Source organism: Sorex araneus, chromosome 2, assembly GCF_027595985.1.
Source record: "Sorex araneus isolate mSorAra2 chromosome 2, mSorAra2.pri, whole genome shotgun sequence".
Classification (NCBI taxonomy): domain Eukaryota; kingdom Metazoa; phylum Chordata; class Mammalia; order Eulipotyphla; family Soricidae; genus Sorex; species Sorex araneus.
Genome location: NC_073303.1, coordinates 301,392,177 through 301,680,534, shown reverse-complemented (window position 1 = coordinate 301,680,534; position 288,358 = coordinate 301,392,177). Strand labels below are relative to the sequence as shown.

General features: G+C 40.4%; 1 protein-coding gene across 4 annotated transcripts; it reads right to left on the bottom strand.

Annotated features, from left to right (window-relative positions):
• Positions 1-82,246: 82,246 nt before the first annotated feature.
• TBL1XR1 (TBL1X/Y related 1) lies at positions 82,247-251,911 on the bottom strand. 4 transcript variants are annotated; one of them, XM_055126367.1, is made up of 16 exons: positions 251,479-251,909; positions 176,429-176,497; positions 132,447-132,549; positions 120,197-120,342; positions 116,912-117,134; positions 116,072-116,204; positions 115,643-115,784; positions 111,650-111,713; positions 111,275-111,372; positions 109,409-109,469; positions 98,905-99,026; positions 98,681-98,755; positions 94,425-94,552; positions 93,323-93,488; positions 88,808-88,909; positions 82,247-87,071 (listed from the first exon to the last, which is right to left on the bottom strand). In XM_055126367.1, exons 3-16 carry the CDS (start codon positions 132,502-132,504, stop codon positions 87,045-87,047), a joined length of 1,545 nt encoding a protein of 514 aa, XP_054982342.1. In that variant the 5' UTR covers positions 132,505-132,549; positions 176,429-176,497; positions 251,479-251,909; the 3' UTR covers positions 82,247-87,044. The 4 variants fall into 4 exon arrangements, with proteins under 4 accessions (XP_054982342.1, XP_054982343.1, XP_054982345.1 ...); XM_055126368.1 differs by lacking the exon at positions 176,429-176,497; XM_055126370.1 differs by lacking the exon at positions 132,447-132,549 and having other exon boundaries at positions 251,479-251,611.
• Positions 251,912-288,358: the final 36,447 nt, after the last annotated feature.

Sequence of the window (288,358 nt, the reverse complement as noted above, 5' to 3'; positions counted from 1 at the left end):
GGCATTTGCCTTGCATGCAGTCAACCCGGGTTCCATTGCTCTGTCCCTCTTGGAGAGCCTGGCAAGCTGCCGAGAGTATCCTGCACGCACAGCAGAGCCTGGCAAGCTACTCATGGTGTACTCAATATGCCAAAAACAGTAACAAGTCTCATAATGGAGACATTACTGGTGCCCGCTCGAGCAAATCAATGGAAAACAGTGCTACAGTGCTTACTTTTACTGAGCAGAAATTTAAGTATTTTGTACTGTACTTATATCAGCCTCATTTATAATGCTTTATAAAGTTTTCTAATTAATAATAACTCACAGTCCTAGAGCATGCCCTGTGCGTTGAGTTAGAAGCTCAAGGCTTACATTTAATGTTCTCACTTACCAACAGGGTTCTAATGCTGTTGATCTTCCAGCCAGAATAATTATCCTTTTTCAATGTCTATTCATTTTACATTCACTTTAAACTTTCATATTTTTGTTTATTATATCTACGAAAACTAAGTTTTAGACAAATAATTACTATGCCTAGGAATATGCATTTATGAACACTGGTCTGTGTGCAACAGGCCCAGTGCCTGTTTCGGTAAATAAAACTTTTTTAGAGGTGTGTTACACTTATTTCCTTGAATGCTGTCTAAAGCAGCTTTAATACCTCGAAGGAGAACTGAGCAGTTACAAAGTCAAACATATTATCTGACTCTGTACTAACAGTTTTTATTATACAATTAGTGGTTTTGTGTTATATCTCCTCTCATTTATTATTGTTATGTGAGCATGTCTTCCAAGCCTCCTTTTCCTTAAACAGTTTTTTCCTATCGATTCATCAATGGTTTATATTTTTAAGTCACAAGAGGAGAACATCATATCTAATTATGAAGCCTATTAGTATATAGGCATAAATTTTGTATAATTATAAGTATTATGACTTATAAATATGTAAGTGTGTCGTTGTTACTGATATATACTTAGAAGTATTTGCAACTTAAAAGTATATAAATATATAAGCCTAAATGCCCCACCACCAAAATTCTCTTGCCATAGCTGAACCGCTCTGACAATTTCTCCCATTCTAATAGTTTAAAGTTATTTTGCTGTGTTTGCCAGGTTTTGTTTCAGTTATTTTAATCCACAACTATGTAAAATATGAGGCATGACTTGGTGCCAGAACTGCGCAAGAGGAAGAGAGCAGCGTGGAATGCATTCAAGAGCGTCGAAGAGGTGGTTAAGAGAATGAAGAACCTCTGATTCCAGGCACATCTTTTTGATTCCACCATTCTTCCTGCACTAACATATGCCTCAGAGACCTGGGCCCTGTGCAAACAGGATGAGAATGCTATTAGGGTATCCCAAAGAAGAATTGAAAGAGCTATGCTGGGAATATCAAGTCTCACTCAAGTGAGAGAAGGAATCCGGAGTTCTGACCTCCATCGATGGTCAAAAATCAGGGATGCTGTCTCGTTTGCCAAGGCATCAAAAACCAGATGGGCTGGTCATGTAATGCAATTCAGAGAAGACCACTGGACTAGAGCTGTTACTGACTGGATTCGACGGGACGTCGGAAGACCTCGTGGCCGCCCACCAACTACATGGTCAGATTTCTTCGTCAAATCTGTGAATGAATGATTTGAGGCTCTTCCTGTTCCTGGAGCGAGCAGGTATCATTGGGCTACACTAGCTAGTGACAGGGACAAATGGAGACGTTACTGGCACCCGCTCGAGCAAATCGAAGATCAACGGGACTACAAGTGATACTTCAAGTAAATTGTCTTTCACTTTCTTATTCACTTCACATAATCACCTCAAGTTCTATATTTCTTGTCACAAAAGGCTAGATTTTATGGGGTGGGTCGTGGGGGGGTTCAATAACTGAGTAGTAATCTGTCGGGCACTGTACCTGTCCCATTGTTTTTTTATCTACTCATCCACCATTGGTAAGTTTCCTATTTCAAGTCATCCTATAAATTTTCCAGTCTTTGGTGACACAAATACTTTCTGGCCACACAGTAACCAGGTGTGTGCAAACATTGCAACTGAAAAGGTGTTATCCCTTAAGGACCATTGAAACAGGGGCAAGCCCACAGCCAGAAAGTACAATCCAGACAAGCACCTGTTGAAGCACCACAGTGATCCCCAGGAAGCACTACAACCACAAGGTGTGCACTCGCCACCAGTGAATTGTGTGACTCCTGGCAAAAATGTGTGCAAGTGTCACAACTTCAAGTGCAATCCCCAGCGAGCAACTTGGGCAAGTGTGTGAATACCATAACCCAATGTAGGACCCCTTGATGAACACCACAACAGGGAGTTTGTGCCCAGCCCCAGCTCATTGTAACAACAAAAGGAAGGGCCGAAGGTAGAATCAGTCCATGAAAAAACAAGATGAGAGAAGCTTGAATCAGGGTGTCTGACATCCGAGTTGCCTGATGTCAAAGAGGTTCAAGATGACAGAAGCAAGACCTGTCCCCATGCCTCATTTGAAAGCTTTACCTCTTGGCATGTTTTCTTTATTAAATATGTCCTTTTTGTGTGGAAACAGCTATCTGCCCGCTCAATGTAGTCCCTCTTGTTCAGAGGATAGCATTGTAGCTGTTTGAGTAGTAGAGACTTAATCTTCCTCTCTCCCAATTCATATTTGAAATCTAATGCCCTATGTGGATGGTTTCAGGAAGGGAAGCTTCTGGAACAGATTCAATCATGGGTTCTTATGGTTGCATGTGTGCCCTTATGAAAGAGAACCACAGAGGCCAAAGATTGCGGCCCCTTCTTCCAATGGATCTGGAGAACAAAGCTGTTCATTTTACTTTCTGAGGCAGAATGATTTCTGCATCTGTACTAGCTCATGTGGTAGTCACCAGCCCCAAATGAACACTCGATATGTGGTTAGTACAACTGAAAACTTGAATTTTGTATTGTTTTGTTTTGTTGTGGGGGAGGGGAGCACACATGGCACTGCTCAGGGTTTATACTTGGCTTGGCACTCAGGAATTACTCATAGTGGTGCTCAGGGGGCCTTATGGCATGCCAAGGATGGAACCGGGGTTGGCCGTGAGCAAGACAAACACCCTACCTGCTGTCCTATTACTCCATCTATAGAAAATTCAACTCTAGGGGGACTGCCAGGGCGGGGGTAACTGTCCTCGGGCCACCTGCCTCTCTGTGTGCCATTCTAGCCAACCACTCCCCTGCGCCAGGTAACTTCGACTCCAGATCGCGCTCTCTTCTTCCCCCCCTCTGAAAGAACTTTCACAGAGGCTCCACCCAGCCTCCCTGGGGGGCTCCCAGGGAGGACGTCCGTGTCCTCTGGCGGCCTGCCTCTCTATGCACCGTTCTAGCCAACCACTCCCCTCCCCAGATAATCCTGGGGTCCAGCCCATTGGCTGGTGGGGGAGTGTCCTCTATGTCAGGGGCGTGGCCTCAAAAGGGGCGTGGCCTATTTTCAGAGCAGCCACGGTTCTTTTTCCCCCTCTCCTATACTGCATACTTAGGTCACAAACCTCTATAATCTATTTACTCGAAGAATAAACTGGCCATCTCAGTCACTATATGCCAATAAGCCATTAACGCATCCTAATTCCAGAAAAAGTGTCAGGAATACAAGAAGGTACACAAAGCCCTAATAAACAGATTTTAGCCTCAAGCCTTGAGTAGAAGCCCTGGATTCGGAAACTAAACCTAGAAGCCCTACATAAACTAGGAAGATCGCAGTAATGTTAGGAACTATTCTAGAAGGGAGAAAAGATTACCATTATCAATTTAGCTGGCCTAGAATCCCCTCCTGGAGCAAGAGGAATAGTGATATAGAATCGGGAGGCTTCACCTCTATTGTTCCATAACAACATGAAGAAACATCAAAAAAAACCACCACAAAGAGAAAATGAAGAGATTCCAGAAACCTCAATAGAGGTCACCCACAAATACAACCTCCTCTCAAATAAAGAATTCAGAGAAGAAATTGTGAAGATGGTCAAGGAACTCAAATCAACCTTGGAACGGACAACCAGTAAACTAAGGGAGCATATGAACACAGCCTTGGAACGGACCACCAAAAAAATACAGGAAGAAATGAGAGCAGAAATTTCAAAGCTATGGACAGAAGTCACACAATTAAAGGAATCGGTAGATGAAATAAAAAGCTCAGAAGTAGCCCTCAACAGTAGAATGACTGCAGCTGAAGACAGAATCAGTGAGCTTGAAGATGAGCTGTACAAAGCTTACAAACAACAACAAATAGTGGCAAAAGACCTGAAAATGGCTCTAGGGTGAATCAGAGTCCTAGGGGATGACCTCAAAAGGAACAACATAAGAATCATGGGAGTGCCAGAAACACAGGGAACCAATCCCAATGAAAAAAACACAGTTAAAGACATCATTGCTAAGAAATTCCCAGAGCTGGAGAATGCGGGCATCTAGATCCAAGGAGCCCGAAGGGTGCCAACTAAAAGGAACCCCAACAAAAAAACTCCAAGGCATATCATAGTCACAATGATGGATGCCGTGGATAGAGACACAATACTGCAAGCAGCAAGGTCAAAGAAGGGAATCACATACAAAGGATCACCCCTTAGATTTACAGCAGACCTATCAGAGGAAACCCTCCAAGCCCGAAGACAGTGGTGGGATATAGTGAAAAAGCTCAACGAAATGAACATCTCACCAAGATTACTCTATCCGGCTAAACTCTCACTTAAACTCGAAGGAACCATACACTATTTCTCAGATAAACAACAACTCAGGAACTTCATAGACTCAAAACCAAACCTAAAAGAAGGTCGAAAGGGGCTTCTGTAAGACAAAGAAAAACCCTAACAAGAACAACAAACCCTACAGAAAGATGGCACATAATCCCATGACAATAATCTCTCTCAATGTCAATGGGCTAAATGCACCAATCAAGTGACACAGAGTAGCAAAATGGATTCGGAAACTAAACCCAACTTTCTGCTGCCTACAAGAAACACACCTGAACAGTCAGAGCAAACACAGGCTCAAAGTCAAAGGATGGAAAGCAATCCTATAAGCAAACAACTCCCTCAAAAAAGCTGGGGTGGCCATATTAATATCTAACAACATAGATTTCAGGCTGAAAAAGATTAGAAGGGACAGTGATGGTCATTTTCTATTCATCAAGGGATATGTACAACAGGAAGAAATCACACTCTTAAACATATATGCACCTACTGAGAGACCAGCTAAATATTTAAAACAACTCCTAACAAACTTTAAGGAGGACATTACTAGCACCACAATAGTAGTCGGAGACTTCAACACCATTTTATCACCTCTGGATAGATCAACAAGAACAAAGCTTAGCAAGGAAACAGTGGCCCTGATGGAAGAAATAGAAGAGAGAGGGCTTATAGACCTATACAGGGCTTTATATCCCAAAAAGAAAGAATATACATTCTTCTCCAGTGCACATGGAACATTCTCCAAAATAGACCACGTGCTGTGTCACAAAACATACCTCAAGAGAATCAGCAAGATAGAAATTGTATCAACCATCTTCTCGGACCATGATGCACTTAAAATAGAAGCTAAGCACACACAGACACGGAGCACCAAGTCAAACACCTGGAAATTAAACAACTCCCTGTTGAACAATGAGTGGATCAAAAAGGAAATCAAGGAAGAGATCAAAAGATACCTCGAAACAAATGAGAATGAAGACACAAGCTACCAGAACCTATGGGATGCGGCTAAAGCTGTGTTAAGGGGAAAATTTATAGCCCTGCAGCATTCCTCAGGAGGGAGGAAAGGGCCTACATAGAAAGCTTGACTTCACAGCTCAAGATCTTAGAAAAGGACCAGCAAAAGGAACCCAAGCCAGACCAAAGGAAAGAAATAATAAAACTTAGAGCAGAAATTAACAATAGGGAAACCCAAAAGAATCCAAAAGATCAATAAAACAAAGAGCTGGTTCTTTGAGAAAATAAACAAGATTGATAAACTGCTAGCAAGACTCACAAAGAAAGAAAGAGAGAGAACCCTAATAAACCAAATCAGAAATGAAAAGGGGATATCACAACAGAAACCAATAAAATTCAAAAGACCATCAGAGACTACTTTGAAAATCTCTATGCCATGAAACAAGAGAACCTAAAGGAAATGGACAAATTCCTTGATTCCTACAATTTCCCAAAACTGAATCAAGATGAGTTGGAATACCTGAATAGACCCATTAATATCACAGGGGTTACTCTCGGCTCATGAACTCAAGGATCACTCTTGGCAGTGCTCAGGGGACCATATGAGATGCTGGGAATCAAACCTGGGTCGGCTGCATGCAAGGCAAACGCCCTACCCACTGTGCTATTGCTTCAGTTCAGAAACAGAAATTCTTTTTTTTTCTTTTTGGGTCACACCCGGCAATGCACAGGGGTTACTCCTGGCTCTGCACTCAGGAATTAGCCCTGGCGGTGCTCAGGGGACCATATTAGATGCTGGGAATCGAACTCAGGTGGGCCGCGTGCAAGGCCAACGCCCTACCCGCTGCGCTATTGCTTCAGCCCTGAAACAGAAATTCTTGATAGAGTTATATTTTCATATCTCCAGTTTCCGTCTGACTGAATAATAAATTATATTCTTATGACATATTTCATTAGTCTCTCTCACTGCTAAATAAATTATTGTTTTGAGGTCACCAGACATACAGCATGCAAGTATAAAGCAACCTTTATAAGAAAAAAAATTCACTGGTTTCCTAGAGCAGTTGTTTCTTTTATTGGTATTTACTGTCACACTCTAATACTTTTAATGGTGGGTGGAATTTGTCTGTACACTTTGAAAACAAATAACAGAACTGGAGTTTCTCCAAGACGCCATTGCCATCCATAGCTTGCAAGAGAGTCGAGTCATTATGTCATCTTGCTTTATAGATAAATTTATGCTAAGTTCTAGAATTCAATCTTTATTCTTCCAGTGGAGCTCTGGAAGAAAAATTAGAGCACATATTTTCATCTATAAGCATTAAATTGTGACAGCCCTAGGAGATTTTGTCCCACTGTGATTGTTTTCTAGCTTCTATTTTCCATAAAGTTCTAATTACCATCAGGAGAACACAGTGATTATGTAATTGGCAGTGTATCTTGTCAAAGTGGATGCCGAACTAGGAAGATGCATAAATGTTGATTTTTATTAAAATCCACCCACCTCCTGTCTCAGAGAATGGTCCAAGCTTCATTATCTAGTGCCAGACTTCCCTAGCAGCTCTCTGCTCTTGGTTGTTATCTATGCTTAGATGTCAGAACCAGCTCAGACTGTCGATTCTCTAACCTGATATTGAACAGGTCACTGCTCTGACCCTCACTGTGTGAAGATTAAAGGGAAGAGTACAGATATAATGTGTTGTATATAGTAATTGCGCTGTTAGGATTCAATACATGTAGTCATTGTCTATTTTTGGAGCTTCTCCATCTTCCATACACCCAACACACCAACCCTTATATGTATAGTTCTAAGGACCACATGGCAATTTATTCACTTTTAAAACTTCAAAACCCACTCATCTAAAGACAGTCTCATACTATAACTGAGAAACATAGACACATTTTAGGAAGCAGATGAAAAGAAAGCCACTCCAACAGGTAATGTACACAAGTCCCCTGGTTATGGATCAGAGAGATTGGAGATTAGCAGAAACTCCAAACAAGTCTTAGCTACATGTCTCCTTTGTTACCAAGTCAGAGGTTTTGCTACTTTCTATACATATGTTAATATTTTTAGAAATAACTGTATTACATTTTATCTTGGGCTGGACCAATGGCACAGCGGGTAGGACGTTTGCCTTGCACACAGTTGACCCGAGTTTGATTCCTCTGCCCCTCGAGTTTGATTCCTCTGCCCCTCTCGGAGAGCCTGGCAAGCTACCGAAAAGTATCTCACTCGCATGGCAGAGCCTAGCAAGCTACCCATGGCGTATTCAATATGCCAAAAACAGTAACCACAAGTCTCACAATGGAAATGCTCCTGGTGCCCGCTCGAGCAAATCGATGAGCAATGGGATGAGAGTGACAGTGACAGTGACGTTTTATCTTGTGATTATCTTGTGAAAAATTTATTGTGACCATATAATGAATATTACTGGCACTTCCACCTTTTCCCTAATTTTTACCTTGAATATATGTGATTTGTGTATGCTTATTAATAGATGGATGGTGGGCATAGCTGGAAAACTAGAATCCTTTCTAGGTGGTCCAAATCAAAGGCACTGGTTCACTTGGAGCCTTTCAAGAATTGAATGCCTAATGCATGCCAAGAAGCTCTGAAGACACTGAATGAGATCCCAGAGGACACTTGTACTAAACTGTGCCCCTGTGCAACCTCACCTCTCATTTTTCCTGCAAGTTAGTTTCTCCTTACTTATTTTGGGCATGACTTAAGGTCATGAGAAAAAAAATACCAAGTAACAAGGAGATTATATAAGATGCATCCATGAGAAAGGGTTTCACTCTTCCTCTTGTGTAATATTTCTTCTAAGAACTGTGATTCAACTACATATTGCTTTTGGCTATGGCAAACCAATTCCAGCAGGGTTGAAGGCTATTAAGAAGCATTCTGTCACAATGCTTATGAACCAAGCATCTTAAGAAGCATATAGTTTTTAAGGGGGTGGTACAAAAAACTGAAAAGGCATGTATGGTAAATATAGAGGCTTCCCAGCCAGCACTGGTGCTCCTTTCAGAGCATGTAGATTTGTTCATAAAAGCAGAGGGAGGTTTACTGTGGTTCTTGGTGGTGGAATATGTGCACTGGTGAAGGGATGGGTGTTTGAGCATTGTGTAACTGAGACTTAAGCCTGAAAGCTTTGTAACTTTCCACATGGTGATTCAATAAAAAAAAATTTAAAAATTTTTTAAAAAGCAGATAATCAGCAAGAAACACTCCTCTCCTCTCCCTCCAAGCCTCACATGTGGAAGTGTCTATGTAACCTGCTCTTACACAGCAGATATTAGAAGGAAGGGCAAGTGTCTCTTCCTGAGTGAGATTTAAAAACAACAACAACATCAACAAAAAAAATGGTGTACCCCCTCCTTACTCTCCCTTCAGATATTAAGGCTCAGCATCGTGTTGGGAGCTCCATGCTGACCATAGTACATATACAAACGGAGTGGTTCTGCAGTCTTGAGTCATTTCTTGGAGGAGAGGTGACTTCCTTCCTTGGACCATCACACTATATTATTTAGTGACTGAGGAATGAGAAGTATCTATGTCCAGGGAGACTGTAGATTGGTACAACCACTCTGGAAAATTGGTGAAATCTACTATAGTCTGATTTTCCATATTCCATGACTACGTATATACCCTAATATTGGGAACATACAGATATGTTCACCAGAAATATGTAGTACAGGTGGCAGGGAAAGAGCTCAAAGGGCTTTATGCACAGGTTTTTCATACAGGCACTGCGGGCTCAAGTCCTGAATACGACCTGGAGCATGCTTGAACCATTGTAGTGTGTAAAACAAAAAGAAGGAAAAAGACATTTACTAAAATGTGTATCTGCATACAATGAAATATTAAAATGAAGGGAACTCTGACAAGCTCTAACATGGACAAACTTTAGGAACCTGATGTTAAATTTAAAATTTCTCACAAAAAAAGAAGTATAACTAACAAAAACAGAAATTACCATGGTGGATGTCAGGAACTGGGGATATAGGCAAATGGGGAATTGTGTAATGAGAACAGAGCTGATTTTTGCCAGGTAAAAGAGATGGACTATACAATCTGAATGGATCTAACACTATTGAATTGTATACTTGAAATGGTTAAGATGCAATTTCTATGCTAGATTTTATTTTATCACAATAAAATATAAAAAGCAACAGGATGTTCAGAGTAATACAATTCACAATAACTAGGAACTAAAAGCCACCCAGTGTCCTCCAGTAGACTGTAGACTCTACACTCAATGAAGCATTGCAGAGAATAATAAATGATAGGACTGGATCTTACAAATATTACTGTAAGCTAAAAAAATCCAGGAAATATATACATATATGTACCTATGTACATATCTACATTTATACATATTCACTGTATGGTTCCTTTTATACAAAGTAGAAACTAATAAACTACTGAAATGTTGATACCAGTCATGATGAATGGGTGGGTAGTTACTAAGGGAAAATGGAAAGGACCAGAGATACTTCTGTATTGTTATTGTGTTTAATTTTTTAATTTATAATAAAGAGTCAGGGAACTAGCTCATAACTAATGCACATACATTGCAGGACATGGTCTCCTAACAATGTGCAGTGCATTGCCCCTGAGCCCCACTAGGTGTGGCCCAAAAACAAACAAAAAATTGAAGGCTAAAGCCTTAGTACAGTGGTTAGGGCATGTTGCCTTGCACACAGCTGACTAAGTTTGATTCCTGACATTGATATGGACCCCCAAGGAGAACAGCAGGAGAAATTCCTGAGTTCAGAGCCAGAAGTAACCCCTGAGCATGGTCAGGTGTGACCCCCTCCCCACAAAAAAAATACAAAAAAAAACCAGAAACAAACAAAAATTATAATAGTAGTCAACCACTGATATAACACATTTCTAAAGTTTTCTATATTTTCTCAAAAAAAAATTATAGACCAGCATGAAAGAGAAGTCTAAAAATTGACTCCCCCAGACTGAGAGCAGCAGGTCTCTGAAGAAATAGAGACATGCAAATTTAGAATTTATGTGAATGATCAACCTAGGATATCTTACACACCTTAAGATTCCTTATTGTTCTGTAAACAGCCCCACTGTAAACAGATTATCTACTTCCTCTTCAAATTATCATTCATCTAGGACTGCCAACAGAAGATGCGCTTAACAATTAAAATTCTATGGTGATTTCACACTCAACAACGCCTTGTGTTCATAATTTTAATATTAGATCTGATTGAATATGATTAAATATGGTCTGTGCCTTCCAAAACAGGTTGCAAGATGGATCTAAATGAACTCATTAGTAGCAAATGCTGTGGAGATCTTTCTAAATGCAAATGTTTAGCTGCCTTTGGCTCATTAATTAATTTAAAGATTGTAGAATTACCAAAGCTTTGATTCAAGTACATCTACCACTTTTTATTATTGGATAATGCTTATTTGCATGCAAGCATTAAAAATCATGCCATACAATGTAACGGAGCATAATACTAAATGACCATATAGTCTATGCATTTATTTGGAAAGGAAAAAAATTGTTAAAGGGAAATGTTATGTGTTCCCAGGAAGAGATTGGACCTCTACAATAGCATTTTATCACTAAAATAGTAGTGATAAAATAAAAGGAATGATGGGCAAAAAGTCAAGTACTGGGTGATCATGAGCGAAATACTAAACAAGTCCAGTGCATGGGAAAAAAAACTAGAGATTGAGATCATTGAAAATATGCAGAATATAGAGAGACATAGTTGGGAAATAACTAATGTCCAAGGGCAATAGAAACAAAGAACAGGAGAACTGGTCCTTAGTAGGAATCTTGCCATTGTTGGGGTAGGGGGATAGGTCAGGGAAGGGATCACTATTACAATGATGGAGAGAAGTGATCACTCTGGACATGATCTGGATGCTAAAAGTATCGGGGAGGAGCGGGGGAGTGATAGGCATGATAGCTTCTCAGTAACAGTATTGCAAACCACAATTCCTAAAAGAATAAAAGGAAAAGAGTGTGTCTCATACAAGAATGCTGTGGGGGCTGAGTAGGAGGACTATGATATTTGTGGAGGGAAGTGGACGTTGGTAAAGGGCTTGATGTTTGACCATTGTACATCTGAATAACTTTAAAATTCGTGCTGACAAAATTTAAAAGTAATTAATTAAGGGACTGGAGTGATAGTACAGCGGGCAGGGTGTTTGTCTTGCACACAGCTGACCCGGGTTCAACTCCCAGCATCCCATATGGTCCTCTGAGCACTGCCAGGAGTAATTCCTGAGTGCAGAGTCAGGAATAACCCCTATGCATCGCTGGGTGTGACCCAGAAAGCAGAAAATATAAATAAATAAAAATTAGGGCAAGACAACTGGTCCAGCCTTTCTGGAAAACAATATGGACAGTCCTTCAAAAATTAGAAATTGAGCTTCCATATGACCCACAATACCACTTCTGAGAATATATCCCAAGGATGCAAAAAAGCACAGTAGAAATGACATCTGTACCTATATGTTCATTGCAACACCGTTCACAATAGCCAAAACCTGGAAACAACTCAAGTGCCCTAGAAGAGATGACTGGTTAAAGAAACTTTGATATGTCTACACAATGGAATAGTATGCAGCTGTTAGGAGAGATGAAGTCATAAAATTTGCTTATAAATGGATAAACATGAAGAGTATCATGCTAAGTGAAATGAGTCAGAAAGAGAGGGACAGACATAAGAAGGACTGCACTCATTTGTGGAGTATCGAATAACATCACATGAGGCTGACACCCAAGGACAGTAGGTACAAGGGCCAGGAGGATTGCCCCATAGGTGGAAGCCTGCTTCATGAACAGAGGAGAGAAGGCAGATGGAATAGAGAAGGGATCACTAAGAAAATGATGGCTGGAGGAATCAGTCGGGATGGGAGATGTGTGTTGAAAGAAGATAATGGACCAAACATGATGACCTCTCAGTGTCTGTGTTGCAAGCAATAATGCCCAAAAATAGAGAATATGGGGAATATTGTCTGCCATGGAGGCAGGGGGGAGAGTGAGAAAGAGGGGGCTATACTGGGGATATTGGTGGTGGGGAATGTGCACTGGTAGAGGGATGGGTGTTTGATCATTGTGTGATTGTAACCCAAACATGAAAACTTGTAACTATCTCATGGTGATTTAATAAAATTTTTAAAAAATAGGGCAAGAGATAAAGTGCAATGTTTAAAGTGCTTGCCTTGTGCATGGCCAAACCAGGTTCAATCCTTTGCACCCCACAGAGTCTCCCAAGCTCCAGAAGAAATCCCTGGGTATAGAGCCAGAAATAAGCCTTGAGCACTGCTGGGTGTGGTTAAAAAAAAAGAGGACGAAAACAACAACAGTAGAAATCAAGACATCCCCAGACTGAAAAATCTAAGCAAGGAAAAACCCAATGTTACAAATATGCCTAAATTACAAGTTATTTAAAGTTGGGGCTGTAAGGGAGCGGGGAGAACTTGGTGGTGGGGGAAACAGGAATCTGATAATTGAAATCATCCAAATCTTAGGAGCACCAGATTTGTTAGAAAGTCCAAACTAGAAATGCAGGCTTTGAGATACCAAACTATTTTCTTCACAATCAAGATAAGGGTTATTCTCATCAAAAAGATCCTACACCACGACCAAGTGGGATTCATCCCAGGGATGCAAGAATGGTTTAACATTCAGAAATCAATCAACATAAAACATCGTATCAACAAAAGAAAAAATAAAATCATATAATTATATCAATAGATGCAGAGAAAGCATTTGACAAGATCCAGCACTCGTTTATGATGAAAACTCTTGACAAAATGGGGAATTGAAGGAACTTTCCTAAATATAGTTAAAGCCATCTACCACAAGCCTAATTTGAAGACAGGAGGCATCACCTTTCCCAACCTCAAACTCTACTACAAAGCAGTAATAATTAAAACAGCATGGTACTGGAACAAAGGCAGAGCCACAGATCAATGGACCAGGGTAAAATATCCTGACACACACACTCAAATATATGACCATCTAATCTTTGATAAGGAAGCAAGAAATGTGAAGTGGAGCAATGAAACCTCTTCAACAAATGGTGCTGACAAAACTGGACAGCTACGTGCAAAAAAATGGGCCCAGATCTCTTACCTAACACCATATACAAAAGTCAGATCAAAATGGATTAAATACTTCAACATCAGGCCAGAATACATAATGTGCATGGAAAATAAGGTTGGCAAAACCCTCCACAACATTGGAGCTAAAGGTATCTTCAAAGACAGTCTACAGAATGGGAAAGGATATTCACCCAATACCTGTCTGATATGGGGTTGATATCAAGGATATAAAAGGCACTGGTTGAACTCTACAAAAAGAAAGCATCCAACCCCATAAGAAAATGGGGCGATGAAATGAACAGAAACTTTCTCAAAGAAGATATTCGAATAGCCAAAAGGCACATGAAAAAATGCTCTTCATCACTAATAGTCAGGGAGATGCAGATCAGAACAACAATGAGATATCGTCTCACACCACAAAGACTGGCCCACATTCAAAATGAAAAAAGCAACCGGTGCTGGCACAGATGTGGGGAGAAAGGGACTCTCCTTCACTGCTGGTGGGAATGCCAATTGGTTCAGCTCTTTTGGAAAACAGTATGGACGCTTCTCAAAAAATTAGAAATTGAGCTCCCATTTCTCGACTGAGAGTGTTGAAATGTCAGACTGCAGCTGAACCTCAACAACCTGATGCTCATGAAAAACGAACTAGTTCCTGACGCTCCATTTGCTTTCAATGGAGCAAACATCTCTGAATGCAGCAGCTATGTGTACCTGGGTCGAGAACTCAACATGACGAACAACTTGGCGCCAGAACTGCACAGGAGGAAGAGAGCAGCGTGAAACACCTTCAAGAGCATCGAAGAAGTGGTTAAGAGGACGAAAGACCTATGACTCCGGGCACATCTTTTCGATTCCACCATTCTTCCTGCACTAATGTATGCCTCAGAGACCTGGGCCCTACACAAACAGGATGAGAACACTATTCGGGTATCCCAAAGAGGAATAGAAAGAGCTATCCTAGGAGTATCACGTCTCACTCAGGTGAGAGAAGGAATCCAGAGTTCTGACCTCTGTTGACAATCAAGAATCAGGGACACTGTCTCGTTTGCCAAGACATCAAAAATCAGATGGGCCGAACATGTAATGCAATTCAGAGACAATCGCTGGACTAGAGCTTTTACCGACTGGATTCCACAGGATGTCAAAAGACCACGTGGCTGCCCACCAACGAGATGGTCAGACTTCTTCATCAAAACCCTGAATGAATGGTTTGAGGTTCTTCGTGTTCCTGGAGCGAGCAGATATCATTGAGCTACACTAGCACACGACAGGGACAAATGGAGAAGTTACTGGCACCCACTCGAGCAAATCAAAGATCAATGGGAAGAAAAGTGATACAAGTGATACAAGTGAGCTTCCATTTAACCCAGCAATACCACTTCCAGGAATATATCCTGGAGAAGCAAAAAAGCACAGTAAAAATGACATCTGCACTTGTATATTCATTGCTGTATTGTTTACAATAGCCAAAATCTGGAAAAAACCCTAGTGCCCAAGAACAGATGACTGGTTAAAGAAACTCTTGTACATCTACACAATGGAATACTATGCAGCTGTTAGGAAAGATGAGTTCATAAAATTTTCATATAAGTGGATCAACATGGAAATTATCATGTTAAGTGAAATAAGTCAGAAAGAGAGGGAGAGACATAGAAAAATTGCACTCATCTGTGGAATATAAAGTAACAGAATGGGAGACTAACACCTTAGAGTAGTAAAGATAAGGACCAGGAGGTTTGCTCCACAGCTTGGACGCTGGCTTCACATGTTGAAGGAGAAGGCAGCTCAGATAGAGAAAGGAACACCAAGTAAAGGGTGTTTGGAGGACCTGCTCGGGTTGGGAGATGCATGACAAATGTAGACTATAGACCAAACACGATGGCCACTCAATACCTCTATTGCAAACCACAACTTCCAAAAGGAAAGAGAGAACAAAAGAGAATGTCCTGCCACAGAGGCAAGGTGGGGTGGTGGGTTGTAGGGGACGGGGTGGGGGTGGTGGAAGGGATACTGGGATCATTGGTGGTGGAGAATAAGCATCGGTGGAGGGATGGGTACTCGATCATTGTATGACTGAAATGCAAGCACGGAATTCTGTTAGTATGTAACTGTACACCACAGTGATTCACTAATAAAAATAAAAAGGTGAGGGTTATTAAGTAATAGTCACCTACAAAAAGGAAATTTGTGGTGGACTTATTATTGATTCCCAGACAAAGTAATGTCATAATCATAATTCTCATACATAAGTAAAAAGGCAAAAATTAAGTGCCAGAGGCACTCTAAGAAAAAGAAGTTAAACAGGAAGATTCCAAATAGGAATACCAAACAGGAAACCCTATTGCAAATAAGGGCAGCCTGGTAGGGAGAGAACAGCAAATAGGAAATACTTAGACTGTTACCTACTGATTAGATTACACTAGTGATTCAGTTAACAAGTAAAGTTTGCAGCTTCAATTAGAAGTCCTTTGCAAGAGAATTTAACCGGGAAGAGCAAAAATTAGCAAAATTTTAAGTGATATCCTCTCATTAATCTTTGATACATTTTGGAAGGTTTGGAAGTTAAAAATGGATATCACATTGATCTTTTCCATTATGATTGCAAATTACTTGGATGTACAGAGGGATTTTCTAGGAACTAAATTAAGATCTGAAGAGGTGGAAAAAATTAAGGTTATGGAAAGAGTAGGAATAACAATTCAGTCTGAAATAAACTAGTCCATATATAAACACCATAGCAAGAAATACCATGTGCTTTTTTCTCCTCAGCACTCTATTTTAAACTCCTACTCCCCAAAATAGGCCTTAAGAATAATGTCCAAGAATGTCACCTCAATACCTCTCATCTGTGAAATATAAAGGAAAGATAGTCAGGGAATAACAAATAACCAGAGAAATGTCCAAAGGCAGCAGAGCCTGAGAACTGGTCAACAGAACCGAGCTACTAGGGTCAGAGATGTGGGGAAGACTGGTAGGTATGGTGTTGGACAGTGATGCAAGAAACCCTATCTCATTAAGAGAATTGTGCATCGGGGCTGGAGCAATAGCACAGCGGCTTGAGCATTTGCCTTACACGTGGCCAACCCAGGTTTGATTCCCAGCATCCCATATGGTCCCCCGAGTACCACCAGGAGTAATTCCTGAGTGCATGAACCAGGAGTAACCCCTGTGCAATGCCAGGTGTGTCCCGAAAAGCAAAAAAAAAATAAATAAGCAAAAAGGTGTTGCACATCACTGTGTATGAGATAAAAATTTAAGGGAAAAAATGGTTATCTCTTGTCCAAGTGTTTGTGTGCCTCACACACACACACACACACACACACACACAAATTCATGTGTTGGAAACCTAACTTCCAAAATGACATGAGAAGAAGCCTCCATCCTAATCACCCAAGCACAGAGCACCTCAGCCCCTTCTGCCATGTGAGGACACACATAGAAGGTATTCAGAAGAGATCCCTTTTCATGGTAACTGCTTCCCTGATTCCAGACTTCTAGTCTCCAGAAACGTGAGAAATAAATTTCTGCTATTTATGTCACCCAATCTTCAGTATGTTGTTATAATAACCCACAAGGATCTATTTTCTCTTTTTTTCTTTTTTTTTCTTTTTGGGTCACACGTGGCGATACACAGGGGATACTCCTGTGCACTCAGGAATTGCTCCTGGTGGTGCTCAGGTGACCATATGGGATGCTGGGAATCGAACCTGGGTCAGCCTCTTGCAAGGCAAATGCCCTACCCGCTGTGCTATCACTCCAGCCCCAGATCTGTTTTCTCTAATCTATAATGATAACCACTTGGGTAACACTCTCAGAAAAATACTCAGCACTGTATCACTGTCACTGTCATCCATCCTGTTGTTCATCGATTTACTTGAGCGGGCACCAGTAACATCTCTATTCCTCCCAGCCCTGAGATTTTAACAGCCTCTCCTTATTTGTCTCTCCCAACTATTAGAGGCTCTTTCAGGGTCAGGAGAATGAGACCTATTGTTACTGTTTTTGGCATATCGAATACACCACAGGTAGCTTTCTAGGCTCTGCCTGTGCGGACAGGATACTCTCAGTAGCTTGCCAGGCTCTCCGAGATATCTCTATCTATCTCTATCTATTTATCTATCTATCTATCTATCTATCTATCTATCTATCTATGTATCTATCTATCTATCTATCTATGTATCTATCTATGTGGATAGATATAGATTAGTATAGATCTATAGATAGATAGATAGATAGATAGATAGATAGATAGATAGATAGATAGATAGATAGATAGATAGATAGATAGATAGATAGATAGATAGGTAGGTAGATAGATAGATAGATAGATAGATAGATAGATAGATAGATAGATAGATAGATAGATAGATAGATAGAAAACTCTCTATGATTTGTTGCCTACTGTCTGAACTCCATCAAATATGGTGTGGTAATTATGGAAAATGGGAAGGAAGTGTCTTATAATGTGGAGCGTGGCAGCCGTTGGGTTGTGGAGGTTGGCTGCTGGGGCTGGGTCCCTTGGGGTGGGAAGGGTTCTCACCCGCCCCCCTCTGGGGCTCCCTGAGTGAAAACAGCCTGGCGTGGAGTCCCTGGGAGACATCTACTTTAGACCAGTGAGACTTGGCGTGTATAATCTAGAATAATTTTCTTCTTTTCACTCAATAAACATTTACACTTGAAGCCAATCTGAGTCACTGGCTGAGCAATAACATTGTTGTAACAAAGAATCCTCCAAATGCCGTGACTTCAATGAGATAGTGTTATTTCTCAACAATAACACTTCTTGGATGAGTGGAAGAGGCTTAGTCAAGTCAGGACACAGATTCTTTTCACTGCTATTCCTGCGCCCCCCCCCATCTTCAAGGGTATGTTCCTCATGCCCATTGTCAGAGCTAGGAGACCCCAACATCCATGCTATTGCCTATGAGGCAAGCCAAATTCCAGGGAAAGAGATTTGCATTTAACTCAAAACCATTTTGGTGCTACACACACGATTCCAGATCACTTTCTCTTTGCCAAAAATTAGTCACACTTGACTAGCAAGAGAGTTGGAGCATAAAGTCACAGTTTCTCAAAGTCCACCTTTCTGGCCACTCCTTCTGTGTAAACATCTATCTGCCCTCAAAAAGCACACTCACCCCTTCCTTAAAAAAACACAGGTCAATGTCCCAACCAGCAACTGAAAGTCCAAGATATTGGGGCCATGTGGTCCCTCCACTAGATGTATGTACATTTCCTATCAACAAATTACCTGATGGTTCCTTTCCTCAGACTTTTCCCAGCAGCCACAATGCTCAAATAAACAATGGTGGAGAAAATAAATATACATGATAGGAATTTCTTCTCAGAAAACACTAAGAACAAAATACACAACAGCCAAATTGGTTCTTAGCAATGACAAATCATTCTGGGCTGTAAGAAAAATGGCCTCACTTTGGCAATAAAATATTTCCCATAGTGAGACTTTGGTTCTGGTTTCTGGGAGAAGTTTTCCCAGAGACTGTGGCTTTGCCTCTGGGAGCTTGGTCCTTGTTCATTATTCTTCATGGCCACATCTGAGGTTGGAGACATTTCTTTCTTGAACCTTACTTAAAAGATGCCCAGTTTTTTAGACCACTTCCTATTAATGGAGTTTAAGGAGCCTGAAAATTGCTTTAGGGTTGAACAATCACAGACCTGTGGTTTGTTTGGCAATAGAATTTGCTCAAATACATAGTAGGCTTCTGGTCTATTTGATTCTTGTTTGACGTAATATATCAGTAATATCCAGAGTTCTCTACTGGGTATTATTTTTTAAGCTTGTCTTATTTGCTGGCTTTGGACTTTAACCATTACTCTCTCTCCCACTTAAATTGTAATTCTCTTGAAATGATCTGACACAATAAACCTAATCTTATCTTTGTTGCTGGTCTAACTCCCTTTATTTGGCCGTCATTTAATGGGATGGCTTTGAAGAAAGTGTTTATCTGCTGACATTTTGGGATTCATAGCAGCTGATTTTTTTCCAACAACATGTAGCTATATTATCTTCAAAATTTTACAAGTTGGTTATTTCTTGCCAGTGCACATTTATCATAAAAAAGCAGAAAAGCAGCCAATATACAAATGTTCTGGCTCTTTCCAATAGCATTCTCTAGATTATTATATGGACTTGTAATGTTTTCCAACTAATTGCAGAGGACAATTTTACTAAATGTCATCTCAACATTAAAAATTTCATCAACTCTTAAAAATTTCTCTGATACATATTATGCATATTGTTTTCATGACATGTAAGGCAAATGTCAAATATTTGAGGTTTTTGTAATAATAGTCACTAACATTGGTATATTTCAAATAAGAATTGCATTGCCAAAAAAAGGCACCAAAACTAAAAAAGATTTTTAAAAATTGACTCTAAGTTTTCTCTGATAATTTGATTAGTAGGTTTTGGCAAATAAAGTATCTCATATCCCAGAGTTGATGCTTTCAAGTTTAGGCATCTGCCTAAGCCTAGGGTACTGTCCTTCACGAGTGAAGCTGGGTGAACACTAGCAATTTACAAAGAGAAACAGAGAACAAAGTTCAAGGGTAACAGCTTATTTTTCATCAGATTGAATTTGAGGATACACTTGCCAATTCCACTTATATCTTACTGACTCAAATTCCTCTATGTGGCTACTAAAGGAGTGTTGTATGAGTTTTGGGAGAGGCAGAAAAAATGCCAGAGGATATTATCTGGCTAGAACTAATAGAATGAACAGGAAAACTGTCTAGTCCTGCCAACTGCATCAGTAAAAATATCCATCTTTACTAGCTCTGGGTAAACAAACTAGTTCCTAAGGGTGTAAGCTTTAAGACTTTCCATATCCAGATTACCAGAAAGTTGGGTCATTTCCAAAGACTCTTCCTCTATATCCAAAAATACTTATGACTTCTTATATGCAACCCAAATTACTCTTTTCATTGCTAATAAAGAAATAAGTCTAATAGACCTTTTCATTGCCATAAGATTTAACCACCATTTCCCCAGGAATTAACATTTGTTAGAAGCTGACCACCACCCACCTTCCTTACTTTGATCTTTGTTGTCACATGTCTTCAACATACCTCCAGGTGCTCAGGGGCAACTCAGTCCTAAACTTAAAGCCATTCAGGGCATCTACAGATTGGGGAGTTTGGGTATAATTCTCTCCCAGTTCCACGATTCTCTCCCAGTCCCACAAAACAAGGAAACGAGCGTTTTCTACTGTTCCAGAATTTATCTTCTTTCATGACCCATAGTATATAGCTTCCATTCCCTCAGTTTGGTGGGGAGGTTGCAGGGGGTGGGGTTCAGGGGCAGTGGGCAGGGGAAACCATACCCAGTGGTACTCAGAAGCTACTTCTGGTCTGGGCTCAGGGACCATTCGCAGTGGTACTCCACGGATCATGCAGTGCCAGGGATTGAAACAGGGTTGGCTGCATGCAGGGCAAGTGCCTTAACAACTATGTAAAATTTCTCCTGCCCGGCCGCCGAGATGTGATCCCGGGGGCCACACGTGTGTGCGGCCTCTCCGCAGCTGCATGAGCGTGAATCCAGACCCAGCAAAACCTCTTTCGAAATGGGCAACTCCTCGCAGAATGTCTCCAGTCTGAGAACTAAGCTGCAGCCCCGTGCCCGCCCAGGAGGTGAAAGGTATTTCTCTCTCTCTCTCTCTCTCTCTCTCTCTCTCTCTCTCTCTCTCTCTCTCTCTCTCCCTCCCTCTCTCTCTCTCTCTCTCTCTCCCTCCCTCTCTCTCTCTCTCTCTCCCCCTCCCTCTCTCTCTCTCTCTCTCTCTCTCTCTCCCTCTCTCTCACTCTTCTCTCTCTCTCTCTCTCTCTCTCTCTCTCTCTCTCCCTCTCCAGGGATGAAGGGTGTGGTGTCCGCCATATTATGACGACCACAGATGGGGTTTTCAAGCTTGCAATTATCCAATATCTGGAAGAAATCTCCCTGGACTTAGTTGTTAAAGTACAGAAATCCAAAACCAAGACCTCATTTTTCTTCACAATAGGTCTGACTCTAGTGGGGTACTCCTAACAATAATAGTGAGGTTTGTGTTGAAATATTGAATGTAACCAAAGTAAACAGAAAGTAAAGTGAAACTTATCAGTTACAAGGTGGGGGGTGGGGGGACGGGATGGGAGGTGTACTGTGTGGGTTTTTTTTTTTTTGGTGGTGGTATATGGGCACTGGTGGAAGGATGGTTGTTTCAGCATTGTATAACTGAGACTTAAGCCTGAAAGCATTGTAATCTTCCACATGGTGATTTAATAAAATAAAATTTTTATTAAAATAAATAAATAAAAAATAATAATAAAATAAAAATTTTTAAAAAATTTTTAAAATTTCTCCTGCCCTTTCTTTTCCCTTTAGATGTCACCACAGAAAATAGTCTGGGTCCTATAAAGTTAACAAAACAAAGATAAGAACATATTCTGACATTGGCACATTTCCCAAAAATGTCACCTTCAATAAATCAGCAACCTGACACCTGAAATTGGGCAGCAAGCCTTCTTACAAAGACTAATAAGTGCTGCTAGACCTTGGCCTCAAAGAGGATGGTCTATCACTGCGCTAATTTACACGTAGCCCTCTCCTTCACATGTTTTTATTTCCCCTTTTAAAGAAATTTGTTTGTGTTTACTAGATAAGCTCTAAAATTCTTTTCTCACATGATGGTACTGAAAGTCTTCTCCAAGTGGTGTCTCTCAGACTGCAACGCTCTAAACACCACTTCCCCAATAAAAGACTTTGTTCTCACTTGCCAATAAAGCTCTGGCTCATTCCTGGTTCCAGTTTAATAAAGTCAGCTTAATGTCAGACTTAGAAAAATGACCTTTAAGAATGTGTATGCTGCTTCCTATGAGATCAACTACTTGACATTTCAGTCAAGAATTACTACTACAGAACACACTTTGTCTATTGAGTAATTATAGGTTGTTCAAGTAGTTTCTGTGTTATTTATTATAATCTTTGCTTAAACAATGTTTTAGAACAAACTTTTATTTCCACTTCCATGCTTGATGAGAAGACATGGGATTTACACGTAAAAAATATCTCTACCATGTAGTGAAATAAAATATACGATGATGAGGCTAAGTGCAATCATGTGCTTGATAAATCATTTAAACTGGAGTGGGAAAGCATCAAAGCAGTGGCATTTGATCAGGTCCTTGAAGCACAAGTGTTATGGGCAATCAGAGACGAGAGGATAGAGACTTGAAAAGGGAAAAAGGTTATGTGAACATGATGGATGAGGAGCAGCAACCCAAAACCCCATGTTGGATCCTTGTGACAGGTACCACTTGAGATTCTCAGTGGAGAAATTTATGTGTGGATATAGAGACAAAGGGTAGAAAGTAAATGGGGGTAAATTTTTGAGGATAATACCTCTACCAAGTTTGAGATTTCTGCTTTGGTGATGGAACGTGAAAGGTTGAAAGAAACTGAGAGACTACTTCTAAAATTAGTTCTAAAAGTGATTTTCTATGAGGCTAGAATATGTACCAAATCAGAGGATTCTTTAAACTATATGGGAGTCAAGATATTCTTTTCCCATCTATAAATCTATGTTCTCAATAGAGAATCCTAACCTTGGAGGAATTAATAAGAGAAAAACATTCCAATTTATTTACTATAGGTTTTATGTGACATAGGAGAATTCATATTGAAATTAAAACCTGAAAAAAAGGGTTAAGGGGCTGGAGTGATAGCACAGCAGGTAGGGCATTTGCCTTGCACACAGCAGACCCAGGTTTGATTCCCAGCATCGCATATGGTCCCCCGAACACTGCCAGGAGTAATTCCTGAGTGCAAGGCCAGGAGTAACCCCTGTGCATCACCGGTTGTAACTCAAAAAGCAAAAATAAAAAAATAAAAATTTAAAGGTTCAAGCTGAGTAATTGTGTTTTTTAAATTGAAATGACATTAGTTTATAACATTATATAGATTTATTTTATACAGCACTGAAATTCAGTTTCTTTATGTACTATATTATATTCCTCACCAAAATCTAGGTTTTATCTTACATCATATAATTTTCGCCTTTGATTTATTTTTCCCACTGCCTTTCTACCCTCCTTCTGGAAAGTACCATTCTGTTCTTACAGTCTAAGAGTTTGTGTTCATTTTGCTTCATTTGTTCAACTGTTTTGCCCCTTTATCTTCCACATAAAAGTGAAGTCATGCAACATTTGTCTCTCTTAGTTTCACTTAAATCACTGAACATAATACCCTCTAGATCCATCCAAAACAACAAATGACAGATTTCATCCTTTTATAAATTTACTTATTTCATTATTGTAGTTTAGATTATTACAACAATGTCAGAGTTTATAGTACTGATGTACAAAATTACTGAACTCTATTACCACCAATGTGCTCATTTCCTCTTTTTCAGTTGATTTTCATTGCTGATTTCATTGTGTATATGTACGTGTGTCTGTACATATTGGTGTGTGTGCATATATATATATATGTATACATATCATGAGGAATAGTGTGATATATCAATATTTATTCACCTATCAATGTCAATTTAGGTTGCTTTTAGCATGGCTATTATGCATAATGCTATATGGTGTATGGGCACCCATATCTCTTAGATTTAGTGTTTTTATACTCTTTAGGCAAATACCCCAAAATAGAATAGCTGAATCAGATGGCAGATCTATTCTTTTGTTGTTTTTGTTGTGTGCAGAGTGGGGGACTCAACTAAATGGTGCTCAGGGAATCTTGGGACGACTCCTAGGGCTACTCAGCCAACCCAGTAGTGTGATCAATGCTAAAAATACTGCCATGCTTCTGGGGCTCTAAAAGGACCAGGGACCAACCCCAGCGATGCTCATGGCCTCCAAGACTGCACCTAACTGGACTCTGGAGGTCATGTGACAACAGGATCGCATAGTTTGACATATACATTTTTCACAAATCTCAACACTATTTTTCATAGTGGATGAACCATTTATGTTCCCAGGAACACTGAATGGGAATTTCTTTTTCACAGTGTCCTTGCCTACCTTTGTTATTTCCTTGTTTCTGACATAGGTCATTTTCACAGGGGTAATGGTAGCTCATGCTGTGTTTTGATTTGCAATTCTCTGATAAGTTAATAATAATAATAAATTATTATTAATATTAATAATTAATAATAATAATAAACAGCTCTTCATGCCCTGGTTAAGTCTGGGTGTTTTTACGCCAGAAGAGCTCACTGCTCAATCATGAGAAAATGTGATAGAACTAAGGGAGTGAATTGAAGGTAGCAAAATAAGAGAAATAGCAAAGCCCAACCACTTAGATCCCTTTGACCATCCCTCTAAAGATGAGGGTGCCCCCTTGCTCCATTGAGAGGGAAGCATCACTCTCATATAAGGATCTTCAGACTTGCTTTCAGCTGGGAAGTTCAGAGAGGCCTTTCACCCAGATATTCTTCAAATTTCTTCAAATTAAGCTATTTCAAAGTCAAGACACCGTATTTTGGAGTCATTGCTCTGAACCCTTTTAATACCATCAAATTTTTATGAAATTATTCCCCAAATGTATGTTCTTTTATAAATGTAGACTAATATCCAACAGAAGGTTTTTTAATTGTTTTTATTAAAACCACTAAGATTCTGTGGTTCACAATACTATCAATAATTGTTTCCTATGCACATAATTCCTACACCACAGTCATCACCCATAAGGGCACCTCCAAGCAGTGCCAGAAGCTGACCCTTCGAGAAAGGTCTAAGGGCTACTCTTCCTGGCGGGTACGTGGATGGGGTGGTGCATGTTTCCTTACACTTGAGCTATCTCCTTGAGCCATTTTTTGTTTTGTTTTGTTTTTACAGTACAACTTGGAAAATTCTTTGTTGTATATTCATTTGTTTTGTTTTGAGGCCATATCTAGTAGTGCTTAGGGCTTATTCTTAGCTCCTTGACCATTGATCATGGTTACAATACTGTTAAGTATTTATAGTATTCATGTACAAAGTTACTGCACCTCAGCACCAACCAAAGTGCCCAGGACCCTCCACCACTGTCCTAATGTCACCACTGGTTCAACGTTCATTCTTTCTCTTCATCCCCTGCAATGCTTGGTAAGAATGCTTATAATCCAAATCCAAGGCTTATCATTGTTCGACTGCCTAGTCCCTTGTTTTGTTTTTCCATATTCCATGGATACGAGTGAGATTGTCCAGTATCTGTTTTTCACTCTCTGGCTAATTTTGCTGAACGTGACACTTTTCAGATGAGGGACACAAGTTACAGAGGGTTTTTGTTTGTTTTATTTTGGTTTGGTTTGGGGCCACACCCAATAGTGCTCAGGACTTATTCCTGGCCAGAAGCTCAAGGATCACTGCTAGTGATGTTCAGAGCACCACTGAATTTGAGGGTTGAACCTGGGTCAGCCACATACAAGGTAAATGCCATACCTGCTATATTATCGCTCTGCACAAGTTACAGGTGTGGTGCTCATCACACACTGCTGCAGTGATCACCCATGTGCTTGCTAGGGGTCACACGTTTCCTGGCCATGGCACTTGCATCTATTTTCAGTTGCAGTGTTTGCCCAGGGTGGCAGTAATACCCTGGTGCACTAGAAAATCATGTTGCCACAACAGGGATCACAGACAAGCAGGACAGCAGAACTGCCAAGCTCATAATGGATCAGGCAGATCATGCTCAGTACCCAAGGGACTGAAGGATGCTGTAGATTCGCACTCATGACTGTATGCTCGCAAGGCACAATGCCCTAAACCACCCTTTTATTTTTCCAGGTTCTGTCTTTCACTTATGAGAAAATATGTGATGAAAATTTGAGGCCACCGAGATAATCCACAATAATCTTAAACTTGCTCTTACTTAATTGTACCTGCAAAACTCTTCATTTTTGTCATATAAACTAACTTGCACAGGTTCCAGGAATTGAGACATGAAAGACGGTATTTATCCTACCACATAAGTCACTTTTCAGGTAGGACTTCAACTATAATTGAGAATCCCATCAGCCTCTCTCTCTCTCTCTCTCTCTCTCTCTCTCTCTCTCTCTCTCTCTCTCTCTCTCTCTCTCTCTCTCTCTCTCTCTCTCTCTCTCTCTCTTCTCTCTCTCTCCTTTTCGACACCTGCAATACAGGTGCTGGAAAAACAAAGAAACTGCTTACATCTGTTCCCCAATATGTTAAAACTTACCTAATTTGCAATGTGGGAGGAGGTAGGAACTAGGAGTTCGATTAATCCCCTAATAAGGAGACAGAGTGCTCTCTCACCTCTTCTCCTAGAGAGGAGGCAGCAAGACGTTGGCCATCATCTCCACTTGCCTTGCATGAGGCCAACACATGTTTCATCCCCAGAATCCCACATGGTCTCTTGAGACCCTCCAGGAGTGATCACTGAGTGCATAGCCAGGATTAAGGCCCCCAAACAAAGAAGCCACAATTCTGGCCAGCCCAAACAAGCCCAGCCCAAACATAGAATCTGCTGCTCTCTTGATCATGAACTTTCCAGTCCTCCCCCCTCGGCCTCCGCCCCGCCCGCCATTGTGAGAATGGTGAGAATGTGTGTGGTTTAAGGCTGCCTGTCTTCTCAGCAATTTGTCATGGCAGTCCACACCCATGGGATACCACATAACCCCAAAAAAGAGATAATCTATGCACTTAAATGAGGGTTTCAACCTTCTGATTAGGCAGGATGGGAACGCGAGTGCCAGGAATGACACTCCTGAAGGTAATGATTCCAGCCTGTTAGCTGCTCCACCACAGTCACTGGGCACTCACCTCCCAGAAGACCCCGTGGTTTCCTATTCTTCTGCACACAAGCGTGCCCTGAAAAATCTATTTCCAAGCCAACCTCTCACAATAATGAGGCCTGACGATGCCTCTTCCCTCAGACTTGAAGCGGTGCTCATCGTTTTTTTCAGGCACTGTAAATTTGCATCTTGACTCTAATGAGTTGGCGTGCTTGTTTTTACTGCACAATCTGAATTCAGATCCATCTTTCTGGCTTTTGATAGGAAATATGTTTGTCATCAATATATTTTGTTTCCACTAAATACAAGATTCACTGTGGCAATTATCCAAGACCATAATCAGCTGGAGTGGCAGTGAAGTGTTTAAGTTAGACTAGGAAAGGAGTAGAGTTACATTAATATGCACATAAACATGATGCCAGGGCCTCCCAAGGCAGCACTCTGTCTCAGACAGCTGCCAGAGCAAGACTGTCTATATGAACAGACAAATGAAATACACTAGGTGATTATTATATTTATATCACATAAGAACAGAACCTTATATGCTGCAATATTGAACTTGATCGTTAAAAATAAAAAATATTAATTTAGAGAAAAATAAATTATTTTATTAAATGTGCATATCATTGACGCTTACTTTCTCCTTTCTGGAAAATTGCAGAATTAAAAAAAATATTTTTAAAAAAGAGAAAACATGAGGGATAAAAGTACCTTTCCCATAATACAACTTGGAATGATTTCACATCTAGATTTATATTTGCCTAACACTTGCACAGAAAAGTTAAATCACCCATACATGCATATTTTTTCACAAACAGGAGGAAGGAACAAGTTTTGGTTTGCTTCCTTTGGCTCCTTTACTTCAATTTGGTTACTTGCTTTGTCCAAATAGTTTCCTGATGCTATTTAAAGGATCTCAGGGAAGGTAAAAAGGAATGTGAACAACCCAAAAATAAACTGGTAAGTTAAAGTAGTGAAATAATTATATCATTGTGTTACAAATGCTAGGGTTAGATAAGTATCGTGGATGTTTAATTGCATATTTACTTAGATCTCTGTCCCTCACTCGGAATACATCTGAGGTCAAATAATACTGTAAGATGATATTAAGAGCTTACACACGCACACACACACACACACACACACACACACACATGCCATGCTACTAGAAGGAAGGGTCTACAAATTTCTGAGGATAGATTTTCTTTTCCTCCATTTTGGTAAAATTAGAGTTAATAAACAGGTTCAGTATCAGAAAATGGAGTATCCAAAAATCACAACCAAATAAACTAAAAGATACAAGGAACTGTTGTTAGCAGTGGGAGGGCCATCAGTTAATGGGTGGGCAAAATGAGTAAAGAGAGTTCTAGGTACACATTTCTGGCCATAAGAGACATATGCCAGGGATGTGACACATAACGCACACACACTGTGTACATCTTTGAAAATCAGTACAAAGTGGAGCTTAAATTTCTCATTGCCAAAAAAAATATTAATAATCATGATGTAACTTTGTAGGGTGATAAGTGTCAAGGAGACTTATTAAGTAAGCATTGCGGGTCACACTTCTTAGAACATACCCTGTGATGATCTCACTCAAATATGGAAAACAAAGAAACGAAGCCAAGGGATAAACAATGTCCAAGGAAAACAAACCCTTAGACTCTGAAGACAGAACTGAGTGTGTTTCATTTTGCTTTGTTTGGGGAGCGATCGAAATGGGTAGGGTGGGGAGAGATTAGCACTCTGCTGATGGGTGTGGTGCATTAATGCTGCACTTATAAAATACACAAATACTTATGCTTTTATAAACAATGCTCCTTCAATAAAAAGAAAATAGTCACGGGGGAGGGGGTGAGTAATAACATACGGGCCTCGCCCGCACCTCACTCTGAGGCATGTGGTAATCACTGGCTCCTGAGCACTGACTGTGCTCATGGCCCTGACTCCCCTCCCCACTCACTGCCCACAACTGCTCGCTCCATCCAGTCCAGCTCCGGCTCCGGCTTCCTCTCTTGGCTCTGGCCTCTAACTTCATTCTGGTCTCTGGAAAAAACACCCAGATTCCAAAACAAACTAGTCCCGGGAATTCTACATCTGTGGAATTCCTTTCACGTGGTTCTCATGGATAGGAACCCCATTTTCCAATTGATCTCACACCCACGCACCGAGGGGAACCACCTCGGGTTTTGTGAAGACGACCCTGCTCTATCCACTTCCCTAAAAACTGTTCTTGGGATTTTCACCAGTGTGCTGTGCAAAGCAAAGAGGCCAAGGAGGAAGTGCGATGGTTTCTTTGTGGTTTTATTATAAATAGTCAGCTCACTTCTCCATTTTTTTTTCTATACCAGGCATTCGTGTGTGAAAACACTGAAGTTTTTGTTTTAGGTTTGTTATTTTGTTATTTCCTTGCCTTTCCATTGTTGGGGTGGCAATGACTGAGATGGCACACACAGTATGGGTCTCACTGAGGATCACATGCTTCGTTGCAGTGCCTTCGAATACTAGTCCTGGAGCCCTGGAAATCCCACACACACTTCCGTCACAGAAGGGCAAATCCCAAATAGTAGTACCTCCACTATGGCAGTGCAAGCATAGTAGTTCTGAGGCTAGTCTCATGTTTGCAAGGCAGGTGCTTTACCACTGAGTCATGCGAGTCAGGACTTTGCACTCCTCTTCATGAAATGAGGAAACTGCCACTTCCCCAGAGGCTTTGGGTGAATTAAGTATTTCATATCTACAGCATGCCATTGAATGCTTACATGACAGAAGCATGGTGATTTGCAATACTGTTAATGCCAAGACTTCATGCTTGTAATGTTTCAACACCCACATCCTCCTCCAGAATGTCTGGGGTGCCCTTCCACCCACTCTCTACGACCACACTCCCTTAGTAAGCTCAAGTCTATAGAGTAGTTCTCAGGTTCTGTTGAAAGGTCACTATTTTTATCCCATCTTTTTATATGGGGAGGGAAAAAAACGGAACATTAAAGACATTAGGCAATTTGCAGAAAGTTTCCCAGCTAGAAGTCAGTTACAGGGCTGGAGGGATCACACAGTGGGTAGGGTGTTTACCAGGCTGCCAACCTGGGTTCAATTCCCAGCATCCCATATGGTCCCTTCATCACCGTCAGGAGTAACCATGGTGCATTGCTGGGTGTAACCCAAAAGGGGGGGGGGAGGAAAAAAAGTCAGTTACATTTAAAAATCAGATGCAGTGCAAAAAAAAAAAATCTCAAACATAAAAATCTCTGTATTGAAGCACATGCCCAGCAAGTCTCCTACGCCGAGTATTGTCACTCAGGTTCCTCTAAACTGTTCCCTTCTATTGCTGAATTCCTGTAGTTCTCGTGCTACACTTCACTTGAGTCTGTGCAGTTTGGTTTTGTTTTGGATTTTGATTTGGGGCAACAGCCCACATTCCTCCTGGCTCTGTGCTGAAGGATCACTCGGGGCAGTGCTCAGGGGCCCATGAGGATGCTGTGTATTAACCCGCTCAGCAGCTTTCGAGACTGGTACCTTACTCTGCAACCTGCATCATGCCTGCAATTTCATTTATTATTTTGCTGTTTTATTTGCCCCCGTGACTGGCTATCCACCAGGCCCCCTCAGAGGGGGTGGGTTGAATTATGCAGAGCTCCAGCAGCCAAAGACCTCCAGAACCCAGCCACAGCCATGCTCAAGGCCCCTCTCCAAATGTTCGGACTAGCCTCACTCATGAAGGAACCAGCAGAAAAATACTGGTGTGTGGGACCTGGGGCTGAGGTCTCCAAATCTGCTCAGATCGGGATTGGGCCTCTTCCACCCAGATCCCCCATTTTCCAGTAGCTAGGCGGTCACACCCAGAAACTGCCCCCGGCACTGCCTAATCCCATCAATATCCAACATCCAGAGACTATAAAACCAAGCTCCCAGAAGCGACATCTTATAGCCTAGTTCTCCCTCTTGGAGAATGTGACAAGCTACCGAGAGTTTCCTGCCCTCATGGGAGAGCCTGGCAAGCTCTCTGTGGCATATTCATATGTCAAAACCAGTAACAATGATGGGTCTTATTCTCCTGACCGTGAAAGTGCCTCCAATGCAGCACCATTGGAAAGGACGAATAAAGAGAGGCTTCTAAAATCTCAGGGCTAAGACGAATGGAAACTTTATTGAGACCACTTGAGAAAATCAACGATCCACGGGATGATGATAATGATGATGATGATTGAAGCACAGTGTCTTAGGACAACAGAACTTTTCAATTCCTGTTGTTTCCTAATCATTATGTGTTTTGTTGGAGGGAGCGGGAGGAGATTAGAAGCGGGAGGGTTGGTGGCCACTCACAACAGCTCTTCAGGGACTATGGGATGCTAGGGACCAAATTTTGCCTTTAATTTGCCTTTAAACCCTGTAGTGGGTCTGTGACTCAGGACTGTTGGTATGCCATTCTTTGGAGAAAGAGATACCCAAGAACAATCCTCTCCACTGCAGGAAAAGAGAAAGTGCTCCCTGAGAAAAACGTACTGGCTTGCTACAAGATGTTAGTACTTGAAGCCAGTGTTTCCACCATGGCCCCCTTCTGACTTGGTTTCATTCCTGAGACCTCTATCCTACTAGTTGGCTCCCTAGTCTCACACTGTGGCCTCTATTTATGTGATTTTTGTTCACCTGTAGTCCTTTGGTACATCCTGGGTATTCATGAGGACTATATGGCTCTGGTCAAAAAATACTACTCTAAACCAAAAAGTGCTACCCAGTCATGGGCACAAAACCCCACATCCAGAGTCTTCAAATGGACTCGTGTATAGGGTTTCTCCACTTGAAAACCTCTCCAGTAACAAGAAATGAAAGAAGAATGTTGTATTTATTACTGCCAAAATAAATGTTGACATCAATATCTCTTTTAAGCAGGTTTTCCTTGGAAGCATTCAACTGAAACTCATCTCTAACTTTAAGCTGTCACCATAAATGAATTCTCACTATAACAGAGTTTTTCAAGGGGAACCCAGGACAAGGAAATATTAGCAGAGCTCCAATGGAAAACTGTGGGGGTATGGGAAGAAAGACCTTAGACAACAGTCCCTGTGTCAAAACCAAATAAACTCATCAGGAAATCAAGTGTGAAGATGCTTTAACATGGGTTTCGGGAGACTGGAACTATAGCACAGCAGGTGGGGCATTTGCCTTACATGCGGCTGACCTTGGTTCAATTCCCAGCATCCCATATGGTCCCCTGAGCACCACCAGGAGTAATTCCTGAGTTCAGAGCCAGGAGTAACCCCTGAGCATTGCTAGGTGTGAACCAAAAAGTGAAAAAAAAAACCCACAAAATGGATTTTGGTTCACTTAAACTCATTTGAAATCCCTTACAGGTAGAATTTTGTTCATGAAAATATTGCATTTTGGATTCCTTTTTCACCACACTCATGCCAACATTGGCTTTTTTCTGTCCTTTTGCTTTGAAAGATATAGGCCACTTCCAATGGTGTGCGATGGTAACGGTATTGTTTTGATTTGCAGCCCCATAATAATAATTTTTTCATAAGTCTACTGGTCTTTTACATATATTCTTTGGAGAAGTGTCAGTTCATCAACTATTGTCTTGTTGCTGTTGAGTTTTATGAGTACTTTATATGTCTTGGATGTCAGTGCATTTTCTAATGTTTTGTGTACAAGTAAATTTTCCCATTCAGTTGATAGTAATATTGTTTTTAATAATTTTATCCATTTCTTTTATCATGCAAATCCATTTTGATTTGATGTAAGTCACATTTGTTTAGCTCTTTTCAGTTTTTTGGGTTTGTGTTTTTGTTGTTGCTGTTTTGACAATAGAGTTGAAGCACTGAAAACACTTCTGAGGTCTGTATTCAGGAAATATCCGCCTAAATGCAATCCCTAAATGCGTGTGATTATGGTTTAATCTCAAGATCTTTAGCTCACTTTGAATTAATTTTTGTGAAAGGTATAAGATATAATTCTGTTTTCTTTTTATTGCATGTGGATAAAGAAGTTGTGATTCATATACCAATAGAATGGTATCGCAAATGGAGTACTATTCATATAGACAGAAAATAAGAAGTTGTACCATTCACTGCAACATGCATGGGATGTAATGTTAAGAGAAGTCAGACAGAGGACGATTAGCAAATGGTCTCACTCATCTATGATACAAAGAAAGACAAAACAAAGGAGAAGATAGTATGTAACAACGATGAACCTTTGGGCTTGGATTATGAAATACAGATTACCAAACAGGGGTCAGGGGGCAGGGGGAGAGTGAATATATGGGTAGAGTAGAAATAATATAAGGACATTGGTGGAAGGTGGTACTGATGTGCAGTCGCTTTGTGCTTAAATACCATACACATTAATACTATTGTAACCGTGTTATCTAGAATATAATAAATTTAACTCTTTTAAATTACATTTTGGGGGACTAGAGGGACAGTAAAGGAGGTAGGGTTCTTGCCTTACACTCAGACAATCCAGGTTCTGTTCCCAGCATCCCGTATGGTCCCCCAGGCACTGACAGAAGTAGATTCTGAGTGCACATCCAGGAGCAATCCCTGAGCTCCTGACCTCAAAAAAATAAAATAAAATTACCTTTTGGTCAGGAGTGACCCCTGAGCATAGTGTCAGGAGTAAGACCTGGGCATGGTCAGGTGAGGCCTAAAAACAAACAAGCAAAAATTACATCTTGGGCACAAATTATTCTTTTTAAAGTGATTCTGTGTGTGCCTTATGATCACCAGACAGATGGTGCACCTTAAGTATTTACTTTATACAGGTTAAAGGCAGAAAACACACAACATTTTAAGACCACTAGTTTTCCCAAAGACTACTCAAGTTGCTACTTGCAGAGACAGATTTCTACCCCCCACTACGTTCTCAGTGAATAATTAATTGTAGAAAATATTAAACAAGACTAAATATGTGTGCCTTTTTTTACTGATTTGATTTATAAAGTAACAAAAGGTTAGTATATATGCCCTAGATTGAGTCCTTAATTTCTGGAATTCCTGACTGTCTTATATCACTTCCACAATATTTATTAAACTTTATCCAATACGTATGAACATGTTTAATATTTATTTTCTTTTACCTGTTAAACTGGATAGGTCACTTAACCATGTTTAGCTTTAGTTTTTCCAATTATTAAAAAACACTCATAAGTTTGGCTTAAAGGTTATTTTATCCCTCAAACTTCAAAATTTCTTATGCCAAGATCATTAGAATATAATGAGTCATCAGAGCCTCTAATCAAAATGCATCAAATGTTTTAACATGAACTCTTCTTAGGTCTCTCTGTTCAAAATGCTTCTGTTTATTTAAGTTCATAATTTTAAATATTTATGCAAAATGTATTTTTAATTTCATCCTTAATGCATTGTCATTATTTTGTAATTTACTGTTCTCGCCTTAGTAAATGCACAGAGAAGCTATAATGGAAACTGGTTTGAAGTCCCATAAGCAATTAGGTTAACCTGCTTTGATAATAACCATGATCCGTTTTTTCCCCATTATCAAAGTTTTTAAGAAGATTACTACTACATGACTTTGAAGAAGATATAGCTAAGGGTAATAAAGGAAGATGGACTAGAGCATAGCTTGAGTTTATAGAAACATACAATTCTACTGTACCTGTGTAACCGTAGCTACTAAATATAACCTCGTAACTAATAAATCAACTCACCCAAATTGATTTAGTATCAGTATAATAACAAACTACTAATTGCTTCTTTATACTTTTCTTTAAAAAAAATAAGTAGTAACAAATCCCCCAGTTTTTGTCTTTCCCAACATTACTTAAATCAGCAGTGTGCCACTCCCAGTATGGCACTGTTTATCCCCCGAGCAAGCCTGTGAAATCTGCAATGTGCTTGTCAGGTTACATAGGAGGAAACAATTTTGAAAGATGAGATGACATGCACAAAGCTCCTTTGACTCAAATAGAGAAGTTCCTTTTTCTTCGTCTCTCTACTCCATCAGAGGCAAGAGCCCAGTAGAAGAAGCAGACCCTGTTGATGAAGGTATGAACAGTTCTAATGCTCTTATTATACCAATCTTTAGCATGTGAACTTGGCAAACACCAGATTTACTGAAGAATGCTGTTTGTTTTTTTATTTATTGTTTTTTCCTTCATTTAACCCTTTAAAAACCTCTTTGGAGAAGGTTGGAGAGGTTAAGATACTTGTCTTGATCCCCAATACCACACATGGCTCCCTGACCACCACCATGTCATCCCTAAGCATGAAGTAATTCCAGGAGTAACTCCTCCGTGCTATTAGATGTGATCCAAAACAAAAAACTCTTTGAATACCAAACATGTGCCAAGTACTATCTTATAGAGGAGTGATACAAAATATATCAGTCCAATTAATTTATTATGTTATTCAGGAAGTCATCTGTTTCAAACTTCATGGTAGGTTCTGGAAATACAACATGAAATGAAAAAGTAACATCCTTGCAAAGGAGGACGTTGTGAGTGTATGCTGGCTCAGTTCAATATTTCTAATGAAAATAAAATGCAAAGGTTTCATTGAAAAAATACTTGCCTCATAGCTTCATTTTTTCCTAATAGCTGCATAGTATTCAGTTCCATGAACCATAATTTCTTTAACCAGTTTTCTGTTCTCGGGCACTCGAGTTGTTTCCAGATCCTGACTATTGTGAATAGTGCTGTAATGAACAAGAAGTGCATATGGCATTTCTGCTGTGTGTTTGGGGGCCCCTTATAAGTGGATGGACATGAAGAGTATCATGCTGAGTGAAATAAGTCAGAAGGAGAAGGACAGACATAGAATTACTGCACTCATGATATAGATATAAAATGTAGATATAAAAACATAATAAAAGATTCATAATAGAGTTTCTTGTCCCCATGCCTGGCTGTCTTCACTGGGGTCCCTCGGAGGGGGTGGGTTGAGTTTCCCTCCCTGAGCAGCAGAAGACCTCTGGAACCCAGCCACAGCCATGCTCAAGGCCACTCTCCACACATTTGGATGAACCTCACGCATGAAGGAACCAGCAGAGGAACCCAGGTGTGCAGGATCCGGTACTAAGATCGGGACTGGGCCTCCTCCACTCAGATACCTCATTTTCCAGTAGCTTGGCAGTCACACCCACAAACTGCCCCTGGCACGATGTAATCCCATCAACAGCCAAGATCCAGAGACTATAAAACGAAGCTCCTGGAAGTTTTGCATGCAGTTGCAGCTGTGTGACCTCTTATTGCCTAGTTCTCCCTCTCAAAGAACCTGGCAAGGTACTGGGAGCATCCTGCTCACACAGCAGAGCCTGGCAAGCTCTCCATAGCATATTTGATATGCCAAATACAGTAACAATGGTGGGTCTCATTCCCCTTACTCTGAAAGAGCCTCCAATGCAGCACCACTGGGAAAAATGCTTAAAGAGAGGCTGCTAAAATTTCAGGGCTAGGATGAATGGAGACATTACTGGTGCCTGTTTGAGCAAATCAATGATCAACAGGATGACAGTGATATAGTGATACTATGAACAAAGACTAATACCCAAGGACAGTAGAAACAAGGGCCAGGAGGAGTGGTCCACAGTTGGAAGACTGCCTCAAGTGATGGGGGAGATAGAACCACTATGACAAAGACAGTTGGAAATGATCACTCTGGATAAGAACAGCATGTTCAAAAATAGATAAAGGAATAAACATGATACCCTTTCAGTATCTGTATTGCAAATCATAATGCCTAAAAGGAGAGAGACAGACAGATACAGAGAGCCCTGTAGCACTGTCATCCCCTTGTTCATCGATTTCCTGTAGCGGGCACCAATAATGTCTCCATCGTGAGACTTCTTGTTACTGTTTTTGGCATATTGAAAACGCCACGGGGAGCTTGCCAGGCTCTTCCGTGTAGGCAGGATACTCTCGGTAGCTTGCCAGAGGGACAGAGGAATCAAACCCAAGTGAGCCGCATGCAAGGCCTATGTGCTGTGCTATTGCTCCAGTCCTGATTTAAAAACAGAAATGCCTGCCATAGAGACAGGCTTGGGGTGGGGGGAAACTGGGGACATTAGCAGTGGGAAATGTACACTGGTGGAGGGATGGGGCCTTGTATGACTGAAACCTGACCACGAGTAGCTCTATAACTATGTATCTCATGATAATTCAATAAAAAATGTTAATAATATAAAAATACAAATAAATAAAAATGCTTGCCTCTGGAAAAGGCAACCAACCTCAGTTACCAAGCATAAACACAGAAGGTTTAATCTGTAACATTTTAGTAATCTCTCACACAAGGACTTAATGTCCCCATGATGAAATACAACAATTTATTGGTTCACAGTTGGAAACCTGCCCCAAGTGCTGGGGGAGAACTCTGTTGGATAGAGAAAGGACCACGAGCTCAATGATAATTAGAAATGATCATTCTGGATAAGATCTGTGTGCTGAAAGTAATTAAAGGAACATGCCTGATGATGCCTCAGTACCTGTATTGTGAATCAAAATGCTCAGAGAGAGAGAGAGAGAGAGAGAGAGAGAGAGAGAGAAGTACTTGCCATAGAGGCAGGCAGGGGGCTTGGGGAGGGAGGGTTGAGGGAAAGTGTGGACAGTGGTGGTGGGAAATATACACTGGTGGAGAGATGGGTTTTGGAACATTGTATGACTGAAACCCAATCATGAACAGCTTTGTAATGGTCTATCTCGCGGTTATTCAAAAAATTTAAAACAAAACCCCAAAAAATTACTTCCCTCTGGAGCACATTGTCTTTATTGACTTCCTTCCTTCGTGCAGACTTTGACACAAGGGCTCCCAAATCACTCTGCTCAGATTTACTGAGATGATTTCTATTTTCTTTCAGTAATTTTAGTATTCAAGAAATAGTCCTTACTCTAGAGAACCATAGTTTCATTTTGCTACACGTTATCGAAAATGAAGCAACACTATCAGGCTACTCGTGTAAAATGTTATCATTACCTGTCAAGAAGCTATTTTAGAGAATTCCTCTTAAAGAAAAGTAAGGAATTTGTAGAAATGTTACCAAATGACAATATTAAAGAGAAATTTTTAAGCAAGTTGAGGTCTTCCATACATCTGACAATGACTGTCAACTGCATAAAATGGATCAAAGTCAACTGATTACCAAAGTATCATTTACATTTGGTATTTGATTGTATTATTTTGTATTTTTGGGGGGTGTGGGGGGAGGGAAGGGCAGCAACATGCAGAGGTGTTCAGGGAATAGTTTGACTTCATGTTCAGGAGTCACCCCAGCAGTGTTAGCCTTGAATCCATAAAGGCAAGTGACTTATTTCCTGTACAATTTCTCTGGCCCTGAACTTTGATTATATTCTACAGTCAATGATTCTTAAATACAGTTCATGTAACATAGCATTACTAAGACAAATGTCCATTGGAAACATCTTCTTTATCTTCTTTAATGCAGCAGCTAAATACAAAAGCAAGTTTGTAAGCTGAGGCTGGACAAAATGACTTTCAGGTAACTTAACTAGGAAGCAACAAGCACCAATTCCCATTAACAAGAGTTTAATGAGATAGAATTTAATGTTCTACGTCTCATGATTTATTTATTTATACTAGTTTGGGAGCCACAGCCAATGTGCTCAGGGCTTCCTCCTGGCTCTGCACTCAAGGATCACTCCTGGTGGTGCTCGGTGACCATATGGGGTTCCAGGAATCAAAACCAGGTCGGGTATGTGCAAGCAAGTGTCCAGCCTGCTGTATTATCGCTCTGATCTCCACTTCTGCCCCCATGCTTTATTAACTTACAATCACTATCCTTTCTTGGGAAATCCTGAAGCTCCATGGTTAGGAATTTGTTGTTGTTATTTTTAGATTGAATGCAATAACCCTAAAGTAAACCTTAAAACAGTCATTTTTTAAAAAGTTCGACTATCAAACGTATAGGTGGGTTCACTAGAAGACCATCTTCATCATAACTCTAGAGAGGCCAAACCCTCCACCAGGCCATCAAGTGATAAGAGGCCTAGTTATAGTAGAGTTCTCTTACTCATTAGAGCATCTGTCAGGAAAGAATTTCAAATATTAAAAAAAAAATCATTTCACACAGCAGTGTGACTAGAACAAGCATTAGTCAGATGTAGCTGAGATGCTGGAACTCTCAGATTCAGAATTTAAATCAAGTCTACTTAATATGCTAAAGCTCCTCTGGATAATGTAGAAAGCATGCAAGAACAGGCAGACAGTGTAAGCAGAGATGATGGATATTGCAAGAAAAAAAATAACTAAAAAGAAATGCTGAAGATCAAAAACGCTGCAATAGAGATGGAAACTTTCTTTGATGTGTTAACTAGTAGGCTGGACATGGCTGAGGAAAGAATCTCTGAGCTTGAGGCTATCTCAGTAGAAACCTTCAAAATAGGGAAGCAAAGAAAATAAGGACTGAAAAAGAAACCAGAGCAGAATATACAAGAACTATAGAACAGCTTCAAAATGTACTGAATGTATCTAATGTCAGAAGTCAAAAAGTGAAAGAACAGAAAAAGTGTTTCAAACAATACGGACATAGAACACACACACACACACACACACACACACAAACATTAAAGTCAAACACCAAGTGCAAATGTCAAAGAGAGAGAAAATGTGAGGAAGTAAGTAAAGAGAGAAGAAAGTAAAAAAGATAAAGGAAAAGAAAGAAAAGAAGGCTCACCTCCACTTCTCAGACACTCTGCTTGCTCAACTAACTTTCAGGTGAAGTTAATCTCCCAATGGCACCCCCAGAGCCTTTTTGGATATGGAAATAGATTTCCTCACTTTCAGCTGCAGCTGACATGACCTCAGCTACCTCAGGAAGCCCAACTCCACATCTCAGACCCTCCGCTTGTTCCTTTGGGCTATAGCTTGTATCCTAAACTGCATATATGGCCACGCAACAGCTCTACTCATCACACCTCCCACTGCTCACACACATACCTTCCATCACTGTGTGACAAGGCGGGAAAGGAAAAAAAGGAAAACCCAGCTTAAGCTCTCAAAGTCTCCTAGTGGGGTTAACTACAGAGTCACCTTCAATACATTGTAAGTCTAGCAAACACAAGGGGAATATGCATAGAAGTCCAACAAGTGTTGTGAGTGAAAATAGTAACAAGGTGGGCTTTACCAGTAGAAACCAGCTCAGCAAACTCCCAGAGAATGACTTTAGTCACACTGTACTGAGGATACTTAATTAGTTCAAAGAAATGATAGCACACATATTCAATGAAGCACAAGAAAGTCTGAAATCAAAAAATAATAAAAGTATAATTAGAAGTGATAAAATTAAACATTAGCCAAGCGGCACAAATGCTGGCCGACTTCGACCGCGAGTGTGGAAAGGTCAGACTGCAGCTGAATCTCAGCAAAACACTATTGAAGAAAAATGAACTAGTCCTTGATGTTCCATTTGCTCTCAGTGGAACGAACATCTCTGAATGCAGCAGCTATGTGTACCTGGGTCGAGAACTCAACATGAGGAATGACTTGGCACCAGAACTGCACAGGAGGAAGAGAACAGCGTGGAACGCCTTCAAGTGCATCAAAGAAGTGGTTAAGAGAACGAAGAACCTCAGCGCCAGGCACATCTTTTCGACTCCACCGTTCTTCCTGCACTAACATATTCCTCAGAGGCCTGGGCCCTACACAAACAGGATAAGAACGCTATCCAGATACCCCAAAGAGGAATAGAAAGAGCTATCCTAGGAGTATCACGTTTCACTCAAGTGAGAGAAGGAATTCAGAGTTCTGACCTCCGTCGACGGTCAACAATCAAGGATGCTGTCTCATTTGCCAAGGCATCAAAAATCAGATGGGCCGAGCATATAATGCAATTCAGAGATGACTGCTGGACTAGAGCTGTTACTGACTGGATTCCACGGGACGTCAAAAGACTGTGTGACCTCCCACCAACGAAATGATCAGCCTTCTTCGTCAAAACCCTGAATGAATGATTTGAGGCTCTTCGTGTTCCTGGAGCGAGCAGATATCATTGGGCTACACTAGCACACGACAGGGACAAATGGAGATGTTACTGGCACCTGCTCGAGCAAATTGAAGATCAACGGGATGACAAGTGATACAGAAGTAATAGAATGAATAGTATGGTCAGTGACATAAGAAACTCAATAAAGGGGCGGTAGTCACACCCATAAACTGCCCCTGGCACCATATAATCTCATCAACGTCCATGATCCAGAGATTCAGAAATATAGCTCCTGGAAGATAGCCTTACCCATGAGTGAATCTGCTATATAATCGTATTCTAAATTTTAGAATTCCTGGAGCGACCTCTCATACTATATACCACTGATGTACCAAGAGTAGCACAAAACATTTGATTAGGTTTAACAAACACATTAGTAATATGTTATACAAGTGCTTAATTGCTCCAGGATGAAATACAACAATCTTCACACACTTTCCTCTAAGAAAACTTTATTGGACCATTTTTAGCAGAGTACTCATAACAATTAATTGTTTTGGCACTGCTTTTGGAGGCATTGTTTGGGATTTGGGGTGGACACATTCAAAATATGGTGGTAGGATGATGCAATGGTTGTGGGATTGATGTTGGAATATTAAATGAAATATATTATTGTGAACAACTTTATAAAAATTAAATTAAATTTAAAAAAAGAAATAGTATAGTGGGTAGGGCGTTTGCCTTGCACACAGCCAACCAGAGTTCAGTCCCTGGCATCCCACATGGTCTCCCAAGCACCACCAGAAGAAATTCCTGAGAACAGAGCCAGAAGTAACCTCTAAATGTTGCTACGTCTGGCCCCCAAAGAAACAAAATAATAAATTTAGTAGAGAAGCATGAGAATACTGGTGGAGGGAAGTGGACACTGGTGGTGGTATTGGGGTTGGAATATTGTGTGCCTAAGACTCAACTATCAGTAACTTTCTAAATCATGGTTCTTAATTCAAATATTTTTAAAAATAAAACTCAGTAGACATTTTGATTAACTGAGTAACAGCAGTTGAGGAAAAGATTGGTAAGCTCCCAAATGAGATGAAGGAAACCACTAAAAAAAAAATAAGATAAAATGTCTGAGAATAAATGAGCAGCATACCAGAGAACTATGGGGTAAGTTCAAGAAAAACAACATAAGAATCATCAGAGTCCCTGAAGAAGATGGGGGCAAAGTCAATAAAGAACTACCAGTTAAAGAAATAATAGATCAAAATAGATGAAATCCCTTGATATAAGACTTGAATCCATAAATTAGAGTGAAGAAAATATACAATTATATTAAGAAAAATATAAGTAGAACCCTACATAACACCGAACTGAGGGGTATCTTCAGCGATTCGTTACTACTGGCCAAGCAAATGGAAGCAAAAATGAAACCACATAAAGCTAAGAAGCTTCTGTACTACAAAAGAAATTATAAACAGGTTAAAAAAGACACCCCATAGACTGGGAGAAAATATTTTACCACCACTCATCTGATAAAAGGTTGTCATGTAAGACATATAAAGCACTAGTAGAGCTTTGCAGGAAAAAAAAATCAACCAACCCCATCAAAAAATGGGTGGAAGTGATAAACAGAAACCTCTTTAAAGAAGACATACAGGTTGCTAACAGGTGTATGAAAAAAATGCTACACATCACTTATCATCAGGAAGATACAAATCAAAAGAACAATGTGATGTCTTGCAGCACTGCTTGCAATAGCCACAATCTGGAAAAAAACAGAGTGCCCAAAAACAGATGACTGGTTAAAGAAACTCTGGTACATCTACACAATGGAATACTATGTAGCTGTCAGAAAACATGAAGTCATAAAATTTGCATATAAGTGGATCAACATGGAGAGTGTCATGTTGAGTGAAATGAGTCAGAAAGAAAGAGACAGACATAGAAAGATTGCACTCATATGTGGAATATAAAGTAGCTGAGAGGTACAAGCTTGCAATGATGCAATTTCTGGCAGATATTTCTCTGGACTTAGTTACTAAAATACTAAAATACAGAAATCCAAAACCATGTGGTTGCTAGTGTGGCCACTTGACTTCATATCTCTTCATTCTCAGCAATGGAAAACAAATTATCAAATGCTTCCTTTTCAGCAGGTCCGACTTTAGGGGGGAGAAACTTCAAATAATAATAATGAGGGTTTTTTTGTTGAAATATTTAATGTAATCAAAGCAAAGTTAAAGTAAAGCGAAATTTATCAGTTACACAGGTGGGGTGGGGGCTGGGGAGGTAGGGGGTGGGGGGAGGTATACTGTGATTCTTGGTGGTGGAATATGTGCACTGGTGAAGAGATGGGTGTTCGAGCATTGTATAACTGGGACTTAAACCTGAAAGCTTTGTAACTTTCCACATGGTGATTCAATAAAAGAATAAATTTTAAAAATAAATTATGATGTCATATCAGACCAGTGAAACAGGTCTGATATATATCATAAATAACATATATTATAAAGAACAAAAATAAACAATGTTGTTGGGGATGTATGAAAAAGGAACATTATCCACTAAAAATGTTGACTGGTTCAACTTTCATGGAAAACAATATAGAAACTTCTGATAAAACTAGAAATTAAGCTTCCATATAATCCAGCAATTCTCCCTCTTGGCATTTATCCTAAGGGTCCAAAAACTCTATTTAGAAAAGACATTTGCACTCCCGTGTTCATTGCAGTACTTTTCACAATAGCTAAAGTATGGAAACAACCCAAGTTTTGAAGAAAAGATGACTTGATAAAATATGGTACATACAATCCACTGTGGAATACTACTAAGCTATAAGAAAAGATAAAATTGTGCAATCTGCTGCTACATAGATAAGTCTGGAGAGAACCATGTTGAGTAAAATTAAGTAGAAGAGGAAACAGATACAGGACGAGCTCCTTCACATGTGGGATATGTAAGAAACAAAGTAAGGAAAAAAGTACCCCAAAACAACAGAAAATAAGAATTGGTCTTTAGTAAGAAGCATATTGCTGTAAAAATGCTGAGGTGAGCAGTATAGGAGAGGAGATTCAGGGACAGTGGTAAAAGGAAGCTGACACTTTGGTGAAGGATATAATGCTGAAATGATTTATGAATGAAAACATCCCATTATCAATACTGCATATCATGATGTCTAATTTTTTTTAATTAAAAGAGAAATCAGAGCTAAGGATTTCCCAGAGTTGAAGAACGCAGGCTCCCAGATCCAAGAGGCCCAAAAGATACCAGAAAAAAATGGGCTCAAACAGAAAAACTCCAACACAGGTTGTACTTATCACTGTATTACTGTTGTCCCATTGCTCATCGATTTGCAGTAACATCTCCATTCATCCCTGTCATGTCCAGGGTCAGGGGAATGAGGCCCATTATTGTTAATGTTTTTGGCATATCAAATACGCCATGAGTAGCTTGTCAGGCTCTGCCATGCGAGAATCTGCATCAGTCTCTTCTGGGAGCTTTGTTTTATAGTCTCTGGATCTTGGCCATTGATGAGATTACATGGTGGGGGGGGGGGACAGTAGTTTGTGGGTGTGACTACCCACCAAGCTATTGGAAAACAGAGGATCTGGGTGTAGGAGGCCCAGTCCCAATCTGAGCAGACTTGGAGATCTCAGTCACAGGTCCCACATACCTGGGTTCTTCTGCCGGTTCCTTCATGCGTGAGGCTCGTCGGAGTGTGTGGAGAATAGCCTTGAGCATGGCTGTGGTTGGGTTCTGGAGGTTTTTGGCTGCCAGGATTCTGCTTGGGGCGGGGAGGGAAACTCAACCCACCCCCCTCCGAGGGGACCCAGTGAAGACAGCCTGGTGCAGGGGCAGGAAATTCTGGTTGTACTTAAAATGACAAAAACCAAATACTGAAAGAAACAAGATCAAAAGAGGAAATTATATATTAAGGGAATCCCATAAGATTCAAAGCAGACCTACCAGACATGACACTACAAGCCAGAACAAAATGGAGGGTTAGTAGAAATAACTCAAAGAAACGAACACTTCACCAAAAATACTCTACACAGCTAGATTGTCATTCATGTTTGAAGGAATAATATAGAGCTTCATGGACAGGTAATAACTTAGGGAATGTATAGCCTTGAGGCCAGTTTTGCAGGAATAATTAGGGGAGTTTTTTTTTTAAGACAAGACAAATTTTTTAGTACTTGGTCATTTATTATGTTATTTATTATGTCATGATGCCTATGATTGCTCTCTATCAGATCAAGTAAGGTCTATTTATTCCTAGCTGGTAAGAGATTTTTTAAATACTTTTTCAATAATGAATTGATATTTTGTTTATGATGAATGGTCTGTGTCTATTCAGGTGACTTTTTAAAAACATATATGGAGATTTTTATTGCCATCTTTTACTTACTAATGAAAATATTTGAATACCACCTATAATAAAATATTTCTAACATAAAGCCAATATTTATGATATTGTGTTAGCCTTTATGTTAGCCAATATTTGGAAGAAAACACAGTTTTATACTTTTATAGATATAGACCTAATCAAATTTTTCTGTTTTTAATTTTTCCTCTCTTTACTCTTATTAAATTGTATGCTTGTGCGATTTATCTATTTCATGTAAACTTTAATGTGTTGGCATAAAATTATTCAGATTATTGATTTTTAAATTTATATCACTGTCACTGTCATCCCGTTGTTTATCAATTTACTTGAGTGGGCACCAGTAACGTCTCTATTCCTCCCAACCCTGAGATTTTAGCAGCCTTTCCTTATTCATCTTTCCCAACGATTGGAGGCTTTTTCAGGGTCAGGAGAATGAGACCTATCGTTACTGTTTTTGGCATATCGAATACACCACGGGTAGCTTGCCAGGCTCTGCCTATGTGGGCGGGATACTCTCGGTAGCTTGCCAGGCTCTCCAAGAGGCATACGTGTGTGTATATATATATATAACATACATATGTATATATATATTATATATATATCACTGTGGGCTGGAGCAGTAGCACAGCGATTGGGCTTTCACCTTTCACGTGGCCAACAAGTGTTCGATTCCTTTGCCCCTCTCGGAGAGCCTGGCAAGCTACTGAGAGTATGGAGCCCACACGGCAGAGCCTGGCAAGCTACCTGTGCATATTGGATATGCCAAAAACAGTAACAATAAGTCTTTCAATGAGAGACGTTACTGGTGCCCGCTCGAACAAATTGATATATATCTCTGTATCCCTGTCATCCCGTTGATCAACAATTTGCTTGAGCAGGCCCAGTAACATCTCTATTCATCCTAGCCCTTAGATTTTAGCAGCCTCTCTTTACTCATCTTTCCCAATGGTGCCGCATTAGAGGCTCTTCTCATTCAGGGGAATGAGACCCATCATTGTTAATGTATTTGACATGTGAATATGCCACGGGGAGCTTGCCAGGCTCTCCCATGCTAGCAGTAAACTCTTGGTAGCTTGCCAGGTTCTCCAAGAGGGATATAATATAGTATAATATAATATAATATAATAAATATAATATATGTTTATATATATACATATTACTCTCTATGATTTGTTGCCTACTGTCTGAACTCCATCAATTATGGTGTGGTAATTATGGAAAATGTGTAGGAAGTGTCTTATAATGTGTCCAGGAAAGTGGCCTGGAGTGTGGTGGTGGTTGGGTAGTGGAGGTCGGCTGCTGGGGCTGGGTCCCTTGAGGTGAGGAGGGCTCTCACTCACCCCCCTCTGGGGTGCCCTGAGTAAAAACAGCCTGGCACTACCTATATAAAAAGAACGATGAATAGTTTTTGAAGGTTCTTAATTTTTGAAAACTCAGCATTTTATCAACTGAGCATTGACTTACAATTTTGTGGAATTTCAGGAGTTTAGTTTTATTCATCTATATGTGTGTGTCACCACCTCCACAAGAAAAAAATGTCTTTCTTATATGTGGGATATAAAGGAACATATTAAGAGACCAACAAATAGCAAATCCACCAGAACTGGAGATTTTGTCTGTTGAGCTGAGTTTACATGGGAGGAGGGCTGAGTAGAATGCAGTTGGAGGGAAGCGAACACTGGTACTTGTTGTGGTGTTGAAATGATGGCAAGGGGCTGGAGAGATAGTACAGTGGATGGGCGTTTCATTTGTCTTCATATGGCTGACATGGGTTTGATCCCCAGCATCCCATACGGTCCCCTGAGTGATGCCAGAAGTTATCCCTGAGCAGTCAGGAGTAAGTCTTGAGCACAGCTAGCATGGCCTAAAATAAAAAATGATTGCAAATCACAGTACTTCAATAAAAGTGACCAAAAAAGGAAAAAAGGGAGAAAAAGAATTTTTCCCTCATTTTCAAATATCGTAAAATTAAAGATTAAAACAAAATTCTGAAAGAAACCAGAAGAGGAAGTACTGGAAATGGGGACAAATACTGGGAATACTGGAAATAGTATATTATTGTCTAAAATTTCTAAATATACTTAGAAATTTTTTAACCAATATTTTTAGGAGTCAGAGAGATAGCTCAAAAGTCTGGAAAACAAGCCTTGCATGAACAAAGCTCCTAGCATCGCAGGGACCCTGGAATACTTCTAAATATAACGCTGGAGGCCTCTGAGGACTATTAGGGTCACCCTGGTAGCCTCCAGCACACCGTGGCCCAAATAGTATCACATTGCCAGGCTCAAAAAAGGAACTGTCTGGACCAATATATAGAGTATCATTGGGCATTTTTTCCCCAGTCCTCTAAGAATTGCTTAGAAGAACCCCATTCAGTTTTTTTTCTTTAGGGAATGGAGTGATAGTACAGCTGATAAGGCACTTGCCTTTCACAAGGCATCCCATATGGTTCCTGGAGCACAACCAGAAGAACCCCTGAGCATTGCCAGGTGTGGCCCAGAAGCAAAAACAAAATAACAGCCAAAAAAATTATTTTCTTTAGGTAGAGGGGAAAACAGAGGCTAGAAACTTGGATCTGATAAAGATCATCAGAGAGGAATAAGGGATACTAAAATAAAACTTTTCATTTTTCTTAACTGATCCAGTAGATAATAGTTGGCTATATAACAGCAACCACGTATCAAATACATAATCTTTGTATAAATGCATTTAGTTGTAGATGCATATTGCAAACCAGAGAGCAACAACTAAATAAAAGGTTTGTCTAGAGAGGTTTCTTACAAGCTTCCCATGTAGGAGACCTGGGTTCAATCCCCAACACACCTGACCACCCTGGCAGCAAGCCGAGAGTAGTGCATGAGTATCTCCAGCTGTGTCCAAAAACAAGAACAAAATATTTATAAATTGTAAGTGATAGGCTAAGAAAGGAGAGGAAAGGAATCATATAGAATGACCAATTAAAACCAAAAGAGGGAGGAACAAAACAGAGATAAAAACAAAGAAAACCCAGAAGTAAATACGATAAATAACAATTCAGTTACATAATCACTCTGAACATCAACAATCCAAATGTACTATTTAAAAGGTACTTTGCTTTTAAGATATAAGCTTCTCCCTATCAACAAATGGGAAGAGGAAGTGAACAATTCTCAGTAGAAGACAGACGGATGGCCAAGAAGGCGCACGTAAAAATGCTCAGCATCACTTATCATCAGAAAAATCCAAGTCAAGATGGCAATGAGATACCATCTCACACTAGTGAGAATGGCACATACCAAAAATAGTAGGAAGAGTCTGTATTGGTGGAGATGTGATGAAAAAGGAACCCATCCACTGCTGTCGGTGGGAATGTGGTTTGGTACAACCCCTGTGGAAAACAGTATGGAGAATTCTGAGTAAGCTTAGAATTGAGCTGCATCTGACCCTGAAATTCCACTTTGCACCATCTATCCTCAGGACATAAACACACTCTCTCAAAAGGACATAAGCACACCAGTCAAGGCATATGCATATCAGTATTCATTGCTGCTCTCAGTACAATAGCTAAGATATGGAATCTACCTGGGTGTCCAATGACAGATGAATGGATAATGAGGGATACTGTGCAATACTATACAGCTGCAAAGTATGATGAAATCATGCAATTTGCTCCAACATGGTTGAAACTGTAAGAAATCATGTTGTGTGGAACCAGAAGACAAACACAGGATGATCTCACTTATCCATGGAATATAAAATACTGGATGAGAAAATGTACTGTAGTAAAAGGGGGATGCTTAGATCATTCTTGACCCCAGTTTTATTTTTTTGCTTTTTGGGTCATACCCAGTGATGCTCAGGGGTTACTCCTGGCTTTGCACTCAGGAATTACTCCTGGCGGTGCTTGGGGGACCATATGGGATGCCGGGGATCGAACCCAGGTCGGCCGCGTGAAAGGCAAACGCCCTACCCACTGTGCTATCGCTCTGGCCCGCTTGACCCCAGTTTTAGAGAACAAATAGAGAAGGAAAGAAATGAAGGTAAGAAGAAGAGAATAAGAAGTAATGGATTAACAGAATTCAGGGCTTCAGTTATTCCTGTTAAGTTATTCCTGTTAAGTTATTCCTGTTAAGTAAGCGGTATGTAGCCATATACTCAAAACACAGATTCAACAATACTGAAAGCATGAGACTTAAGCGGCAACCACTGAAATACTGAAACGTGCCTCTTAACAGGCAGGGGTAGAGTGGGAGTTGGGGTGGCGGGAATCTGGAAACACTGGTAAAGGGAAGGTGACACTGGTGGAGGGATTAGTGTTGAATTACTATATGCCTAAAATGCATCTATCAGTAACTTTGTAAATCATGTCTCTTTAATAAAATAATGTTAGTAACAGTAAATTAAAAAATAAAAATTTTGTCAATTTAAAATAAAAAAGTAAAAGATCACTTCGCTTGTATCACTTGTCATCCCATCCCTCATCAATTTGCTCAAGGGGGTGCCAGTAACACCTCCATTCGTCCCTGTCACATGCTAGAGTAACCCAATGTTGTCTGCTCGCTCCAGGAACACAAACAGCATTTGTTGATTTGGCAAAGCAACAAAAGTGCCAGGAATCTCACTTCCTAGAGGTGGCAGTCACACATCTTTTCTCTTTAGTTGTGGTCACCAGTGGTCACACCCCTTTGCTTTTGCATTCACACACATCTGACTGGATTGCAGCCAGAAGCTGGTGCCAGGACATCCAAGACAACAGAACTGCCAGGCTTAAAGAACAGGTGCCAAGTGCCACTCGGGATGCTAATGCTGACTGAGAATTCCACTTCACATAAACCCACAGTACAGAAACGTAGAATTATGTTTAGAATCGTTTCAGAATTTGTTGGAAATTCTGTCTTAATTAAAAGCCAGATTTCATTTAACGTTTTTTAAGGAAATTCAATTTTTAAATATCTATTTATTTATTTATTTTTAATTTTTGTTAGTGAATCACCAGGAGATACAGTTACAAACTTACAAACTTTCATGCCTGTGTTTCAGTCATACAATACTCGAGTACCCATCCCTCCACCAGTGCTCATTCTCCACCACCAATGATCCCTGTATCCCTCCCAACCCCCACCCCATCCCCCCATCCCACCCCACCTCTGTAGCAGGGCATTCCCTTTTGTTCTCTCTTTCCCTTTGGGTGTTGTGGTTTGCAAGAGAGGTATTGAGTGGCCATTGTGTTTGATCTATAGTCTACTTTCAGCACACATCGCCCATCCCAAGCGGGTCCTCCAAACACACTTTACGTGATGTTCCCTTCTCTATCTGAGCTGCCTTTTCCTCCAGCATGTAAGGCCAGCTTCTAAGCCATGGAGGCAACCTCCTGGTATTTATCTCTACTATTCTTGGGTGCTAGTGTCCCATTATGTTACTTTATATTCCACAGATGAGTGCAATCTTTCTATGTCTGTCTCGTTTTGACTCATTTCACTTAGCATGATACTTACCAGGTTGATCCACTTACATGCAAAGGTCCATGACTTCATCTTTTCTAACCACTGCAGAGTATTCCATTGTGTAGATATACCAAATTTTCTTTAACCAGTCATCTGTTCTTGGGCACTCGGGTTTTTTCCAGATTCTGGCTATTGTAAATAGTGCTGCAATGAACATTCTCGTGCAGATGTCATTTCGACTATACTTTTTTTGCCTCTCAGGGATATATTCCTAGGAGTGGTATTGCTGGGTCAAATGGGAGCTCAATTTCTAATTTTTTGAGAAGCATTCATACTGTTTTCCAAAAGGGCGGAACCAGTTGGCATTCCCACCAGCCGTGTAGGAGGGTCCCTTTCTCCCCACATCCACATGACAGTGGTTGCTTTTGTTCTTTTGGATGTGTGCCAGTCTCTGTGGTGTTAGGTGGTATCTCATAGTTGTTTTGATCTGCATCTCCCTGATGATTAGTGATGAAGAGCATTTTTTCATGTGCCTTTTTGCCATTCGTATCTCTTCCTTGAGAAAGTTTCTGTTCATTTCATTGCTCCATTTTTTGATGTGGTTGGATGTTTTCTTCTTGCAGATTCCAACCAGTGACTTGTATATCCTTGATCTCAACCCCTAATCAAATGGGTATTGGGTGAATATCCTTTCCCATTCTGTATTTTATCTTTGTATTTTGGTTAATGTATCTTTTGCTGTGCAGAAATTGCTTAGTTTAATATAGTCCCATTTGTTTATCTCTGTTTTCACTTAGTTGGCCAGTGACATGTCATCTTTGAAGATATCCTTAGCCGCAATATCATGGAGGGTTTTGCTGATCTTGTCTTCAATGTACCTTATGGATTCTGGTCTGACGTTGAGGTCTTTAATCCATTTTTCTCTGACTTTTTTTATCCACTTTTAATCCATTTTTATCTGTGCATGGTGTTAGGTCAAGGTCTAGGCCCATTTTTTTGCATGTAGTTGTCCAGTTATGCCAGCACTATTTGTTAAAGAGGCTTCCTTGCTCCACTTCACATTTCTTGATTTCATATCAAAGATTAGATGTTCATACATTTGGGGTTGTGTGTAGGGATATTCCACCCTGTTTCATTGGTCTGCGGTTCTGCCTTTGTTCCAGTACCAAGCTGTTTTAATTGTTACCGCTTTGTAGTAGAGTTTGAGGTTGTGGAGGGTGATGCCTCCCATCGTCTTTTTCCCAAGAATTGCTTAAGCTATTCGTGGGCGTTTGTTGTTCCATATGAATTTCAGGAGTGCTTGATCCATTTCTTTGAAAAATTTCATGGGTATCCTTATAGGGATCGTGTCGAATCTGTATAATGCTTTGGGGAGTATTGCCATTTGGCAATGTTAGTTCTACCTATCCATGAGCAGGGGATATGTTTCCATTTCCTCATGTCCTCTTTTATTTTGTGGAGTAGCGTTTTGTAGTTTTCTTTGTAGAGGTCCTCTACCTCCTTAGTTAGGCTGATTCCAAGGTTCTTGATTTTCTGGGACACGATTGTGAATGGGATTGCTTTATTCATGTCACTTTCCTCTGTCTCGTTATTTGCATATAGGAAGGCCATGGATTTGGCGGTATTGATTTTATAGTCTGCGACTTTACTGTAGAAGTCTATTGTTTCTAGGAGTTTCTTGGTAGAGACTTTAGGATTCTCTAGATATAGTATCATATCATCTGCAAATAATGAGAGCTTGATTTCTTTGTTTCCTATCTGGATGCACTTAATGTCTTTTTTTTTTTTTTGACTAGCTGCTATTCCAAGTACTTCGAGTACTATATTGAACAGAAGTGGTGAGAGTGGGCATCCTTGTCTTGTTCCTGATTTAAGAGGGAAGGTCTTTAGTTTTTCCCTATTGAGGATAATGCTTGCCAAAGGTTTGTGGTAGATGGCTTTGACTATCTTGAGGAACGTTCCTTCTAGACCCATTTTTGTTAGAGTTTTCTTCATAAAAGGGTCTTGTTTCTTGTCAAATGCTTTCTCTGCATCTATTGATATGATCATATGGTTCTTATCTCTACTTTTGTTGACATGATGGATTGTGTTGATTGATTTCCGAATGTTAAACCATCTTTGCATGCTTGGGATGAATCCCACTTGGTTGTGGTGTATGATCTTTTTGATGAGTTGTTGGATTCTATTTGCTAATATTTTGTTGAGGATCTTTGCATCCGTGTTCATCAGGGATATTGGCCTGTAGTTTTCTTTGCTAGTGATATCTCTGTTTTCTTTTGGTATTAGGAAGATATGTGCCTCATAGAAACTGTTTGGGAGAGTTCCTTCTTCTTCAATTTCCGGAAAAGCTTGAGGAGAACTGGCACCAGGTCCTCTTTAAATGTTTGTAAGAATTCACTAGTGAATCTGTCTGGGCCTGGGTTTTTGTTTATGGGAAAACTTTTGATTACAATTTCAAATTTCTTAATATTAATGGGTCTATTCAGGTATTCCATATCTCCTTGGTTCAGTCTTGGGAGATATAGGAATCCAGGAATTTATCCATTTCTTCTAGGTTCTCTTATTTCGTGGCATACAGACTCTCAAAGTAGTTTCTGATGATCGTTTTAATTTCATTAGTTTCTGTTGTGATATCCCCTTTTGCATTTCTGATTTGGTTCATTAGGGTTCTCTCTCTCTTTCTTTGTGAGCCTTGCTAGTGGTTTATCAATCTTGTTTATTTTCTCAAAGAACCAGCTCTTGGTTTCATTGACCTTTTGGATTGTCTTTTGGGTTTCCGTGTTAATTTCTTCTCTAAGTTTCATTATTTATTTTCTTCAGCTGCGTTTGGGTTCCTTTTGTTGGTCTTTTTCTAAGATCTTGAGCTGTGAAGTCAAGTTTTCTATGTAGGCCCTTTCTTCCTTCCTGAGGAATGCTTGCAAAGCTATAAATTTTTCTCTTAACACAGCTTTAGCTGCGTCCCATAGGTTCTGGTAGCTCGTGTCTTCATTCTCATTTGTTTCCAGGTATCTTTTGATTTCTTCCTTGACTTCCTTCCTGACCCACTCATTGTTCAGCATTGATTTGTTTAATTTCCAGGTGTTTGATTTGGTTCTCCACATTAGCTTAAGATTAGTGTTAAGATTAGCTTCTATCTTCAGCGCATCGTGGTCTGAAAAGATAGTTGATACAATTTCTATCTTCCTGATTCTATTGAGGTATGTTTTGTGACACAGCACGTGGTCTATTTTAGGAAATGTTCCATGTGCACTGGAAAAGAATGTTTATTCATTCTTTTGGGGGTATAAAGCCCTGTATAGGTCTGTTAGTCCTCTCTCTTCTATTTTTCTTTCAGAGCCAGTGTTTCCTTGCTGAGTTTTGTTCTTGTTGATCTATCCAGAGGTGAAAAGGAGGTGTTGAAGTCTCCGACTACTATTGTATTGCTATCAATGTCCTCCTTAAAATCTGTTAGTATTTAGCTGGTCCCTCATTAGGTGTGCATACATTTCAGAGTGTGATTTCTTCCTGTTGTACATATCCTTTGATAAAGAGAAAATGGCCTTCTCTGTCCTTTCTAATCTTTTTCAACCTTAAATCTATGTTGTCAGATACTAGTACAGCCATCCCAGTTTTTTGAGGGAGTTGTTTGCTTGCAGGATTGTTTTCCATCCTTTGACTTTGAGTCTGTTTGCTCTGACTGTTCAGGTGTGTTTCTTGTAGGCAGCAGAAAGTTGGGTTTAGTTTCTGAATCTATTTTGCCACTCTGTGTCTCTTGATTGGTGCATTTAGACCATTGACATTGAGAGAGATTATTGTCATGGGGTTCTGTTCCATCTTTCTGTAAGGATTTGTTGTGCTTATGGGTGTTTTCCTTCTTATTTTACAGGATCCCGTATAGTCCTTCTTTTAAGTTTGGTTTTGAGTCTATGAAGTTCCTCAGCTCTTGTTTATCTATAAAATGGTGTATCATTCCATCGAGTTTGAGTGAGAGTTTAGCTGGATAAACTATTCTTGGTGAGACATTCATTTCATTGAGTTTTTTCACTATATCCCACCATTGTCTTCAGGCTTGGAGGGTTTCCTCTGATAGGTCTGCTGTAAATCTAAGGGGTACTCTTTTGTATGTGACTTCCTTCTTTGACCTTGCTGCTTGCAGTATTGTGTCTCTATCCACAGCATCCATCATTCTGACTATGATATGCCTTGGAGTGTTTTTATTAGGCTTTCTTTTAGCTGGCACCCTTCTGGCTCCTTGGATCTGGATGCCTGCATTCTCTAACTCTGGAAACTTTTCGGCAATGATTTTTTAAACTGTGACTTTTTCATTGGGGTTGCCTCCCTGTCCTTCTGGTACTCCGATGATTATAATGTTGTTCCTTTTGGAGTCATCCCTTAGGTCTCTGATTCGCCCTAGATCTATTTTGAGGTCTTTTCCCATTGTTTGTTGTTGCCTGTACAATTTCTGCTGCTCATCTTCAAGCTCACTGATGCTATCTTCAGCTGTAGACATTCTTCTGTTGAGGTCACCCACTGAGTTTTTTATTTCATCTACTGAATCCTTTATTTGGGACATTTCTTTTGGTAGCTTTCTTATTTCTGCTCTCATTTCTTCCTGTACTTTCTCGGCTATCCGTTCCACTGTTTCTTTCATTTCTTCCTTTAATTTTCTGGATGTCTGCTCCATTGATTCTTTGAGTTTCTTGAATATCCTCCGCATTTCATCTTGGAATTCTTTATCTATCGGAGAAATCATATTTATGGGTAACCCCTGTTGAGGATTCGGGACTCTTCGTCCTATCCTCATAGTGGATATTTGGGCTGTTTCTTCAAAGTGCTGTGGTTGTATAGAGGTAAAACCTTCAAGCTCACTAGCACTGTTCTCGCTTATTGTGGGAAAGGATTCTGAATAAGCTCCATCAATGGTGGTCTCCCTTCTCCCCTTCTTGAATATGCCCTTCCTTTCAGACATTATTCTGTGACTTACGATATGCATCTAGTGAAGCATTGGAGGAGGTGTTCTTTTATACTGGGCTTGTACACCTTCTTGCGTACACTGGTCATTTGTTGGAATTGGAATAGGCCAGTGGATTATTGTATTGTGCTTGAGGTGGCCAGGACGTTTTCCACAGAATTAGATGATAAAGGTTGGGATGTGAGTGGAGAGTGCTGGGAATGGGAAATAACAACCACTGCTGCATGAGTGGCCGCTGGCCACACAGAAGACCACACCCACTTTTGAGGAGACCACGCCCCTACAGTGAAGGCCACACCCCCAGCCCGTGGAGATACTAATCCCCAGGCCCACAGACCCGTTGAGAAGAGAGGGGGCTAGTTGGAGGGATGTTTGTGGCAGAAGTCAGGGCAAGTGACCCCAGGGCCGGTCCCAGGGGCTGGATGTGGAGGGGGCGCACAAAGGGGTGCACAGACCTGTTGAGAAGAGCAGTGGCTAGTTGGGCGGGCACTCGCACCGGAAATTAAATTTTTAAGACTGCATTACTTGATAGTGCAGCAAATTCTTATTGAACCCTTAATGGAAGATTTTTATTTTAGCTGAGTATGGTTTATGAATCAAACTTACATTGAAATCAAAACATGAAGGTTAAGTATTTCTAAAACCATGTCTCTGGGCACTTTGGATGATTAAGTATAATTCTTAGTAATTAAATATTTGGGAACGTTATTTTTAACTATGAAAACTTCTGTAGCTGTAAACTTTCCTAAAGAAACACCCCACCATATTCTTCTATGTCAATTTTTTAGTAAAACTTTCCATTTTATCTTTTAACATAAACAAGTTGCTATTTTTTTCCTCGGAGCTACATCTTTAAATTATTTCTCTACGGGGCTGGACGTAATATAGTAGTTAGAGCACATGCCTACCAAGAACCCAATCCAGGTTTGATTTCTGGTACTACATGGTCCGGTCCTCTGAACATTGTTGGATGCTGCCCTAGACACGCCTAAAACTGCTGGGATGTCCAGAGTAATCCTCGATGATGCAGGGTCCAAGCATACCATATGCTTGGGCCCTTGAATTAAACTGCTAGCATGGTTGGCAAGAATCACTAGTGAAGTGCCCTGGGACTCCTTAGCACTTGACTGGAAGCCCTCTCCCAAATCACTGAGCTATTTTCTATTTAAATCTGACAAACAGACCTCCTTGCTACTCTACTGTCCCAGGTGAGGTTTGTCTCCAGCTGACATTACTGGGACTAATCAGGAAAAGGAAGCAGAGACCTGCCTTAGGGCTTGGTCCCAGCAGCCTACAAACATAACTTGTGCCATGGAAAAAGGGATACACCACAACTCTGACCTTCTGCATGCTGCCGGGCAGTGAAAAAAGAGAGCAATCTTTACCTAGTCTCTCAGCGTCTTTCAGGGGGTCTAACTACAAAGACTGACCCCCAGCCCAGAGAAACATTAGCAAACCAATTGGGAAAATAACATATAGAGGTCCACCAAACTCATTGAGCAACAACAATATCAATGAAAAATATAAACACTAGTAAAACCTCACATAATGTTTTTAGTGACACCATGATAAGGATATCTAATGAGCTCAAAGAAACAATGGCACAGGGAGTTAGCAAAGCACAAGAAATAATAAAAACTTTTTTAAAATGACAAAAATAAAGAACTTGGTAGGTGATATTAAAAACTTGATAGATTGCACTGGAGGCTTTTTATTCTTATAAAGTTCCACCAGTGCCTTGTATGTCTTGAATATTAACCCATTATCTGATGGGTATTGGGTAAATAATTTTTTCCATTCCATGGGCTGTCTCTATATCTTGGTCATTGTTTCTTTTGAGGTGCAGATGCTACTTATCTTAATGTAATCCTTTTTTTTTTTTTATCTTTGCTTCCACTTGCTTCATCAGTGGTGTTTCTCCTTTAAAGATGCCTTTAGTTTTAATATCATGGACGGCTCTGCCTACATTTTCTTTCATGTACCTTATGGATTCAGGTCTGACATTGAGGTCTTTAATCCATTTTGATCTGACTTTTGTGCCTGACAATAGACAGAATTCTGATTGGTTTTTTTTTTTTTTGCATGTAGTTGTTCAGTTTCTCCAGCATCACTTGTTGAAGTGATGCTTTCCTTGCTCCACTTCACATTTCTTGCTTCTTTGTCAAAGATAAAGTGATCATATGTTGAGGGTCTGTGTCAGAATATTCATCTCTATTCCCTTGGTCTGTGCGTCTGTGTCTATTCCAGTACCATGTTGTATTAATAACTATTGCTTTGCAGTACAGTTTGAAGTAGGGGAAGGTAATGCCTCCCATAATCTTTTTCCCCAAGTATTGCTTTAGCTATTGATGGGTGTTTATTGTTTCATATGAATTTCAGGAGTGTTGTATCTATTTCTTTGAAAAATGTCATGGGTATTCTTATAGGAACTGCATTGTATCTATACAATGCTTTGGGGAGTATTGCCATTTGGACGATGTTAATCCTTTTGATCCATGAGCAGGGGATGCATCTCCATTTCCTCACATCCTCTTTTGCTTTCTGAAGCAGTATTTTGTCAAAAAATGAGGAGAAGAAATGAACAGAAAGTTCTTCAAAGAAGAAATGCAAATGGCCAAAAGGCACATGAAAAAATGCTCTACATCACTAATCATCACAGAGATGCAAATCAAACCAACAATGAGATATCATCTTAGACCACAGAGACTGGCACATATAAAAAGAGAAGAAAAACCAGCATTAGCACAGATGTGGAGAGAAAAGGACAGTCATTCATTGTTGGTGGGAATGCCAAATGGTTTAGCCATTTTGTGAAGCAATATGAGCATTCCTCAAAAACTAGAAATTGACCCTCCATATGACCCAGCAATGGCACCTGTGGCAATATAGCCCTGGAGTGCAAAAACACACAGCAGAAATGACATCTGTGTTTGTATGATCATTGCAGCACTGTTTACAACAGCCAGAATCTGGAAGCAAACAAGTGCCTGAGAACAGACAATTGGTTAAAGAAACTATGATACGTCTATACAACAGAATACTATACAGTTGTTAGAAAAAAATGAAGCCATAAAATTTACTTATAAATGCATGGACATGGAGAATATCACGCTGAAAGTCAGAAAGAGAGGGACAAACATGGAATAACTGCACTCATTTGTGGGATATATTAAAAACATAGTATGAGACTAATACCCAAGGAGAGTAGAAACAAAGGCCAGGGGGACTGATCCGTGGTTGAAAGCCTGACTCAATGGCTAGGGGAGTGTACAGTTGGGATAGACAAAGGACCATTATTAATGTGATGTTTGGAAGGGATCACTCTGGATGGGAGATGAGTGGTGAAAGTGGGTAAAGGACCAAACGTGATGGTCTCTCAGTATCTGTATTGCAAACCCAAATGTCCAAAGTGAAAGAGAGAGAGAGAGAGAGAGAGAGAGGGAGGGAGGGAGGGAGGGATGGGGGGAGAGAGAGAGAGAGGGAGAGAGGGAGGGGGAGAGAGAGAGATATGGGATATATTGGTGATGGGAGTACACTAGTGGAGGGATGGGTGTTGGAACATTGAATGACTGAAATCCAATCATGAAAGCTTTGTAACTGTATCTCACAGTGTTTCAATTTAAAAAATAAATTAAAAAATAAAAATAAAAACTTAATAGATGCTCTTAAATGCAAAATAACACAAGCTGAGCAAAGCATCAAGGAGCTCAAAGATGAGAAGAGGAAAACCACTAGAAACAGCAGATGGTGAAAAAATAAGTCTGAAAAGAAATAAAAAGCATGCCTGAGAACTAGGGGATGAGCTTAAGAGGAATATGATAATCATCTCAGAGTTCCTGAAGAATAGAAATGCAAATGTGATGAAGAAACAGTAGAGAAACCATTGATAAGAATTTCCCAGAGTTTGAAGGTTACAGACACCTGGATGCAAGAGGCTTGAAGGGTCCCAGTAAAAACAGCTCTCTAGGAAAACTCCAAGCCACATTATACTCAAAATGACAAAAATCAAAGAGACAGAACACTGAAAGCAGCAAGAAAGGAACTTACATATAAAGGAAACCCCATAAGATGTGTAGCAGATCCATCAAATAGAATTCTGTGAGCCAAAAGAGCATAGAAGGATACAGTATGAAAACTCAACAAAATGAACACCTCACCAAAATGAACACCAATACCACGAATATTCTATCCAGATAGATTATCATTCATTTTTAAAACAATATAGAGCTTCACGGACAGGCAACAGGTTAGATAGTTCATAGTCTTACAACCAGTTTTGCAAGAAGCATTGAAAGAGTCTCTCGTGGGCAGGACAAACTTCCAACATATGGCATTGAGAATGACACTCATAAATGGTGCATTTGGCCACTTTCTACTAGATGGAGAGATGTTTACTCCTAGCTTTCTAACAGATTTTATAAATTTTCAATAATGAATTAACATTTATTTATATTGTCAAAATCACTTAGCAATCAATCATCACAAATTGACTTTTATTTTTTATTTATTTATTTTTTTTGCTTTTTGGATCACACCTTGCGATGCACAGGGGTTACTCCTGGCTCTGTACTCAGGAATTACTCCTGGCGGTGCTTGGGGGACCATATGGGATGCTAGGAATCAAACCCGGGTCGGCCGTGTGCAAGGCAAACGCCCTAACTGCTGTGCTATTGCTCCAGCCCCACAAATTGACTTTTATTGATGTATTTTCTGATAATTCCATTTGCCATTCCTTTAAGTTTCATTGAAGCAAGTGAAATGGAACAAATTTGTTATATGCCTAACAAGTGGGTAAGCTGGGGATAGTAGGGAACTGGGGACATTGGTGGAGGGAGGAGGGCCCTGATGGTGGGACTGATGTTAGAATATTTATGCTTGAAACAACTTTTTATAATGACAAATTTGTAAATTATGGTGCTTTAATAAGAATTAAAAAACAAACTGACAAATAACACAGATTTGAAAACCCTTGTTATTATTAACAAGTCAATAAAGTTGGGTTTCTGTTCAGTCAAAAGCATGACAACTTCTTTCAATTTCAAAGATTTTTCAGACCCTGCCTTCTTGAGACCACCTTACTTCTGTACGCAGGAGTAACCGAAATCATGTCTCAAATTCAAGTCTTAAAACAAAACTCTTAAGGGTGTGGCTTTTAATGAAGTTAATTATGTCAGCATACCTGACTCCATGGATTTTTTGGAGGGGAAGGGGATATGAGAGCATCCCAGTAGATCATGCAGTATGTTCATTGTTACTAGCTGTAATTTCTGTTGCAAATGCAACAGTCTCTCCCAAAATTACTCAATTGCTGTCTATAAGGAGAAACTGCAGTTTTTCCACTATAAACCTTCATTTGTAAAATTACGTTGAACTTGCAAAAGTTCAAAGAACATTTGGAAAAAGTTCAACATATATATATACACACATATAGTATACACATATACACACATATACACACATATAGTATATGTGTGTATATATAGTATACTATATATATATATCCCTCTTGCCTGCTCTTTCAAAATAAAAGCTCCCCTCATAAAAATGGGGTGGGAAAGCAAATGGGAGTGGGAGGCATTGGTGGAAGGAAGTGGACACTGGTGAAGTGATCAGTGTTTGAACATTATATGCCTGAAACCCAATAACAAATAACTTTGTAATTTCACAATGATTAAATTTTAAAGAGAGAGAGAAGCAACAAAACAGTAATCCTATACTAAGCTTCCTTCAAAGTATCTTTTGAGAGGCCTGGGTGAAGCCTTGCATGAAGCAGACCTGGGTTCAATCCCCAGCATCCCATATGATCCTCCAAACACTGCCAGGATTCATGCCTGAGTATAGAGGCAGGTGTAACCCCTGAGCACTGCCAGCTGTGGCCCCCTACATACACCCCAGACTTAAGAATATGCTTCATTCAAAATATCCATTTAACTAAATTGCGTATCTTGGGCTGCCTCTAAGTGTGGTAATGAGTCGCTATTAATTGGTCTTTTCTAATTTCAGAAATTCTTTTGGAATTTTGCAACTTTTCTTGATTATAATTTTGCCTATGAACTATTTCTGACATCTTTTTAAATATCAACTTTTTATTTTATTGAATCGCCATGAGATAGAGCATTACAGAGCTGTTTTTGATTGGGTTTCAGTCATACAATGTTCCAACACCCATTCTCCCACCAGTGTAATTTCCCAGAACCAATGTCCCCGGTTTCCCTCCCACCCACCCCCCCAACTATCCCCACCCAGTCTGCCTCAATGGCAGGCACCTCTCTTATCTCACTCACTCTCTCTCTCTGTCTCTACTCACTCGATATATATTACATATATACTTACATATCTTTTTCTTTCTCTCGTTTTATACATTAGAGTTTGCAATTCAGATACTGAAAAGTTATCATGCATATCCCTTTACCTACTTTCAACACTCAAATCTTGCCCAGAGTGATCATTTCCAAGTAATGCTGTCATAATGGATCTTCCTCTATCTAGGATAGTTATATCCTCCAGCCCCAATACCCCTGTGGCAATTTCCAACCATTGACCAGACCTCCTGGCCTGTTTTCCCTGGCCTTGAATATTAGTTTTATACTTTTTTTAAAATATATCCCACAAATGAACGCAGTCATTCTATATCTGTCCTTCTCCTGATTCATTTCACTCAGCATGATACTATGTCTATCCATTTAAAGGCAAATTTCATGATCTTATTTTTCCTAACAGCTGTGTAGTATTTTATTGTGTAGACATGCCATAGTTTCTTAATCCAGTTGTCTGTTCTTGGGCACCGAGGTTGTCTCCAGATTCTGGCTATTGTGCATAGTGCTGCAATGAACATAGAAGTGCAGATGGTGTTTCAGCTGTGTGTCTTTGGGCCCCCAGAATATATTCCCAGAAATAATATTTCTAGGTAATATGGGAGTTCAATTTCTAGGGAGTGCTTTCTGACATCTTAGTCACAGTAGGCAAGACAAGATTTCCTATCAAAGAGGCCTATTTAGGGTTTGCAACTCAGTAAGAAGTTTCAGAAGTCAAAGCTCTCTGTTGACAGTAATAGATTTCTAAAAACAACATAAATACTTAAAATACTTGAATAAACATAAATACTTCAAAATACTTGAAGATTTTTAAAGTTCTTTAAAACAGTCCTTTCATTTATTGCAGTACACTACATGTTTGATCCTCCAAGCACTATGATGTCATTTTGGTTTAGCGGCTTCATATTATTCACAGTCAGAGTTTTATTACAAATTAAGTGAATAAGTTTTTCACACCATCATAATTATTAGAGGTAAATTCATACTGCAAAATGGTTCAACATATTTTTCTTGACTTGTCAGCTGACAATTTAGGTGTCACCACCTGGTAACAAAGACTGCCACATTGTCTGCAGTACTTTTACTTCTGTTTAAGTTTAGTCACTTATCCATAACCAGTGATTATTTTTATCCTAAAATATAAATATTTCTAATAATTTCTCAAGCAAACACTAGCTTTATGAAATCACATCTGTTTGTGCTTAAATTTAAAAAAAAATTATGTTCACACATCACATACAACAGTGCTGCTGGAGAAATAGTATTGATGTTATTCTATCCTGGTGAAGTTAAACATTTGCTGTGAAAGAATGAGAAAAACAGAAATTTTCAAAATCAAACATTTTTAACACAACCACCTGAAGATGTACTAACTTTATACTTTTATGCTGAGAAAGGACAGTAGGAAAATATTTAAAAGTCTCTGTTTTACACTATTGTGTTTCTCTAAGAGCCAAGACTTTTCAGGTACAGTTAAAGCACTAAAATTCTTACCATCCAACAGTCTTGAATCTGAGACGGAGTGTTTGCTGGGAGAATTGTATGGAGCCAGGTGGTGGGACGGCCTGCTCGGTGGAAGCAAGCCGGTTGCATAAAGTGTTCAAAACTAAGTCCAAAGGTCTCAGCATCCCTCCCACCACCAGCACCCCATCCTCCCCCAGCCCCACCCCCCCTCTGTGGCAGGGCATTCCCTTTTGCTCTCTCTCTCTCCTTTTGGGTGTTGTGGTTTGCAGTAGAGGTATTAAGTGGCCATCATGAAACACAAGCATGAAAGTTTGTAAGTCTGTAACTGTACCTCACAGCAATTCACTAATAAAAAATTTAAAAACAAAACAAAAAAATCCAGAAACTAAATCTGAAGGAAATGACGTGAAGCAGCACAGGGCAGATCTGCCAGAAACAACTCCTGATCATCATACATTTGATTTTGGATTAAATTTTGGTCATTGTGTGTTTAGAAACATTTTATCATTGCCAAATTTATCACGATGCCCCACATTCAGTCACCACAGTTCAAAAAGCTATTGTGCTATTCTACTCAGACCATGGGTTCTTGTTTATTTTTTAAGATAATCTTTATGAGGTGGAATTGGTCTGTTTCTATTTCTGGTTTGTTGGAGGTTTTCTTAGGAATAAATGTTGAATTATAAACGCATTACTCCATGAATTAAAATGCTCTTTCTTCAGGCTGTTGTTATAAAACCAATCTTACATTCCTGTGGTAATTTCTACTAAGTCATGATGTGTTATCATTTTTTATATATATTTCTGAATAAATTTGCTACTATTTCTGCCATATTTTGAGGTATGTTATCGTGTTGCTTAATTTTATTTATTTTTTTTAAATTTAGGCTTGGGGGCCACACGCAGTGGTGTGCAGGGCTTACTCCTGGCTCTGTGCTCAGGAATCACTCCTGACGGTGCTCAGAAGACTATCTGGGGTCTCAGTGATCAAACCCTGGTTGGCAGTGTGCAAGGCAAGTGCCCTACCCACTGTTCTATCACTCTGGCCCCTGTTTTATGTTTTTTTATTGTCTTTGTCATCAGGTTATGGTCAATTTCATAAAATAACTAAGTAATTCCTTTTCTATCTCTGAAGAAGTCTGTGTATAATTGGTATTGTTCTTCCTTAAATATTTAGTACAGAAATACCAGCGAAGCCATCTCGGCATGACTCTTGTTCTACAGGGATGAATTGTCCTTTTCTCTGGATTCCCAAGGCCGGGAGCAACAGTGCCTGGGAAACTGTAGTCATTTGATTATTCTGATGTGTTGACTGAAATGGAAGGCACTGAGACAGAAAACTGTCACAATGAGAAAATACCATACTATATTGAAAAAGCAACACCTTTTTCATGGACATAAACTTGAACAAATTATTGTATGGCTGAGCAATTATTTATCTGTAAGAACTATCTATATATGTTGATGTAGGAATTACTGTGCATCCACAAATTAAAAAATAAAGGGTGAAAACCCAAGAGACAGTACAGTGAGTGGGTAAGGCACTTGCCTTGCATTCAGTCAACCAGGTTCAATCCCCAGCATCACATATGGTCCCCCAAGCACCACCAGTAGTGACTCCTGAGCAGAGAGTCAGGAGTAAGCCTTGAGCAAAGTCAAGTATGGTCCACAATTGGAAAAAAATAGAAATTTGATATAGGGCCTGCATCCTATGCAAAATGTAACTAAAAATGGCTCATAGATCTAACTATAAAATTGAAACCTTTAAAACATCCCAAGAAATATGAAATGAAAGATTTATGAATTAATCCCCAAAATTCATATATATGACAAAAATATTTGCCTAGAAATATAGCTAAGAGCAGAACATATGTCCAGCATGTGTCAAGCTAAGTTCCATCCCTGAGTACAACTAACCAGGTGTGAACTCTATGTATTAAAATTTAATAACTGTAGCACTGTCATCCCATTGCTCATCAATTTGCTCAAGCAGGCACCAGTAACATCTCCATTGTGAGACTTGTTACTGTTTTTGGCATATTGAATATGCCACGGGGAGCTTGCCAGGCTCTGCTGTGTGGGCAGGATACTCTCTGTAGCTTGCTGGGCTCTCCGAGAAGGATGGAAACTTTAATAAAATAAAAATAATTTAAAATAACACACAGAACTTTATCAAAATTAACAAAATTAACAACTCATCTTAGAAAGATTCCATTTGTTGTTTGAGGGAGTACCACACCCAGTGGGTCTCAGGCGCTTGGGTGTTGCTTCTGGTGGTACTCTGGAGACCACGTGGTGCCAGAGATCAATCCAGGGCTCCTGCATGCAAAGCCTGTGCTCCAGCTCTTTGGGGTATCTCCCCAGTCACAAAGACCGTGTTAAAAGAAAAAAAAATCTGATTAAATTAATCCAGAATACTGTTTTTAAAAAATTATAGGGGCTGGAGTGATAGCACAGCGGGTAGGGCATTTGCCTTGCACGCAGTCGACCCTGGTCAATTCCCAGCATCCCATATGGTCACCTGAGCACTGCCAGGGGTAATTCCTAAGTGCATGAGCCAGAAGTAACCCCTGTGCATCGCCGGGCGTGACCCAAAAAAGCAAATAATAATCACTGTATCACTGTCACTGTCATCCTGTTGCTCATCGATTGCTCGATCGGGCACCACTAATGTCTCCATTCAGCTCTGTCGCGTGCTAGTGTAGCCCAATGGCATCTGCTTAGTCCAGGAACATGAAGAGCATGTTACTGTTACTGTTTTTGGCATATCGAGTGTGTCACAGGTAGTTTGCCAGGCTCTGCCATGAGCTTGCCACGCTCTGCTGTAAAATTATAATAATAATAATAATAATAATAATAATAATAATAATACCATCATTAAGAAACAAGAATCTCAATTTAAAATTGGACTAAGAGGAGGCCCCTAAAAATAGCTCCTTGAGTTTGATTGACTTACTAGAATAGCTTTCAGAACTCAGCAAACTTGTAGTTTTTTGACAAAGGCTGCTAAACTATATGAATCAACACTTAGAAGGAAAAGACGCAGGTGGTGAGGTGTGGGAGAAAAGTACAAAGCTTCCTTATGATCGTCAGTTGCATCATTTGCTCCCATATCTTCACCAATCTAGAAGCTCTGTGGAGCCTCTTTCTCTTGCATTTTATGGAGGCTTTGTTACAAGGGAATGTTTGGTTGAGTTATTACATATTGGCAGTAGAAATCAATTTTCAGTCCTTTTCTCACCCCCAATATTAGCAGGACAGGAGTGGATATTAACAAACAAGTCTGTGAATTTTCCTGGCAATCATTCCTAATCCTCAGGTATTTTCCAGAAGTTTCCAGAAGCCTAACAAGAACACCGTTGACATTCTTATTTTGTTTTGCTTTGTTTTGGGAACACACCTGGCTGTGTTTAGGGCTTACTCTGGCTCTGCATTCAGGGGGGGCTCAAGTGCTGGGGACTGAAACTGAGTCAGACTTCTGCAAGGCAAGTAACCTATCTACTGTACTATCACTCTGGCCCAATCTTTGATGTTCTTAACTCGGGAAACTCTTTGGCTCTGGGGGAAAGCTGTGAGCCTGGAACTCTAAATGAAGATCAAGTATGTGTGTATGTGTAAAGAAAATATTTGAATCATCTGAGTGACCAAATAATCACAAAATCATAGTAGTCATTAGGGAGGTGCAAATTAAAACCATACCCAGGTATCACAACACAATTATTCAGATATACTTTTTCTTTAACACCTACAATCACATATGCTGGCATGAATAAAAATTAATAAAAACTGTTCATTCAATTTTGGTGAGAATAACACACACACCCACACACACACACACACACACACACACACACACACACACACTTTGCAGGATAGTTGGCCATTTCTCACCATGCTTATGCATTGACCCAAATGAATTGAAAATTTCTGTTCACACAATAAACTCTGAGTGATCATACTATTTTTATACTCACTCATACTACTTTTATTAGAAACGGCTACGAATGAAACACAACCAAGATATTAAAAAAGAAATAGGTACATCATGCAGTGGCATAGTAATCAGCAATAAAAAGAAAGAACTACTGACTTATCAAACAAAATGAATGGACCATAGACACATTTATAATTTTTAAAGGCAAATGTAAAAGGCCACGCATATTATTTCATTTAAATGACGTCCTAGAAAAGTAAAAACTATAGGGATGAAAACATTTAAGTAATTACTTGTAGGCTGAAGGAAGGGAAGGTGACTAGAAAGTGACCTTACATGGAAATTTTTAGGGTGACAGGCTGTTAATTGGCAGTTGGGATAAAAATGACTGCATTCATCTATGTATTTTATCCCATAAAGAGTGAATTTGACTGCATGTCAATTAAAAAATAATTTTATGATCATAAAGGTCCCAGTTCCAGTGCTGCTTGAAGGGAACAATCATTGAGAGACAAGGTGACAGGCAGAGAAAGAACTTTACTAGCAACAAGTGGGCATATTGGAAGGTTGACTCAGTACTGAGAAGCATCTTCTTTGATGTCCACTACAAGCAGTTTGTACAAGAAAGAAATAGGGAGGTATATTTCTTTAGAAAGGTTGGGTTCTAGGCCAGTGGTCAATAAATTCACCTGTGGTCAGGTCCTCTGTGGCATACTCCATTTTATCTGCAAATCTAAGCAAATGTTTCTGAGAAAGGCTTCAACTGGCAAATTGTCTTTCTGGTAAGGACAAGATAAGAGAAACATGCTGTACATTCTCAATAAAAATGTTCGCTGGTTTTTAATTTTGAATTCAGCTCTTAATGTCTTTTGGGCTGGTTTCAACACAACTACAATGTTAGGATGAAATCCAGGATGACAAATGTACTCGATTATATTGCAAATACATGAGGGAATATCTCTGGAGAGGTGGAGAAAAAGAAAATAATTTACCTAAGGAACTTTGAACAAAATAGTTTTCCTGAATCCATAAGGGCAAAGAGACAAATAAAAAGAACTGTATAAAAATATTGTTCTGTAGGTAAATTTCATTTTACATAGAAGCACAGGGTAATAATTCTAAAACTACTAGGGCTGAAGAAACACATAAATTATAGATAATGAGAACAATTATAAGAGAGGTAACAATCACGAGGAAAGCTGGCATAATGGTGCTTCACTGGTGTTCAGATCAGCACTGAACAAATAGTATCTTCATGCACATAAAGATACATAAGTATAACAAGGCATGAGCTAATATGCAAGTGAATAATTTCATACCAGTTCTGCAAACATACATGTCAGTGAAGGTGCTTAGGGGTAGTGGCACTTCAGCTGCAATGAACATGGCTGAAGCCCAGATCTGGGTTTCTTAATATCATTCTCCAGTGAAATGAAATGACTAAAGTTCGGGGCAGGGAAAATGCTAGATGACCTTGCAACATCTTGACTTGTAAGAATGGAAAACATTCTTTTAAAAGGGACGGGCATGAGCAAAGGATACAGAAGCCACCCGGAAATACCTCTTAGAGCAAATAATGGGAGCAAGAAAACTGATGATTATATTGGATTCTAACCTAAATAATTGCATAAATATCTAACTTGGAGGGTAGATTTTTATTCATGTTGTGCAGAGGGATTGCCTTGCCTAAAGAAAGATGTGGCCTTTGCCTTCAACTCCTGGGAGGTAATCTCTAAACCTCTCAATTTACTGCAACAAGATTATCTTTGGTTACCCTGAGCCCTCTCCAGCCATACCATCCTGAATGTGCCCAATCTTTTCTTTTTTTATAATTTTAATTTTTTTATTGAGTCACCATGTGGAAAGTTACAAAGTTTTCAGGTTTAAATCTCAGTTATACAATGCTTGAATACCCATCCCTTCACCAGTGCACATATTCCACCACCAAGAATCCCAGTATAGCTCCACCCCGCACCCCCACACTCCTAACCCCCCCACGCCCCTAGCCCCCCCACCCTTAGCCCCCCCGCCTGTGTAACTAATAAATTTCACTTTACTTTCACTTTGATTGCATACAATATTTCAACAAAACTCACTATTATTGTTTGGAGAGTCTCTCCCCTAAAGTCAGACCTGCTGAAAAGGAAGCATTAGATAATTTGTTTTCCATTGCTGAGGATGAAGAGGTATGAGGTCGAGTGACCACACTTAGCGGCCTCTTGGTTTTGGGTTTCTGTATTTTAGTATTTTAGTAACTAAGTCCAGAGAGATATCTGCCAGAAGTTGCATCGTTGCCAACTTGTACTTCTCAGTTACATTATATTCCACATATGAGTGCAATCTTTCTATGTCTGTCTCTTTCTTTCTGACTCATTCACTAGCGAATTCTTCCAAACATTTAAAGAGGACCTATTACCAGTTCTTCTCAAGCTTTTCCAGGATATTGAAGAAACAGAAACCTCCCAAACAGTTTCTATGAGGCTCATATCTCTCTAATACCAAAAGCAAACAAAGACACTACAAAAAAAGAAAACTACAGGCCAATATCCCTGATGAACACAGATGCGAAGATTCTCAACAAAATATTAGCAAGCAGAATTCAACAACTCATCAAAAAGATCATACACCACGACCAAGTGGGATTCATCCCGGGGATGCAAGGATGGTTTAACATTCGGAAATCAATCAACATAATCCATCATATCAACAAAAGAAAAGATAAAAATCATATAATCATATCAATAGATGCAGAGAAAGCATTTGACAAGATCCAGCACCCCTTTATGATGAAAACTCTCACCAAAATGGGTATAGAAGGGACCTTCCTCAATATAGTCAAAGCCATCTACCACAAGCCTACGGCAAGCATCATCCTCAATGGGGAAAAACTAAGACCCTTCCCTCTGAGAACAGGGACAAGACAAGGATGCCCACTCTCTCCTCTTCTGTTCAATATAGTACTGGAAGTACTTGCAATAGCGATTAGGCAAGAAAAAGATATTAAGGGCATTCAGGTAGGAAAGGAAGAAATCAAGCTCTCACTATTCGCTGATGATATGATATTATACTTAGAAAACCCTAAAACGTCTACCAAGAAACTCCTAGAAACAATAGACTCGTATAGTAAAGTTGCAGGCTATAAAATCAATACCCAAAAGTCCATGGCTTTCTTATATGCAAATAGTGAGAGAGAAGAAAGCCACATGATAAAAGCTATCCCGTTCACAATTGTGCCTCACAAAATCAAATACCTAGGAATCAGCTTAACTAAAGAGGTAAAGGATTTGTATAATGAAAACTACAAAACGCTACTTCAGGAAATAAAAGAAGACATGAGGAAATGGAAAGACATCCCCTGCTCATGGATTGGAAGAATTAATATTGTCAAAATGAATGTGCCCAATCTTATCTGATCTTAGAAGCTGAGCAGGGTCAGGCCTGGTTAGTGCTTGGATGGTTGGTGACCCTGAGCCATTGGATCAACCCAGATAATCCGTGCAAATAAATGTGATTTATAACAGTGATCCCTGAGCACAGAGCCAGGAGTAAGACCTGTACACTGCTGGATGTGATCTAACCCTCCCTCCTCATTATGAAAAATATCTTTTAAGAAAACTCAGGGGCTGGAACAGTAGTACAGTGAGTAGGGCGTTCGCCCTGTCCACAGACAGCCCAGGTTCAATTCTCGGCATCCCACATGGTCCCCCAACCACTGCCAAAAGTAATTCCTGAGTGCAGAGCCAGGAGTAACACTTGAGCGTCGCCAGGTGTAACCCAAAGAGAAAAAAAAAAGAAGGGTGAGAAAACATCAGGGGGAAAAAAGTATTGCTATGCCATCTTATAAAAACTTTATTAATTTCTCTGCAATAATAAATTCCTTTAAAAATTAAATTCATTTTAACGTATTTTCAGAGGGTAGCAGGATTAGACCACACTCAGCAGTGCTCAGGGCTTTCTCCGGGCTCTGTGCACCCTTGGTGGTGCTCAGAGAACCATACGCAGTTTTGGAACTCACACTTGAGTTGGCAGTATACAAGGTAAGTGGTCACTTACTGTAGTGTCTCTCTAGCATAACTTGTTTTTTAAAAAAGGATATGCATTATTTGAAAAATAACAGATTTTGGAAGCACTGTTTCACATCACTATTTTAGTTTTTGGTCGGGGTCCACACCTAACAGTGATTATGGCTTATGCCTGGCTTTACACTCAGAGATCATGGAGGGCTTTATATGGTGCCAAGGATTAAACTCAGGTTGACCTATGCAAGGCAATCACCTTCTCTGCTGTACTCTCTCTCTCTCTGATCCCACCACTATGTTTATAAGCCCTGACCTCTGTTGTGCTCTGGGGAACATATGAGGTGCTAGGGATCGAACTCGGGTTGGCTACATGCAAACCTAACTCTTTGTCCAATTTCTTCAATCCCCCTCCATCTACTTTTTATTTCCTCTTTCATAAATAGCTGAGTAGTGTTGCACTGAGTATTCCATATCATCATCATCATCCCATTGTGAATTTTCTTGAGTGGTCTCAGTAACGCCTCCATTCATCCTAGCCCTGAGATATAAGAAGCCTCTCTTTACTTGTCCTTCCCAATGGTGCCGCATTGGAGGCTCTTTCAGGGTCAGGGGAATGAGACCCATCATTGTTACTGTTTTGGGCATGAATACGCCATGGGGAGCTTGCCAGGTTCTCCAAGAGGGAGAACTAGGCTATAAGATCCTTCTGGGAGCTTAGTCTCTGGATGTTGGCTGTTAATGGGATTACACAGTGCCGAGGGCAGTTTCCGGGTGTGACCACCTAGCCACTGGAAAATGGGCGATCTCAAGATCTATAATCAAATAGAGCATGTACCTCAAAATAACTCATTTCCTCATGACATACATCTAACAGAAAGTAGAGGGAAACAGCATGAGTCCTCTTCATCTTTTATTATGTATCAAAATATTGAACTCAGGAACACTGTGAATGATCCAGGATCCCTAAATAGTGACCGAGGTTCATTTTGGGGTAGGAGTGGGGTGCTACACGTGGTGGTACTCAGCAGCTATTCCTGACTCTGCTCAGGCATGGCTCCCAGCAGTGCTAAGATCATGTGTGTCAACCATGTGCTTCAACCCTTTGAGCTTTCCAACCTTTCATCTTTCAACTTGAGCTGAAGGCAGATCAAGGCACTGATACAAAGCTGGAGAGAGAATACAGGAATTAAAGCACATGCAGCTGACCAAGGTCTAATTCTAAGAACTGCATAGGGTCCCCCAAGTAGAGCCAGAAGTGATTCCTGAACACAGGAGTAAACTCTGAACACACACTAGGATTTAGGTATGCCCTAAATCCTAACACTGACAGCCCCCCCACTCCACCCCCAACAAAAATAAACTGGTAAACTGATACTGGTACAGGTCTAATACCACACCCACTGCATTGTGATCCAGAGTCCTATCTGCCCATCACCCTTAGAAGATCTGCATAAGACCCAGCTCCTTAGGGTCATTCCAGCAAGACTAATTCTGCTATCATTTGCAAAAGGCTAATGATGGGAAAGATGAGGGAGAAAGGAAGGAGCGAGGGAGGAATAAATTGAGCCAGATTGGTGAGAAACGAGGCCCAAACCTGGGGAACCGATGTTAACCAACTGCCCTATAACTCTCAAAAATAACCCTCTGGAAGTTAATATTTGAATATTAAGTTAATATTTAAATAAAGTCTATTCTCTTAAGTATGTTGCTTTTTGTCCTATCATCGTTTGATATGAATGATTTTAACTCCCTGACCAAAGTGGTTATGGTTATGTTCCTTGGGACCTATAAAGCATTAGCAATAAGCAAGACTGTATCACGAGATGCTATTTTTTAAGAACTTCTTCTTGACCAAAACCTTTTTAACTTAATTTTCTTATTTGGGGAACTTAAACAATATACTTTGGACCATGAATTTTCAGTTCTAAATACAAACTAAAAGTCGGATGTTTGTTTAGCAGTACCTAAGACACGAGGTAAATTATCATGAGGTAATTTGCTTTCAAAGTTATTTTAGGAACAGGCATATAAATCAGTACAGTAAGTGGCATAAATTAAGACACTTGTCCAACATACAATATTAACAACTGTGATTTCCTCTTCATACACATATTCTCAATTGGGGTCAAGGGGCAAAGCCACTGGTGCTTAGGACTTACTCCTCATTCTGCTCAGAGATTGAACCCAGGTCAGCTGTGTATAAGGCAAGCACCTTACCTGCTATAGCATCTCTCTAGCACCCACTCACAAAAAAAGACTCCCATTACATTTAAAATTTTCTAAAATGAACATGCCCTATTTCCCTGACAAATATATTATGTAGAAAAGGTCAGTGTCTGAAGACAAAACCAAACACACACACACACACACACACACTCACAAAGAAGTGCTTTTTAGACCTTAATTACTGCTTCAAAACTGAAGTCAAAGTGAGATAATTGAAGTAGAAGTCAAAAGAAAGTGAAATGTGAAATGTTATGCCTTTTAGAACCCTGGTTCTTAATACTGTTGCAGTTTCTGATTTTTTTCTATAAATAATAGATTACAAAATGGATATTTGGCACATAATTGCTTTTGAAAGAATGTTTTTTAATTCTTGATAAAGCAAAAATGAATGTAATAGACTAAAGGTAAAACATAAAAGTTTAATGCAATGGATCTGATTATACACACACACACACACACACACACACACGGAATCATCATCACCATCCACCCAACATACCAGCAAAAACAACTTACATACTGATTTCACATCATTACAAAATATAACTGTAAAGTATGTTCCATCATTCTTTCCATTCACGTCTGTAATGGCAGAGCTTTATAACTCTATTTACAAGTTATACTTTCATGTTTTCTGTGGCATGTTTACAAAAGTAGTAAAAATGATAATTGTACAAAAACCTAATCTATGCCAGTTGCTGTACTGATTTATATGCCTGTTAGTTTGTAAAATAACTTTGAAAGCAAATTATCTCATGCAGGTATTTTTTACACAGAATGAACTGATATTTAGATGTGAAGTCATTTGTTCAAGCTCATAGCCACTGGGGAATGGTTTTGCTTTTTCACTGCAGTATGTCACCTCATTTTTACAGTTTACCTTCCAGGAGTATCTATTCACTGGAATTAATAATAATAATATAAAGAAAATAATAAAATTAAAAATTAAAATAATGGTATTTTCCAGGCACTGTTCTAGATTAGAAATGCAGTATTTAGGAGTAGTCTGAGGAGCAATTCTGTGAAAGAGATACAGTTAGAAGTAGAGAAGGCAGAGGCAGGAGCATCTTGGCAGGGTAGGTCAGTGGCCTTCTCCCTATCTCCCCAAAGCACTTAGGCTTGAGGCACTCCAGCAATTAAGGAGTTAAGCAAATGAGGGAGCAAAGTCAATACAGAAAGAAGCAATTGTGAAAATAGACATCTTACAGTAGATACTTGTGTTTATTCCCATTTGGGCTAGATTACAAATGGCTTCAAAAACAGGAGACAAAGCTTCCTCAGTTACTTACATTCACAATTACCGAGTAGAACCCAGTTCCCACCCCACTTCCAAGGCACAGCCAGAGATTCTGACATTCTGAGGAATCTCTCCCAGGAAGCCAAATGCTTCATACTTATGCAGTTGTCCTTGACTTTATTCAAGGGCAAATAGCTTCCTCTGGATACATGGAAACATTCCCAAATACCAGAATCTGGAATTAGAGCACAAGTGCTACCGTATGTCCCTGGCATATACTCACTAGAGGGCCCATGTCTAGGAACTTGCAGCGAGTACCTAGTGAAACGTGGATTCTCCTTGTCGGCCCAGGATGTGGCCATGCAGGAATACATACATATGTGCAGTTCTGCATCCTGACTGGGGCACCACAAAAACCAAACGACTTGAAATAAATGCTCCTGGTTTCCGCTAGTTCTGATCAATTCCTAAGAGTTCGTTCCCCAGACCTGCTGGGCCCTCACTGATGGGAGGGAAAAAAAAATCACACAAAGGTGTGGATTCTGATACCAGGGAGAGTCAAGCAACACTTCAGCTGGGCCTGCAGCATATACTCGTTTCTGAATTTCAAGGGAAAAAAATTGCTTGGAAACCAGAGATAAAGTACTTCCCATAATCAAGGGAAAGTACAGCAAGTGGGGCTGACAGTGGCGCATGAAGACATGCTGCAGGGCCGGAAGGCAGTGCCCATTACAAACCTCAGTCTGCATCCTTGCACTGGCTGAGAGGGGTACACGGGAAGGCCTCTGATTTGACTATCGGTTAACTGAGATATAAGCAAAGGTGAATTCCAAAATAGTACAACCACATTTTTCTGTAAGACTGCATTACATGCATAGGTCTTAAATGTCCTAGGTCTAAGTGAAAAAACTTACTAGCCTAAAGGTGTAATCTGCCAAAGGATGGGTTTAAATATGGACTCAGGAATGAGACCGCCTCACTGTGAGCGAACCTGTGTTATATAAAACTGAGTATAAACAGCGGAGGTTACAAACCATATGAAACTCAACAGAGAGATGGGAATTTGTGCTCCTTCCATCCTCTGAACAGCCTCCTGTAGCATCCCTGCCAGGAACACAGACGGTTATGTCTATCAAGCCTTAACCATGCTAGTACAGGACATGTGCTAAGAGCTACATGCATCATCACACTTATTCCTTACAACCTCGGCAGATAATCACTCTCAAGTTTACAGAAAAGATGCAGGCAGAGAAAGTTTCTTGCTCATGATCACCTAATTAATTTCACTATTCAAAAGCCACTTGTGAGATCATGCAAGTGGGGAGTAGTACGGTGTCATGAGAACACTCTAGCAGCCTCATACTGTGAGGTAAAATACCCCATGAAATACCATTTTTATGAGAACACTCCAGCCACTTTCCCATTCCTTATCTTGATGTGAAATTTCCTTTCTTCTACCTTTACCCTAAGCAGAATTGTGTTGCCCCAATGTACGTTAGCCTCAAGCGACGCAAGACAAATGTGGGTAGAAGTGGATCCTCGCTTTTGATTGAGATTCTGGTTCTCAAATTGCTTAGGAATCCTGTTAAACCGTAACTTCTGATTCACTGGGTACTAAGGTGTGCTGTGAGGAGTGTGCATGCTTCCAGCGAGGGTGATGAACTGCACTTTGCAGAGTAAAGCTCTGAACTACAAATCAGCCTCTAGAGATGAACTGGGTGATGCTAATGTAGTTAACAGAAGAATAGGTCATTTGGTTCATACTCTGTTTCCTGTATAGCTTCTTTAGGAAACCTGGTAGGGGTGAGGTCAAAACTTACCGAAGTGTTTAAATGTTTATAGTGTTTAAATGTTTCTGCCTTTAATGGTAAGGAATCAATAATAGTTTCAAATGTACATAGTGGTATAAACAGGTGCAATTTAAACTGAATTATCTATCACAGTTTAAATAAATTATCTAAAGATTGGCATAAATGCTAATTACGGATGAAATATAGAGAGGCCTTTGGATATCCTGGCATATACATGGCCAGGCGAACTCTCCAAGTCAATACCCCAAACTGTTAGGTATCCCTGGACATTTACAATATAGTAACTTGAAACTTTTGAAGTGACTTTGGAGTTACGAAAGTTCAGATGTTTCTAATTCTGTTAAAGAACAAAATCTGTATATATTTTTTCTCCCAGTAAAAACACATCTTGGGATATATTATATACTCAAGCAATAAATCTCTGCCCCAAAAAGTATCAAGAGAATTTAAGACTTGAGAAAGTAAAATGTGCATCTCAACAGAAGTTCTGGTGGAAAGTCTGTTAACTCTAGCACAGACTTTTTCAGCATCCAAAAACATTAGTATATATCATTAGGAATTCTGTAAGATACAAATTTATAATTGAATTTAGACTACATATTATTCCACATATTATTCCTACATATTATTCCACTTCGGCATGTGGCAGAAATATGTTCCGTGTTTAACAAATCTTTGTCTATAACTTTTAATCACTATAAATATAGATCTAAAAATAAGTTTTGTTTTCCACTCCAAATAGCGGAAACTATTCTGAGAAAAAAGAAGTTAGGCGGTATTGCAGTTCCTAACTTTAATTACAAAAGTAAAATAATCAAAATAGCATGGCACCGTAACAAGGATTGTGTAACCAACAAGAATAAATCCAGAATTAAAATCTCAGATCTATGGACAGCTGATCTATGACAAAGAAGCTCGGTGCATAATGTGGAGCAGAGAAAGCCTCTTTCCTAGATGGTGCTAGGAAAACTGATAATCACAAGGAAAAAAGAAAAAAAAAGGAGGGAGGAAGGAGGGAAACTAGATCTGTACAAACTCACACCCAACACAAAAGTTGATTCAAAGTGGATCAAAGACCTCAACATTAGACCAGAATGTAAAACATTACATTGAGGAAAACAGGGTTACATCAAATTAAAATGTTCCTGATGACAAAACTTGAGCTAAATGAAAAACCACCCTATTGAATGGGAGATTTATTTCAAAATAAAGGACTAATATCTAAGATATATATAGCTCTCACAAAACTCAACAACGAAATAATCAATAACCCTTTAAAACAATGGGGAAGAAATGAGCAGACACTTCCGAGAGAATGTATGGCTGACCAAAAAGTGTTCATCACTTGGGGCTGGAGCGATAGCACAGCGGGTAGGGCGTTTGCCTTGCACACGGCCGACCCAGGTTCGATTCCCAGCATCCCATATGGTCCCCTGAGCACCGCCAGGAGTGATTCCTGAGTGCAGAGCCAGGAGTAAGTAACCCCCGAGCATCACCAGGTGTGACCCAAAAAGCAAAAAAAAAAAAAAAAAAAAGTGTTCATCACTTGCCATAATGGAAACAGAAATCAAAATGATAATCTCAGCCTAGTAAGACTGGCTGATACAAGAGACGAGCAACAACCAGTCCTTGTGGGAAAGGAGAAAATCATGTAGTTCAATGCAACCCTGATGGAACTGGATGGTGTCACACTGTCATGTTAAGTCAGGAGGAAAACAGCTGATGTTCTTACTGATCTCTGATACAGAGCAGCACGCCAAGAACATGAAAAATATCAATGTGAATAAGCAACCCCTCGGCCCTGAATTACTGAAGTGAGAATGTCAAGGAAGGAGGTAGGAGGAGGCAGATAGGTAGTAACATAGGGCACTTGATGAGGGACTTTAGACACTTGAGAAGTAGCAGTGAGAACAATACACCCCAAACTGCAAGCAAAAATGTGTTCCAATATATAAGAAGTTTTTTAAAAGTTTGTTAAGTTTGGGTTTGATTTATTTTTCTTCTAGACACTGACACTGGAGGCAAGTTTGGAGTTGGAACACTGTAAGCCTGAAAATCCTATAAATGATATTGTAAACACAGTGCCTAAATCAAAAATTATGTTTTATTGATTTTTGCTACCTGATTGTCATTTAGTGGTACAAATTATTCTCCATTCCCTTTATGCATCCTAAGTAAATATACTAAGCATTTTCCCAAGATTTCCTTACAAAAAGAATCCCCCATGAATGATTACTTTAAAATAACAACAGATTCGAAAATGTGTGGGTGGTCACTTTTTTAAGTGCTTGTTAAAGATATGCCTGAAATTCAACCACTGAATTTGTCCTTATAAATGTTACTCTTTAGAACTGTGAAGTTGGGCTGGAGAGAAAGTACAGGGGATTAACACAGTAGCCTTGCACCCAGTTGACTGCCGTTTGAATCCTGGCACCACATCAGGTCCCCCGAGCATGACAAGCAGTAAGCCCTGATTACTAGTTTGGCACCCAAACCAAAACTAAATACAATAAAGCATTTTAGACAACCATGAATTATTTTCTGCTATCTAAGGAGGTTAGATAGCTTAATTTCTCAATTGTGCATAAGCATGCAATTTCAAATAAACACCATCACAGTGGCATAGCCCTACTTAGCCCATCCTCCAACTCATTTATTCTGCAGCACAAAACCAAGTTTGTAGACATCACATATACCTTGTGATATGTAATAACCAGCTCTGTTAAGCACAGGGTCGGGTATTTTTCACTAATAGGGTTTTAATGCACTCTCAGTGATGGGTAAAAAGAAAAATTTACTTACCTTTAGTTTATTCCTGATTTACTATAAGACCTTAATAACTTTAGTACTTCTATTCAACTCAAGTTTATTTCCATAAAACATTTCAACATCACTTGAAATATTTGAAAACCTAACACAACTGCATCTTTGTCCTAGTAAACTTAGTTTGAATTATCGGATGACACTGCCTTCATTATAATAATGCGAGTTCAATTATTTCTCTCCTCTTCTACTGAGCTCTATTACTCCTCAGGTAGCCATGGCAGAACACCAGATAATTAATCTGCTTAACTGGTGAATATAATTAATGTCACTTAAGAGATTATGTGAAAGGAAGCTGGACCTGCGCATGTGCAGAGCTCTCAAAATCCCCCGTCTTGGATGTGTAAGATTCAGGAAGATGTTTTCAAATGTCTGACCTCACACTCCGCTCAGTGTGACAGGATATATTTTTTTTTTTTCTGGGATCAAACCTGGGACAACAAGGATGGCATTTTCTACCAGAGAACCACATCCTAGGACCATGGGCTTTACTGCAAAAGTCTACTGACTGGTAGTACCTATTCAGTGCTGACTTTCTCCACAGCAGACTTGTCTAGTACCCTTCAACTAAGGTTTTTGAGTTCCGGTGATGTGGTTTTTCTCAAGGACATCCACTCTAATACTGAATTAGCATCACATACAAAATTTCCTTTGTTTTCTTCCCTAGAGAGTCGTGCTATTCTGGCATTCTCTTCAGAGTCAACAAACTTTTAAATTATTGACTACAGAGACAAGCAAGTTGCACACAGGGTACCTTTTCCTCTGTGTAGATTCTACCCTACTGCTCTTAATTCTTAAACTGTGAATTGCTTGCACAATTGATCGTACAAACCCAACAACCAAGAAACATTAATTGTCTTCTGTACTTTACTAAAGACTTTGTGTTTAATATATTTTAAATTATAAAGAAATTACAAGAAACTCCTAAAAAATTTAATACAAAAATATTACAAGTTAGGACAAGGAAGCATTGAGATATGACATTTGAGAAGAAACATGCAAAATTAGTACCAGAGGGTTAACATTTCATCGTTGACAAAGCGCTTTGGTACAGCAGAGAAAAGCACCATAAAACTACTGTCCAGAGTGTGTTTTCCTCCACTGCATTCTGCAAATGAATATACTCAGGGAAACAGTAAACTTTAATTTGATATGCTATAGTATAACGGGTTTTAAAAAATCTTGGTTTATTATAAAGTATAAGAACTGTGAAATTAAAAATAAACCCTATGACTACCCAAATTGATTTATTTTCCCTAAAGCCTATGGGGATTCTAATCCTTAGTACTCCAACACTTTTTGAAAAAAGTATAAAATGCAGAATTACTATTAACCATTATGCCATGCAAAATAAAGTAACCCTTTGAAAATAAAAAGCTGCCAGAAGGTTCTAGCAACTGCAGTAGCTTGTCATTTAATAATACATATCAAAGGTATTCCTACATAAATTTCTGCTTAAGAAAGTGAAGGAAAAGGTTGAAGAAACAAAGACACAAGTTGCCTTTAAAAAAAGGGGGAGGAGAAGGTGCTAAATGATTCTTTTAAAAAGTTTGTAACTAAAGGAGTTGAAACTGACTTAAACCGCAACAGGTCTAGTTATCTTTCCTCATAGATTATTATAAAGTCCTTTAGCAACAGAAGCAACTAGATAAGAAAGAGAATTGTTAAGTTATTATAGGTTTATGTGAAGAAGAAAATGTCATTAAGGAAAAGATGAATGTTCTGCCTTAAAAAATCATCAATATATTCACATTGTTTTGTGGCTCAACTGCACGCTAAGCAAATGAATCTGGGGTCTCCTTTAAATTTGTGAAATAATGTCCCCCAAATACAATATTGATTTTTCAAAATAATTCAAAAACAAAGGTTATCCTTAGCTGATTAAATGCTCTATTATTCTGTAATAAAAATAGTAAATAATCCCTTCATTTAAAAAATCTTATTTCCCATGAGCAGTAATAAAATAGTAAATTTTGTCATTTTATCTATGGGCTTTAAACTATATAACTTGGAAAACAATGTTTATGAAAAACAGTGGCTTGGGTTCTAATGGCAGCGATTTTAATTGGTAACACCATTATGGGAGAGAATAGACATATGTTATGAAGACTGACTCAGCAAAAAGTTTATTCTACATTAGAACATTGGAGGAGTAAATGCAATTAAAATGTAAACAAGAAATTGTAAACAAGAAATAGCATCCCTCTCTCTTTACTTGGCTAGTAAATAGTCTATACAAACTACATAGATATCAAAGGTTTTACATATGTACACAGCCAACATAATATCAAAATATATTTTATTCTGGACCTCTTTCAGATCTGATTCAAATTACAGTTGTCAAAGCAATACAATGCAAAGGGAAACTGCGACAACAACAACAACAACAAAAATGTGCCTAGAAAGGATAAAAGGGTCATTGGGGACAAATCATTGTGATGTGGAACCAAAATACATCGTAAGTGTAATTAACATGGTCCAGGACAGCATAGAACATCTATATCAGTCTTCCTTACACAATAATCATGAAAACTGAACAATAATAAAGTTCTTTAACATGTACAAAAAACTGTCATGGGCTGGTTTACACTTTTACAACAGTTTTAAAGTTAACTGGATAACTAAAGAAATGATGCAGACATTTAATCCAGTGCTATAGGTAGGCTCACAGAATTAGACCCAAAGGATTTGTAAAAATCAAAATAAGAACATTATCGCTACAATGTAAAAGTAAGGAAAGAAGAAAAATTCTGAATTTAGGGATTACAGAGCTACATAATGCAGTCTGTGTGTTTTGTTTTCAATGAGATGGAGAAATACATCAGACTAAATACAACATGCAGAATGTTTTCTTGAACTTATCCAGAAACTAAAGAAAAACATCATGAAACAGTTTGTTTAACTCAAGGGAAAAAAATATGCCCTAGTTATTCACCCTGCTTCAACACTGTCAACATAAAGGCAGAAATAAAGGATGCTATTAATACTTCAGAACTACTGATATAAGACATCAAATTTCTAAATCAGTGTATTAAAAAAGTGAACACTTTCTCTTTTCTCTCTCCTACATTTAACTAGAATCATGTTTAAAAAAATTGATATTGAATGTGACACTTCAGAGCTACTACTGGAAGAAGTGATTCATAACTTCTGTACTCTCCTTCCATCCCTGCTGTTTTGGGAGGGAAAACAAAAATAAAAACAAACAAAAACCAAAAACCAATCCGGGTCTCTTGTAGATTTGCTGCTATTCCCCCAAAATGTTGGCATTTGCTGCCATGCCACAATGTTGGTCCATGAAATAGGATTTCTGTGAAAACTGTCAACAGTAATTCACCAAATGCAAGTACCATCATTAGCATGCAAGAATAGAAGCAGGTTCTATAGAAATGTACAATGTGCTTTAAAAAATGAAAACTGCTTTGAAAGAGTAAATAGCACTGCATTTGAGATTAATTTTTCTGCCTATCTAGTAAAACACTTTTGCTCATGTAAGGATGGTCATTTGTGATCCCTTTACAAGGCAAAAATGCATACTCCTCTTCAGTCCTCGACTCAGTAATAGTTTACATCACTCTTAACAAAATCATTCTACATAAACAGCTCCTTAAAAATAGTACTCTCTCATTAAATCTAATTTGACAGAAAGAAGTTTAAGGAAAAAAGGAGTGCTTTATAAGTGAAAAAGTACAAATCTTTGGCCTTTCTCTTGACATTTTTATATGTCAAAAAGCAAAAAACCTTCATGTAATTCAACCTAATGATTACTTTTTGCACCATAATTTATTTTTTACACCACAAAAGGAGGCACTTTCAGTATCGGTAAAAGTTTTTTTTTTTTAATCCTAAAACATACTTACCCAGAGAATAAGTGAAACAGATTTTTATACCCTAATACCTACTAAAAAAAGAAAAGTTGTAACTTCTAAAAGTCATGTGAAAGTCAATGATGGTACCTGATCAAGAATAAGAAATGGGATTTGGAACCAATGTAAGAACTTAGTAGACTTCCTACACAGAGAAGAAATAAAGGATAATCCTTTATGATGTTTAATTAATAGGGACAGCTGCTATTTCTTTACACTATTTAAATCAATAAAGACTCATTCAAGTTTTCCTTTCTATTTTTCCTTATAAGTTTCTTACAGTAGCTTATACAATGATATACGATAAATACCACAGAAAATCTACTGGAATCAGTTGATCTTCATGAATAAGTTCTCAAAAAAAAAAAAATAGAAGGAAAATGAGCAAGAACCTCAAATACAGAATTTAACAGATTGTGAAACATGGTCAGTCTCATACAATCAAGTCACTGCTCAAATTAGAGGCGATCTTATTTTTGTCAGTTGGAGCAGCATCGTGGCACATCAGCAGGCAATGATGATGTTGAGAACAGCAGCAAAAATAAACAATCATATGCTCATAAAGAACCCAAGCCTACAAAATGGATACCTTTCAGATGAAGTTCATACTTAAAAGACCCAAGACTTCAGGACAATAAAGCTCTGTATTTATAATCTTTTATATGTTCTATTGTGACTATTAATCTTAAGTAAAATAGCTAAAGATTAAAAAAAAAAAACAGATGATGACAATACCATAAAAATGTAGCTGTCTATTTTGGCAGCTATATTGTGGAACTGTTTAACTACCTTTTAATCAAATGGGGAAAAAAGTTAATAATTGTATGCAAATGAATAAATTGTCCATATCAAAATACAAAAGTACTATCAATAATCACCTCTGACTTTCAGATTTAAATTCAGTGCAATTGACAAATGCATCGCTAAAGGAAAATGCAGCTTAAACATACTCAAAACATTTGTGTCTATTCCTGGGAGCACATTTAAAAATTATTGCACAGATTTTTTTATTTTTATTTATTTTTTTAAAACAACAACAGAGGTCAACCATAGATGTGGACCTCTAGCAATAAAAGCAGGATTTCAAGTGCCAGATATTCAGCATATTAGGTTTCCTACGTAAGTCACAGGATAATAGTTCTAAATATCTATAATGTGATCCAAAACCCTAAAAACAGCTGGCACAAAACCATCATGAATGACTGCCTCTCTGGATGTAAATTTTTAAAAATATTATTACAGTATCATAGTCCCCACTAACAACAACTGGATATATTTAACAATGTGTTGTGGAATTATGTATATTTTCTTTACCAATAGCAAATGCTATCCTACCTTAGTAAAACCAAGACTTGCTTCAATCAATGCTGTTTTGTAAAAATAGAAAAACAACAAATGCTGAAAATTAAAGCTGCATTACTTGGGTTAATTCAGTTTCTACTTAAAATATAGGTTAAAATTTTAATAGTAAAAGCCTCAAAATAATTAGTGACAGAAATAGTGTTATAAATTTGCTAAGCTTGATAACAAATGATTCTTTAATTAAAATCTGAGACATAAATTTGACAACTATTCTCTTCAAAATTGACACTTCTGGATTCTTATATTAATCATGACAAACCCTGTTAATCACACATATAAACATAGTCCCATGCTATCATTTGTAAATTCTGTATATTTGAGCTTTTAGTTGCATGAGCACAAGGTTTGATCTGATACCTATATATCTTTAAGAAAATACTTGATATTATAAACAGAGTAAAAGACATGATATAGTAGTGATTACTGAAAAAAAAATAGCAGCTTAATCTATCTATACTTGAAAATATGTAGTCACAAGTACCACAAATGCAGAATCAGAGCAGCAGGGAGGTTAGTGCAATTATACTTTTTTTAAAAAAATTCTGAATCGTTGCTATTTAAAAACACCTTGAAGCAAGTCTTTTGTTTTAAAGATTGTTTTTTAAACTAAGGTAGCAAACATTTTGCCATGTAATGGCAGTGTTATATGCCGTTATCTTGCTTTGTATAAAGAAAAATAACATGAGAGATTTTTAATACTGGAGTTTGGTTACATTACACATTTAAGCTTCTACACAGAATGATGGACACTTTGAGAAGCTAATCCTTATCCAGAAACATTTTAATCTCTTAAAAAACAAAGCAAAACAAATAAACAAACAACATAAAACCAAACCTACTTTGCTCCTTTTCACAATAGTGCACATTTTAACCATAATTTAGTTATGGCTACAAAACATCAGAAGATTTATTTTAATGCATCTTCTCTATGGTATTAAAAATTTTTTTGTGCCCTTCTAGTCTTTAATTGACAGAAATATGTCCCCAAAAAGAAACTATTGCATTTAAGCCACATCACCAAAACAAACAAAAAACAAAAACCAAAAAAAAAAAAAGAAACAACCAAATACAAAAAAACAAACAACAACAACAACAAAAAAAACACAGAGCATAATACCCTTTTACTGATGTGTCTAACAGATTGACATGACCAAAGTCATATATTTTCATTTAATTTCCAATTCCCCTTCCACAACATGCACCAATTGAATATATGCTCTGGGAGCCATAAAATGTACCAAACATCTATCTCTTCAAAAGAATGCTTTAAAATATTTTTAAGAATTTTTTTTTGTTTAAAAGGTGAAAAAAATATAAACAAGAAACTGATTCACTCCCTTACTTCATGCATCCATAACTAAACCAAAAACAAAGTTTAAAAGCAAGAACAAACTACTGCTGCAAGTTTTTTTCTAAGTCCATTTTCTCTGTACATACAAACTGCTCAACTACTGAAGGGAAAAAAAGAATATAATCCATGGTGTCTGCTGATTCAGGGGAGAAACAAGGCTGTCATTAAAATCCATATTGGTACGCGTATGGGCTGCTTTTATAACGCATATTTCTTTCTCTCTTCTGTTTCTCATATCCAAAACATCTAAATGCTATTTTAGGGGCACAGCAGATTAGATTCCAGCACTTGGTGAACAGAATTCACAAGCTGTGACAAAATTCTGTCATCATCTTCAGGGTGCAATTTTGTTTATATACACTGTATGTATATATTTCATTTAGATTTGGCTGTAGTGGACTGGCCATGGTTCAAGTGGGACTATAGCAGTACATGGGTCAGGGACAGTCATTTTGGCTATGTACACATTCATAGTCGGTCCATGGCTTCCAACTAGTAGCGCTATTTCCGAAGGTCTAATACACAAACCTGCAAGAGATTAAAATAATCAACCACTGTATTAAGAATATCAAGGAACATTTTTTAAGATAAACTTCTCTGTAATACAGTTTGGAATCTGTATGTCCAATTTCACAAAATTAGTAATAATCAGTAAATAGTAATAAAGCAATAATCATGGCAGTAGGTGCTTAACAGAAAGGAGAAAAGCTAAGTCAATGACCATGGCTAAAAGGATCAGAGGAAGAAACACAGCTCAAATCCTAACAATATTACTACACTATAGCTTCGGTAAATAGCTAACAATCTTGCATTTTCCATTTTCTTTTGTTCTCAGAATCCTGGAACTCAAATACTGGGAGATATAACCATATTATGCCAGGAACAGTATGTTAAGAGTTGATGAATCGCATCCTGAAAGTCTCTCAGTCACAATACGGGACCCAGTAAGCTCTACTACCTTTCACTGGTCTATGAACATTTTTTAGGAGGGTAGAGAAGATAGAAATATGAATTGAAAAACATTATCTCTCTGAGTGGTATCTTATTGTACTTAATTTCTCTAATAAATGTTACATTAAAATATTTGTTCATTTGATAATGAAGGGCTGGAGCGATAGCACAGCGGGTAGGGCGTTCGCCTTACAAGCGGCAGACCCAGGTTCGATTTCTTCGCCCCTCTTGGAGAGCCTGGCAAGCTACCCAGAATATCCCGCCCATACAGCAGAGCCTGGCATGCAAACTGTGGTGTATTCGTTATGCCAAAAGCAGTAACAACAAGTCTCACAATGGAGACGTTACTGGTGCCTGCTCGAGCAAATTGATGATCAATGGGATGACAGTGTGACAGCGATACAGTGCTTCATAATGAAGACATTCTCATGACACAGCCTGTTGTTTATAGTTGAATGAAAAGAACATAAAAAAGTATGTCTTCAGTTAAAAACGATAAACACCTATCATAAAATTTATCTGTATAATTGTCACTGTATAATTGTGTATACAAATTTCACTGTATAATTGTCACTAATTTTATGCCAAATTTTTCACACTCAAAAAAATGAGCATTGTGAATGACCATGATGTGACTCTTTTAAAAAAAAGTACTGTGGGGCTGGAGTGATAGTTCAGCAGATAAGGTGCTTGCATTCCACACAGCTAACCTGGGTTTGATCCCTGGCATGACATATGGTCCCCTGAGCACACACTGTTGTGGACTCCACTGAAAATATACAAAAAATTTGTGCCAGTATTCCATAAAATCCATTTATTGTTAAATTGTCTTTGCAAGATATATGGAATACTCATGAATAAGTATTGAAATGGAACAGTCCAAACTAAAGTGGGAAGAACATACCACAGGACTATTCACGGTAGATGTGCCTACCCACTGCCTCCTCTTATTCCTACAGCTCTTCACAAGACTGAGTGACAGTACCCCTGGGACTACGATAGGACTGAACAAACCGTACAAGTCAGCTTTGGGAAATAGCCTGACAATGCACTTGAGACCCAGAGCTCACAGCATACAAGAGGACAACTGCACATCAAATGCCACTGACCTTTTTAGCAGTGAATGTGACAATTATGCAATGAAAGGTTTCTAAACCAATTTTAGAACTAAAAACAAAACAAAAACACAGGCCACAATAGTGAGATAATAAAATGGGGCATTTTTGATAAGAATAGTTTTGAGACCATTATTGCAGATGCGATTAGTTTCCTAAGCTTCTACACGCACTTTGAAAACATTTTATGATACTTACTGAACCATCTGATGCACTGGCTCCAACTTTGTCTCCTGCTGCATTCCAGCAAACTTCAAAAATTCCACCTGTTCCCCTATAGCTGTGAACTAGAGCACCTGTCTAAAATATGAAAATAAAAACAACCTTTAAAATGTAATATATCTTACTGTAAGTTCTAGTTGAGAGGCAAAATACTATATGGCTTTAATTCTAGAAATACAACTTAGTTTTGGCTCCAAAATAAGCAAATTTTCTAAAATGTCCAAAAATGGAGTATCGTGCTCCTTTTATAAAAAGGTAATTCTTAGCCTGCTTGTTTACAAAGACACTCCAATCCTCCAGCACTGATAACTGTTTTTATCTAAGACCTATTTAGTTACACTGACACACTGGTTAGAAGTAAACAATTTATAACTTGGTATAATTTTTTGTTGTTGCCGTTAAAGGAGTCATGAAGTTGGAAAACACACAGAGAAATAAAATGAAAATCAAACATGACTAAACATTCTAAAGAGAAAGTACTCAGCATTTAGTTAATTACTCAGAGATAAAATAAACAAATAAATGAAATGACGCAATTTGCTGCAACTCGAATGATCTGGAGAGTATGCTAGTGAGTGAAATCAGTCAGAAGGAAGGGAACGGACTGAGAATGCTCTCTCTCCTACGTGGGATAGGAGATACGAGGTATGAGAGATACCTCACAGGGGAATATCAAATGCCCAACAGCAAGAGAAATAAAGAGCAGACCTGGTCTGAGCAGGAAGCCTGCATCTGGGCAGGGGAAAGAGGGATAAGCTAGGAAAGGGAACACTAGGACAGCAGGAAAGGGGAAGTGACCTGCCACTGAGGCAAGCAGTGGGGGGGATTGGGGACACGGGGACACGGGTGGATAGTGGACACTGCTGAAGAGATTGGTATCAAAACAATGTGTGCCTGAAATTCAACCACAGTATCTCTGTGACTTTATAATTTATTGTGATTCAATTTAAAAAGTGTAGCATATGACTAATATACAGAACATAATGTACTACTACCAAAAATAGGACATACTAACAAAGACAATTTGAGTAGGTTACTTCTTAGTGAGCAGTCCCTAAGTTATAAAAAGAAGTGAAAAAGAGTTTATCTTATTCTTCAAAAATGCTTTTTGTAAAAAAATAAAAAGAAAGAAAAAAAGAAAAAAGTTTCGGGCCCAGGGATGTGATTCAGTGTAGAGCAACGGCTTTGCATGAGGGAAGCAAGAATCTGGTCCCTGGCACTACTCCACATGAACAAATGAAGGCCCTGGCACTGTCTGTCTGATCCCTGGTTCCATGGAAAGCGTGAGCAAGGGCGCATCCTAACCAAGGGTGACTCCCTCCCCCAGCCCCCAGTTGTCAACAACAAGAACAACAGAGGGAGGAGTGGAGAGAGTAAACCAGAATCATTACCAATGAATCACTTTAGGTGAATCTTAAGTATAACGCAAATTGTTTTATTCATTCGGTACTAAAATGTAGCAGAGATTCTTTTATGTGAAATTGGGAAATAATGGAAAATATGCTTCTGTTATTCAACCTTGACAAATCGCCAAACTAGAGATAACAGAGCTAATAAAAATATATCCTGCTGAATGGGAGAGGACACTGCACATCTGTTGGGAAAGATGTGCGGAGAGAGAAATCTTGTACATTGTTGACAGGAATGTAAACTGATGGAGTCATTATGGAAAACAGTGTGGGGATTTCTCACACTGAAAAAAGAAAAAAACAAGCAAAAGAAAAAAACCCACAAAAACGACACAACCCAAAACTTAAAAACAGAAATTCCATATGATCCAGTTATTCTGCTTCTGTATATTACCTGAAGAATACAAAAAGACCAATTAAAGAGATGTTCCATATTCATCACAAATTGTTTACAACTAAGTGTCCATTATAGTGATAAATGGATAAAAAAAAGGGGGGGTATACACACAGTGAAATACTATTCAGCTACATAAGTGCATATATGCACGCACGTACACACATACACAAATTGTTTCTTGACCAGAATCATTTAGACATGTATAACGTCATTTTGCAGATCAGACAATCCAGGCAGACAGGCAGCGGCTGCTGACGAAAAAGCACAAGTGCTTGACCCGCCAAGGAAGAGATCACAGGATGCCAGAGGCTGGCCCCCTATTCCTGACCTAAGGGGTATTCTGTTTAGTAAGGCAAGAAAAAAAAAAAGATTTCATTTATGTGTAGCACATGAAGATAGGGATACACCATAAATAACAAAAATAAACTTTTGACTCGGGACCAAATTAGTGGCTACCAAAAGGGAAGGGAGAAAGAGTATGGAAAAGTTGGGTAAATGGTTTTAACGTATGGTGAAGGACAGGCTCAGAGTTTTGGTGGTAAACACAAAGTACTAGATGAGACGGACAATGCTGCTCACTCTGAATCCAATATGATATAATCCAAAGCCACATGAGAAAAATTTAATTAACATTACATTCATATATAACTTTAACATAAAAATAATAGTACCTCACTTATCCCAATAACAACAGATAGTTTAGAATTGCTATAGTTTCTAAGGGGAGAAGAGATTCTAGCTAAATTTATATTTTATCCTATACAAAATAGAAAAACATCTCAAGTAGACATGTCAAAATAGTCATAATAAATCAGGGATCTGGGTATATAGATGTGTAATGTATCTTATGTTCTAAATATTTTATCATTAAAAGGGGAAATGACCTGAAACACTGAAGAGACTGAGGCAGCAGCTCTGCAACTAAAAACAATGACTTCAAAACTACTGTTAAACTACAATACCTGACCTAAAAAGAGAAAACCTTAAACTTAAAATGAACAAAGACTAACGTGAATATGTATAGGTTTATTTTATTGTTGTTACTTAAATTTATATTTACTTCTACTGGAGTTTTCACTTTAATTGGGTTCATAATTAGTGTTCTTCCACCAACACAAAATTACACTAAATTTTGTAAATCAGTATTTTAAACAGCAGAGCTGAAACAGCATGATTAAAGTAAAACCATTTTTAAATTTTTTTTTTATTATTATTTTAGTTCAACAAATAACTGGATAAAGATGCTGAAGGTGCATATACTTAGTGAAATGCTACCCTGTCACTTTCAAAAGATAAAATTGTGCCATTTGGGACAAAATAGATGGATCTAGAGGTGAGCATGCCAACTGAGAAAATATAAGTGAGAGAAAATTAATTAATGATTTTCATTCATTTGTGGAGCAGGACTAAATTAAGCTAAATGAACTGCTGCTACCCCTCTCACTCCAACCCCACCCCCACCCCATTAACAAAATTGACTCCCAGACTCAGTGAAAATGAAGGTGGTTACCAGAGGGATAAAATGAGGGGTTCTTGGATGGTGAAATGCCACTGGAATTTTGGTGGTAGGAGGAGTGAAAGGTATATGCACTCTTTCACGCTCGCTCTCATGCTCGCTCTCTCTCTGCTAAACCACTGAAATTCCATAGCATTATAAGTCCATGATAAATAATTAAAACTATCTGTGAATTTTTTTTAAATTTTGGCTTAATGGCTTAATAGTAATATGTTTGGATTTCCTACAAACCAAGAATACTACCAACTCAATAACAAAAAATAAGGCCATGATTATACAGTTCACAGAAAATTAGCATGGACACTTATACATAGCACAAAAAAAAACCCCAAAAAACCCTTTCAATTATATTCATTAAGAAAAATACAAATGGAAAGACATGAAAATTCAAATCCACAAACAAACTTATGTGGGCAAGTTTTCTGCTATATTACCAGTAGAAAGAACTAAAATGCTCTTAATTCACACACATAAAAACAATCTCAGAAAGAATGAAAGAGAAACTAGTAGTTTTACCAGTAGGGGATCAAGAAGGAAATGAAAGCAAAAACTTCTCGGTGTACATGTTTTAAATGTGTTTTCTGGATCTAAAAGGGATCATTTACAAATATAATTTATTAAAAATACTTTTAAAAAGGGATCACTTATACAAAATAATTTGTGATAAAGCCCAAGTATTTTAGAGAAATAGTCCATAATAGTCCAGTACATATGCACTTTAGCCGCTAAGATCAGATCATGAAAAGGGTCTCAGGGATCTCAGTGATCACTCCTGTGGCGCTCAGGGGGTCCTGGGGACTGAACCCAGGTTGCCCGTGTGTGAGGCGAGTGTGCTACCTGTCCTATTATTTCTTCAGACCCCTTTCTCCACTTTTAAACAGCATTTATACAGCACCATCCCTGAAAAGGTGACCGAGCTTTAAGTCTGCATTTTATAATTGTGTGTTGTTATGATATCTTATCTTTTAATTTAATAATAAATCTTATCTTTTAATACCTTTGCTATTCACATTATAAGCTCCTTCAAAAGTAACTTTTTTCAGGCAAAAAAAATACATCTAAAACTCACATTTTATGTCTACCAAATTGTTCAAAACATTCAAAGAAAATATTTATATCAACAAGTTTTGATTACTAAATGTAAGACTCGACTATTTAAATATACATACCTGTGTGTTCCAGATGTGCACACATTTGTCAAAAGAACCACTTGCCAGGTATCTGCCGTCAGGACTGAAAGCTACGCTGTACACAGGCTCTTGGTGTTTCGTCAAAGTGTGGATGCAAATCCCTCGGTCTACATCCCATAATCTAACAGTAGAGTCAAAGGATGCACTGACAAGGAAGAAAAAGAGTGATTTTATAAATACCGAAATACTCTCAGTTGATCATAACATACACATCTAGTCATTCCTAGTAACTAACTACACATTCCCTGTGAGAAGCTGCTGTCAGGAAGAAACTGTCTCAAGATTAAGCTTTAGGGGTATAAAGACAGCCTTAAAGCACTCTCAAAATTTCTAAATTTATAAACATAAATCAGATAATTACATTTTTCTGCTCTTTGAATAATTCATTCATACTGATCCAGTACTGATCCATGGCTCTAACTGGATTGACAGTATCTATGGGTGTTGTGTACGCCACACCCAGCTATACCTGAATAACAACATGGAGGGCTGGGGTTGAACTCCAGGACTCAAACACACAAGGTGTCTATTCTACTACTTTAGCCACATCTCTGGGCCATGAATCATGTTTATCTTTTTTCATTTTTATTTTAGACACCATGATTTACAAACTGTTGTCAGTAGGACTTCATACTTGAATTATTCTAGCACCACACCCTCACCAGGTGTCCGCCTCCAGCCATCAATGTAGAAAAGGGGTCCCTTAGCCACCCTCTCTACTTCGCGTTTTTGTAATGCTGAATAAGTTTTATTATTCTATAGCTCAAGGACTTCAGTTGTAATATTTGATATCAGTAAACAGTTGCTATCTCCAAATATAACACTTAGTTTGACCTAAACTAATCTGTTTAAAAGTACCCATTAAAATGGATGGGTGCTGAAACATTGTAGGACGAAAACCCAACCATAGACAACTTTTGTGTATCTCACTGATTCAATTAAAATATAAAAGAAAAAAAGTTCCCATCTTAAAAAATTATTTTGAGTTATTTCCATTCCATACACTTCCCTAATTTCATGTCACATTTATTAGAAGCTTTATTTGTAAATGATTCATAAAGAAATAAAACAGAAGCATTACCTTGCTAGCATAAGGTTGGCATTTGGATTATTTGTCCCCGGCCCTGTTGGACTCCACTTAATAGTATAAATTTCTTTATTATGTGCTTGCAAATCATGGACACAACTGTCTTGTTTCATACTCCATATCTAAATAAAATGGGAGGGGGGAAATACATTATTTTTTCAAACAAAGGGAAAATTCAAAATAGCACCTTTCCAGTACAGAAGTGGCAAGCCACAACAGTCACTTCAGAGATTAAAGAATATTTGCAGTGAGCCCAGAGTCTGCCCGAACAGAGCCCCTGCAGCCAAGAGCATCTATACCCCAGTCACCGCCACGCCCCCTCTGAACTCCACCACTCGGGAAGAAACTCATCCAGAAATTAATCTGTTGAAAAACTCAGGTACGTAGGTTTTATGACAGAAATTTCCAGGCTTTCACAGAGTAGGAATGGGCTACCTTGCACCATTTCCTGGTACATTTGGAAGCCTCGACAGTCACGCACACACCCCAAAGATGCCACTGGGTTAAAATTTTAACTCCAGCCACATCACCTCATTAAAATTTTCTGAGTTCCTGGACAATCTGAAACTACAGCACTGATAAATTAGGAGCAGCACATCAGGTTGGATGCATGTGATGTAGAAGCTAACCAATCCTGACTAACAAAATAGAAACACAGAGGGCTTAACTGTGACAAACTGTCAGTAATCTCTTACACGAGGACTTAATGGCTTCATGGTGAGATGCAACACACTTCATTAACTTTCCTCTAAGGAAACATTTTTTGATCATTCTTCTAGCAAGTTATTTTTAATAATAGAAATTACTGAGGGCCTGTTGAGGGGGCAGGCTTAGGACGTGGTTGGGAAAATTGGAGATAATGGTTGTGAAAAGGTGCGATGGTGGTGGGACTGATGTGGTATACTGAATGTAACAAATCATCATGAACACCTTTATAAAATAAAGTAAGGAATATTTGCAAGGAAATTAAATGTAAGATAAACTTAATAGTTATCTCTTTGAGAAATGACAAATTCACTTTAAAATCTTTTCAAATGTTCATTAGAATGAGGCATGAATACTGAATTACAGGTCTTTCTGCAAGATTTCTTCCGTTAGTATCAGATAGTACAGAGAGACATTCACTAAGTTCCTTAAGTAATTAATCAAATATGAAAAGAATGAGCTTCTCTGTTCCTCTTTGATAAAGACAGTAAGCATGTGCGGTTGTTGAAATTTGTTTAAGGTGGTGAGTAAATAAAATGTATGTAGCCTCAACGGAAAACAGTATACAGGCTACTAAGAAATTAAAAATAAAACACAGAAAAAATAAAAAGACCCCCCCCCCAGCACGCATGTACGCACACACACACACACACACACACACACACACACACACCCCTAGTGCAAGGAAAAGAAAGAAAAGAAAAAAAAAAGATGAAACCACATGTTCCAACAATCTCTTCTGGGTATTTTTTCAAAACCACTGAAATCAGGATCTCAGGAGGGACTGTCAGTCCTTTATTCACTACTGTGTGAGTCACAAAGGCCAAGATATTAAGAACAAACTAGTGTTGCTCTACAAATTAAGAATAAATTGACCCAGATGAATCTTAAAGACAAACACTGCGCAAGTACATTTCCATGAGCTCTACTGATGGGGGGCAGAGGCTAAGCGGTCAGGGCCGGGTGAGCCTGCACCCAGACCTGGGTGTGAGTCCAGCGCCACAGTTCCCCAGCACCACCGCCACATAATCTTGGAGAATGCTGAGGTGGTCGGCGTATCTCCGCACTGCAGTATTGCTTCCTAGGCCCCTTGCACTGAACTGATGCACCAGTTGACCAAGAACTGGCGAATGGAGACCCTGGGCCTCCTGAGCACTGTTTGGGAGAACCTCCCCCCAAAACTAAAAGCAAACAACTGATTCAAAAGAATGGTGGCTGACAGGACACGGGGTAGCAAATCAAAGAGTTCAGTATTTCAGCACGCCTGAATAGCATGCCTGCAGATAACAATACTATATTGCAGGTTTTAAAATCCATGATAAGAGTAGGAATTTTGAGCGTTCTTTTTGCCTGTTTGAGAGTCTCAACCAGTAGTGCTCAGGGCTACTCCTGGCTCAGTGTTAGGGGCGAGAACATGTGGTGACAGGACCCAACCTGGGCCTCCTGTACGCAAAGCAGGGTTTCTGGCCCAGGTTAAGTGTTCTTAACATAAAGAAATCTAAAGTAAATTATTTATACATAACAAACTATGAAAAATAATAAAGCAATAAGTACAGTTAAAATGGTAAAAAATAAGCCTTCCCTGAGTTGCATTTTCATATGGACACCCTGGAGAGGGAAGTCTGTTAACACAACCTTGCCAAATACTGACACCACAGTGAACTGCTAACAAAAATTAGCTGGGCCTCACTTTCTACAAGATCACTGTCACCCGGTTGCTCATCGATTTGCTAGAGCGGGCACCAGTAATGTCTCCATTTTTGAGACTTGTTGTTACTGTTTTTGGCATATTGAATATGCCACGGGGAGCTTGCCAGGCTTTGCCGTGATTCTCCAAGATAACTAATGAAAATAATAAATTATCATGTTTAATATATCAAGATATATTCACCGTTTCAATACACTAATAATGTGGACTACTCCTCCACCCATTATCTACCTTGAAATGGAATAATCCAATTGGAAAGTAAGTGTGTGTGTGTGTGTGTGTATGTGTGTGTGTGTGTGTGTGTGTGTGTGTGTGTGTGTGTGTGTGTGTGTATGGGGGGGGGAGACTATTTTTAAGAGGGATAATGGTGCTGAGGAAACCAAATGCGGTGCCAGGGATTCAAGTCAGGTCCAGGGTTATGGACACTGTAGTCGCATGCAAGGCCAATACCTTACTCTATACTTTCTACCTGATTTTTTCTGTGCCCACAGCTCTAAATGACGATGCATTTGCTAGGAATTCAAAAGCGTTAGAGCCTAGAGCTCTTCTCCAAACACCTGACTCCTCAGCGCCATCATGTGGATGACTCAAATCCACCAATCAAACTTCTCACTGACCTGGCATTCCTGGTTTCAGAAAACAGTTCCACCACACATTACCCATCCATCTAGTTTCTGTTTTAAAATTCTATAATCTTTTATCATTCTCAGAATAAAGAAAAGTTTGCAATTTCTAGTTCATGTTTAGGCCCTTAGCTCGATCTACCAACGACACTAGACTCTAGCAACTTTCATTCTTATAAACACCATATTGTTTTAAAATTTTTTAAAAAGTTTTTATAACCATACATATATAGGCAGGCAAGATAAATTAAGCCAAAAAATTAAGAAAGGCATTTTTATAAGCATTGATTCTAAGAATATAGGTTTGAAAAGAATGTTTCCAGTACGAAAAATCCACCAGGTTATTAACACTACACTCTGTTCATGGGCAGAAATTCACTTTGTTCAATGGGCAGAAATTATGTACTTTCCCCCTCATGATTATCCTATTTGTAGCAGTCATTTTGACTATAGTCATTAGTATTGCAAAGTCAAAAATAAAATTATTTTCAACAGAATTATTATGTAGTAGGAAAGAGACCAAAGCATAATTCTGGAAATTAATATTAGGTCTAGTCTAAAGAAAAACAGGCACCACAGTTTACAAGGTTATTGATAACAGTGTTTCAGTCAGTATAGGGTTATTTTTTTTACCACAATTTACCACATTACCAAAATGCTTTATTCCTGCGTTATTTCAAATGCACAGGTGCAAAGTGTTTATTTTGCTTTTAGCCATGTAACAAGAAAAACATTAATTTATGATGAGATGTGCACTCTGACGTGTAAACTAAGCTCATTCACTAAGCAATTCCTGCTATCGGTTTTCCCCAACGAGATCAATATGTACTTAAATTGCATCAAGTCAATACAATTCATAGAATTTCAGTCAAATCTACAAGTACCATGAAGATTTCATTACTTATTAATCACCGTCTTTTTGTGTGCAAAGAATCCTTAATTCCATTAATACTATGACTCATAATAGTGAAGGCAATTTGGACCAGCACTGTGCTCTCATCAAGGAGCCATCCTTTTAAACAAAATTTATTTGCATTAGTCATATATCTTGGGCATTCAGAAAATATAAATGTTGATGACCAGCAATTATAAAAGTAGAGTAAGTCTTCACTCAAATTTAAGCATTCAAAAATCTAGAAGTAATATTTAAATGTTATTCAAAAAAAAGCAACGATACGTGATATTTCTTCCTATTACTTTTCACTACTAATTACCTTTAAAGTCATGTCATCAGAACAGGAGGCCAGGAGATTGCCAGTTGGGTCCCACTTGATAGCATTTACTTCATTCTAAAAATGACAGCAAATGTTTATGTTTTCATTTTATATACTAGGCTATTTCATAAAAACTAAACATACAATTTTTAAATAACTGAGAAACATAAAACTATCAGAATCACTTTAACAGAGTAGGGAGGAAGAAGGAAAGACATTCTCACCGTGTGTCCCTGGAATGTTTTAATAGGTCTGTCTTGTCCTAGTTTACAGACATGAATGCACATATCTGTACTACAAGAAGCAAAGGTGTTGTTGCTCTGCCAATCAACATCCAATGCTGGTGCTGGAAGAGAAAAGAGAGGAGCTTTGCATTAATTTGCAGACTGCAATCATGATACTTTTTATTACTCTATATACTTTAAAAAATACAAATTTTAAAAAATGGTATCTAATCATCACAAACATGAATAAATTTCCATTTATCTGTCTCTATGTGATGAACAGTGAAAGTACCCTGGTCAGGTCACGGGAGATTGGGATGAGAGCTTACTCTGTGACCTACCAACACCATCACTCTTGGTGTCTCATTTGTGAAACGATCACTTAAACATGATACTGTACATTTATTTAGTTTTGGTTCTGTTACTTGGTAACTAATGAGTCCTAACCAAGTTACATAAAGGCTCATGTCATTTCTTTTTGTTTTCTTTGGTTTGTCTTATTTTGGGGCCACACCCAGAAGTGCTTTGGGCTTACTCCTAGCTCTGTGCTCAGGGATGAATCTCCTAGCAGAGTCTGGAAAATCACCTAGGGTGCTAGGAATCGAAACTGCATCATCTATGCGCTACCACCTGTACTATCACTGCAGCCCCTCTCCTACTATTTTCTTATCTAGGAAACAGGGATAAAGTTTTTAATATCTAAGGACATTATGGAGTGACAGCACAGAGGGTAGGGCGTTTGCCTTGCATGAGGCTGATCTGGGTTCGATTCCTCCCTCCCTCTAGGAGAGCCTGGCAAGCTACCTGTGGCTTATTCGATATGCCAAAAACAGTAACAAGTTTCACAATGGAGACGTTACTGGTGCCCGCTTAAGCAAATCAGTGAACAGGACGACAGTGCTACAGTGCTATTATGGAGATCAAATGAAATCATGTATTTTAATTGGAATTAATGTTTTAATTTACAAGTCAAACAAGTATTGCACTGAGCAAGTTTCATTCCCATTATCTATTCTCATTATATTTCCATTATCAACTGGTAATTGAATATTGCGATGATTTGCAAATACATTTTCTTCCAAGTGACTTTTTTCAAATCTACATTACTGAATCAAAATGCCTCAGAGGACCAAAAGTTGGCTGGCATTTAGTACTTAATTTAGTTCTGATAAAATTGAATATTTTTTCATTTCCCCTGCAGCAAGGTGCAAAGGTCCTCTATAATTAGCAGTGAGAATCAAGGTACTGATACCACGTAATTGGGTTGTGCAGTAGGAATTTACCAAAAACACTGGATTTAATGGATTTATGGCCCATTAGCCAAGAACATTTTTCACATTTCAACTAACTGGAAAGGAGAAAAAAAAATCAACAGACACAAATTTTGATGAGAAAGTATGTGATCAAAAGATGAACTATGTTCATGGAAATTGCACGAAAATAGGATTTCAGTGTGCAAAGATGAAGTTTTAGTACAACCAGCCAAGAGTATTGGTTTACACATAATCTATGACTGCTTTGGCAACATAAATCCTACTTTCAATCCCTTTACAAAAGAAGTTTATAACTTAAAACAAAAGCTTAAAGTAACAAGGGAAAAAAAAAACAGGATAGCTGCATATTCTTATTAGAGATATAATCTCTTCCAAAAATGTAGGTCAAAAACTGCATTTTGAGAAGAAAATATAAAATTACCTTATGTCTAAATAACAGTAACTAGCAATACTGATGTTAAATAAACAAACAACAGATTTCACGCACAGTCAGATAGGCAAAACAGTGATATGTGCAAGTATTTAACAATGGAAAAGAACAAAAAGAAAAAAGAAAACCAAAGAATCAGGATATTGATAATTCAAAGAGGAAAATCTAATCACAAATTTTAGAACTGTAACAGTTTTTTAAAAATACAACTATAGGACGTGGTGAAACTGGTTTCACTAGCTAAGGAAAAATCAAATAGAAAATGAAGCAACCAAGGGATAGCATATGCTCAAATATCTACAGTACCTGGTATACAATCAAAATTTTAAAAAATGTTTTGAGGCCAGGGTGATAGCACATCCACTAAGGTGCTTGCCTCGTACATGGCTGGAGACCAAGGTTCAATCCTTGGCACTCAATACAGTTCCCTGAGGTCACCAGGTGATCCTCGAGTGCGAAGCCAAGAGTCAAGCCACAAGCACCACCAGCTGTGACCCAAGTCCCTCCCCCAAAATACAAAAATTTGCTTTGGTATATTTCAACAATGGAGCCCTTTTGGCCCTGCTGCGGAGCGAGCATGATGGAAGAGCCCAAGGAAGCGCCCTTGGACTTCAAGCAGCCCACTGAACTAATTCCGGCATGGGATCGGAGACCCCATGGCAGGCTGCGACAGTGGAAACCGGGCATTCCCCAATTCTTTTAACCTCTCTCTCTCAACCCCTTCCTCCTGAGCACAGCGCAGGGTCCACGGCTTTCTGAGCGCAAAATGGAGACGCCGAGCCTCTCTCTAGGTTTCTCCATCTTATGAGCACCATAAAAGGGTAAAAGTTTGTAGTGATGTTATTTCTGGTTATACTTTCCCTGGACTTTATACAGAAACCCAAAACCACGCAGCCGCTGCCACGCGACCTAATGTCATCTTAGCATCAGCAATATGTAATGGTTCCTTTTTAATGGGTCGGACTTTTGTGGGAGATCCTAACAAGAATAGTAAGTCTTTTGCTGAAATATTGAAGGCAATCAAAGTGGTAGCCATCTCTCTAGACTGAACTAAGCTATATCCCCACACCGGCTGAGAAGAAATATCCTTCTTTCTCGGGAAGAAACACGGCGTGGCGTCAACCATAGTGTGATGTCCATTAAGCAAACAGACCTGGTGGCGTGGGAATGGGATATAAGGGGAAAAATTATGTACATGGAACAGCGGGACGCTGGTGGAATCTCGAGCCGGAGCCGATACCAGCGCAATACCTTTGGTTCCAGAAACTGCTTGCAGACACTCTACTAGACTATCAACTAAGCCAGAGCCCCACGCTGGCTGATGACGGGAAATAACCATCTTTTTTGGTTTTTTTCCCTTTGTCAGGCAGCGTGGCGATTACTAAACAGGCGTGAACGGTGGCTCGGGGCAAGGGGGGAAAAAGAACAGTTATGTAACAAACAGCGGGACTTAATATCTCTATATTCTTAGCAATGGAGAACTATCAAATGCTTCCTTGGCAATAGGACTGTCTTTTTTCTTTTTTGGGGGAAACCCCAGCAACGGTAGTGAGTTGTGTGTTGAAACATGGAATGTAATCGAGATAAAGCGTAAACGAAGTGAAACTTATCACTTACAAGGGTGGGGACTGGGGAGGTGGGAGGGGGCGGCAGGTATACTGTGGGGGTTGGTGATGGAATATGGGCACTGGTGAAGGGAAGGGTGTTTGAGTATTGTATAACCGACATAATCCTGAGAACTATGTAACCCTCCACATGGTGATTCAATAAAATTAAAAAAAAAAATATTTCAACAATGGAAAATCAGGATGAGGTCACTACCTGGATTAAATCAATAAACATTTCTTAGAAACTTCCTATGTGGAAGAAAAGAATTTGAGACTTCACATGCCATACTGAATCTCCCCAGGCAACCTTATGAAAAATACATTAGTGGACAAAGAGAATCACAAATTCACTTTTGCACAAAAAGCTGAATCATGAGAATTAATTCTCGTAACTGAAACATCAAGATGGACCATTCATGGCAGGTGCACTGCAGGCTGTATCTCCAGCCTTCTCCTAAGCATCACGCTGCTCAACACCGTTCAGGTCTCCTCGCTCTCTCGCAGAGCTCCTCCGCTTCCGCATATCCAGTTCCCAAAATCGCTCCCTTCCTTGGCTCCTCCCCAGCCTGGTTCTCCTGTTTCTCCTAGGGAAGGCTTCCTAACGCATTTCCTCCACTCAAATGACTTGCTGAAGGTCTTGCTTCTGGGAGATTCCCACCTCCATCAGCCAGTACCAAGAGACTAACTTTGCTTGATCAGCACCCATGTAGTCTGCTGTTAATGTGCACGTCACAACTCCTAAGACTCATGTAGAGACAGGAGTTCTGCTCATCAGCTTGCTCACAGGATTATTCCTTACCTTTCTCTGCCCTGCTATACTCAATAGCGCAGGTAGCTTACTCGTGCACAGTAACAACTGGATTCTCTGCCAATGGGTTCCCAAATGTATTCATACAACAGAGGCAAGAGAAGAAAACAGACATGCATATTCTTCCCTTTACCTCAGGCTGGCTCTCCTCTGGCTAGGCAGACCCTCACCTAAGGTTCCAATTTTCTCTGGGGATTTGAACCCTGCCCTCTTCTCTAAGTTACCTGTAATTGTTAAATGCCAAGTTGCCCCATGTTTCTTCAACACCTCCACCACTATTACATGGTATTAAATTCTTTTTCTTGGAATACTTAGTTTAGATTCCATTTCTATTTAGGATCTGACTAATTACTACACTTTCATTTTTCTATAATAAGTATTACTCAAGACACCATTTCAAAAATAGTTTATTTCAAAAAAGTTTATTCCACAAATAACTGTTCTAGTTTAACAGACTGAGGGAAAGAGCTGGAAAACATAATTGGTTTAGAGGACAAAATTATAATAAAATGCTCTAAATTCAAAGACGTCATGATATGTGAGCCAGTGTATTTATTTGGTAGAAGAACTGTCTGCGAAATACTAGACAGGCTGAGAGAAAGAGAGTAATAAGCAAACAAACATAGCATGGAGGTTCAAAAAAGCACAAACTACGTGATCAGGTAAGAATAATTAAGGGTGGCCAGACACCTTGTAACTTTAGTTGTACGATTAATGTTTGAGTTGTGCTTGGTTGGAAGGTACAAAGGCCAACCATGCGTACTGTGCAAGCTGACGGCCCCAGCACTGCCTGGGGCCACGCACGGGAACGCCTGACTCTGCTGCGCAAGCGCCACTGAGGAGACTGCTGGGACTCACTGCGCATTGCTGGGGAACCCACCCCCCAAAAAAATGAATAAAAATATTAATTACTACCAAAAAAGAAAAAAGATACAATAGACATTGATACCATCTAAAAACACAAATATCTTGACTTCACATTAACAATCCTAAAGTGAATCTAAGTACAACGCATACCTTAGGATAAAAAGGCATATGCACCGTAACTTGGACTCTTACCCAGGCCGTACGGGAGAGCCGTTCTCATTATAAGAGACACCAAGAAGGGCCCGAGGGACAGCACAGGAGCGAATGGCACTTGCCTTGCATGTGCTGCCGCCCTGACCTGAGTCCCCAGCGCCAAACACTGCTCTGAGAACTGCCAGGAGTCAATTCCTGAGCACAGAGGGAGGAAGAGTCCCTGAACACGACCCCGTATGCCCCCCCATGACCCTCAGATCAATAAGACATAAACCTAAGAATTACTAAGAAAATTTAAATTGCCCAAGATTATATAACTTTAATTTATCTTTAACATTTGAACTAAGATTTAAACATCTATGTCCTATAATCCTGACTTTCATTAATCTACGCTGTCCTTAACATTTAAACCGGTGGGGGAAGGAGGGAAACTTACAGGGGAAGGAGAAAGAGCATTTTATACTTTATTTTACTCTATGTATTCCAGGAGATGCTCAAGGGGGCCCACAGCCTTTCAGCAATTCTTGATCAACTTGGGCAGGTGGTTTCACAGCCAATTAATAAAAGTTCCAAGTACCCTGCTGCTTTAAAATCGACAGCTTCATAGTACAGTGTAAAATAAGGCAACACAATGCCTCTTATCCTCTTCTACTTTATGGTTCAATAAAAATCTTAGTAGTGTTTGTACTACGTCTTTGAAGAATGCTGTTGCGATTCTGACGGGCACTACAGTGAACCTACAGAATGCTTCAGCTGGCATGGCCATTTTAATGATATCAATTCTTCTCATTTGTGAACATGGAATATTTTTCCATTTCTCTGTGCCCTCTTCTATTAAAAACGGACAAAGTTTTTGATATGTAAATCTTTCAACTTCCTTTGATCCTCACATGTACTTGAATTTTTAAAACGACTGTAAATAGAGTATTAAAAAAAGAAAAAAATTCATTTTTTTCTAGTTAACGGTTTGTGTATACAAATAAGCAGCAACTTGGGTGTTGGTTTTGTAGCCTATTAGTTTACTATATTATTTCTGAAAGGTGTTTTGTGAAGCAGGGTCTTCCACTCACACACACTGTCTTGTCATCTACAGAGAATGACGGTTAAGTTTGTTTTCCAGCCTGAGCGTCTCTGATTTCTTTTTCCTATTGCCATGGCTGGGACTTGCAATACTATGCCGACTAACAGTGACGAGACTTGACGTCTTTTCCATGTGCCTGATCGAGAGGGAAGACCCTTGAGATCTGCCACACGGAGTACGATGTCAGAGCTATGGGCCTGGCATCTGTGGACTTGACTACACTGAGGTGGTCTTATGAACAAGAATTAGATCACTTTCAAGTAACTTAGCTGGATCCAAGAACAAAGTTCACAAAGTTCACAAATATTTATAGGATAGAAATATTCAGTTACTTGGAAAGTAAAATTCACAAGGTCTCACTTTTCATAAAAAAGTGACAGCATGCAAAGATGAGGGAAAATGTGACCATAAAAAAAAAAAAAGAATTGAAACTGATATAAATCTTGTATGTTAGGATTAGGAGACAAAAACATTAAAACCTAATTACAAACCATATGTTCAAAATTTAAGTGAAGACATTGAAGATAGAACAAAAACCTAAATAAACTTCAAGAATTGAAAATGTACTGAATAGGAAGAAAAGGCTAATGAATTTGAAGATAAGCACAGAAATGATCCCCCAGATTGTAAAGACCCCCCCCCCAAAATTATGGAGTATCAGTGAATTGTGGGATGTCAAGCAGAATAATAAACAGGTAATAAAAATATCACAATGAGATGGGAGTGTGGGGAAAGGAATGCTCTGGGGGGAAAAACATAAAACAAAAAAATGATAAAAACACTTTCTGAATCAAAATAAAACTATAAAAAGGTTCATGAAGCTCAAAAGATAAGAAACATAAAGAAAAATATATAAGACACAATATACTCTGGGTACACCAAAATTTGGTTGAAGAGGTGAATAAATAAACGGTAAAATTATAAAACGGGACACTAAAAATTGAAAGGAGTATCACTGTTTAAAAATGTAGGACATCAAAATCATTCTCTGACTAAAAGATGCCAGACCAAATGAATACTGTGCAATTTAAGAATCCACACTTCAGCTTAAGTCAATATACATCAAAAAATAATCTGAAGCAAAATGGCATGGCGGGAAAGAATCCATGAGTAAACACGAACTCTGAAGCAGGCAAGGTAAGGAGTGAGAAAATTAAGAAATGGACTGTTGTGAAAAAATAAGAGGCATTATAGCCTGTCATACTAGTGACATGTTACTCTATCAAAGATACAGTCTTGCTAAAAAGTGTTTTGAAACAAAGGGGAACAAGAGAATACAATGGATGCCCAAAATGTACAAAACATACAAAAGTGTACTCCTATTTTTGTAGAACCTCATCTGATTGGAGACAGAACTGAATGAAATGGGAACGTGCACGCCAAGAGCACCATCAGAAAAAACACTGTGCATACTATATGGCAGCAAAACTGTAGCACCACACACAATGTATTTCAATTTTCCTTATTCCTGGCAGGTAGAAGCTTTAAGATGAAATAGCCAGAGATACCCAGCAGTGAATCCCGAAAGACAGCAGCTCGCCAGAGATCTCTACAGACCCGGTCCGGAACTGATTCCACCAGGCACCTCAGGTGGAGCGGGTGGGCCCTCTCTGCCCACCCCAGATGAAACCCTAGTGCCCAAGAGCTTCCAGAGACAAAACTCAGGTACTCGGGTTCAAGGACTAGGACTCCAGGCCACATGGTGGCAGGGACAGATCGTCCCTTCCCATCTCCCTGCCCCTTCAGGGTCCTTGCTGTCACACCCACAAACTGTCTCCGGGTGTCATTTATGGGCATTGATGGCCTCGATCCAGAGACTCACGAACGAATCTCGGAAGGATTGGCTCACTACAGACACGTCTCCAGACCCCAGTCATCTGCAATTTTAGAATTCCAGAATCGCGCACCTGCCACTCTCATGATATTCATAATAAGCAATAGAAAATACATTATCTAGCATCTGCCCTGGCAAGAAGGTTTGAAAGGTGGTGGGAAAATTTGAAATAATGGTATGGGAAAATGTAATGGTGGTTGGATTGGTGTTGAAATATTGAATATAATCAATTAATGTGAACAACCAAATGAAAACAAAATCTAAAGAAATAGATAGGCAGACGACAAAGAGAATTCTATATTGACGAGGACTAAAAAAAAGGTCTAGAGAATGAAAAGTAAACGCTGACCAACAAAATGACAATGTAATGTGCTTTATTAAGCTGCACTATTTAACATAATGCCATAGAACAATGATAACAAAAAATCATTCTGTAGTTTATCTGGTTTATTTAATTACACTAAAAAGAAAAAAAGACAGCATAAGTCACTTAATTAATTTCAATTTTATATAAAGATGGTAAGCACCATCATTTATGATGTTACCAAATATTTGAAAACAGTCACTTAAGTTATCTTTCTGATCAAAACTCTTCCCACCCACCACAAAACTTAAGCATTAAGTCACGTAATATTTAAATCACTGTTCTAAGTCATTAGGCATTTTGCTCCAGTTTAACATCAGTTACTACAGTTAGGAACAAACGTTCTAGAATGGAAGGGAGTAAATACCACAATCCAGCTGTCTATTCCTCAGGTTGTAATGTGCATGGCAGTATGTCTTATAGAAGAGGACACATGGGTGTGTGTGTGTGTGTGTGTGTGTGTGTGTGTGTGTGAGAGAGAGAGAGAGAGAGAGAGAGAGAGAGAGAGAGAGATTTAAATAACAACTTATTTCTTAAAAGACAAACCTCTTTAAGATATCAATGTTTAAAGAACATTGGGTTTTCCATCGAAGACATGCTCAGATGAGCCCCACACATGAAGGAATAGGCAGAGGAACCCAGGTATGCAGAACCCAGGGCCAAGATCTCCAAGGCTGCTCAGACCAGGACTGGGCCTCTTCCACCCAGATTCCACATTTTCCAGTAGCTAGGTGGTCACACCCAGAAACTGTCCCCCCACCCCCACCCCGCCGCCATGTAATCCCATCAATGGCCAACATCCAGAGACTATAAAACCAAGCTCCCAGGGCTGGAGTGATAGCATAGTGGGTAGGGCATTTGCCTTGTATGTGGCCAACCCGGGTTCAAATCCCAGCATGCCATATGGTCCCCTGAGCACCGCCAGGAGTAATTCCTGATTGCAGAGCCAGGAGTAACCCCTGTGCATGGCCAGGTGTGACCCAAAAACAAACAAACAAACAAACAACAACAACAACAACAACAACAAAACCAAGCTCCCAGAACTGCACGGCTGCAATGCGGCCAGCACAATATCTGATAGCCTAGTTCTCCTGACAAGCTACCGAGAGTTTATTGCCAGCAAGGAGAGCCTGGCAAGCTCCCCGTGGTGCTGGCGTATTCACATGCCAAATACAGTAACAATGATGGGTCCCATTCCCCTGACCCTGAAGAGCCTCTAATGTGGCACCATTGGGAAGAAAGAGTATAGAGAGGCTGCTAAAATCTGAGGGCTGGGATGAATGGAGACATTACTGGACCCGCTTGAGCAAATAGATGATCAAGGGGATGACAGTGATACAGTGATCAATCCAAAGTGACGAGAAAGCATGTAAATTAGTAAAAATATGTACAGAACTTTCAGAGATATTATTTTATCCTTATAGGCATGACTAATATCCTTCACATACAGATAGAGAAAATAAGGCTCAGAAAGGTGCAAATGGCTGACTTATTAGCCTTAAAGCATATGGAAGGTGAAAATGACATTCAAGCCTCCTAATTAAAAATATCTCCAGTCTTATCATTAAGTAATACCGACCCTAATGGCACCAGGCTGCAAGAGCCTTTCATGTTACACCTAAAGAAAATGCGTGGAGATCCTCTTACAAGTACAAATGTAATCACTAGGCCTAGTAACAGAACCAGGTAATACGTATTATCAGATTGATTGATCAGGACCATTCCTGACTTCTTCCACGGTGGCAAGGCCAATGTTCTCTCCTGAACATGCGTCCTCTATCGCGTCACATGTCTCCTCCTAAATCTAGTTTCAATAAAAACTACTTTGCTTCAGAAAAAGGAAATAATCGAATTGGTTCTGGGGACACACCTCACCGTCTCAGCTTTCTCCTGGCTCTGCACTCAGGATCATTCTTGTGGTGCCAAGGAGGAAATCCAGCTCAGCAGAAAGCAAGGTAAGTGCCCTACCCACGGTGCGTCTACCCAGCCCAATATTTCAAGACTCTGAGTGAATTATAGGCTGTCAAGAGCATAATTAGAAAAGCAGAACAAGGTTCCAATTCTCAGATAAATTCTTTCACCTCACCTGAATGAAAAGGAAACTGTTGCTTGGCTTCACCAGTATGTGCGTCCCAAATAATCGTTGTCTGATATGGAAAAGAAAACAAGTTGTCAAAAATTTAAATGTTTATCAAGTTTATCAACAAACATAAATTAAATTTCCATACTGAAGCAATGTACAAGCAAATTTCTATATTGAGGCAATATAAAAAATAAGAGCAAATATAATCTGTAACATACACTTTATCTCAAAAGAAAGGCTGTATTTACTTATTCATCTAGTGGTTAAGGAATTACTATTATTACTACTATAATTTTTTACTTGATGATTATTTAGACAAACTTATTTTAAATAACAATTATTGGTTATTTACAAAGAATCACACATAATATTTCTTAAGGAAATCTACTACAAAAATGTAAGATACTGCTAGATATATAGTTTTTAAGGCACAATCTTGACTAATAAAAATAGATAACATTCAATATCAAAAATTTTTAGCTCACATTTACACTAAAAGGACAGCTTAAATTTTTATAACACTTAAAACAATGTCCATTAAATTATAACAGAATTTAATATATAAACCTGAATGGACATTGAGATTTTCTTTTAATATTCTCCCATTAGTAATTTTATAATAACTTTGGGTGTAAAATACTGTACAATAGACATTAGCAAAGCTTTTTTCTCCCACTTATGGCCTTCTTAATTTTCCTTTCCTTTATTTTCCTACTTCCCTTGTGATAATACATTCAATAATCAATGAGCATGAACTTCCCTGGTTAAAAATCATCTTATTGGGGCTGGAGTGATAGCACAGCGGGCAGGACATTTGCCTTGCATGTGGCCGAACCGGGTTCAATTCCCAGCATCCCATATGGTCCCCTGAGCACTGCCAGGAGTAATTCCTGAGTGCAGAGGCAGGAGTGACCCCTGTGCACTGCCAGGTGTGATCCAAAAAGCAAAAAGGAGGAAAAAAAAAATCATCCTACTGGGGGTGAGGGGGTGGAGGGAAATGGGGGACACTGGTGGTGGGAAATGTACACTGAGGGATGGGTGCTGGAACATTGTATGACTGAAACCCCATCATGAACGCTTTATAACTGTGAATCTCGAAGTGATTCAATAAAAAAAAAATTTTTTTTTAATTATGGCCAGGAGAGAAAGCAAACGGTTAAGGTGCTCACATACATGCAGTCCCGGAGCACAGAGACAGGAGCACTACTAGGTACGACCAACACACCATCCCCACCTCAACAAACAAAAAAACAAACAAAAAAACCCCAAACCTTAAAATCTGTACTTTTAAGAGCTCATTTCTTACCAATCCAGTTAGCTTTGGGGTGGAGTAACCCGCATCTAGTCTTGTGCAGTGACCGCTCACAGCAACGCGGGGCGGGGGAGTGGTGCTTCGGGGGCCATGACCTGGGCATGGGGGCCAGAAGTGCCCCCTATGCACAGGCTCTAGGACACCAGCTATTTCCTGGGTAAGGTCCTGCATTTTCTTACATTAGCAACTAACCCTAGGAGTTCAGATAACAGACTGCTTCTAAGACATATTTCCCAAGGAATCATTCCAGCCAGAGTTACTGATGAGACCCATTAGAAACGGAAAGAAAAAAGCAGAAGCCTCAGAGGTATGACATGCACCGTGACTCCAACTGCAGCAGAAGTGAGTCGTCATAAAGCTGAAGAATTAAGTACCTCTGATAAACTCAGGACTGACAGAAAAATCTCAGAAAGCATTTCTGTCACTATCACAAAATTCACATTTAAATACCTAAAATGTGAATGTTTTATTATGTGGATGCATAGAAAATGATGACTTTCAATTATAATCTGTAACAAATTAACTTAAAAAAAACCTTAGTTGAATGTGCTTTTTACCTTATCTACTCCAGCACTTAGAATGAAATTTCCTTTCTTATTCCATTTTAATGCAAATATAGGACCTTTATGCTGCCCCAAGGTGCTAGCAAGGTTACCTAGAATTAAAAAGAAAACACAATTACTCTAAACTTTAAAAAATAACTTAGGGGACTGGGGCGATAGCATAGCGGGTAGGGCATTTGCCTTGCATGCGACTGACCCGGGTTCAAGTCCCAGCATCCCATATGGTCCCCCAAAGCACCCCCAGGAGTAGTTCCTGAGTGCATGAGCCAGGAGTAACCCCTGTGCATCGCCAGCTGTGACCCCCCCAAAACAACAACAACAAAATAACAGACTGGCAACAACAAATGAACAGAAAAATGTTTCATTTACCATCTTTAGTCCATATTCTGGCAAATCCATCGTATGAACCAGTTGCTAGAAGTGTACCTTCACTCTGTCAGAGAAACACACTTCTTTAAATTACACAGTCTAGAAAGGCGTTTGTTTTCAAACATTTCATGTGCACGTCCTAAGCACAGCCACAGATGAGTTGCCGTTCTGTTGCGCAGCACCTCAGTGTTTGTCTGGCAGTGAGTGCCACGAGCCTCGGCAGCACCGCCCATCGCGATGAGGAAGCCAGTGCTGGGGTCGCTGTGGGTCTCCTGTCCAACCTTCCAGTGGCACCTACTTCGCTGCAGCAAAGCCAACATCACCCTTCTCCAAAACATTTCATCCCCAACAGAAGTTTCGGTATCTCTTCCCTCTAGTTTCAAGTGCTCCAAACAATAGTGCTCTTTCACATGAACACATCTTTAAAACTGCACTGAGTGTTTCTCTCCTGCTAATTCATTTCTGTTACGAAATCCTTATCAGTGAAAAAGCAACACACACACACACACACACACACACACACACACACACACACACACATGCAACTGTACGAATATCTTATAGGTCATGAAGCACACATATAACTAAGGAAAATATGCAATTTCTCTGATGTTAATAATCCCTTGCTATGCTGGTCTTTTTATAAATGTATAAGAAAAAGACACTAGTGAAAGGTCTAACTTTTCTGTTGGGGTGCGAGTTAATTTGTACACTAAACAGACTGACTTTCGAATGATGAACAATACTTGAGACACAAAATTTTATTAGCATCTTGATACGTTTTTGTAAAACGCTGAAACAAACAAACAAACAAAATGTCATGTTCCTCAGACCATTTAGATGTACAAATAAGTGACAGATGAAGGTGGGTGGGTGGGGGGGTGCACGTAGATAGATTCAAATCTGCCTGGATTTGGAAAGCCCCAATAGTTCTATCCAGGAAGAAGTTCACGTTGAAGCCAATGGCAACAGCCTCTTTTCTGATAATACGCAATGGGAAATTTTCTTTAAACAGATGGTTCCTAAATATTTCAGCTGGAAGACTGAAAGTGGAAGTTGATACTTCATTGGTCTGTTATCTCACAAGCGTTTGCTTTCATCATTGAAAATAACCATTAATCAAGGATAATATTCTTCTGCTTTAACTGAAGATTCAATTTCATAGTGAGTAATATAGTTTCATAAAGTTCAAAATCCCTAAGTTCAACAAACCAATATTCATCAATCATCCTTTGCAGCAGTGTGAACTACAAATAGCATTAAATTAATATGGTCTCAGGGCCAAGCTGCCCTAGTCTGGGAGGTCACTGACCTAAAACATAATAAAGACCCAGATTAACAAGAAAATTCTTCCATCCCACCTCCCTTGGGAGAAAGTGCAAACATCCCCTTCAAACCCACCTCTCCTCCCCACCACCACCACCAATTATGCAGCTGAGTTTCCCACACTTGGGGCAATCTCAGGAGTTAGTACATTCATATTCACATTAGTATAATAATAGATAAGTCTTAATCTGGGAAGCCTACTTTCATAATTATGGTGTCTGCCCTGCCCAATAAATACTACAATGTGGTGTATATACCTTTTATTTTCAAAATTTGAAACCATACACACACACACACACACACACACACACACACACAGAGGTTAAAAATGTTGCTGGACCATGCATTTTGACTGCGAACTGAACTACAACCTCGTGCAGCCCGGGAAGGGATTTTTTTCCCTCTCCACCCCATTTTTCTGAGCGAAAATGGCGGCAGCGGCAGCAGCCACGCGGTGAGAGCCACCCTCTAAGACCCCTACACCAGGAGGTAGGACTTTCTTTAGTGACGTAGCCTGTAGGTGATCCTGGGAGGGGAGGTGTTCCCGGCGCGCCTTCCGCCCAGAGATGAACCAAGAGCCGCGGCACGAGAAGCAGAGCCTCCCGCCTACTGACTGTGATCCTGAGGTCTCCTAACCCATTTTGGCACCAGAGCAGACTCTTGCAGCCATGCATTTTGACTGTGAACTGAGCTAAAATATTAGAAACCCAAAACCGCGCGGCCGCGATAGCGGCCGCGCGGACTCAAAGTCTTCACCTTTGCCAAGGAAGAGAAATTATTAGATGATGCTTATTCAGCAGGCCTGATTGTTGGGGAAAATTTCCAATCAACAATAGTGAGTTCTGTATGGAAATATGAAATGTACTCAATATATAGAGAGAATAATGGGAATATCATCAGCTACTTAGATGGGGGGAGAGGTGGGAGGGGGGTGTATTGGGGTTCTTGGTGGTGGAACGGGTGCACTGGTGAAGGGATGGTGGTTTAATCAGTATTTGACTGTGACTTAAACCTGAAAGCCTTGTATTTTTTTTGTTTTCACGGTGGTTCAATAAAATATTTCTTTAAATAAAAATAAATAAATAAATAAATAAATAAATATCTAAAAAAAAAAAAAATGTTGCTGGAGGTTGGGGTAGAAAGAGCAACAGTGCAGAAGGTGCTTGCTTGCCATACATGCAGCTCACCCAGGTTTGATGCCCCAGCATCCCATATAATACCCGAGTCCTCCAAGGGTATTCCCTGATTACAGAGCCAGGAGTAATTCCTGAGCAATGCCAAGTGTGGTCCAACAAATAACCGCCCCCCCCCCAAAAAAAAATCAAAAACAAAACAAAACCCCAAAACATTGCCAGAAACTCTGGAAGGGAATGCTAAAACAATTAAAAAACTTAGCTGTGAGTTCTGGAAGAATTTCACAGAAACTGAAAACTTAAGGTGGAGTCATTATCTTTCTGTTGTAATCTTTTTTTTTTTTTTTGGGGGGGTGACACACCCAGTGGCGCCTGGGGGTGACATTTTGCTCTGCATCCTGGGGGATTCTCTCTTTGAGGAGCAGGGGGGTCCTGGGGATAGAACTTGGGACCATGAGGTGTTTATTATTACCCTGGACCTTCTGCATGCAAAGCACTCAGCCCTCTGAACTCTTTCTGCTCCTACAACACGAGACCTGGAAGATTATTTGAAAGATCTTGTTAAACACAGGCAAGAGGAGAAAGAAAGTATACACGTGCTGAAGGCAGCTGACCCTAAAATTACTTCTTGGTAAAACTGCTGTAGCCAAAAAGCTTCTTAGAATGGGACAGCTGGGGATGGAGAAGTTAAAATACGAATGCACAGTTATAAGGAAAGAAAAAAATCACTAAGAAATAAAAAAACATAGAAACTTTAAACATGCTAATCTTCCACAGATCAATCATAGGGGTTGAAACAAGCTAAGCAGCTAGTCATGTGTGAAACTGAAAGAATGAAACTTTATCAACAATGACATCCTACTTTCTGATAAGTCACAGTCACCCCTAAAGATGATGAATCAAAAAGAGTTAAAAAAAACCCCTACAACTAAAATAAAGTCTGGCAATAATCTAGACCAATAGTTCCTAATGGACAGTGAGGTTTTTATCAGGAAAACGAGAATAAGAAAGCATGCTTCCATTACAGAGCCTCCCCGCGCTCTGTCCCGCAAGACATTTAGAAGTTAGACTCTCTGTGTGCCTGTTACTGATTTTCCTCTATGTCTCCATGTACGGAGGTACGATCACCACACCTGTAGATCCCAAGTTCAATGCAGGTTACACTAGTGCTGCTAGCTAACTCAAGAACCGAGCACTGGGCCTTGGTCTGAGTGCTTGAGGGCCATTTGTTTTCTTTTGTGTTATCCCCTGCAGGACTCCAGATTGTGTCTCAAGTGCTCCTGATTCCAAGTGGTGCCAGGGTGTGAGCCTGTGGCTCGCCAGTCCTTGGACTTCTCTCCCTCCCCCCCCCACCCCCCGCACCTTTGTTTTCAATGTGGAAGCAGGGACTCCCAGTTTATTGTTCTAAGGCAGTAAAATTTTAAAATGTCTCGACAAATGGACAGAGTCCTACCAAAAAAACTTTTTAGCTTGGTGCTCTGGTGTGCTAAGGACACCGTAAATGGATGGCTTCAGACCACCTAGCAATACTCACATTCCAATCTAGAGACGTCACGTCCTTGTTGCTCGGGACATCTTGCCCTCCTTCTCGTATACAATGTCTAAGGACTAACTGTGTGGAGCCACTGGTGCTATTTTCACTAAGATTCCATATTCTTGCTGTGGAGTCGCCAGACCTGTAAAATATGCAATAATTTTCAATATTTTCAAGTATCCCAGAATCAGAGCATTATATCCTATCATCAATACCGCAAGGATGAGCAGTTTTTACTCTCCCATTTGGGAGCCCCGAGCACTCCTACAGCAGTAAGTTGACAGCAACACAGTTCCGAGACTAACAAAGCTTCACAGAGTCAAAATGACCGCAAATAGGCAATGACAAAACCAGAAGATAAAGGATAGCAGAAACAGCTCACTGGAGTACTTAAAAAAACTCATCTCAGATTTACTTAGAGAAACATACCCTGATGCCAAGAGATCACTAACGGGGTTCCAGGCACAGATGAAAACTTCAGACTCGTGGCCCCGTAACACAACTGCTTTATTAGGAGGGATTTCAACGTCCCCATCCACTTCCATCAAATCAGTATGGTTATCTGCATCATGGGGAACAAGCAGAGAGCTTCATTAGGCACCACTAGCATCCTGGGCAAAAGAAGGAATTCCTAACCTGCAAATATACCTTTATACTACACAGTGTAACATTTTTAAAACTTGCTGATAATAACAACTATACTTATCACATAAATACTTATAACATGAAAAATAAATTCCGACCTTTAAGTCAGACCACACTATTTTAAAAAGATAATCATTTATGTATATGTTAGAGTGGGTAAGACATGAAGGGAGGGTAAAAGACCAACTACGAAAGTTGAAACTCCAAACATGGCGTGAGAGTCTAAATTAAACATATCCATTACAATACTATTCTGAGCTTCTGCCAGTAGGGGTTGCTGATAGCATTCCTATGACAGGAGAGTCGCCTTTGTAGCTCATGTCTGAGCTTCATTGTATTTGCTAATGACTAGTCTTGCAAATTTTATTTAGAAATCAAATGCAAATTTTATCTAACAGTAGGGGAAAAAATGTTTCTAGACACTTAAAAAAGTAAAATTCATAAAAGTAATCTAGATTTCCGAAGCCTTGGGAATAAAAACCTAAATTATACGATCCAAGTTACGAGAAATGAGTGAGCTGACACAGAGGAAATAGATGGTGTAATTTTAGCTTCGGAGAGGAGACCATCCTGTAACACAGAATATTTCTTCTGGAAGGGAATTCTGTAGAAGTCTGGGCTCACTTGCGATAGCGTGTGCTCCGTTCTCCTCCCCATTGGCCGTGTTCTCTCCATTTTTTGCAGATCCTTGTTGGTTCGTGGCAGCTGCGACAGCTGCGGCAGCTGCGGCCTGCTGCTGAGCAAGCTTATCTCTGTAAGCCTGTTGTCTCGTTTGTACTACATCGGGCATCACGGCATCTATCAGTGACAGAGACTCTATGGGCCGACCGTCAAACAAGGTACCATCCTGGATTGGGAACGTGGAGAGAGAAGACAGATCAAAGACACCATTTAGGGAAACTGGTATTCAAGCAAAATCAACTGCAGCAAATGAAAATCTTCATCCCAAGAAAAGAAGCACTTTTAAAATATTAGCGTCAAAGTGTTGAAAGGAGTAATAAAAAGGCACATATCATACAAAGACGAACTTGCAAAATACTGCGGTGCCAGTCAAAAGCATGACCAATAGTTAATACTCTTGGGGGCACAATATAAGAAACTCTTTTTAACATTAAAAATTAGTACTGTTGGACTCTAAGGGCTCGTGACTTAGTTAAAAATTTAAAGAGAAACAGACTTCATATACTAGGTCACAAAACCCACTCATTTTCTATTGTAGAAATGCAAGTACATAATTTCTAGACAAGTATATAGCTAAAGACAGCTGGGTTCTCATAACCAATGCTATTCAAAGAATGTTCCAAGGACCCATGGCAAAACAGCGCCACAGTAACCTGGCAGCTTCTTAGAAAAACAGATTTAAGCCACAGAACCAAAATCTCTGCCCTCACAGAACCAAAGCAATAATAAAACAGCAGGTAGGTGGCTTGCCTCACACACAGTCAACCTGGGTTCAATCCCCCACAGCCCATATGGTCTCTCGAGCACCACTGGGAGTGTTCCACTGAGCACAGAGTAAGGAGTAAGCTCTGAGCACTGCAACATGTGCCTCCCCAAACAAACCAAAATAGTTTGTGCTTTCAAAAACATTGTTTTCTTTCCCCTTTGTGGTGAGGGGACTGAGCCCAGGGCCTCACATATGCAAAGCAAGTGCTCTTACAGAGACACATAGCCTTTTGCCTTCAAATCAAAGTCTCCACGACCTAGAGGGCTTCAAATGCTGGACTGGAGACTGCAGGCTGAGAAGCACCAGCTAGCCAGTGCGTATGTCCTAACAGTTTCTCTGAGTTAGTTTCATGTGCACCAAAGTTAAGAAGCACTACCCTAACTCATGGGGTTAGGCCTCTTTAATTTTATAAAGGTGCAATAATTCCAGAAACCTCCTCTACTTGATAAAAAAGAACTTTACAATTACTGAAAAAGGTTTCCGTGGAGTACAAGAGACAGACATAAATCAAGTCTGAGTGGAAGCATGTACAGGAGCGGGAATAAGCCCAGGGAGGGGGGAGGGGGCCGCACCGCCCACGCGCGGTACACCATCACTATAAAGGAGTGTTTGAGGAGTAGGGGAAAGGGACTGACCAGTAACTAAAAAGGTACTGGAGTCGGGGCTAGAGGCAGTGCGTGGGCCAAGGTGCCTGGCCTGCCACGTCTGCAGCGGACACGGGCTCAGTTCCCAGCACTGTCCCAGCACCACAGTCCGAATATTCCTTGGGAGCAGCCTAAGAGCCCCTGAGCACCGATGGGGCCCAGGATACCCGCAGCACCCACGGCAGGGGCCACACTGAGCACCACACGCTCCAGCCCTTGCACTGGACACTGACCTCGCCAGCCAAGAATCGCTTGGAGTGGCCCTCGGTACCCCTGAGCACCAGCTGGGAGCCCACACATCCCAACTCCCCAAAACAACTAAAGTCAACACAGATACATCTGGGAGTACTGCACAACGTTCTAGCTACACGATTTTTAAACCATTTATTTTTAAAATCAGATGAGAAAATTGTGCAAGAAAGGTTATTTTGGAGCCCAAAGTACTAAAAGTCAACGAGGCCATATTGAGTTCCTATGAGTGAATTTTTCAGTCAGGAAAATGAGGAAACAGAATAATCGAATCATTTTAGGAGGCAATATAATGACAATAACAAGTATTCATGTAAACACTTCTGTGCTAAAAAATCCTTGAGGAAAAAAGGGTGCTGGAGACAGCTCAGAGTGGGAGAGCACAACTTAGCGTGAGACGGCGCGTTCCGCCCCCGGCACTGGTGTGCCGCCACCACCTGCAACACTGCGCTAGGCCTACTGGTCCCTGTGCACAGCAGGGGTGGCTTTGGTGGCCACTCCAACACAGCACCGCCTGCTGGGTCACTGAACTGTCAGGCCCACTGGACAGAATGCTGGCATGGACAGGCCCGTGGGCCTCCCCACTCTCCTCTTCCCCTGCCCCTCCCCCGCCCCATACACACACAACCTCATCCCTCTGGGATTAGTCCCTGTGAAAAAGATTTCAAATGAAAATATTTGTGAAAGGGAAGTGAAATAATTTAATTTTAAAACAGAAACAAGATTTAAAAAAAGAAAAGTTCTACATATCACAAACATATATTACATGAAAAATTACAGCTAGATCAAACTGTGTAAGCTTTTTCTATATAAAAGACCAATTGCAAATATTTTAGGCGTTGTATGCCATAAACTCCTGGTCACAATCACTCAATTTTGCCATGATTCGACAAAAGCAGTCACATATATATGTATAAATGAGTTTAAAATCGTTGAGTTCACAAAGAACTTTACAAACAGGGAGCAGGCAGAAGTTTGCCCACATGTCATAAACAGGTGATGCCTAGTTTAAGCTACCCACAGATCTAGATCTTTAGCCAAGAATTGTTGGTAGTTACAAAGTACCTTCAAAATTTGGTTGACCTGAGATTTTCTCATTTTCAAACCAACTATTATGATCTAGTCTTCCACAGCACAAAGGGCTGTTCCTAAAGAAAATTCTTACTATTTTAACGTATAAAAACCAGATAGAGGAAAATGAATCATAATTAATGGTTGTAACAAATGCCTTTCTCCTGGGAACTGACAGCTACATTAGGAAGAATAAACTTCAATTTTGGTAACGTGGCAAAGTTCAAGTCAGACAATAAAAAACAGTTATCAGGTTAAAGGGATATTAAATAGTTAAAAATTAGTATATGACGGGGGAGAGAGGAATGAAGGGGGGTTAAGGGGGAGAGAATATATAGGGTAAGGTGCTTGCCTTGCATGTGATCAAGCCTGGTTCCATCCCAGTCACTGTGTGACCTCCCAAGCCCCGCCCAGGAGTGACCCCTCAGCAAATCCTTGTGCGGTCCCAAGCCCCTTTCCCCTGACAAAATAAATTAATATTTAAAACGCCATCCTTACCTCATTAATACTAACTTCTGCCTCTACATATTGTAGACCTTTCTGGATGATAGAAATTAATGCAGCAGGTGGGACGAGGGCACCATTTATGTTAGACTGACTGATATGGCTTTCTATACCGAAGGTAAACGCTGAGTGAGAAAATCCTGAAAGGGGGAAAAAAAAAAAAAGAAAATTTGAGAATCAACATTCAATTAGCAACATGGCTACATGACACAAATGAAACTCTAAAAATCCCATTTCTATTTGAAATTTCAAACTATTACAACCAAATATGTCTTTCATGAAATAAACTCACATATGTTAACTTTCATGTATTTTCCTTTTCTTTTTGTTTTCAATCACATCCTGCTGTGCTCAGGATGTATTCCCAGCTCTTCGCTCAAGGATCACTCCTGGGAGGCTTTGGGAAACCATGTGGGATGCCAGGGATCCAACCTGGGCCGGCCGCTTGCAAGGCAAGCGCCCTCCCCATGCACCGTACTATCGCTCCGCCCCATGTTATTTTCCTTTTCACTTTAACCAAGTAATATACTACTTGAAGCGCCTAGTGCAAATAAAACTAGCAGATGCATGTAATTTTCCTCAACATAAAGAATCAAACCAAAGAGTTGGGGGGGGCGCGGGGGCAGGGGCGCAGCAACAGCAAGGAACTATATAATACGGCTGATAGAGTGCTTGCCTTGCGTGCAGCTAGCTGGCTCAGAGCCAGCTCAGATTCATTCCTACCACCCTATATGGTCTCAGAGCCTGCCAGGAGTGATCCCTAAGCACAGAGCCAGAGATCCCTAAGCACTGAATACCAGGTGTGGCCCTCCTCACCCGCTCCCTGGCAAAAAAACACCCAGAAAAGACAAAAAAACAGTTTCGTGGGGCCAGAGTAATCATACAGTAAGTAGGGCACATGCCTTGTACCTATCCAACCAAGATTCAATCCCCAGCACCACATACGGTCCCCTGAGCCAATCTGGGGCAATCCTTGGGTGCAGAAAAAGGAGTAAACTCTGACACATCCAGGGATGCCCCTCCCCTCCAAAAATTAACTAAAGAAATAAAACATAAAAAATGTTTCCAAAGCCTTTGTAAATCATCTAACTCAACTGCTCCACTCAAATTAAATTTGGCTAAAATAAACATTTGTAGCACATTTCAATATCTGCACACGAAACTAAGACATCTTAAATTTAATACTTTTTAGGATTTTCTTAACTACCTAGGACACTAAGTCAAACAAACTGATGTAAAAGGTACAAAAATGAAATTCAATAATGAAAAATTACCTTTTGCTTAAATACCATTTTATACATGATGAATGAAACGCTAAAAAGCCAATTCTTTGGCGCTATCTCTATCAGCAACTATGTAGTTTTGCCAATATTTGGCTTTGGACAACACCAATCAGTGCCCAGGGGCAGCACCCAGCTCCCGCTCAGGGTCCACTCCGGTGGTGGCTGGGCTTGAACCCGGCCCTCCCACATGCAGAACCTGTGTTCAGTCCATTGAACTTCCTGCCCAGTCAGGCAATTATTCAATTTTAAATGTTTAAAAACAAAACACTGACATAGTAAGAATCTCTTACTAAGTCTTACTTTTTAAAGGAAGTCAAGTTTGAAAGTAAAATTCCAATAAACTGAAAGACCCAAGTGTAGTTACACTCTTTAATAAAACACCAGAGTTATCATTTAATAGTAATTGTGTATGATGTATCGGAACAACTCAGTTACATATGTGATTTAGAATGCTAAGAAATTTTCACAATAAAGTTACTGAATATGGGATTACTAGAGTCTTGGTTAAACAATTTTGATCTACATAACAGCAGTCCACGCTGTCCTGATTTTTCTGATGCTCAATTCATCTTTTCTTCCTTTAGTCTTACTCTTATGCTCCCTGTTCACTTTAAAACAGTAATAAAATACTTGGATTCATAAATGGCAAAGTGCCTACGAAATATTTCAACTGGTTAACAGACGCAGATGATCCCACGTTTTTCTGCAGGTCCTTCCTTCCCTCTCTGAAGCTCTAAACTGTACGCTTCTTCTTATGATCAATAGTGAGAACTGAATCTTTTTTTTTTTTGTGAACATTTTGATTTTGACCTCTAGATTTGGCCCACAGGCAATATCACTAGTAAACATATTTAAAGATAAAATGAATAAAACACCATTTTGCATTGTCCCCATTAGAGAAACAACTACTACTTAGAAATGAGCAAGCTGCAGATTGTTAGGGTGGAAAGCCAAAAATTAAGATTGGGCAGGATGAGAGAAAGAGACGAGGCGGTGAACTCCGGAAGCATGGGCGGGAGAGTCCCATTTTCTCTTACATGCCCCTCCCTAAGTAGATACGCAGGAAATTATAAATGGGGTTGGGGGAAGCTAAAGAGTCAAGTGGTTTAGAGCTTTAAGACGTCTACACAGCACAATTTACAGAAGGCTTCTAACCACGCACACACATAAAATTTTGTTTTATTATCTGAATAATACAAATGGAAAACAGCTACCAAGTAAACAGGGTTCAAATTTATTCAGGGACATTGACAGTAACCTCCACATCTACTATTCCTACTAACAACTAGAATATGATCAAAGTTATAAAGGAGGAAGGGTGTCTGTTTAGTAACAGAAAATAAGATTTCATCACTGTTCTACTGTTTCAACTGTTACTACTTTTAGCTTAATCTATGTTTTACTGTTTACCATATTAGAAAGTAGTTTCAGCAGTTCATGAAACAGTAAAACTTATAAACTGTAACAAAGTTTAAGAATCAAAATTATTATTATATTAGGACCTATTTAGACAATGGAGTTTAAGATTATGTCCAGGGCTATTGTAAAGGTACAGGTAGAAAGATGAGAATCGTGGATAGGAAGGCTGCACTGGTGCTGAATTCATTCTGTCACTCAGAGGAGTCATCACGGGTGCTTATATCTATTTCAATTTCTTACACATTTACTCAATTAGCAAGAAAATATTTCTGAAGTGGTCATAAGCATTGTTTGACATTTCTCATAAATGATTGTGCTAAAGAAGGTTCGTGGTTAAACTCTTTAACATATTGAACTAAAAAATTTTGGAAAAAAGTTCTAGCTACAAAAAATAAAAATGAGTGTTTGGGGGCTGTGGATCCAGCCAAGGGCCAGCACACATCTTCCAGGTCCTTGTGCAAGGCCCTGGGTTAAACTCCCTGAATTACAGGCCCCACAGCGCCTCCAGCTGGAGCCTCTAGAAAACAAAAAGGCTTCCTATACTACCTTCTTCTTCCCCTCCCTAAAGCCTGTTTACTCCGCAGATAATTCTGGCCTTAGTTTTTGCCAACTCATGTCAGTCTTTACTGATCTCTGCCATCGGTTTTCATTTTCTGCAAAATATGGAGTTAAGTCCCTTCACCCTCTGCCTAGATCATCACTGCCATAAATTCCCTTTCTCTTGCTAACATTGAGTCCTGTGTATTTACCACACTATGATTATATTACTTCTAGTAACTTGCCAAAAGACTTTGGTTTACAAAAACCTTCTTGAAAACAAAGAAACATTAGTATAATTTTGGTAGGATGGTTACAATATTATTAAATGTTATGGTCTCAATGTACAAAGTTATTGCACGCCACCCCCACCAAAGTGCTCATGACCCTCCACCACCTCTGTCACCTATGTCACCTCTGGCCCAATCGTTAGTCCCTGACCTTCTCCTGACTGCTTGTTGGTCAGTTTTGTAATCCAAGGTCAAGGGTTTGCCACTGCTCACTACTCTATTGCCTGGCTTTGCCTTTCTGTGTTCTCTACTTTCAATGAGTCCTTTGGTGATCACAATAAAAGCCAGAACTCCTGTATGCTACAAGGTTATTTTTATAATCGGATCCTACTTATCTTTCCAGGCTCATCTCACCAATTTCATATCCTTCCTTTTTCCCATAACATTAAATTCAAGTGAGTGCCAATTTTATCTAACACCTTGACTATGTGACACTATCTCGTGCTTTTGGCTCTATTTGTTCTTATGCTCATTTCTCCAACCTAAATGAAGTCATTCTTTTCACTGGCCCAAGGCTAATGCTAATGTAATTCTGTCCTGTGCCAACTGTGTCGGTCTGTCTGTCCGTATGTGTGTGTGTGTGTGTGTGAGAAAGAGAGAGATTTAATTCAGACAGAGGTTATGGTCCATATGTATTGTCCATAGTTGTGTATATGTATTTTTCAGTAAGCATTTGTGTCCTATAATCATTTAATTCTGAAAAAAATTAAACTTACCTAACTAAATAAGGGTTCATTAAACATGTGTTAATTCAGAAAGCAATTCCGCTAGATTCATAGAAAATCTATGAATGCAGTAAAAGCCTATCAATTAAATCTTTCTTGAAAAGCAAAATAAACTTGAACCAGAGTTAAAAGTCAAAAATTACTTCCACTCATCTGTAAATAAGAAACATCTTTTCAGTTTTCAATTTACACAGAAGAAAAAGGATCAACCTAATCTGCGAAATGCTGGGATATGGTCTGATTGCTTAAAATAACACTCCTTTCCAGGAGTAAGAACAGATCTTAAATAAATAATACCTCTGTATTCTAACACTCTATACATTCATTTGGAAGGTAGGAAAGAGAATCTAGAAGTATAAGACTGAAAATTTGTTAGCAGATAGTAAAATATCAGCAGTGGGTGTGATTTATGTGGTTACTCATGAGACCATGTAAGAATCAAAATCACAAAACAACCATTTTCTTCATACTGCCTGTTTCAGGAAATGCCTTCCCTTGGGATACAAGGATCATTTTCTCAAAGCAAAGTAGCCCACCCCAGGCTGCCAATTCTACATCGAAATAAAGAATATAGGAGCAGAAAATAGGGCTTCAGCATCATAAAAACATAAAAGGGCAGTGGTTATCATCATTTATGCTAAGAGTAAGCCCAGAGCAATGGCAGGTATCTTTTTCCCTCCCTTCCTCCCACCACTCAACAAAGAAGAAAGAAAGAATACACAAGCTCAACTACTATCACAAATAATGTCCAATTCTGAAACAGAATTTTTTTGTTGTTGTTTTTTTCTTTGGCTTTTTGGGTCACACCCGGCAATGCACAGAGGTTACTCCTGGCTCTGCACTCAGGAATCACCCCTGGCGGTGCTGAGGGGACCATATGGGATGCTGGGAATCGAACCCGGGTCGGCCGCGTGCAAGGCAAACGCCCTACCCGCTGTGCTATTGCTCCAGCCCCAGAATTTGTTTTTTTATCCAAGATGCTAGTTAAGCAAGAAGGAGGGAGGGAGGGAGGGAGAGAGGGAGGAAGGAAGGAAAGAAGGGAGGGAGAGAGGAAGGAAAGGAGGGAGAGAGAGGGGAAGGAATTCCCCTGCCTCCATTAGCACACACTGCCTCCCCTTTCCCTTTAGTCTATTTTCAACTCTATTCTCCAAATTCAGAGTTTTGTTAACCCCCACAGTTTCCACACATAGATGCAATAGAAGTGGGGGACCGCCAGGATATGTTGGATACTGAAGAGTTAGACCCGGCATTTACTTTTCAAAAAAAAGCAATGGGAACTATGCAGAAGAAAAGGAAGTCTCAAACTCAATATAATTATTAATATCTTAATGACTTTTTCTTTACACACTATTTCTAACACACAATATGTAATGTACTTGCTATACAATTTTGTGACAATTTCTCTTTAAATTTATAAAACTATGAGCATTTCATTTAATATTTTCTGAAACAATTTATCATATTATTCTGCCAATAAATTTACTTGACTTTTAAATTATTCATTTCATAGCTGAAATGTTTCCAAATCTTCACTGTTTTAAAAATGGTTTCAAGTATCTATGTCTGTAGACTTTTCCCCCTGCTGTATGTGGGCTTTCATTTTTTGTTTTTTAAACCTTAGGGTGGAGTCTCTTAAAGCTGGCATGAGCATTTTAAAGCCAGTTTTCATTACTGTTTTCCTAAAAACACTTGGGCAAATTACAGACCCATCAGCAATTTATATTTCCTTATATCCTTGTTACACTTGCTATTCTGGAAAAAAAAAAAAAACAACAAACAAACAAAAAGATGACTATTAAGATTGAGTAAGTTCTCTGTTTGGCAACTCTTAAAGAACCTTTGTTTTTTAACAAGTATGTCAGCAGGAATGTGTAATAGGAATTTCCTCTATCAGCAAAACAATGGTCATTCAGCTCATAGGGTAACTGGTTTCAAAGTATAAAAGTATAGTAATTACAAACATTTACGGTAACTACTTGTTCAATGTTAATCAGTCTGTGTACAACAGACATGCATGTCAAGTCAATGTTATTGCTTATTTTAGTTGATTATAAGCAAAATTATATGTCTCTTTGGACTTGTTTGGGGGGATGGTGAGCTGCTACATTCAAAGTTTGCCTACTTAAGCACTTACAACTAAGGATCAACTTATAAAAAGTCAAAAAAGTGAAGGCAAACAAAGACAACAGATGCTGAATCCTCCTTTCCAGGTCTTCATGTGACAGTCACGTTGGCCAAATGAATCTGGTTGTTAAATGGTATCAGTAGGAGTTTTGTTGGAGAAATATTTATCTGAGTAAAGAGAAACTAGACTGTCATTTGATTGCTAATATTATGTTAGCTACTGCAGAGGTTAATATAAAATAAGTATAAAGAGAACACAAAAGACCTGAATCATTGAGCACTGTTAGGTGTACGCACAATACCAGGTGGAGTCTGGAGAAGAGCTGGTGTGTGTGGAAAAGGAGAGAAGAGAGAGAAGAGAGGAAGGAGAAACAAAAAGAACTAATCTTACAAACAAGACACTCGAAATGAACTTCCTCTCAGAAAAAGAGGGATGCTATAAAAGCGGTATCTGGGGAGATAGTAAACTACTTAGAAATACTAGAAAACAGTGATGAGAGGAATATGAGAGAACCAGTACAATCAAGAACCAAATACTTAAAAGCTCACATATCCCTTTGCTTTCTCACAGAGAAGGTGACAGGATGAACTTCATTTTTGAAAACATGGGCGCTTTTGAAAACAACTATATCCCAGAAAACAACTCTTCTAATAAAGACATAATGCTTTCGTGTGTTTCAATTCGTCTTCACTTGTAAAATCAAACAGCATCCAATACTTAAGTGCTTCATAAATAGAAATGTATCTGAGCTCCTGAACACAGTCAAGTCTCCCCAGCTCAAATACACAATACACAATTTTACACAATAAAATTACATCTTAAACAAAGAAATAAGAATAATGAACACCACAAACTTAAAAAAATAATAAAACCGAAAAAGTATAAGGAACAATTTAGAAAAAATAAACTGAAAAATACAGTAGCTAAAGCACTTGTGCCTTGTACACAGCTGACTTAGTTCCAATCCCCCAGCACCCCACATGGTCCCCTGAGCCCGGTCAGGAGTGATCTCTAAGCACAGAGCCAGAAGTGAAGCCCTGAGCACAGCTGGGCATGGCCCAAAACCAAAAATATCAAAATAAACTGAGTGAGTCAAAGGTGGATCAAAATAAGGGATAAACAGAAAGTGGAAGCATGAAAGGCCTCAGACAGCTTAGGTCTTCTAAGTAAGTATTGTATCAGCCTCTGCTGCATAAAATTTACTAAGTACTTATTTTGCATATGGCTGTTAGGTATGAGTTATTATGGCAATCAAATTATTAATGTCCTTGGGCAAATACTAATTAAAGGGAGCGTACTGAATCGAGTCAATCATTACTTACATTATGATATTACTACATGTCAAATACACTCAATTTTCAAGTAATCACAAGAGGGGAGAAAACCAACTGCATTCCGTAGAAAGCACTGTGAATAAGGAAATCTGGTTCTTAAGGATGCAGAAGGATGAGGACCAAAGTAACTTGCCTCAGTTTTTAGAAAATTGAGGAAAAATTAAATAATATTTTTAAAAGCTTTATAAATATATTTTTCACTTGGTTTCAATGAGCTGTGAAGCATGCCTAATTTCCAATAGAAGTCTACAAAAGAGTTAGGCTGAATATCAAAATTCAACAAACAATGAAGCTTATGGAGAAAATGAAGTTTATGGGTAAAGAAATGAAACTGAGGGCCTGAGAGCCAAAAGCAGGGAGGGAGGGCGCTAGGCTGGCAGCAGGAGGCCACCCCAGTCCAATCGCAGACACTGCATCCAGAGCCCTGAATACAGCTCCCCCAAGAACCACCAGAAATAATCTCTGGGCAGTGCCAGGGATAGGGCCCCAAAACAAAACAAATTTGAAAAAAAAAGGAAACAAAGAAGTTACATCAATTTGGGGGCAACAGAGGGATTGCTGATTGGTGCAGTAGAGGACATGTTAACCAGTAATCTCTCCTTGTGCTTAAATAGTCATGACAGGATGATCACCACATAGTACAAAATATTTAAGATGAAAACAATTGGAGCAACTATAATCCCCTTGGTGATAAATAATACAGTCCAGCCAACATTAAGCACTGTTTGCAGAGAACAAATATTAAGAGTTCTCACTGAGGGGCTGAAGCGATAACACAGTGGGTAGGGCTTTTGCCTTGCACGTGGCAGACCCGGGTTCGATTCCCAGCATCCCATATGGTCCCCTGAGCATCGCCAGGAGTAATTCCTGAGTGCAAAGCCCTGTGCATTTCCGGAGTGACCCAAAAAGGAGAGAGAAAAAAAAAAAGTTCTCACTGAAAACCATTATTCCTAAGTCACATATCCATCAAAACAAATTTTTCTGAATTTCTGAATTTCCCTTTCTAAATTTCTGAGAGGTTTTAGGTAGTAAGACAAGCATGGAAATTTTATTTTCTTTTATGCAGATATTACAATCCAGTCCTTTGAATATTTGTTTATTTTTTTAAACCAAGATATTTTAGCCTTACTTAGCCATAATATTTTACTTAGCCATGATAATTTTTCTTCCTATCTTCAGTTATGATCCAGTAATCTCTAATAAGGAAAGTAATAATATAATGATTCTATTTTTTCTACATTGCTTTAAGTCTCTTAAAATAAATGACCATTTAAAAATACAAATGGATGGGGCCAGAGTAATAGCACAGTGTGTGAGGTGTTGCCTTGCATGCAGCTGACCTGGGTCTGATCCCTGGCATCCCATACGGTCCCTACAACACCACCAAGAGTGATCCCTGAGGCCATAGCCAGGAGTAAGCCTGGGCATGGTCAGGTATGGCCCTAAAACCAAAAAACTAAAAAATAAAAAAGATAAAAAGATCACTGGCAATCAGAACCAAGAAAAATCATCTGGAATAAGAGGCGACTGGTCAGATGGGTTCATTCCTGAGCTCTATCTGAAATCTGTACTGAATTATGAATTTCTTAAAATCTTTCATCTAATTCTGAAAATCATTTTAAATAAGCATGTAACATGATGTCCTTTACAAAATAAACACACCTTCCGACTCCTGCTCAACTGGCCTATCTTCTCTTAGTGACAGCTCTGCCATTTAAAGCTACTCATAGCCCACTTCTGTTTTCCACTTTACTTGGAACAGTAACTAAATTTTTAAAATATTGTGAACATGGAACATACCTATTAACGTCACTGGGTTCAAATTATCCTCTAATTAATGTAGACTCGTGCTTTCAAACATTGTCTTTTAAATGCAGACACCAGAACTCCTCTTGCCATTCTCTAAGTCAATATTTGCCCGAACTGGCCAATACCCCGGAGGAGCCACAGGGCACTGATTGATCCATCAGGCAGCGACAGCACCGTTGGGTACAACCGAGTGTTTTGCTTTTTTGTCCCCCCCTCCCCCCAATCAGTAATGGGTCAAATAAATTTGGAAGCTTAGGCTCTGATACAGTGAACAGAGAAACAAAGTTTGGAAAACTCTTGGGGATGGGATATAGCTCGGTGGCAGAGCAACTGTCCTGCATCCCTGGGTTCAATCCCTGGCACAACAAACCAATAAAAAAAAAAAAAAAAGTATTAGGAATCAGCTATAGGTATGTTAAACTCATGGCAATTTGCATTCTGAGGAAAACTTCAGGTTAGTCTCAATTTCCTCTGAAATTATAATGGGATGTTACAAATTTTAGAGGAGCTGGTTTTTATATTGTTAGGGAAATGTGGCTTAGTAAATACCTTATCACCAGTGTGCAAAGTATAAAGCTCTAAAGAGTACAGTATACGTAAGCACAGTGGGCTTAAGATGAGAAACCCCTATCTACCATGCATAGTATTTTATTTATTTATTTATTTATTTTGCTTTTTGGGTCACACCTGGCGATGCACAGGGGTTACTCCTGGCTCATGCACTCAGGAATCACTCCTGGCGGTGCTCAGGGGACCATATGGGATGCTGGGAATTGAACCTGGGTCGACCGCATGCAAGGCAAATAAATGCCCTACCCGCTGTGCTATTATTGCTCCAGCCCCGATGCAGAGTATTTTAAAAATAAAAATTCTGGTCTTATTTTACTGCAACATTAAATACCTTAAAATATGTGATTTAGAAGCGCTTTCTCTGAAAACAGAAAATAAAAAAATGTTGATAATACTGAGTCACTGGACATTTCAGAAATAAATCTGCAATATTATCTTAGTGATTCTTTATTTGCAGTATTTTTATACAGCAATATAAAATATTGTGGATGTCTGTTTGGAGATTATTTGAGGGATCTCCAATATCTCTTAACTACATTTACCTTACCCTATTTCACCTCCTGTCTGAATTACAGGACACTGGTAAGCTATTCAACTATTTATAATTTATATCATTTCAGATGCTTCATCTTCAATGGTTTCCCTTATTAACAACCTGATCAAATTTATTACAATGTTTCCCATCTAAGGATCCTTCATGATGCTTTTTGCTTTAGCATTCAAATCTTAAGGTTCTGACCTAGGTTGTGGTCAAATGAAAACACACAAAGCAGAGTTTGTTCTGAGCCATTGAATTCTTTCCATTTTGACTACACACAATGGGACAATACCCAAACACTTGCATAATATATGTAATACATGTAACAATCGCAGGTTAGTAGCTTTCCCAACTTGGTAATCATTTTCTCCTGTTTGAAACAATCTAGGAAAGTCCTACTTTGGAGCTGTCTTCTACGTCAGTTTATCAGCTTAAATCAAAGAAACAAGACCTGCTTTGAAAGCTTGACACCAAGTTTTCCTGCATTAGTTACTTTAGTTTCTTCTCTTTTTCCTTCCTGTTAGACACCTTCTTCTCAGCTGTTCCAGGCCTGAGAGGAGCAGGGATGGTGCTGGGGAACAGAAGCCCCGGCCTGAGGGAACAGTTCAGAACTGGAGCGATAGTGGGGAAAATACAGAGAGCAGTGGGGTCTAAGATTTAATAAAGTCAATGTTCTGTATTCCTGGATAGGAAAGGACAATTTGCTAACAAGCCCCATAAAAACAACCAGAGTTCCAAACCAGAATCAATCAATCAGTCTTAACACTATTCCTTCCTTCTTCCCTCAGAAAGGACCACCAAAATTTTCTTTACACTGCATCTCTCTTTACTATTAAAACATTCCAATATAAAGAATAATTTCTAAAATTCATCCTCTCTAGCACAATTTCAACTGCCCAATGATTCCATCTCATATAAACAATCACATTCACCACTGTGCTTAATCTTTCCACCATCTTCTGTCACACCCATCCCAAATTTTCCCTCTTCTGCTTTTACTTTGTTTCCTTAATGCAATCAGAATGTTCCCTTTGCAGTTTTTGTTCTATTTTCTGATTACACCTCTAAATATGTCTACAAAATTTGGATAATCACTGTAATAATACAAATGGCTGTCAGTTACTTCTATCTTTTTAACTGGCCCACTAAGATATAAAATAAGGTCTAAGATACACTAAAATCAACTGAGAACATTCTTATGAACGCATTCAGAAAAGAAGTATATTGTTGATTCAGCTTTTGAAATGCTAACGACAATCAGCACAGTAACAGCTGATAACTCGGATTCACACCATCAAACTGATGGCATCTGAGAATTGATATATTCTTACTGACCGTGTATAATAATCTCATTTCAAGACAACTTATAGAAATGGTTTCTGGACATTGAAAGCCAAGCCATATGACAAATATTTGCCTGAGATTATTTCAACATATTTGAAAGAGTCAGAGAGTTAACCATGCAGAAAAACATAGCTTCAAAATGGCAGTCCAGACAGTAAGGAAACATACAAAGTTCAACAGTTTGGACTGATACAAATTTCAAATGCATAAAAGGTTATTTTGAAAATATTAAAATAATTTGAGGCCTATTTACTTTATGAAAGTACTCACCTGACTCTTGCAAGTATCTATATACCAAGAAGTTGACCTCATCACTGCTTATACTCATCTTTATTCCCACTTAAACCATGAGGTCACAACACAGGATATAACCCTAAAAATAAAACAAAGTTAAATAAGTATTTTCTCAATAAAAATATTTTTAAACAAAATGTAAACAATGCTTTAAAAACAGTTCAATTGTATTAACTGATGCAAACGAAGATTTTATATCACCTAGTAATAAATCCAGATAAGTAAATCTACTTCCAATCACACACATAAAACATGGGAGTTTTTTTCTTTTGCAAGATAACACAGTGGCAAAAATGACCTCAAAATTTTTTAAGTGCTTTAGGATTGTAGTTATAATATCAAATAATAGAAAGTTGCTCCCCTCTTCTTCATAATGTAAAAGCAGTCTATTTTAAGAGTCAAAACAGTATTTATTTAGGAATGACTGTTTTTAGATCACTGGGTGGGGATATATCATTTACACTGGTTTTAGTTACAGAATACGGCAGGAATTGAAGTCTATTTTCTCAACATCTAACCTGCAGTGTTTAATTTTCCAAAAGCTCTAGGTAAGTATAAGGCAGTGACTGGAATACAAAATTTCAAAACTCCAATGATAGTTTCTTACTGAACAAACTTAAGCCTTAAAATAGAGAGCAAAAAAAAAGGAAACAGACACAACATTTCAATGTCAGATTTATCCATTCTCATGATACTGAAATGATTTAGAGACTATAACTTTATCAACTCTAACTAAATATATTCGGGCCTCCTTTGTGACAACCACTGAATTCTGCAGTTCTAACACAAGAGCAGCAATAAACAATAAGGGAACAAATGAGTGTGACCACATCCCCAAAAATCTTTATAAACACTGTAATCTGAATTTCACATGTGACGTGTCACAGATCATTCTTCTTTAGATTTCTTTACAAGCACTTAATGAAGAAAAATTAAAATCAACACCCCATTCTCAGCTTTGGTCCTTTAAATCAGGCCCACTAACTGGTGTGTTTGATCGCCTGTTTAAGATGGATATGTGTACTTCCACCCATTCGGTACAAAGTATCAAACATGTGTCTATGCTGACTGTTCTGGCACATATGGTTCTGCTTATGATGCAGAGTCAACAGTATATTTAAAAATAACAAATTAGGGTGAGGAGATAATACAGGGATTAGGGCATATGCAAAGCACTGGCCCTGTTTGATTTCTGGCACCATATGCTCCCTTCTCCCTCCCCACATCTCTCTGTGTGGCCCTGGTGGACCCTAGCAATAACAGATGACGCCTGTGGTCCCGAGCATCATACAGCCTCTACAGCATCACATTCCTGGGCTGTCCAATGAAAAGATTGGCCAGCTGCATGCGCGCATGTGTGATATGTGTGTGTGGGGGGGGAGGGGGGGGCGCATGCGTGCTTGTTATGCAAGTGGGTAGGCCAGGATAATCAGCATTTGATTAGGCTACTATGTGACCAGAATGCTGCTGCCTTAGACTGGAGGGGGAAATGGTGGTCATCAAAGCTGTATCTCAGAAAGAAGAAACAAGGAGGTAGTAACAATTTTAATGGATGTCAAAGACCTAACCCAAGTTAGCTCACAGGAATAAATTTTGGAGAGTTCCTGGTGTCTTTGACCTGAAGGATGGTCAGAAGGGGAAAATGAGAACAGTAAAGTGAGAAAGAGGGACAGAAGTGATCCAGCAATCCAGTAAAGAGAAGTGAAAAATAAGATGTTTGCAGCTGGCAGGAAAATAAATAAAATTGAATTTTTTAAAGAATCATCCTGGCTCAGGTTTGAACACAGATAATCAAGAAACTGGAATAAGAGTGCCAAGTCAAGGGAACTTTGCTGTAATCCAAAAAACCTGAGCTATGGCATGGAATTGGAGAGAATTTTTAGGGTACCAAGGACATTTAGGAAGTACAGTGACAGGAAGGGGTTGAGGGTGGTGCTGGGGTACACGCACAGGAGATGGATGGAGGGGCCACAACGATAGCCCACAGTGTGGGGGGTATTTGCTTTGTACATGTCCAACCCAAGGGTCCATCTCTGGCACCCCATATGTCCATGGAGCCCTGCCTGAAGTGATCCCTCAGCACAGAGCACAGAGCCCTGAGCACTGTCCGGTGTGACGCCAAAACAAAACAAAACAAAAAAATAAAAATAAAAACGGGAGTGCTAAAAGGCACCTGTGCTGCATGCTGCTGAAAAGTGGTAATTGGCACTTACAAAGATGAAAAGAGAGTAACAAAGTATCACTGAATAAAGAAGGCACCACCCCAAAACTCAACTCAAAGAATAGAATAAATTTCCTAAATATTCAACATATACTTAACGGAACAGCTCCTCTGATGATTCTGGGTTTCAGGATGTCTTCACTAGATGTTATAGTATATATTACATAAGGACTTCTTAAGTTCTCCCCAAAAAGTTTAAAATACCACTTTTGTACACAAATTTTTCTCTGAGATTTAGATAACAGGTATGAAAAAATAGGTACACAAACCAAATATTTACTGAGACCAAATCATCAAGGAATTTATTTTTAAATGAGTTCATATAAAGTTACATGATCTTTGCGCACCAACAGCACTGGAGATCTCTCCAGGCCCATCCAGAGCCAACTTCATTGGAGCACCCCAGATGGAGCAGGTGCAGTCTCCCCGCCAACTCCAGATGGAATCCCGTTGACCAAGAGCTTCCACAAGCAAGGCCCAGGTAGGCGGGTTCCAGGACTGACTCTCCAGCCCGCAAGGCGGCAGAGGAGCCGGGCTGTCCCTCCCCGGCTTCCCACCTGCTCGTAGGCCTGACTGTCACCCCCACAATGTGCCTCTGGGCACCATCTTAGCGCACCAACAGCCCTGGCCCAGAGACCCCCAATAGAATCCCAAAATGGATTAGTGCCCTACAGAAATGTCTCTGGAACCCAACCATTTACAATCTACAATACCAGAAGCATCCGGCTGCTTTCACGGCCAAGCTCTCGTGATATTCAAAATGAGCAATGGAAAATAAATGATCTAGTGTCTGCCCCTGGCAGGTAGGCTTGAATGATGGTGGGAAAATTCAAGCAAAACATAATGCCCAAATGTAGAAAGAGTATTGGGGAAATTATCTGCCACAGAGGCAGGGTGAGGACTGGGATGTGAGTGGTGAAATATGTGCATTGGTGGAGGGATGAGTATTCAATCATTGTATGGCTGAACCTCAAACATCGAATCTTTGTAACTCATTCTCACAGTGATTCAATAAAATAAAAAAAAAATTTTTAAGGTTAAGCCAGGTATCAGATAACTCATGATCTAAAACAGTGCTTCCCAAAGTAGGCTAAACACTACTCCTTGATCCAGAAGTTTGGTAACATTACTAGAGTTTAAGTGGGCACATTTTCTGTTTGTTTAAAACTGGTAGATTTTTCTCATCCGGGGAACCATGGGGAGGGGTGGGTGATCCCAGAACCCGCCCAAACAGAGCTCTGGCAGCTAAAAACTTCCACAACCCAATCACTACCAAGCTCACAGCCACCTCCACAGGCTTGGGATGAGCCTCATCCATGAGTGAATCTGTTGAAAGAACTTAGTATGTGGGTTTTGTGACCAAAAGCTTCAGGATCTCACAGAGTTGGGTATGGGCAACCTCCCCCCATCTCCCTGTTCTTCCAGGAGCCTAGCAGTCATGCCCACAAACTCCCTCTGGCACCATGTAATCTCATTATTGGCCATGATCCAGAGACTCACAAAAAAATCTCAGAAGAGATCAATAAGTTGCAGAGATGCTTCTGGACCCCAAAGTCAGCATCCAATTAAAAATTTAATCCCAGCTGTATCACCCATTTTCAAATTTTAAAATTCCTGGAGTGACAACTCATACTCTATGTCACTGATGTACCAGGAGTAGCACATTACATTCGATGGCTGTGAAGTAGAAAGCAACCAAACTTGATCAAATATTTATACTGTGTTTTTACACACACACACGCACACAAGGTTCAACCTGTAATAATATGTTACTAATCTCTTTCTTATATAAGTGCTTAATGGCTCCAGGGTGAGAAGAAACGATCTTCATACGCTTTCTTTTAAGGAAACTTATTTTGATCATTTTTAGCGGATTATTCATAACAAGCAATTCAAAGTAAATTATTTAGGGCCTTCTTTGGGGCAGGCTTGGGTGGTGGTTGGGAAAAGTAGAAATAAAGGTGGCAAGAAGGTGTAATGGTGATGCAGTTGGTGTTGGAATATTGAACGTAATAAATTACTGTGAACAATTTTATAAAAATAAAATTAAATTTAAAAGAAAAACCAATAGATTCTGGAGGGTAATGATTTCCAGGCAGTGATTAAGTGCTCCTCCCCCTTGGAAGAGGGCAATACATCACATAATTTGGGGAATATCTGATCTAGAGCAGGGTTTCTTAGACTTTTTCTACTCATTACCCCTTTTCTACCCAAGAAACAATACAAGCAAGCATTGATGAAAACCCCTCAGATTCATTATGTGGTTGAGTCAAATTTAGATTTTTGGTTGCTGCAAATTCAGAAACCTTTTACTATGGCCAGATTTCTCATAATCCCAACTTTTTAAGAAATTAGAATTTATGTAATCTGGTGTACAAGTTTATCTGGATCCACTGTAATGACCTCAGAATACATAGTAGGTACTCAGCTGTGATTTCAAAAGTCTGAATTAAATAATTTTTAAAAGAAAGCAACCAATTCTACCCATTATAAAGTTTTAAGAAAGTTAAATCATTTAATGAATCAGAGCTGTCTGTTTATCAAGAAATAGTAAGTCACTCTTTGACTAACAGGATTTCCCCAAATGAGAGAAGCTAGGTGAAATTCAAGTAAAGCAGACATAGTAATCAGAGCAACATTCTTTTCCTCTTACGTATTTCCTCAACCTGGCATTCAAACACTAAAATAACATAAGATACTATGGTTTTCAATAATAACTGGTTATAGTGATCCAAGGCTATGGATGTCACAAGCTATGACAGTGATCACCTAATGTATTCCTAGGTTTAAAAATAAAACAAATAAGCCAAGATGATATAAATTACTGTCTACAAGAACTCCCGTAATAAGCACACACACCACCAATACCTTTGGTGTCTTTTAATACATAATTCTAAGTCATATTAACAGAAATACTAAACAGTCAAATTAGGAAAGGTCCAATATGATTAAATTACTACCAATAGATTTATTCCATTTATCAGTGTTTTTATCACTTTCTGCAATCAAAAGACATTTTTTAAAATAAGGAAAATGGTAAATAAATTGTTCAAAGTTTGAAAAGTGTCATGCCAGCTATAGTCCTACTTCAGCAAGCTTTTACATTCCAAGAGAAAAAGAACCTCATTGTCTTCCTTCCACAATGGATACCTCTAGGACGAACAATGCATTGTGTTGTGAACTAGAAACAGAAATGAAATAAAGCTCTCCTAGCCTCGAAGAATTCAGATATTCAGTGAAGGAAAATATACACGTGTCCTTTTAAAATTAAATAAATAAAAGAGATAGCACATTAAATGTGCTATCCTAGGCTTCTGGTTCAGTCGGCTGCAATGAAATTACATTGATCCTAGAAAGACTAGCCTTACTCTGCTTTCAAAGACACTTAAGTTTAGATTAGGATTTGCATGAAATTAATGTCTTAAAATTCTAACATCAAATGTCTGCAAAGACAGGTTGCTGAATAGCAGCAGAAAGAACATAATACTATACTCCTACTTTAAAACCTGCTTTCAAGTGAAACAACAACAAACTTTTAAAAGCCCACAAATAAAAGACCCAAACTAGAGAAAACTCCATGACTTCATAGTATATTCACAATGGCATCACAAATCTCATCCCTTTGCATTCCTTCGTTTAGACCAGTGTTCTTCCAACTTTTATACCTGCCAACCAGAGAAAACAGGAGAAATATTTTGTGGAGTGACTAATGGTTAATACAAGAGCAAAACCCAGGGACTAGAGCAATAGCACAGCGGGTAGGGCGTTTCCTTGAAAGCAGCTGACCCGGGTACAATTCCCAGCATCCCATATGGTCCCCTGAGCACCGCCAGAAACCCCTGAGCATTGCTGGGTGTGACCCAAAAAGAAAAAGGAAGAAAGGAAGGAAGGAAGGAAGGAAGGAAGGAAGGAAGGAAGAAAGAAAGAAAGAAAGAAAGAAAGAAAGAAAGAAAGAAAGAAAGAAAGAAAGAAAGAAAGAAAGAAAGAAAGAAAGAAAGAAAGAAAACAGAAACAAAACCCAGGGCAAAGAGAATTTTATGTATTGAAACAAAAGTCATTAAATTATCCTTTTTAGCTAGTGCAACATCTGCTGCTGCAGATAATTGGGGGGAAATTTTGGCAGCCTCATCAGGAAAATTTCCAAAGTAAGCAGGACCACAGGTGGAAAGTCAGGGGCTAAGACCACCAGGTCTCAAGACCATCTATATCATATGATGAAGTAAATATAAGTGCTCAGAGAAAATACACAGAAATTTTGTAATATTATCTTCTTCACTGCTGTCTTTCAAAATAATGGCCTTTTAAACAATGTAACAAAATAGCGAAAAGATGCTCCCAATTTTTATTCTATAGCACAGAGGTATCAGACTTGGAGATAGTAAACTATAAAGTAAGTTCTACCTCAAGCAATGGTGCAATATTAAATAAGGTGTTCAAAATGAACATTTCCTAAAACCACACAGCATTTATTTATTCTGCCTGACCAAATTTATTTGTCCATAAATCATACATAACAGAGCTCTTTAAAAATAATGTATGTTTGTACATTCCTATCCTAATTCTCAGAAATCTTAGAAACTGCCTGCAAACATATAATACATACAAGTTTTGCTTTGTTTTGTCTGCAGGGCCAGGGACTGACTGACCCAGGCCTCAGGAAAGCAAGGCAGGCAGGTGTTCCACTACTATTCTTAGCTCCCAAATGACCTTTTTACTCAAAACTCCTGTCATAAAACAGATAACTACTTCATTCATACCACAGCTGCATGGAAGCAACCTGAAGTAATGCAGTGGTTAGGGAGACGCTCCAAGGGCTGGTGCCCGTGCTTTGTGTAGACTGAGCCTGGATTAGGGGTCCACCACCACACGCTTCTCTCAAACGGGATGGGAGCAACCTCTTTTTTCTATTTTTTAAGTGAAGTAAGGTAGTTTCTAATTAAACAAAACTTGCTTAAAAATATATGAGGACATAAAGAGGGGAAATGTGTTCAAGAGAGAACACGGGCTTCTATATAGTGGAAATAAGCAAACCAACACAAGCGAGGGAGGGCGGGCCATGTTACAGGGAGAACATGGGTCTGGAGACAAAGTCTGGGCACAACACGCCAGCAAGAAACACCGGCACGGCCACGTGTGGTCACCAAACAAACAGAAACAGCAAGTCCAAAAATAAAATCTTAATATGTAGTCAAAACTCTGTCCTTTAAAATGAACTTAGGAGTGCTTCTTGCTTATCTTAAGGTCCTGGTTCAGTCCCCAGGCCTTCATTCATAGAAATATGTAAAATCAGGAAGGCACTTATTTTTCCTGTTTGTTGCAGGGCCACACTCAGCGGTGCTTAGGGGTTGCTCCCAGCATTCCACTCAGAAATTACTCCTGGCATTGTTCAGGGACCATCTGGATGCCAGAGATCGAATCCAGGTTGGCAACATGCAAGGTAAACTTCCTTCCTACCTGCTGTACTACCTAGCTAGGCTCTGGCCCCAAGCACTCAGTATTTCCTATGTCCGGTATGAGGGGCCAGAGCAATCAAACAGCAAGCTAGGCACTTGCCTTGCATGTAGTCAGTCTAGGTTCAACCCCCAGCATGATACTTGGTCCTCTAAGAACCACCAGGTGTGATCTCTGAACTTACCCAGGCCTGAGCAGAGCTGGGTGCGGCCCAAAAAACAAAACAAAAATGTTCAGTGTGAAGTATTTTACTGTAACACTTAACAAATAATTTAGCAACTACTGTAAACAGAACTGTGAGGCAATTCAGCTATAACACAAAACTGAACTTATCATACATACAACACACACATACACATGCTAGACAAAAACTATTCAAAATAATCATCTCAAGTTTCTTCCTCAACACCACATCCGACATCATTTTGTGCCCTCAGCCTCAAAGAGGATTGATACCATATACTTTTTCTGATTCCGTTCCCGGAGCAAGCCAAACCCAAATATCCATATTATTTACACTGAAATATGAAAGCAAAATGTGCAAGTTAGGATTCTAAAGCAAGCAAAACATTTTCCTAAATTTCCTGCCTAAAATACATATTAAGAAATCTAGAAATTTTCTGCACAATCTACAGTAAAATACATGATTTGTGACCAACAGTACAGCAAGTAGGGTGCTCGCCTTGTATGGGGATGGCCCAGGCTAGCGCTCAGCCACAGCATAGGGGCCCTTGGGCGCACCAGGAGTGAAGAGTTGCCAACAATGACACTATGTCAATGACACTGAGCACAGAGCCAGGAGTAAGCTGTAAGAACTGCCAGTGTGGCCCAAAAACAAAGAGAGAGAGAGAGAGAGAGAGAGAGAGAGAGAGAGAGAGAGAGAGAGGCAGGCAGGGAGGAAGGAAAAGAGAGACAGAGAAAGAATTCAGAATCAAAATTAGTTACAGTGTATGCTTTGAAAGTTATTTTTCTTGGGGGTGGGAGGCCAGGTATGCTTACTAGTATTCCCGGGTCATGAGAAGTTCTTGAAGATACTACTGAATCAAAGAAAACAGACTGATGTGACTATGAAGATTCCTAATGAGTATCAAAAAACAGGTTATACTGAAAAGACTGGTACATTTATGACCCTTACACAGTGGAAAAGTTTAACTTTACCAATAAATAAAAATACATTACTTGGCTGAAACATCAGCAAAGATTCATGGAAAGTCAGTATTATTTAGATTATGACAAAATATAAAATACTGTCAACTGTATCTACTAATGTCCACCATAGCAACTTGCTTAAAAAATTTTAAAAAAAAAGCCAATACCACTGGGCTGGAGTGATAGTATAGTAGGCAGAGCATGAGCATATGCCTTGTAAGGGCCCAACCCAGGTTCAATCTCCAGCATCCCACAGGGTCCCCTGAGCATCACTAGGATTAATTCTTGGGGCCATATTTCAATTAATTCTAATTAATACCACTGAATGTTGTTAAAGGATTGTTTTAATATAGGTAAATCATTGTCCAACACTGTGACCTTGGATTTGGATTCATATTCTAAAGAAACATGAATGAACCGCAGAGATGCTGGTGACTGATGTGCTGAAATGCAGGAGGCTGGGAGTCCCTCTAGGAGGAATCGTGACTTGGGCTTCTCCGAAAATCAGCAGCTGTGACGAGGAGTGACTGAACCGGGGACAAGCTCCTCTACCACTTCCCTACCATCCACTCCCACCTTCCACTCAGGGCCCTGCCCCATTCCTAATCCTGCCATCTACAGCTACAAACCTCTTGGGCAAAGGGTGGCGCTTATTTGTTTAAGACTGTCTAAGTCAATAGGATATCACTGTCATTTGTTCCGTGACAACTCGATTATATTGCGAAACATACAGTTAGGCAATTCCATCATAGCGAGAAGAATAGAGTGCAACAGCACAAAGCTTAATAGAGTAGCTTATTACATACGCAGGGCGTATGCAACAGTTACTCAGAGCACTGCCACATGAGCAGTTCTTCATGAACCGAAAGGTGTGCTAGGGTGTATGACTATATCCATCAGGTTAGTCCGTACAGCACTCCCCCATATACACAGCTCCCTCACCACAATCTGAGGTATTTACTGGGGGGCGGGGGGGGTGTTGTTTTTTTTCTTTTCTTATGAAAAATAGTCTCTTCTTGCACAGACACAGAGTTTGCCAACAATAACACTGTGTGAAGCCTGTAACAAAATGTGCATCACTGAGATTAGAACAGAAAGGGGAAAAGAACAAAACGGAAGAACAGAAAACTGATCAGGAAGGCAAGAAAAGTTGTGCCCTTAATGACACAAGGATCCACTGAGCGGGGCCCAGAGTGACAGCAAATGGCAGTGGGGAGGCTGACCCCACATGGCTGACCTAAGATGAGCCCCGGCAGCCCACACAGTCCCCCAACCACCACCAGGAGTGAGCCCTGAGCACAGCTGAGTGAGCCCTTCCCCCAACATTCTACTGAGCAACTAGATCAAGTGGCATTACCAGAAGCTAATTTAATCATGGTGTTCGAATTAAAGAAGTCCAGTCTAATTTTTTTTTTGTCTAACTCAGCTTTAGATTTGTTACTTTCAATCGAAGATAGACAAACTGCGGGAGAGAGTGTTATAATTTAAGTCAAAACAGCCTAAACTTCTCCCATTTGTGTTGCCCTTGTGCCTGAGAAGTGCAAAATGGGTAAGTGCTGCCCCAAACTCTTCAAAATCATTATGATGTTGACCATGGGTTGTTGCACATTCTCAAACATGTTATGGCTCATGACCCCCCCATTCAGCTACATAACCCCCATATGGGTCGCAACCTACCATTTAAGAAGCTAGGGTTTAAGTGATGTTTAAAAACTGCCAAATGACTGAAGTCAGTGATACACTGTAATTTGGAGGAGTGAAAGGGTGGAGTCACCATTTTTCCAACTGTTTTCCAAATAGAAAATAGAAAGAACTGCTATAGACATAATGTGTCTAGAGGCTGAAGAGATAGTATGCAAGCAAGGTGCTTCCCTTGCATGCAGCTGAGCCGGGTTTGATCCCCATATGGTCCCCTGAGCCCCACCAAGAATCATTCCCAAAGGCAGAGCCAGGAGTGAGCTCTGAGCACTGCCAAGTGTGGCTGAAAAAATTAAAAGTAACTGTTTTTAAAAGAAAAAAAAAAAGAAAGAAAGAAAGAGGGTGTTTAGAGAGCAGGGGCCTCTGGGAGTCAAACTTTATTTCCAGATATTTAATTTCTTTGTAGGAATAAGCCAATCAAAAGTCGATCATGTTATTTTTTAAATTAAATAAAAAGTTATAGTTGTTGTTGATGATTGAATTTCAGTCATACAATGTTCAAACACTCATCCTTTCACCACTGCACATTTCCCACCACCATTTTCCACTCAGTTTTGGCCCTGCCCCCCTTGCACCTCTCTCCCTCCTCCCCCACCCTCTCATTCATCCAGGCACTGTGGTTTGCAATACTATTACTGAAAGGGCACCATGCATATCCCTTTACCTCCTTTCAGCACTCTGTCTTTGACCAGAGTGATCATTTCCAACTATCATTGTCATGGCAGTCCCCTCTCTGTCCTAACTGCACTTCCCCTTTTCCTTCGTGGCTGGCCCAGTCCTCCTGGCCTTTGCTTCTACTGACTTTGCGTATTATTCAGACTATTTTTTTAATCCCACAGATGAGTTCAATCATTTTATGTTTGTCCCTCTCCCTCTGACTCATTTCACTCAACGAGATGTTCTCCATGTCCATCCACATGTAAGCAAATTTCATGACTTCATTTTTCCTAACGGCTGCAGAACATATACATTCTTGATGGTTGAGAAGAACAAGCGAAAAGTATACTCTCACAAGGCATATGCGTGTGTACAGGAGGTAAAGTGCAACAAATATACTAAAGCACAATTTGGGGGGACCAGCTAATTTAATTCAATCAAAACTTTGGCTGAGCATCTTTTCATTCCTGCCATCTATTATAACAGATGTAAACATGTAAACGTGGCCAACAAAACAGAGAGGGGCCAGGGCTAACTCTTTAGGACACTGGGGTGGGGGTGGGGTGTGTGTCAGTCTGTCTCTGTGTAGGGGGGGTGGGGATGCACCAACAATCAGGAGGCACTGAGATAATTCAAAGGTTAAGGCGCTTGTTTCGTATATGGTTCATCCTGGTTTGACCTCCTGTACCGAATGTGAAAAGAAGTGGGAGAATATTCAAAACCACATGCTATGTATGAGGCTAAACCTCATACACAAATAAATTCCTCTTCAAGATAATCTTTCTCATTTTAATATAAAAGTAACAACATAAAGTTCCTATAAATAGACCTATATATCTCAAAATGTTATTCGACAACTAAGTTGACTTTTGGAGATGCAGAATCACACTCTCACACACATATGCATGCAAACTATGGGATATAAAATGTAATGACTATAAAGAATAAAAATTCTGCAATGCATATAAAGACAAAAGAGCTTAAGAAGCTGCTAACTCTGAGCAATGATATTCTTTGCCAGAAATCTGCTACTATTAAGCCATGAAAGCAACCTCGAGTGGACTGTGGAGTGAAGGGAGGACACCCAGAAGGGACCCGCGGCCTCTGCAGCCACAGACTACTACACTACTATACTACTCCGTTGAGTAACAGCTTCTAACATGACAGAGAATTATGAATCCAAACGCCTATGTGCTGGATGTGATCTCTCAATCTGCTATGAAGCAAAGTAATACTAGCTGGCAGTCATGCTCCCTACTTGACTTTCACAGGAAACTGCCAGTATTTCGCTAAAACCAAGATAATCAGAAACCAAGATTTTGCAAAAATGGCAAGTCAATATAACCACCACCAAATTAGTGGGTGTGACCAAAAAAATAAAACTGAAGATAAAAATTAAGCTAATTGATTATTTTGTGAAGTCTTGGTGTTTCTGCCATCTTATGGGCTGAGTTGTATCCTCTAAGAATTTGTGTTATAAAATCCAAGCCCCCAGGACCAGGAGGTGACTTTATTTGGAGTCAGCCCCTTTAAAGAAGTTAAAGTGATGCCACTGGAGTAGACCCGTCAGAAGTGGAAGAGACAGCAGGGATGTGTGCGGGTACCCAGATGCTAAACCGAGTGACACCAAAAAGAGAAACCACTACCTGCAAGGCAGGGAGAGATGCCTCAAGTGGTATAAAACCTACCCGCATCTTTTTGATTTTTTTTTGGGGGGGGGGGGGGGGGCTTTGTTGGGTCACACCCAGTGATTCACAGGGGTTACTCCTGGCTCTGCACTCAGGAATCACCCCTGGTGGTGCTCAGGGGGCCATATAGAATGCTGGGAATCGAACCTGGGTCGGCCGCACGCAAAGCAAACGCCCTACCCACTGTGCTATTGCTCCAGCCCCAAACCTACCCGCCTCTTGTTCTTAGATTTCCAACTTCTAAAACAAAGAAGAAATAGTTTTTGCTGTTTAATTCTATTATTTACACACCACACCCAACAGTGCTGCATGCACTCGAAACCTTTGAGCTATCTCCTGGTCCCAATTTCTGTGGCATAACTATGAAGCTGTGACCCCATGCTGAGGTAGGGTGGGGGGCCGAGGGGAAAAAAATCAATAAAAGTACTTTAAAATCTAAGATTCATTTTCAAGAAATGTTGGGAAATTTTTAAAGCTCTGATGAGAACCACTCAGTCCTTGGTATTTTGTTACAGCAGCACTAGCAAACTGCTATATACCCATCATCACAAATTCTTAAAAACTCGCAATACTCATTCAAGACCTTTACAATTATTGATAATTAAGTTCACAATTACTAGGATCTGCCTTTCTGAAAATTTGCCTTTATCTTTAAGGTATCCACAATGTCCTGTAATTATCAAGGACTTAGAGATTTAACAGGATACATTAACATCCTGTAATTCCCTCCCCCAAGCCCCCGAAACACTCTCAGAAGCACCAAACATGCATTACCCCTAATTCCCTGCCTCATTAAAAATAGTAATTAAAATCCTACCAGTGTTATGTAATAACACTTTTGTGTGTATGAAAGATATAAGGTGAAAGAACATAAAATATTCTAAAGCCTTGACAACGTACCTTGAAATATGTATAATGTACACGGCTCAACTTTTGACATGCTAAACCTTGAAAGTCTCATAAAATCACCTTAGATTAAGTAAAATCATGTTAACCAAGCTATTTCTATTAAATACATTATGAAACTAATACTCTCAAGACTACACTTTCAATATGTATTTCTGCTTATTCTAACACCAATTACTAAAAACCAACCCAGAACACCAAAATCAAATTATTAGGCTGATTTCTTAAAACATGAATAGCACACAATTGTGTGCTGGCCACATAACCCTGGCCTCCCTCCTGCCAGCCTGTCCTCAGCCGTGCGGAGTTCTTTCTCTGGCCCTAGGTCAAACATTAGGGATATTTTGCACGGCTGCCAAAGAGACGCAAAGCAGCATATTTTCTTAAACAAATGTTCTACCATGCTTAACATCAGGATAAATGCCATGCTTAAACTATATATTCAAAAATCCAATTTCAAGAACTCATTTTTATTCACGCTATTAAAAAAAGAGGAAATGTTCTTTTAAAAATCCATTGCGTCTAAATAACAGTTTCTAAACTGTCGCAAAATTATTTGATATGAACTCTTTGCTGTGAAACAAAGTAACAGCAGCACTCAAGTTTTTGTGCTGCTGTGTTTTCACTTGGTTGAATTGTTGTCTTTGGTGTGGGGGCCACACCCAACACTCCTGGGGCTTATTCAGCTCAGGGACTGCGTGAATGGAATGCTGAAGGTCAAACCTCCACCGGATGCATGCAAGGCATGTGCCATACCTGCTGTACTGTATCTCCAGTCTCCATTTTAAACTTGTAAAAAAAGGATATACTCAATAATTTAAACGTTACCTCAGTAAAAAGTCTGAAACATCTGCAGCCCTATATGAAGCATATATATATATGTATGTATATATACATATATGTGTGTGTGTTTGTAACAGTTGAAGGGAATCAGCATCACCAGTGCTAATTTTCTTTATTTACTGATACGGGGGCCACACCAGGCTGTGTTCAGGACTTCTGATTCTGCTCAGAGATCACCCTTGTCAGTTCTCAGGGGACCACACGAAGTGCCAAGGATCCAATCTGGGGTCAGCTGTGTGCAAGGGAAGTTCCTTAATTCCATACTATTTCTGCAGTACCAGCGACAGCAGAAATAGTAATTTTTAAGAGTGTTTGACACAGGCTCGCATGTGTACATGAGAGCAGTGATCTTCAACCACTAGCCTGCAGACTAGTGCCGGCGTCTAGGCGTAAACCTTGGAAACCACTGCACTGGAGGGTGGGGGTGCGCGTGGATTCCAGGCGCCGAGAACATGTCTCTCATGTGCAGGACTCCAGGGAGACTCCAGGCAGCACACAGACCTTTGAGCAACCCCAAGGTACTGAAGCTCCCAAGCACCACTGGACCTCGCGCATGGCCCGACCCCCAGGCCCGGCGAGCCTCGTGTGGGAAGCCCTTCTACTCTCCATTCCCCCTCGAAACAGGAAGACCCTGCACCGGGACGCCTCTGAGAGACAGAGGGCACGGCTCCTGCTTGCCTGCAGCTGACTCACCCTGACTGGGTCCCCACTACTGTCCCCGGTGTCCTGAGCACCACCAGGTGTGTCCCCCACCCCAAGATAAAGAGAAACCTGCCAGCATGGATCATTTCAGGAATTGGATAAAGGAAGGAAATGAGTCATCTCACGAAAACTGTTACAAACACACATGACATTTTCTAGGACCAACCCTTCTTTATAAATACTGACTTAAATAAGGATATAGAGAAATGGAATAATATATCAATTATTCATTAGAACAAATTTCTATCAATCATTTATTTCAACTTTTGATTGAAATAACAGAAGTTTATAGTCTAGAACTCATATGCCAAATCTAAATACTTATGCACACACAGAGGTCTTATATGATTTATTGAAACACAGAGATATTGGGGAAGGGGGGTGGGGCACATACACACACCCAGCAACGCACAAAGCGTACTCCTGGCTCTGTGCTTAGGGATCACTCCTGGCATGTTTGGGGAGCCATATGGGATGCTGGGATTGAACAAGGGTCTGTTACATGCAAGGCAAGTGCTCTGCCCCAATGTACTATCACTCTGGTGCTCTAAATATAAATATTTTTATAAAGTTTTTTTTAAAAACAAACATTTGCCACAAGTCAGGTAATAGGAAACCCTAATATGAATTCCAATTAAGCAATTTTAAGAGTATAAGCAAACCTTTTAGGTTAAGGGCAGTAAACTAGTATCCAGTATGTGATAAGTCAACTTTTTGACTACAGCCTAACTGACATTAGCTACCGGACGCTCCTTTTTTATATCCCAAAGGCCTCTAATGAGCTGTCACATTCTATAAACATGAACTTTAGCTCCCCAAATATAAAAGTGTTTGTTAAGTAATATAGATAGATGTCTTTTTTAAGATCTCCTTAATACACAAAATATGATTCAAGGATGAAATACATGCCGAACAACTGAACATATTATACACTGAAAATATACTACAGAGGAAATAAAAGGGAAGAAAGTAAAACAAGAAATAGCTGGTCCATATTTCTAATACATTTTTTAAAATTACTAAACAGTGATCAGTCAAACGATTTAAAGCAAACCACTACCAGGCCTTAGAAAGAAAAGCCAGGAAACAAGTGACAAAGAAAAATAGAAATCAAGACACTAGTGCTGCCTCTCCACTAACTAGGAACTTTGAATATGCTTGAATAGGGTCACTATAATAAAGATACTAAAAACTGTAGTATCTTCTCAAAGGGAACTAACTTAATATTTTAACCTGGAAAAATAAACAAGAAAACCTGAAAAACTAGAATGCAGTTTGAATTTTAAGAAGACCAACATCTGAATGGATGTTTGAAACAGAAAGAGTATAAGGCAAAATTAAGGAGGAAAAATGGGACAGTCTAACAATCAAAGTTATAAACACACCCTATTAAAAGTATTTATGAAAGTTTACTAGATAATGAATAGACATTCCTTTGTTCCTCAGAGGAGGCTGGAAACAAAAAAAGCACAAAGACGAAACCAACATTTTCCCCCCATGGATCATACACACACACACACACACACACACACACACACACACACACACACACACACACACACACACACACACACACACACACAGTTCAACTCAAGGGAAGATTACTTAAATCAAGCTTAACAGTTAGATGACAGACGTGTGTGAAAGAGAGGAAAAGAGAGTGTACAATCCAGCTATTAGGAAATCTAGGAAGACAGGAAAATCAGAAGAAAAGAACTGATGACTGACATGAAGTGGATTTTTCCATTTTTATTGAAAATGGGCGTGGGGGTGGGATTTCAAGCTGATCAATTTCACAGGGTGTAAGAAAAACAGCAATACTATCATATAAGCCCACAAAGGGAGAAAAAAATTAAATTCATTACTCCACAGCCATAGACTCACAGGGGCACTCTCTGTAAGCACTCTGGCCAGACAGAGTTCATAGACTTGGAACTGCACAGACTTTAAATTGTATTTTACTAAACAAAAAGGCTACTTCTTCCCATTTCATAGTCAGTGTACCTGTGTAAACTGGCACAAGTTTGGCTCTAAGTGTTGAGAACCAAAACCAGTGCTGTTACTCTGTACTGTGCGTGACAATATTTCAGCAGTTTTGTGTGTAGTATCTAAACAGGGTCACACATTGAGAGGGGTTCCCTAGACCTTTGTTCCGTTGTCAGCGAAACAATGGCACCACCATTTCAGACCCATCCGCCCTCTACTAGGCTTTTTAAGTAGTCCTTGAGGTCAAATCGTTTTGTAATATTACTAAGCTGTTACTTGCCCCCTGCACTAAATTAACATTTACAAGTGATGTTACAAAGTAGTAGTCTTAGTTATAAAACTACTTGATATCTACGTGGCAATCAAGGCAAAGACATCATTACTGAGTAATCTCTATAGTCCTCATAATCATGCACTCAACCCACCCATCCATCCCCCCCAAAAAACCTCTTCATTGAAATATTTTCTTGAAGCAGCAAAAATGCCTATTTTTATTAAAATCTGTCATCAAATACAATTTAAAAAAACTCCTAAGCATACTAAAATGATGGTTCTCAGTCAAGAGAGAGCACAGCAGGTAGAGCATTTGCCTTCTACACGGTCAACCTGAAACTCACAAACTCCAAAGCCCTCCTTACACCAGGAGGAGTAAGCCCAAAGTACCATCAGGTGTGATCCAGAAAACAAAACAACAATAACAAATAATTAAACAATGGTTTTCACAATAGAAAAATCAATGTGCAACTGTTTCAATTCCAAGTTGAACAACTTCCTCTCTCTCCTCTCTACCCCCACCAGCCCCAATGGTACACTATTATTTATTTTAAAGGGTTTTTGGTTTTATTTTTGCTAGGGGTGGGGGCAGGGGGCCGCACAGGGGGATGCCTGGAGGTATGTAAGACTCTGTGCTCAGGAATGATCCTAGCATTGCTAAAGATCATATGCTTTGCCAAGGATATTAACTGGGGTCTATCATGTACAAATCAAGTGTCTTGCCTCCTGTACCATTTCTTTGACCCTCAAACATATTTAAGAATGCAGCATCAGATATGAGAACCCATTGTCTTTTATTAAACCAGAAATAAATAGTAATTTTGAAGTTGTGAAAACTATCCTATTTTTCCTAAAATTTTTGTCACCCAAGATGCTCTTTTTTTGGTAATTCACTTGATCTGTGCTAACATATTATGGGTGGGTTTATTACTGTTAGACTTTTAAAAGGTCAGCAAAATTGTCCGTTTTAATTTCTGACGCAGTAGATACCAATAGCTAAGCATCACATTACAAAACGTTATTTGGTGACCAGGGCTATAGCTCAGGGTTATAAAGCACCAGGCTCACATGCATGAGACCTGAAGTTCAATCCACAGAAAAAAAAAGGGGTGTTGGGGGGGAGTAGGCTGGAATAGGGGTAGGAGGGGTAGAGTTCCTTGGAACATTTTTTTTAGCAAGATTTGACTTTCCACGAGAAAACATCATTTAGGCCATAATAGTATTCAGACTGCAATACGACCTGAATTATTCGCTTGATTTATTGTGTTGGCATACAAATTAGGTCTCCAAAATCCATACCTAATTAAAAATGGGTACTTGAAAGCTTTGAACAAGCTTCATACAAAAGCTTCAGTTTTGATGTAGCACAGTCAACTCAAATCATAAAAGGTGTAAAAATCATTGATTTTTTGGAGACATCTCTATGGAAGGATTTTTTTCCCAAGTTACAGGTATTTATAAATTTTGAAAGTTCACATAGGTAAAAAGTGTCATTTTAGGGGCTGCCTGTGGCTGAGGAGTTCAATCCCCGGGGGTCCCTCATGATTCCCTGAGCCCACCAAGAGTGATTCGTGAGTGCAAAGGCAAGAGTAAGCCTGAGTATCGGATGCTCCCCACACCCCCTCCCCCCTCCCCAAAGGAGCTATCTCAGAGGAAGCAGGAACCATCTAGAAAGGCCAAGCCCCTTCCCCATAAACTATTTTACGCATGTAAAGTATCAGCAAATCTTTTTGCTGTTACTACTATTAGTATTGGTCCAGGTTTTATGTGTAATTTGGTATGATTTGGTGGGTTATTTTTGGAATCTGAGAATGCTTGTATTTTTTTTTGTGCATAATATAGTGGTAATTCTGTCTTTATTTTACACATTTTCCACTTTGAAATGTCTGAGGAAATCTATTTTTGGATAGTGAGGGGGAATCCGAACACCCACTTGATTCAATATTTTACCAAAATTTAGCTTCTGTATCAGTATTCAGGAAATATTTACTGATTGCATAAAGTCTACCCTTGAGTGGGACAATAATACATAATCCCATTAATCCAAGGAATGATATAATAAGCAATAGTCTACTTAGCTAGTTCTCGATTGCATCCTATTTCTTCCAAAAAGCTGTAGAAAAGGTACAGAGGCTGTTGTATACGGGACTTTCTGAGCACACAAACAACTTCTTTTTTGAGGCATGGATTCCAACTGTCCTGCTGTGCCCAGCACTTAGGAGGAAGTGGTAAAGTTCCTAAGAACTACAAACTTTTCCACAGAATGAACATAACATGAAACCAATCTGTCCTACTGATTTTATTTCTCAAACATAAGGCATTCCAGTTTCTAAGCAATGGCAGCCTCTTTACCACACTGTATCTAGTGCAACTTCTATGTCCTACCCCTATGGACTTGTGGATCATAAAGAAGCAATAGAAGAGAGTTAGCAAGTGGATATTTAGGGAACTAACAAACAGCTGTGTCTAATAATGGTAGTAACTATCCATACTCTCTGGGCATCTGAGAATCCTATCAGTAACTGCTATGGATAAACTGGAAGAAATTCAAGTATAAGATGATAGGAACTTCCTTTCTTTCTAAAAGCCTTACAATTTCTTTTGATACTCTTATTTGATATGGCAGAGCCTGGCAAGCTCCCCGTGGTGTCTTCGATATGCCAAAAACAGTAACAATGATGGGTCTCATTCCCCTGACCCTGAAAGAGCCTCCAATGTGGCACCATTGGGAAGGACGAGTAAAGAAAGACTGCTAAAATCTCAGGGCTAGGACGAATGGCGACATTACTGGTGCCCGCTCAAGCAAACTGATGAACAATGGGAAGACAGTGATACCGTGATACACTAATCATACTGTTGGAAGAGAGAAAGCCAGGTGTAGGCAAACTGTCCAGCAGACACAGTTCCTAGGATAGCCCTTTCCCTCGACTGATTTAGCACTAACACTGTTGTACCCAAGATTCTCTTCATCTTAACCGTTTCCTCCAGCATCTTCTAAGCCCTTCGTTGAGCCTCCACTTGAAAACCAAGTAAACCAGCTGCCACCACCTCATGCCATAAACTCACGTCATACTTATATACTTTGCTATTTCCTACAATGAAGGATACTGACCCCCATGGAATATTAAAATAATGTGGCAGAGGGGCAGTAGTAACCTCTGGTGCAACTTTGAAGCATTGAGTGATAGTTCTTTTTCTGAAAAGATGGAAGTGGGCCAAATATAAACCCCTGTTCTAGCTTTCGACACTACTTCCCCAAACCCTTGCCACCAATAAATTGCACCACTTAAATAAGCAATAAAGTCAGACAAGTCAAAAAGTTAAAAAGGTTAACAAGATCTAACACACACACACACACACACACTATATATATATATTTATATAAAACTATCACATTATATATAAAAGTAGCACTGTATCACTGTCATCCCATTGTTCATCGATTTGCTTGAGCAGGCACCAGTAATGTCTCCATTGTGAGACCTGTTGTTACTGTTTTTGGCATATCAAATACGCCATGGGGAGCTTGCCAGACTCTGACATGCAGGTACTCTCGGTAGCTTGCCTGACTCTCCAAGAGGGACAGAGGAATGGAACCCGGATTGGCTTCGTGCAAAGCAAATGACCTACACGATGTGCTATCTATCACTCCAGTCCATACAAAAGTAATAAAAGTAGTACTGATTTGAGGTTCTGCACTCCGGGAAAATTCTATTACAAAGGCATAAATATGTTTAGGTCCTAATTTAATGTCTCTGAAATTTTAGTATCACGTACTACCTTAAAAAAAATCAGTTTAAGCAATTATTATTTTACAAAAATTGGCACACTATATAAAAGAGCATAGTCCTTATCTGATAAGAACTATGTTCTGTATAGAATTACAGAAAATATATTTTAGAAATTGCTTCTATATTTATAGAAATTCTTCTGTAGAAATAAAATCTACTAGCCAATATCTAATGTCAACTACATAATGTAAAAATAGATTACTTTGTTACAAAATGGCCACCAGATGATCTAAAATGTGACGGTTATATTATTTTTATACTATCACATGCCAATGTCCTAAAAAAACACTTCCCTCACTTTGTGAACTAATGTGAAAAAGTAATATAAAGTGAGAGACAAAAAAACAAGAAATGTTTGAGGAGGATGTTTTATGTTCTTCTATCAATCCTAATACAATCTTGGAGGAGAATTCTCAGTAAGTTTCAAAAATTATTCAATGTGACTTCTATAGACTACAAATCTATTTCAATACAAATGCAAATTAGTTTTTCATTTACTTGGAACTCACAAACACTAATAAAATTTAAAACTAGAAATAACCTTTTGCTTAAATTTCATGTTTTAACAGAGATGCCATAGAATAACTGTAACTTACTGTCACTGTCATCCCGTTGTTCATCGATTTGCTCCAGTGGGCATCAGTAACAACTCATTGTGAGACTTGTTGTTACTGTTTTTGGCATACCGAGTACACCACGGGTAGCTTGCCAGGCTCTGCCGTGCAGGCAAGATAGCCCATAACTGACTCATTATATAAAAATGGTAGTCACAAGTCTAGCTGTGACTTTTCAAACTTATCACTGTTCGAAAAATATTGTAATTTTCAGGGGAGAGCTTGAGTACCACTGTCTGTGCACAGGACTCAGCAGCCACAGCCAGCCTTCCATGCATCCCTATCCTTCATCCACTTCTTCCTCTCCCATCCTCAAAGCAGCATCCTTGGCCCTCTAAAACCTACCACAGTCACACCAACTCTAGTGTTTTTACCATGCATCTGGGTTAGTTACACTCATGTTCTACGCAAGAACAAAAAGCACCCAATTATTGTCTTGAACTTCCTAGTTCACTTAGCATAATCCCCTCAATGGATTTCACCCATTCTGCCCTGCAATCATGCAGGGTAGAATTCCAATGCACACGAGTTTCCCACTTCTTTTCCCAGGCATTTGTCAATGGACATCAGACTGACTGTAGGTTTGGGGTCATGAACCCAGTGGTACAAATGTCTTTTCAAATTAGTTTTCACTTAGTTATTTTCTATACACCATGCATTAAATCACAGTGTTTTTATTTCTTCACCTGATCTATTTCACTGAGCAAAATGGCCTGTAAGTTCCCATTTTTGCAGTTGGCAAATGGCAGGATTTTGGTTTTCCATAGTTGAAGATAATATGTATATACCTACACACGTATATATCTAATTTCATGTATTTACAGACCCTCCTCGATAGGGTCCTACTCTGCCAGCTGCTCAACAACCTTCGGGCACATTCCATCAACCTCAAGGAGATCAACTGGATGCCACAGATGTCCCAGGTGCTGGCAGTTGTGTGTTTGTCAGTGTGCAGATCATTACAACATGCCAGTTGACCAAAAGCTTACATTAGGTAGACTGGGAACACCGGTTAAGGTGATTAGAGGTCTCCCCAAAAGCCTCCATCCGTCTCGGAGAGCCCGGCAAGCTATCGAGTATCCCGCCCTCACAGGAGAGCCTGGCAAGCTACCTGTGGTGTACTCCATATGCCGAAAACAGCAACAACGATGTTCCTCATTCCCCTGATCCTGAAAGAATCCAAAATACACCATGGAGCTACACTAGCACATGACAGGACGAATCAAGACATTACTGGCACCTGCTCGAGCTAATCGATGAACAACAGGATAACAGTGATAGTGATAGTGACAGTGATATTTACATATATATACATATACATATATATGCACACTCATACACCACATCATCTTTCTCCAACCATCAATGAGTACTTGGGTTTCCTTCCACTCTTAGCTAGCACAAATACTGCTGCAAATCACATGAGAGTGCACATATTTTTTTAATTGGAATTTTTAATTTTTCAAGTAAATAATCAGCAAGAGAGAAAGTACACTGTATAGACATTCCATTTTTAACTGAGCAATCTCCATACTGTTTTACATAGTGGCTGTACCAACTCATCTTCCATCAGTGGCATACAAGGATTCCCTTCTTTCCAAACCCTCTCCAACACTTGATGTTTGTTTTCTTTGGGATAATCATCATTTTCACTAGTGTGATCTCATTTATTCTTTTATACTATCTCAGTTATAAAAGATGAGTATCATTTCATGTTCCATATTAGCCATCTGTACTGTCTTCTTTCAGACGTGTGTACTCAGAGTCTCTGCTTATTTTCTCTTCTCTATAGAGGCCATACTCATATTGCTCTGGGACCCGGGGACACAAGAGTGCTCAGGAGTCACTATAACTACATGCAATTTGTGCAAAGGGCGGGGTGGAGGGTGACATGTGGTGCTAGCAATAGAGCATGGAACTTTGAACATGCTAGCCATGCGATCTACCTATTGTGCTACCTCCTGCCTCATCGGTATGCTTCTCAAAAGTATTGCCTGTTGTCCTCCCAAGTTATTATTATTTTCATATAAGTGTATGAGTGATATACAAGTATCTTCTCCCACTCAGTATGGCTTTTAACTTGGAAGTTTCTTTCACTATTCTTTTCAGTTCTATAATAAGCTCAGAATATCTTTTCATCTTCTGCATCTTTAACTTCTTTCAACAATATATTATTCTTTTCAGCATACTGATCTTCCACTTCTTGATTAAACCTATTCCAAAGTATTTCACTCCTTTTGATTTGATTATAATTGTTATCATTTTTCTGGTTTACTGTCTACAAATTTATTATAGGAATGCAACACAGTTTTATTGATTGCGTATTGCCATTTTACTGTATTCGTTTATTAAATTTTCACTAAAGTCTTTGTAAACCCTATCTAAATTTTGAGTTGAAACTTATATTGAAAAACCACAATGACATCCTCTTACTAAAAAACACGCTCCAGATCTAAAAAAAGGCCTAAAATCAATTAATGAACATTCCACGTTTTAATTATAGTCTCTTAGTAAATATTTGCAATTAAAAAGGAATCAGAATTCCTTGGAGAAATTATCAGTTTTCAGGGCTATTACCAAGAAGCCTGCTAAAACCTATTATACAAGATATGGAAAAAGCTAACAGAGACCATTCACTCCATGCAAAAGAGACGAGAAACCCCAACAGATCAAAATGCGCCCCCCAAAAAATAATTTTAATCCATAATATTTTATTTTAGAGTACCCAATAGTTAAGGTTCTTACAGAATTCTAGCAAATGATAGCAAATGAATTTAAAAAAAAAGTAATTAGAAAATACTAATTTCCAGTCTACAAAAGGGTAACAGATATAGGCATTAATCATGAATGGGTGCAGAGAGCTTTAGATGGTTGCATTGGGTTATCAACAAAACTAATCAATATCAACATCAATAGTGGCATAATACAAAATGAATAAAAGAGAAGCAAATTTATTCAAGCCCCTTACAATCATTTTATAGAGGTTACAAAAATGGAACATATTAATAATATCAAGATGCAATTAACTAAATATGCAACATGGGAAATTTGACAGACAAATGAATTCACTTCTTCTACCAGAAAGTGTAAAAGGTATTTTTAGCAACAAAAAGCACTGTGAAAAACTTACTTAGATTTTGATTAAAACTGTCAATTGGGAGACAAAAGAAAAATCTGAATCCTGCTTTGTCTCTTCTACTCTTCTAGTTTCTCAAAAGGTTTGCAATTTTATGAGTCACTGTAACATATGAAGTCTAATGTTTTTCTCCTAATGGTAAGGGTAGGTACACAATATAAAGATGAGAATACTAAGTATAAGGAAATACAATGACTTATTTTATATTCAACATGCATCCTAATTTTCTAATCCTTGCTTTGTTTAAAGATTAAAATCCCAACTGCTGATCAATTACTGCTTCTGAAGGACAAGTATTATTATATTCTTTTTCCTTTAACATAATGTAAATGCATGTTTTTACAGGTTTGTTTGGAAGTTTTTCTTTTTCTTTTTGGTTTGTGGACCACACCACGTAGCGCTCAAGGATCACCCCTGGCAGGGCCTGGGGTACCCGATATGTATGATACAGGGATCACACTCAGGTGCAAGGCAAGCGCCCTACCCGTGTTCTATAGCTCCAACCACATTTTTAGGTAGTTTTAAAGAAGCAAAACCATAAAGCAATACTGAGTGAAAATTCTTCTTCTCACTGCTCTATCTCATTTCTTTTCTGAAAAAGAAAGGCATCTGTAAAATAGAGGATGCTCTTATGCATAAAAACCCTTCAGAACAGATACACTCAAAAACTATTGAGACATTCAGTAGTAGAATTTCACATAAGAAATAATGAACTTCCTTGATGCTATAGGATGATAACCTATGGTAATTTGGTAATAAACTTGATACATTTCTGTACCAGTTATGCAACTTGCATTATTTTTTGCACAATTCTCTGAAAAAGAAATGTTTTTCTTAAAATCTACTAATCTCAAACACATTAAATGCAATGTTTTCTTAAGAATTACAAGCAAAAAGCTGGGGCTGTGGCTCAGAGGTAATGAGCATACTTTCCATGAAAGAGAATGTGGTAGGTTCAACCCCAGGCACTGTGATGACATAAATAAAGAGAGAGATACCAAATTTAAAGCTGCCTGCATCCCACCACCTTAGCTTTATCTGCTGATTTGTGGGCCCATATGCAGGGCAGGTACTGGCCCGCGGGTGTGCCAAGGTTGAAGAACACAGGCCTGTATCTATACACTTTAGAGCCAAAGGGAACAAGCTGTGTCTCCCTCCTAGATTGCTCAAATTAAGTAAAGTGTCTCGAAACATTTGCTCACTCTGTGGGGAAAAAAAGTTAAGATAAATGACGACAGCACTAAGAAATGAACATTATGCAAAACTGAACTCAAAGAAACGGTACGTTGTAAAACAGAGGACAAAGCATCTGCTGTACTTCAAAAATGTACAGATTTGGGTGGGGAGAAAAGAGGACAGAGAAGGGCCCAGCCCCTCTGATTTGTCTATAGCTGTTGAAGGTGATACCACTGGATTAACAAATTAAAGAGTTTAATCAAATAATACCCCTACCACCTGTGCTTATTTAGAAGTAACCTCCCTGCCCCCTGCCATGCATGCTGTACTCTGGAAGCACAAAGAACTAAAACTCAAGACAGGTAAACCTGAAAGAATCCTCTCTCCCCTTCCATTGGTGGAAAAGTAGTTGCCAGTGAGTTGGAGGGTCGCTCCCTTCATTAGCAGCAAAGGGGACCTCAGAGCAATCCACAACCAAAGTAGCAGCCCGGGCTAACGGAAACAGATGAAAGCACTCCTTTTCAAGACGTGCTGGCCGCGACTCAGTCTACAAAGAAGTAACAGACCAAGGCCAGGAGACAGCTCCAGGTGGGGGGCCCGGTTCTGCACCATCATGAAGTATGGGAGCAGAAGGAGTGCAGGGGGCAGCCCCAGGCACAGCTGGGGGGAGGGGGGAGGGGGGGAGGGGGGCGCTGACACTAAGCCTGCAGAAGGAAGACTTTCCAACCACCACAGTGACTCAGTTCACAAACACTCCAGGAATGACAATTTATTTACATTCATTTGAAAAAAATGCAAACTGCAAAGAAGGAGACACTTGATCCTTCCAGATTATACTTGTGCCTGAATACATTCACAAAAGACTGTAATGATTTATTGTCAAAAAATGAATAAAGTTCTTTATCAGTATCTTAAAAGATCACCAAAAAAAAAAAAAAATCTTCCCCTTAAAAAAAAAAAAAAAATCTCAAACTCAAATGTTCCTTTTCATCCAGTCCCATATCAAGCTCCATTACACCCTCAATTCCAGTAACTAGCAGCTACACTTCTTTTTAGTAAAAATACTAAGTGCAAAGAAACCAAAAGGTCCACCTTCCAGGAGATGAGCACTCAGCGGAGCAGTGGCACCCAGCAGGCGCAGAACCTGAGTTTGATACCCTGCTCATCCCTGGGTCCCATATACTACAAGTTGAAACTCCTATTAAAAAAAAGAGAAAAAAAGGGGGGAGGGGGGAAGATAGTATAGTGGACAAGTGTAGGATAACATGGGGTTTGTCCTTTTAGCCTTGCCGCAGGGAACTTAGTTTATCTTAAGAGCAATGGCCTTTCTGTATGGACACAGAAAGACAGTTAATATTATGCTGTGTAACTTAGGAGCTGATTGATTCCAATATTTACTCCAGGCATCTGCTTTCTCAACTCAATTGCCCTTACTTCCTAACACCCCAAGAGCAGGGTCCCGACGAGGGACGGAATGGACCCAGGGCAAGCTGTGAGCTACCCTGGCATCAGAAGGCCAAAGCGCCACAATACTCAAGTTGAGAGCATGGCCATAGACAAATACTGTCATGATCCAAAAGTAACAACGAGACTAGGGCCCTGATGGGGTTAGGAAGACTAAACTGGCGTAAGAACTGTGGTCTGGAATATATAGTGAATGTCCTCAGGAAGAACTAAATTTTAAGTCTGATATATCTCTTACTGTGCTCATACAGAATGACATTGCTAGAAATAATAGAAGTAAATTACTGTAACTATTTTAGCATATTACTAGCTCACACTCTGACACACACTTGTTTGGACCCCATCCCTGAGCGGATCTCCTTAGATGAGATTTTGTTAATCTCCTCGAGAAATGGTCTTACCCTTCTTTGTTGATTCAGTAATGTTCAACCCACCTTTGTGTCACCATCTATGTAATTTGCTATATACACTAAGACTGGGGGGCACTGACAGGAGACAGAAGAGGACAACACAAGAGAAGACACAGAAGACACACAGGAAGACACAGAAGCGAAGGAGACAACACAGACAGAAGAAGACACAGAAGCATAGACAGAGAGAAGTTAGAAGAGACCAGAGGAGAGATTACAGAGCCAAAGACAGAGAGACAGACACAAGAGAGCACAGTGGCACACACAGAAGCAGAGCACAAGGAGGAGCCGTCCTGATCCAGTCCATACACAGTGCCTTGAGCACACCGAACGCGAGTGGCGCGTGCAAGAGAGAACTGCCCCGAGTGCCCACAGACAACAGAACGACACGACACATCATTGCGTCTCCCGCTACAGCGCACACCACCTTTGTGATTTTTTACAGGCAAGGTGTTTGCCTTGCTCACAGCCAACCCAGGTTTGATCCTCAGCCCCCTATATGGGCCCTGAGCACTGCAAAAGGGATCCCTGAGTGCAGAGCCAGGAGTCAGCCCTTGAGCACACCAGGTGTGGCCCAAAAGAGAAAAAAATTAAAAAACCCCAAAAGAGTAAATTAAAAGAAAGCATATCCCCACTTATTTCTAGCTTACCAGCGGTTCTTAACATAGTGTACCTAAAATAAACTGTGAAAGAATTTTATTTTCAAGGCGATATTTTAATCTTTGTAACAACTCCAAAAAGTCTTAAGTTTTGTGGGGAGAAAGGGACCCTTCTACACTGCTGGTGGGAATGCCGACTGGGTCAGCCCTTTGGGAAAACAATATGGATGATTCTCAAAAAATTAGAAATTGAGCTCCCATTTGACCCAGCAATACCACTACTGGGAATATACCCCGGAGAAGCAAAAAAGTATAGTCGAAATGACATCTGTACTTATATGTTGATCACAGCACTGTTTACAATAGCCAGAATCTGGAAAAAACCCAAGTGCGCCAGAACAGATGACTGGTTAAAGAAAGTCTGGTCCATCTATACAATGGAATACTATGCAGCTATTAGAAAAAATGAAGTCATGAAGTTTGCATATACGTGGATCAACATGGAAAGTATCATGCTAAGTGAAAAGAGAGAGACAGACATAGAAAGATTGCACTCATCTGTGGAATATAAAATAACAGAGTAGGAGACTAGTATCCAAGAATAGTAGAAATAAGTACCAGTAGGTTGGCTCCATAGCTTGGAAGCTGGTCTCACATGCTGGGGCAAAAGGCAGCTCAGATAGAGAAGGGGACACCAAGTAAAATGTGGTTGGAGATCCCGCGCGGGAAGGGAGATGCGTGCTGAAAGTAGACTAGAGACTGAACACAATGGCCACTCAATACCCCTATTGCAAACTACAACACCCAATTGGAGAGAGAGAGAGACCAAAAAGGAATACCCTGTCACAGAGGCAGGGTGGGGTGGGGGGAGATGGGACTGGGGGGTGGGAGGGATATTGGGCTTATTGGTGGTGGAGAATGGGCACTGGTGGAGGGATGTGTTTGCAAACACTGTATGAGGGAAAAACAAGCTCGAAAATGTGTGAATCTGTATCTGTACCCTCATGGTGATTCACTAATTAAAGAATAAAATTTAAATTAAAAAAAAAAAGTCTTAAGTTTCAGAAGCCAGAAGTACGGTCCAGTGCGTCTCTTTTAACAGTTTTTTATGTCATTTAGGTAATGAAAACCATGAGTTGTATTCGTGCAACACAAGCCAAACGCACTATCTTTAAACCTATAGTTATAAAATCAATTTCTTTCCTACTCAGTTCTGAGATAAATAGGTTTTCATCCCAAGTGTTTTTTGAAAACAACTACTTTTAACAGAGTGAACTGTTTTGTCCACAGGCTGGAAGGCAGCCCCTCGGTGTGCGCTGATGTGCTCTGCCGGCCATTAGCCCTTCCCTGGCGTCCTCAACTCCCAAATCAAATTATTCGACTTGGTGATCTTTATATTCGGTTCTTTCATCTCAGGTCAATTTACCAATTCAGCATACATTCTGGATTCATATGAACTAGATAAACCACCATCAGATATGATGTCTAAAATTTTTTAGCCTTTCTGAGACATTGACAATCATTTTATTATGTTCTGAACTTTTACTATCAGGTAATAAATCACTGTTCTTTTGTTTGCTTTTTCAATTTTCCTTAAGCTGCCTATCTCCTCAAAAGTCCCTCAATCTTGGGGCATTTGCTTCTTTGGTAAAGGTATAGGACTTTCTAGGACTTTTTGTTCACTTCAAGATCTTTTAGGCCAGAGATGTAGCTCACTAATCCCCATTATTTTCCTTCCATCCCTGGATCTGCAAAACAAAACCTTTATTTTTAGGCAGCCTATTCTGTTTGTGCTGAACTCTAGTATAAAGATCTAAAAGAGACTAAACTGTTTAAACCATAGAATCTGTTAAATCTTCTATATATACTATCATATTATTAACAAAATTACTAACCCTTTATATGGTAATTTAAAGAGCCACTAACAAAATAAAAATCCCCCAATAATAAGTGGCTATAAATGGAAATGCAAAAAAAAAAATTCCACTTACAAAAACAATAAACTAGTAAACATAACAAAAAGACAGATTTTGTGACAAATCATTACTGTAGAAATTTTAAAATCTGGGCAAAATAATAATAATAATAATAATAATAATAATGGACTTGTACAGACTAATAATGCTACAAATAAGTAACCATTTGAAAGCAGCAAAAAGTGGGTCTAGACGCTTTTTTATAAACAAAACAGAACTTCAGATGGATTTAATACAGAAGTGTTTTATGTGTATATGAACATTATTTCACCTACATATCACATCTTTACAAAATACTAAACTTACAAAATACAATCTAAAGAGTAGGGGGTAAAAGTTTAACCATAACTACAAATTCAAAAACTACACAAAAAAGACGGCTGTAACTGAGCACATAAAGATTCACCAGTTACCAGGGAAATACTGATTAAAAGTCACAAGAAGTAAAAGCATATCATTTAACTAGGTGAAACTTTTTAGATATCTATAATGCCATTTCCATGAGAAAAAATGTAGTCATTTTGGAAAACTAATCGGCATCTCTAAAAAAGTGAAAGTAGGGACTGAAGAAATAGTACACTGAGTAGGACGCTGAGCTCAAAATCAGGAGTAAGCCCCGAGCACAACTGAATGTGGCCCCCAAACAAAAAGTAAATAAATGTAAAAATGTTGAACTGAACTATAAGAATTTGCCCTGTATTTCTGGTTAAAATGATGAAACAGCTACAATGCACACTATAGTTCAACCAATTATATATAACCCTGTAATAAAAAAAAAAACCACAAATCTTTAAGAATTTTTAATTTAGAAACTTTTTTCCAGTGGCTATAAAATAAAATAAATGTACATTAATACGAAGTGCCAAATAAAACTTAAACATTTATAATATCCATGGAGTACAGTCATTAAAAACCATGCCTTCCCCTTTCCCCACACCACCCCCCCTTCTCTCCCCTCCCTCTCCCCTTCTCCCCCTCGCCCTGAAATGTACAGTTTTCTTCTTTTAGCCCTCTGATTTTCTCCCACAGAAAATCCTCTCTACTCCAAAGATTTAGGTATTCGCGTCTCTCCTAGGTAATCTGTCAGCCTTAACACATCCCCTGATACTTCCTTCTCCAGCCCTGGAATTCCAGCTGACTAAGGCACAAACTCTATTTACGTAACTCCCAGACTCTCAGAACTCAGCCCTATATCCCGAAAAGTGTTTCATCTATAGCCTACAACCAACACTGATTCTGCGATTCAATGCAAAGTCTGGTGCCATACTGAATTTAACTTTCTATCTCAGCTTTCAGATCTTTCCGGTTCTTTCCTTTAAGCCATGACTTCTTTGCTCCAGCACCTATCACCTGTAAGAGCCTCTGCCCCAGGCCTCTTCTATCTTCTGAACCTAGCATCAAGCATAAATCTTGGTTATGTCATTTGTATACACTACTGCTGGTCAGCTTCCACAGTCAGTCGCTATCAGCAACCAGTATCACACTCTAGACCCTCTGATCAGGCATCTGACCTTGTCTGTCCTGTGGTCGCCAATGGCCAATTTAGGCCACAGCCCCCTCCTTAAATGTATTCTACCTTTCGGGTGCAGCTACATCATTCGGGCAAGATGAATTCTACATGCATGTCTCTCCATTCTTCCAACTGCAAGTGCTGAAATGCTCTTGTTTCATCTCCTGAGAAATATACCCAAGGACTAAGACTGAAGATCTCTGAAACTATACCCGAGAGCACAGGCTAGTCGCCTCACCACTGGTCAGTGGTTAGAAAGATTAGAAATTGTATTAACCTGAAGCCAAATTCAATAAATTTAGGATCTGCCCCCCTTCTTTTATTTTTAATTCTTGGCATTCCTCAGGGAACCAGGTAGTGCCAGGGATGCAAGCCAGGATCCCACAGGCACACACGCAACCTTCACGTCCAAGCCATCTCTCCAGTCCAGGTCTATTTCCTAGTCTGTAAAACAGAACACACTATTTGACCTACAAACCTTATACATACATAGAAATTCATGGAAAACCAACTTATAATCTAAGTGCTAAGTGTATCTTTCATTGTACATAATTCCTTTACAAAGCACTTGGAAAGCAATCTGCATTTACAGTCTAGACCCCAACACAGTTACTCACTCAATCTGCATTTACAGTCTAGACCCCAACACAGTTACTCAATCTGCATTTACAGTCTAGAACCCAACCCATAGTAACTAGTCAAACTTTTTAAAAGCCTTCATGAATCACAAATACAGATCTCAACTTCTAGCAGAAGAAATATAGCCCAAATACAATTTAAATATATTTCTGCTCTGATCAAGACAAAGCACCCATTCTTCCCATAGATACTTTTGCAGACACAAGAGTGTCACATTACTCTTTGACACCTAGATTGAGGCCATCTGAAATATTTACTCATATGTCCAGTAGGTAATAATCCTTTATACTAACTGAAAACTAAATATCAAAAAAAAAGACAACATTCATATATAAACATATGTAAAAACATTTAATACATGTATGTCTGGGTGGCTGGCATGGTCCTATCCAGGCCAGCATTTATTCAGCACCCAGGTGACTATTAGCGCTTTTATGTACTCTAAAATTCTCAAGCAGAAGTTCCCAAACTTATTTGGTATAACATCCTTCCCCCCCCCTTTTTTTTTTTTGGGGGGTGGGGGGGGTTGGAGAGACACACCAGGCTGCCGCAGTGCCCTTCATCAGCCACTTAGGGACACACTACGAAAGACTGGCAGGAAAGAAAGCGAACTGAACAATGAGTGTACAAGAAAAGCATGTTAATTCTCACTGTAACGTAAGGTTGCTTTTATTCCTCTTACAAAAGCAAAATTAGTGAGTGTATAAATATATATATTTACAAAATGGAGTCAAAATGACATTTTGTGATGAGTTTAGTATAAGAATTCAAAAGTCCTTGTATTACCCTTGAAAAGCATGTAAGCTTGTATTATCCTTTCAAACTAGAAAGCAAGAAAGTTATCTAAAGCTATGTCGCTTCTGAAGGACACAGGAACCAAGAAAGAGAGTTGAGCTAGGTAAAATGGGACATTTTGAGCAGCAAGGCAGAAAAAAATGTAATAGTCTCAAATAAAAATGTGTTTAAATCCATGCATTCACAGAACAAGTCATTTTTATAGCAACTGTCACACCGCTGGTTAATATTTCTTGGCATTTTGCTATTCCATACAAAAATTGCTCTCATACAGATATAACATCTGTTCTTACATCTCAAATCCATATTCTTCTACTCACTTGCAATCCACTTTTTAATCTAATTTTAAAACTCTACAAATCAACCATGCTTAAAGCTTTAGCTTACTGTTCCTACAGTGTCTGGTAAAGTTACAATGGTTAGTAACAAGAAATTGCTTTTTAAGAGCTGATTCTTAAAAGTAAAGGTCAAATGCCAAGTAGTAATAGTACCAAATTTAAAACTGGCATAGGTAAATGGGCTTCAGGATTAATTAAAATAAGTATGGATAAAAACAGAAAACAAATGTTAAGCTTGATGAACAGCAGCTAAAAGTAGCAAATCAATCTTGTGTATTTAAAAAAAAAAGGGGGGCTCACCCTCTATGTGATGTTGCTGAATCCCATAAAGACCAACATCAGGCAGCATGATGTAATAGAAAGAGTCCCTGGACTGAGTCAGGAGACCTCTGTTTTAGTCCAAGGCCTCAGTGTCCTCATCTGTAAAATGAGGGTGCTGAATTAGATCATCTGAAAGTGCTCCTCGAGCATTAACATTGAGGACGCCCATGTATAAATTTAGAAAGAAACACTAAGATGTAGGATTGCTGTTAACAGCAAGGTTCAAATTGACTATTCACACTGGAAACAGCAGGTGACATCAGAGAGAAAAACAATTTTCATAAAATTTTGAACTGCAAAAAAGCAATTTATAATTGTGAACTTTTCACTTTTAATCAGATTGCCCAAGTAAATCTAGAAAATAGTACAGGTACACAGTTGGTGTAGTAATTACTTCAGGTGATAAACAGTCTGATAAACTGTCCCCAATTAAGTAACCAAAGAATAAAATGGCAAGAAAAATGATTAAACTAAATAATTATTTAATGTTAATATACAATGAAACAATAATTATGTACGTGACAGTTTTCTTGTTAATGAGCACAGTTTTCCTATGTGTAATAAATATTTTCTGGTTAGTTCTCAAAATAGAACCAGCTTCATCTGACAAGGCTAATATCTGAAAATAAATGATTTTGCCCCCAGTGACATATAAACATTTTTTCTAAATGGCTTTGTTTGTTTACTATTCTGGAATAAATCAATACTGAAAGAAACCAAGTCTCTATCACAGGCAGAGAGCAGAATGGTTCTTATGTTTTAGCTCTAAATTTTTCAGCTAACTTAATTTTTAAATATAATTAAAATAATTAAAAGTCCTAATAAATCCTCTATGGTTAACTAAATTGAAATAATTATTAGTATTAAGCTCATAGATCAGCTGGTACTCCATATTCATTCATCACTTTTATGTGTTGGCACTATGGACCTTACCTGGCAGAGACTTAAAACTCCAGGGATATGAGAAACAATACTGAAATCAGTAATCTACCAAAAACCTGCCTTTTATGAAGATGTAATCTCTATCACTGAAAGAATATAATGATACAATGAAACATTCAATGAAAAAGGCTTCAAGGTCCATTTTATGCATATACCAAGTAAATATAAAAGAACTTGCACATATAATTCTACCAATTATTCAACTGAACATTTCATTTCTGTAAAATCCTGTTATTCAAAATTACAAGTTTTTTGTGATTTTATTTTTTAAAAATTCAGCAATTTCCCCCATTTTAACCTCCATGTGGCTTTTTCAGAGATTCCAGAGACAGATCTTCCAGTATATGAACAGCTAATCTTCAGTAAAATAGCAAAAAGTATGAAATGGAGCAAGAAAGTCTCTTCAACAAACGGTGCTGGAAAAACTAACTGGTCACATGCAAAAAAAAAAAAAACCCAAAAAACTAACACCTTTCTAACAACAGGTAGTAAAGTCAAATCAAAATGCATAAGGCCTTGGTTTCAGATCTGAATCCATAAATTATATTAAGAAAAGCATAGGTAGAATTTTTCTGATACTTAATCTGGCCTCTTCAATGCCACTGGCCAAGCCAATGGGAAGCAAAGAGAAACAAATGAGAGTACATCATTACTGCACTGCAAAAAAAGACAAAATGAAACTAATCAGATGCCCCACAGGCTGGAAGAAAGTAATTGCCCGCCACTCATATGACAAGGGTTGGCATCCTATATGTGTGTACACACACACACACACATACACACACACTAGCAGAAGTTTACACAAGGAGGAAGAAAAAAACCTCCATCCAAAAGAGTGGGGTAAAGAAATGAACAGAAACTTCCTGTGAGAGACACAGCAGTGAACCCTGGAAGTCAGCAGCGAGCCAGAGATCTCTTCAGACCCGAACGGAGCCAATTCCATGGGGGCGCCTCAGACGGAGCAGGTGTGCCATCTCCGCCCACTCCAAATGAAACCCCAGCAGCCACGAGCTTCCAGAAGCAAAACCCGGGTACGTGGGTTCCAGGACAAAGACTCCAGGCCACACAGCGGCAGTGGAGAAGGGCCATCCCTCCCCGTCTCCCCGCCTGCTTGGGGTCCTGGCTGTCACCCCCACGAAATGTCTCTGGGCGCCATCTCAGCACAGCAATGGCCTTGATCCAGAGACTCCCAAAGGAATCTCAAAATGGATTAGCTCCCTACAGAGGTCTCGGGACCCCAACCATTTACAATTTTAGAATTTCAGAAGTGCATGCCTGTGACTCTCATGATATTCATAATAAATAATAGAAAATAAATTATCTAGCATCTGCCCCTGGCAGCCAGGCTTGAATGGTCATGGGGAAATTCTAGCAAACCATAATGCCCAAAAGTAGAGAAAAAGTATGGGGGAAAATGTCTGCCATAGAAGCAAGGGAGATCTGGGATGGGGGCGCGGGGGGAGATACTGGGTACACTGGTGGTGGGAAATGTGCACTGGTGGAGGGATGGGTGTTTGATCATTGTATGAATGAAACTTAAACACAAAAGCTTTGTAACTGTGTCTCACGAAGGAAGGAAGGGAGGGAGGGAGGGAGGGAGGGAGGGAGGGAGGGAGGGAGGGAGGGAGAGGAGAAGAAAGAAAGAAAGAAAGAAAGAAAGAAAGAAAGAAAGAAAGAAAGAAAGAAAGAAAGAAAGAAAGAAAGAAAGAAAGAAAGAAAGAAAGAAAGAAAGAAAGAAGAGAAAACTTCCTCTGACATACAAATAATCAAATACATATGGCCAAAAGGTATATGAAAAAAAATCCTGTATCATTTATCATCAAGAAAATGCAAATCAAAACAATGAGACACCATCTCACACCAGTGCACTGGGCCACAGCAGGAACTCAAGGAAAGCCTGGGGGTAGAGCGCCACAGGGCACAGTCCTGGAGAGGTCCAGAGACCTATCACAAAGCAATAACCCGGGCAAGAGGACATGGGGTTCCAAGCCACAGGTTTCAGACTAGGAAAGCACACACTGGACAGAGAACAGCCTAGGGACAGGACAGACACCATCATCTGGACCAGGCACCCAGGACCACGCTGGGTGCATAAAAAGGAAACGCCTGACACTGGAAAGGGACCCAGACCCATCCACTTAAGATGTGCAATAAACTTTTAGCTTCTTAAGCATACTAGTTTTGTATGCAAACCTTTCATGCAATTCTCAAGAACCCACAAGATCAGAAATAAGTACACTTCTGCAGTAATAGCTTATAATGTAATCCCTTCATCTAATTTTAGGAGCTCTCTGAGGGTCACTGCATTAATCAAATTCTTCACTACTCTTTAGTTTCTGGCAGATAAATCAGGTAGCTCTGACCAGCAAGATCTGGAACAACACTGAATAGATACACAATGTAAATAACAACGCAAACCAAATATGCAACTTAAAACTTTCTACCAACCACATAAAACATAAAAACAAAATTTTTATTTAATCTAATATATCCAAATAACATTTCTTAACACCAGTACTTTTAAATTATAACCATTTTTGTCTTTAAAATCCAGCAAACATTTTTTCATTTACAACACATTTTAATTACATCATATTTCAAGTATTGAAGGGCTAATGGCTACACATTCTAGGATCTGATTGTTGGGGTGGTTGTACGGAATGGGGAGACAAAGGCAGACAAGGGCTAAGGAGTTTCAATAAGCAATAAGATATATACAGATGTAGATACAACCAAAAGCATGTTTTGACATAGCTTTTTAATTTTAAATTCAAATTGAGCAAGCCCTTATGCTCTAAAATTATTTCATTCATCAGATTATAATTTTAAACGATCTCATTGAGCATTTTAGTGAAAACAAATAGTTTCAATAGCCTGTAGTTTCCAAATTTATGACAAACTACTAAATTAAACTATGTAGCCCAACTATAAACGTGTCATAACTTGGTATGGCTGATTATAATATAGTGTGACATTCCATAAACTGGAAAAAGATACAAACAGAGCCAGAAAACCACCGGTGACAGGGCACCTTGTTCTAACGCCTTTATTCCTTCCCTCTGCACAGGTGCGAATGCTTGCTCCCTGCTACTCCACCCCTGAAGAAGAGAGCTGCACCGGCAATCTAGGGTAACAAGCTCCGCTCTTAATTTACTGGACGGATTAAGATCATGTAGGACTAAACCCTTAAAGACGGCCTTGTCACCCTCACACCCATAGCAAACCACAGGGGATCAGTTATTTAAGTGATCAACTACCTCATTATTTGTTTTAATATATAATCAACCAAACATTTGGAGAGACACTTGCTAAGACATGAAATTTATACTATAGCTGTTCGTTGCTCCTTCCAATTAAGCAGGAAAAAAACCCTTTTACTACTGATTTAAAATTTAATCTCCAGAGGCATAAATTCTCAACCAAATGAAAATTAGTACTCCACAGAATACTGTTAACATGACAATGTCACTTGTTTTTTACAATAATGCCTCTTCAAAATAGCATGAAAATGAAGGATAAATAATAGGACAGTGGACACAACACAGTAACTTTACTGGTGAAGTGGAAAGCGGACAAGAAAAGAAGGGAACAGTACCAAACTGTGCCCTAATTTGGAGCGACCTTTTGAGAGAAAGCCAACTCTCTGGGATCTAACTCCAGTACAGCAAGCTGTAACTAATCACCTCTCTTAGACAATGGAGTTCTGGGAGAAAAAATGTTAACAAAATAGATTAGAACAATTTACATATGCAGAAACAAGATCTATAATAGCCAGTAGAATGGAATTTTTTAAAAGATCTTTAATTGAATTACCATGAGACACAGTTACAAAATGGCTTGTGATCAGTCATATAATGTTCCACAACCCATCTCTTCATCAGTGCCTGCTTCTAAGAGAGGCACTTTTCTTCCCTCCCTCGCCTCCCTCCCTTCTTCTTGGCCATTATGTTGATTGCATAGGCACCAACGAGTTATCATGAATATCCCTTTACCTCCTTTCACGCACTCAGGTCTTGTCCAGAATGATCATTTCCAACTACTACTCAGAACGGTCCCTTCTCTATGCTAACTGCCGTCCGCGCCCCCTCCCCACCACACACACATGAAGCAAGCTAGAATGGAGTATTTATTGATGCAACAGCGGGTGGTAAGGCCCAACACAGATCCCTCCCGCTATCGCCCAACTCTACTCAGGAGCAAGGCTGCTGAGAACCAGAACAGACCTATGCCAGAGCGTTGCTGGCACCCTGCTTTTCCCAAAACAGAACTCTAGAAACTGGGAATGGGAGTCAGGAGAAATTATACTGCTCGCATTTCCCTCCACGTGGACTGTTCTCGCAGTCTTGTTCTTTACTGAGTCCCAGAGGTCCCACATGCACAAAGGCCCCAAAAGCCAAGAGTAACCTACTTTCTCGGGTTACCCTGAGTAGGCTGGCCATTTTATGTTTCTTGTCTTACTTTCTCACTACACCACTGTAACTCTCTGGGTTCAATTTTTAAATAAAATGGCTATAATAGAGTCTGATTCACATGGTTCTAGTCTAGTATGAAAATGCTTTTCTCAAACTAATTTTTAAAAGCTTTAAGTGGACCATGTAATCACAAAACAGAGTGATTAATGAACAGAACTGATAAATTTATTGAAAATAACCATCACTGGAATAGTATTAGGAAGCCATAAATATTTCTAACAGAAATCAGAAATCAGAACTATAGTGAGATAGCACTTCACCTAACATATATTGCACATACAAACACACACAAATATATCTCCAAAGGTTCCGATGATAAACTTTACAAGGAAACAGGCACCCTCAGACACGGCTAGAAGAAATTTTAAAATGGTGTAATGCCCACAAAAGGGAATTTGACAACTTCCTTTAAAACTATGCATATTTAAACTGACACCGGAATTTTGCATTTCAGAAACACTAATGTAATCACTACCACTCATGTTAAGTATTATTAAGCAACTCACTGCCAGAAGGTGATCTCCAAAATGCTATCAATGAGGCAGGGCTATGTGCTTTAAAACAGAAGCCTAGTTAAACCTATATGGGGGGTGGGGGAGCTCAGCAGGCGGGCAGTGAATAAGAATAAGAATGCACTACACCCTGAATGGCAGCTTCTTTTATCACTGTCACTGTCATCACTGTCATCCTGTTCCACATCAATTTGCTCAAGCGAGCACCAGTAACGTCTCTCATTTTGAGACTCCTTGTTACTGTTTTTGGCATAATGAATACACCACAGGTAGCTTGCCAGGCTCTGCCCTGCAGGCGAGAGTACTCTCAGTGGCTTGCTGGGCTCTCAGAGAGGGGTGGAGGAATCAAACACGGGTTGGCCTCCTGCAAGGCGAATGGAACGCCCTACCTGCTGTGCTATCGCTTCAGCTTCTTTTATACAAAACAAAATTAAACTTGAAATGTAAATACCAAAAAATAATTAAATGCATCCAACTCTGTGTGTATATAGTTGTATAAATATAAAAATTATGTATGTATGGGGCTGGAGCGATGGCACAGCAGGTAGGGCATTTTGCCTTACACACAGTTGATCCGGGTTCAATTCCCAGCATCCCATATGGTCCACCAGGAGTAATTCCTGAGTAAAGAGCCAGGAGCAACTCCTGTGCATTGCCTGGTGTGGCCCAAAAAGCAATATATATATTACATATATATGTATATATGTATGTATGTATGTATAATTATTTTTACCTACATGTTAATTTTATTTAGATATTGTATCATGTACTATATAATATATAAAACAAAACTGCATACCATTAGGAAGAGAGATTATCAGCTTGAAATATAATGGGTAAAAGACTTAACCATCTAATATAACCCACTGCTTTATGGCTTTTTCAAAGAAAAGCTAAGATACTAATTAACACACATTGAACAAGGAACACTATGGCACTTCTCTGTTTGGGGAAGGCAGATCAGTATTTGCACCAATAATAATAAATTTACTAGCACGTCAAACAAATGTATGAAGATATCTTCAGTGTCCTCAGCTAGACTATAAATTTGTTGTAATACTGGCTTTCTTCATCACTAACACATGTAACAGAAATAACTGAAACAAAAATTGCTGAGAAGATGAATGACTTAAAACATTACAGGGATTTTCAACAAAAGTTGGCAAATGTGTGTTGAGATAATCTGATAAAATACAGTCTACATACTGTTCCAAAAAAGAAACAAAACAGTACCATCTGTAAACAGCACATAATAAATTCACTTGATTGACACTTAGAAAAGAGATAACTCACAGCCTGAAAGATGGTAGAGCAGGCAGGGCACTTGCCTTGCAAACAGCCCACCCCGGTTCGATTCCCTGTAGCACATAGTCCACTGGGTTGCACTTGGAGCAATTCCTGAGTGCTGCCAGGGGTAAATCATGAGCACTGGGAGGAAGGAGGGAGGCGGGAGGAAGAAGGAAGGAGGGGAAGGAGGAAGATATCTAGTTTTGGCACCTGCATCTCCTATGTCCAACAAACCTAAGGAACAATTCTCTGGGGACACAGGCCACTCCAACCAATAAACTAACAGGCTCAAATGTGAAATTCAAACAAAAAGCAAGGACAGATGCTGCAAATGCCTGAACTGATTTACCAGGAAAATGCTTCTCACTTTGAGAAACTCTGTAGTGCTCCAGAGGAAACAGCAGATTAATAAGTGATGGTTAACGAGTCACTCAAGAACCAGAAAGAACCCAAGTTTAAAGAATTAATGAGGAAATAAGTCATCCTTCATGCTATAAAACCAGGGAAAACTTTTTATTTTCCCCAGCATTCCCCATTATCTATCAGAGGGAGTGGGGGTGAGAGGTGGCAAAGGTCAGGTTTCCCCCTCAACAAGCAGGCAGGGGGCCAGGAGAGGCCTGCGGGTAGGGACACTACATGCAGGGCCCTCGTTTGCTGCCAGGCACCACCGCAAGAGTACCTTCCCTGTCCATGTACTAAAGGGGGAATGATTTTCTTTGTGGGTTTTTTTTTTTTTAAATGAGTGGGGGCAGGGGCAAGAGGTTAAATTTTGTCGCTGTCATGGCTGTGTTGGGGGAGCGTGTGGCAGTGCTCAGGGCTTGCTACTTCTGGCTCTCCGTTCAGGGATCACTCCTGATGGGCCTTCAGGGGCTACGTGGGGTGCCAGGGATCAAAGCCAGGTCAAGCACCTTACAGCGATACTATTAATGCTTTAATGATCGTGGTGCTACCCAGCACAAAGTTCCCATGTCACCCCTGTATCACTGAGCCTAAGCAGCAGAGCACACCCGGGTCATAGCACAGAACAGCCCAGGCGGGCTGTTAGCACTGCAAGTGGACACTAGTGTCTCTGAGCACCGCATGGGCGAGCCCTGCCACTCCCAGCCAAAGACAACTGGTAGTCCAGACAGAAGAAACCCTCCTCTTAAGACACTGACAAAGTCCTCTTTGAGATGCATCATTTCTTAGGTTTAGTTTCATGGGTAACTTCACACCCTCCCTTATCCTGGCTCAGTTTTAGAGAGAAGCAACTATTGTCTCACCAAATTCTAAAAATGTCGTAAGCATCCGTAATTCCCTAATTTAGCATTTAAAATAAAAATCTGGTGGAGTAAAAATAAAAAACTTTAGTAACACACATTCAAAAATATTTCCAAAGAGAACGCATTCTTGGTTGTGCTAATTCCTTTGGGGGGATCAGGGGCTCACGTCTGGTTTGTTCAGGGCCTACCCATAGGTCAAGAGCAAACCTGGGTCAACTGCATTCAAGGCCAGCACTTCAACCCATGTGCTGCCTCTCTGGCCTACCAATTAGCTTCTAAATTTTCCTGCTACTTTTATGCCAAAATAAACAGCAGTAACATTTTAGATAAGAAACTACTTTTTATAAGTGAGAATTCATTCTGATTATAATTAACAAAAATGAGGCCTCTTATCCTAGAAGAAAAAAAATTTAGAAATGAAGCTTAATTCCATCATCTAATTTTTTTTCCAAGAGTCACTGTCAAAAATCATGCCAAACATGTACAGGAAAGAGAGCAAATTCCAACCCCTACAGAGCCCAGTGGTATTTTTACAAGAGCTAGTTTGCTTAATGCAGATGACAGGCTTTTATGGGGCGGGGGCGGGGGGGGGTGTCTACTAAATAGGCTTTAAAATGTAAAAATTGGCTCTCCTTAACTATTTGAGTAATTTAAAAATTATTCACTAGCAAATATCAGGTAGGATGTTAGACAAAAACTGTCCCATTCACTAACATATTATAGTACGTGCAATGTGTGTCAGGCTATTTTAGTAAAATGAGAACAAAAAAAATGCAAGAGCTATTAAACTGGCTGCTTCAACAAGTTTAACAAGAAAATTTTACACATGAAACATAGTCCACTTGTTAAAGTACAGGACTATCATAAAATAACCTTCTGTATCTTAGCAATCATAATCAAAATATTACAAAATGTATACATAATAAAAAACTTAAAATTTACAGACAATGAAAAAGCAAGGGTTGGCAATTATCCTTGCAAATAACAAACTACTTGAAATGGTTTAAATTATGTATATTTGAAACAAGTCTGGGAACATGTATATTTGTCAAATTGAGGAAATTTTCTTAATAGTTCTGAAGAGAATTATAACAAGCAATTAAAAGCAACTCTGACATTTGGCATGGGAGTCATTCTTACCATTGGCAGTGCATTGATGTAGGGATGTACAAATGAATATCCGGTACCACCAATCACAAGATGCTGATGCTGAGAAAATAGGAAAGTAAAATATTCAGTGTCCCCTAGAATTTAGTTTACAAGATTTCCCAAATCAAATTTTACAAGTATAAAATCCTCTTTAATTTGTAGGGTCTCCACCAGTAAATACCTTTTATACCCCTTATGAATAACAGTTGCTTATTGTTACTGTTTATAATAATAACTGTTATAAACAACAGCAGTTACTTCTGAGTACAAAATATGTGTCAGAAAATGAATCTTTACACCATTCCTAAAAGGCTGACAAAGTGAACAACCACCAAAACAACAAGAAAACCCAAAGGAGGTGAATTTGCGCAAAAGGTGCACTACCACCAACATTCAACTCAACTGTGCAATGTCACTACAAGGCCCAGTGAAATTATGATCATTAGTCAAAAGTGTGAATGGTGTAAGCTCATATTCTGCTTAATGAAAGAAATGAATGACTTTCAAATAGTTAAACGTAATACCAAAATAGTTCAATCAACACCAAAAATTTTTACATTCTGCTGAGTTTACCAGCTTTCTGAACTGCAAAACCACAGCACATATGTCCCACCAACCTTTCAGTAAATATATAAATATATAAGCTGTGGCCGGAGAAACAGTACAGGACTGAAGGTGCTTGCCTTGCAAATGGTCAACTCAAGTGTGACCCCTGAGCACAGAACCAGGAGATTAAATCCTGGGCAAAGCCAAAATAAATATATAAATAAGTTGTTTTGATGTTCGGTAGAATGATGATCATCACAGGTTTTACCATGTAAAGTCTTACATAAGAGTGTGAGCTGGTCTGATAAAAAGGAGTGGTAATTTTAACATATACATACACTGGCAAATTTTGTCAGCAAACTCTAGAAAAATAACGAAGCAAATACAGTGTATAATTCCCCCTAAGTTTGGTCCTCGGGGCTTATTATTAGTTGACTGGCTGAACTCTCATTTATACTGACTACCTGTTAGTGCTACTAAATAACATTTTGGTAAAAAAAAAGATTTTGGAATTAAAACAGCATTTATTAAACATGAGCCATGCTCAAGGTCCCTCTCCACATGTTCGGACGAGCCTCACGCATAAAGGAACCAGCAGAGGAACCCAGGTGTGCGGGACCCAGGACTGAGATCTCCAAGCCTGCTCGGATCAGGACTGGGCCTCTTCCGCCCAGATCCCCCATTTTCCAGTAGCTAGGTGGTCACACCCACAAACTGCCACCCTGGCGCAACATCCAGAGACTATAAAACCAAGCTCCTGGAAGCACCTTATAGTCTAGTTCTCGCTCTCAGAGAACCCGGCAAGCTACCGAGAGTTTCCTGCCTGCATGGGAGAGCCTGGCAAGTTCCCCATGGTGTATTTATATGTCAAAACCAGTAACAATAATGGGTCTCATTTCCCTGACCCTGAAAGAGCCTCCAATGCAGCACTTTTGGGAAGGACAAGCAAAGAGAGGCTTCTAAAATCTCCTCAGTGCTAGTTCAAAGGGAGACGTTACTGGGCCCGCTCAAGCAAATCGATGATCAACAGGATGATGATGATGATGATGACGACGACGACGACGACGACAAGCAGGTAGAACAGCTTGCACGTAGCCAACCTGGTTAGATTCATGGTACCACATACAGTGTTCCAAGCACCACCAGGAATGATTCTTAATTAGTACTAAACATCCTGGGTGTGACCCAAAAACAAAGAACACCTACAGGCTGAACAAATCTCAGGTAAGGGATGAATAAATTTCTTTACATGCACAAGGCGCTAAGTTGGATCCCTGGTATCACGTGGCTCCTTGGACACTGCACTCTTAACATTTTCTTGTTTCTCATATTTATTTTTGGAGTATCTAGCCCACACGGCAGAGCCGCACAAGCTACCCATGGCATATTTGATATGCCAAAAACAGTCTCACGATGGAGAAGTTACTGGTAACTGCTCGAGCAAATCAATGAGCAACAGGATGACAGTGCCAGTGCCAGTGATTTTGTGAGGTAGTCTTCCTATCAATTCTGAGGTGTGATACCAGGGTTATCCCTGCCCTGGGAGGAACAAACCCAGGACCTTGAACACATCAAGCATATGCTCTAGTGCCTCCTTCCTGCCTCCCATTTTACTCACACTTCCTAGTCAGTTTCTTTGCAGTAATCTTTAAGTCTGTTTCATGGGTTCTGATTGAAATTAACACAATCCCTATATTTACATACTCAAACACAAGGAAACTTACAGCAGGAAGTGCAAATTCATGGTAGCTACACAAAAGAGATGGGAGGAATAAATGTGAATGCCACTGTTGCTGAGAAATTCTCACTTTTCAGGGGACAAATCATGTATCAGAGGTCCCTGGTAATTTTAATTGAACTTAACACCATAACCCAATTGAGAACTGTACCCCAATGCTAACTTGATTGTTCCACTGTGTTTACAAAGATTGTTCCACTGTGTTTACACACACATCTTTGTAAAACACAAAGTTAGACCACTTTAGCTTTAGCTGCTAGTCTTTATTTTTCCCTCAGAATAAATATGTGTATTTCTGTGTGCAGAAATACACATATTTCTGCACACAGAATTATAGCAGATTTCTTCATTCAAGGTTAAGCTCAAATTTGCTTCCCCCCTATATGATTCAATCCACTATCAAGTGAGTAACAGGAGCATTCCTTACGACACAACTTCTTAACCACAATTGTGCCTTCCCTATCAAGATTTGAGAACAAGGACCTAGTTGTTCTACCTCCATCACTGAGCTAAGAAATAGCTTCTTGAATATACACAGTTCTTAATGGACCAATAAATAAATGGACATATACAATACCTTAAAACTAAGCACAGACTGAAATTCAGCCCAGTAAATCACATTGGTGTGAAGAAAAGCAAATTTTGATTTTTAAAATGCTTGAGAAAGCCTAGTTACAATACAGTAATTTTAATTCCACTTCTAGGAAGTGGCCAACAAAGCTTGATCTTTGGCCATTAAAAAAAAAAAAAAAGGACTGATGATCAATCATATAAAATGAACATCCATTACTCTGTATACTGCATAAATGTAAAATATCTTGCTTTACTTGTTGTGATGAAATAAATATTTGCAGGTTTAGTTTTTGTCTTAGTTTGGAGAGTTATAGCTTCTAAGAGTTATAGTTCAGATTTTGGCAAAAATATCAATTTAGTATATTACATCACAGAAGAAGACATGGCAGACATCTAAAATCTACCATCCACACACAAAGTAATTTTTTTACAAGATGCAAAACTGTATAACTTTATTTTGCAAAGACAAAGTACAAGTGGCAAGGCACTTGCTTTGCCTGCAACAGACCAGGGTTGAAACCCCAGAATCACATATGGTACTGGTACTGAAGGTCACCAGAAGTGATTCCTGAGCATAGAGCCAGAAATAGTAATTACAGACAAAAGCTAAAAGCTTTTAAAATCAAATGCTTTATTGATTAAAACCATTTCTAGTGGAATTAAAGATTATGCACTAATATTTACCCATCTAAAGTTTTCTAGTCACTGACTTTAATTTTGATCATGAGAAAATGCTTAGACTCAAACTCAGTTTTTGATACCAAAAAGCAGATACAAAATTTGTGCCGTTAAAGAAATATGGGGGGAGGGGAAGGTGTCAACGCACAAGTGCCTTGTTTTGCTTGTTTTGGGTCCACACCCAGCGGATGCCCAAATGGGATGCAGGGGATTGAACCCAAGTCAGCTGCATATAAAGCAAGGGACTGGCCACTCAGACCCTTTCAGTTCCTTTTAAAACTAAAAGTATTTCAACAGAGTGTAACTATGTAACATTTTCTTTCCTTTTCTAAAAGTTACTAAATGGTACAATTTATAATTTATGTCTTAGGAGATCTAACATTGCTGTCTTTGTAACAAAGTTGATAGCTAGACCTTTTAAAAGGGAGTCTGGGAGGAAGAAACAAGTGGAAAGGGGACGGACGACAGCATACATAGAGTAAGCAGGATGAAATTCGCCCAAGACACACAAGAGACCTTACCTGGGCAGGTAATGCATTAGAAGTAAAAAATCTGACATAATTCTTACCAGGTTCTCACTCTTCCAAAGGACTAAGTTATTTGATTCAAAATACAAAGAATCTGAATAGCTAAGTAGGCTAAAACAAAACATTTTGCTGAACAATACATTCCCAGCAGAAATAAAAACAGCTCTAGCAGGGAAACCAGCTCTTTTACTGTGTCCCACAGGAAAAGCACTTTTAGATTCCAAGTTAACTGTAACAGTGCATTCCTCATTCAGATTAAATAATTCTAAGGTATAATCTGCACTTCAACTGCATTTAAAAGCTCCTTCAGATGATTCCAATGAAGAGTGAATGGCAACAGACTATGGAGCAAAGAAGGTAGTCAGGTAACATAAATTTACTATTAAATTCTAATAATTAATCTATGGAAAGAGGCAGCCTGGAGGGTGACTGCTTTGAAACACCAGCATTACAAAGTGGTTCTCACCACCAGAGTGCAAAACATACCAAACAAGAGTAAATTAAAAACTGAAGATTAATAATAAGAAAAGCTCAATCTCAGATTTCAGAAGCAAATATCACAAAATGGAAGTAACCATTCAAAAAGAATTACTACTAGTACCTACGTGTAGATACAGAAACACAGAAAGACTAAGGCACAACTATCATCATCATCATGATCATCATCATCCGGTTGATTGTCGAATTTCTCGAGCGGTCTCAGTAACGTCTCCATTCATCCTAGCCCTGAAATTTTAGAAGCCTCTCTTTACTCATCCTTCCCAACCAATGGTGCCACACTGGAGGCTCTTTCAGGGTCAGGGGAATGAGACTCATCATTGTTACTGGTCTTGGCATATGAATACGCCACAGGGAGCTTGCCAGGCTCTCGAATGCGGGCAGAAAACTCTCAGTAGCTTGTCAGATTCTCCGAGAGGGAGGCTATCAGATGCTTCTGGGAGCTTGGTTTTATAATCCCTGGATGTTGGCCATTGATGGGATTACAAGGCGCAGTTTCTAGGTGTGACCACCTAGCTACTGGAAAATGGGGGATCTGGGTGAAAGAGGCCCGGTCTGGATCCAAGCAGGCTTGGAAATCTCAGCCCCAGGTCCCACTCACCTGGGTTCCTCTGCTGGTTCCTTCATGTGTGAGGCTTATCCAAACGTGTGGAGAGCAGCCTTGAACATGGCTGTGGCTCAGTTCCGGAGGTCTTTGGCTTTCGGGGCCCTGCTCAGGGTGGGGAGGGAAACTCAACCCACCCGCTCCAAGGGGACCCCAGTGAAGACATCCAGGCACGGTGGTAAGAGACTCTGCACAACTATGTGTTACAAAATTCTAATACATAGGGATTATAAAATATAGGAAGTTAGAGAGGGTTGGATACATCATAGCTGTGCAGCCTATGACCCAGCACCAGGCTGTTTCATTCGGGACACCCCAGAAGGGGGCGAGTGGAGCCCTCCCCACCTCAAGGGACCCCAGCAGCTGAAAACCTCCAGAACTCAACTGCTTGAGAGGCTCACAGCCGCTCTCCATATGCTTGGGCCAACCCTCACACGTGAGTGAACCTATTCCTGGACATCTCATACCTTATACCACTCATACTCCAAGAGTAGTGTACTGCATTTGATGGGGTTTAAAGTAGAAGGCAACCAATCTTAGGGGGAAGTATGTTTATACTGATACAGATATAAAGCATGCAAGGCTGAACCTTTAACAATACATTATTAATCTCTTTAGAAGAGCTTAACGGCTCCTGCGTGAAATACAACAATCTTCACACATATTCTTCTAAGAAACCTTTCTTGTCTCATTTTTAGTAGATTATTCATAAGAAGCAATACAAAATAAACTAATTTGGTTCTGCTCTGGGGTCAAGATTTGGGGTTCGAGATGGAAATATGGAGGTGGAAAGGTGTAATGGTGGTGGAATTGGTGCTCAAATATTAAATGTAATCAAATAGTGTAAACAACTTTATAAAAATAAATCTTTTTAATCTAATGTATTTTTTTCTGATCAATATACCAAGGAAACCATCAAAGTAATGGTTAAAGTTCAAATAAAACTTGGATCTATCACTTTCAGCAAGAAATCTAAGATGGTGGGATATGTGCCCTCACCAATTCCTTCCAACTCAGCATCTATTTGTGCTCAAGGATCACTGGAAACCACATCCGTGTGCAAACCAGACTCCAGAAGGAAAGAACAAAGTCACTGAAAGGTCCTGGAGGCAGACCGTTCCTCGCGTCTGCCTCAGACCGTTCATTGCAAAATGAATCCACTACCTTTAGTTTTTCTCATTTGCAAAACTGTTTTGGGGAGTGGCACCCCCAGGGGTACACGGGGCTTAATCCTGAAGCTGTGCTCAGGAGACCATATAGGATGGCAGGGATCGAACCTGGGTCAGCAACATGCAAGGGAGACACCCTGCTCACTGTACTATCTCTCCAGCCTCTGCCTTATTTTAAAAGTGGAGAATAGCGACTAGCATATTGTTCATGGCATCAGATTGAAGTCACATATATGCATATATAAATTAAAGAGCCCTTTCCTGAAAAACGTTTCACACCAGGAAACAGACTGGCTAATCAGTGCCCACTTGTTCTTTAAAAGGGCACAAAATGCCCATTCACATGCACTGTGCTAGCTATAGCTACATTTTGCCACCTGTGAGTTAATGTGACACGGCACTAATATGGGTGGGGTTGGGGGGGTAAAGACTAACCACTAATAGAACTTTAAATGCAAAAGATATGGCAAGTGCCTGAACAAAGGGGCTGTCCTTGCAGGGGCAAGAGTGTGAATGCTGCGCTGAGCTGTGCTACTCACACAAGAAGTCTCTCAGTCACAGACTGCCACTGAAAACCTCCAGCTATTACTTTGCAATAGAAAAGAATACGCTGCTTAATTATTTTTTTATTATTATTAAGAACATCGCACAAGGAAGAGGCTGGCAAGCTCCCAGTGGCGTACTCGATGGGCCAAATACAGTAACAGTAACAGGTCTCATTCCCCTGATCCTGAAAAGAGCCTCCAATCACTGGGAAAAGCGAGTAAGGAGAAGCTGCTAAAATCTCAGAGCTGGGATGAATGGAGATGTTACCGGCACGCACTCGAGTAAATAGATGAATGACGGGATGACAGTGATATGGCGATAAGAACATACGCGGGGCTGGAGCGATAGCACAGCGGGTAGGGCATTTGCCTTGCACGCGGCCGGCCAGGGTTTGATTCCCAGTATCCCATATGGTACCCTGAGCACGGCCAGGGATAATTCCTGAGTGCAAAGTCAGGAGGGACCCTTGAGCATCGCTGGGTATGACCCAAAAAGCAAAAAAAGAACATACACCAGGGGGCTGGAGTAAAAGTATAGCAGGTAGGGCATTTGCCTTGCATGCGGCCAGCCCCGGGGTTCAATCCCTGACATCCATGTCGGCCCCCAAGCACCACCAGGAGTAATTCCTAAGTGAAGAGCCAGGAGTAACCCCTGAGCATCGCTGGGTGTGATCCAAAAAGAAAAAAAAAAAACCGCTGGGGTCAAGGAGATGGCTCAACAGAACGAAGCACAGGCTTTGCATGCAGGAGCCCGGTCGGATCCTGGCACCTGTGGGAGCGACAAGGAATATGTGCCAGCTGATAAGTACTAAAATGGAAAAGGTTCTCTGAAGCAATTTGAGCACAAAGAGAAAATACATCTTTACATTAAATATGGTGTTATGTTCAGAATTCTGAATTTTCTCTTCTGTCAGAGGATTCAAGAGTATGAGCAGAAGTCAGGCGAAGAGAAGAAGGTGCACCTCAGGCATGCAACATCCCCAGTTTGGACCCAGTCACCACTAGGGTGTAGCCCTAGTGGCCCTGGTGGTCCCCAGCACTCCAGGGCCCAGGCAGCACTGCCGGCTGTATGTCCAAAAATCAAGGCCGCAGAACACACTCAGAGTATCCTATGCCACTCTGAGTCTTGTGTGTCCTTTAAAACTACAAGTCATTTTAAATAGCTGGTATTTACTAGTGACACTAAAAGCAACTTCTGTAATGTGAACTCAGGCATTATGAAGGACCCATTTACTTAATACTAGTATAATATGCAAGCATCATAAATTATATCAAGTGCAAAAGATAAATAAGAGAAACATCTATAAACAAAATTTTTAAAATAATTTTACAAAAAAAAAAAAAACATCTATTGCAATGACATGTGAGACTTTTAAAAAGCTAAAGAAGGAGCCAGAGAGATAGTACAATGGGTAGCCCATTTGCCTTGCATGCAGCCGACCCGGGTTCAATCTTCGGCATCCCATATGATCCCCCAAGCACTGCCGGGAGTAATTCCTGAGTGCAGAGCCAGGAGTAACCCCTGAGCATCGCTGGGTGTGACTCAAAAAGATAAAAAGAAAAAAAAAAAGCTCAAGAAACTGGTCTCAGGTATTCTTTATTAAAAATCACAAAACGAATATTAAACTCTACAACTTTTACTCTTTTTATCATTTAAATCATAAAACAAGTCTGTACAACAAATATTTGTTTCAAAAACAACAGGCTTGAAGCTATTCCTAGAACAAGATCAGTGGTGATAAAAGGCAAAGTACAAGAGCATCACATGCCAATTCAATTTTCAACCACTAGATCTTTCATATCTCTTTCAAAACCTTTGCCTCCAAAAATTGTTTTCCCATTCCGATATAATGCAAACTTTTTAATGAAAGTAACTTATGAAAAAAGATTCTCTTACTCCTAAAAGCAGCACAGTCTGGCCAATAAAGAACACAGCTCTCCACAGAGGAACCGGGTTAATCCATCAGTCAATGCATCTCCCTTTTTGTCCTGACCCAGTTTCCAAATATTTTGGACCTAGAATATTGCCTACAATAAAAAAGTTCTTGAAATACTATGTGGATTGAGGCTTTTGGTTTTAAAAACAAAACAAGACTGAAAATCTGATACATAGACACAGATACATAATCTAGTGATTTTGGTTAAATCTGATTTACATAATATTCATGAGAGCCTCAAATTTTAAAACACGTAATCACACTTCTTTGGGAAATTTACCAAGAGGCCTTAGAAAGTACAAAAGACCCTAATAAAATGACTCCAAAACATATCCAAATCAGCTTGATGAATACCCAAGACAGAAAAACAAAACTGAAAGCAGCAAGATCAAAGAAAAAAATAACATGCAAAGAACATCCCTTAGACTTACAGCAGACCCATCAACCAAAATCCTCTGGGCCCAAGGTCAATGGTGGGATAGAGCTAAAGAAACTTAATGAAATGAAGACCTCACCAAGAATACTTTAACCGGCTAGGCTTTCAGTCACATTTGAAGAAATTATATACATTGCATGGAAAAACAATAGCTCAGTCACTTCATAGACCAACTTTTAAAGAAAAACTGAATGGGGCTACTGTAAGACAAGACTAACTCCACAAATACAATGAACTTCTACAGAAAGATGACAAAACCACATGACAATTATCTTTCTCAATGTCAATCATCTAAACACACTAATTAGGAGACACACAGTGGCAAAATAGATTAAAATACTGAATCCAACATTTTGCTGCCTACAAAAAACATCTGAATTGTCAGAGAAAACACAGACTCAAAGTCAAAGGCTGGAAAATGATTCTTCAAACAAAAAACTCTTTCAAAATGGCTCAGGTGGCCATACTAATACCTGAGGACATAGACTTCAGGCTGGAAAAGATTAGAAGGGACAGCGAAGGCCATATATTAATAATCAAGGGATATGTGTTATCAGGAAAAATAACACTCCTAAACATACATGCATACATATGAGGGGTCAGCAAAATATTTAAAACAACTGCTAACAGACTTCAAGGAGTAAATTGGTAATAACACAATAGTAGTTGGAGACTTCAACACTGCCTTGTCACCTCTTGATAAGTCAATGGAATTAAAACTCAGCCCAGAAATACTGGCTCTGAAGGAAGAAATGGAAGAGAGAGGACTAGCAGGTATATACAGGGCTTTCCATCCCCCAAAAGCCAAACACACATTCTTCTCCAGTGCACACGGGCCACTCTCCAAGACAGATCACATGCTGGGCCACAAAACATATCTCCATAAAATCAAGAAGATAGAAATCATATCAACGATCTTTTCAGACCATGCTGCACTGAAAATAGAAGTTAATCACACACAGAAATGCAGAACCGAATGGATCACCCGGAAATAAAACAGCTCACTACAGAACTAGTAGGTTGGAGAGGAAATCAAAGAAGAAATCCAAAGATTCCAGGTAACAAGGAATCAAAAGATTCCAGGTAACACTACTATAACTTACGGGACACAGAAAAAGCGCTGTTAAGAGAAAAGTTTATAGCTCTGCAAGCATTCACCAGGAAGGAAAAAAGGGCCTATATTAATAACTTGACTTCACAGCTTAAGATCTTGGAAAATGACCAATAAAAGGAGCCCAAATCAGGCAAGAAGAAAACACAATAAATCACACAGCAGAAATTAATGACCTTGAGTCTGAAAAAAACAATCCAAAAGATCAATGAAGCCAAGAGATGGTTCTTTGAAAAAATAAACAAGATCAATAAACCAATAGCAAGTCTCACAAAGAGAGAGAGCACTAATAAACTAAATCAGAATTGAAAGTGGGGACATCACAACAGAAACCACAGAAATTCAAAAGTTCATCAGAGATTACTTTGAGAATCTATACACCATGAAACAAGAGAACCAAGAATTGGATACATTCCTAGATTCCCATAATCTCCAAAGGCTAAACCAAGAGTATTTGGCATACCTGAAAAGACCTATCACTATCAAGGAAATTGAAACAGTAATCAAAAGTCTTCCCTAAAACAAAAGCCCAGACCCAGATTCAAAGTGAATTTTTCCAAATCTTTAAAGAAGACATGTTCCCAGTCCTGTTCCAAACTTTTCCAGGAAACTGAAGAAATAGAAACACTTCCAAAGAGTTTCTATGAGGCACGTATCACCCTGATACCAAAGCAGGCAGAGACACCACTAAACGAATTACAGGCTGATATCCCTGATGAACACAGATACAAAGATCCTCAACAAAATACTAACAAATAGAATTCAACAACTCATTGAAAAGATCATACACCATGACCAAAGGGGATTCATGCCAGGGATGCAGGAATGGTTTAACATTCCAAGTCAACATAAGACACCATTATCAAGAAAAGAAAAAACAAAAACCATATAATCATATCAATAAATGCAGAAAAAGGTTTTTTACAAGATCCAGTACCCATTAACGATTAAAACTCCCAACAAAATGGGAGTTGAAGGAACTTTCCTCAATACAGTCAAAGCCATCTACCACAAACCCACAGCAAGCATTATTTTCAATGGGGAAAAACTAAGCCTTTCCTCTAAGATCAGGCACGAGACAAGGTTTCCCACTCGTGCCACTTCTACTCAATGTAGTACTGGAAGTACTGGCCATCGCAGCTAGGGAAGAGAAAGATGTTAAGGGCATCCTGATAGGAAAGTCAGAAGTAAAGCTCTCACTATTTGCAGATCACAGGACACTATATTAAGAAAATCCTAAAGCACCTACCAAAAAGCACCTAGAAACAATAGATGTGTATGGTAGAGTGGCAGATTACAAAATCAATACTCAAATTTCATGGCTTTCCCACAGAAAAATAACAAAAGAGAATGAAGAGATATTTTTTAAAAGTCCCATTCACAATTATGACTCAGAAAATCAAGTACTTTAGAATCAGCTTAACAAAAAAAGGTAAAGGACAAGTACAAAGATAACAACAAACTGCGACTTCAAGAAAGAAAATAAAAGAGGACAGGAGGAAATGAAGACTCACCCCTGCTCATAGATTGGGGAATTAACATTGTCAAAATGGCAATGCTCCCTAAGGCGGTATTCAGGGCAGTCCCGATATGCATGCCCATGACATTTTTCAAAGAAATAAATCAAACATTCCGGAAATTCATATGGAACAAACAATAAGCCCCTATGAATAGCTGAAGCAATCCTGGGAAAAAGAAGTTGGGAGGCATCACCTTCCTCAACTTCAAACTGTAAACTAAAAAGAGGCAGTATTTCAACAGCATGGTACTGGAATAAAGACAGACCTGAAGACCAACGGATGATTACCCTGTTGAATGGAGTTGAATATCCTGACCCAGACCCTCAAATTTTTGGCCGCTTAATCTTGATAAAGGAGAAAGAAATATGAAGTGGCACAAGGAAAGCCTCTTCAACAAGTGGGGCTGGGAAAACTGTGCAGCTACATGCAAAACAAATGAACTCAGATCTCCAATGCCAGGCACAAAAGTCAGATCCAAATAGATTAAAGACCTCAATACTAGACGTAAATCCATAAGGCAGAACCCTCCATGACACTGAAACCAATGGCATCTTCAAATATGAAACATCACTGACCAAGCAAGTGGAAGCAAAGATAAGCAAATGGGACTACATGAAACTACGAAGCTTCTGCCCCTCAAACAGAAACTAAGATACAGAAGACATCCCAGGGAAGAGGAAAAAAGTATTTACCCCTGTCAATATCCATCTCGCAAGGAGCTAAAAAAAAAGAAAAAAAAAATCCAACCCCATCAAAAAGTGGGGAGAAGAAATGAACTGAATATTCCTCAAAAAAGAAATACAAATGGCCAAAAGACATATGAGATAATGCTCTGCATCACAAATTATCAGGGAAATGAAAATCAAAATAATAAGATATCAACTCACACCACAGAGACTGGCACACATCAAAAAGAGTAAGAACCAGTATTGGCACAGACGCGGGGAGAGACAGACTCTCATTCATTGTTGGTGGAAATGCAAACTGGCCCAGCCTTTTTGGAAAGTAATACGGGCATTCCTCAAAAAACTAGAAATCGGGCTCCCATATGACCCAGCAATACTACTAATGGGAATATATCCTGGGAAAATCCTAAAGCGTACAGCAGAAGACCAACCTGCATTTCTATGTTCATTGCACCACTCTTCACAATAGCCAGAATCTGAAAACCATCTGAAAGCCCAAGAATGGACCACTGGATAAGGAAGCTATGGTACGTCTACATGGATCCAACCTCTCAGTACCTAAGAAATGCAGCTCTTTTCATAAGCATCTATACTTACTAGCACCATCACTTTCTGTCCCTTGGGCCTCACTTCACAAACATTTTTAAAAGCTTCCTTCATATTGCCCATTTCTTCATGATTCTGAGTAAGCTATAACCTCTGACAAAATTTAGATTATCTACATTCTAGTGAGCTAAAAACATTGTCTGGATATTCCTTTTATGTGCATGGCTCCCTTCACTAGAAGCTAGATATCTTGATACGATGCCTTACTCAGTATTCTAACTCTGGACACCTAGTAAAAACAACAAACAAACAAAAAAGACTAAATGTGTACCTCTCAGAAAAGAGAGTATTAGAGAAGTCTCCTCACTTGCATCAGAAATATGAAACAATTACCAAAAAGAGTGTTGGAATGTTTTCACTCTCTCTAGGTCAATATCAGGACATACAAAGATAAATTTCTGAAATCATTTTCAAGTGTGAAATTCAGAGCATGGTAAGTATGATTTCTGTTCCAAAAGTATAGAATAACTATGACCAATTATTTAATATACACACCTAGCTCTAAAAATTGTATTACCCAAACACATTATAATTATTATCCCATTACAGTAAAACATTCCCATGCATGCTGTTACAAAAGCAGATGCAAATTTGAAAACATAATCATTGTTCTTAAAAGGTACTTCCAAAATTTTCTCTTTGGGCTATGCAATTTGACTCTGATCCTGTGGTTTAGGCCAAAGTAGATGAACAAGAAGGCAAAGAGTAAACCCATGAAGAGAAAGACACCAACAGCCTCAAGTCAGTTCTCGTAAGAACAGCTATTGGTTTGTTATTTTTTATTTACTCTTTTTTAACTGACTAAACCTGAACAGATTAGGGTTCTTTCATCATCAGTATCTGACCCAAAGTCCTGCCCAAAAGAGGCATGAAAAGATACTGACATATATGCTCTACCTTTATGAGATTCTAACACTAGAGAAAATAATACCTGAAAATGTATGAAAGACCCTCAGATATTTACCTAATTGGGAGAGAATTTAAAGACAGGGAGTAGGACTGGGTCACGTTTTGGGCATTTAATAACACTAATTTTTAAATGAGCATTGTAGCCAAGCATATATAATGGGTATTAAATTGAACCAATATTTATATTTGAACAAGATACAACTCTATTATTCCTATTCCTGGGTTTCTAACTGGTAGCTAAGAAACAATTACACTATTACTTAATTAACACTTGAATTCTTGGGAAGGATACTTTCAGTGATAGCAAATGGGTAAATTTAATAAGGTTTACATTAAGCCATCTCCATAATAATACAGCATTTTAAAATAGTATTTTCATCTTGTTTGAGTACCATGTAGTTTACTGCATACCGTGCTGTATGAAATTTTCCTCCTAAAAATAACATCACAATGACAATTATTGATTTGGGGGTGGATGCCACACCCAACAGTACCCAAGGCTAAAACCTGGCTTTGCTCTCAGGGATCATTCCTGGGAAGCTTGGAGGGCCATATCGGATGCTAAGGACTGAACCAAGGTCTGTCAGACACACGCAAGTTAGCACTCTAGCACGTACTCTCTCTCCAGCGCCCCCAACATCAGGATGACTCTGAAATATTTATAGTATATAACTTGCAGTTTCCCATTCCGGAAGTTCCTTATTGACGTTGTAAACTCTCCATTCTTCTTAATATTCTTACGTTGAAAAATTTAATTTGCTCCATAAACTCTAGTAACATTATGCATCTTGTCTAGTGTGGAATAAGTTTGGAATAATTTTATTTAGTTTAACTTTGAATTCTACCAGTACAGAAATTTGCTAATGTGAAATAAATCAAGTCTCAAATGGAGTTTTAATAAATTGTGCTTTATTTCTTTAATCATTGGTTGGGAGAAATAAAGTAAAACTAGCTATTTCATAAAGAGCAGAGTGCAATATACAAGAAAAAATAGGTAGAGAAAATGGGGAGATGTCAACCAAGAACCAGAAAACATTCTATTTTTAATACAGTGCAAAGTAATAAGCAATTAGAAAATAGGAATAGAAACACCAAGGGTCTTTCATGCAACTCTTTAATGCAAATTTTGACTTTTTCTCTTTCCTTTTCTTCCACATTATTCCAAACCATAAATTCAAGACACAGTTGTCAAATGCTTAAGCTTCAAGTCACTGTTATTCTTTTTTTGCTTTTCTTTTTTTTTTTTTAAAGAAATAATAGTTCTGTTCCAGGCCACTATACTGTGTTCTTTGAAAATAACTTTAACTTCTCAAACTCTCTGAAATGTTCTTGAAGAGTCATTCATTCTTTCAGATTCTATTTAAGAACCATGGGCTTTATTACATTGTAAATGGGGAGAGAAATGTATTATAATCATGCTACATATGCAAAAATAAGCTTCTAAGATTGCTTCAAAGTCTTGATTCCCTGAGGATCTATCTCTGAATAGAGAATAACACGCAGGTCACCTCTAGTCAGCTCTGTTTCCTAGACTGAGGTAAGTTTGTAAGGGAGACAAGACACAGAAACTTGCCTTTTGTTCAAAGCATTTCTAGGATGACTCTGCTGTTAGTTTGATCCATTTGTTGCTGTAATATAATAGTAAATGCATAAATGGGTCTCTGCCCCAGCTCTTAGCACAGAGCTCTTAGAATCCTTGTAAATGTCACAATTCTGAGAGCAACTAGGAACAACTATTGCTTGAACTTCGGTCCTGGTTTCTGGCACAGAGATCCTAAATCCCTTGGAACCTACTGGGTGACAAAAGTGTCTTTTGTTCTAATGACTGGGCTCTTGATGAGCTTCCTGGGTGGCTTCAGAATGGAGACTAGATATGATCGGAAGTTTGAAAAGTCCTACCCCATTACCACATTCTTCAGGAAGAAGAGTAATTCTGATGGCTAAGTCAATGACTGATCAAGCACATGACGAGACCTTCATGAAAATCTGCAAAGTATGAGAATCTGACTTTCCTAGTTGCTGGACCACGTGAGGTACCAGTGATGTAGCACAGACAGTGAGGCCATGGAAGCTTGGTGCCCCCCACCACCACCACCACCATGCACCTCGCCTATGCATCTCTGTGTCTCTTCATTTGGTTGTTCATCTGTGTCCTTTGTTTGTTTGTTTGTTTGTTTGAATCAAAAGAGATGCTGAGGATCAAACCAGGGTTGGCCACATGCAAGTCATGAGTGCTACCCACTGTCCTATCTCTCTGGCCCCATTTTCTTTTTATAATAAGCTGGTAAAAATGCAGTGTTTCCCTGAATTATCTGAGCTTTCAAACAAATTACTGAAACCAAGGAGAGGGCAATCCTGATTTACAGACCAAAATAGTAGAGATAACAATGAAAACTTCCCACTGTCATCTGAGTTGGTTCTTAACTCGAAATCTCATGCTAACTCCAGTGGATAGCTAGAACTCAATCACTGTACAATCTGCTAATATTGTAATGAATTTTGTTAAAACTACTGTGCGGTACTGAACAAAGGAATATACAACTTCCCATTAATTCTCATGTCCAGTAAACCTTACTGTATCCTGATATTTCCTTTATGTCAATATACAACATTTTTTGTATTTAGCTTTTTCTCCAGACATCATAAAACACATATTTCACCAATGACATTTCACTTGAAAGTTGGAGGCAATAAACCGCACTTGAAGCTGAAATATCAATAAAGATATAGAAACATTAAAAAAATATACCAAAAGAAAACACAGAGTCTATTATTTTCATTTCTGGACTACACCCAGTGATACTCAGGGGACTATAGAGAGTGCTGGGACTGAATCCATGCCAGCCATGTGCAAAGCAAGCATCCTGCCCACCAGACTATCTCTCCACCCCACAGGTATAGTTAGGGTAGAACTAGCAAAGAAATCTCTTTTTCATCTTATTATATGCATTTTTTAAGTACAGTTTCTGGGTTTTCAAGATCCTGAAGCAGAAAAATAAATTTACTTAAGGCAAATAACAAACAGCACTAAACTTGCATTCTGTACGCTCCCATCACAGGGCATACCTTTAATAACTTAACAGAATTTAATACAGCTTTAAGTTAGAAATAATATGAAATTTTACCCCCCAGAATTAAAGATAGTTACATTTTAGATATAACTAGTTAATGGTTTAATTGTTCACTTTATTCTGCTAAGTAATGTTTAGTTGTCTTTCAAATTAAGTGCAGAACTATGGCCATGGTATTTTTATCCAAAAGCCTGTGACTATATTCCTAGACAAAATTTAAATGTAACTTATCATACCCTTTTTCACTGATCAAAATGCTAAGACAAGGGAGCAGAGGTGAGTACGAAGAATGTCCTTAGGATAACTTGACAAACAGACACTTGTGGGTTTTCTGGTTGACTTAATTGAATGCTGTGTTATAAAATATGTATCCTTCACTCACTTGATTACTATTTATTGAGTGCCTACAAGCCTATCATAAGGAAAGACAACAGAGAAAACTCCTTGATGTTTACAGTCAGCAAGAAATGATGAAAGAATGAATACACTGTAGTATTTGAGAAGCATCTCCTCTTGGTTTCTTAACTTTCATAAAGCTAAAAGATAAGTCAGAGAAATAACAGTTGTTTAGGTATTTGTCAGCACTATATATGTTCCCCAAGTACTGCCAGGAGTGGCCCCCATCTCTATGAAGTATTACCAGCCCCCCTCCCAAAAAGGAACACTAATTATAGTGCTGTAGCTATTTTGTGTCATTGGCTGAAAATAAAGAAAGCACCACCTACCCCCCCAAAAAAACATGATTTACTTATATTAGTTCTAAAAAAAAATGAGAATGAGGTTTTAAAAGAAAGAAAAAAATAAAGAAAGCCATTCTGTGAATCAAGAATATCCCCTGTCTAGCCAATCAAGGTGATCCCAGAAATCTATTCAGTGAATCATAAGTCAAACATGCTTTTAGATTCTCCAGTCAATGACTAGATCATCTATAATTAGGCCTTTTCCCTTGACTTTATTTATAGGTATGTAATGATTGGCAAAAGAAAGGAGATTAATACTGATGCAGCAAGATCTACAGAGAATAGTTATTTAGATGTATGTGCCTTTCTTTACTGCCCCATGACAGCACTGCTAAAATTGTCTCCGAATAGACAAGTCATTCACTGTATCAGAAATCAGAATACGCTGCTCACGTGGACTCAAGTCAAAAGCAGCAGCAGTTTTTACCAATTCTGTGGCTCTCTTCTGTTTTTATTTTCCAATTTATAAATAACTGTTCCTCCAACATCAACTGCTATACTGAGGTGGCCGCGTTTGCAAACAGCAGAATCAACCTGAATGCAGAAACATTCCCAAAAATCCATAGGCCAATATATTGAACCAATGACCTACATTTCAATCTCACCCATTTTAACTAAGGTCATTTTATTGCAGAGCTGTTGTTATTTCCTTTCTGGCATTTCTTAGGTCAAATTTCTGGGAGAAGGAAAGCCCTTATGATCCCTAAGCAAACTATGCACAAACCACCATCCAAAGTGCTTCATAAAGGGAAATGGAGTTATTAATCTAAAGGGTTTCCCACAGAACAACCTTAACTTAAATCAGAACCATTTTTCTACACCACCAACTCTAAGAGTCATACATAACTAGAAAATCCCCCTTACAGACCTCAGCATCTCTAATATTGATTTCTCATTACTTTTCAAGATACACCTGTTCCTAAGCTAAGACACATGACTTTCCTTTCCCTCCCCACCCAGAGACTACACATTTGAAGTTTCAACTCAGTATTTTTGGTTGAAAATCTTTTTAACACTTTGCTTTATCAGAATACTTTTTTCCTGAAGCATACTGGCAAGAGTATCAGCCATTTTATAGTGCTAAACAATGCAATCCAGATAACCTGAATAACAAATCATAGAATGATAAAATTCCTACATTATCTATTCTCCCAGGAAGGATCCTTACTCTGATATTTGCCATAATAACCTAACCATATCCCCTCACACTTAAAATTTTCAAATACTTTAAAAATTGAATATTTTATACAATATTCTCACCCTTCAAATCACCAGAGTAATCTCTGTGCTCAAATTTCTTGAGTCTTAACTCACTGAATTTCTTTTCAAATAATAAATAGTGAAGAATAGCATTTCTGAGGGCTGGAGTGATAGCACAGTGGGTAGGGCATTTGCCTTGCATGCGGCCGACCCGGGTTCAATTCCCAGCATCCCATATGGTCTCCTGAGCACAGCCAGGGGAAATTCCTGTGTGCAGAGCTAGGAATGACCCCTTAGCATGGGTCGGTACGACCAAAAAAGCAAAAAAAAAAAAAAAAAAAAAAGCATTTCTGCATATTGCCATATTTATTCCCCAAACAATTTGAAAAGGAATATATTAGTTATATTTTACACCCTAAGAAATTAAGGAACTTGTATGCACTTACATAATCATTTATAATGATTGCTCCATAAAGCACTCCAAATTAAAACTCTCACCACCTCCAGTCTGTGCTCTTTAAATATAGCACACTGCAAATTCCCTTTTTCTTCTTCTGCACGTGCATGCGCGCGCGCACACGCACACACACACACACACACACACACACAAAACTGTGGAGGTAATCAGACAAGCAGTTCTTTTATAATAATTGAATTCAGGAATTCGTCTTGATTCCTAACCCAGAAATCTTTCAATTATAAGCCCAGACATTTTTCTTACTACATGACTGCATTTCCATTTCCTTAAAATTACATACACATACACAAACACACACACACACACACACACACACACACAGTTAAGATAGTAAGAATCTGTGCTGGGGGAAACAAACTGAGGAATACTATTTCCAAACTGTGAATGTCAATGGAATAAAACACAAAGAAGGGCTAAGAAACTATGCCAAATTAAAGATTAAGAACACGTGAATGTGTGGACTTGGACTGGGAGAAGGGCAAAACACTTCAAAAGATCATTAGGGCAACTGGCAATATTTGCATAAAACATACATCAAATAAACATTTTACTCATTTTGTTGTTATCGTAGTGCCCCAGCAGTGCTGGGTTACCCAGTCTTCCTCAGGTGGTCTGAGGTCACACACAAAAATGGTTTGAAGGGACAATTTAGTGTAAATTGCTGGAGAAGGTAAGGCATCTGCCCTTGCAGGAGGCAAACCCAGGTTCAATACTCGGCACGTATATAGTTCCCCCCCCCCCCCAGCATCACCGGAAGTGATTCCCGAGCACAGAGCCCTGAGTAAGCCTTAAGCACCATTGGGTGTTGCCCAAAAAAAACAAAAATAAAATAAAAAAATTGCTGGGGGCCAGTACTATTCTGCCAGGGCAGAACCCAGAGTCTGCATATATGCAAGGTATTCTCTACCACTTAAGTGGGCCACATTCCAGATCCACACACACATATTTAGAGATGAAAGATTATTATGTATACAACTGATTCTCAATGGGCTTCAGTAAAATGAAAATTAAAATAAAAAAATAAAAGATAGAAGGAATGGGAGAGAAGAGGCACAGGTACATGGGTGGCGTTAGGGAATGACAGAACCACATAATAGTCAAACCAGAGTCAACAACACTGCAATCATGATACCCCAACTTTAGTAACCAAGCTTTAAACAGTGCCTATCAAGATGATAGGCAAGGGAGCGGGTAGGACAGGGAATCAGGGAACACTGGTGGCAGACTCCATGATAAAAACCCAACTATGAATGACTAGAAATCACAGTGCTTTAATAAAATAAAATTTGGAAAACTAACAATGTTTGATTTAACAATAAATATTGATAGATTAATTTTAAAGCATTTGTAAGTAGTTTTAAAAATATATGGAAGAGAGAGGAATGGGTAGGCATGTAGATTAGGGGCTGACCAGAAATTTCTAAAGGGCCAGCTAGTAAATATTTAAAGTTTTAGAGCCAATACAGTTTTTGTGAAAAATACTTAATATGCCCACTCTAACACAAAAATCAGGAATACACAATAACATAAATATGTGGGCTTGCTATGTTCCAGTAAAATTTCATTTACAAGGAGAAGTTTGCTACTTCTTGATGTAAATGGAAAGACTGGCAGTGTCTGATTCACTACAGAAAGCTAAGCAATGCGAACACAAGAATTCATTATACTGTTCTTTTATGCCTTTAAAATTTTTTCATAATAAAAGTATAAAAATAACACCTTTCACTGAAAAATCCTCCCAAGTGTCAATCTCTCCTCCCTTCCACGGCCTACCTCCTCTAGAAAAAAGTCCCAATTGGCTTTACATAACTTTCTTTGGGGGGAGAGGCTTTCTCAGAAATTGTCAAGGGGTTGAGGAATCGCCCCCCCCCCCAATACTTGGCCAACCAGACGGATGCTTCAAAGCTAGGATTTGGGGATGTACGGGGGGGGGGGGGGGGGGGGGAGAGAGACTGGTACCATGAGGAACTGGGAATCAAAATCAAACCTGATCCCTGAACGCCACAATTACTTTTTCAATCACTATTGTCCTTTACAATGTTTGTTTTTTTTCAACCAGGTTAGTGTAAATTGCAGGCCATGTGCATTAACTTTCTCCTTATATTCTAGTCTCCTTAAGGACAAAAGATCTTATCTGTGGTTAAAATTTTTCCATCATTGGGGCTGTAGCACAGAAGGTAGGGTGTTTGCCTTGTTTGCCTTGCACACAACCAGCCCAGGTTTGATTCCCAGCATCCCATATGGTCCCCTGAGCACCACCACAAGTAATTCCTGAGTGCAGAGCCAGGAGTAACCCCTGTGCAACGCCAGGTGTGACCCAAAAAGAAAAAAAAAAAAATTTTTTTTCCCAGCCACTGGCTTTGAACTCAAGTCTCTCTTTGGCACACGGAAAACAAAATTCTCACAACCCACTGAGCCCAGTCCTTGTATGGTGTCAGGAAGATACAACTCTGATAGAGCTACCTTCCTATCCCACAACTGTAAAATTTCACCAGCATTTTTCTTAGTGAAAACCATTAAAAATCCATGTTAAATTAACTCACTGTCAAATAGTAATCCCAGCACTGCAATTATGTTACATCAAAACTGTACTAATATTGGAAAACTAAAGATATATTCTATTAACAGAAGCTTTAATAAATTTGTTTATCTGTTTAATGTTGACAGATTTGTCAGAAATTCTACTCCTGAGCATTACTGTAAAAACTATTTCCTAATATTTTATCTACTAAGTAAACTATATCTGTTAGGTACTAAATTAGGTAAGGACACACATGTGTCTGCTCGAAAGACAAATGCAGTGAACTGTGCTGGCCCATGAAGGAATCTAGGAAACCAGATAAGAAAGGCACTCCCAGCCCGGAACAGCAGCACAGCTGCTACAGAGGGCGCTTGCCTTGCCTTGAACCAAGCTAGGTTCAACTCCCGGAGCCTCACCAGGAGTGGCACCTGGGCACGCTTAGGGAGGACATGATCTCCAACCTAAAATGTCTGATCTGTTAGAACCTAAACTATGTAAGTCCGCCAACAGTGAAACCATGCTGCTGGAAATTCAAGTTTACTGTAATCGCTTGTATGGGCTTTTCTAGTCAAGTCTGAGGGAGGAAAAAAAAAAGATCAATGGTTTCTAGTTGACAGAACCTATCAATGAACTGTTTAAATCATGGTAAGAGCTGTAAATTAGAAGCACAGATCATTACATATGTGCAAAAAATAAAGGTGGTCAGTTACCAGTCTTTTCAGGTTTTTCAACATGTATCACAGAATTAACATCAATAGTGTCTTCCTCTTCCAAATCCAATAGCATGTTTTGCTTTAGGGTCATACCCAGAAGTGCTCAGAGATTACTCCTGGCAGGATCAGGGGATATGGGAGTGCCAGAGATTGGACCTGGTTCAGCAGCATGCATGTCAGGTGCCCTACCCACTGCACACTCTCTCGAGCCCCTTCAATAGCATGTTTAAATCTATACTACAGCTAATGTCAGTTGATACTGGAGAACTCTTCAATACAGTAAACCCCATTCTAAATTTAAGTAACAAGGCAAAAGTTAGCCACAACAATGCCATGTTACACTTAGTTTCCTCCATTCTCTATTCCGTACTTAAAATACAGTTTGGGTGCCCCATCTATATAAGAAGTAAAATCTTTCACTAACTTCTGATGTGTGTGGGGGGGGAGAGAGAGGGAGGGAGGGTGGGAAGGAGGATGGAAGATCACAGACCTATGAACAGTAACAATCTAATCTGTAGGTGCTTCACTCAAAATCAGGTGCAGGAAAAGAAAGGCAAACATCTTAGTATCTTTACATACAGGAGAACCTTTAGAGGAAACTATTACCTTTACCTTCCTAAGCATAAAAGAAGACATATACTAGTAAACTTATTTTCACTCGTCATTAAACAATTACAACTTTCTCGCTGTCTTGCTACCTCCATCTGTTCTAACAGTCCTTCACCCTCATTCCATTCTTACGACAGTACCAAAGTCCACATTCTAAAAGACAAAGAAACATATAATTTGACAGCTCAAAATAAATGACCTAAAAAAAAAAATCACTGGGACAGCACTGTATTATTAACTCTCCTGTCTCATCTCACATAGTTTCAAGATATAGTCTTTAAGCTCTTGTCACGTACAACCCCAAGATTTGGCTCACTTTCCTATCAGGTGTGTGGTCTGGTAGTCAAATGCACTATATTTACAGTTCAGAATGATGAAGAACCAGTACACCTCTTCTAATTAGTTTGAATAAAACACACAGAGCAACACCATTCACCTGTGACCTGGGTGGGCATCCACCAGTCTGCCTTCGGGATCAGCACTACTTCCCGCAGAGGAATGACGAAGCTTCTATGCAGCTGGGTTGCCTTTTGGTTGTTGGATGTTTGGGAGGAGTTGTTTGTTGTTGTGGTGGTGGTGGTGGTTCTTAGTAGGTCCTGAGCACCCAGCAGTGCTCAGGACTCAACTCCTGACCCTAAGCTCAAGAATCACTCCTGGCAGTGGTCCACAAGACAAGCATAGTGGGTAGAGCTTTTGCCTCTGCACAGAGCGGACCAGGATTCCATCCCGAGCAGTGCCAGGAATAATTCCTGAGAACAGAGCCAGGAATAACCACTAAGCACTGTTGGGTGTGGCCCCAAAGCAAGGAAACAAAGGAAAAAGGAATCACTCCTAGCAGCACTCAGGGGCAGAGTGCCAGGGATCCAACCCGAGTCAGCCATGCCACAGGCCTGCCCTGCCGCTGGATTACGCCTCCAGTCCCTGAGCTGAATTTTAGAGAGCTCTTTCCCTGCCATACTCTACTAGTAAATCAGATTGTCTCCCACCTAGCTGAACATAGAGCTGCAACTGCCAAGTCAGCTTAGTATTCCTATGACCTAGACCTCTTGTGGGTTTGACTGACTGGTTTAATGAAGGGGTGTGTGTGTGTGTGTGTGTGTGTGTGTGTGTGTGTGTGTGTGTGTGTGTGTGTGTGTGTGTGTGTGTGTGTGTGGTGGGGGGGGGTTGCAAAGCAAAATGAAATTTATTTGTGAAATATGTGAAAGGGAGGACCACCACAAAATATGTTAGCGTGCAGGAAAAGTACTACAGTAGGTGGGGCACCTGCCTGGCACTCGGCTGCCCAAGTTCAATTCCCAACAGTCCATATGGTTCCCTGTGCCCGAGAGTCATTTCTGAGAACTGAGCCAGGAGTAGAATCTCAGCACAGCCAGGCATGCTTTCTCCCTACCCCACACACACAAAAAGGGGTAAAAAAGCTATTACACTTTCAGGGTTGTGATGTCATCAATCCCAAAATTGGAATGATAATCCCAAAATTGGTCACTGTTTTTCCTTTGCAATAATAAACTACCACCCTCCCTTTCCCATACCTTCCAGGAAGAACAGGAGTCAGGAGAAGTTCCACTGCAACACAGATGAGTCCAGCCTCCCAAAGAGGGAGAAAAATAACAAAAGATAATGCCAGAAAGACAAGATGCGAAACAAAAAACCTAGAGGACCTATTTGCTGAAGGAAAACACCATAAGCTTATAAAGACAATCTGAAAGATGTGCTAATTATCCACAAAGTTGAGATCAGCTATGGTTAAAGCTGTATTGCTAGTAGCATCTGAGATGCCTTGCTTTTTAGCTTTAAACTGAGCCCTGTTTTTTCTTACCTTATGTAAAATCATTACGTGAAACTCCATTTGAGCCGAAGGTAATCTGAGAGACCCTGCTGCCTGTCCCCACTGAATAAAATGTTATCTGTTTCCCCAAATAGGAATCTCCGCCTACCTAATTTGGCAGGTGCATATCACAACAGTTTTTAAAATTCCAGTTACTAGATAGCTACATCATTCCTAGGACCGCTAGGCACTTTACATTTATTTTTTAATCCTCACAGCCAAACTAACAGTATTATTATCCCTAACTTACAACTGCAAAAAGTGTCAAAGGAAATTACCAAAGAACAGTAAGCTAGAAGAATCATGATCTACCTGAATCCACATCCCCACCTTCCCCCTATTTTAATAGCAGAATCTAACTCAGGGTTTCTTCAAATTGCATGTCACAAGTACTTAGTGGATCATGAAATAAAATCAGCAAGGCAGATTTATTCTTTTAATGAAGGGATATATATATGTATGTATGTATATATGTATATATACAAAACATCACATAAAGGTCGAACACTTCATAAAACTCCAATTTTTATTTTCTATACAGAAGTGCAAAGCAGCAGTGTAATATGTCTGTGAAGCACAGACCGAAAGTAATGAATAAGCATTATCTTTATTACACTTACATACACATTGATAGATCTCTCAGTTTTTCAAAGGCCTAACTAACACTTATAAATATTGGAGCAGTAAAAATCTTAATCTAGTATCCTCCAGAGATTAACAACAACAACAAAAAAATCAAGATTTAAAAGGTGTTTAAGGCAAAAAGGTGTTTGGGAAAAGCACCATATTTTTCTCCCTCGGCAAAACCATAGCCTAAAATGACACTGCACGTCTATATTAGATGGCAAAGAACAAAAAAGATTTAGCTGTATTCTTTTACTCGCTTCCTCCAGGCTTTTACTAAATCATTTTCAAAAATATTTCTGTTTCTCAGTAACAACCCAATGGTATCATTTTCTGACCATTTTCAAGAGTGACTGAAATATTCCCCCGCTATCATTTCCAAAAAGAAGAGGACTTCACGGGGTCGGAGAGCAGTACAGCGGGCGGGGTGCCTGTCATGCATGCAGCCGACCTGGGTTTGAGCCCCAGCACCCCAGATGGTAGCCCAAGCCCTGCTCAAAGTGACCTCTGAGAGCAAAGTTGGGGCTAAGCCCTGAGCACCACCACGGATAGCACAAAAAAAAATTTTTTTTTAAAAGACTTTACTCACATGTATAGTCTTACATCCTTTAAAATGAAGAAAGCCCTCAGGACTGGAAGCAAGCTCAGTGGACCAGGGCAGACTGTGCAGACAGAAGGCCTTGAGTTGGATCCCTAGCGTCACATGGCCCCCTGCCTGAACACCACAGGGTGAGGAGCAAAGGGCAAGCACTGTGAGTACTCACATCTCTTCACAACAGACCCTGTGCCCAGAGACCCGTCACGAGCCGCGGACAAGAGGCTGAGCACTGAAATACTCTCTGCAGAACAGAGCAGCGCCCTGCAGAGATGTCTCCGGCCCCTGCCCCAGGCCGATGTCACCGCAGTGCCTCAGACCTGGAGGTGTGTCCCTCTGCCAGGCCCCAATGAACCCCAGAAGAAGCTGCAAACCTCCATAACCCAATCGCCGCCACCCTCAGGGCCACCAGGCTTGCGCAGAGCCCCCCATGCGGGAGAACGAATCCGCTGAAAAACCCAGGTACGCCGGGCAAGTGACTGAAAACTCCAGGCCCCAAGGAGCAGGACTGGGCGGCCCCTTGCCATCGCCCCGCCCTTCTGGGGTCCTGGGTTGTCAGGCCCACAAACTGCCTCCAGGTGCCACTTAAGTGCATTAACAGCAGTGATCCAGAGACTCAGAACCAAACAGCTCACGGCAGAGGTGTCTCCGGACCCCAATTGCTTAAAATTTTAGAATTCCAGGAGCACGTGACCACGCGACATCTCATACCCGTGTGTGCGTGTGTGTTTGTGTGCACGCGCGCCTTTTTGTTGAATCACTGTGATAGACCCTTATAGATACCTCATACTATTCATAACAAGCAATACAAAATAAATGATCTAGCATCTGCCTGTGGGGCAGGCTTGAGTGATTGTGAGAAAATTCGAAATATTGGTGGTGGGAAGGTGTAATGGTGGTGAAATCGGTGTTGGAACAATGAATGCAATCAATTATTGTGAACAACTTTATGAAAATAAAATTTTAAATGTTTAATAATAATAAAACAAAATAAAATATTCTCTGCTAGTTGGGGGAAGCAGTGGGCGGGGAAAGGATGACTTAGCAACTCTTCCCTGGCACAAGGTCAGTGTACAGATAACAAAGATGTACCTGGGAGTTTATCTATTTAAAAATCAGTCACAACTTAGTCAATTAAAGACAAGCAGACTAAATGAATGTACCTGTCCCTCCTTCCCAAGGTACCACTCAAATGGCAGGAAAGATGTTTATTAAAATGAAATGGTACCACTAGAGAAACCCGGACAGATACAGAGAATGCTGGAGGCCGGGATGCAGCCCAACAGCAGAGAACTCAGCCTTGCATTAGGAGGCCCTGGGCTCCATTCCCCAACACAGCAAAAAAGTAAAATAATAATAATATTAATAATAGGAAAAGCTTCATGAACAGAGGGAAAGCAGGGACCACATCGAACACCAGTCAGTCTCTTTCAAACGTTTCAGAGGAGTTTCAACTCCTCTTAGGAATCACAACCACAAGAAGGAAGAAATAATTAGAGAACTTAATCGTCATGCAGCATTACCTATATTCTCACACAGATGACCTCTTTCTTTCCCCTTTTCCTCTGACTTTGTGAACAGAGAAACAAACTGCTAGAGGCAGTTTCTGCCTTGAAGACAAAGCCAAAATTCTAAATTTTATAAAGTAACCGCTTCTTCTTGGGTAAAGGATGCAAAAATGGGTCTACATACATCAATTATTATTATAATACACCACTTCAACAAAATGGAAAATCAAAAATAACATGATCACATCAACAGAGCTTGGAAAAACTCCCAATTCTATTTACGGTTTTTAGAAAGTCGACAAAATAGTGAGAGAAGGACGATCTAGTAAAAGTCATAAACAAGTAACCTACACTTGGTATCTCCCAACAGTAAAAGACTCAGTGTTCCTCTAAAACCAGGCAAAAGACAAACTTTTACCAGAAGAGCAAGTGTGTGAGCACAAGCCCCAGAAAACACCACAGCCCCCCCCCCCCCCAGAATAAGCCCAGTGAGCACAGTGCCCAACTGAGCCACAGGGCAGTCTGACATGCAGCTTGACGAGCACACTTGAAACTGTGAGCACTGTGGTCAGATGTATATGTGTGCGTGTGAGAACACCTCACGCCATAGTATCACACCGACAGTGATGAAAGGGGAAGAAACAAAAATTTGAACTAAGTTTAACGACAAGCAGAGGAGACGTGATACTTTCTTTACCTAAGACACTTACATAAGCATCAACGATTTTGAAGGAAATGTAAATTAAACTAATAAGCTTTACAGAAAGAAAGAAAACCATCTATCACCATGCTGTGGGCCCTGGTGTTCTCATTTGCCTCCGGTGAGAGTGTACACTGGTTCAGCCTCTATGGAAAACAGCATAGAAATTTTTCCAAACAATTAGAAGTAATTTACCTTTTGATCCAGCAATCCCAAAACAAATAATTGTTCGTCTGCAAAGAAATATGCCTATGTTCACTGCAGCACTGCTTGCAATAGCCAGGATCTGGAAACAATCCAAGTGCCATCAATAAGTGAGTGAGGGGCTGGAGCGATAGCACAGTGGATAGGGCGTTTGCCTTGCACGCGGCCAACCCAGGTTCGATTCCCAGCATCCCATATGGTCCCCTGAACACCACCAGGAGTGATTCCTGAGTGCAAAGCTAGGAGTAACCCCTGAGGATCGCCAGGTGTGACCCAAAAAGCAAAAGAGTAAAAAATTAAAAAATAAAAATAAAGTGAGTGAACCAAGATGAGGCATAAGGGCTGGGGGTAATTTAAATGGCTTAACATGGCCTGAATTCTGACTCTGGTGGGCACCACCACTGCTGCCCCGAGTAGCACCACACTGCCCAGCCAGCCTCTCCCCTGCACATCTAGCTAAGTGTTGCTAAGCACTACTTCAAGAACCTTCCAAAGAAAAGCTGTGGTGCACAACGGAGTACTACCCCAAAGTAAGAAAAGAGAGGGTCATGCCTTTACAACAACCTGGCCGTGGCTGGAGGGAGTCAGAGTGGGAAAAGTCAAAATTTAAGTCGGGAGAGAAAAAATTCCAGGTGATCTCTGGCATATGCAGCATGTGAAGAAACAGAGCAAGGAAATAGTGTTTAATGAAAACAAACCCTGGACTGATGACAGATCTGAGGCTACCCCAAGGTGTGGAGGGAGGGCGTGTCCTAACCATGACCTAGGGACAATGGCTGAGAAACACTGGCCCTTTGCAGTGGGTGTGGTGTGGCAACATCATACCCCTAACACAAACATTTACACTCTGGTAAGCTGTTGTTACCGCACTCGACTTGCTCAAGCCCGCGTCTCCCTGGATCCCACTTGCTGGTCTCTTGGTGTCTCTGCTTACTTGCTTGCTCTTTCGAGCTCCTGTTCTTTCCTGGGCTATTTTTTTTCCTTCTCTACCATCCCCTCACATGACAGTTTCTTGCAATAAAAACTATTACTAAAAGATACATAATAAAGGCATGTTCAGAGTGTAACATCTCACCTCAAGACAGTGACAAAAACAATACAGTTACTGAGGGAAAAAAAATCTCCAATAACTGGAGCTGAAATAAACAGACATTTATATATAATAGGCAGGTAGTAAATAGCTTAAAGACCACAAAGTTACTATAAAACTACCCAAATTGATGACTGTGAAATGACAAAGGTCTAACTATATGTAAATAAATTAATGTGTCTATGTTCAAATAGTCTTATAAATGAAAATCTGAATGTGCAATTTTCAATTGTCATGAAATTTTATGTTATATTTTTCAATTACTTTAAAAAATAGACTGGAGCGATAGCACAGTGGGTAGAGCATTTGCCATGCACGCAGCCAACCCGGGTTGATTCCTCCGTCCCTCTCGGAGAGCCTGGCAAGCTACTGAGATTATCCTGCCCGAAGGGCAGATCCTGGCAAGCTACCTTTGGCATATTCTATATGCCAAAAACAGTAACAAGACGTCTCACAATGGAGACGTTACTGGTGCCCACTCAAGCAAATCAATGAACAATGGGACAACAGTGCTACAGTACTACTTTAAAAATGTGAAAAATATTTTTAGCATTTAAGTCATTCAAAAGAGTTCAGGTCATATTTAGCATTCAGGCCTTCACCAAATATACAGGCTAATTTTGTTGACTGATTAATTATAACACCAAGTGGTACCAACCAAGATTAAAAAATGTGTCATCAAACTTGCTACCAAAATATTATGAAGTATCTACCGACCTATTAGTAAAACATCCCACCATAATCCATTACAATCTATCTGTACCAAAGGTACAGAAACTCAACTAGCAGTCCAAATTGGACTCCACTATATTCCTGTAAATAATGTTTCATAGGAACAGATGTGTTATCTATAGTTGTGTTAACACTGCAATGACTGTTGGGGTTTCTTTTGCTTTTTGTCTTGTCCCTTTTTTTTAATCTCCCAGAATTTGAACTGCATTCAAAGCATAAAATATTTAATATGTATCCTCTCATAGGAAAAAAATTGCTGATCCGGAACTTAGGATATCAAAGTTCCTAAAACCGGAACTCTACAGACTGACTTCTAAAAAAGACTTCTAAAAAAGACAGGATTACATCAAAAGTTCTATGATTTGGGGGGGGGCACACCAGAAAAAGATAAAGAAGTTCTATGATTTTTCTCTTTCCAAATTATCAACAATCATGCTTGGGAAATGGAAGGACCCCCACATGGGAGGGGGCTATAAAATCTACCTCAATTAATACTTGAAGATCTAAATGACACCACTGTGATGGGTGTGTGAGAAAGAGGGATCCAGTGGTCAAACAATATATATCAGGTTTTGCCATTTCATCAGAGTATAGATCAATTCCATCCTACAGTTATTTCCCCAGGCACTAAATGTACAGCTGAAAAGGGCAGTCTCAGCTGTGTGCCCACTGACAAAATCCCACAGTGATGGATGACAGGAGGAGAAGTGGGGTAGGGCTGTATTAGGAAAAATCAGACGGAAGCCCTGTGGGCTCTCCCTTCAAGTAAAATACTGCATTCCCAGAGGAGGCATCAAGAATTGAATGATGCAAGGGCTGTGATTCCTAGAAGATACTCCTTTAACAAACACTCTTCAAAGAATGACATTATTTTTACGTAGTGACTATAAGCACATGACAAACCCAATTTAGTGTCCTTGGTACAGTAACTGATACAGAGTTTTAATTCTGCAGCTATAGTTCTAACAAATGGTTCCTCTATTGCCATTAGTAGAAGGTCTGCTCTCCTCTGGTGTTGACTGCAATGCACCATCACCATACCGCCTCGGGCTACGCCAAGCTTCTAAAACCCTGATAATCATTTCATAGGACTTAATTATTTCACCACCCCACCCCACCTCAGCCCACCCCCCCACACACACATCAAACTTGTGTACTACATGAGAAAATCAAGCCAATAGCACCTTGTGAGAAAGAACTAGCAAGCTTAAAACGCCTTAAGACATGTATGACAGGGCTGTGAGTTATACTGTGGCAGGGATAATATGAGTTCAGTCACCAGTACCCCATGTGGTCCCCTGAGCCCTGCCGAAAGTGTTCCCTGAGCACAAAACCAGAAATAAATCCTGAGCCCTGCCCCCAGCCCACCTCCACCAAACACGTAAACACCAAAGACAGAAAATAAGTCGAGAAAATAAAATCTAAGCACCACTATGAAGCCTCAAGTACCAGTGGAATGTGTGAAGTCAGGATATCCACTCCAAAATGAAAACCTGGGCCAGAGAGTAGGGCCAGAGAAGGTAGAAGGAGGGTGCTTCCTTGATTGAACTTGTGGCCAACCCAAGTTCAATCCCTGGCACCCCATATGGTCACCCAAGACCACCAAGAATAGAGGCAGAATAAACCCTGAGCAGTCAGTTGTGGCCCCAAAATCAAAAAATTAAAAATTAACTCCCAAATACAAAGTAGAAAACTGACTGGGAGTCTTTGGACATCAAAGATATTTGTTTGTGGTTCTATTTGCTGAGTGATCTGAAATTATGCAGGTGAAAGAAGGTGGCCCAGACAAAAAGAAAACTTTCCAAGCCAATGCAGGCTAGAGTCTAAACAGCTCTGCCACTTGCCCATAATGACACTCTCATTCTGCTGGTCTTCAGAGAACCAACAGAGCACTGCCAGAAGTCCAGGTCAAACTGAGAACCATGAAGAGTTCTAAGGTATTAAGGGCAAAAGCATAGTTTTGTTTTTTTTTTTAAATCAAACCAATATTACCTTTTAAAAGTAAGGCTTATACTTCTTGTACTGATAGAAAATGAACATTCGGTCATGGTTAATTGTGGATAGATGATTTTCCCATCACAAATTACCATCATCACTGACCCACCAAGTCAAAGGTTATGTGACAATAACACTCTGTTCTTGACAACAGGATTCAGGCGGGCTGCAATGCAAAGCAGATGGCTCGTATTATCAGTGGACTTACTCCTGATGTTACTTCTCCTCCATACATAAGTTAGGTTCTCTATGGTTAGCTATGTAACAGAAGAAAATATGAGTCTTGATTACTCATTATTCTGTATATATGCAGCATTTTTTTAATCAACCTAACCATCTGGAGCGTCTTCACAGAATAAAGTTAAAAGAAATGTTCCCAGTCAGTTAGTACCTCATTGTTCACATTATCAAAAACCAGAAATCAAAGTAAGATTTACACCAATTCTTCAATGGGGAATAGTAATGTGCTATATTTTCAGGTTATGTCCACAAATAAAATAAGAGAATAATTTGAGGAAGAGCTTCATATGGATAGACCATAATAGAATTGACGTGTCAAAGTATTCATGTCCCATATAGAGATCTACCCAAACTTGCTCCTAGGAGTCCTTCAATACCATGTAGAATCATGTGAGCTAAGGTAATAAATTCCTTGAAAGCAAACATCTTGCCATGAAGTCTCAATACCGGATTAATGGTCTCACCCCCCCCCCAAAAAAAAGTAGAAGAAACAAAACAGTTTCAACAGATTGTACAAATGTGCTTTTCTCAATAAGGTTGATTCAGCCACACTACACTGTGTTACCTCCTCTAGATTAAGGTGTGCTAATAATTTTACAACCACAATAGTTTACAACAGGAGTTCTTAAATGTTTGGGGCTTACAAGTTTTTGATGCACATTGAAAAAAAAAAATCAAAGGACCTTGGTTTGCATGATTCACAGATATATTACTATGTTAAAATTTGTTTCATAGAAGAAATTGATTACACGTATAAGAAAATCTTTTAATTTCAATATAAGCATTTTCAAAAAAGCATAAAATTCTAAGAGCATATTAATTTTTAAAAGTCAATTTCTTAAGTTTTTTCATTTTTAAGGATGTTTAAGGTTTATATTGTTATTTTAATTAATATTAAATTGATATTGATATTAATTTTATGACATTAATAAAAGACACTGAATTTCCACAATTGCTTCTGCATCCACTGAGCTACTGTTCTGATAAAAATAAATAAAGAAAATCCAACCTCATATGGAAATGTAGTTTAAGTAGAAAAGCCGATTTGGAAATGAGCAATGAGCAGAAGTGCACTTTTGTTCAAGGCAGAAGATAAATTTGGCTTTTGATAGCAGAAACTGCAGTATTAGCCACTTCCCAGGGGCTAAAAGAGTTCCTATCACTGCAAAACAAAAGAGCCAGCAGAGGTACCGACAGACACACACTAAGTACCAGGCACTTAGTTCTCAGCATCAGCAGCTCTCTCCAGCCTCGTTCTGCAGTATGGTTTAGAAAATGTTTCAGGAGTCTACTTCGAGCACTCACCCACACCACCAATTCTGCAAGGTGCCTAAGAGTCTCTAGGATTCCGCACCCTGCTGGATGTTGTTTACAATGAAGAACTATAATTTATAATAACTATTCCATTTTTACATATAAAAAGTTGAGTGCAAAATGTGCTGTATCATAATCCTGCATTTAAAAGCTCACTCTGTCAACTTTATATCATACTAATTCTACAATGAATAAATGCAAGACAGCACCTGAAACCTATTTATCATTATTGCACTAAACAGAAGAAACTGGCTAACTATGGGTAACATGCCAAAACCAACCTATTTTCCTACAATCCACAAGTTTTCACATTTGTAGAAGACTGGGAGTGTGGACACACAAAGTGTGCAAAAACTTCAAATTCTGGTTATTCTAAATACAGCTTTTGAAAACCATTCCCATCCATTTACATATTTGTATTGCCTACAATATTTACTGACTTTCAAAAAAAAAGTGTATATGCAGAATTCTGTTCTAAATACCAGTGTGAAGAAAAACTTGAAGTAGCTATGTGTGTGTCTGTGTGTATTATATCACCTGTGATCATCTACTTTGAGACCATGAGACATGTAACACCAATGTACAATCTACCCTGTAATTAAAGCTAACCAGAAAACTCATTTTCATGCTCACCTGTTTCCATAGCAAACTAAATGTCAAGAAAGGCTGATTTCAGAACAATCAGGATGCTGGCAACTAAGAGCTAAATATACCAACCTTTTCATGTTTTCTAGAAATTATAAAGGCAGCACAGTAAGGGAGCTGGGATTTTTTGGCTTGTTTCTAATTGACAATTTCCAAGGATGAAAGAAATAGATTCAAGAATCAGAAATGGGCTTGTTCTTCAAGCCCATATTCTCCCTTGAACACACACTGCTTGTATGTTTCTTTGCTTGCCTATTTCCACTTTGGCTGAGCTTGTGTTGTCTCCTAAACACACACTTCTCCCTTTCCCTTCACATCTTTCTAAAAAATTTCAATAAAACCTTTCTTGATTCACCAAAATTTTTAAAAATCCAGAAATGATGGCTGGAGAGACAGTACAGTGCACAGGATGCCTGCCTTGCATGCAACCAACTGGTTTGATCCCAACACCCTTTATGGTCTCCTGAGCAGTGATCTCTGACTTAACACGATCCAGGAGTGATCTCTGAGTTCAGAACATGAAGCCAAAAGTACACCCAGGTATGGTCTGCAGAAAATAGAAATCCAGAAATGAATTATGTGAAAAGGGGGAAGCATTTTAGGAGACATCAGCGTTCTCAAATCCTTGAAGCTAGTCAAAACAAAGGATCATGGAATCAGATGTGACAGTTTGATTCCTTTTTACCCAAAATAAAAAGTAGATCCAGAGCTGCAAAGAGAGTAAAAGGGTAAAGGTGCTTGCGTTGCATGTGGCCAACCCCAGTTCAATCACTGGCACAAATGGTCAGTCCCTCAGCACCTCCAAAAGTGAACCTGAGCACGGAGTCGAGCAAACCCTGAGTTGAGTATAAAAATAGATGTACTGAGAACACCTGTGGTAAATTCCATTCTCTGCTAGAGTAAAATTCAGTTTTCTCTACCTAAGGGTAATGGGAACACTCCAATTAGATACAGTACTTTTGTTCTAAATACTGCTGAAACAATTTGTTCCAAGTTGATTCAAATGACTAACAGTATGAGGAAACGTCAGGAATAAATTAAATAAATTTAGGGCAAAATAAAAGTTTAGATTCTTCAATTGGTATGGTTCAGTTGTAAAACTTCTTCCTTCCAAAGTTGTCACCAGCTGTCACCTTTCTTCTTCTTCAGCCTGAGACAAGATTTTCACGTTTCTAGACTCATTAGGATTATGCATCTTCACTCTCTCATAATTTCTCTAAAATGATTGGCTAATTTGAGCCACATGCTCAGCTTTTGTAGCAAGATGCTGTGTTCCACCTAATCTCCATTATCTTCTCAGGAGATGGTAGCCCCTAGTCATACTCTCATTTTTATTTAGTTGTCGCTAGCCATCATTCATGATTTCTCTTAGAGTCTAAAATAGAGCAGAACTGTTGACTTCGCTCTTGATTAGATCCACTTGAACTCTAATTGCTGCCTTTCCCTGTGTTTTCTATTTTCCACAAGGCTTCTAAAGAACCTTGCTCTTCACAATTCCTCTCACTACCTGCAAAATCACACTGCTAGATAAAGACCTTGCAACCAACAAATATATCATTGTTGCCTCTTAGGAATCTAAAGAAAAGTAAACTAAACCTTCCCAGTGCCGTGTATTTGATTAATGGCAAAGCCAAGATTTAATAAAGAGTAATTCTTCACCAACCAAGAACTGTATCAAATATTGTTTCAACTATAACTTACAGAACATACAAATAGAATATTAAATTGAAGTTTTATGAATGCATAATATAAAGAAGAGAGAAATAAACAGAATAAATGCACAAAACATCAAAACCTTAAGCTTTCCTAAAAATAGAAACCCATGGAAAAGATGCTCAACATCATTAAGCTCTGGGGAACTAAAACTGAAAGCCACAATGAGATGTCCTCCCCCACACACGTGGAAGTATGAGCAAAATAAAAGAAATCTATTATCTAGGTTTGATTCCCAACATCCCCACATGGACCCTGCACCCCACCAGGACTGCTCCTTTCGAGAAGAGCCTGGAGTAAGCCCTGGCGACCACCAGATGTGGCCCAAAAGCAAAAAAGGAAAGGAAAGAAATCTAGGAATCAAAGTACACATCAAAATAGTGAAAGGCAATCTAGGAAAGGGGGGAAAACTGTGAATTGTTTACCTGATAAATTAACACTCAGCACAGCTCAGAAGGCTGTGTGCTGCTGACTGACCTGGACCACCGCAGGCACAGCATGGTGGGCTTCTGCCCCACCACCCCACCTACCCTTTTTAAAAAATAAAACGAAAACATGTGAGGGCTGGAGTGACAGTACAGCAGGTAGGGCGTCTGCCTTTCACGCTGCAGACCTGGGTTTGATCCCGACATCCCATATGGTCCTCTGAGCCCTGCCAGGAGTGATTCCTGAGTGCAGAGGCAGGAGTAAAGAGCAAAGACGGGTGTATTCCCCACCCCCCGCCCCCTCAAAAATGTGTGTTCTCAAATTTGTGAGGAAATTAGAACCTTTGTTCATTACTGATGCATTAGCAAGTCGTACGGCAATCTCAAAAATATTAGAATCACTATAAACAGCAACTCATTTATGGGTATATACACAAAAGAACTTGGAGCAGAGTCTCAAAGACATTCCGCACACTCATAGTACTATTACCACAGCCAAAAACTGAAAGCAACCTATCAAATGCAAAAAATAAACCCCAAATTATTCATAAAATGGAATGCTATTCATATACATGAAAACAAATAAGATATTTTCACTAAATAAGATATTTTCAGTAGTGGTCAAAGGCAGGACAAGTTGTCGGACAACAAATTCTGCAGATATAACATGCAATGTGAGACTACAATTAACAATGCTCTGCTGTGTTTTTGAAAACCGCTTTGGATGGATTCTATTTTTGTTGGAGGGTGGGGTTGTTGGGCTACGGAGAGGGTGCTCAGGGGCAAATTGTGGCTCTGGGACCACGCAGTCCTATGAAGCCACCTCCAGAAGGGAGCCGGAATCACTGTCTTCTAGCCACAGCAGCTGGTGTTAGTGGGGATGTTTTGGAAAACAGTGGCTCCAGTGGTTTCCCTGTGTGCTTTGGTTAAACTGTAAGGAGAGAGGTGGCTCAGGAAGTGGCTTCCAAGACTATCTGCTCCCAAGTGTATGCATGTATACACCCTGAAGAAAATAGAGAACATGTTACTTTCAGTCATGTGGGTGAAGCTATTGCTGAATAAAGTTCTCAAAATTATGTCAAACTCAAAAAAAAAAAACAAACCAAAAAAACAAAGATCAAATCAGAGTTGGTAACATGAAAGTCCCATGCTTTATTTAAGCAACCATACTACTTCTGTTACCAGGAAACTGATTTTACAAGTTCTCACCAGAAGGAAAAGATTTGTAACTGCATGAGGTAATAAATGTTAACTAACCTTACTTTTAAATTCCACTGAGTGTACAAATGGGGGCTGGAGCGATAGCACAGCGGTAGGGCATTCGCCGTTCACGCAGCCGACCCGTGTTCGATTCCTCTGCCCTTCTCGGAGAGCCCGGCAAGCTACCAAGAATATCGCGCCTGCACGGCAGAGCCTGGCAAGCTACCCGTGGTGTATTGGATTTGCCAAAAACAGTCACAATAAGTCTCATGTTGAGAGACGTTACTGTGCCCGCTTGAACAAATCGATAAACAACGGGATGACAGTGACAGTGAGTGTACAAATACCAAATCATTTTGATACACACCTTAATACATACAATATATGGGGCCAGAATGATAGTCCAGTAGGTAGAGTGTTTGCCTTGCACATGGCCAACTCAGACTTGGTCCCCAACCCCCATATGGTCCCCTGAACCCACCAGGAGTGATCCCTGGCCAGGAGTAAGCCCTGAGCACAACCGGGTATGAATGCCCCCACCCACCCACCCACCCAAAAAAAAACCCTTATACAATATTTCATACCAATTCTTATCTGTGTGAAACTGGAAGAAACATCTTTAATAAAAGAAATTCTAATACCTGCTACAACATTAAGGATCAGCCTGCCACAAAAAATAACATTCTAAATTTGAGGAGAAAAATATCCAGTATCCTAAGCCACAGCACATTCAGTGAATTTAAACTGATTTTCAGATGATATTAGGAAACTTCATAATTAATGAAAATAAAAACCATGGTCCTCTGTATAACAACAAGCAAACAGTCAAGGTAACTGGTACTGCAGAAGTGAGATGGTAAAAAGGGAAAAAAATCTTAAATTTTTTAAATTCTATTAAAGTGTAAACCAGTAGTAGTCATAAATAGAGGCTATTTAAAGGCTCGCGCCTTGCTCCTGGCACACAGTGGTTCAATCCCCACCAACACATATTGGTCCCCTGAGCACCACCAGGAATGATCCCTGAACACAGAGGGGTGAGACCCAAAGCAACAAAGAGAAAAATATGTAGATGTAAGAAACCTTTAGGAAAAAAAAAAAAAAACGCAGGGTCAAAGAGATAGTAGAGAGATCAAGGCACTTGCCTTGCCAACCACAGTTCAAGTCCCAAAGCAACATCAGGGGGCCAACTCCTTGGCAGAGAGTCAGGAACAGGCCCACTGCACACTCTGGTGATGGCCCATTCCCCCCACACACAAAAATTCCAAACAAATCAAGCAAGGCCCAGGTATCAACCCCCAGCACCAAATCAAACATTTCTCCAGGTCCAGGTAACATTTCTGGAGAACTGTATAAAATATTTAAAGGGGAAAAAAATAAATAGCATGGCAAAGAAGGTGTTTCAAAGGACTGCTGCACATGCTATGCACATGTGGGAGTCCAGAGTTCGATCACTGGGACCACATAGTCCCCTGAACACCTAGGGACACTCCTGCCCCCTGCTACCCACCCCCTCTGCCCCCCACAATTAACCAACCTGGAGCTGGAGAGACACACCAGACGCCAAGGCACTTGTTCTTGCATGCAGCCGACTCTGGTTCAATCCCCAGCACAGCACCACACCAACCCCCTCACTCCAAAGGAAAACAAATTCAAAAACAATACAGAAGGCCATTCTCAATGTAGGTTCTCTGAAATTAGCAACGCCCCAGTGCCAGAATCAAGCAGAATAGCAAAAGAAAAAAAAATCGAAAAATCAATGTTCTTCATAAACAAAAATTGTAATAATCTTCCATGAAATATCAGGAAATCAAATCAACATAAAAATGAAAAAAAATTAGGAATACACCATGACTCAAAGGGATGGATAACTTAATGTTAAAAGTCAATATTACCCATCATCTTAAAGAACACATAAATGAGAACCACAAAAGCAGCTGTAAAACCAGAAATATTCACCACCACAAAAAAAAAAAAAAAAAAAAGTTTCTCAACACAGAACATCCTTAGTCTGGAGCTTATGCTCCAGGGTGAAACAAAATGCTTTCCCCTAAAACTGGGATGAGGCAAGAATGCTCTATAACACCAACACACTGTCCTGGAAGTCCACATAAAGCTACAATATAAAGATGCTACACATCTGAATGAATTGCCCTTATTCCACAGATAGTATGACACATATGTGGATGACACACAGGCAAGTCTATGCCCTCAGAACTGAGGGGACGGATGGCTCAGAGGACTGGAGCGTGTGCTTTCCATGCAGGAGAAACAGGTCCAGTACCAGGAGCCACAGGGGTGCCCCAGGACTGCCAGGAGTAACTGCCGTCTCCCCACACTGAATTGTGTCTATGCCCTTCCCCATGAAAAATCTATAACCCCAGAAACCTTTATTTTCAACAAAAGTGCTAAGCGTATTCAGGGAGAAAAAAAAAAATCGCCTCTTTAAACAAATAGACTGAAACAACTGAATTCACATGGAGGGAGCAAATTTATCAGATGATATAAAAAGAAAAATTAAAGCAAAGTAATCTCATGTTTGACCACTGACTTGTAAAAGCTGAAACTCAACCTAAATAAAAGAAACACAAAATACATCTACTTGAGAAAAGTACAAATCATAAAAGGAAAATACTGAGACACTATAGTAGTACAGTAGTTAAGGCACTTGCCTTGTACACAGGCAACCTAGGTTCTACCCCCAGTATCCCACTGGTTCCCCAAGCACACCAAGAGTGATGCCCAAGTGCAAAGTGAGAAGAAACCCCTGAGCATCACTTGGTATCACCCCAAAACGGGAAGGGGGGGATTTAGATTACCTATCTATAAAAGAGCATCGAACTGAAAAGGCAAGCCAAAAATGACATAAAAGTATGTCGTTAACAAAATGAAAATTAAAACAGCTAGTATTACACATTTTCAGGTACGTAGAATGACTAAGACTTTAAAAATTAAAAATTCCAAGGTGGTGAAACTGTTGGTGAGAATTTAAGTTAACTGGTACCAATATTCTGAAAATAGGTCAACAATTTCTTGTAAAATAAACATACATTTATCACTTGACCAGCGATTTCATGCTTAGATTTAAAACTGAAAACATGAAGTGTACATGAAGATGTATACACAAAATATTACAAATAATTCACCCTTTTTTACGTAGCTAAATAAAATTTAAAATTCAGTTGTGCCTCATTAAAAATCAAAGTGAGGATGTGGAGAGAGAATGCAGCAGGTCGGTCACTTGTCTTACACACAACTCAGGTTTGATCCTAGACACCTAATATGATCCTCAGAGTCCCACCTGGAGTGACCCCTGAGTAGCAGAACCAGAACCAAGGCCTGAGCACCAGCAGGTATGCACAGAAACAAAACAAACAAAAAAAGAAGATTTTTAACTTAAAAATAAAAACCAACCTAGAGAAGGGACTACTAAGTGAATGATGCTTGGAGGGCTTGCTCGGGATGGGAGATGCGGCTGAGAGAAGACTACAGACCATGATGGCCACCTACTACCTGTATTGCAAACCACAACACCCAAAAGGAAAGAGAGGATAAGGGACTGCGCCTGCCACAGAGGTGGGGGCGGGGTGGGGGGGCTGGGGGGTTGGCGGGAGGGATACTAAGAACATTGGTGGTGGAGAATGGGCACTGATGAGGGATGGTTACTGGATCACTGTATGACTGGAACGTAATCATGAAAGTCTGTAAGTCTGTAACTGTATCTCACGGTCATTCATTACAAAGTATAAACTTGAAAAGAAAAAGGAAAAGAAAGGTGAAACCAAAAAATAAAATGAATACCAATTGAGATTGATTTGGAGTCCAGGAGATGGCTCCATGGGTTAGTGCACATACTTTGCATACCTGATGCCCAGGTTCGGTCCCCAGCATCACCAGGTCCCCAAACACCACTGGTACAAACTCAACACAGACTGGATGTGGAACCAAAACAAACAAAATAATTAAAAAATTAAAATGTGGGCCATCGCTTGCTCTTTAAGCCCATGTTCTCCCTTGAACATGTTATCTCCTTTGTCATATGCAGTTTGTTTGCTTTCCATCTGCGGAAGTGTATGTCCTTCCTGAACATGTACTTCCTCTTTCTCTCTTCTCACGTCTTTATAAGCAAGTTTCATTCAGTAAGAACTATCTTGCTGGCCTCCAGCCCCTGTGCCAGGCTGAGTCTCCTACCTAGGGCACCCCGCAGGGGAGGGGTGAACACAGTAAGGGCCAAACAGAGTCCCAGCAGCCCAAAACGCCACAGAATCGCCATCATGCTCACTGCCAGAACCCACAGGCTCAGGATGAGCTTCATCCTGGAATGAATCTGTCGGAAAACTCAGGTGTGCGGATTTTGTGGCCAAATTCTCCAATCTCTCACAGAGTTGGGAATGGGCTATCTAACCCCATTTTCCTGTGCTTCTGGGAGCCTGGCGGTCACGCACATGAACTGCCTCTGGCTTAATATAAGCTCATTAACCAGCCATGATCTAGAGACAGGTCTCGAAAGAGAGCAACAAACTGCAGAGACACCTCCAGACCCCAAAGTCAGGATCCAGTTAAAAATTTAACTCCAGTTGTACCACACCATTCAAACTTTTAGAATTCCTGGAGCAACATCTCAAACCCTACAACACTGATATACGAGAAATAGTCCACCCCATTGGATGAAATGTAAAGTACAGGTTTAATGTCAATTAAGAAACACTTGATTAATAAACACTCAAGACTTAACCTGTAACAACATGTTAGTAATTTCTTATACAAGGGCTTAATGGCTCAAGTGAGACACAACAATCTCCACAAACTTTCTTCTAAGGAAGTCTCTTTTGATCTTTTACAGTGAATTGTTCATAACAATATAAAATAAATCATGTAGGGGCTGCTATTGGGGCAATTTCGGCTGGTGGTTGGGGAAATTGAAAATAATGGTGGTGGAAGGTGCAATGGTGTTGGAATACTGAATGTAATAAGTCATCACGAAAAACTTCATAAAATAAAAATTGAAAAGAAAAATAAAGATCTTGCCCCCCCAATTTGGGGGAGGGGTTGAAGGACAGATGGGAGGGCAGGGAGATAGCCAGGGGCTGGAGTGTGTCCTATGCAGGCAGAACTGCTAGTGTGGATCCCCTGAACCAGGTGGTCCCCCACCCAGCACGTACCAGATTAGCTGCCAAATACCACTTTGCAGTGTGGATTGCCCCTCAAAAAAACAGACAAGGAGCTAGAGGGGTAGTACAGTGGGTAAGGCACTTGATTGCACGTGGCCCACCCAGGTTCAATCCTTGACACCACATATAGTCCCCTGAGCACTGAAAGGAGTGATCCTTTAGCACAGAAACAAGGGTAAGTCCTGAGCAGGTGTATGGTCCACACACCCCCGCCCCCAAAAAAACAACGAACAATATTTTATAGGAAACAAGCAAAAGTTCAATTTCATACAATTAAGTCCTTCTATCCTATTTCTCCACACTTCCCCCTTTCTCTCCTGATAACCAATAATCACTCTTACAATCTAAAAATTTCTGCTCTGCTCTATTTCATCCATTTTATTTTTCTATATACTGGCCACATAAAAATGAGATTATAGTTTACCCTTCTCCATCAGATATACTTCATATTTCACTGTACATGATAAAGTTGGGGTCTCCAAAGAGGGTAATACCACAACCCATCCATGATGCTGGGAAAATCCAGAAGGTGGCCTGGCCAGCAGGCAGTGAAATACTGTCCATGTGTTCACTTCACATGGTGAGCCCAGCACTGCGATCTGCGTTCATTAAACTCCATAGAAGTGTGAGCCACCCACTGAATGCACAGGCACCAGCATACTCCAGCAGCTTACATTTCCAGGGAGGCAGTACTTGATTTCCTGAAAGAGATTGGGCCATCAAGCTATTTCAGGCACCTCTGATCTAAACGATTGCAAATAGACCACCTTTTTTCTTGTAGCTGAGTACATTTATGTATCTTGTATATTTACACACCTTCATTAGTCAGTCACCTGTCAATGGATCCCTAAATTGTTGGCTGGAAATAACACCGCAATAAAAATAAGGTACTTTAACCTCTTCAAATAATTGCATGTGTATTTTTCAGGTAAAAAGCCAGGATTGGGATAACTGAATTGTACAGTTTCTACACTGACCTTTACTCTGAGTACCTCAAAATGAATTTCAAGTGCCCATGAATAGAGGGATTGATTCTTCTGTAGCCTGTAATATTACAATGGCAAAACACTAACAAATAAAACTACAGATATAGGCAGTACTATAACCTATCTTGCATCAGTTAAGCCAGTCTAAAGAAACCAGTTTGTGCACTATTCTTATTTTTACAGTAACAATTTTTTTCAATGTAGCATTTTAAGAAAACATATTTATCACTTTACACAGGTTAGAATCCATACACAGGTATCAATAGGGGAAAACCAAGGTTGAAGAACAGCCACGTGCTTCCCTTAAGGAATTACAAAGGAGCTTCATTTGCGTGACTGCTCTGGTGTCCAACTTTGGCTCATGGCTCCCATTGTCTTCAAAGACTGCCCTGCTGCATTACATCACTCAGGTTATTCTTCAATATCAACTCTGCCTTTATCTTAGAAGGACTCTAGAGATTAGATTAGACCCACTTGTGTAATCCAAGATAATCTCCCCATCTCGAGGTCCTTTACCACAGATGCAAAATTCCTTTTGCCATGGAAAGGTAAACTCATCCCAGGTTCTGAGGAATGCAGTCCGGACATCTTTGAGAAGCCTTTATTCTGTCTGCCATACAGGGAAATTCTACTAGTGTAGAATATCCAAAGATTTATGGCTCTGCAACAGTGTGAAGTCTGTGGTGAGCTGGAATGGTGGCTCAGAGTGGGACTGGACCTGTGGACAAGGGAACTTTTTCCATAATGAACTTTACCCCTGACTTGGATTATGGTCATTATACAGGGATAGATGTGTGTATAGCGGCTCAAAAATCAGTTAATTTTATAAGCTTCAAACGACACACTCACCAGATGAGCTGGCTAGGTGGCGAGAGGGCTCAGAAGGCCTCTGGGCTCCCATGAGTCCGGGCCAGCAGAGGCGGCGGGTAAGCTTTTAGGCTCCAGGTGCCAGAGGCTACTTGGGCCACACATGTAGTGCCAGGGGTGGAACCAGGGTCAGTCACATGCCAACTGTGTGCCTTAAGCCCGGGACTTTCTCTCTGGCCCCTTATCACAGTTTATTTTCAAAATCACAATCTCTTTAGCAGGTATTAGTTTTATTTTAGTTGTTTATTCCCAAAGGCTTTTAACAGGTTTGTTCATTAACAACTTCAATTCACCAACCGATCTTTCCCATGTACATTAAATTCCCAAATAGCAGTTTTCGGCAAATCAATTTATATGACTAATATGAAAAACAATACTTATCACTAGAGAACTGAGCAGTTTCTAGAACACCGTTTCTGAGAGAAAACCCAGTTTTAAATTCCAGTTCAAATAGGGAGAGTTGGAACAGAATTACTTTCTTTTTTTTTTTTCTTTTTTTGGGTCACACCTGGCTCTGCACAGGGGTTACTCCTGGCTCTGCACTCAGGAATTATCCCTGGCGGTGCTCAGGGGACCATATGGGATGCTGGGAATCGAACCCGGGTAAGCCTCGTGCAAGGCAAACGCCCTACCCGCTGTGCTATCGCTCCAGCCCCCAGAATTACTTTCTAAATCCTGTATTACATACTAAGAAAATTCTGTATGCTGCTATTGTGCTCCTTTCAGTACAGGCAATACAAACTCAGAAACCCAGGAATCACAAAGCAGTTGCTAGCCAAGGAAGGGGTGGATGTAATCTGGAATCATGGGTGGCGATTTCTGCCCTACGGTCAAGTACTATGGTCAGAAAATTCAACCAACCACTAATACTCTTACAGTTATATCAACCAAGGAAATTAATCTAATTTCCCTGAAGTAATACTACGATCATTCTTCTACATACACTATAAATCAAGAACAAGAATATTCATCCTATAAGCCCCACTTAAACTAAAAGAAATATCCCCACCTCCAAAGCTAAAATAATGTTAAGTACAATATGTCACTAACATCATTAGTACTCAAAAGGCTTCACAACAGAACTATCCCTTTAGGCCACCTGTCCAAAATGTGAGAGCTACAAGAATAATTCTGTTTTGCCTTTTTAATTTGGGGTTACACTCGGTCGTGTTCTGTGGTTCTGCACTGAGGGAGCAATCCTGGCGGGCCCCAAGACATAGGTTGCAAGGGATACAGCCCAGGTGAGTCACATGCGAGGGAAGCAAGCACCTTCCCTGTTGTACTATCTCTCTGGCCCTCATTTTATAATGCTTGGAAAGCTGAAGATAGATATGGTCATAGATACAGTTAGGGTTTGGGGGAGAGGAAAATTTACTCTGTTGTTTTTCTATTGTTTGTTTTTTGGGGTTGTGCCTACACACCACCCCCTCACCCCTGGTCTTTTTTTTTTTTTTCTTTGTCCTGGCTGAGGTGACTGTTGGCTTTTCATCATGGGTTTAAAACGCTGTGCCTGATCCCTGGGAATAGTTCACTTCTGAAATTGAACGAACAAGATTCTTGAAATCATATCATTTCTCTAATGCTTAAAAGATTTCCTCTGAAATGGTAAGTAAATTACCACTTATGCCATGATTTAGAGCATCATGTTATGAAAAATAAAAGGACCTTTTATTTTAAAATAGAACACATTCAATTTTGTCATAAGAACTACAAGGCTTCTTTTTTAAACCATACAAAAGTCAGCAGATATAATTTACACACATAAATGACAAGACTAATCAAAATAAATACTTAAAAACACTAAGACATAAATTCTCATCACATTTTTAGCAGCTTGAGTTCGATATACCCATCCCTTCTTCTTTCTTAAAATAAGCATATGTAACCTTCATGCACTAAAACACATTAATATTCCAATGAGGTTTGCCAAGTGGGGAAAGGTCCGGCTCAATACATGTATCATCAGTGGTAAACATTAATAAAAGATACCACCTCCTATGACACCAAGAAAGCCTTCTCTAAACAAATAATAGCACTGTAGCCTCCAGGTGCCTAAGACTTGGCAAAGCCTAAAAATGATCTTTCATGCTTTTAGACAAGCCATGATGTCTAAACATGTTGGGCCCAAACTCAGCTGGCGATGGATGCCTTAGTTAAGCATCTTCATAAAGACTATATTCTTTTCCGAAGTCTGCGTGCTTAGATATTTAAAATCCTAACAAGGCATGTTGATAAGTCACTAAAACCACCATGTTCACTTGTCTCACCTCACACTTTAGAACGAACTTAACTCAATACTATAAGCAGAGGTCAAGAGCCTGACTATATAGCCAGATGTGTGATCCACAGACTATTATTTAACCTGAGAGGAACTTACACATATATATACACACACACACATATACAAACACACAGAGAATAAACAAGAGTGCTCAGTGTTTTTCTCTAGGAGCTTAGACACAAAAGAAATTAGAGTACTGCTAGAAGCCTTGTTTCGTTAATTGGTGGAACTAATAAGTAGAAATACCTGATTCCAGAAAAAAACATTGCCAGGAATTTCTTCTTTCTGGAAATAAAGAATTAAAGTCCAGAAGAGCTTCCACTGAGTATCTTCTTCCCACTCTGTTCCCTGTTCCAGAATGTGCCTCTAAATCAACTTTTATAAAATAGTTACCTATAAATTCTCCTCATCAAACTCAACAACTGGGCTTTGCTCTTTAAAACTGCAGTGAAAATTATATAAAGTCCAAAGACCTGAAAGAATCTAGAAACAAAAAATAATATAAAATTAATTATATACATAGCTATCTAAGTCACTTAACTGCTATTATAGATGTGTACATGTAGATAAACATGCCCTAAACTTTTTTGGTTTTGTTTTGGGGCCACACCCAGTGATGCTCAGGGGTACTCTGGCTCTGCACTTAGGAATTACACCTACTGGTGTTCAGGAGACCCTATGGGATGCCGAGGATGGCACTCAGGTCAGGATCGAATCAAGGTCCGCTGTGCACAAGGCAAACACCCTAACCACTGTGCTGTGGCTTCAGCCAAGAATTTATTTCCTATTTGATATAAATGCTTACCACCATAATTTTCCATCCCTGTTACTTCAGTTGTGCAGCTATTTTACTGAGTTTTCCTACTGATCTGTGAGAATCTGAGCCAGCCGGGCCTTCCTCACTTTTGATGTGTTTCTTTTAACTTGGCTATGTGCTCTTTTTTTTTTTTCACCAAAAACTCCCTTGAAAAAAGTAAATTTCTGCAAGCAGTAAAAGCAAAAAGTTCTGCATTCAACCTCATCTACAAATTCTCATGTAAAACACTTTCAATTAATAAAATTCATGTAAAAGGATTTGAGTTCTGCAGAGAACAAGTACAATTGCACATAAAATGTCTCAGCACCACACTGATTCCCCAAGCAGCACTGGCTAAACAATGAATAATCAGAAAGCAGTCAAAAGTTCAACAACTAATGTGGTTGTTTTCATTGTATACATACACATGTTTACGCATGTCTAGTTTAAAATGCTTATAGTTCTTGAACAAAAGAATTAGCGGAGGAAGGGGAGGCACGCCCTGCAGTGCTCAGGCTCTATGCTCAGGACTGACTCCTCGTAGTGCTCACAGGGCCATGTGATGCTGGAACTGAATCAGGGGTGAGCTACATGCAATCACCAACAAAACTCGTATTTTTTGTAAGTGCCAGGTTTAATTAACAGCATTTTTTCTAGTTTATGAGAGCACTCTAAATATTTTCCAGGCACTGTTTTGTCATTACAATATGGTAACCTAGGACAGAGAAATAGGTAAATGGGATAATAATAATAATAAGCAGATAAGAGGCCCAGATTGGGGCCCCGGCACTACCTGGTCCCCTGAACGTCTCTGGAACACCCCCAACACAGGACTGAGAGGAGCCCCTGAGCACCAGAGAACAAAACAAACAACATGAAATTTGCTACCCTTCAAATAAAGGGCTATTGAAAGCACACTATAAAAAAAAAAACACTCTGGAAACAAAATTTGTCAAATGTTTTTTAATGTCAACATTTCCTATGGATTATTTTTGTTTCGTTTGTGGGCTATTGTTCATTGCTCAGAGGCTACTCCTGTGCTCAGGACTGAACCATGGTAGTGCTCAGGTGAACTGGACAATGCCAAGGATTGAACTGGGATTGGCTGCTTGCAATCCGAGTCATACCTCCTGTACTATTCCTCCCACTTGACTGTGATATCTTTTCAAGGCAATTAAAATCCAGCAAAATATGTACTTACAAATTCATATCTAGTGAGACTGTCACAAGATATATATTTTAAAGTTTCAATAAATGATTCTAAGACCATCACCAACTTAAAACCTTACGTTAAAGATCACACCAAGAAAATACAAAATACAAATACAATGACAACCACAAAATAGCTAAAATGAAAAGAACTGACAAATACTATGTTAGAAAAGATTATGGACTATAAGTCACAGTTCCCGCTGCTACTGGAAGAGCAAAACTGGTACAGCCACTCATGAAACTGGCAATATCTACTCAAGTTAAACACACATAGTTAGACCTTATGCCCCTCCATCAATTCAGTAGACAAAGATGCAAATACTTACATGCACTATGAGACACTCACTGCAATTTTAATTAATATAGCTTCAAAATCCCAAGTCTGTCCATCCACAGTAGAAACTGTATGTTAATATATACAACAGCAAAAAAAGAAAATTTGCCCTTTGACACAATACAAATGACTCAGATTTATTAATTTATAGTGGAAAGAGGTCAATATGACAGTAGTTACCTTTGGTGGGGCAATACTGACTGGAAGAAAGTACAAAGGTATCTACAGAGTGGCAGGAAACTGATGCTGATTCTGTCAAACGTTACATGGAGGGCTGGAGCGACCGCACAGCGGGTAGGGTGTTTGCTTGCACGCGGCTGACCTGGGTTCAATCCCCAGCATCCCATATGATCCCCTGAGCAGTGCCAGGAGTAATTCCTGAGTGCAGAGCCAGGAGTAATCCCTGTGCATCACCAGGTGTGACCCCCCCCCCCAAAAAAAAACAAAAGTTACATGGCTTCTTCAGACATTAGTTCATAAACATGCATACGTACAGGAGCATGGCTCAAGGATAAGCCACATCCCACACATGCATGAAACCTGAATTTGATTCCCAGCACTGAAAAATTAAAAGGGTGATACACAGACACAAGTCATTCATAAGAAGATAAATTAAAGTGATTACCCAAGTTAGGGAGAGAAGGAGAAATGAATGAAAGAGGGCCCAACTGAAGCTTTCTTCTTAGGTGACAGAAATGCTCTAAACGTTGACTAAGATAGGTTACATATGGTCAATAAGGCTGTCAGAAGCCATCAAAACTATGTATGAGAGATGTGACCCCCAGCGGCCACACACGAAAGACTCCTCCGCTCCTGAACACCCATGATCCCAGAGGCCAACTAACTACTTTCGGCACCAGCGGCTTCTCGCAGAAATGCCTCGAGACTGTGAACTGAGCTACGGACCATTCCGCCTTGGGAGGGGAAAGGTATTTGTCCCTCAGCCTTTACTTTCCTGGCGGCGTGGCGGCCGCCATCTTATAAGGCCCATTAAGTGGAGGTACAAGCTTGCAGTGATGCAACTTCTGGCAGAAATTTCTCTGGACTTAATTACTAAAATACCAGAAATCCAAAACCGCGTGGCTACGACCTCATGTACTCTTCATTCTCAGCAATGGAAAACAAATTATCAAATGATGCCTTTTCGGCAGGTCTGATTGCTGGGGGAAAATTCCAATAATAGTGAGTTTACTGTTGAAATGTTGAATTTAATCAATGTAAAGAGAAAGTAAAGTGAAAATTATCTGCCACACAGGCAGGGGGTGGAGGTGGGATGGGAGGTATATATGGAGTTTTTGGTGGTGGAACAAGTGCACTGGTGAAGGGATGGGTGTTTGATCATTGTATAACTGAGACTTAAACCTGAAAGCTTTTTAACTTTTCATATGGTGATTTAATAAATTTTTTTTAATTTTTCTAAAATACTATATATGTTTGCTTTACTAAAAGTAAAAGATACCTCAACTAAAAGAATTTACCAAGTTAAACCTCTACAATGGATACAGACACTTTACATTATGAAAGTTACACTACCATCTAAAACATGCTATGAGTCCAAAGCATAATCACTGTATCACTTCATCCCATTGTTTGTCAATTTACTCGAGTGGGCACCAGTAACGTCTCTATTACACTCAGCCCAGAGATTTTAGCAGCTTCTCCTTACCTGTCCTTCCCAATGATTGGAGGCTCTTTTAGGGTCAGGGGAATGAGATTTATCGTTACTGTTTTTGGCATATCAAATACTCTACAGATAGCTTGCCAGGCTCAAAACATAATAGTTCTAAAAGTACTCAACTATACAAAGATTCTCAATCTAACTCAAAACACACAACAGAACAGAAAATATCATTTTTTACTACCAGGTTAGCAAAGAGTACTTGGTCACACAATGCTGCTAATGACTTTGAGCAAAGACTCATTCATTCAGAGTAGAAGCATAAACTAGGACAGGCTCTGAGGTCAGACTGTAGCTAATCCACTGTCACTGTCACTGTCATCCGGTTGCCCATCAATTTGCTCAAGCGGGCATCAGTAATGTCTCCATTGTGAGACTTATTGTTCCTGTTTTTGGTATATTGAATACACCAGGGGTAGCTTGCCAGGCTCTGCCGTGTGGGCTAGATACTCTCAGTAGCTTGCCAGGGCCTCAAAGGGGGCAGAGGAACTGAACATGGGTCAGCCGTGTACAAGGCAAACACTCTACCCTCTGTACTATCGCTCCACCCAGCCAATCCACTACAAATCTACAAATTCTTTGGCCCTGTATTCCAATTCTTATAATTTATCAAACAGACATCTTTGCATGCATAAGAAACAATGTACATACCAAGATAGTTCACAGTTTGTAACAGCCACAGATTGAATATTTTAAATATTCACTGAGTGTATCAATTAATTATGATACACCCATAACATAAAAAGAGCTTTGTGTTGATAAGAGATTTAAATTACATGTGAAAAAAGAGGCGGCAAAGTGACTAGTACCCTATCTCTTCTGTTTAATACTATATGCAGAAAAGTATAAAATATATTCTTAGTAACTTCTCTGTGTATACATATTTTCCCCCATTTTGGAATGATAGAAAACAAATAATACTGGTTGACTCTGGGGAGAAAGATGGAGGGTGGGAGGAGAATGACTGTGTGGGTCTTTGTAAGAGAAAGACCTTTTTTAAAATTTTGAACAGTGTAAATGTACTGCTTGGTTAAACTCTACTTTTTTTGCTTTTTGGGTCATACCTGGTGATGCACAGGGTGACTCCTGGCTCTGCACTCAGGAATTACTCCAGGCGGTGCTCAGGGATGCTGGGAATCAAACCCGGGTCGGTCGCGTGCAAGGCAAAAGCCCTACTTTCTCGCTGTGCTATTGCTCCAGCTCCCATTAAACCATTTTTAAAGCAATTATCGAGTTTACTTACTAACCATCACTTGCTCTCAGGTATCAGTAGCCAGAATTTATTACTACTGAATAGGAAAACATCCATCCCACCTTTTTGAAAGCCCAAAAAGTATGTACATACTTCCAGTACATTCCTAAAGAGAAAATGTTTTTCTTTAACCAGAAAATTATTAGCAATAAATTCACTGCTGTGAAAGGCAAGTAAATTATTCACTCGGTCCTCAGCACCGCCATGAGCAGTCTGGAGTCAGACCTAAGCACCACGAGGTGTGCCCCAAAACAAACTAGAGTGGGGCCCAAGATGTGGCTCAAGTGATAAAACACACACCATGCATGTCTGAGAGCCTGAGTTCCGGCCCAAGCATGGCATCATGCTCCCAGACCACCTGCCAGGGCCCTGGTGGTCCGCAAACATTGCCAGGTCCCCACAATACTTAAAACCTAAATATAACTCGAATGTTTCTAAAACCCTTGGTTCAGAGCTGAGTACACATTCACTGCGACTTGGTCAATTATGGCATTAAAGACTTGCCATGTTTACTACTGGAGGACACTCAAATGTCAAACTGTTGCAATCTGGGTGACTCTCTGAATATCCCTATTTTAATTTTACTTTAGTTTCTACCCTGATCTATATTCAAGTTAGTAGCTGAAACTGGGTTGCAGATTAGACTGTGAACTGTGAGACCATGTATGAGATTCCTAGATGTTAAGGCTGGAGAGTTAGTACAATGGGCAAGGCCCCTTGTCTTGTCTTACATGCGGCAAACATAGGGCTATGATCCCCCCAGCACTGCATGCTCCCCCGAGTCTGACACGCATGACCCTCGGCCAGAGGCATGGCCCCAAAGAATAAAAAATGAAATACCACCAGGAGTAATTCCTGAGTGCAGAGCCAGGAGTAGATCCTGAACACTGCTGGGTATGGGCCAAAAATCAAAATAAATAAAGTGTTTACTAAAATCTTTTATCACTTTTTTTTCTAGCAGAAAAATCGTTGGGTTTGGTGTCAAAGAATACTGGAAAACTCTCTTTACATCTGACTTAATAATAATTTCCATAACCAACTATCTTTAAACAAGCAATCAAAATTTACTAACAAAATTTATTTTCCCTTACTATTTTAGGATTCTCAAATCCTAAAATTTGACTGAATATTCGCACACACATTACTTATGTCCTTTAAATAAAAACTCCACTGCAGAAGTAACATGGTGGTTTTACATTTTACTCATTTCTTAGATAATAATCATTATTCAACAGTGGAAATAGGAATCTATCACCTCAATACATACAAATGTCAATAAAAATGACCAATAATGACACTTAAAGTTTTAGAGTTACACCTGTGTAATCAGTCTAAAACAAGTAAATATAATCAACCCGAAGTCTTAAAACAGAGCTAAATTTCCTAATTTTACAACTATTCATGTTCGTTAAAAACACTATTTCAGTGTGTTTGAGTATTTTTTAAATCATATCATATTCATTCACATTTCTCCAGGAACAATAACAGAATCAAATCTAAAGAAAACATTGTTATGGCAGATATGCTGAATAATTTTATTTCTAAAATAATTCTACCATATGATTTTTTTAAACTATGCACTACATGTGTTCCAGGCAATGCTACTGTAAAATGCGTAACTATTATAATTGGAGCTCCACAGAGAAATGGCAAAAGTTTCTAGTAAGGGAGTGTTAAACAATTTTTCAATTGCTAGCATAAAGAACAAGGTGTACCTATACTCATGTAAATGTTTCTAAGAACTCACCACCATTCTTTCTTTACTGATCAAAAAAGTCAGCATCCCTAAAAGATCTAAGAAATTAAAAAAAAAAAGCCACTGCAAAGAAGTAATGAAAAGAAAGAGGAGGGGTCCGTTTAATCAGTAGTCCTCTATCAAAAGAGCTCCCAAAAGAGCTCTATCAGCATAAAAATCACCTGAAAACTTGCTAAAAATTATCAGGAGTGATTAATTCCTGAGAGCAGGACCAGGAAAAAGCAGCACCAGGTGTGGCCCAAATCCCCCAGCCCCAACCCCCACCTCACACCCCGCCAAAATGGAAGCCAGTAGAGAGAGGGGCTAGGGACACCCAACTTGTAGTTTAAGTTTAGTACTACGTGGATGTTAATTTCTTAAGCTCCTTGATGATATAACATCTTAGTAATAGGAGCAAAAAAGAGAGAGGGGGGCAAGGTTAAAAAAAAAATACACAGAAACTTTGTATATGACATGTAAGTTTTCTGTAAGTGTAAAAGTATTTCAAAAGTACCTTTGTATAAAGTACTACATATGCAACTTTAACTGAACCAATACTTAACCAGATCAATTTTCTAATGTTAACAGATTCTAATGACAAAACCCAAAATCTTCAAGGGTTCAATCCCCAGCACCACAAAGTCCCTGAGCACAGGGGAGTGGCCGAGCACAGATCAGAAGAAGCCTGAACACCACTGAGTTGTGGCGCCCACCAAAAAAATTGTACCCTCTATAAATTTCATTATACCATCCTCTTTGTATGACTGTCCCCAGGTAGGTGACAAACCTGAAGACTTTTTCCTTCCATCTTCTCCACTTCCGGGTCCACTCTCGTTTTGTCCAAGAGCTATTTGGATATCAAATTTATTCCCCACCCCACCCCACCTGTTGCGATACTCCCAAAATTGTGTGCTGCCATTGTCACCTATTATGATAGCTAAACTATCTTCCTGCAGTCCAGGGCGAATATCCTTCCCACCCAAACCATCCTTCACACACTACCATCGAGGGCGCAAACAGCCCTGCTGTCCTGCTTCACTGGCTGGGTCACGGGACTAGGCCTAAACTCCTCACTGCAGAAAAGCTCCCACATTACACGACCTACTTAGATCCACTTAATCTCACCCGTCCCTTCTCATCACTCTCCAACATACAAACCAACCACTAAATACACCAAGCGGCCCAAATACCGACATGTTTGGCATCTCCATGCCCTAATATCTTTCTTCTCCAATTATACCACCTCACATACCTATTATTTTAATCATTTTAAAAGAGGGTCAGTGGTTAATATACAAACAATCTTAAATTCATTTTCACAATTAAAAAACTGTAAATGCAGTACCAAGGAGGTATCTCAAATGCCCGAGCACAGACATGCGGGGCCTGCGTGAAGCCTGCCCCCATCCCGGCCCACCCCCACGCCTGCGAGGAGTGGCCCCTATTTTAAAGAGAGGGAGAGAGAAACACAACTGTGAACAGCGTTTTCTCAGTATTTAAGAGATATAGTCTAAGTAGGATAACTAAACTGCAGTTCACAGAGCAAAGTAAAACCTAAAATAGCTGGAAAATGATTGCTCTTTGCATCCAGCAATCAACTAAAGGGCAAACTTTTTCTAGAAAACTATGTTTGGTGATTTTTTTTTTCATTTTCTCACAGTGAAATGCGATGCAACAAATGCACATCAACCCAATTATTAATGAATAGTCTTCTTCATATCTCTAAAGATAACTTTTTTACAATTAATTTTTGCTGTTCCAAAATAAGGTCAGCAAAAACATGTATTTTCTTTAGAAAAATTAAGGTAAATTATTCACCTAAGAGATCAATATTATACATTTTCCATTTAATTTGGGAAGAAACTTGATTTTTAAATTATATGTGTAGGGCACCGGAGCAACGGTACAGTTAGTAGTGCATTTGCCTTGCATGCAGCCAACCTGGGTTCAATCCCTTGCATTCCATATTATCCCTTGAGCAATGCCAAGAGTAATTGCTGAGTACAGAGCCAGGAGTAAACCCTGAGCATCGCCAGGTGTGACCCAGAGGTGGGAGGGGAGCAAATAAATAAATATGTGCAATCACACAGTCAAAAAGCATTAAATTTTTTTAAAAAAAGCAGGTGTGTGGTGGGGGCGAGGAGACTGATGTCAAGGGGCAAGAGAAATTATATAATACAGAGTAAAAGGGGCTCCCTTGCACAAGGCCAACCTAAATTTGATCCACAACACCATAAATCCCCCACCCAAAGTCCTGCCAGACGTGATTCTCGAGCACAGAACTAGGAGTAAGTCTTGACCAAACCCAAGTACAGCCCAGAAACAGTGACTTCAGAAACTCAGTTCAGTGTTTCGAAGATGAAGCTTTCAGAAGCCAGTCACGTAATACCAACGATGGGCTCCAGCCTTGCACCAGCTGGCCTGGGTTCAATCCCAGCACCCCATAGATCCCCCAGTCTTTGCCAGGGGTGATCCCTGAGTGCAGAGCCAACAGTAACCTCTGAGCACCACTAGGTGTGGTGCAAAAACCAAAACCCAAGCATTTGAAGTCCTAAAGGATTATCTCTGAAATGAGCAAAACTTTTGCTCCTTGGCCACACGGGACGGTGCTGGAGGCTCACAGACGAAGGAACCACACAGAGCAGGGCTAGGCTGGAGAGGAACCAGGGTTGGCCACAGAAAAGGCAGCCCCTTAGCCCCGTACTGTCTCTCTAGCTCCACGTTTTAACAAACATTTAAACAAAACATTTGTTTAAAAATATGGCTAATAGATTTATTTTAGAAAACTGAAGTGTTGCTCAAAATAGTCATTGATCTTAATATTGCCAATATTATTTAAATATGCCAATATTACTTAAATATCTGGCAAAGATGAAGGGAAGGCAGTTCTCCCCCAGAAGTTAAAATGTCAGTGAAATGTGTACTATTTACCTGACGATAATTTTCTCATAGCTGACCTGAAAGATTGTCTTATATTAGCTATTAAATAAAATGTTAAAAACAAAACCAAAATAAATGATATTTATTTTGTTATTAGTACCTCATTTTGAAAAAAAAAACTTATGAGAGAATATTAGCCATACACAGTACAAAGAACTCCAACTATTATACAGTAAGAGACCTTAATTTTTCATTTTAATAATAATTGGGTCCGAGCAATGCAATACATCACTTAAGGCTCTTGCCTTGCATGCAGCCAACCCAGATTAGATGCCCCGCATCCTACATGGTTCCCCCCAAGCTGGCCAGGAGTGATCTGAGTGCAGATCCAGGAATAACCCCTGGGCATCAGCTGGATGTGGCCCCAAAACCAAAAATACAAAAATAAAAGTGGGATTAGGTCTGAGAATGTGACCCAAATGGCAGAGTACATGCTTAGCACGTACAGGACACGAGTTTGATACCAGAGCACCGGCTGATGGTCCCCCCAAATACTGGGGGGTGAGCATCAGAGGATGGGGCCCCACAGTCCCCCAATAATAAAAATAATATAAACAACACAAATAATGTGTATATATAAATATATATATATATATGCAAGAAAGAACTTTAATGGATCTATACAGGGGCCACAGATGTATGTGGCTCAACTACGAAGCATCTGCTCTGCTTGCGTCAAGACCTGGGGTCTGATTCCCAGCCCCGCAGCGGGGACAGGGCACTCAGGATGTGGGACTGGAGTCAGAAAACCACAAAGCGATGTATGTGCCAGTTCTGGAAAAGAGAGAATTAAGGTAGCAATCCACAGTGGATCAGAGGCACGCGCACCCCCAAACCAGACACATGTTTGGCCTGGAGAACAGACAAGGCTTCCACCCCGCAGCCGCCTTGTTTCCACGACAGCCACCCCTCTGCGCCCCAGCTCCCACATCGTAGAGTTTCCACGTGAACTCTGGCCATGGTGGGTTCCTGCCCTTCAAAAGCTTTCCAAATAAGTGACAAAAACAGCCCTTAAGTCTACCACAAAGATCGGAATAAAACTAAAGCCCAGGAGCAGGGAGGGCATTCAAGGGGCAGAGCACAGGCATGTGCAAGGCCTTGGAGTGAGCCCCGCCAGCACCTGCCTTCCAGCACCCCCGGCTGAGCTCTGGGGCCCCCAAGCTCTCCTGGAGGGCGTACGGAGGGAAGGAGAGAGCGCTGGCACTGGCAAACTGTATTTTCTGCAATAGAAATAAAGTCAATGCACTATGAACGAATGACAGATTCCCTCCCCATCCAGAAAAGAGCTTTTCACAGAGTTCTGAAAGCATTCTAGATGTGCCTAGCAGCAGGGGACTCAATGTTCTTCTCAGACCGGCATTATTTAGTCCATTTTTGGATTTCATATGCCAATGAATCCCCTTGGGCTTAAGTAAGCCTGAATTGAATTTCTATCACACAAGAATTCCACCTTATAAACCAACTTTGTGAAGATGGCCATTGCTCATCAAGACAGTTTATCACAGGTAGAGCAAGTTACAAATGCTCCTGACTGTATAAACCATTGATGAAAGTGCCTGGTCCTTGTCGCATTACTTGAACAAAACCTCTTATCATTACGGTAAGAAAGATGAAACATTAACCTCTAATAATATAACACTTGTGGTTAGCAGAAGCACATTTTCATTTACCTGTTTTTTTCCAGACTGATTCTCATGCTGGCTTTAAGTACCCTCCTCCAAGAATAGCACAGTACTCACTGCCTGGGCTCTGCACTGGCGATACAGAAAGCCTCTTGCGACCCTCCAGTAAACACAACCATTCAATGATTTCCAGCATTTTATACTACGGATGAACCAGGTTCAAGTTCTGAGCTAGTCACCGGGTCATTCCTGAGAGAACAATTCACTCAAATATTTATGTAATTCCTAGCAGGTCCTGTTCTGAGGCCTGGTGAGGGTGGAGAGAGAGAGGCCCACACCTGTTCACACGGAATTTTCATTGTAAGGGGGATTTTTTTTTTTCTTAAATCAATGATGGAAAGCTATTATGGAGATAAGTATGAAGAGGAAAGAGGGCCTTGGGAATGGAAACGACTGGGGAAAGTGCATTTAATTTCAGTGTGAATGCTCTTAGGTAGTGGCACTAGACCTGAAATCCGAATGACCTAGAAGAATTAGCCATATGACAATCTCAGGGCAAAGCCTGAGGCACAGGTTGCAAAGCAATTAAGGCACTGAGACAGGAGCCAGCTTGCTCAGGGCGTGAGCCGGTGTGGCGGGCACGGGAAGCAAGGGAAGGGCGCTCTGAGACAGAGTCAAGTCGGTGGGGTGGCCAAGGGCCAGATCACACGGAGGAGGGGGCACTCACGAGGAATGATGTTTGAATCTTACACTGTGATAGAAAAGCCATGAACGATAGGTAAAGAGAAAAAAACTTGACATTTATTGAGCAAACATCTAATGCAGTACCTGGCAAAATAGTGTGCACAAATGTTTGTACTGTACACCTTTAAAATATATCCATAATAACGTGCATTTACTGAAAGAGCATTAAGATGCTATTATACACAAGCTCAAAAAAGAAAATTTTTTTCCTGTTACTGCCAGTTCTCACTTGTAGGAATCACTTCTATGTTGATTTGTCAAACCAGCTCAACCAACCAACCAATGTTATCCACAGGGAAAATATACTTTGAGTCGCCTAAAAGAAAATGCAAAAAGGCAAATGAGAATAGATACAAGGCAGCACTGTCCTCATGAGGGAACAGGACCCAAAAAAGGGAACAAACCAAGAAGAGAAACAACAAATAATAAAACATACCCACATACAAGCCAAGAGTTTACAGATGTGAAAAATTAAATTATTTACTTAAATAAATATACTGCAGGAGGTGGAGAGTGCGAAGATGAAGGCCCTGACCTTGCAGGACGCCAACCCTGGTTCAACCCCCAGCAGTACAGGAGTCCCGGCCCCACTCCCAAGCCCAACATCTCAGAATACAGCACTGGAGGCTTTCAAGCACCGAGGGGAGGCCTTGGGGATCTCTCAGCACTGCCAGGAAGGCCCGGGCAATCCCTGGCACCAAGGAGCAGCACTTCATCCTTGTACTGAACCATCTGTCTGGTTGTCCAAGAATCACTATCACTAGAAGAGGGCCCCGGTCCTCCTGAGCATTGTTTGGGTGCATCGCTATCATTCCCCCAAAATGACAAATACAAAAAGGGGAAAAAATGCATCCAACTGACCCCGATTCAATTCCTGGCACCAAATATAGTCCCTCAGCACGGCCAGGAGTGACCTCTTAGCATAGAGACTGGAGTAACCAACTCCTGAACACAGCCAGGTGTGGTCCTCCCAAAAAATAAATGTTTATAGAAGGAAACAAAAATATTAGTATTTAAAATTATCTACCAAGATCAGAGTGATAGTACAGAGGTTAGTTAAGGCACTTGCCAAGCATGTGGCAAATCGTGCTGGAGCCTCAGCCCCACATAAGGTTCCTGGAGAGCACAGTCAGGGGCTCCTAAGCAAACAAAAATAAACTAAAAGCTATCCTTGGTACATTTTGAATCTGCTGAACTTCAACATTTACTTTAAGTAGAAATATTTCTTAAAATATTGGTGAAAGCACCAGAGAGAAAGTGCAGGGATTAAGGCACTTACTTGCCTTGCATGTGGCTGCAGTGACAATGTGACAATGTGTCAAGCCTCAGCAAGGCATATGATCCTTCTGAGCATCACTGGATGTGGCCCCTGAACACGGAGCCAGGTGTGCCCCTTCCCCCAAAAAAATCACCAAAATACTATGGAAATGATATTCCCTCTTACAGCAAATTTTGGATTTCCAAAAGCAGTCCAACTATCTCCCAGAGATAACTATCTCCCAGAGATGACTATCTCCCCTAAAGAAAAGTAGTAAGTGGAATGAAGGAAAAATATGGGTCACCTTTCATTCTGGAACATTTAAAATAACAGAAGAATTACATATCCCAAAGTCTTCTGCTCAGCCTCTCTTCTGAACACCCAATAACCTTAAATTACCCTGTATCTTCTGTAGGGAGATGCTGAGATGTTGCCCAGAGAGGCTGTTACCATCATCACCCATTGCTCCTTCCATCAGTGATTCTCCTCTACCTTCCAATTCTGCCTCATCGCCATTAAATAAAAATCTAACACCTTTGCTGGCTACATTCAACCAAGAAACACAAGGAAAAATGCAGCATGTTTCTCATGCTAAAATGTGAGTATCAGTAAATTAGGATAAGAGAAGATCAACATGAAGAGCCAATCTGAGCCACAATCACTTGTTACAGCCCGGGTGGTTTAAAGGGGCAAAAGTTCAAGGAGTGTGTGCTATTCTGAGCCCTGGAGGAAGGCTCCTGGTCAAAAAGAATGGCATCAGCACACACCGAAGACCAAGAATTAAGTATCAGGAGAGAGTAAAGTAGGGGCCAAGAGGACAGGGGCCCAGGGGAAGGGAAGAGATTACAAAAACTGAACCGGAACCGGTGAGGCAGCTGACACCATACACCAACTCAGGGGAACTGCAGGGTCAGGTCAAGGTCTTCCTTTGTCTCTTCAGTGGCTACTCCCACTGGTCTCCATGACCATGGTGCCCCAAGAACTTCACCTAAAGCTCCCACATGCAAAACATATTCTCTCGCGGCCAGAATAAGAGTCCAGCAGGTAGAGCATCTGCCTTGCACTCAGCCAACCTGGTCCGATCTCAGCATTCCTTAGGGTCTCTCCGAGCCTATGCAGAGCCAGAAGTCAGCCCTGAGCACTGCCAGCTGTAGCCCAAAGACCAAAATAAATAAATAAAATAAAACTATTCTCGCACCCTCTGAACTAGCTCCTTGACACCGTACTTCTCTTACCCCATATTCTGAGCATACACATTGTCCCTGCAAATGCTGAGCGCTACAGAACACGGCATTAGATCATCAGGCATACTCGCACTTTTTTGGGGGGGGCGGGGGGCGGGCAATGGGATTCACACCCGGTGGTGTTCAGAAGCTGACTCCTGGCTCTGTACTCAGGGATCACTCCTGGCTGTCAGGGTTAAATGTAGTGCCGGCAGCAGAACCCCGGTCAGCAGTATGCAAGGCATACATTCCACACTCTACCAGGCTCTGGCTCTCACAACCCTAATAGCGCGAACACAAGTCCAGTATGTGAAAATGGGTGAATCACTGTCTAGTTTTAGCTCTGAACCACCCTCAAAAATGCAAGTTACTGTATGAGAAAACCTATACCTTCAAGTCTCATGGACTTATTTCAACATTTTAACTTATTTCAACAGTTTATTATTACACTCTGTACCAAATGCTGACAATGAAGATGGACGAAAACTATTCTCAAGAAAAGGCCTTGCCAAGTGAAACAAGCATCAAAAATAACTCTCAAGGAGAGGTCTGGAACAGATGCTAGAGCAGATCACTAGTGGTCATAGGGCACATCAGTTGAAGACTGAAGGTCACTGAGGTACCCAGAAGAAAGCTTTCCCGACTGTATCACCTCAGGTGCTGAGGCAGCCGGGACAGTGTGGTTCTCGGGGGTTCCCATCATGGAGGGTCTAGAAGATGGCCTGAGGGCTTAAAGCACTTCTCTGGCAAGCTCAAGGCCTTGAGTTCAACCCTGGTGGGACCCTACATGCTGAAGTGACATGCACAGCTCTACTGTTTGGAAACCCTAGAGAAAAATGACCCAAAGGATGACACAGTGGCTTAGGACACATTAAGGACAAGCAGAGGTCCTGAGCTTTATCCTGTGCATCTGCCAAGGCAATTCCATGCACTCATGGTCTGGAGTCCCCAGTTAGGGAAGGGAAAAAAAAAAAAGTTTAGTCTTCAATCAAACAGTGTATCTTTATGTAGTAGACTCCTCATGGCACTTCAGTTTTGAAACAATCTATCCAAACTTCTCTAGAAGAATACAGGTAACCATTGTTGCGGAGCCAGGAATACAGCTCCGCAGTGTGGCCCTGCATTTGACTTCAGGCGGGACAGAGAGGTTGAAAAAGAAAATTCAGGATGATGGTTACTCCTTGGTTAAGAGGAGAGTCAGTTGAATAGTCACGGAGGAGCAACCGGGAACCCAGAGCTGGGCACAGCCCTTGAGCACTGCCAGTGAGCTTGCCCCATCAAAGAAAAGCAGCACTGCTCTTGAAGGAAAGCATTCAGGGCTCTCAACCCAAAACTCTTTATAAATCCCCCCCCCAAAAAAAAAAAAATCTTACTTGACACTCACTTGCAATCAAGGTCCTTATCCTCTGTGTCTTTAATGAATACATTACTAAAGGGGAGCACTGTAACTTTAGAATCCTAATGTAGCCTCACGGTACTACCATTAGATGGTAATACCAACAAACATGACTTATCTATGTTCAAGCAGTCAAAATAACAATTTAAGTTTAAGTACTGATTCTAAGTCAGTAAAAGTTATTCCACCAGTTTCAGACCACAGCCAGTCTATAGGTAAAAAGGGAAAAAGTGCTAGGTTAAAAAATTGCAAAGCTACGCTCTATGATATTTTCTAAATTTAATTTAGCAAATCATAAAGTTACTACTTACAAAATTAAGAATATTGAAAATGAGCACATACCAAGTGTTAAGGACAATATCACTTTTTGAAAAAGTATTTCTGCATGTCTATAATTCCTGTGTTCTACTTATTTCTGAGAGCCCACGTCAAAATTCAAGTAATATTTAACATGCCTACTTAAGCTGACTGATACAGCCAAGCAATCAGCACCCACTAATACTGTGTGATGTCCAAGAGGTGGAGAAAAAATAGATTCCATTACAGAGAGCAAAAGCTTTTTATAATAAAGGCAGTACCCTTTTGAGGGCAACCTTTTACGGATGTGGCCAACATAAAATCTAACTGTGAAAATATGTAACTGAAGCCCAGCAAAGCTACAGTAGACATTCTCATTTGAGAGTGAACAACAAAGAACTGCCACCAAAGGCAGCTCACAGTCAGAATTCTCTGAATTGGAAATTCGAACCATCCCATTCTCTGTAGCCATCACAGGAAGCCATGACAGGTTTACAAGGGAACTTTACTTTTCTGCCTGTCTCTACGGCTATTAAGCGCTGCAGTTAGCAAAGGCACAACGTAGCAGCTAGCACGAGGAATGTGCCATGCGCCAGACCTTCTGATAACTGCTTTACATGCATTCGCATTTCCATCCAACCATGGCTACATGAAGCATTACCTCATTTTACTCCCATTTTTCAGGTTGGAAACCAACTGAAATTTCCCAGATCCATACAACTAAGAAGTAGGGGGTGATGACAGAATTCAAAGTGGAATGCCTGCCAAGCAAGGGACACTAAGCTCTTCTCCACAGTAAAGAGCTTTTCACCTTCAAGTGGGGAGTTTACTACCCAAGACCATAAAGAAACTCTTCCCGTCCTGCTGATGGCCAAAAGACAGACACTGCTCTCTAAAACATATGCACATGTATCTTGGCAAAGACTGTTTAAATATTAACAAGAAAATCAAAAACAGAGGGGCCAGGGCAATAGTACAGAGGGACAGGGCACCTGCCTTGCACCCAGCTGACCCAGATTCCATCCCAATTACCACATACGCTTCCCAGAGCCCGGAGTGAACCCTGAATGCAGAGCCAGGACTAACCCCTGAGCACCACTGGGTACAGTCCAAATATAACAACAAACAGTCAGAAACGTGACTAGACAAATAAAGGAATGATTCACACAAAATTTTTCTCAACAGGTATAAAAACTGAAGACCTCTATGACAGGACATAAGGAAATCCAAGTTCAAAGAAAGAGGGTCTTAGTTTTTGCACAAGAAAGGAAAACAAGGGAGCCAGACAGATAGTACAGTAGACAGGGCATTTGCCTTGCATGCAGTCAACCCAGGCTCCATTCCCAGAATTCCATGTGGTCCCCTGAGCCTACCCAGCGACCATAATAAGTACAGAACCAGGAGTAAGCGCTGAACAGTCAGGTGTAGCCCAAAAACAGAAAAATAAAAGCTAATACAATGATAGCAGGCACTTCTAATCTCAATCTAGAATTTCAAAGATGTACTTGATTGGGTCAGAGACAGCTCCGTGGGCTGGAGCACATGTTTTTGGTTTGCGTTTGTCTGGCTGGGGGGAGGGGAACTAGAGCACATGTTTTCATGCAGGAGACCCAGGCTGAATCCCCTGACACCCTAAGGACTAAGTTAAGACCTGCCAGATGTGGCAAAACACACCATGTCCCACCCCAGCACCTCCCACCGAAAGGTACACTTATCAAGGAAGAGATGAAAAGATGATTTAGAGAAAAAAAAAGAAAACATCACTTCGATGGGGAGAAATTTATTTACATAGCATTTGTCATTTATATCAGTGCAAAAAAAAAAGGTTAATAGTCACATAGCGCATCAAAAATTTCACACACAGGATAAATTCTATCCCACAAAAAAAAAAAACTATTATGCAGAAAGAGAAAAAAGAGATTAAGGAAATTCATTCATTACCTACTCCCATTACCTTATTTCAGAAACCCAAAGTAGATGACCCAATTGCTTTATACTGTGAGTTAATGATGTTAATGACATCTGATAGCCCCCGAATAGAAATGGAACAAAATTAGTATGCTTTACCCAATTAGCCTGCTCAAATTAAGAGGAAAGCATAAAACACCTCTTCCTAACCCATAAGCTGTGCTCTATTAGCAATTGACAGTAGCCACCAGAATATGCTTTAACTATGGCAAGATGTTTGCTAATTCTCGTGTCAAGTACTGTCTATTACTCTACATAGAATTGCACATTTTGTCTTTATATACTCAAAAGTAAACTTCCCATTTATCCCACTAAAAAATTGCACTAAATTGCAGTGTCACAAAGTTTTAGTATCAAAATTGACTATTAACGGTTGAATGAATAAGCATACTTAGGTAACATTTCAACTGATTTACTTCAGAGGAATTTCTAAAAGCTAAATGAATTGTTTGTATAACTATGGCTTAGTAAAAAATGACCTATCTTACTAATATTGAATCCTTGTAAAATGCTACCATCACGTTGATATGTAGAAAGAAGAAAAACACGTATCACCACTTAACAATTTAGTCACTGATGGCTTTATTATAACCCCTATCATTTGGTGTGCTGAAATCTGAACATTCAGAAAGAATTTAGAAAAGTCCTATTAACACTTTCAGTATCATATAAAATAACAACAAATAGATTGACCTTCAGTTCTTAAAAATACTTCAGCTTTTGTTCCAAGTTTTACCTTAGGGTTCCATTTTAAGTATGTCTTCTATTAAAAAAACAAATTTCTAGGCTTGCTCTTCAAGCCCCATGCTCTTTCTTGAAACCCCTCCCCCGAGCTCCCCTCCCCCCTCCTTGCTTTTTCTTACTCTGGAGAAGTCTATATTCTCCCTGGAACACTATTCCTCTCCTTCTCTCCCCTCTCATCTTTCGAAGTAAATTCTGTTTAATAAAAACTCTCTTCTTAATAATAATAATAATAATAATAAAAACAGATAACTAGCCTACCCCAGGAGGGTCTATCCACAGCACCACATTCAGTTCCCAGAGCCCACCAGGAGTGATCCCTGAGCACAGAGCCAAGAATAAGCCCTGAGCAGAGCCAGGTATGGCCCAAAATCCAAACTAAGAAGTTTGGGGGCCAGAGATAGCGCAGGGGTTAAAGTGACTGCCTTTAATCCCACCAACCCTACTTCAAACCCCAGCACCTTTACAAAGGATTCATAAAGCACTGGCAGGGATTGATTACCCCTGAGCAAAAAGGACAGAAATAGACCCTGAGTACTTCAGAGCTTGACCCAACACCCTCCCCAGAAAAAGAAAAATTAAGATTGGATGTCCTAGAGCACAATTTTCTAAAATGAAAGAGTTATTCCATATGATTCTGGAATGATGATCTCTGAACCTTGCTTGCCATGTCCTCCTGGACTTTTTTCAAATTCTACCTCCTTTAAGAAACTTTTGGTAAAGAACAAAACAAACTTCACAGTTTAGATATTAATCTTCCTTGTTCGTTCTCAAACTATTATTTAGTTCACATAAAACTTTTCCTTAATCTGAATAGTCTGTTTACTGAAATTTAACTGGTCTTCTAGAATGACATTTCAAGTTTGAGTATATTAATTCTGAGTTAATCTACATTCTCAAAAAAGTAAGGTAACACCCAATTCATCTCGCATGACACAATTGAAATAATGCTGAAAGCTTGCATTTTTCAATTCTAAACATAAAATATTTTGAAATAACATAATATTAAACTATTCCCTTCAGAATAAATTTCCCCAGTTTTGACATGACACAGCCTTACCATAAAATCTTCATAAGGGGTTGGGGACATGGCTTAGAGCACATGCATCACACATGTGAGGCCCTGGTTTAGATTCCCAATGGGTACGTGGAGAGGAGGTACCCTATTAGAGGAGATGGTTAAAATGACCACTTCAGATAAATTACACCAGGTGAACACTGTAACAGATACTGAAGATGAACACATTCATCGCAACGGCTGCAATGTTAATGGGTTGGGATGCTATCACACACTCTGCGAATTAAAAACAGTCTTACAAAAAGGCACACTACAAAGTACAGAGCAAAAAGCCTGAGAAATTCCAAAACTTTATATTACATTATACCTGTTGGAAGTATAACCAAATAAATCCGGTAGTGTGACAACTAAACTAGGTTTTCCACCAATCTTGTGGCTACTATTGCACAACTGTGGACAAAACGATACCCATTTCCATTCCATTCTAAGTTTTTACTGATATTCTTTCTGCCTTGTCAACAAAAGCAACATTAAAATTCACATTAATGGTGAATTGGGAATACAGCACACCTAAAATTTTCAAGGCCAAATTCACTAAAAATGGAAAAGGAAGCCTATCACTTATTTTAACACGAGCCCTAGAAAAAAAGATATTTTAACGTGAAGGTGGCATAACAAAATCAAAAATTCTGCCCAATTCTCTTTTTTTTCTTTTTTTGCTTTTTGGGTCACACCTGGTGATGCACTCAGGAATTACTCTTGGCAGTGCTAGATAGACCATATGGGATGCTGGGACTCGAACCCAGGTCAGCCTCGTCCAAGGCAAACGCAATACCCGCTGTGTTATGGCTCCAGCCCCTCTGCCCAATACTTTGATCCTTTCAAGAAATTTAACATGTATTTCGGGTGGTGAGGCACATATGCACAAATCAAGGAAAAGTTATAAAACCCTTGATATTCATTAAATGCAACCAAATCTCGTGTAAGGAGTCAGGATACCTTAAAGTTTTCATAGAAGCAGCAGGTCTGAAAGGAGGAAGAGGGGCGGGGGAGATAGCACAGAGATTAAGAGACTTGTATGTAGATGACCCCAGTACAATTCCTGGCACCACACACTCCCCCTCCCCCCAACACACACAGCACACCCTCTAGCCACAGCAGAGCCAAGAGTAGGCCCTGAGCACCACCAAGTGTGACCCAAAGGACCCCCACCCCAAAAGGCAAAAGAGTAAGTTCTAGCGTAAACAAAAATACAGCAAAATTGCAATTGTAAATAGGCAAGAAATCCAGTTAGGGATGAGTGGCAGGGAAAGCTGAAAAGCAGAATGGAGCCTTAAAGGCTGACTCACGTATAGAGAGGCATAGCCAGAGGGACAGAACAGTTGTTAAGGCCTTGTTTTGCACCAGGCCTCCCTGGGTCCAACTCCCAGGACCCCATATGGTCCCGAATCCACCAGGTTGAGCACAGAGTCAGGAGTAAGCTCCCTGGGCATCGCCAGTGTGACCCTCCCCCCAAAAAAAAGAAGAGTATGAACAAGAGTTGGCAAAGGGAAGCCATTAGGGGTTCTCCAGCAGAACCGACATTATGAAACCACTATTTTAATGAAATTACCCTGTCAGTGGTTACAGAAGATAGAATTAAGAAGAAAGGCTGCTCAGGAAAATCAACTGAAAAATTTAAAACAATAATCCACACCGAAAACTGCTCACTCACTGACAACAGCTGATTGCTAATGAAACTGGCTGACAAGTCAAACACTGCACCTAAATCCCTCTCTGCATCCCCTTACTACTTGAACCCTGGTTTCTTTGGTATTAAAATCAGAGTATCAACTACCCAGAATGTCACACGTACCTTTCAGAGCACTAAGCTCAGACACGGAGAACTCTCTTGGTAGTTAGAATTAATGTTGAATGGACTGGGACAAGAGCGCAAAGGGCAGGAGGGCATGTGACAGCCCCAGGATTTGTTCCTGGCACCACTTGGTCTACAGAGCACAGCTGGGAGGACACCCCCCACCACCACCACCACCTGGGTGTAGTCTAAAACCAAATAGGAAAAAACACTGAACTAATAAGAGAAGGGGCTGGAGTGACAGTACAGCGGGTAGGGCGTTTGCCTTGCATGCGACAACCTGGGTTCGATTCCCAGCATCCCATATAGTCCCCCGTACACCACCAGGAGTGATTCCTGAGTGCATGAGCCAGGAGTAACCCCCCTGCATCAAGAGGTGTGACCCCCCCCCCGAAAAAAAGAGAAGAAAAGAGCGAGAGATGGAAGATGGGGAGAGATGGAAGGGGGAGAGAGAATAAGACCAGACTTAGAAGATATACACAAGATAATGTCATTAACATAATAGCATTGTAAATCACAGTGCCTCAAAAAAATTAAAAACAACTTAAATAAAAAGCAGATTATATATATGTATATATAATATATATAGGCTGGAGCGATAGCACAGCAGGTAGGGTGTTTGCCTTGCATGCGGCCGACCCAGATTTCATTCCTCCGCCCCTCTCAGAGGGCCCGGCAAGCTACCGAGAGTATCGCGCCCACACGGCAAAGCCTGGCAAGCTACCCATGCCGTATTCAATATGCCAAAAACGGTAACAACAAGTCTCACAGTGGAGATGTTACTGGTGCCAGCTCGAGCAAACTGATGAGCAACGGGATGACAAGGACAGTGATATATACATATATATGTACACAAACAACTTCCTAGTAGACCTGTCTTGATTAAAAATGTGGAAGAAATGAAAAGTCAAAGACAGAAAAAAACAATAACCTATTTGAAGGAATCATCTCAATATAAAAAGTATTTTAGATATTACAAGATCAAAAAACTGTAACTTTTCAATTTAAAGAATTGTTGAAATGTTTTTAATGCAAAAGTTCAGGTCAAATGACCAAAAAAAAAAACCCAGCAACAAAGGCAAGCCAGAGATCCACCACCACCTACAACTTGATACTGTTTCCACTTAGTGTTAAAAATCCAATCTAAATTGAAGGTATATGTGCAAAGCACAACTTTGAAGTTAAACAAAGTTACACTATGAGTATTTTGCAAAGGAATTTAAGAACTGAAGCTGTCAACGTCTTTTTATGACCTATGAGTTCACTAAAGTGCATACCAAGCAAAACATTATACAAAGAAGCAAACTTCAAAACCAATCCCACCATTATCCTAAATAGTTTACATTTCTAAGATACTACTTGTATGTCAAGTATCTGAGTGAGCACCTTATTTAGATCTTCAACTCTAGTTTCCTATCCCAGCTACAGAGGAAAACACTGCAACACACGGGTTCCTCAAGCTCCTGTAGCTTAAGAAGGTGGAGCCTTGGTTTGAACTCAGATTAAGTTCTCCCCCAAGGACGCAGGACCAAGTCACAAAGCTACACAAAAAGCTAAGTTTTCTTCTGTATGTCTCAGAAACTAACATCTCAGTGTAGTTAGGCAAACCCTTGTTTCTTCTTACAGACCTAAAACCGTATTTTCTTGTTTCTGCTGGCAATACTTGGAAGACCATTGTCAATGTTTTTTGGGCAGGGAGAGGGGAGCAAGGGGCACCACACCCAACTAGTCTCAGGGCATACTTGTGGCTCTGTGCTCGGGGATCACTCTGGGGGAGGAGCCTCAGGGTATATGGGTGCAGGGAATCAAACCCCCAATGGCTAGCACCCTACCCACTGCACTATCTCTCCAGGCCCATCAGCTACTGTCAATTTTAGGGAAGGAAGAAACTACAGCAGTTGACGAGACGGCATTTTACAGTAACAATTTGAGAAATTTAAGCACAAAGACCGGTTAAGTCCTATGAATTTTGTTCATCCGTCCTATCCCTTACCTGGTCCGATCAATAGAGATGTCCAACTACAGAATTACAAATTTGATTAGAAACACTAATTTTTCCAAGCATGTGTACAGATAAGACTAACCAAACTACTGGAGAGAAACTGGGAAAACTACAATCATCTTGAAAATACACGGACTGTAGGACTCAGAGGACCAAGATTTGAATTGTAGTGCGTCACCCATTTTGTGGCCTGGGACACACTTAATTAACTTCTGATTCATTGCCCACAAACCGAAAGCAAAGGACCCAGTACTATCACCTGAGCTATAAATAAACAAGTTCCTCACACCTTTCCTAGAGCATGGCCCAGAAGAGTCCAATTCCAGCCACAGTGACAGGCAAGCTCCTTAGGAACAGCTCAGCCACAGTGTCTTTTTAATCCATGCTTCCCATGGGATAAAGCAGTAGACACCACCACAGTCTCCAAACTGGGCCATTCGCTTAGCAGCTCCACAACCCTGGGGCCATGGCCTCTGGATACCAGGAATCTGAACAAATATCTCAGTGTTAGCTGTTACACATTTTTGTTTTCCAACAATTTATACTGTATGTTATTTGTGAAATGAGTCAAATTCACAGGTACCAGAAAAATGCAATGTCCCAGACAGTGCCACTATTTCTGCCACCTCTCCCATCTGACTTACTACCAACTCACATTCCTCTCAATTCTTTTTATATAAATAGGACAAGAAGTGAACAAGCTCCATGAGTTATTTCTACTAACCTCATCAAAATCTGTCAAGTCACAAATTATTTGTCAACAATGCCAGAGTAAACTGGTGGAGTCCTTTGTCATCTGACAAGGTTATACTTCTATTCCATTGTCATATAAAAACAAATTTATTCAACAGGTTGTCATTCAAAAGGCTCATTAGTCTCATCTCTGTATCAGTAATCCCTATATTTATATTAAGCTCCTGCCCTTTTTGAATATTAGCGCAAAAGACTCCCAACACATAGGAAGCAGTTACTTTTTGCATTCTCAGTAGACATGTATTGTGGTAATCATGATAAACCTTAATCAGATGTTAAAAAACAAGTAACAAAGATTCCAGGGCACATGTTTTTAAAAAAAAAACAACACCAAAACGTTTAACTTCTTAGAAGCAAACAAAAATAAAAAACCTCCCCAAGTGGCCACTAAATTTATCATGTCTCCATATTAATAATCAAAGCTCGTGTATGTTCGAAGAAAAACGTCCCACGAACCAGTTTCACAACAATTTTATGTCCCTAAGAAGTTCCTTAATTAAGCTATTTAACATGAAAGTTTTTGAGGTTAAAAACTTTCATGGACACATTGTTTTCATTGCTCACACCCTAAGTATTTTGTTCCACAGGTAATATTTAAAATGACAGTCATTTGCTAATTCAACGACTGGAATAAAAATATATAACAACGCAGGACAACAAAACTGGAGGGAAATCACCTAGGAGGGAAACCTTGATGAAAGAAAAGTATACACCCGTCACACTCCTATCCACTCTCAGACATATTTTTTCCTTGCCGTCACTCCTCCACAGGTAAATGCTATTTCCAGAATCCTCAAATGAAAATTTCCGAAGCTTGCTTGCCATGAAAACTCCCTTGGTACAACCCAACATACACACTGTTTTCATGGAGACAAAGCTACTTGAGGTTCCCTAGACTATAAACTTGTTAAAATGATGAAAACATACAGTTCCCAGGAAGTCGGGATGACTGAAATACACCAATGTGATAGGAATTATGTGTCACAAAAATAAAAATGAAACACACCGGGAAAGCCAAAATGTCACTAATGTATCTTAAATGTGTAGCCAGGATATTTACTGCCAATTTGATTTAGGTAAGCACATGAAAACACCATGAGGGGGGGCTTATACTAGCCAATCTGATAAAGGAGTAAAGAAAAAAACTGGAAGAAGACGACTCTTTCATGGGGGGGGGGAGGGGATAAGCCATTCAGACTAAAAATAACCTACATTTCACCCACCATATTTTATTAACAAGCTTGTTTAGATCAGCAGAAGGTTCTCGTGGAAACAAGAAAAACCAACAGTAAACTTCCCCGAGTCAACTGTAAATTAAAGCACATTGGAACTAAAACTTCACCTCGGTGCCTGCACAAGCCCCACGTTTCAAGTCAACTCCGGACCTAGAGGAAATCGAGTTTTCCAGCGGAGTCGGAGCCCTAGCCATTTGCAACGACCAAATTGTTTCAGAGAAAGTTGTGAACAAGGGGAGCGAAGTCGAGAGCCCCGACGACCCCGATTTTCCATGAAACGCGCCGTTCTCACAGCCTACACTGCACCCCGGGGGCCCCTGCAAAAGTGCCGTCTCTCTGAGCAAATTAGGAACTTCCCCCGGTCCCGAACATGTTAACACACGCAGGGCTGCCCTCCAGCTGCCGGGGAAGAGGAATGTTTCACTTACATAAAAAGTCTGCTTCGGTTCGAACACCGACACCGGTGGCAAAGAGGAAGTTCCCGAGAAGCCACCCTGGCCACAACGTGGCCTCTCCACGGTCAGGAAAGGGGGCTCGGGGCCACCCCGAACTTACCGGGGAGCCGGCAAGAACTTTGCCAATTCCCCGCTCCGGAGCCCAACTTCCAAAGCGGCCGGAGGCTGCCCGCCGGGGTGGGGGGGCCGCCCCGAAATGACCCACCCGCACGGGCCCCGGGTGCCGGCCGGCCCGGGCGCGCCCCTCCCCCGCCCGCCCGCCCGCCCGGCGCCCCCGCCCCGGGACGCGCAGCCCCAACAGCCGTCGCCGCCTCCCCCTGCACGCCGGGCCGGGGTCGCCGCGCTCGGGCCGGACCCGGAGCCCCGAGCGCGCCGCACTTTGCCATTTGCCGCGGGAGGTTTGCACCGAAGAACAGGCACCGAGAAGCGCCCTCTCCTCTGCTAAAAATAGGTTATAAAGGAGTCGGCCTCATGATGGCTCCTTGATTCAATTTGCTGCAAATTCTTTCCTGAAAGCCTCCCCGCCGCCGCCACCACCACCCCATACAGACACAAACACACACACACGCACACGCACACACACTCACGGGGGGTGCAGAGGGGTGCTTCCTTGCACGAAGGGTGGGCGAAGGGGGAGAAGGCCGAGGGGCACATTTTCGGGAACAACATAATAAGGGTGAGGATCCCCCGCCCCCCCCCCCAGAGGGGAGAGGGTCAGGGCTGGACAGGCACGTGAGCGTCTCCGAGGCGCCGGCGAGGAAAGGGGGGCAGCGGGGGAGGGGACACCCTAAACGCCTGGCCCTGCCTTCCCCTCCCCCACCCCGGCCCCAGCTCCCCAAAGGGCCAACTTGAAAAATGCTGGTTCCACTGGCGCCCCTCCCCCGCCCCCCTCGGCGGCCCGGCGCCCCCCGCCCTCCCCGGGCCGCCTCCGCCCCGCGCCCCCGGCCCGGGCCCCGCGGCCGCCCCCCGGCCCCGGGGTCCGGCCCCCCGCGCTTACCTGGAAACGGTGGTGGCCTCCGACGCCGCTCCCCCCTCCCGGGAATGGAGGCACAAGGAAATTCCCCTCCTCGCGGCCGCCGCCGCCGCCGCCGCCTCCAACCACCCCCAAAATAACCCCTCCGGGGGGTGAGAGGCAATTATAACCCCGGCGAGCGGAGGGCGCGGGGGATGGGCGCGGGCGGGGGCGGGGAGCGCGGCGCGGGTCCCCAGGTGGCGAGCGGAGGTGCTCCCGCCGCGGGGGGAGGGGCGGGGGCGCACGCGGCCGGCGGCGGGGGGGGCGGCGCGCGGGGGAAGGGCGCGAGCGGGGAGAGGAATTGAGGCAGAAGGTAAAAGCTGTTACTAAGGGAAAGAGCCAAACGGTTCGGAGCAGCCAACGGCTCAGACACTCCACACTGGGGAGAGCGGAATGGGGACCAGCCAGGCACAAATGAGCTCGCGGGCCCGCGGCGGCGGCGGCGGCGGCGGCGGCGGCCGCGCAGCAAAACAAACCCGAGCGGCCTGCGCCAGGCGGGCGGGCGGGCGGGCGCGCGGGGGAGGGGCCGGGGGGAGGGGCGCGGCGGCGCGGCGGGGGGGAGGGCAGGGGCCGCCTCCGCCCGCCCGCCCGCCTCGCTCCCGCCCGCCGCGGCGCTGGGGGTGGGGCGGGGGCGGCGCGGTGCTTTTTCGAAAAAAAAAAAAATGCAGAGAAAGAAAAGCCCCGCGGGCGCTCCGAGGCGCCGCTGGCCGCTCGGCCGCCCCGCCCCCGCCCCGAGCGCCGCCGGCCGCCGGCCCGGCCCGGACAGGCCAACTTTGCTGGGGAGGCCGCGTGTTCGGAGCCGCTGGCCCCCCAGCACACCCCGCACCCGGACTGCACGTGCGCGCGCGCGCGCGCACACACACACACAACGCGCGCACACACGCACGCACACACACAAGAGCTCGCACACACTCACGCATGCACGCACGTACACACACTTGCACACACGCACGCCCTGAGCAGGTGTGAGGAGCGCGACGCCAGCGGGCGGTGTCCACCCCACGTGGGTGAGGGGGGCGCAACACCTTTGTGTGCAGTCCATGTTTGATGTGTCTGCGCCCCCCCCGCCCCCCCCCCGTGTACCTAGAAAGGGCACCGGGGGCTGGCTCAGAGAAAGGCGTTCTCCAAAAGACGGCCCCGGGTCTGGAGAGAAAACACGCACGCAGGAAAAGGGTTTCCACGAGGAAACACACAAAGCTGGAACTGGAGTATTGAGGGCCCAGTGGACTGGGAATCAGACAGAGGGTGGTATTTATCGTCTGGGTGGGTCTGCTGGAAAGGTTCCGTGGATCCGTTCCCATTTCGCAGAAATAAAAGAATGTAACTCTGTTTACCAAACACATACCTCTCTGGCACATCGACAGAAGTTGATCCACTTTGTGTACTTTTTGCATGAGTGTAAGACATCCAGGCACTAAGGAGAAACTTAGTGGTAATGTGACAATCCAACAGAGTGAGGGAGTTCGGTGGGTGATTTTTATTACTAGTATTATTATTAAGGAAGGCACCTCAGTTTTTGAATTAGACATGTTCATCTCTTCAAGGTCCTTGGAGAACAGGGAATGGGACCTTTTAAGACCTTTGTATGATCCTAGGACAGGAAAAGCCGCTACTCTTCCGTTTTAGATATTAAGGAAACCTTTTTGTGATAATTTCCCATTATTACTGTCTTCAAAGAAAAATAACATTTTTGCAACTTTGCCAAGAGGTCGTTTGTATGTTTTCATCTTATGTTTGGAAATAGGTGTGATCATTATTTTAAAGCAGTCGCCTTTTCCTACCAGTAGCAGAGACCAATTTTCACACCGAAAAATGAAAAGTTGTTTTGAAGAGACTTTATACATCAGAACCCAGAGTGACCTAACCAGTTCAAGGGGAACTCTTTTGGCCAATGTTAAAGGCTTTCCCCCTCCTGCCAGGGGACCCCTTGCTTGTCTGGAAGGGGAGCCACAGAGAACGTTTCTGCCCAAAATTGGAGGGAGAGGGAACACAGGAATAGCATCAGAGGAAAGGGGGTGGAATTGAAAACTCCAGAACTTCGAGAGTTGGAACCTTAAGGTGGTTTGTCCTTAGAGCTGTTTTCACATATGAAAGAGGGAATGTTAGATTAAACAATGTCACCCGATGGGAATTCAGATAACTGCAGGTTTCCAAAACACTGTTGAGTGTACAGGGAAACAGCACTAAGAAAGCCAGTCTTGCATTTAGAAAGATGTCAAAGAGAACAGCAGAACTACAGCTCTTATTTCAGAAGTCAATAGAGTGTAGGTGCCAGAGTGATGGTACAGCTAGTAGGGTGCTTTCTTTGCGCACGGCTGCCCCAGGTTCCATCCCTGGCATCCCATACGGTTCCCTCAGTTTGCCAGGACTGATTCCTGAGTGCAGAGCCAGGAGAAACCCATGAATGAGCACTGCCAGGTATGGCAAAAAAAAAAAAGTCAAGAGTGTACAATTTCCTGTTTTTTTTTTTTAAAAGGTTAATTAATGAGCATATGTCACTAAATAGAGTCTTCTTTTCAATAAGTAAGTGATCACAATACAATTAGGATTGATTATCTGAACCACCCCGGGAAACAAATCTATCGACTTAGATTGTTCTAGAAGTTTCACATTGTTCCACAGAACATACATCTTCTCCAGGAAGCGGCTACTATAAAATCAAACCACTCGTGTAGTAAATGAGCATTTCCCAAGTACACAGATTCTTACTAGGTCCCCTCCTTATCTTGTGCCCTCCACGCCCTTCAAACTGATCTCTAGCCCTCTCTTTCCACAAGGAAGGGCCTATACTCCCTCAGGTTCAGATGATTGAGGGCTCATCAAACTGAGGTTCTTGTAAACCTATGCTCCAAGCTGCTACCTTTCTTAACAGAAGTTCTTATCACTGTTGTAGCACTTATGATAGCACTGTCATCCCATTGTTCATCGATTTGCTCGAGCGGGCATCAGTAATGTCTCCATTGTGAGACGTCTTGTTACTGTTTTTGGCATATCGAACATGCCACAGGTAACTTGCCAGGCTCTGCTGTGCAGGCGGGATAGTCTTGGTAGCTTGTTGGGCTCTCCGAGAGAGACGGGTCAGCCGAGTGCAAGGCAAATGTCCTACCTGCTATGCTATCGCTCCAGTTCTTTCACAACCATAATAATTTGGGGGGGTTAGTTTTGCCTTTTTGGGGGGTCATACAAGAATTACTCCTGACTCTGCATCAGGAATTACTCCTGATGGTGCTTGAGGGACCATATGGGATGCTGGGAGTTGAACTCAGGTCGGCCATGTGCAAGGCAAACGCTCTACCTGCTATGCTATAGCTCCAGCCCCACAACCATAATAATTCATATACTTGTTTACATCCATGTTGTTTATTACAGGTGTTTTTGTGCATAAATTAATCCATTCATTTCAATATCATTGTGGGGACCTGTGCTATGAATGTGTTCCAGTTAGTTGCACCTCAACTCATTGCTCCCTGAGGAAACTAGTACTTTGGGGGCTGGGGGGTGTGGAACAGCACTAAATGTGGAAATCCCTTGATTCTCCTAGTAAAGGGCTTTCCACTGCAATCATGTTTTGTTTTTGTTTTTTATTTTTTTTTCATTTTTTGTTGAATTATCATGACATGTGGTTCCGAAGTTGCTCATAATTGGGTTTCAGTCATACCATGTTCCAAACCCTACCCTTCACCAGTGCACATTTCCCATCACAGAGTCCCCAGTTTCCCTTTTCCCTTTCACCTCCCACAGCCTCCCAGTCTACCTCTATGGCAGGCTCATTTCTTCATTTCTCTTCTCTCTCTCTCTCTCTCTCTCTCTCTCTCTCTCTCTCTCTCTCTCTCTCTCTTTCATATCATGTTTTGTGTTTTGATCATTTTAATTTTTATATTTGGAACCTATCTGAAATGACATTGTGTCTTCAACATGAAATGTTCAGAGAAATTAACTGCCGTGCAAAGGTCACATTTATTATCACTCTGCTTTGTTGTCCTGCCAACATATCCTTTATAGGAGATCAGAGGACACATTCAAGAAATTCAAGCAATCAATGGTCACAGGGGTGAAGAAAAGACAAAGTAACAACTATTGTTACTAGCTTTGTCTGTTCTCAAAGCCAGAGATCTGCTGGTTTGGCTATAAATGTTAATATGTTTCTAGAAAGGAGAAACGATTCTGTTACTAAGAAATTTTTTTAAAAGCAAGAGGTCACATTATTAAGGAAGTTCTCTTGAACTTTCCAAACTTGTTACTCAACAAAGAGAAACATCATACCAGTAACTGTTACCAGAAGTTACAAATATATTATAAAATAACCAAACGAATCTTGACTTGTTTAATTTCAGTAATTTTATACCCAGGGGTGTGGTATGACGAGATAACCTACATTTCTACAACTTTCATCACTCAGGAAATGGAACTTTTTTGAGTTAAAGGGATTTAATCCCAGGCCTAGGGGATCTGGTTACTCTGTATGTATTTATTTATTTGCTTAAAGCCCCTACGCCCACTCCCCATGTTTTAAGTTGTTTACATTAGCTGATCTATGTGATTAAAGTGTTTAAAACGAACTTAATAGCATGAGAAGGCAATTTGATACCAAAAATATTATCCTGGTAGGATGGCTTTTAATAGTCTTTCCTCAGCCAGGAGCTCTGGCTTTATTTCTACAGCATTTGTCCCCCACCCCCACCTCAGTGCCTGGCTGATACCCTGAGATTCGTTTCTGTTTCGCTTTGACTCAGCCTGTTCAATTCTTTGTCTGTGGTTCTTGCAGCTCCCACCTCTCGCCATCCAGAGTGAAGCACATCTCGGCCACACATCACAAGATCTTAGCACACAAGCTCCTTTTCTCCATCTGTGCTTAGCATGCGACCTTTCCTCTTCAGGGCTAACCTTGTCACAGTTTTCCATGACACTGTGACCCGATTTCATTACAACAATGAACTTTACTTGGGAGTCTTCATTTAAATTACAAAAGACGCACACAACCATCTTAGAAGTATTTCTGCCTCTCTGGTGATGGAAATAGCAGGTTGTATCCTGCCTTTGTGATTCAGACAGAACAGAGAAGCAACCACACAGAGTGGATTGCTGGACCAGTCACTTACACTGCCCGGCTCTGTTCTTCCCCAGGACTGCACCCCCAGCCTTGCATTATGTCGATGGTTTTGTTATGCATCCATTCAACAAATATTTATTGAATGCTTAGTGTGCCAGGCACTCTTCAAGACGCTGTTTACAGTGAACCAAACAGAATCCCTGCTCATGGAATTTTACATTCCAGCCCTGGCGGGTGGGGGGTTGGGAGGACAGACAGACTTCAAATAAGCACGTGTCTGCATTTGGCTATAGTTTGAGTCCTACAACAAAGAGAGTATAAGAATGGCTTGAATGATACCTACCCGGCAGGGCCTACCCATGGAAGTGGTTTTCCCAGGTTGAGATTTATCCATTACACACCTGATGTGCTGAGACCTGCAATTTCCCCAAATGTGGGAAAAATGTGGCATAATTTGTGGTAATGGTGTGAACCTCGTTCATGCTATTCCCTAAGAAAGGGGGTTGGGTGGGTTGAGCTTGTATCACTTCACTTGTATCACTTGTCATCCCGTTGTTCGTTGATAAGTTTGAATGGGCGCCAGTAATGTCTCCATTCTTCCCTGTCGAGTGCTAGTGTAGCCCAGAGGCATCTGCTCGCTCTAAGAACATGAAGAACCTCAAACTGTTCATTCAGAGTCTTGACAAAGAAGTCTGACCATCTCATAGGTGGACGGCCACACAGTCTTTTGACGTCCCGTGGAATCAGGTTGGTAACTGCCCTAGTCCAGCAGTCGTGTCTGGCCTATCTGATGTTTGATGCCTTGGCAAACGAGACAGCGTCCCTGATTCCGACAAAGGTGGGAACTCTGGGATTCCTTCTCTCACTTGAGTGAAACATGATATTCCAAGCATAACTTTTTCGATTCCTCTTTGGGATACCCGAATGGCGTTCTCATCCTGTGTTCGTAGGGCCCAGGTCTCTGAGGAAGAATGGTGGAGTGGAAATAATGTTCCGGAGCCAGAGATTCTTCATTCTCTTAACCACTTCTTCGACACTCTTGAATGCATTCCACGCAGCTCTCTTTCTCCTGTGCAGTTCAGGTGCCAGGTCTTTTGTCATGTTGAGTTCTCGACCTAGATACACATAACTGCTGCATTCGGAGATGCTTGTTCCGTTGAGGGCAAATGGGACATCAGGAACCAGTGCGTTTCTCATGAACACTGTCTTTGTGAGATTCAGCTGCAGTTCAACCTTTCCACACCCAAAGTCAAAGTCCGCCAGCATTCATGATGCTTGACTGATATTTGCTGTTATGAAAACAATGTCATCAGCGAAGCAGAGGTGGTGTAGTTGCCGACCATCTATCTTCACTCCCATTCCTTCCCATTCCAGTCATCACAAGATGTTCTCAAGGGTGGCACTGAAGAGTTTTGGTGAAATGGTATCATCCTGCTGAAACTCTCTCTTTACGTTGATGATCACTTCTTTGTAGAATGGTGAGATCCTGGTGGTGAATCAATAATGCAGCTCACGGAGGATCTTGATGTACTGAGTTTGAAGGCCCTGTTTGGCTAGGGCTTCGATGACCACTTCAGTCTCAACAGAATCAAAGGCCTTCTTTTAATCGATGAACATTAGACAGAGTGGCATCTTGAACTCTCGAGAAACCTCAATGAACTTGGTCACCGAGTAGATATGGTCAATCATGCTGAATCCTTTTCGGAACCCGGCTTGCTCACATGGTTGTCCTTCTTCTAGTGTTCTGCCAATCCTATTCAGGATGACTCGAGTGAATGACTTGTAGACAACGGACAACAGGCAGATCGGGCGATAGTTGCTGATGTCATGGATGTCTCCCTTCTTGTACAACAGGATAGTTCTGCTGGTTTTCCATTGGGACGGAACCTTGCATTCGGACAGGTAGCGTGTGAAGAGACGAGTCAGTGTATTGACAAGTACTGGCGGCAGATTCTCCAGGTGTTCAGGTCTGACCTTGTCTGGACCAGGTGCTGTATGTGTCTTTACCAACGAAATGGTGTGTTGGATTTCAGAAGGGAGAATGCTGGGAATTACATATCTGTCCTGCAGAATTTGGTATGTGGGCAGGTGGACATAGCTATCAAAGAGATCCGAGTAGAAGTCGTGGATAACCATTTCCATTGCCCTTCTGGAAGATGTGATAGATTGGGTTTAAGCAAAATTAAACTACTCCCCTATTTAGGTAGGGAGATGGCTTAAAGGACTGGAGCATACATTTTGCATATTGAAACCCTGGGTTGATCCCCTTGCCATATGGTTTTCTATTCCCACCCCCAAGCACTGTTGGAAGTAAACCCTGAGCCCAAATGTTTATTAATTTTGTTTGGGGGGGCCACACCAGCTATGCTCTCAGGGCTTCCTCCTGGCTCTGCTGTCAGGGACTTCTCCTAAAAGGACTTGATGGATCCTGTAGTGCCAGGCTCAAACCCAGTTGGCCACACACAGTAGTAGTACTACCCATTGTACTACTCCTTAACCCTCACGAAGCACCACTATTAGGTTATGTTGTAAATACTATTTCCACCATTCATTGAGTATGTCACCAAGCATTACTAAAATTGTTACTTTTAGGGGCTGAAGCGATAGCACAGTGGGTAGGGCATTTGCCTTGCACGCGGCCAACATGGGTTTGATTCCCAGCGTCCCATAATGGTCCCCTCGAGCACTGCCAGGAGTAATTTCTGAGTGTATGAGCCAGGCGTAACCCCTGTGCATTGCCGGGTGTGACCCAAAAAGCCAAAAAAAAAAATTTTTTTTTTAGGGGCTAGAGCAATAATACAGCAGGTAGGGTGCTTACCCTGCCTACAGTCAACCTGGGTTTGACTCCCAGTATCCCATATGGTCCCCTGATCACCAAGTAATTCCTGAGTGCAGAGCATTGCCAGGCATGGCCCAAAGAGAAAAAAGAAAAAAGATTGTTAGTTTTAGGTTGGAGAGAAAATGGACTACACATTGGCCCTTCATGCGGCTGACCACAGTTTGGTACCTCGCACCTCATAAGGTCCCCAACCTTATGGGGAATTATTCCTGAGCCCTGCTGGGTGTGTCCCTCAAATTATTTGTATTTATATTTATATATGTATATATTTGTTTCTTTCAAAATCTAAAGGTATAAATAGTAATGTCCTGGAACTAGAAAATACAGCAGGTGGGACATTTGCCAATCAGGGTTCGATCCCCAGCATTCCATATGGTCCCCTGAGGACTGCCAGGAGTAATTACTGTTGTAGAGCCAGACATAACCAATGAGCACTTTCAGATAGGACTCCAAAACAAAACAAAACAAATTTCAGTTTGATAAATTTCAGTTTGAGTAAGTAAGCTAAAGTAACTTATCTATAAATGACAAGACAAAGATTTGCACCCTAGGCTGAGTGCACAGTGCACTGCTTTTGCCCTGAGGAGGTCAATGCAAGAAGAACTGAAGATTCTTCAATAATAATTCTTCCATCAATGCAGAAAAATGCAAAGTTAAAAAAAATAAAACAGGAGAAATTGTGGGAACTACATCTAAATCAGATTTTTATGACCCTCTCAGAATGCTCGGCAAGCTACAGAGAGGATTCTGCCTGCACAGCAGAGCCTGGCAAGCTACCTGTGGCATATTCGATATGCCAAAAATAGTAACAAGTCTCACAATGAAGACATTACTGGTGCCCACTGGAGCAAACAAATGAACAATGGGATGACAGTGCTACAACAGTGCTATAGTGTTACATTTTCTAGATCATAATGGCAAAAGAAAAGCTTCTTGAATAAACATCTGGTTATAATCAGAGTCAGATTCTCTCCATTGCGCTCTGAAACTATTAGTGTATTCTGCTGATTATGTAAGGATGACCTTTGGCCCCCCAGGTCTACCTCTTCTCTGCCATCACATGACCACAGGGTATGGAGTGTTTTGACTTTGGGGGCATAGGAGATAATATACACTAATGTAGTTTATTCATTGTCTTGGGAGCCACAGCCACAAGTGCTCAAGACCTAATCCTGTCTCAGTGCTCAGGGGTCACTCCAGCAGTGCTCAAGGGACTATAAAGTACTGAGAATCCAAACTGGTCCTCTGGTTCTAGCCCACTGAACAATTTAGTCCAAGTCAACCTCATTTTATCACAAACTTGGAAACTTCATTTCAAACTTTTGATTTCAAATTATATATATATGATTCTTTTAAGAGAATGTTAAAATTTTAATGAATTTTGATTAATTGAATTCTCTTGAATTATTAACTACATTTAACATTGAATATACTCAATTTTCTTTTTCAGATTTCTTCTGATGTGGTTCACTCTTCACACCTGTGTTCTCCCTTGAACAAGTATCTTATGTGGTTGTTCCTGCTTCTAGTTCACCTAAGCCCATGTTTTCTCTTGAACCCATCCTTCTCTCTTTCTTTCCCCTCATATCTTTCTTTTTTTTTTCTTTTTGGGTCACATCCGACAGGAGTTACTCCTGGCTTTGTGCTCAGGAGTTACTCCTGGTGGTGCTCAGGGAACCATATGGAATACTGGGAATTGAACCTGGGTCGGCCGCATGCAAGGCAAATGCCTTACCTGCTGTGCTATTGCTCCAGCCTCTCCCCTCATATCTTTCTAAATAACTCTCAAAAAATATTATCTTGGGGGCTGGAGCGATAGCACAGCGGGTAGGGCGTTTGCCTTGCACGCGGCTGACCCGGGTTCTAATCCCAGCATCCCATATGGTCCCCTGAGCACCGTCAGGGGTGATTCCTGAGTGCAGAGCCAGGAGTGACCCCTGTGCATTGCCAGGTGTGACCCAAAAAGCAAAAAAAAAAAAAAATATATATATATATATATATATATTATCTTGCTTCACCAAAAAAAGAAAAACTTCAGTTGTTCAACAAACACTAGATTACATATAAATAATGCTAATAAATATGACAGACTATAAAATCTAATGAAATAAAATTTTCTTGAGTATCACAAAAAATGTTTCCATATTTAATTAGTCATATAGTTGTCATTGAAATTAGACACTGAGGGGCTGGAGCAATAGCACAGCGGGTAGGGCGTTTGCCTTGCATGTGGCTGACCTGGGTTCGATCCCCAGCATCCCATATGGTCCCCTGAGCACCGCCAGGGATAATTCCTGAGTGCAGAGCCAGGAGTAACCCCTGTGCATCGCTGGGTGTGACCCAAAAAACAAACAAAAAAAAATTAGACACTGAAACCAATTGCTGGATGTTTAAAATGGCACTACCAGCGTGAGTGTTAGTGCAGCAGGTAGGGTACTTGCCTTACTGCGGCCAACCCAGATTTAATCCCTGGAATCTCATATGGACTACTGAGTATCAGGAGTGATTCCTGAGTGCAAAGCCGGGGTAATCCCTGAGTATCAACAGGTGTGACCCCAAACGTGGAAGCAAAAGCAAACAAAGTAAAAGAACAAAAAAGTAAAAGAAAGGAAGAGAGAAAAAAATATTACAAGAATGACCCAGTAGGGCCAGATAGATGGTACAGCAGGTGGGATGCTTGCCTTGCACATGCCTCTGGTTCAACCTCTGGGACCAAATATGGTCCTCCGAGTCCCACCAGGAGTGAGCCCAGAGCAGAGGGACAAGAGAAACCCGAGGAAGCCAGGGGAACCTAGTAGACATCCTGAAACATCAAATTATATTAACCATCATAAATGTTTAACATGTAATTCTGAAAATAAGCTTGCACAAATTATTATTACTTTTAAACACAAAGTTAGGGAAAAAATATTATGGGTTATTTTCTCTCTTGTGCTTTTCTGAAGCTAAAAGGAAGTTATGCTTTTGAAGCAAGGGAGAGATTCAAGTGTATGCCTGGCTGCATGCTAGGCCCCGAATTCTGACTCCATTATGCATGCTTCCCTCTCAGCACACCGGGAGTGGCTCTGATGAATCCCAAGCATACCATGAGGGTAGTCTGCCTCTAGGTCTTAGGAGCACTTCCTAGAAGGTTTCCCCAAAAATTGAGAACTCAGGATTTAGCTCAGTAGTTAGTACATGCCTTGCATGTGTGAGGTCCTAAGTGTGATTTCAGCCACAACCAAAACATACACACATGCACACACATACATACAACACACATAACTTGTGCTCAAATAAACAATTGTTTTGTCCCAGGGGTCTGAGGTTTTTATCTCGTGAAGTGAGGGGGTTATTGTTCTGTTCTGTCTGGACATGCAAACATCATAACAGTGTTTCTCACATTTGAAAAGACCTGCTGAATTCTCCCTAATGCCAAGAACCCCAGGTCTTTGCCTTCAACTGAGTGACCTTGTCACAGTCTATGTCTGTGGACTCTGTCAAGAACTACTTCTCCTAAACAGTTTTAATGTGGGCTCCTACTGCCAGAGTTCTGACTGACACACAGAGTTGGATCCAATTAGTTCATATACTACTGCATTGTATTCTGAGTTGCTTTTATTAGTCTCTTCTCTGATGGAGTATAATTCTTAGAGAAATTACTTCCACATTCTTTTGTGTCTTTTGCTCTACAGGAATGACCTCTCTCTCTCTCTCTCTCTCTCTCTCTCTCTCTCTCTCTCTCTCTCTCTCTCTCTCTCCCTCCTCTCTCTCTCTCTCTCTCTCTCTCTCTCTCTCTCTCTCTCTCACACACACACACACACACACACACACACACACACACATACACACACGTACCCATGCATGCACAATCTGATTTTTATAGCCTCTGATAGAAAGCAGACTTCACTTTAAGAGAATAATGTCTAAAAATGCCCTTCAGTAGGTAATTGCCTTTGGGGGGTAAAAAGCCAAACAGCTACTATAACTTCCTTATGTCCAGATCTCTCAAACTGTGTTTCACTCCTAATGGGCATATAGCCTATGCTTCTGGGAGAGAAAGTTTCTAACCCTTAAAATGTTGAGGAAATTTCTGCCTCTGAATGAATTCAAATACATTGTGGGGCTTTGAATTTCACCCATTCCATCCCAACTATTACTAAGCACGTTTCCCGCCCCCCACCCCCAGCCTAGTGGAAGCTCACTGCCCTGTCCTCTGTCCCATGGATCTTCCGAAGATGCTGCTGCATTAAACCAAATTAGTTGTTGTTTAAAAGGTGCCAAAGGCTACTCTGAGAGCCCAAACATTAGTGTCCCCAGGACAACTCTACTTTTCCCACACAAGTACTGCTGGGTAAACGAAGGTTCTACTATCTGTCTCGGAATACCTTCGTAATGACACTAGTATGCAAATGGGAATAACTAGACCTTCACTTGTCTGATTAATAAAATATCATTTCAAGGGCACAGAAATGGTTAAAATAAGAGATTTTAAGCAGTAACCCCTTCATGTAAAATAACAAATCAGATCCATTCTCAGAAAATTGGGAATCTAATGCTCAATTCTCAGCACCCACGAAACTCCATGGGTAATGGTAAAACAAAGATATTCACCTGCACTGGCCAACGGGGACAGAAGTCCTCACAAATCCTCCTCAAGTTTAATGAAAATCTCAAGCTTCTTAGAGGACCACCTCAAATCAACTTTCTATGCAATGGCAATGGAAATAAAACAAACATTGGAAGAGAAATTAAGTTAGCTCAATGAAAAACTGATTCAGGGTATTCAAGAATCCATATAAATGGAAAGGTCATAATGATAGTACGGTGGGTATACTATCATTCAGGTCAGATGGTACAGTGACAGTACTGTGCTTGTCCTGCACACAGATGACCCAGGTTTGATCCCCATACAGTCTTTTTTTTTTTTGGCTTTTTGGGTCACACCCGGCGATGTTCAGAGGTTACTCCTGACTCTGCACTCAGGAATTATTCCTGGTGGTGCTCGGGGAACCATATGGGATGCTGGGAATCAGACCCGGGTTGGCCACGTGCAAGGAAATTGCCCTACCCGCTGTGCTATGGCCCCAGCCCCCAATATAGTCTAGTCTCTTGAGCCTGCCAGGAGTGATCCCTGAGACTGGAACCAGGAGCAAGCCTTGAGCACTGCTTGGTGTGGCCCAAAAACCAAAAAAGGGGGAAAAAAAGAGTCCACATAAGTGGAATTGAAAAAGTTAAAGAATATACATAGCTAGGCACAACACAATGCTGAGACCTGTATCAGTGAAGTTGAAGACAAAATATAAGTCATCAACAATAATGAAGTAACTAAAGAAATGAGAAATAGAAAATAAGATTCTTGATGGATAAAAGCAAAAGGAAGGAATGTCCTCCAAATTATAGGAATACCAGAGGATGAAGGATAAGAGAAAGGGGCAAAATGACTGGTGGAAAAAATAACTGATACCTTCACTGGTCTCTGGAGAGACACTTCTGCACAGATTCAAGAAGTCCAAAGAAAATCAGACAAAACACACCCAAACAGAAAAACACCAAAACACAAAGTAAGCAAAACGGTAAAAATAGAAGACAAAGATGGACTACTTAAAGCTACAAGAGAAAAGAAAAATCTTAAATACAACGGAATAATATAACAATCACAATAGATTTCCCATATGAGATTATACAAGGAGGAAAAGAGTGGAATGGCATATTCAAATTACTGAGTGAAAAACAAAAAATAAGACCCCCATTCCAGACTCCACTACCCTACAAAGCTGCCATTTAGATCTGAGAGAAGGATAAAAATCTTTCCAGACAAACAGGAGCTGGAAACATTTGCGATGACTAAACCAATCCTGCAAGAATTACTGAGAGGCTGCCTATGAAAAGCAAATGGCCACTTGCAAAAATAACTTAACACCCCTCCAACACATACACAAATAGAAGCACAGTCCTTATATCAATAATCACTCTTAATGGCAATGGACTAAGCTGTCCTATAAAAAGCATCTAGGAGGGGCCAGAGAGATAGTAGAGTGGGTATGACATTTGCCTTACAGCAGCCAACTCAGGTTTGATCTCTGGAATTCCATAAAGTTCCCCCAAACATTGCCAGAGGTGATATCTGTGTCGAGGCAGGAATTAGCCCTGAGCACGGTGAGATGTGGCCCCCAAGCAAACAAAAACCAACCAAACAAACAAAGACCTAGAGTATCTAGGTGGATCAGAAAGAAAATCCATCTATTTTCTGCTTGTGAGTAATACGTAAGTTGACAAGATAAACACAGACTCAAAGTGAAAGGATGAGGAACAATCACAGAACCCAATGTAGACAAAAGAAATCTGGGGCAGCAATACTTAGATCAAATAGCATTCAATGGAGAGTAATTAGCAACAGTGATGGGCATTACTTAATTGTTAAGAGGACAATAGATGAAGAAGTCCTAACTGTGATCAACATGTATACGCCAAATGAAGGGTCAACAAAGTTCATAAAGCTTCTGTTCACAAACCTAAAGATACACACAGACAGAATCATAGTAGTAGTGGGAGACTTCAAAACTCCACTTTTGCCACTAGACAGATGAACCAGACAAAACCATCAGTAAAGATAAAGATGCAAGAACCCTAAATGAATGAGGAGCTAGAATAATTGGAATCATTAGATATAAAGGGTGTTCCATTCCCCAAAAGCTGAACACACATTCTTCTCTAGTGCACAAGAAACATTTTCCAGAATAAATCATGTTCTAGGGCATAACTCAAACACACACAAATTTACAAATATGAAAATCATACAAAGTGCCCCCTCAGACTACAATGCCATATAAATAGAAATTAACCACAAAAGAAGTGGCTGGAGATACAGTACAGCAGGTAGGAGTTTGCCTTGCATGTGTCTGACCCTGTACCCCCAGGACCCTTGCTGCTGTCCCAAGACTGCCAGGAGTGATCTCTGATCACAAAGCTGGGGGTAACTCTGAGCACAACAAGGTATGATCTGAAAAGCGGGTGGGAGAAAGATGGAGGAACCTTTGAACACTTAAAGGCTTAATAAGAAATACTACTAAATTACAATGGGATCAAATAGGAAATCAAGGAAGGAATAAAGAGATTCTTTGAAATTAATAAGAATTAAGATACAACCTATCAGAATCTATGGGTTACAGCAAAAGTTATATTTAGGGGTACAACTTTTGTTGTAGCAATGCAAGCCTACATTAAGAAAGAAAGAAAGAAAGAAAGAAAGAAAGAAAGAAAGAAAGAAAGAAAGAAAGAAAGAAAGAAAGAAAGAAAGAAAGAGAGAGAGAGAGAGAGAAAGAAAGAAAGAAAGAAAGAAAGAAAGAAAGAAAGAAAGAAAGAAAGAAAGAAAGAAAGAAAGAAAGAAAGAAAGAAAGAAAGAAAGAAAGAAAGAGAGAGACAGAGAGAGAGAGAAAGAAAGAAAGAAAGAAAGAAAGAAAGAAAGAAAGAAAGAAAGAAAGAAAGAGAAAGAAAGAAAGAAAGAAAGAAAGAAAGGGCTCAAATCAACAACTAAACACACATCTCAAGAATCTAGAGAATGAACAACAGATAAACCCAAGGGAAATAATAAAAACTAGAGCAGAAATCAATAATACAGATGCCAAGAAAGTAATTCAAAGAATCAATGAAACCAGGAACTGGTTCTTTAAAAGAATATACAAGATAGAAAACTAAGAGTGATGGTACAGTTGGTAGGGCATTGACCTTGCTTTGGTTCCTGGCACACAGGGTCTTTGGAGCCCACCAGGTGTGAACTCAGAGTATAGCCCTGAGCACCTTTTTTGGGGTATGGTCCCAAACCCAAAAATCTAATTTTTTTAAAGTTAAAAAATAAAAGAACAAACAATACAAGCAAGTGTTTAGTGAGATTCATGAGTTTAAAAAAAAAGAAAAAAAAGTCCAAGTAAGCCAGATCGGAGACAAAAATATAGGTATTCCAACAGATCCTTCTGAATTCAAAGTCTAATGAAAAGTTACTATGTACAATGTTTTGTTGTTAAGCTGGAGAACCTAGAAGATAGATTGGTTCTGAGAATTATTTACTCTCCCAAATATGAATGAAAATGAAGTAGAAAGGTCGAACACACTTGTCATAAGCAAGAAAATCAAAACAGTAATCAAAAATCTCCCCAAGAACAAAAGTTCTAGTCCACTACTTTATATATAAAGTGTATTGAGCAAAATATAGGCAGAAAACTCCAAGATGTGGACCTCAAAGGGTTCTTCAATAATATGATGTCATTGGGAAAGGCAACAGAATAAAAGATAAACAAATGGGGTTACATAAAATTAAAGAGTTTCTGCAAGGCCAAAGAAACATGGGCTTCAAAAGTAGAGAGAGTGTGGGGAATATTATCTGCCATGGAGGTGGGGGGAGGGTGGGAAAGGGGGGGTATACCGGGGATATCGGTGGTGGGGAACGTGCACTGGTGGAGGTATGGGTCTTTGATCATTGTGAAATTGTAACCCAAACATGAAAGCTTGTAACTATCTCTAATTAATAATAATAATAATAATAATAAAGAAACATGGGATAAAATCAAAGACAATTGAATGGGAGAAAATATTTGTATCTGATACATCAGATAAAGGATTGATATCAAGGCTATATAAAATACTCATAAAGATAAACAACAATGACATTTAAAAAAACTATCAAAAAATGAGGAGAGGTAATGAATAGGCACTTCTCTGAAGAAGAATGGGAATGTCTGGTTCAACCCCTATGGAAAACAGTATGGAGTTTCCTTAGTAAACTAAGGATTAAGCTGCCATAACACCAGCAGTTTCACTTAAATCCACAGGACACAAAAACACATTCAGAAGGACATATACCCACCATTATTTATTCAGCATTTACTACAATAGCTAGGGTATGAAATCAACCTCGGTGTTCATGACAGATGAGTGAATTATGAAGAGAGGTAGCACTGCACTGTAGCACTGTCGTCCCATTGTTCATAGATCTGCTAGAGCGGGTATCATCTCCATTGTGAGACTTGTTACTGTTTTTGGCATATCGAATACACCATGGGTAGCTTGCCAGGCTCTACCATGTGGGCGGGATACTCTTGGTAGCTTGCTGGGCTCTCCTAGAGGGATGGAAGAATCGAACCTGGGTCGGCCACATGCAAGGCAAACACCCTACCCACTGTGCTATCGCTCCAGTCCTGTGGAATATAAAATAACATAATATGTGATGACACCCATGGATAGTAGACACAAGGGCCAGGAATATTTTTCCATAGTTGGAAGCCTGTCTCATGGGCTGAGAGAAGGCAGCTGAAATAGAGAAGGGATCACTAAGTTAATGGTGGTTGGAGAAATCATTCGGGATGGAAGATGTTTACTGAAAGTAGTATAAAGGACCAAATGTGATAGCCTCTCAGTATCTATATTGCAAACCATAATGCTCAATAGTAGAGAAAGAGAGTATGGGGGAAATTGTCTGCCAGAGAGGCAGGGGGAGGGTTGGAAAGGGTGGTGTATACTGGGGACACTGGTGGTAGAGAATGTGCACTGGTAGAGGGATAAGTGTTCGATCATTATATGACTGAAACTCAAACACAAAAGCTTTGTAACTGTATCTCACAGTGATTCAATTAAAAATAATTTTAAAAAAACTGATCAATTCTCAGTTACCTGGGAATCTAAACCTCCACAATTAACACCAATAAAACTCAAAGTGCAGTGGAGAAACTAAAGAATGCAACTGCAGTCACTTGCAGGGACAAGAACTCAAGCAACTCATCAAGCCCATCAAAGTGCTTACACTTGGTCAATGAGGACCTAAAATCAACACTCAATGCACTGGCAACATCAATTAAGAGAAATAGTTGCCAGAGAGATTAAAGAAATCATTAGATGAGAAATTCAATCAACTCAAAAACAAAATAAAATTAAAATGTGCCTGTCAAGAAGAAAGGCCGTGGGGTGAGGGAGTTTGTAAGGGGAACCTGGGGACAATGGTGGAGGGAAGTTGACACTAATTGTAGGACTGATGCTGGAACACTATTTGTAAATTGTGGTGTCAATATTAAATTGAAAAATAAGTATGGGAGAGTCACATCTTAAATCCACCTCTGGAAACTTGTTGTATTGATCAGAGTTAAAAATCTGCTTCCTCTGTTTTGTTTTTGTTTTGTTTGTTTGTTTTTTGCCACATGGGGCAGTGCTCAAGTTTACTCCTGGCTCTGTGCTCAGGAATGAGTCTTAGTGGGTTAAGGGTGCCATATGAAGTGACAGGGGTCAAACTCAGATGGGCTGTATGCAAGAAAAGCACCCTACCCACTGTACTATCACTCGGGCCCCAAGTCCTCTCTTTTATTTTTTGTCGCACCATTGATTATATTCAATTTTTCAAACATGCCTGTCAAAGTCCTGCAAAGCTAACATTCTGTGGAACAAATATCATTTTGCAAAATACACCGACAGCTAGTGAAACTCTTTTGTTTTACTCCTTTTATTCTTTCCCTTTGTTTGTTCTGGGGGAGAGTGCCATCAGGATCTAGCTATGCAAGCCATGGGAATAACAACATTTTTCCCTTTTTCTCACTTCATTCCACGCTTCCCATATAGTCATCATCAGAACCGAACAACTGTAGAACTTCACAGAGAAAACTTCGCTGGAGGCAAACGTGAGGGAAACTGTCCTGACACAAGACCCCTCTGAAAATTTGCTGAGTATCTTAGTATTTCACTTTCTTTCCTCAGTCTCCTAAGTCCCTTGTTTGGGGGGTTTCCGTCCCACTTTATTATTTATTTATTTATTTATTTATTTTTAATGTAGGAGTACTGCTATTTATTCAGCCATTGATTAAGCTAATTGAGTTGGGCATGAGCTCCACATTACTTTTTTTTTAAATTCAGAATGTTAATTTAATTTTATTATTATTTTCCCCCCTTTTTACTGATTCACTGCAAGATACATTTACAAAGCTTTCATGTTTGAGCTTCGGTCATACAATTATCAAACACCCATCCCTTCACCAGTGCTCATTTTCCACCACCAAAATCCTCAGTATTCCCACGCCCCTCCCATCCCCATTCCAACCCTCCCCCTGCTTGTGTGGCAGGCAATTTCCCCATACTTTCTACTTTGGTTACATTCGATATTTCGACACCAGTCCCACCACCACTCAAACCTGCTGAAAAGGCAATGCTAGATGATTTGTTTTGTATTGCTTATTATGGATAGTTCCTCTGCCCCTCTCAGAGAGCCCGGCAAGCTACCAAGAGTATCTCACCCACACGGTAGAGCCTGGCAAGCTACCCGTGGCATATTCGATATGCCAAAAACAGTTAACAGCAAGTCTCAAAATGGAGACTTTACTGGTGCCCACTTGAGCAAATCGATGAACAATGGATGACAGTGATACAGTGATTATGGATAGAATATAATGTCCAGAAAATTCTCTTCCAAGACCTGTAAACCTTTAGTTTATAGTCTCTGGATCTTGGTTGTTGATGGGATTACATGGCACTGGGGGCAGTTTGTGGGTGTGACTGCCAAGCTACTGGAAAACTGGGGAGTTGGGGGGACAAGGCCCAGTGCTGATCTGAGCGGGCTTGGAGATCTCAGTCACGTGTTCCCACATATCTGGGTTTTCCTGCTGGTCTGCTCTCTGGTGAGGTTTATCCCGTCTTGGGTGAGACTCGTCTGAGCACGTGGAAAGTGACCTTTTGCATGGCTGCGGCTGGGTTCTGAGGTTTTCGGCTGCTGGGGTTCTGCTTGGGGCAGGGAGAGAGAGATTCAACCCACCCCCTTCCGAGGTGCCCCAGTGTAGACAGCCTGCACTTCTCATTCATTGGGTTATGGAAGCCGGTGGCTGCAGGGATTTTTAGGGGACAGGCAGAGGGACAACATATGCTCCTGTCTGAGGCACTCTGGTGTAGTCGGCTGGGCTTAAAGTCCGGAGGCATCTCTGCAGTAAGCTGTTCAGTTTGGAGATTCCTTTGTGTCTCTGGATCATGGCCCTTGTTTCTATCTTTTTCAGAGAAATATAATATTGGCACATGCCCTTCAGAGTGTGCCTGCTCACCTGCAGCACACCTTGCAGCTTGCCCTAACTTCAGGTTTTGATCTCTTTCGAGATTTATGGGTCTCTGAAATAAGGTCAATAAATGAGCTTATATAGCTGAACTGGAGGTGGTTTGTGGGTGTGGCTTCCACGTACCTAACTTTTGGCCATTTAATTACTTGGTAAATTTGACCCTGAGTTGTTGGGGTCTGGCAAAAGGCACAGAAGCAGTTTGGGGGTATCTGGAAGTCTGAAGACACCATCAGGCTGCTGATGCACTCACCCCTCAGATACAGGTTGACTTGATGGCGGCACCAGACCCCTGTTTTATACAGTCATCAAATATCTTTCTACAGCAGTGGACCTAGATTCTCTGCATGCCAGTACTGAGCTCAAGTAAAACAAATTTGGATTTTATCCATGTTTAGCAGTAAGTTCTAACAGCCATAAGCCTAGTTCCAGATGTAGCTCTGCCCTCATTGCCGTGGGATTTTACACGAGGTATCATATATCTTAGAAATTCAGTGTCCTCATTGATAAAATCAGAACCGCAACAACCACCTCACTCTAGAGGAGATGTTCAAAGTATTTACCAACAGGTTCTCCATGGCCACTAAGCAGTCGGCCAGGCCAGATCATCCGGCTGGCTGGCAGCCTCACCCAGTTAACATTTATGGGTGGCTGCCCTGTGCCAGCTCTTTCCCAGGGCTGTTGCAGGCACCAAGTTAAACAATGTTTGTGAAAGCAGATCACAACCAGCATACCAAAGCAAAGTATTTTTAGTCATAATTTTTCCATAGTTTGAAAAAGGGAAGTGGAAACCTCTTCTACATGTTTCACCTGTTTCACAATCTTGCCGATCCTAAGTTTGAGGACAGATGTCGCCTTGAGAAGAGTCAGAGGAAGAGCAGAACTGGGCCAAGACTGTCTGTGACACAGCCTAACCTCAGCACATCAAATACTAGCCAGAGCTTAGCACTTGGCTGAGTAGGAAGCAAGTGTTAGACTGTTTTCAAACTTATTTCAGGCAGTGGCTAGGGAGATAGTGCCATAGGTGAAGTACTTGCTTTGCATGTGGCTGACCTCGGTTTAATCCCCAGCATACATATGTGCCCCACTAGGATTGACAGCTGAACACAGAGCCAGGAGTGAACCTTAAGTAAGCTGGATACAATTTAAGCACACACACACTATATACATATATATATGTATATGTATATATATATATATATATATAGAGAGAGAGAGAGAGAGAAAATGTACAGATTAATTCATCTAACCCTCACCACAGCCTATGAGGGAAGAACTAGGATTTTCCTCCATGCACCAGTGAAGGATCCAATCATAGGCACTTTATGTGATTTGCCAGAGTCTTCCTTAGCTAGTAAATGTCAGCACGGTAGATAAGTGTATGCCCTTAGTGGGCATACTCAGCACACAGATCTGGGCCTGAGAGGGATGGGGGTTCAGGGTAGAGTGGGCAGGACTATGTGGTAAGGCAGCAGCTGAACTACAAAGGTTTTGCACACAATGAGAGTTGGAAATGATCACTCTGCACAAGATATGAGTGCTGAGAGGAGGTAAAGGAATACGCATGATAACCTATCAGAACCTGTATTGCATGCAAACCATAATGCCAAAAAAAGGAGACATAGAAGGAGGTGAAGGAGGAGAGGAAGGAGGAGGAGGAGGAGGAGGAGGAGGAGGAGGAGGAGGAGGAGGAGGAGGAGGAGAGGAAGAAGAGGAAGGGGAAGAGGAAGAGGAAGAAGAGGAAGAAAAAGAGGACGAGGAGGAATAACAGCCTACCATCAAGGTAGGTTTGGGGGGAAGGTTTGGAGGAGGGAAACTGGAGACATTGATGGTGGAAAATATACATTGGTGAAGGATGGGTGTTGGAACCTGTTAACTGAAACCTAATCATGGACAACTTTGTAACTATGTATCTTATGGTGATTCAATTAAAAAAAAACTGAAACAATAAAATAAATACAACTAATGCTAAAAAGGGGGGTGTCTGTAAAGCCGGAGCATCAACACCCATCTCTTGAAGGAACCCTGGGGAGCAGAAGATTTCCAAGAACGCCCAGCTCCTGCAGAGAACGCCGAGAACTCCCTAGAGTTCCAGAACTGCTCGGATTGGCACGTGACCGGTAACCCTCCTGGCCTCTAGGCACTGGGAAACTGGGTACTCAGTCACAGGGAGGGTAAGCTAGGTCCCTTTGGGCTTGTCGAAGTCAGGGAAAGATGGGGAAGGGAAAGGAGAGGAAGGAATAGAACTAGAGCCCTTTTTCCTGGGGAGAAGGCAGACTGTTCAATGGACGTGCCTTTGGCTAGGAGAATTAGTTCTTCACTGTTGAATAAAAGAGAGTAGAGTGTTCGATGAGACTTCCTCCCATCAGGCAGGCAGGAGTGAGGTCAGATAGAGGAAGATGGGAGGGTTCTGGAGTTGGGTGGCAAACTCTTACTGAAAAGGGCAGATAATAATCATTTTCACTTTATCGGGCTATGTTCTATGATGCTGTCTTCCTCCAACAAAACAAACCTCCCTTTTTGGTTACTGTTTGCTTTGGTTCCGTGTAGGGGCTACCCCTAGCTATTCTCAGGACTCACTCCTGGCACTGTGCTCAGGGATCACTCCTGGTGGTACTCAGGGGACCATATGTGTTGCCAGGGACTGAACCCAGGTTGGCTGTGTGTTACTATCTATCTCTCAGACCCCTCCCTCAAAACCTTAAAAAATATGTATAAACCACTCATAGCTCTGAGGTACAGGTGGATTTGGTCAGGAGTTAGCTTTTGCCAACCTTTGCTCTAAAGAAACAATCTAAACCTCACCAATTTCCCCGAGTTTGACCCTGTTCTCCTTGCTGGTCTTTTGGTCATTTGACTAAAATCACCACATTCCAGCAGTTAGAGGAGCACTGTGAGGAGGGAAAGGGCAAAAAGTTCGAACTTTGGTGATGCTTCACGAAGTCTGAGGCATGTTCCACTGAAGTGCCTCAGGACTAACTCTGTTTGGCAACTGGAAGGTTTGCTCTGGGGATTTTTATGCCATGCACAGCTGCATCCATGAGCAACTCTGCAAGAATTATGTTTCATGCCACATTCCATTTAGGAACTCATGCCCAACACAATATTGCAGAACAATGAAACTTAGTGTTGCTCTGTTTCAGAGGAAATGAGTAGCAGAGTCTCTCTCTCTCTCTCTCTCTCTCTCTCTCTCTCTCTCTCTCTCTCTTTCTCTCTCTCTCTCTTTCTCTCTCTCTCTCTCTCTCTCACACACACACACACACACACGTGTGCGTGCGCACGCCTCTCAGGAAATCTCTCAGTGCCTTCAGCAGGCAGAATAAGTTGTAACTTTAGAAAAGTTTTCGCTATAATATTTCTCTTAAAAGAGCACCTAGGTCAAGGATGTGGCTCTGTGGGAGAGCACTTGCCCTGTGACTGTGTGTGGAGTGTGTGCATGTGTGGTGTCCATGTGTGGGATGTGTTTGCTATGTATGTGGTATGTGTAGGGGTTTGTGTGTGGTATGTGTGTGGTGTGTGTATGTAGGATGTGTGAGTGCATATCTGGTATATGTGGGATGTGTGCAGGTTGTAGAGGGTGTGTGTGGGGTATGTATGTGTGTGTTGGTGTGTGTGTGTGTGTGTGTGCGGTGGAGGGTGGGATATGTGGGGTGGTGTGTGTGATATGTATGTGTGTGGGGTGTGTGCGAGTGTGTGTCCTGGTATAGGGCATGTACACATGCGATATATACACAGTCTTTGTTCTTAGGGTGAAGCTAAGTTTATGCCTTGATGTACAGTCTTAAATTTTCATTTCCTTCACACATGCACGTATGTGAGCCTCTGGATTCAACCCCCAGCACCACAGTAACAAATAAATGAATGAGTGAAAGAACATAGAAGCACTTAAGACCCCAGTTTTATCGAAGGATCTTGTCTGGGGCGCGGGTGAGGAGCAACTTGAACTATCTTGTTACTAAGACAGTTTATGGTCCTGCCATATGCCCCAAGTTGTCTGTCTGATAGTTAACCGCAAAGATTTCTTTCCACACTAACCTTGCACTGCCAACCACGGAAACTGTTACTGAGTCATAGCCCTCGCTGAGGGGGCCCACTTAGCCCTCAGCAACTCAGGCCTGGAAGTTCAGTACTCGGCCTGGCGATGCTGTGGGGTAGGGCTGGGGCAAGGGCATCAGGACCATTCTGCACGGTGCTGGGGTGGAGGGGAATAGGGTGGGGGATTTCATTTAGGGTGTCAGAGTCCTCGAATTGTGCTCTCCCACTTTAACTTCCATGCCTCTCTCAAACCTTTTTTTTCTCCCAGAACCCTACTCACAGCTTACTCCTAACTGCACTCAGGGATCACTCCTGGTGCCTGGTGGGGCTCAGATGACCATAGGTGATTCAGGGGATAGAACCTGGTCAGCTGCATGCAAGAAAAGTGCCCTACTCACTATCCACTGTATTCTTCCTCCAGCTCTTAAAATTATTCTTTAATAAGATCAAGGGCAAATTTTTTACATAGGGAATGGGTGAAGGGAAGTTATGAAATGCTTCTTTCTCTCTCCATCTGTCTCTCTCCATCTGTCTCTCTCTGTCTCTGTCTCTCTTTCTCTCTCCCTCCTTCCCCCTCCCTCCCCCCTCTGGTTTTTGGATAACACCTGACTATGCTCAGGGACTACTCCTGGCTCTGCACTCAGGAATCACTCCTGGTGGTGCATGGGGGACCACTGAAATGCTTCTTTTCTAAGAATTGACGGTAAGCTATGGTTTCCAGATAATTATTAGAACTTTTCAATGCACTTAACATGAATTAATGTTAAAAACTGTTTATCACGAGACACAGGAGGAGATTATTTCTATGAAGCCAAGGATGGAATTTTTTTTTTTTTTTTTTTGCTTTTTGGGTCACACCTGGCATTGCACAGGGTTTCCTCCTGGCTCTGCACTCAGGAATTACTCCTGGCGGTGCTCAGGGCACCATATGGGATGCTGGGAATTGAACCCAGGTCAGCCACATGCAAGGCAAATGCCCTACCTGCTGTACTATCTCTCCAGCCTCAAGGATGCAATGTTTGTCAACAAAAGCATAAAGGAAAAATTGAAGTGGTGGTAGGGTCCAAGACAAACAGCTATTTGGGAAACTTTGCTTCACAGAAAGTGGGCACTGACAGGGGCAGGGAGGTATTGTAAACAATTCGGCTCCTCCATATGCCTGGCTTAAGGCAACCCAAGGAAGTGCCTACTGAAACCATCGCATTCATTGCTCCTGGCCCAGGCAGCTCATGGAAATCTCCCTGGAAAGAGTTTCTGTGTTAACAACAGTGGGCTGCCTACATGACAAACAACCAAGACACAGTAAGAAGAGAATTCCCCACAACACATTTTAAGAATACATTCTGGAGAAGTTTTTCATGGTAAACATCAATCTCTGTAATCTAGGTAATTAAATACACACAAGTTCTGAAATAAAGCTCTTTAACCCCTGAGTAGACTCTAGGTACAGAGCTCAGACCAAGCAGTAGTGTTGCTCATCTGCAATAACTTCTGCCTCAGGCTCAGTGTTGTAGCCATGGTTACTTCCTGTTATCACACGCACCAAGCTCCTTCCCACCACAGAGCCCTTACCGCTGGGGAGCAGCTGCAGGGAACTTCCTTACCCCAGTCCCCACCCCTTCCTGACTTCATGATTGACCTTGTTCCTGAGCCGTGAACTCTCCCTCTTATACATATTTCTTTTTTCCTCCTTTCTTCTTTCACTATCCACTTTCTTTCCTCCTTCCTTCCTTCCTTCCTTCCTTCCTTCCTTCCTTCCTTCCTTCCTTCCTTTCTTTCTTTCTCCTCCTCCTCCTCCTCCTCCTCCTCCTCCTCCTCCTCCTCCTCCTCCTCCTCCTCCTCCTCCTCCTCCTCCTTCTTCTTCTTCTTCTTCTTCTTCTTCTTCTTCTTCTTCTTCTTCTTCTTCTTCTTCTTCTTCTTCTTCTTCTTCTTCTTCTTCTTCTTCTTCTTCTTCTTTCTTCTTCATCCTCCTCCTCCACCTCCTTCTTCCCTCTTCTTTCTTGTTCCTCCTTCTTCCTTCCTCTTCCTCCTTTTTCTTCTTCCTCCTCCTCCTTCTTTTTCCTCTTTCCTTCTACTTTTTCCTTTTCCTCCTCCTTCTCCTCCACTCCTTCTTCCCCTCCTTCTCCTCTTTTCTCCTCCTCCTTCCCACCTTCCTCTTTTCCCTCCATATTTGGGCCACACCCAGCTATGCTCATGACTTACTCCTGGCTGTGTGCTCTGGTGGGACTTGGGAGGCCATACATGGTGCCAGAGATTAAATTTGCATTGACTATTGCAAGGCAAGTGCCTTACCTGTTGAACTATCCCTCTATTCCCCCCATTGATGTCTCTCTCTTTCCCTTTCTCTTTGTCAGGGAGCAGGATATACCCAGTGGTGCTCAGGGCTTACTCCTGGCTCTGTGCTTAAGGTTTAATCCTGGCAGGGCTCAGGGGACCACATGTGGTTCTGGGGATTGAACTGTGGTCAGCCACATGCAAGGCAAGCGGCTGAGCTGAGGTACTATCCTTTCACCCTCTCCCCATGATCTCTTATCCTAGGAATTTGCTTCTCATAGTGTTTATAACCATGGCCTTTTTGTATATTTTTATCTGCAGATATGACTTATAGCCAATCTTGGAAAATATGAGTGCCAGGGATCGTCTCAGGCCAGCTGTGTGCAAGGCAAACACCTTACCTGTTGTACTATCTCTCTGCACCCCCAGCCCCAGCAATGTCTTAAGCCTAAATCAATATGTGAAAGAATCTTATTTTCTACAGTGCCTAATCTCAACTTAATATATCTTTAGATTTACATGATTTATAGAGGAATATTTGAATTAGAAGAATGTTATGCAAATCCCAGTATTGTCACAGACAGTTAAGACTTTCATTTAGTAAAGAAATCCCTCCAAGGAATTATCTTAGCTTGACTTACCGTGAAAGAGGTAGTGACACCAAAATGCTCACTAGCCCCCCCAAAGCTTACTGCATAATATTTCATTATTTTTCACAGATAGGTTCCAGTGATGCTTAAAGATGAAAATCAGGAAAGCTGTTTAGGGCCTTAACTAATTTTGAATTTAAGTTCAAATTTAAGGGCTTATTTCTCCTCTGTGGAGATTATTCTCTTCAAACCATGATTCTGTGATTCGGCATTCATAAAATAAATCACTTATAATCGAGGCAAAAAATCAGATTCCTACAGCGCTACAGGAAAATGCCTTGTGGGGGCTAACATGAAACAGGGAATGGAACAAGTGTATGAAGCCTTTGTTCTATTCTAGTGGTTGATGGTCTTAAGAAGAGTTACAAACCACTATTTGTGACTCACTCTGTTCCACCCACACTTCCTCTCTCAGCTCTTAGGGTTTGTTGTGCTCTCCTAGGTTTTTTCCTACTGCTCTCCAGTTAACTGCTTTCTCTGTGGAGACTTGAGAAAGACTGGATATGGACTAGAGGGACAGACATTTTCATCCCAACTCACTTAGATTCTCTTGTGAGTTTTTAAGAAACAGTGTGGGGACTTCTGTGGCCAAGAGTCACTTCCCCAAGCCAGATGACGGCTGTGATGGGCGGATAAAGGACCGGGGGAACAGAGAAGCAGGGACTGGGCCCCAGGCTGGTTGGTAGTCAGTTTATTTCCCTTTCCTCCCCAGCGTATTCTAATCTCTCCCCTTGTGGTGCGATCGTTGTCATAGTTTTGGTCATAGTCCCAGTCATCATAGTTCCATCATCCTAGTCTCCTTGGAGACCTCAAAGTCCTCCACTGTGTTATATCTTCTTCCTCATCTTGTCATAGACTCATAGCCCTCTGCTCTCACACATCGTTGTCTTCTAGTCCTGCTTCTAGTGTCACAGACCTGCTGGTCCTCAAAGATCTCAAAGTCCCAAAGTCTCTTCTTCCCCCTTACATCATAGTTATATAGCAATTGTGAAAGGTGTGGTGAAACAGTGTCATAACAACAAACAGAGGTAAAGACACTCCTTCAGGGAAAAGTCTAGAAGAGTAACTCAAGGACAAAATCTCATCTGAGAGTTCAGCATTCCAGGTTACTAGGAAATCCTAGTAAGGGTGGGATTCCATCCAGGGTGTATTGCTTTTTCCTTTCCTCTGCTAGTAATCCATTTAAACAGTCATGGTAAATTTACTTCTTATAATATTTCTAGTCATTTTGTATGGACACAGTAAGAGATATATTTAGCCTAAATGTTGGCTCTTCCTGGGAACATCTCAGACTTCAGTCCTCAGGCCAGGTTGATCTTTCCTAACCCCAGCAGGGTCCTTATCCAGTTACTACTTTTTTGGGTCATGAGAGGATTTGTACATGACTATGTTCTTAACTTATTACTTGTATGGTACTTGTATGGTACTTAGTTTTGTCCCTTTCGATGCCAGGGTAGCTAACAGCTTGCCCTGGGCCCATCCAGTCCCTTTGTCAGGGCCCTGCTTTTGGAGTGCTGAGAACTAAGGGCAACTGAGGCTTAAGTCAAGTAAACATGGATGCCCAGGAGTAAATATTATTTGGAGTCAATTAACTCCCGTGTTACAAAGCATAGCATGAACTCTCTTCCTGTGTCTATACAGAAAGGACATTGCTAAATAAACCATGCAAATGACATAAAGGAAAGAGAAAAGCAATATAGGGTTATTAGTGCCTGTTGGAATTGGGTATGCCTCAGGGCACTGTTGTGGGAGTAACTCAATAAACCTAAGCTCCCTGCGGGAGGAGCAAGGACAGCCCAGTGGTATTCAACACTCTATGAAGCCTACCTCTGAGCTAGCCATTCCCTCCATAGGCCTTTTGTGTCCCATCCACATAGTCTGGGCATCTCTTTAGGTCCGGCATGTCCTCTCTCCTCCAAATAATTGGGGCACGATCAAATTTGTCATTTATCTTGTTTATTTCTGATCTCTGTGCTTACTCAGGTTTAGCTTGCACTAGAAATGGGAAACAGTAAGGGTAACTGCTCTTCCTAGACTGCTCTAGGAAAGGGTATGAAAAGCTAAAGCATGTGGGGCTGGAGAGATAGTACAGTGGGCAGGGCCCTTCCTGGCATGTGGCTGGGCTGACTCAGGTGGCATCCCATATGATCCCCTGAGCGCCTAGCATAGCCAGGAGTGACTCCTGGTTGCAGATCCAGGAGTAAGCCCTGAGCCATGCAGGTGTGGCCCAGAACCAAATAGAAAAGAGCTAAGCATGCTCCGACTGGGGTCCCAAGCACGTAGGGTTTATGAGGATGAGCAAGGAGTGGCCGTGAGCACTGCTGAGGTGTCCTCCAAACAAACAAACAAACAAACAAACAAACAACTAACTGACTTAACTCCTTTCATCCCAGAACTTTCCACAGTTCTGTCATTTCTCACCTTACACCCTTCTCAGATCTTTGGGCAGCTACAAGTATCTGGGCAGGAAGACACATAAGCTGCTTTTTGTTTTGTTTTATTTTCTGGGGCTTACTCCTGGCTGTGGGTCAGAGAACAGTCCTGGTGGCCCCGGGGACCCTGTGGAATGCCGCTGAAACCAGTTGGCCCTCCTTACAAATACCCTACCTGCTCTCCTTTAGCTCTGGACCAATAATCTGCATTTTTTTCCCTTCATCCTAGGACTACTTTCCTCAACAGCAAGCCCCCCTCCCCCACCCAGCCCCAGGAAAGTTCCTACTAATTCAAGTGATAGTGTCCTATGCCTTCCAGGGTGTCCCTTATTTATCATGCAACATTCCTTAATGCTGTCTTCTGGGGAAGGTTTATAAATAAGCTATGGAAGCTGGTTTAAACTCTCATTCCCTGGAGGTCTTTAAAAGCGGGATGGATTCTCATCTGTCTTGGACGATTATGTAGGATACTGCTAGTAAGCCAGGGGATAGACAAGCTTATCATCAACAAATAATATTTATTAAACTTCTGGGCATTTATGATACTGCGCTATAGAGTTAACGATAATTTAAAAGATACAGCGTCTTTCTCTCAAAGAAGTTTTTAAATAAAGACATTAGGGGCTGGAGTTACAGCACAGTGGGTAGGGCGTTTACCAACCCGTGTTTGATTCTCAGCATCCCATATGGTCCCATGAGCACTGCCAGGGTAATTCTTGAGTGCAGAGCCAGGAATGACTCCTGTGCATCGCCAAGTGTGACCCAAAAAGCAAAAAAAAAAAAAGAAAGAAAGAAAGAAGAAAAAAGAAAAGAAAAAGTCTGCACAGGAGACCAATAATATGGTCGTCAATGGTGCTTAAAGTTCTCACATTGCATAGATTTTCCATTTTCTTCCTTTCTCTTCTTATACTCCTTCATTTAGAGCTAGGCAGTGCAAAATTTCCAGTGAACACATTTTCCGAAATCCTATTTTCCAGGAACATGTGAATGATGTAAAATATGTGCAGCTATGAGAAAAATTGAGTGGGCCAGGGCCAGGAAACACAAAGGAGCCTCAGTTCTGTTAGGCAGAAAACAAGAAACATCGGGGTTTGCTCCCAATGGATCCTCCACTTTCTGACACCCGGGGGTCTAGGTCAAGGAGTAGTTAGGGCCAAGAAAGAAACAAAAGGAATATAAAGAGGTAAGAAGAGAGCAAATTATTTTCTATTTCCCCCTCAAGCCCATCCAATCATATTGACCAGGGGGCCTTTAGAGGCCAGATTTTTGGCCGAGAGATAAGGTTATATTCCTAGAGAGATGTTGGGATCACGTGAATGCCCTCGGGCTGAGAAATGCACCTTTCATGCAGAAGAAGGCCCATCCCATCCCTCTAGCAAAACCCTGCTGAGGTGGCCGTGTGCTCCAAGGGAAGCCTCGGGTCTGAGTACACAGAGCCAGCAAAGACTCTGAAGTTTCATTTCTACTTGTGTTTCCATCACCACAGAAACAGCTCTCTGGGGGCTGGGAGATAGGACAAGGGTTACTGCATCTATACACCTTGCTTTCAACAGACCGCAGTTCAATCCCTAGCACCACAGGGTCCCCTGAGAAGTGCTGGGTACAACCTAGGAGACTCCCCAAGTACCTCTGGATGTGACCCTAGGGGACCCCAGGGAGCCCAGGAACCCAGGTTCTGAGCTGTGCACCCGCTTGGACCCTCACATTGAAACAAACACAGACCAGGGTTGACTGACTATTGCCTGGCATGGTCCCCGGGTACCTGAGCCCCACTTAGGAGACCCCCCAAATGAGTAAGTAAGTAAAAACATTTCTTTCTGGGCTACTACCTTCATCTGTCTAATGAGAGTAGGGCCACTGAGGGCCTTGTCTCAGGGCCTTTGTGGTCCTCTTGGCGGATCAATTAGGAACAGATACACGTTCTTCCATGGGGATCTAGCACCGTGCCAAGGGGCAGAATTTAACCAGAGGCAGCTGGCTCGATTTTAACTCCAATCACTCGCTGGATCTTACCTGACACAACAGCAATCTGGTACGTAATAAGATTCTAAATTTTTCTATGTGGCTGTTTCTACATATGGTTATTGAAGCAAATAACCAATTTTATGTGCTTTATGCTTTTCTCTGACTTCTCTGTATGTGGAGAGAGATGAATGGACCAAAAGGTGTCATTTTTTCACTTTGAAACCTAACTCTTTTATTTTCCACTGAAAGAAGTGTGTGGCTACTTTCCCTTTAACTTGCAGGAAAGTTAGTGTTATGTATACGAGTTGTTGTAATGTAAACTTTAAGTGCATTTCATTGAGTATTTCTCCCTTCCAGGAACTGACAGGAAATAGGGTGTGAATTGCTAGCGGGCCCCTTGCAATTCAATGGAGCTCCTTGGTTGAACCTACCTTATATTCCCACCATCTTAATCAAAGTCATAATTCCTAGACTACTTACTCTAGAAACCACACTGATTTTTACTATTTTTAAATAAAATGGTGGAATTGAATGTATGCAGTTGATTAAAAGTGAAGCATAAATTGAATTTTTTGATAATTCTGTCAGGGGTCGACTGCTACCAAGAAGCATTTACCTTGGGAGGGTGAGGGATTGAGACCCTTGGGAGAGGGAGGGGGCCCACTGGTGATGGATGTGGTGTTGGAATTATGTGCCTGAGAAACCATTATTAATAGCATTGTAAACTACAAAATCTCAATAATAATAATAAAAAAAAGAACAGAAGGACAAAGCCTAATACAAGTACAATAAATGAAGTAAAAACAAAACAAAAAAAAAGCATTTACCTTGGAGCCTGAGAGATAAGGCCAGGGGTGAGACACTAGATTAGCAATGTGGCTGACCTTGTATATACTGTCCCCCTGGGCATTGCCAGGCTTGATTCTGAGCCCAGAGCCAGGTGTAAACATTCAGCACAACCGGTGTGACCCCCAAATAAAACATTTTTTTAAAAGAAGTATATTTTTTTAATTAAAAAAATTTAAAAATTGACCCTGAGACTGAACCAGGGTCAGCTGTGAGCTTAACCTTTGTACTCTCGCTGAAGAAGTTTTGTTTTCTTTCTTTCTTTCTTTCTTTCTTTCTTTCTTTCTTTCTTTCTTTCTTTCTTTCTTTCTTTCTTTCTTTCTTTCTTTCTTTCTTTCTTTCTTTCTTTCTTTCTTTCTTTCTTTCTTTCTCTTCTTCCTTCCTTCCCTTCCTTCCTTCCTTCCTTCCTTCCTTCCCTTCCTTTCCTTTCTTTCTTTCTTTCTTTCTTTCTTTCTTTCTTTCTTTCTTTCTTTCTTTCTTTCTTTCTTTCTTTCTTTCTTTCTTTCTTTCTTTCTTTCTTTCTTTCTTTCTTTCTTTCTTCCTCTGCTAGTTGTCCACAGGATTTACTCCTGTTTGTGCTCTGGGGGTCCCAGGAATCAAACCCAGGTCAGCCATGTGCGAGGCAAGCAGTCTACCTGTTGTACTTTCTGTCTGGCCCCAAGTAGTGTTTACCTTATTTCACTCAAATTGGAATAAAAGTACTGCATATACACATGTGCATATGGTATATTTTAAATATAAGTCAAATGTTTAAAAATTAAATATTCAAAATGTACATATTATCGGTCAAGTCCAGTTTTTTAGCCAACCAATTTAATATTATGGAGCTCACCAAACATAAAAGTAAAAGTTGTTTTGCTATAATTGTGTCTACTTATTAACACTAGATTTCTAAACACATCACACAACCAGGTTGTTTTCAACATTAATGAGTAGGTCTCTGTGTTGTTTTAACCTCAGAGTGCCAGGGTCAACCCCCAGAGGTACCCAGCCTAGTTGTGTGGGTCTAAAGGCTTGGACCCAGCTATATAGAGCTGCTTGTGCCACATGGTGTCAGGGATCTAACTGAGGATCTCCAATGCAAAGTACGTGCTTCTGCCCTTGGAGCTGTCTCGTTGGCCCCATGGTTTGTTATATATATATATATATGTGTGTGTGTGTGTGTGTGTGTGTGTGTGTGTAACTCTCCCCCAGAGGGGGGCGGGTAAGAGCCCTCCCTGTCCCAAGGGACCCAGTCCTGGCAGCCGACCTCCACTACCTAACTGCCGCCATGCTCCAGGCCACTTTCCACATGCTCAGGCAGAGCCTCACGCATGAGTGAACATATTCATGGACACATCATCATAGAGGGATATATATATCCTCTCGGAGAGCTTGGCAAGCTACTGAGAGTATCCCTCCCACATGGCAGAGCCTGGTAAACTCCCCGTGGTGTACTTGATATGCCAAATACAGTAACAATAACAGGTCTCATTCCCCTGACCCGTAAAGAGCCTCCAGTCATTGGGAAAGACAAGTAAGGAGAAGCTGCTAAAATCTCAGGGCTGGGGTGGATGGAGATGTTACTGGCACCCACTCGAGTAAATTGATGAACGGGATGACAGTGATACAGTGATATAACTCTCTTAGAATGCTATCTCTTTTATACAGTCTGTTAGTAAACAGTTGCATTTTAAGTATGATGCTTTATCAAAGTCTTTTAAAATTACTTGGGAGTGGGGTGGGAGCTCACCTGATGGTGCTTGGGGGCATTATTCATCGCTCTGTGTTCAGAGATCACTTATTTTATTGGTATTAGTGTTGATGCTAAAGTTTTAGACATATAATCTTACGGCTCTACACCCGCCATCCCATTGTCAGTGACCCTCCTCTGTCCTTGAGTCCCTTCTTGTTCACAACATCCCCGATTAACACCATGAGCTCTGCTGGCTGAAACTCAGGGTATGTTTTCATTGGCCATTGTCTATTCCCTTCCTTTTGTTTCTTTACACTTCACCTATGCAAGGGATTATACGGTATTTGTCCTCCTCTTTTCAACTCACTTTGTTTAGCACGATATTCTAGTTCCATCTAAGTTTTACAGACAGAAATTTTTCATCTTCTCTGAGGCTGAGTAATATTCTGTTATGTGTACATACAAACGGAATTCCTTTATGTTTTGCTTTTGTTTGTTTGTTTTAGTTTGGGGGCCAAACTGGTGGGCTCAGGGCTTACTCCTGGCTCCTTACTCAGTGGCCACTTTTGCAGGCTCAGCTAGCACTCCTGGTGATCTTGGGGAACCATAGATGTGCTGGGCATTGAACCCACCTTGGCCAAATATAAGGCAAACTCCCTACCTACAGCACTATCTCTCTGGCCCCATACACTCCAATATCTTTCTCTCTTTTGTTTTTCCTTTTGTTTTTCATCCCTGTGGTGCTCAGGACCTATCGTGGGCTCTGCACTCAGAGATCACTCCTAGCGGACTCATAGGACCATAGAAGATGCTTGGGATTGAACCCTGGTCAGTCACATGCAAGGCAAGTGTCTTACCCACAGTACTTTCTTTAAGAGAAAGTTATTTATTTCATTTGATAGCACACTTCAGAAAGCAACTTTATTCACATAAAACAACTCGAAAGAAAGCTATACTTCCACAAATTTTCTTTCTGAAACTCAATATAATAATCTTTTGTTTCTTCAATATGTCTTTAAAAAAAATTTTTTTTATTAGTGAGTCACTGTGAGATACAGTACTTTCACAGAACTTTCACTCCCAGCACCACAATTTTGTAATCCCCTCATGTGCTGCTGGACACCCGAGAGCTTGTCTTATTCCAACAGCCATTGCAATGAACATAGGTGTATAAATATATTTTAAAATTAATATTTTGTGTTCTTAGGATAGATACCAAGGATATGGGAGTTCTTTTTCCTTCTTTTGTTGTTGTTGAGGGCACACCCAGTAGTCTCAGGGCTTACTCCTGGCTCTGTGCCACAGGGAGCACCCCTAGTAGCTCTGACTCTATGGTCAAACCTAGATTGGTTGCATGCAAGGTGAGAAACCTACCTGCTGCGCTGTCACCCTGGCCCAGTCATTTCCACTCTTTAGAAGTCTGCGCATTGTTTTCCAAGGATGCTGAACTAGACAACAGCCCTGCTAACAAGGAGCATTCTTTTTTACCACATCCCCACCAAATCTGGTTGTTTCCGGTCTTTCTAAAACAGCCTGGTGCTCACTGGCCAACTTGATTTGCATTTGCCTAATGATCAGTGATGGTAAACACTTTTTCACATGCCTCTTGACCCTCTGTATGTCTTCTTTCAGGAAGTGTCTATTTTGATCCTCTCCCCACTTTTTAATTCTAACCCCCAATTTTCAATATTGATTAGCATGTCTTTTTCTCTCAACTTCTATTTCATGACTGCAGATACATCATTAGACTCATAAAACATTACCATCTGGTTGCAGAAATCATGTGCTCCCACCGAACCTTTCGAGAGAAATCCCCAAGCTCCTCTGTTTACACATAGACACATCTATTTTATACAATGCTTTTCAGAAGAGGAAAGCATTATAGTGCATGAAGAGCATTACAAAATATGAGACAGAACTGGAGAGATGGCACAAGAGGTAATTACTTGCCTTGCATCCGTCCAGTTCTAATTTAATCATATCTAGAGCACCCTCCTCAAGCACTGCCCGGGTCATCCCCGAGAGTAGGAATAGCCCGTGAGCACAGCCAGGTATGCCACCCCCCAAACAAACAGCCGTGAGTCAGACAATGAGTCATTGAACAAAGTGAGGTTGTTGTGGGATGAAGAGGTTAGAAAAGGCATTGAGTCTAAAGGAAATTTGTTTTAAATCTTAAAAAGCAGGTTGGGTTTGGAAGGCAGCAAGATGAAAAGATAAGAAAATTCAGGTAGGCGGGAGCTGGAGCCATAACACAGCAGGTAGGGCCTTTGCCTAGGATGCGGTCAACTCGGGTTCGATTTCCAGCAGCCCATATGGTCCCCCGAGCACCACCAGGAGTAATTCCTGAGTGCAGAGCCAGGAGCAACCCGTGAGCATCGCTGGTTGTGACCCAAAAAGCAAAAACCAAAACAAACAAACAAACAAAAGAGAATTCCGGTAGAAGGAATAGCTCAATGGGCTGGAACTCAAGCATATAGGAGGCCTGGGATTCATCCCTGACTCCAAGCACCACAGCAGCCCCAATCAATGAGCCAGGAGTAAGCCCTGAGCACCCCAGAGTGTAGTTCAAACTCTGCCTCCCAAACCTAAAGTTAGAAAGTTTTATGAAGATGGAAATTGCGCTATTATTCTTACTTGTATTTACCTTCTAGCATACTCAATATATATGTATATTAATTTGGTTCAGCTGAATAGGATATATGTATATACATATTGTTTACTCAGGAGAACCTATTACAAAGCCGTTGTTCAATCAATGCTTATTGGGTGGAAACCATGTGGGTGAATGAACGAATGCTAAAAGTATTAAGGTCAGTTAACTGAAAGCAGTGGGCTAGTGGGGTTAGTATAGAAAATGCAGCTAAAAAGTTCTGAGAATGTTGAACTTGCTACAGGTGAGTTTGGAGCTCTTTCCGTAATCAAAAGAGAAGGACTGTGATGCAATTCTTTGACTCATTTTTCTTCATTTTTATATTTAATGTAATTTCTCCAAAGATATTGGAAAAGAAAGAAAAATGCAAAAGCAAGCCTTGATCCCTCTGTAGAA

Excerpts from the sequence above, each read along its gene's own strand:
- TBL1XR1 (XM_055126367.1), bottom strand. The coding sequence starts at position 132,504 with ATGAGTATAAGCAGTGATGAGGTCAACTTCTTGGTATATAGATACTTG. Across the intron at positions 120,343-132,446 it reads TAGATACTTGCAAGAGTCAG|GATTTTCTCACTCAGCGTTT; the intron begins GTGAGTACTTTC and ends TCCCCCTTTCAG. Across the intron at positions 111,714-115,642 it reads TGACGTCTCTAGATTGGAAT|AGTGAAGGTACACTTCTAGC; the intron begins GTGAGTATTGCT and ends TTTCTCTGACAG.